The sequence below is a fragment of the Panthera pardus genome, unplaced genomic scaffold (genome assembly GCF_024362965.1).
Source record: "Panthera pardus isolate Hobbes unplaced genomic scaffold, ASM2436296v1 HiC_scaffold_22, whole genome shotgun sequence".
NCBI lineage: Eukaryota > Metazoa > Chordata > Mammalia > Carnivora > Felidae > Panthera > Panthera pardus.
Window position 1 is genome coordinate 54,485,637 of NW_026526788.1, and position 284,822 is coordinate 54,770,458.

At 39.2% G+C, this 284,822-nt stretch overlaps 3 protein-coding genes, 2 long non-coding RNA genes, 1 other non-coding gene and 1 pseudogene across 18 annotated transcripts; 5 read left to right on the forward strand and 2 right to left on the reverse strand.

Annotated features, from left to right (window-relative positions):
* The first annotated feature begins 1,140 nt into the window (after nucleotides 1–1,140).
* ENTPD1 (ectonucleoside triphosphate diphosphohydrolase 1) lies at nucleotides 1,141–93,875 on the forward strand. 4 transcript variants are annotated; one of them, XM_053909775.1, is made up of 10 exons: nucleotides 1,141–1,161; nucleotides 49,930–50,057; nucleotides 68,591–68,708; nucleotides 71,317–71,467; nucleotides 73,460–73,619; nucleotides 74,315–74,554; nucleotides 75,759–76,016; nucleotides 87,124–87,240; nucleotides 89,021–89,158; nucleotides 91,184–93,875. In XM_053909775.1, the coding sequence occupies exons 2-10, from the start codon at nucleotides 49,992–49,994 to the stop codon at nucleotides 91,388–91,390; spliced, it is 1,455 nt and encodes a 484-aa protein (XP_053765750.1). In that variant the 5' UTR covers nucleotides 1,141–1,161; nucleotides 49,930–49,991; the 3' UTR covers nucleotides 91,391–93,875. The 4 variants fall into 4 exon arrangements, with proteins under 4 accessions (XP_053765750.1, XP_019300762.1, XP_019300763.1 ...); XM_019445217.2 differs by lacking the exon at nucleotides 1,141–1,161 and adding an exon at nucleotides 1,537–1,666; XM_019445219.2 differs by lacking the exon at nucleotides 1,141–1,161 and adding an exon at nucleotides 61,649–61,820 and having other exon boundaries at nucleotides 49,945–50,057.
* On the forward strand, nucleotides 1,675–4,876 carry LOC109264697 (60S ribosomal protein L10a-like; annotated as a pseudogene).
* Nucleotides 20,253–42,355, reverse strand: LOC109264698 (uncharacterized). Its single transcript, XR_002078835.2, has 4 exons — nucleotides 42,188–42,355; nucleotides 26,653–26,818; nucleotides 26,194–26,268; nucleotides 20,253–24,871 (listed from the first exon to the last, which is right to left on the reverse strand). It is a non-coding gene; the product is annotated as an uncharacterized LOC109264698 (long non-coding RNA).
* An 11,836-nt stretch (nucleotides 93,876–105,711) lies between the features above and the next one.
* On the forward strand, nucleotides 105,712–199,414 carry CC2D2B (coiled-coil and C2 domain containing 2B). Of its 6 annotated transcripts, none has more exons than XM_019445211.2 (33): nucleotides 105,712–105,884; nucleotides 109,961–110,025; nucleotides 113,635–113,700; nucleotides 118,552–118,635; nucleotides 121,930–122,128; nucleotides 122,435–122,571; nucleotides 122,669–122,797; nucleotides 128,098–128,307; nucleotides 129,571–129,668; nucleotides 134,957–135,097; nucleotides 136,720–136,828; nucleotides 137,029–137,147; nucleotides 139,403–139,580; nucleotides 142,183–142,333; nucleotides 143,163–143,310; nucleotides 149,906–150,044; nucleotides 151,199–151,402; nucleotides 161,568–161,660; nucleotides 161,846–161,937; nucleotides 163,455–163,625; nucleotides 164,858–164,954; nucleotides 165,781–165,890; nucleotides 171,021–171,114; nucleotides 176,519–176,617; nucleotides 179,185–179,367; nucleotides 179,533–179,730; nucleotides 181,958–182,047; nucleotides 184,869–184,982; nucleotides 187,105–187,239; nucleotides 187,618–187,740; nucleotides 192,361–192,419; nucleotides 194,092–194,269; nucleotides 196,584–199,413. In XM_019445211.2, exons 2-33 carry the CDS (start codon nucleotides 109,984–109,986, stop codon nucleotides 196,770–196,772), a joined length of 4,179 nt encoding a protein of 1,392 aa, XP_019300756.2. In that variant the 5' UTR covers nucleotides 105,712–105,884; nucleotides 109,961–109,983; the 3' UTR covers nucleotides 196,773–199,413. The 6 variants fall into 6 exon arrangements, with proteins under 6 accessions (XP_019300756.2, XP_019300759.2, XP_019300758.2 ...); XM_019445212.2 differs by lacking the exon at nucleotides 105,712–105,884 and adding an exon at nucleotides 105,927–106,274; XM_019445214.2 differs by lacking the exon at nucleotides 163,455–163,625 and having other exon boundaries at nucleotides 196,584–199,414.
* Nucleotides 199,415–207,316: 7,902 nt separating this feature from the next.
* Nucleotides 207,317–225,340, forward strand: CCNJ (cyclin J). 5 transcript variants are annotated; one of them, XM_019445222.2, is made up of 6 exons: nucleotides 207,317–207,592; nucleotides 208,111–208,220; nucleotides 213,515–213,725; nucleotides 220,646–220,945; nucleotides 221,033–221,192; nucleotides 222,222–225,340. In XM_019445222.2, exons 2-6 carry the CDS (start codon nucleotides 208,152–208,154, stop codon nucleotides 222,631–222,633), a joined length of 1,152 nt encoding a protein of 383 aa, XP_019300767.1. In that variant the 5' UTR covers nucleotides 207,317–207,592; nucleotides 208,111–208,151; the 3' UTR covers nucleotides 222,634–225,340. The 5 variants fall into 5 exon arrangements, with proteins under 5 accessions (XP_019300767.1, XP_019300768.1, XP_019300769.1 ...); XM_019445223.2 differs by having other exon boundaries at nucleotides 207,323–207,455; nucleotides 221,066–221,192; XM_019445224.2 differs by having other exon boundaries at nucleotides 207,323–207,455; nucleotides 221,069–221,192.
* Nucleotides 225,341–247,329: 21,989 nt separating this feature from the next.
* On the forward strand, nucleotides 247,330–249,438 carry LOC109264701 (uncharacterized). The gene is made up of 2 exons (XR_002078837.2): nucleotides 247,330–247,574; nucleotides 247,720–249,438. It is a non-coding gene; the product is annotated as an uncharacterized LOC109264701 (long non-coding RNA).
* On the reverse strand, nucleotides 248,827–248,915 carry LOC128772607 (small nucleolar RNA SNORD88). The gene has a single exon (XR_008416780.1). It is a non-coding gene; the product is annotated as a small nucleolar RNA SNORD88 (small nucleolar RNA).
* Nucleotides 249,439–284,822: the final 35,384 nt, after the last annotated feature.

Sequence of the window (284,822 nt, forward strand, 5' to 3'; positions counted from 1 at the left end):
AGAAACTGTGGTTTATATACACAATGGAATACTACGTGGCAATGAGAAAAAATGAAATATGGCCTTTTGTAGCAACATGGATGGAACTGGAGAGTGTGATGCTAAGTGAAATAAGCCATACAGAGAAAGACAGATACCATATGGTTTCACTCTTATGTGGATCCTGAGAAACATAACAGAAACCCATGGGGGAGGGGAAGGAAAAAAAAAAAAAAAAAGAGGTTAGAGTGGGAGAGAGCCAAAGCATTAGAGACTGTTAAAAAACTGAGAACAAACTGAGGGTTGATGGGGGGTGGGAGGGAGGGCAGGGTGGGAGGGAGGACAGGGTGGGTGATGGGTATTGAGGAGGGCACCTTTTGGGATGAGCACTGGGTGTTGTATGGAAACCAATTTGACAGTAAATTTCATATATTAAAAAATAAAAAAAAACAAACAAACAAACAAACAAAAAAACAAATTCTCATGCTAGAGAGGCAACGTAGAAAAAGCATGAAGTAGGAATCAGAAAATCCTATCTGCTCTCTGCTTTGTCTTTTATTCGTTAATTCAACCATCTATCAAACATTTATCGACAGCCTACTCTGTAGAGCAACTTTATTACGTGCTGGGGAGCATGGTAGCAAAAAAGAGAGACCCCTCCCTGCTTTCTCTCTTTGTGTGAACATGAGCAGATGGCATAACTTTTCCTCCTCTCTAACCTTGGTTAGACTAGATGTCTGTGATCTGTTTTCAGACCTAAAATGCTAAGGTTTGTGACAGCCATGTGGAGGGAGAATTTGCCCAAGGAGCGAGCCTTGGGCCTTGAGTACTTACCTTCCTCTGGGAGAATTAGGTCTTGTCCTGATTTCAAAATAACATAAATACACAATTTGAAAATGTTTTGGTCAGCCTCTTATCTGCATTTGACTCATCTTGGCAAAGCCTGGGTGTGGCAGTTCATGCTGCGAAGACTTCGGAGGTGGGACGTTAAAGTTTGGAAAAGGTGGACGACTTGCATCAGTACAGCTGGATAGCGGTTCCCAGCCTCCTCTGCCTTCCCACCAATAATGTGGCTTCTCCTGCCACAGTGACTTTTCCTGCCACAGCATCCATCCGTGACAGGACTGTTGCTCTTGTGGTCTAATGAGCCTGGAAAAGGGATTGCTCTTCAGCCGACCAGAGGTAATCAGCTTTATGGGGCAGGAAGAACTGTTCTTGAGTTCTTCTAGTTTTTCTAGTGGGTATCAGGTAACAAGCTTCTAGTTATCTGGCTTCAAAACTGCAAAAAGTAAATAGCTTTTTTGCTTGCAGCCAAGATAACATTCCTCGAGAGAAAAAAATGGATTTCTGTAACAAAATGAGAGGGAGAGCGAGATACTTGAACATACATAGCTTTAAGAATACGAAAAATGACAACCCCAACCCAGTCAAATCTTCGTGTGCTTTAGGGAAATGAGCAGCGGGACTCAGCCAATCTATTCTTTCCAGTCAATGAAAGAGACATAGGGTTTGAGGTTCCTTCCGAAACGGGGCCGGCTAATTTAGCCCCTCCCACAAGCCCGAGGGTCTGTTATATCTCGGTTCCTTGAGTACCTCTCTCACTGAGACCGAGCACAGCAAGCAGAAGCTGAAAAAATAGAGCAAAGAGGAAGAAAACAAAAGCTGCCAATTATGGAAGATAGAAAGGGTAAGAGCAAATTGATTTGATCTGAATCCTTAAGAACAAACCAAAAAAAAAAAAAAAAAAGAAGGAAAAAAACCCCCAAAACCCAGACCAAAAGCAAGTACTTGAAAGAGCAAGAGGCATAAATCCCCAAATGAACTTTCCCACCCTCTCCTACAGAGAGGAGGCAGAGAAAGAACTTTGGGAAACTTTTTAGGAAGCAAAGCCCCGGGGTTTTAGTGAAGGGTGGCTCTTGAGTAAGCTGGAGGGGCTCATGAATATTCATGATCAATTTGCATTCAGCTCTAGTGTTTTAGCGGCAAATGACTCCTTCCATCCCTTTGCGGTTTTAAGAAGCAGCTGCCTCATTTATAGTCCAGAGTCATCTTGCTTCGGGTCTGTACCTCAGCGAGTTTGCTTGAAGATGCTGGGCTCTGTGTGTAGGAGATTTGTTTTGTTCTCAAATTTCCTGCGTGCTTTCCTGTTGTTAAATTAGCCAAGGGTTCTCTGCCAGGAGTTAGATAGAGAAGTTAATGTGGCAAGAGGCTGTCACAACAGGACCTCACAGTATGTCTTAAAAAAGACGAACCGCTTCTTGGGATGTGTGTATATGTATGGTGTGTGTCTGGGTGGGGGTGGAGTGAAGGGGTGGAGGGGTGAACAGTTTTATCTTAAAAAAGCAAGGCATATCTGGATGACTATATTTAGCTTTTGTCTAAAAACTGTAAGAGCAGCCTAGTTTGCGCAGATGGTGTGCACTCTCTGTCTTTTACCTCTTTTGGGCATTTTCTGCCACGATGGAGAGCCAGCTGCTTGCCAGCCCATGGGAGTCAGGGAGAGTCTCTACAGCAGTGTGTTGTGTAGGGTTGCAAACCTTCTTCTCCATCTCTAATTTCTGATAGCCCCACATGTTTTTATCACAAAGAATGCAGAGCAATGGGATGAGTAGTCAACAGGTTCTTAATGATAGTGATATAAGCTATTAACGTTTACTAAGTCTTTACTCTGCACCGGGAGCTATTCTAAACACATTACCTGTATTATTTATTCCTCACATCAACTTAAGAGGTGAGTGCTATCATTATCATTCCCATTTTCCACATGGTGGTGATATAATGAGAGTGTTGCTTGCCTTGGGATCACACTGTTAGTGAATGGTGAATTTAGATACAGGTCATTGGACTCAGGGTCTGTAGGCTTTTTTTCTATACTCTCACTGTTACAACTCCTGAAGGCTCTGGCTACTATGGCCAGATGTGGTTGATTCTGAGTCTGCAGAGCTTTGAGCTACTGGGAGAAATGATACTGATGAAATCTCAAGTCTGAGAAGGAATCTGTGCTTTGGTATCAATTCACATACATTTTCTCATTTGGTGCTCATGGCCATTCTCTATGATAGAGCCCAGGTATTGTTAGTTTTACCCTTTTACAAAAGGAAGAGAGTGGGACCAGGAGGGGTTATGTGACAGTAATCACACAGCTAGTTTTTCCAAGTCCAGACCAGAAATACCCTCCCTCTGGTTTCCCTTCTAACCTACAGAGAGAGCCCAGTCATCTCTGAACTTCGGTCCCCACCCCCAGCCACTTTCAGTTCCCCAAGTGACCTTGTTCCTTTCCGCCCTCTCAGACTGTTACATGGCACTTGCTTCTGCCTTGAAGGCCTATCTGGCCTTCTCCTTCCCCTTCAGTCTGGAGCCCCACTGCCTAGATTTGAATCCCAGCTCCACCATTTACTAACTGAGTGCCTTGGTTTCTTCATCTATAAAATGAAGAGAATAATAATATCTGCCTCATAGCGTTATTATAAAGACTGAGGAATTTATGCAAAATTCTCAGAATAGGATCTGACGTATAGAGTATGTGTTCAGTAAATGTGAGCTGTTGCAATCATTCTTTCAAGCTTTATCTTGGTTACCAACTGCCACGTCATGCCTTCTCCTTCCCTTGAGCCTTAGGTTAACCCCTGACTTGGATGTTTCTACAACACCTCCACTGCTTACGCCTAAGCTGGTGCTCATGATACTCATCCACATTGCTGTCCTCTGCATTTCCTCCCCCTTACCCTGATTTTAATTTCTTTATTCACCTTTGGATTGGCAGTGTCTAGTACAATGTTTAGCACATAATAGGAACTCAACAAATATTTAGTAAACTAAGTATTATTTTTTTAGCTGATGTTTATCCAAGAATCAGAAGGCTAGTTTAAAAGGGGACCCTATGACTCTTTTCTGATTATTGTGGTACGTGGCACCATGAGCAACAAAGTCTCCCGTGACACCCTGTATGAGGCGGTGCGGGAAGTCCTGCCCAGGAACCGGCCAGCCCAAGCACCAGGAGTTTTGGGAGATGGTGGAGCTGCAGGTCAGCTTGAAGAACTATAACCCTCTGAAGGACAAATTCTTCTTGGGCAACGTCAGGCTTACGTCCACTCCCTGCCCCACGTTCTCTGTATGTGTTTTAGGGGACCAGCAGCACTGTAATGAGGCCAAGGCTATGGTTATTCCCCACATGGACATTGAGGCATTGAAGAAACTCAGCAAGAATAAAAAATTAGTCAGGAAGCTGGCCAAGAAGTATAATGCCTTTTTTCCTTCAGAATCTCTGAGCAAGCAGATCCCACAAATCCTGGGTCCAGGCCTGACTAAGCCTGGCAAGTTCCCTTCCTTGCTGGCCTACAATGAGAACATAGTGGTCAAAGTAGATGAAGTGAACTTGGCCACATGAAGACGACAGATGATGAGCTTGTGAACAACATCCACTTAGCTGTCAATTTCCTGGTGTCATTGCTCGAGAAGAATTGGCAGAACCTCCTAGCTTTGATACTTCAAGAATACCATGGGCAAGCCCCAGTACCTGTACTAAGGCACAGTTTAATAAACCCTAGTGCTGCCAAAATAAGTAAGTAAATAAAAAAATAAATGAGAAATAAAAGGGAACCTATGAGTTTTCAGTAGAGTTCCCGCTGGTACATACCGCTCTTTTATTCACTCTATTAAGATACCCCCTAAGTGAATATGCCGAGAAACAAGATGCATCCCTTCTAGGAGGCTGATCATCAGAGCTGATGTGGCCCCATGCCAGGGTACCCAGGTTGGCCAGTCCAGCTCTGGCAGAACTTTAGCCCCCACTCCCCATTCAGCCAGGGGCCAAACTGGAGATTTCAGATGCCTCGTAGCACAACCTCACTATCTCTGAACAGAGCATCTGGTTCCAGAAATAGTGCCTCCCCAGCCCCATTTATTTATTTATTTTTTAATATATGAAATTTATTGTCAAATTGGTTTCCATACAACACCCAGTGCTCATCCCAAAAGGTGCCCTCCTCCATACCCATCACCCACCCCCCTCTCCCTCCCACCCCCCATCAACCCTCAGTTTGTTCTCAGTTTTTAACAGTCTCTTATGCTTTGGCTCTCTCCCACTCTAACCTCTTTTTTTTTTTTTTTTTCCTTCCCCTCCCCCATGGGTTTCTGTTAAGTTTCTCAGGATCCACATAAGAGTGAAACCATATGGTATCTGTCTTTCTCTGTATGGCTTATTTCACTTAGCATCACACTCTCCAGTTCCATCCACGTTGCTACCAAAGGCCATATTTCATTCTTTCTCATTGCCACATAGTATTCCATTGTGTATATAAACCACAATTTCTTTATCCATTCATCAGTTGATGGACATTTAGGCTCTTTCCATAATTTGGCTATTGTTGAGAGTGCTTCCCCAGCCCCATTTAATAGCAACCTTATAGTCCGAGACAATGTGTTCTGGTAATAGAAGAAAAACATACACTGCAGAGGTTGGCCCTGAGTAAAATCATAAAGTACGTTAAACTTGTTTCCAGCACCCTCCCTTTCCTCTTCCTGGCATACCTTCAAAGCAATTTGACAAATATTATTGTGTGTCTACCATTTGTAAGTCCCCATGCCAGATGGGTGAGATATAAACAGTTTGCTCACAGTCTAGTGAAGGAAGACAGACATATATACAACCAACTCTAACTGAAACCAGACTCTGTGAAGTGTTAATAATAAGGGCTAACATTGATTACTATGTACCAGGCACTGTAATTTTTATATGCATTGTGTCATAGAATCTTCACAACAAACCTGTGATATCGGTTTCTGCATCTCATAGCTGAGGAGGGAAGTCACTTGGCCAAGGGCCCAGAGATAGTATAGGAAGAGGGGACATTTATTTTATTCAAGTGTAATTAACATGTGGTGTTATATTAGTTTATATTAGTTTATATTAGTCATATTAGTTTTATTGATTCAACAATTCTATACATTACTTGGTGCTCATGATGATATATGTACTCTTAATCCCCTTTACCTAGTTCATCCCCCGCTCTGGCAACTACAAGTTTGTTCTCTGAATTTAAGAGTCTATTTTTGTTTTTCCCTCTTTGTTTGTTTTGTTTCTTAAAATCCACACGAATGAAATCCTATGGTATTTGTTTTTCTCTGACTGACTTATTTCGCTTAGCATTATACCCTCTAGATCCATCTATGTTGTTGCAAATGGCAAGATCTCAGTCTTTATTCTTTTTATGGCTGATTAATATTCCATTGAATATATATAATGCCTCTTCTTTCTTTATTTCATTTTTTTATAGAAAGATACGGGTTTAGAGTCATTGTGATGTCTGTATGTTTTATGCTTGTAGTGATGTCTCTGGTACTTTGTCTCACAGGATCCCCCTTAGGATCTCTTGTAGGGCTGGTTTAGTGGTGACAAATTCCTTCAGTTTTTGTTTGTTTGGGAAGACCTTTATCTCTCCTTCTATTCTAAATGACAGACTTGCTGGATAAAGGATTCTCGGCTGCATATTTTTTCTGTTTAGCACACTGAAGATATCGTGCCAAGCCTTTCTGGCCTGCCAAGTTTCAAAGGAGAGATCAGTCACGAGTCTTATAGGTCTCCCTTTATATGTGAGGGCACGTTTATCCCTTGCTGCTTTCAGAATTTTCTCTTTATCCTTGTATTTTGCCAGTTTCACTATGATATGTCGTGCAGAAGATCGATTCAAGTTACGTCTGAAGGGAGTTCTCTGTGCCTCTTGGATTTCAATGCCTTTTTCCTTCCCCAGTTCAGGGAAGTTCTCAGCTATAATTTCTTCAAGTACCCCTTCAGCACCTTTCCCTCTCTCTTCCTCCTCTGGGATACCAATTATGCGTATATTATTTCTTTTTAGTGTATCACTTAGTTCTCTAATTTTCCCCTCATACTCCTGGATTTTTTTATCTCTCTTTCTTTCAGCTTCCTCTTTCTCCATAACTTTATCTTCTAGTTCACCTATTCTCTCCTCTGCCTCTTCAATCCGAGCCGTCGTGGTTTCCATTTTGTTTTGCATTTCGTTTAAAGCGTTTTTCAGCTCCTCGTGACTGTTTCTTAGTCCCTTGATCTCTGTGGCAAGAGATTCTCTGCTGTCCTGTATACTGTTTTCAAGCCCAGCGATTAATTTTATGACTATTATTCTAAATTCACTTTCTGTTATATTATTTAAATCCTTTTTCATCAGTTCATTAGCTGTTGTTATTTCCTGGAGATTCTTCTGAGGGGAATTCTTCCGTTTGGTCATTTTGGATAGTCCCTGGAGTGGTGAGGACCTGCAGGGCACTTCCCCTGTGCTGTGGTGTATAACTGGAGTTGGTGGGCGGGGCCTCAGTCCGACCTGATGTCTGCCCCCAGCCCACCGCTGGGGCCACAGTCAGACTGGTGTGTGCCTTCTCTTCCCCTCTCCTAGGGGCGGGATTCACTGTGGGGTGGTGTGGCCCGTCTGGGCTACTTGCACACTGCCAGGCTTGTGGTGCTGGGGATCTGGCGTATTAGCTGGGGTGGATCCGCAAGGTGCACGGGGGCAGGAGGGGTAGGCTTAGCTCGCTTCTCCTTAGGTGATCCACTTCAGGAGGGGCCCTGTGGCAGCGGGAGGGAGTCAGCTCCGCTGCCAGAGGTTTGGCTCCGCAGAAGCACAGAGTTGGGTGTTTGTGCGGAGTGAGCAAGTTCCCTGGCAGGAACTGGTTCTCTTTGGGATTTTGGCTGGGGGATGGGCGGGGGAGATGGCGCTGGCGAGCGCCTTTGTTCCCCGCCAAGCTGAGCTCTGCCATCCGGGGGCTCAGCAGCTCTCCCTCCCTTTGTCCTCCAGCCTTCCCGCTTTCCGAGCAGAGCTGTTAACTTCTGACCTCCCAGACGCTAAGTCGCGCTTGCTGTCGGAACACAGTCCGTCCGGCCCCTCCGCTTTTGCCAGCCAGACTCGGGGGCTCCGCTTGGCCGGCGAGCCGCCCCTCCGCCCCGGCTCCCTCCCGCCAGTCCGTGGAGCGCGCACCGCCTCGCCGCCCTTCCTACCCTCTTCCGTGGGCCTCTCGTCTGCACTTGGCTCTGGAGACTCCGTTCTGCTAATCCTCTGGCGGTTTTCTGGGTTCTTTAGGCAGGTGTAGATGGAATCTAAGTGATCAGCAGGACGCGCGGTGAGCCCAGCGTCCTCCTACACCGCCATCTTCCGGAACTCCCCCTATTTCATTTTTTTAAGTAAGCTCCATGCCCAACATGGGTCTTGAACTCACAACCCTGAGATCAAGAGTTGTGTGTTCCACTGACTGAGCCAGCCAGGTGCCCCTACCATCTCTTCTTTATTCATTCATCTATTGATGGATGCTTGGGTTGCTTCCATATCTTGGCTCTTGTAAATAATGCTGCAATAAACATAAGGGTGCATATATATATTTTAAAGTTTATTTATTTTTGAGAGAGAGAGGGAGAAGGAGAGGGAGATAGGGAAGGGCAGAGAGAGGGAGAGGGAGAATCCCTAGTGGGCTCTGCACTGTCAGCACAGAGCACAATGCCGGGCTCAAACTCACGAACCTTGAGATTATGACCTGAGCCAAAATCAAGAGTTGGACACTCAACTGAGTGAGCCACCCAGGTGTCCCTGGTGCACATACTTTTAAAATTAGTGTTTTCATTTTCCTTGGGTAAATACCCAGTAGTGGAATTACTAGATGATATGGTAGTTCTATTTTTATTTTTTGAGGAAGCTCCATACTGTTTTCCACAGTGGCTGCACCAGCTTGCATTCCCACCAACAGTGCATGAGGATTCATTTTTCTCCACATCCTTACCAACACTTATTATTTCATATGTTTTTGATTTTAGCTAATCTGACAGGTGTGAGGTGATATCTCATTGTGGTGTGATTTGCATTTCTCTGATGATGAGTGATGTTGAGCATCTTTTCATGTATCTGTTGGCAATCTGTATGTCTTTCTTGAAAAAATGTCTATTCATGTCTTCTGTCCATTTTTCAATTGGATTATTTGGTTTGTTTGTTTGTTTGTTTTGGTGTTGAGTTGTATAAATTCTTGATATATTTTGGATATTAACCCCTTGTCAGATGTGTCATTTTCAAACATCTTCTCCCATTCAGTAGGTTGCCTTTTTGTTTTCTTGATGGTTTCCTTTGTTGTACAAAAGCTTTTTATTTTGGTGTGATATCACTAGTTTGATTTTGTTTTTGTTTCCTTTGCCAGAGGAGACTTTGAGTCACAGATTACCTATGTCATTGCAGGATCATGGGAAATGTCATTCATTCATTCGTTCATTCGTTCATTCAGCCAGGGGCCATTTATTTCTTCAATAAATGAAGGGTTTATTCATTTATTCAATACATGGCCTAGAACAGGAAGCTAACCTCTAATTTGCCACACAAGAAAGAAGTCAGAATTTATTGCACACAAACTATTATTACTAAAAAGTAATACTCCCAGTGTCGGAGTTTCTAAATATCTCCCACTTTTTCTCCATGGCTCCAAGTCTCCCTGCTTTTATTCCCTGCCTCCAACCTGAGAAGTACTGGAGAAGTATTGTCTCTAGAACCCTTTCCTGGATGTTTGGAGTACCATGGAGTAGGGGTAGCAGGGACTCAGGGCTCTGAGACTGGGAATAGTGTGCCTGGGGCATTGTACCCACTCTGCAGAAGTGAGGTGGGAATGATTCTAGGTGCAAAGGGGGGAAGTGGGTGCAGAGAGGACCAGTGGAATTTCTTTAGTTTGGAAAATTGAGGGAATTATGAGGAAAAAAGAAGCTGTTGGAGAAAAGAGGCAGAGAAGAGTTTGTGTAACATGCTTCCATCCTGTTGTGTTTGTGCTAGAATATCAACATGACTTTAGAGACCCAGGAACAATGGCAGTACATGTCCTTCATAAAGACGTGTTTCCTTTTGATTCATAGAAGGGATGTGGACAATTCTTTATGACCGTGAGAGTGTAAGTAATATGGCACATGCCCGTTAAAGAAAACATGAAAATATAGATTGGGGGAGAAAAGAAAAACAATCATTCCCGACAATATCTTGGTGTATTTCCTTGCAGTTCCTTTTACTATGCCTGTGTTGTTTCTCTTTTTGCATTTTCTTGGCTAGGATCTTGAAAAATTATGAGATGGAATTATGATTGTTAGGCTATACATACAGTTTTAAAGCCTGGATTTTAGCATAGCGTGAAGCACGAACATTTCTATCTTAGCCTTGCTCTGTTATCATAATTTTTATGGTCCTATAATTTAATAATTCTCCTGTTATTGAACATTTAGGTTGTTACCATTTCCAATAAACGTCTTTATGCATAAAGTTTTTCCATACGTAGGGTTGCATGCTAGGATAGATAGAGTCCCAGAAGTAGAAATACCAGATTAAAACTTGTAAATAGTTTTTAAAGTTCTTGATTACTGTTGCCAAGTTGCTGTCCGTAAGGGTGGACATTTCATGCTTCCACAAGCAGCTCCTGTTTTGTTGCATCCCTGACAGCTTTGGTGTTTTTTTAAAAAATAATCTTATCTACTTTTATGTTGTTTTAATTTGTGTTTTTTAAATTTTGTTATTAATTTTGAGAGACAGAGAGAGCATGAGCAGGGGAGGGGCAGAGAGAGAGAGTCCCAAGCAAGCTCTGCACTGGCAATGCAGAGCCCAACATCGGGCTCAAACTCATGAAACTGTCAGATTGTGACCTGAGCCAAAATCAAGAGTAGGACGCTCAACCTACTGAGCCACCCAGGCACCCCGAATTAGTATTTCTTTAATTACCAGTAAATTCAGTGTTTTTTAACAGAATATCCTTCTTTTGTATACTGTTTATATCCTTTGCCCTTTTATTACTTATTTGGATTTTATGTTTTCAATTTAATTTATGTGAGCTCTTCATCAAATAAAGATATTCAAGTTTTTCTGCCATATTCACAAGTTTTTCTGAGTCTTCCCTTAGTGTTTTTTTTTGTACAAAGACTTATAGCTGTAAATAGATCCAATACACTTTTATCAGTGGTGCTGTGGTTTTCAAAATAGTTTGATACTGCATTTTTATGGTCTCTTTAACCCAGAATAATATATATTTTTTAAGTTCCAAGTGATTGTTATTTTTGTTTAAACTATTAATTTTAATTAAAATTTCATTTTATTTCACAATGGATACAGAATATGGCTTTATAATTTCTGAGATTTCTTTGTACTTAAACATGTAGTGAATTTTTTGTGAATGCTTATAAAGGAGATATATTCTGTTTTTAAGACATAAGAGTGGGTATTTAAAAATCTACCCAGTCATTTCAATCATATGGTAACCCCTCCCCAACCATAATTTTCTCCTATGTGAAATGATAGTCAATATCCATTATTTTCAGTTCTGGTGGGGAAATGCGACCTGAGTCATTTTTATTGTGGCTTGTTAGAAAAGTAGGGGCATGATGGAAAGTTGGGAGTACGGAGGGAAGGTCAAGAAGATGCAGAGAAGGAGTAATTCAGTGTTGGGAAAGAGACAAGAAGGTGAGAGGAAGTTCTCAGGTGACATCTGAAGCAGCTGAGCCTCGTATGGCTAGGAAGTATGCAGTGGCTGTGAGTGAGAATTACCCGGCCTCTCTGTTTCATGTAACCATGGCAGGTTCCAGGAGGCCAGAGCCAGGATGTGGGACTGTTTGGCAGGATTTAAGAGGTGGGGTCAGAATCACTGAACCATAAAACTGAAACAGTATTGCTTAAGTGGATAAAGACTCAGACACATGCACAAAAAGACATCTGAAGTGATGCGTCATCAGTAAAATAATTTTTTTAGGCTTTGTGCTCAAAAGACAGGATAGATAGGACCCGAACAACCCTTGTTTCCAGTGAACAGGGTTAGTTAACAGAAATTAATAGTGCAGTACTCATATTTTCTAATTTCAGCTATGTAAAAACGTTCCTGGTACTATCTTTTGCTTAATGTCTTCTTTTAATATTTTTTTAAATTAATTTATTTGGAGAGACAGAGAGAGTGCACAGGAGGGGCAGAGAGAGGGAGAGAGAGAGAGAGAGAGAGGGAGAGAGAGAATCCTGCTGTCATTGTGGAGCCTGTCACAATTGTGGAGCCTGCTGTCATTGTGGGGCTCGATCCCACGAACCATGAGATCATGACCTGAGCCGAAATCGAGTCAGATGCTTCACTGACTGAGTCACCCAGGAGCCCCTATGTTTTCTTTTTATTGCTTTCTTTTGGTGACTTGAGAAATAGATTTTTTTTTAAATTTTTTTTTTCAACGTTTATTTATTTTTGGGACAGAGAGAGACAGAGCATGAACGGGGGAGGGACAGAGAAAGAGGGAGACACAGAATCGGAAACAGGCTCCAGGCTCTGAGCCATCAGCCCAGAGCCCGACGCGGGGCTCGAACTCAGGGACCGTGAGATCGTGACCTGGCTGAAGTCGGACGCTCAACCGACTGCGCCACCCAGGCGCCCCAAGAAATAGATTTTTTCATAGAAATAGAGCTTTTCCCCATAGATTTACTTTCTTTTTCTTCTTTTTTGGTCAATATAGTAACCGAGGTAGGCTGCAAAGATTATAGCTCCTAATCTTTAGAATTCATGCATGTCCTATTGAAAAAGAGTCTTCACAGATGTGATTAAATTCAGGATCTTTAACTGGGGAGAGTATCCTGGATTAGCCAGGCGGGCCCTAAATGCAACCAATATCCTTATAAGAGGGAGGGAGTGGGGGATTTGACACAGAAGGCAATGTAACCACTGAAGCAAGATGCTGTGCCTCTGGCTTTGAATGTGGGGGAGAGGGCCACTAGCCAAGGAACGCATGGAATGGAGTTTAGAAGATGGAAAAGGAAGAACGGCTCTGCCAACACCCTGATTTCAGCCCAATGAAGCTGATTTCAGACTTTGGACCTGTGAAACTGTGAGAGAGTAAATGTGTATTTTGCTTTAAGCCACCAAGTTGGTGGTAATTTGTTATGGCAGCCGTAGGAAACGAATACAGCAAGTTTTTAATGCATGGAAGTGGTAGTGACTTTAGTTAGTTAACCTACAGGTTCGGTGTGTATTGGACCACCTGCTGTTCTAGTCACCTTACAGCTGTTAACTCAGTTCTCAAACAAGTTTTGGAGATCAGTACTGTTTACTGTCCCTGTCTTACAAACGAGAGACTGAAGAAGTGAGTTAGCAAAAGTCTCTCCATTGGTCCGTGTTGAAGTTGAGATTTGAACTCATAGTTGTTGATCTTACTATTATTTTGAGATATAATTCACATACCACATAATTCACCCACTTAACATCCACTTTTTGGTGTTTTTTACTACGTTCACAGAATTGTGTAGTCATCGCTACAATCAATTTTGGAACATTTTATCACCCCAGAGAGAAACTCTGTACCCATTAGTCGCTTCCATTTCATCTCCACATACCGTTTCTTCCCCCCACAGCCTTTGGCAAACACCAGCCTCCTTTCTGCTAAAGTTTTGCCTCTTCTGAACATTACCTATCATATATTCCATATTTTATCCATTTTATCCATAAAACCACATTTTATCCATTCATCACTTAGTGGGTATTTGAGGTGTGTCTACCTTTTATCATTATGAATAATGCTGCTCTGAGCATTCATGGACTAGTTTTTATGTGGATCTATGTTCTTAATTTCTCTTGGATATATACCAAGAAGTGGGTCATATATCTATGCTTAACCATTTGAGGAACTGCCAGACTGTTTTCCAAAGTAGCTGCATCATTTTACATTCCCACCAGCAGTGTGTGATGGTTGCAGTCTCTCTCCATCCTTACTTAGCCCTTTTTATTTTTTTATTGATCTTTGATTATAGCCATCATATTGAGCGTGAAGTGGTGTCTCGTGGCTTTGATTTGCATTTCCTTGATGGCTAATGATTTTGAGCATCTGTTTGTGTGTTTAATGGGTATTTGTAGATCTTCTTTGGAGTAGGAACCTTTGTCTAATCCATAGTCATGAACATTTGCACTTATGTTTTGTTTGAACGATTTTCTGGTTTTAGCTCTTACATTTAGGTCTTTGATCCATTTTGAATAGTTTTTGGATGTGGTATGAGGTGGAGTCCCAACTTCATGTGAATATCCAGTCGTCCCAGCACCATTTATTGGAAAGATTCTTCTCTTCCCCAGTGAATTTTCTTGGCAGCCTTGTTGAAAAGCAATTGACTGTAAATGTGAGGACTCTCAGCTCTATTCTGTTGATCTGTATGTCTATCTCTGTGTCAGTTCCACCCTGTCTTGATTACTATAACTTTGTAGTAAGTTTTGAAATCAGAGTCAGTTCTTTTTTTCAAGATTGTTTTTACTCTTTGGGGTCCCTTGAATTTCCATATGAATTTTAGGATCAGCTTGTCAATTTCTGCAAAGAAGCCAGCTGGAATTTTCATTTTATTCTCCATGTATCCTTTATGAACCATTGGCTATTTAAAAAAAAATTTTTTTTTACATGTATTTATTTTTAAGAGGCAGAGAGAGAGAGAGAGCACAAGTGGGGGAGGGACAGAGAGAGAATGAGGCACAGGATCCAAAGCAGGCTCCAAGCTGTGCACAGAGCCTGACGCAGGGCTCGAACTCACAAACTGTGAGATCATGATCTGAGCCAAAGTTGGACGTTTAGCTGACTGAGCAACCCAGGTGCCCCATGAACCATTGGCGTTTTAAATCCAAGTTGAGTCTCTGGAGAGTCTCTGGAGTTTTCATGGAGGAATTTATACTAGTTCACATTTATTTTACATAACATTCTTGTTTTATTCTCCCTGGTGTTGAATGTTTTCTCATATTATGCTTTTTGCTATATGGACTCTGCGCTTTTGCTTATTTATTTTTATCTATATTTCTAGAAAGCTGTGGATAACAGATATCTTAGTTTTATTTTTCTCTGTGGATATATTAAATGAAAATAAAAACATTCCTGAGCTTAAGTTTATCTTAATATCAAAGTAAAAACAAGAGTAATTGTGGCTGTGTTATGAAAGGTAAGAATTTAAGAGCTTTTGCTTCCCTTGGTCTTCCTTTCTTATTTTAATTATTTAATTTCATAATATTATAAATTCCAATATCTAAAACTATATTAGGCATTTATTTAATAGATTTTTCCTTTTTATTTGGATATTAATAATTATACTCATCCCTCCATGGATTTAATTGGTTTCAATATAGTTCTTTTCTCATTATGCGTTCAATCCCATCCTTGAGTTCTTAATTTTGTTTCTCTTCATAATGCTCTAGTCAGCACACCAAAGTAATTTTTTAGAAAGGGCATCAGTGTGGTAAGAGGGTGACAATTTGTCTAAATATAGACATCTTATCCCCTCCTGTAATTGGAAATATTCTTCTACTGTCTTGAGGTGTCTGGTGCTGAGAAGTTTGAGGACAGCTGTTTTCCAGCCCTAACGTTCTTCTGTTCTCTAGTCCTGACATTTATACTTCTTACAGCAAGACAACTGAGTACAGACTTCCTTTCACAGATTTTGCCTAGAATATGGTAAAATTGCCAAATTCAGGACTTCTTTAGGAGCAAGAAAGATTTCTCTTGACATAACTCCTATCAGTGTTCCTGCTTTGTTCGTTTTTTCCCTCCAGGACCTATTATTTGGATCTCTAATCTCTGAACACCATCTACCTTTCTCTCTCTCTTTCTTTCTCTTTCCTTTCCTTCATTGGTTTTTTTTTTTTTTTTTTTTTTTGTATTCTGAGAGTGTTTTCCTACGATATGCTCTACATCAACTGATGCAATTATCCTTAATTATTCCAATATAAACTTTCATTCAGCTGCAGTGTTTTTGGTTACCATGAAATCTTTTATCTTAGTCTGTTCTCTTCTCATAGCAACATCCTCTTGTATCTAACTAAAAAATAAACAAGGAAAGATTTCTCTCTCGTTCTTGCATCATATCTATTTTAGAGGCAAGCTTTTCCTTCATCGTTCTTTCTACTTTACTGTAAAATTTATTTAGTCTAAGGCCTTACCCTTAAAAAAAAAAAAGATTCCTTTCGTATGTGTGTGCAAATGAATGTGTGTATTTTTCACCTTGTTCTAAAAAGAATTGAAGGAAGTGTTGGGGGAGATTCATCCTAGCCCAGTGTTAAAGATGATTGGAATGCATAGTCTCCCCTTGGCCCCCTCAAATTCCCTTTGGATCCCGGAAGAATGTAGTCACTAAGTGCTAGATCTCCTTCTACATGTGGGAAGACATTTCAATCCTCTAGCCAAAAAAACCTAACTCAGATCCAGGAAGGAAGACAAATGTCCTGTCACTATTTAGTCATGTTTGAGAGGACAGTCTACAGTTGTCAGAATTCTCTCAATGTTATTGTCCAGAGGCATAAAGACATCCAGGAAGGACCCTTCTTAGGACCTGTTTTCTTCTCTTGTCCCTTCCCTACTGACAGCAAATTTATGTTGAACTGAAGAGTGAGCAGCTGTTCCACTGCTTAGTGCCTTGCCTGAGTAATGCGTTTTTTTTTTTTTGGAGATCAGTTCTAAGATCTCTTTATACTCATGGTAGACACATGGCTGCCAAGTCACAGAGGCAAAAACAAACTCAAACAAACAAAACAAAGCGAGACAAAACAGCCAACCCGGGGCTTCTCAAAGAGTTACCCTTGCCTCTCCCATCACACTCTGATGCTCTTCTCCCGTAATGTGGGTTTGTTCTTTCTACGTTAAATGGGTAGGAGGGCCAACTAAGGCCTCTTCTTACTTGTGCCTGGTTATGCTGCCATGTCCCTGAAGAGATGATGCTGGCCATTAGTGTCATGCCTTAATTCGAATACAGCGGCTTTTCATTTGGGAAAAAAATCCCATTTCTTTTAAGGCATAGTTGTAGATTTTCACAAAAATGTGGGAGAGTGTGGCAAAGTATTTTCACTTATGCTACCATCATGCTTGGTGGTCATAAGACTTGGCTTTGTGAAATCATTCTGGCAGCAGTCTAGGGAATGAACCAAGATTGGTGAGCGATGGAGGGAGACTCGTATTGGGTTTCTGCAGTAGCCCAGTAGGCGAGAAGTGATGGGGACCTGCACTGAGGCATTGATGGTGCAGGGTGTGGGGGCAGGGGAATGGATGGGAGGGGCTGGATTTAGACAATTTTCTGAATTATAGAGTCTGAAGTAGAGAGCTAAGTGGTTTGTTGGGAGAGAAGGAGAAAGAAATGTCAAGACTTATTCTCAAGTTTATATTTGAATGATTGGGTCAGTAAGTGCTTATAAAATAAGGCTAGGAAGTGGGGAAGGAGAGTAGATTTGACAGAGGAGGAGAGAGATAACAAGTTCATCCTGGCACATGCTGAACAAGAGATGGTTATAAGACATCAAGCAGAGATACTATGTTGATTGCTGGAAATTTGGGTCTAGAGCTTAGAGAGGTCTGTCCAAAATCCAGAGATAATGAGAGTTGGAGTTGGAAAGGATGGGCATGAATAAATCTCCCTGGAAAGGGTAGAGAATGAAAACAGAAGAGGATGAAGAATGATACCTAACAAGTACCAATGTTAATAAAGGGATGGGAAGAGAAAGGATTTAAGAAAAGAGATTCAGAATCTCTTCTGGTATTTGTGCTTTCTGTTGCTTATTTTGGTAGCTGAGTGCCTTTTTTTTTTTTAATTTTTTTAATGTTTATTTTTGAGAGAGAGACAGAGTATGAGTTGGGGAGGACCAGAGAGAGAGGGAGACACAGAATCTGAAGCAGATTCCAGGCTCTGAGCTGTCAGCACAGAGCCCAATGTGGGGCTTGAACCCACAAACTGTGAGATCATGACCTGAGCCAAAGTCAGCCACCCAGGTGCCCCATGAGTGGTTTGCTTTCTTAAATTCCTGCAGGGTTGCCCTCTCCACACCATCATGATGTCACAAGCTTTGGTTAAATCCATATGCAATGTTTCCTTTAGCATGACTAATTATTAAGTATTGTTTGTGCCTCAGATGTTCTTTCCTATAGGACTTTTTATTTTTACTGACATTAATAAGGCCTCTCACTTCTTTATATGCTTAGTTCTTAGTGTCTCTCTATTAGTAATCCTTTTTTACAAACCCTTTGATACACTTTCCTACATAGTCAGTAATGTTTCTTTTTTGTCCTTCTTTTCTTGTCTGTTCTTTTTTAAAACCTCCTCTCTGAACCTGTTGTCCTATCCCCATCTAAGTTCATTGCTCTTCTAGACTGCTGCATGGTTGTCTTCCTGGACTTCTTCCCCTGACCTTTCTACTGTTGATTTTGGTTCTCCGTTCGTACTACATCTTTTCCTTTTCCTAGGTTCACTATCTCACTTGGGTGGAGCACATCCTTTGGTACTTCCTGAGAAAAGGTGCATTGGATTAAAAATGTTGAGGGCTTTGTGTCTTTTGGATTTTTGAAGTCTGATGCTATTCTTATTCCCAATTATTTTTATGCCACTTGTTCCTCCCACCCCACCCTCTGTTTTCTAAGAAGCATTTAGGATTTTTTCTTTATCCCTTATGTACTAAACATGTATAGTGATGTACTTTGGGGTGTGTTTATTTTCATCTATTGTGTTGGGCATTCAGCCCCTCCCATCTGGCAACTCAGGTCCTTTAGTTCTGGGAAATTTTCTCATATGGTTTCTTTGATAATTTTCTTCCCGTGGTTTTCTCTGATCTTTCTTTTTGGAAGGTGTATTAGTCAGGCGCTGTCTCTCTTGTATTAATAATTTTAATTTCTTGTGTTTTCTCCCCGTCTCTTTGGCAGTCAGCTCTACCTTCTAGGATATTTTCTCAGCTTTATCCTTAAAATTTCAAAGACATTTGTCAAGTTCATTTTTCAGTTATTGTAGTTTAAAATTTTAAAAACTTGTTTTTATTTTCTAATTGTTTATTTAAACAAAATTGTACACTCTTTTGGTCTCACAGATGCAATTTTTTTTCTCATCTCTGTGAGGATAATAATTGAAATTTTCCCCTCTGTTTCCTCTGACCTTGTTTATTTGTTTCCATTTTAGTCTTTCCCATTGAAGTCTTTTCCCACATATTATTATTATCTTTACACAATTCTGTCAGGTCAATGTTATTATTATCCTCATTTTATGGTTAATATGTCTTAGAAAGTATATCACTGCTTTATTGTTCTTACCAGGGATGTCTGAAAAAGTTATCAGAAACCAGCCAAATCCACAGTCCAGTGTCTTGATCAAGCTGAATTCTCTGTTGAGTCCTAGAGTCTCTGCTTGCCCTCCTATACTTTACTTTTCCTAAATGCCAGAGAGAGTTCTCTTATTATATGAGATAGATCTGTTACAAAGATTTGCTCTTTTTAAAATTTAACTGAATGTTTCTCCTTTCCTGCATCTTCCTTCTGCCATTTGCACTAGTTCTTCCCTCTGAGCCATAGAGGTGGACCAGATCTAAATCCCTTTCCGTGGGATAGTCCCTCAGATATTTGAAAGGATATGGCCATGACTCCTCCGTGTCTGCCATTCCCCAGCTGAAGAGGCCTCAGCTTTCCTACTGTATTTCACTGTTTTGTCAAGTTCCAGTTGGCTAACACTTTTGTTTTTTGGGAAGCTTCAGATCAGTTCTAGGCTGTTAAGGTCTCACTTTAAGTGTGTTGTCTGAAACTTAATACAGAGTCCAGATGTGCTTTGAAAGCCTGAGCCTTGACTGGGGTCCTGTCACTTTATTCATGTGTCCTGCAGTTGGTTTAGTTTTAACTTAACAGAGTGTCATATGCTCTAACATCTTTTCCTAGTAGGTGATAGTTTTGATAAGCGTCTCACAAATTTTAATTTCTGAGACTCTGAGATGCTTACTTCTACTTACTTCCTTTTGATTAGGGCTATGAGTACGTTGTCCTTCTTGGTTATTGCTTTTACTACTTAGGATTTCCTTTATAAGGCCAATTGCTCTTGACCTTAGATATTAACCCCAAATGGAGGTTCTAAGGTGATATTAAAAAATGGAAAGATCTTGTTAATGTAAACTACATAAATAAAAACTACCATATGCAAATTTGAAAAGGAAGATACAATGTAAACAGGAGTTTTCCAGGTACCATGTTAGGCACGTTGAACCCATTACCTCATTTGACCTTTACAAAAATCTTATGACATGAGAAATACTGTTATTCCTGTTTTAAAACTGAGGAAGTGAGGCCAATACCATATAGCTAGGAAGGCCAAAGGTGTGATACAGTCCTAGAAACGCCACGCTCAAGGCTGATAATGCTGTTACCTAGAGAATTGAAGCTCACACATTACATTTTGTGCTAATTATAGCTAATATTATTGAATGGAATTATCTTATATAACCTACTGAGGTGTATTACATCTGTTTCTTTTAACAGAGCATACCAAGGATAAAAACGTTTATTTGACAGATCAAGGCGATGACATTGACATTCTGAACATTAATTCTTACAGTTCTTTAAGAGCAGGGATTATTCATACTTTATATATCTTATTAATACTTATATATATCTTATACATACTTATGTATATCTTATATATCTTATAAAGTTTTATTCATACTGTATATATCCAGTACCAAGCACATTCCAGACAATCAAATGTTATTCAAATCAGTGCAAGCGTGAATATATAAATGAGTACATAATGAATGAATGAATGAAATTATAAGATATCAGTGACTAGTAAAGTTTTTAGGTCTATTAAAGTTTTGAGGCCTATTTGCCCCATACATCTTCAATAAATTTGTCCCTGTATAAATCTTCAATAGGTTGCTTTTCTTTATGAGCTCATATGTTTGCTCTTTGTAATGTTTTCATCTCATTGTCAGTGTTCTAAATGGAACATCCATAGATATGACATGTACCTGAAGCTCTTTGTAGATGGGGAGAGTAAAAGGAAGTTGCTGTAGGTAGCTCAGGTCATTGTGTCCAAGGGAGACAAATAAAGTCATGTTTGATCCAGACCATGGCTGTATTCAAGGGCTTTGATCCAAGGTGGGGGTCCAGCTGCAGGGGCATCTGGGAAGTACATCCTTGGTCTGTTGCCAAGTCATTGGGCAGAAACGTCTGTCTGAGGTCACTGGAAACTGAATTCAGATCCTACATGAAAGTAGTGGACTGAAACCAGCATACAAGGTCAGTCCCCTACCAATTTGGTCAACATCTGTGGTCTGACTCTAATCCTAAGGTGGAAATGAAGCAAGGACCAGGAACTGGGTGGCCAGACTCTAATGTACTCTATGATGAATTTACCTAAGGAGGTTTGCCCAGATTCTCCCAAAGGGGTGGTTAAATTCTTTGCAGGACACTTGACCCAAGGCATGGAAGCAACATGGGTTTTCAGATGCTCTCCCATTATGGTGAAGAAATTCCCAATATACTGTAGGAATTAGGTGGAGTTGATCCTCAGGAGATAAACCTATTGTGTCTTCACCAGAGTAGGGCAAAGCTGGACAGGCACAAACAGAGAGGGACAAATTGCTAGTGGAACTTTTGTGAGTAGGAGCTTCTGTCTCTCCTTTGAAACTTCTGCCCTCCAATTTATTGTCTGTCTCAAAATACACTGCTCTGGGGGTGCCTGGGTGACTCAGCTGGTTAAGTGTCTGACTTTTGATTTCAGCTCAGGTCATCATTTCGTGGTTCGTGAGTTTGAGCTCTGCATCGGACTCTGCACCGACAATGTGGACCTGCTTGGGATTCTCTCTCCCTCTCTCTCTCTGCTCTTCCCCTGCTCATGCTGTTTCTGTCTCTCTCAAAATAAATAAATAAACTTAAAAAAATACATTGCTCTGAACTGAAGATAATACTTCAGAGAGAGTGCAATGAAGGCATTGATTTGCAGGGAGTGGTTCATAAAAGGACTTACATTGTGCCAAGACCTATGCTAAGTGCTTGACTTTCACTATCTCATTTATCCCTACAACAACACTTTTTGACCCATCAAGCTACATATAGAGTATTTCCACCACTCAGAAAGTTCCCTCATGATTCAGTGCAAATTTGTTTACTTTTAATTGATTCATTGAGTAAAGAACTGGAAATCACTATGGGTGGTACATTCCCTTTCTGCATCACATTGGAAGTGAGATGTTGACAAACTGGGTGGGTGGGTATATACAGAATGGGAAAGGATTCAGAGACCATGTTGTATAAAGAACATGTGTCAAAAGAAATAGTGACATGAATATGACTGGTACTAATATGGTAGTTCTAAGAAAAATTGGAAACCTGCGTTTGGTCAATCAAGGTTAGCCAAATATTTTAAGACACTTTCCAATATTGGAGGAAAGGGTTATTATAGGGCCATTTGGGGGAAGTCCGAGGTCTTAGGACAGTCATGAGCAGAGAGGATATGAAGGAGGGAGACAGAATTTTCCCTGTTGTGTTAGTGACTGCATCTTGCATTAGTTCATCTCAGCTTTGTTTTTTCTTCCCGCCCCACCCCCCACAGTCTTTCCATTATTTTATCTATGAATTGCTTCTCTAAGAACTCTTAAGTCTGTCTGTTTAACTCCTGGTCCTCTGTATCACAAATTCTACTGGTTTCAGGATTCTTGGATGATAGTAGGTATGGTGAGGTGGAAGCATAAAGAATATTCAGGATAATAAGACATGGGACTGGAAGTAGAAGACTTGGTTGAGTTGTACACCCAGTAGCATATAGGTGGGGCAAGTGTCCTTGCTCTTCAGCCTCAGCTTTTGCATACTTGTAAAATGGAACTGTGTGTGTGTGTGCGTGTGTGTGTGTGTGTGTGTGTGTGTGTGTGTCCTAGGGAGTTTCTCTGAGGATCAAAAAGAGAGGGAACATAAATGCGTTTGCAAACTGTTGTTGACATAATTGAAATGTAAAGTTTTCTATCACTATTGCCATTGTGACATTACCATTTGTAAGACCTCCTTTAATTTGGAAGCCCCTTAAGCCACAATGATCTGTGTAGTGGGGTCATTACTGTGTTGGAGCCTTAAATGGAGACTTTATCCATGATTTCTGAAAGGTCACCCACCCCAGAGACACATGTGAACAGAAAACAAATTTGTTTGTTAATTGGTTTCAGTTCTGTTGGCTTCAAATAGAGATCTCTGGGAGTCCTTGGCTGGCACATCAAAGGGACATTTCGAAGGAAATCTGTATGAGACCTCAGAGCAAATAGGCACTCAGCTATTTCCTTTCTAAAAAGGAAAAACATTCTGCTTGTTTGGGTGCATGAACATATGTATAACAACTTGCTCTAATCCTTTCCCCCATGCCTTGTTCCATTTTAAAGATAGAACAATCTAACACCCCAGCTTTTATATTATCTTCCACTTTAGGACTTTCACAGTATTTCTGGAAATTTTGCCTAAGCAGCATTACACCTTCTTTATTTCACAGGTATGCATAAAAAAGCAATATCCATTAACATTCTTCATGGCATTTTGATGGTAGGAAAAATATCTGAGTTTATTTTTAGGGAAAATCACAGGGCAGAAAGAATAACAAATATTTGTGGTTGCCTTGGGAACTCAACTTCTAGATATTATGATTATGGAAAGGAGGAACAGATTTGGAGCTGGGGCAATTGGTTACCAAGTAATAGAACAGCAAGAGAACCTGCAAGAGAGTTAGAAAGAAGTAGATCTATGTAAAAAAAACAGGTGCCTTGTCAATTATTTTTTCTTTTTGTCTGTTTCTGATTACTATATCCTGCCTTCCTGAGAGAGGAATGTGATGGGATGCTTAATATAACCAAGTGATTTTCTTGTTCTCTCTCTCTCTCTCTCTCTCTCTCTCTCTCTCTCTCTGTGCGTATGCGTGTATGTGTGTGTGTGTGTGTGTGAGCGCGTAAAGGTCAAGGTACCAATTTGACCTTTCGCCAAATTGTCCTCAGAGGAGAAGGTTTCCAAGGGGAGGCACTGGAGCCAGGAAATCAAGCTTTTTGTATTCCTGGATCTTTCTTGGAACAGCTCATTATGTGTGACATTTACAGATGTAGCCCCAGCTGCTCAGGAGTGTAAGTTCCTCAGAATACACATGCTTTATAGGAGCATTAAAAGTGTCCTATGTGTTGGGAGGAGCACTGGGTGATGTATGGAAACCAATTTGATAATAAATTTCATATTAAAAAAATAAAAAAATAAAACTCAAAAAAAAAAAAAAGTGTCCTATGCTGCTTGTTGCCAGCATTTCTAGCACTGATACTCACTAGCAGCTTGTTCCTCTGGCCAACCTCAGAGACAAGGGGACTTCTGTGAGCTCTGATGTCTCGTGCAGACAGTGGGACTAACTGTGGGGTTTGAAGGCCTGGAAGAAGATTCTAGTTTCATTCCCCAGTCACTCCAAGACCTTGGTGGACCCAGGATATGGAGGTTCTGTACTTGTATGGCCTTCTGAGTTGCATACGGCATTTGACTTGCTGTTCCCCCAGAAAACATTTGATGTACACCCCAAACACTCAGGGTCTGTTGGAAAGCACCCCTAGGCCTAATACTCTTTCTCTTGGAGCTGGCAGACAATGGAAGGAAAGAGTTACTTGGGGAAAGAAGTAAAGCTGGATGTCAGAGTGGGGTTAGGATTCAAGCATCAGGGTCTACAGGGCTCCAAGACTCTCGCCACTCCATTCCCACAGGACAAGATAGTGATGGGGTGTGTTATTGGGAGTTTAAGCCTAAGGGAGGGATATGTGTGAGGCATAGGTGACAAGGACTGGGTTAGGTTATCTGGGGTGCTAGGGGCTGACAGGCCCATTTGGAGAAGTCAGAAAACACAGGTAACAGACTCTATTGTTACATATAAGCTGGCAGGAACTGCTTTGATGAGGGCATAGTGCCAGCCCACATGACTGGGCAGCCACTGTGGAACTCATCCTCCCTGATTTCTCTTCCATTGCCAAAACTCAGCTCTTCTTTGATTCTGTCTCTGTGTCTCCTGCTGCACAGGCTGCACTGGCTGGAAAACTCCCTTCCATTGTCACAAATTGTATTCGAGAGGGTTTCTTGTTCCAGGCCAACTCCATTGATCTCCTAAGAAAAAGAGGTAGAGCCAAATGTTCAAGCATTTGGATGAACCAAACCTCCAATCCTAGTTCTGCCTCTTACTAACTATATCATCACCGCAGGCAGGTAACTTAACTTTTCTGAGTCAGTGTTCTCAACCAGTACAATATGATTAATTTTGTATTGGTTTGTTCAGAGGGCTAAATGAGGTAATGCAAGCCCAACCATGGCTCAAGCAGTGGTTGTTGGCGTAGTCTATTGTGGCCAAGATCATAAGGTCACAGGACATGAAAAGCAGCCACAAAACCCAACCTAGACATTTATGAGGCAGAAACCACCTGTGGTGACCTTCTTAGAAGATGGCTATGTTAACTGGCCATACTTGACTGAAGGAAGTGGGTAGGTGGTAGGTGGGGGGAGGGGTAGGAGGAGATAGAAAAGGGAAGAGTTAAATGAGTGTCAGTTCCTCCTAATAACGAAGAGCATAGTGTTCCCACCATCACACAGGCTTGTGCTTACATTCCAGCTCTGCACTTACTGTGTGACAGTGAGCACATTACTAAACATCTGACCCCCAGTTTCCTCAAGTGCAAATTGGCCTAATGATATCTATAGTGTTGTGAAGATTTCATGGATGGTGCACGTAGTGTTTAGCATAGTGCCTGGTACCCAGCAAGCACATAACAAACGGTAACTGTGAGGATGAAACTGAGAGTTTTCCAGTGCTGCTCTTTCCATCCAAGGAGGCAGGAAGGAGACAGGGTGGGTACTTGGTAAAACTGGGTGCTGGTGAAGTGGATGTGGCATCTGAGAGCTTCATTTCTGGACCTCTCTTCTATATCCTGAGCCTTATGTCCTCCCACCCTGCTGCCCAGTGCCTGGGTGCTACCAAAGTCCCTTTCCTCCAACCCATCCCAAGGGATAGTTTGTCCCTTGCCCTCCTCCTATACTGCCTCCAAACCCATGTTCTTTCTATTCAGCTTTTCCACAGCCAGGTTTGGGGAACACAGTCCATCTCAACATTTCACGTTAAGGTGTGAAGAACCACACAACTCCCTTCCACTTTAAGGCCCCAGAGTATTTCTTTACTCCCCTGAATTGGAAATGAGAATGAGAAGCAGTGGAGTAGAGAGTGTACTTTGAGCCCAAGGACTTCCATATTGCTCTGAAAGGAGCCTGCAAGACAAGCCTGGAGGAAGGGCAGAATCAGCAGGGGAGGGAGAAGGTGTGGGTTTCCCTAACCTCCCTACAGCATCCCCTTTCTTTGCCTGAGAAGGCGAACCCTAATTCTAGAACTTGAAGCTGATGTTGCTTTCCGAAGAATAGGGTGACCCAGGACTGATACTCACCAAGCCAGGCTCAGTCCTAGATTCTGGCTTCCAGTGTACTGTCAGCAGCAAAACCTGGTTCCCAAACCACCAAGTCTAGTGAGAAAAAGTATCAGCAAATGGTGAAGTGACAGGAATCTTTGCACCTACCCTAGACTTTTCTATCATGAGAAAAAGAAGAATCCTGGAAATTTGGGAAATTAAAACACTTTTCAACACCATTTACAGATGTAAAAAGCCTCTGGTTACTTGGGTATTGCACATTTGCATATTTGATTTTATACATTGATTCAAAATGAAGTTATGGCCTTGCAAGCTATAATCATCATTATCATAATAATCATAATCATTGATTTACAGTTCATATGGGAGTTTCTGAAAGATTATTCAGTTTAATTCTTTTAGCAACTCCATCAAATAGGTAGTACTGTTAATCCTCCTTTTACAGTTGAAGAAACAAAGACTGAGAATGTGACTTACTCAAGATCCCAGCTCCTGTAACCTCTGGGTGTTGTTTTGCTGTTGCTTTTTCATTTAGGTAGTCTGCTGCCAACTTTAGAATAATTCATGGAAAGGTGTGAGGCTATGGCTCTTTGCCTCTTCCAATGTGAAGCATAATAAGCTGCATTAATTTCCAGGAAAAGGGCTGAGAGAGAAAAAAGGAGAATACATCTATGATTCATTGATACAACTTTTAAGGAAATTTGATAAGTCTAGAATTTCAAGCTTTCTTTTGACCATCTTCATTTTTTTTTTTCAAATCAAAGTTTAACCTATTGAAATAAATATACTTTTACTCTACCTAAACATGAAGCTCCACATGTCACAGGGCTTAGAAGGGTGGGTCTCCTAACTGATTGGAGGCAGTGAGTTCTATTTCTTATTTAAAGTCATAAATGTTTTAGAATAGGGAGGGAATGTTAAGATATTGTTTGTATGAAAATACAAAAGCATGAGATTGGAAGCTTGTTGCAGGGCTTTGGATGAGAACAAAGGAGGGAGAGTGAAAACCGACATTGTTGTATGAGTATAAGATAAAACCACCCTAGTCAGGTGGAAGCTTTGGATGAAGTATTTCTATTAAAAAGCAAAGACAGAAGCAAAATAAACTGTGAATGGAGTTTTCCAACTAAAGGAGGTCTTTGCAAACCAGATATTCTAATAATTAGTATTTCAAAGATACTATGCCAGCTTGGTCTTGGGGAAGTTGCTTAATCTGTCTCATTTGCATTTTCCTTATCTGTAAAACAGGAACTAAAACAGTAGTTAACTTATAGTTCCTTTAAGAGTATTAAATGAGAAAAACAATTTTTATGTGGTGTGCCTAGTACAGTGCTTGGCATGAAGATCACAGTAGATGTTGGCAACACTTTCCTTTGTTACCCCCACCCAACCCCTTTCAATTATGAAAGTTTGAAACACTGTAACTTTACCTAGATATTGATTGGAAATCTAATTTTCCAAAAATATATGAAAAATTCTTAATATTCCTCATAGATACTTTTTGCGAGTTAGAGGAGGATTTTAGTGCCCTTCTTCCATCTTCTTTGATTTAATTCTGATTCAAAAGAAAGATATGGCTAAGAAGTAGGAGAAATGAATAGTTGATTTAGGCATTAATAATCTTGAAGGAGGAAAACAAGGCAACCAGCACTTGGCCTCAATTTTTAGGAAGAAGGATTAAAAAAAATCAGAAAAATGATAGGTGAGATCTCATGGTCAGATTTGCTAAAGAATATGGCTCAAAAGGATAGGAGTCTAAAAGTGATATAACCAACTAAATGAGCAATCAGATTATGTGATCGGAAGTAATCTTAATGGATAAGAGAAGTGAAAGGCATTTAAAATACTTATTTGACCAGAGGGACCTTGATAAGGAGTTTAGAAATTAGGGGTGAGTTTAATTTTATTTTATATATTTCTCCATTTTCTCAAAATTTCTAGGATCACCATGGCTTTTATAAAATAAAGTCCTCCCCCCCCACCCAAGGATTTGTACGATAGAGACAAAAGATGGCAAGTAGTCAACAAGAACGTTTAGAAGCTAGGAGAATTCTTTTAAAAGTAGCATCCCTTGGGCTAAGTATCACTTGGAGATGAGGCATGCAGGAAAAAATGCTAAAGATAACAAAAAAAGTTATTTTGATTACGGTTCAGTGCAAGACATGAACAGGAAGAGGGATTCACAATGGTAATGGATTATGCAAAAGAATTGGAACCTCTGAACTTCTATTTTGCTTGAGTCTAGAAAGTTCAATCAATTCAAAGTGAAACATACCTCATTAAGAAGTCATTGAAACAGATGAGAAGTTATTAAGAGAGTCCATGATTTTTCTAAATGAATTTAAAGAACTTTATAGACACGATGGTCTTTAAGTTCTCAGAGTTAGTAACCTAAATCATAAAATATGGGGGAGGATAGGTTCAGGAAACTCCACATGAGGTTGATTCTTGGCAAAGTCTTAAAATAAATATGGAAGATTTGTTAGCAACTAAAAAAGAAAGCCCCAATCACTTGAAACTGGCATGGATTTATTAAATCAAGTTATATCAGATTGCCCCAATTAGGAAGATGCATAGGAGGATGTTAGAGTTAATGAATTTGGAAGTCTCTCAAATTCATAGAAATAGTGTATTTTATTTCAGCAAGAGGTTCATAAAATTTTTTATAGAACATTTAAAACAAAACCAAAAAGAATAATATACCTCTATATACCCATTACCCATCTTCAACAGCTATCAATATTCTGAGATTTTTGTTTTCCCTGTTGCTCTCCCCTCCACCAGGTCTTTTTATTGTTGGTATTGGAATACTTTAAAGCAAATCCCAGATATAATATCATTTTACTTGTAAGTACTTCAGTATGAGAAAAACGTATAATATACAACAGTATGAGAAAGACGTATGACAAAGTCTTTCATGATATGCTTAAAGATGAGTTGGAGAAACATGGATTGGATAAGAATGAACTCAGAGGATTGGTATTTAGTGTGAATCATGGCTAAATCATGTTGACAAACGGTTTGAAATCCACCTTGAGGAAAGGTTATAGGGGAACATACCACAAGGTTCTGCACTTGTCCCAGTATTATTTGGCACATTTTATCAGTGATTTGGATGAAACCATAGGAAGCACATTTAGCAAATTTGCCAGTAATACACAGCTTTTAGTGAGAGTGCAATATATTACATAAAAGAATCAAGTATCATCAAACCAGAAAGATGGGCTGGAGCCATAAGGCTGACATTTAAATGATAGACACACCCCAAGAGAGAATCCTGACTTGGAGATAGTTTGTGTGAAAAAGATCTGTAGGTTTTACTGGACCGCAGTTTTCAATATGAGCATCTAAAGCAACTAGTCATACTAGGTGGCAGCAATTAAAGTTAAGTTTCCAAATCAAGGATATAATAACTTCACTCTCTCTGTAGTACTACCCTCAGTTCAGAGCAGTGTTTTGTCTTAATTATTTTTAATGTTTATTTATTTTTGAGAGAGAGAAAGACAGCACAAGCAGGGGAGGGGCAGAGAGAAAGGGAGAGACAGAGTCCAAAGCAAGCTCCAGGCTCTGAGCTGTCAGCACAGAGCCCAACACGGAGCTCGAACCCATGAACCATGAGATCATGACCTGGGCCAAAGTTGAACCGACTGAGCCACCCAGGTGCCCCCAGAGCAGTGTGTTTTGAGAGAGACATTAACAAACCAGAGGGCATCTAGTAGTGGGTAATTAGGGTGACATGAGATCTGGCAAGGTGAGACATGAGATCTGTAAATGTGGTTAATGGAACTGGGGTTATTTGTCCTCAAGAATGGGAAACTGGGTATCTTTGTGGATTAAAACTGTTAATGAAGAGAAGTAAACATACTGCATTGCATCATAGTTTAAAGCTGAAATCAGTGGGTGGGAGTTAGAATGAAACAAAACTTGCATCGTGATAAAGAGCTTCCTAGAGATTAGCCATGTCTGCCAAAAGCATGCACTACATGGACATGTATTTCTGTCAGTGGAGAAGGATACGGCAGAGGTTAAATACCCAGCTTTCAAGAATTCCGTAGAAGTAGATTTTCTGCTTAGAAGCAATTTGAAACCTTGGCTGCACATTAGAATTACCTGAGGGGTTTTAAAAATGACTAGTGCCTGAGCCCTAACCCCAGAGACTCTGATGCAGTTTCTCTGGATGGGACTGGAAAAAGTTCTAGGAGATTCTCCTGTGCATTTGGGGCTGGGAACCTTGGAATGCATGAACTCTAAGCTTCTTTCCACTTTGAGATTTTTTTTGATCTGAAAAATATGTACCACATTCATGGAGTATTAAAAAGTCAAAATGGTGGAAAGCCTAAAGATGACAGTGAAGTCAGACACAAAACTGAGCTCAGGGAAGAAAAGAGAATTGGTTAAGCGAGACTGAAAGTGCCAGAGGCTACGAGGAGAGAGTGCATCTTAGAAGAGGGGGTGCCCCTGTCTTTGGTAAGAAGGTAAGAATGAGGCTGAGTGAGAATGGTAGAGGGGATGAGAGCGTGACTAAAGAACATGGGGGTCTGAAGAAGAAGCTAAATTCAGGATGGTCCCAGGAAAACTGGGATCATCCTAAAATTGCCCTCTGGCCCCTAAATGAGGACAGCACAAGAGACCTTTTCTTATCTTAGTCCCTCCCCCTCGCAGAGTGAAGCTGTGTTGTGTATACATCTGAGTGGGTCATACTGGCATAGTGAGCATCAGCAGAGGTTACAGTTCATGCTCCCTCTAGCTGTTGGTTCCCGTCACGGGGTCTTGCTTGCCGGGCATCTTGCTGGGGTGCTAGTGTTGGGCTCACTTCCTTTGGGCTGCCTGCGAATCCCTTACCCTACCTGTCTCCCAAATCCCTGCTGAAACCTCTTAGAGTGATTTTGAACCTTGTTTCTCTGAAGAGCTTCCTAGAAGTTCCCTCACTGTTATTTCAGTCCCCCTCTCACCATGATGTTAAACAATCTCGAAGGTGACTTCCCAAATCTGGCTGGCTTCAGGGATAGTGTACAAGGGCTGCCTTTAAAAAGTAGGCTAGATGGGGCGCCTGGGTGGCTCAGTCGGTTAAGCATCCGACTTCAGCTCAGGTCACGATCTCACGGTCCATGAGTTCGAGCCCCGCGTCGGGCTCTGGGCTGATGGCTCAGAGCCTGGAGCCTGCTTCCGATTCTGTGTCTCCCTCTCTCTCTGCCTCTCCCCTGTTCATGCTCTATCTCTCTCTGTCTCAAAAATAAATAAACGTTAAAAAAAAAATGAAAAAAAAAAAAGTAGGCTAGAGGGGCACCTGGGTGGCTCAGTCGGTTAAGCGGCCGACTTCGGCTCAGGTCATGCTCTCGTGGTCTGTGAGTTTGAGCCCCGTGTCGGGCTCTGTGCTAACAGCTCAGAGCCTGGAGCCTGTTTCAGATTCTGTGTCTTCCTCTCTCTGACCTTCCCCCATTCATGCTCTGTCTCTCTCTGTCTCAAAAATAAATAAACATTAAAAAAAAATTTTTTTTAAATAAAAAGTAGGCTAGAGGTAGCTGAGGGATTCCCTATTAGGAACAGGCTAGAGGCATGCTGCTTTCACGATCTCTTTCTCATCAAAAGAGAAATATGGGTGGGAGATGTTGAGTCATTTACAAAAATAGCCCAGAGGAAATCCCTCTGAAATCATAGGAGAAATGCCCAGAGTTGTGCTTTAAATATAAAGAATAAATTGGATGGTCTTCACTGACTGTACCCCTAGTAGGCCTCACAACTGCTCTGCAACTATTTTTTTAAATATCCACCATTGACTAGGGGGTAGTTAGAGTGCATTATGAATTAAAGCAGTAGTTTTCAAAGTATGATTCCTGGACTAGCCACAGCAGCGTTACCTGGCAACTTATTAGAAATGCAAATTCTCTGGCTTCACACATAGTAAGACATAGTAAATCAGTAACTCTGAGCATAGGGTCCAGCAGTTTTGTTTTAACAATACACGTAGGTGATTTTGAGTGGGTTTATGGTTGAGAACTGGATTACAGAAACTGTGTCCTTAGAATGTTCTCTAAAGGACTTGCCCAGAGCCTGCCCTTTGACGTAGGCAAACTGCAAGCCAAAGGAACTTCAGTTCTAACCAACGAGCCAGGGTGGGGGTGGGGTTAGTATTTTGCTTAGTAAAATAGGTCATGTGACAGGAGAGAAAAACTACAAACAAGGAAGAGTAAAATCAAATAGAATCAGAGTGGTAAAGCAGTGGACAATCCAATTAATTCATGTCATTACAAAATTCGAAAGTCATTATTCAAATGACTATAATTATGAATACATACCTACATAAAAAGGAATTGTATGATATGAATTGGATTTTTAAATATGCTGTATTTTGTTTCACCTTGGAGATGTGATTTATTGTGAGAACATTATATAGTAGGTTCTGGTCAGTCCTCAACTGAAGGTCTATGTTGACAGGAAAATGGAAGAAACATGCTGAATTTTAATAATTCAGCTGATTTAATAATATCAGCTAAAAGATAATTTAGCTGCTACAGTTTTATTTTCTTGGAGTTACGTGGTAAAAAATCACAGATACCAAAAATGTGAAAAAGTTATGATCTTAATCATAACCATATCAGCCACAACAATAACAATCATAACTACAATTGCCATTTATAGTGCCTATGCTGTGTGCACACACTGCTGTGTGCTTGGCACTAGGGATGAAGTTGTGGACAAGCAGACATGGTCCTTGCCCTCTGAACCAGTGGTTCCCAACCTCGGCTACACATTAGATGTACCAGGGAGTCATTAAAAGATTGCAGTGTGTAGTCCCCACCTGCAGTAATTCTGATTTAATTTGTCTGGGGTGGAACGCAGGAGTTGGTATTTTTCCCAGTGAATTTAATATGCAGCCAGCATTGAGGCTGGTGTGGTGGAATACTTACGTATGTAGATAATTAATTACGATAGCTTCAAGTGATAGAAAAGTTTCGAGTGTCGTGCAGAGTGCCTGCTAGTGTGAGTTCATAAAAGGGTTCCCTGAGGCGTCCTTGAGGGAGTCACTTTCAGTTGGGATCTGAAGGCTGAGTAGAAAATAGCTAAACAAAGGAAGTGGGAGGAGAATGTTCCAGGCAGAGTAAAAAAATTGTGCGAGGACCCTGTAGCAGGGGGAGAGTGGTGAAGTGAGGCTGAGGGGAGGCAGAGTGAGGGGAAGAGTGGTGATAAGAGAGTCTAGAAACCCAGAAAGGGTAGAGCACACAGAACCTATGGCTTGCATGAAGGTTTCTGGTTTTTATTCTAAAGTAATGGGAAGCTCTGAAGTGTTTTAAGTAACTAGTGGGTGATGTGATCATATAGGCACCTTGAAAAGATCACTCTGGCTTCAGTATAGAAAGTAAATTGTCGAGAGGCAAGAGTGGATGCAGGGAGATGAGTTAGGAGCCTGCTGTGGGAGGTGGTGGTGGTTGGACTAAGGAGGTGGCAGTGTGATGGAGGGGGATGGGGAGGCATCAGAATCTTTGGGAGGCAGGACCCAGGACTAGACACAAAGTCTCAGAAAAATTTCCTGAATAAATGGGTTGTTTGGGTGTGAAGGGTGAGGGTGAAGAAGAAATGGAGGATGATGCTGTTCTTGGTATCACAACTGGGTGAGATCTCAGTAGAGATGTTCACTGAACTATAAATGTTGAACTATGGGAAGTCGGAGGAAGAACAGGTTTGGGGGGAGGGGAGAAACATGCATTCTGTTTGAGTAGAATGGGTTTGAGGTGTCTGTGAGTCATCCAAGCTGAAAGGGCAAAGAGGGAGCCAAAAAGTCAAGAATACGTATGTCTGGACTAAACATAAGTTAAACTATTTCCCACACATTGACAGTAGTAACTGAGGCCATGGGGTCCGTTGGGATCACTCTAATCACTCTTTTCATACAGAGCTCACTACATCTTCACATCAACTTCCCAAAGTAAGTGATGGATGTTTTAAAAATTTTAGTCTAGAAAATGAAGATTTAGGAAGTTAGAAAGTTTAGAAAGCCCAAGTCACACAACTAGTAAGATGCAGAGTTGAGAGTTTATCCTATGAGATTATTACATAGTCATAAAAAAGGAGATGCATTACTACTTAATCATACTCTCTTTAATCAGAATGACTCATTGCCAGAGACAATGTAGAGTTAACCATACTTGCTTAGAAAGAACCAGCCAAATGTGGAGTTCCTTCTATTATAAACCTATCATTTAGGGCTATTATTCTTTGTAATTTAGTGAGAAAATATTCCATGGAGTTTATGACTAAGCGCTGGGATCCAGATTTGGGATTTACTACCCAAACATTTGTCCTCTTACTTCCTACAGTACATGCAGACTGAAGTTGAGGTTTCCTGGCAGCTCACTAAAAATAGTCAGAACCATGGAGTTGAGAAGTAAAACATTTGAAATATTCGAATCCCCCACCCTTTTTCTTGATGGAAAATGTTGTATACTAAAAATTCAAATCAATCTTATCCATTCATTTATTCAACTGAACTGACATATGGAGTATTGACATAGGCCAGACCCTTTGCTGGTTTCTAAAGATCTAAAAGATACTCTGTGTTCTCAGGGCACTTATTCTCATGGAGGAAACTGACACAAGTTAAAGGCCATTGTAGCACTGGGCACGGGTGCCATGAGACAGATGCAGAGGAAGGGCAAGAGGCTTTCAGGAAGACTTTCTGGAAGCAGTGACACATAAACTACTTATTCTCTCTCAGCCTCCATTTCCCCAGAAGATAGTTAGATAAAGAAGTGAGAGGAAAGAATAGTGTTTTAGACAGAAGAAAGAAGCAGAAACATTGTGTAAGGCATAAGGATATGAAAAAGGGCCAGTGTAGAAACTAACACCTTGAAGTATACCTGGGGACATGGCCTCCAAACTGTTGTTAAAGAGTTTTGCTTTTATTTTGAGACATTGCTCAGAGAATCAGAAGTTCATACTGGTGGGATTGTAGAATCAGGTTTGCATTTTTAGGATGTTCGTGCTGGCTCTAAAGTAGAAAATGGACTGGAAGGGGAAGAGCCTGGATATGAGAGGGCCTCTATAGAAGCTGTTGTAGAAGTCCAGGCAAGAAGAGATAAATGAAAGGATTTGAGAGATATTTAGTGGGTAGAATCAATAAAACTTGGAGCTTGATCAGAGGGAGAAGAAGGAGTTTAGGGACACTGGTGGTATGGTGGTGACCTTCACTGAGCAGATTATAGAGAAAAATTAGTGTGGGGAAGACAGTTAAGTTTTAAACGTGGTGATTTTGGCTGTAGAACATTACAGCAAATATGTCCAGTAGGTGACTAGAATTACAGATTTGGAGCTCAAGAGCAAGTTCTGGACTGGAGATAATAGATGAGAGAGTCATCTCCATACAGATGAGGGAGTCATCTCCATACAGATTAGGGAGTCATCACCCTTGAGTTGAGTGTATGTATATAAAATGAAATGAGCCAAGGTTCTCAGAACACTATGGAACATCCCTATTCAAAGGGTATGTTGAGAAAGAAGAGCCAGTAAACCAGGGGTCAGAGAAATAGGAGGACTATTACAAGAGAGCCTGGTGTCATGGAAGCCAAGAAAGGAGAGACTTTATGTAGTAAGAAATTAACAGTGTCAAAGTCTATAGGAAATGTAAATACTGAAAAGCATCCATTGGCTGTTTCTATGAGTGGCTTTAGTGGGATGGTGGGACAGAAGCCAGGTGTGGTGGATCAAGGTGGGAGTAGGTTGTGAGGAGGTGGAATTTAGGAATGCCCAGAGTATACAGAGAAAAAAAAAAAAAACAAGTTAGAGGAAGTCACATCTTAAGAACTGCTGGGGCATGACGGGTCAGGTCACTGGAGATGCTGGAGGGAAAGAGCTGGAGGCAAGAGAAGTGGAATGAACATACCAGTAACCATATAAAAATCTAAGAAGAGAGGAAGTGGCCTTTCCCCACCCAGTCCTGAGAGAATAGGTAGAGGGTGGGCCCAATAGTTTCTTTGTTATCTAACTTAACTATCCCATCCCTAAAGATGGGTCTACCAATGTGTCATTCCCAGAGGTCAGTTCTAGGCAACAAAGACTTTCCCAAAAGGTGGAGTAAAATTTTCCTCTTCAACTCAAGTGTTCCCCAGAGTACTTGGGTTTTCAGGAATTTCTATAAAGAGTTTGAACTATTTTAGCCATCATTTCCAAGGACCATAATGTATGCTTCGTTTTTTGTGGTATGCTGAGGTGGAGACACTTTCCCTTCCATTCAGAACAATATTATAACTCCAAAGAAGAGAAAGCATATGGAATCACTCTTGTCTGCTTTGGCCCCCCAAGTCTGTTTCCTTGTCTGGCTGCACTCCTCCTACCTCTGTAAGTCTGAGCAAGTAAGATAGCAGACTGTATGGGTGTCAGCAAGAAGTCAATAGAATGTGCTGTACACATGCCTTTGGTTGTCTCTGCGTTGCGTCCATATTCTACAGACAGCCTGTGTCTTACGGAATAAAAAGAATGACAATCCCATGAAATTCAACATGCAAATGATGAGTGTATAAGGCATAATACCCACTTATTGTTTAACAATGATCAGCTCATTTTTTACCCTGTTAGTTGTGGCAAGACAGCTTGGTGGACATGAAATCATAGTCAGGGAGGGGTATCTAAGATAATGAGTTAGTCTCATTATCTTAGAGGGGTCCTCCTTCATCACTATGGAGAAAGAACTTTCAGGGAAGTGGCATACTTGATTCCATGGCGAAGGCAGCTTTCCCCCAGACCATGCTGGAGACATACCATGCTGTCTGATTCTTTTAGTTGCCATTTCACTCCTCACAGATGACCCCACCTCACCATATTTACAAATTCTTTCTTCATTCAGGGTACAAAATTGAGTAGGACACCACTTTCTTAGTTGTATTCTGGGTTTGAGGAAACTTAAGTCACAGGACTGAACATACACTTAAGATAAAAGAAAGTGTGGGCAATTTTGGTAGGACCTGCTCTCATCTGGTTATGTGTTGGTCTTACTAGTTTTACCCTAGAAGGACACCCCTTTCTCCAAGATCCAGGGACCTTTCTGTAACCCCTCCTGCCTTCCGCCTCCCTAAGCGAATACAGAAAATAAACTAAAAAAATCTGGGGACTCTTAGGTTGTCCTTCCCAAATATCAGCTGTATCTGTTACACCCTTGACAGGAACTAGATACTTATTCAACCTAAGATTGAGTTCTCATATAAGTATCTAAAGTACAGATATTCTGTGTTGCTGGTTAAAGAGAGAGCCAGCTGCTTAATACTGATGATCTGTGATGGTTACCAGAGAATTTAGAAACTTGACTATATCTTATCCAGAGAGGTGTTCCCTCTTGTATTTACATAACAGCAGAGGTACCTAAGAGGAGATGCCAAATTTCCCTCAAAATAAAGCTCTGAATCCACCCAAAGCTCTGCCTCAAAGATACAAAAGAGATTAAATGACCTGAGAAGAATGAATGAGTGGGGATCCAGAGATGGCTACTTGGCCTCATCAAGGTTGGTCAGTGGGTAGCAGGGTGGCAGTGAGCAGAGAATCCGTAAAGTCAGCATCAAACCACCAATGCAAAACTTCCCATTTACTCATTCCCTAACTTCTGGGCTCCTAGCATCTTTGCCACTTTACTCTAAACTGGAAACCCTCTGTAAATATTTCTTCTTCAACTCAAAGCCTCTGGGTTTTGAGGAATTTCTATTAAGAATTTTAAATTACTCAGGGAAACGAGGAGGGAAGGGGAAGAGGAAGGAGGAGAAGGAGGGAGGAAAAGGAGAGAGGGAAGGAGTAAGGAAGGTCATGTGGTAAAATATTTTAAGAATTGCTTGGTGCAGAAGGGAATCAACATGCAGACCTGGGACTGCTGTCCTTGAGAGGACCTGCTTGCTGGGTTGAATCCCTTTGATCGTGTCTGGGGGCTTGGGTTTCAGAAGAGTTGTCACCATTCTGAGGATTGGTGGGGATGGCTTGCTGTGCTTGTACTGTGCAGGTAGCGTGGTTTGTGCTGAGCCCCTGCTTTCCTTCTGGGAAAGGAATTCCATCTGGAATATTGGTGTATGCTGAATGGAAGGTGCCTATGTATCAGCTCCCAGTGAAAGCCCTGGGCACTGGGTCTCTGGTGAGCCTCCCTGGTAGGCAATATTTCACATATGTTGTTCTAACTCATTGCTGGGGGAATTAAGTATGTCCTGTGGTCTCCACTGGGAGAAGACTCTTGAAAGCTTGTACCTGTTTTCCCTAGACATAGTTCCATGCTTGTTTTTTTTTTTTTTTTTTTTTGTCTTTGCTGATGCTTCATATCCTTTCACTGTAATAAATCTTAAGCCATGAGTATGACTATATGCTGAGTCCTGAGTCCTAGCGAATCCATATTCTTCCAGAGATGTCTATGCCTTTATCCAATGGGAACATACTGTACATATTGCTCCACATTTTGCTTTGCATATATAAAATATTTTGAAGACAGTTTGTATCAACATTCATAGATCAAAATCTTTTTTTTTCATGCCTGAATAATATTATCTGCTGTGTTTTAGAATTTTAATATCCAGACCCCAATTAATGGACCTTTGTCATTTTTAGTCTTGCTATTACAAATCATGCTGCACCAAACATCCTTATACATTCATCTTTTCATATATTCATAAGTATCATTAGCAGGTTAAATTTTTAGAAGTAGAATTCTTAGGTTACAGGATATGTACACTTCACTCTTTCATACATATTACAAAATTGCCACCCACCAAAGTTATATGAATTTTTACTCTCACCAACATGTAAGAAATGCCTGTTTCCCCGCTTCCTTGTTATTTCCTTGTTGATAAATAGAATTTCTCTATTGAATTTCCTTACTGAAAACTCACCCTTGTTAGGTATACAGTTCTATGAATTTTAAACAAATGTATATAGTCATCTAACTACCCCCACAATCAAGATACGGAGTATTTCCATGATCTCAGAAAATTCCCTCATGACCTTTTGCATTTTGTAGTCAGTCCTCTGTTCCTGAACCTCTACCCATTGATCTGATTTCTGTCCTTAGTTTTGCCTTTTCTGGAATACTATATAAATGAAATCCTACAGTATGTAGCCTTTTTGAGTCTGGTTTCTTTCACCTAGCATAATGCTTTTGAGATTCATTCATGTTGTTGCATTTATCAGTAGTTTATTCCTTTTTTGTTGCTGAGTAGAATTACACTGTATGATTGTGTCATAATTTGGGTACATTCACTAGTTGATGGGCATTTGGGTTATTTTGAGTTTTGGGTGATGTTACAAATACTTAGGTACAGGTTTTTGTGTAGGCTTATGTATTAACTCTCCTTGGATAAATACTTAAGAGTGGGGTTGCCTGGTCATATGGCAATTATATGTTTAACTTCATAAAGGACTGCCAAACTCTTTCCAAAGTGGCTGTGCCATGTTGCATCCCCGGTAGCAACATGAGAGTTCTAGTTGCTCCACATCCTTGCCAACATTTGGTATTGTCAGTATTTGGGGGGGGGGGGGGGCATTCTAATAAGCATTTAGTAATGTTATCAAATAAAAAAAACTTTTCTATTCTGATAAGTGATAAAAGTTATCCCATTTTTTCATTTGCATTTCTTTAATTAAGGACACTGAGAATACATTTAATATATTAAGAATATATTTCTTTGAAGTGCCTATTCATGGTTTTTGCTTATTTTTCTATCAGATAGGTTGATCATATTCTTAATGATTTTTAATGACTCTATATATTAAGGAAACTAACTGGTTCATAGCTGTTACAAACATTTTTCATACTTTGTAACTTTTTACCTTGTTTATGGCATATTTTGCTGCAGAAATATTTTTATGTTGCTTCTGACTTTTATATCTCATGGGTGCAAAGATGTGGAGATAGAAATGAGAGAATTTATGAATGTAAGGTATAGAACACAGGGGACTGTAAGTCTAGGTAACCTGAGTGAGTCAGTTTACTCCACCTTGGCTCTGACCCCCTACTCTGGTGATATATGGCCAGTACAGATTTTCATAGTCTTTGTCACTGGCTGAAACTAACCAAAGCTTATTGACAAATGCAGCTGCTCTGAGAAAGGGCAGAGTCCCCAGGGTGCATTTCTTCAATTCAGTTGTGGAAGAGGATTCATTTAGTGAAAGCAATGTGCTTAGTGCAAAGACCATCAATACATGAGATTGTTACACTTGTTGGCTGGGACACAGGGAATTCCTGTCTGCAGTCTCAGTGATGTCACTTTGCTGGAAACAACCTTCTTCCTTGCCAGCCCTATACTTGAATACGGGATTCCATGATGACCACAAAGACTTATTGTGCTCCATGCAGTCTATGGGCAAAATAATTCAGGAGAGGCCAGAAGGGGTGTGGGTGAGGTGGTAGATGGTATGGTGGGAGGAAGTAAGGAGAAGAGCGAGGAAGGAGACTCCTTTGCTTCCTTATTTCTCATACATAGAGCCCCTATTGGCGTTTGATTTTTGCAGTCATTAACAATTTTTCCAGTCAGGCACACCAAATGCAAAGTCAGTTACTTGCTGCTAATCTGAAAAGAGCACAGCTCACAGCAAGAGCCTTGGAGAGGGGAACATGGGGGTGGCAGAATCCAATTTGCAGGAAGAGCTCAGCACCCCTACTCGCATTTCTACTGCCTGAGTGTCCCTAGCTGGGCTCCTCCTGCCCAAAGCTGAGCCTCAGATGGGGCTCACTCAGGACCAGCCAAGCCACTTTGTTAAGATAAATGTGCTCCTTTTCTAAAGAGTTGTGGGCTGAAATTAGTCAGCTAATTAACATTTCAAAGATTAGGAATAAATGATCATAAATAGAAGCAAATAGCTTCCTCTGAAGTCTGTGGTTCAAGGGATCAGTAGGACAGGGCATGGGTAATTTACTCAATTAATTATCTCTCCCTCTCTTTCCATTCCCATCCTCCACCTCTCCCTTCCCCTCTTATTCTCTGGATCTGTCTTTTTGCCCATGTCTCCCAAGCCTGGGTCAATCGTGTTTTCCCTCCCTCTCCTTTGCCTTTTGCCCTTTAACTGACTAGTCATCATTGAGGCCTTTCAGTTTATTTTTAGCATTTGTGTATTTGTTGACATTGTACTGACTTCCTTGACTTAAAAACACAGGAAAAAACCCCACCAAATTAAACAGCTTTGTCCTCAAATTTGACTCCGGATTTATTAATTGGGAAAATATGGGGGGTGTGAGATGAAATATGATCTTTTCATTTGAACAGAACTTGGGGTGTGTTCTTTTGCATTGAGTCAAGGAACGAAGCTGAGTAATTAATTTCTACATGTCCCTAATGCAGAGCAATGGCTGAGGCAGTGGAGTGGACATGAGAGACTTGGATCGAAACCCTCTCTGCCATTTGCCACACGTCTGTATGTATGACTTTGAGGGGCACCAGGGTGGCTCAGTCAGCTAAGCGTCTGACTTTGGCTTAGGTCATGATCTCATGGTTTGTGGGTTAGAGCTCCATGTCAGGCTCTGTGCTCACAGCTCAGAGCCTGGAGCCTGCTTCAGGTTCCTCTCTCTCTCTCTGCCCCTCCCCGCCCCCCCCCCCCCAACAAACCAACAAACCAACAAACAAAATGTATGACTTTGACCAAGTCCCTTAACTTCTTGGGGAATTACAATCTCAGCCTCTGCTACTTAGCTCCAAGCTTCTGACTCCTAGGGACCGAAGACTCTATTTTAAAGGTAAAACATTGTCTGTTGTCACTTGTGACAACAGTCCAGACCACTCTTATAGCCAAATCCTCAAAGTCAGTCACTTTTCACTTCTGGATGATGGGACTGGCTCCCACATACAGCACCGGTACTATGTGCCAAGCACTGTACTAAGCCTCAGTCATGTGCTGCAGGGTAGGGCAGTGGTTAAAAGCCTGGCCTCTGGGTCCAGAATACCTGTGCTTACTTCCTGGTCCCAACATTTACATCGGTGTAACTTTGGGCAACTTACTTAGCTTCTCTGTGACTCACTTTCCTCATCTGTAGAGTGACATTAATGATGATAATAGTACCTACCTGTAAATTGTGAGCTTATTTAGAAAAAGGGTCTTTGCTAATGTAATTAAGGATCTTGAGATGAGTTCATTCTGTATTTAGGGTGGGCCCTAAATCCAATCACTGGTGTCCTATAAGAGAAAAGAGAGGGAAATGTAGCACACACAGACACAGGGAAAAAGGCCATGTGCAGGCAGTGATTGGAGCGATGTAGCCACAAGCCAAAGAATACCAGGAGCCACCAGAAACTGGAAGATGCAAGAAAGAAATCTCCTCCAGAGCCTTTGGCCCTGTTGACACCTTGATTCTGGACTTCTGCCTTCCAGAATTGTGAGAGAATAAGTTTCTATTGCTTTAAGTCACCAAGTTTGTGGTAGTTTGTTGTTGATAGCCTTAGGAAATTGATGCAGATGATAATAGTACATCTACGTCACAGGATTGTTGTGAGGGTTAAATGGGTGGCTATATTCAAAGTGCTAAGAGCAGAATCTGGAGTACAGTGAAGGCTCTTGAAGTATAGGCTGCTATGTATTGTTTGCTCATTGAATCTTACCTAGCAACCCTATGAAGTAAGTACTATTATGGACCCCATTTTGCACATGAGGAAGTGGACACTCAGAGAGGCTGAACAAAGGTGAGCTTGTCTGGGCTCTGCTATATCTTGAGCCACCCTTCAGATGTTTGTGGAATTTAGCATTCTGCTCATGGATCATGGTGACTATTGGCTCAGTGAACCCTCATGATGATGTTCTCTCAGCAAAGATTCTCTGGTCCTGATCCACCAAGGCCAGAAGGTATAGAGAAGACCTCCCACGTGGTAGTATTTATTCTTCCTGGATCCATCTCACCTGGTCTTGGCACAGTCTTTTCTTCAACAGAGCCATGTCTGCCTATATTTGGTTGTGTGATTGTGCTGTGACCTGACCTCATTGGGGTAGCCTCAGCACCTCATCACAAGAGGCAGGTGTGTGCTGCCTAAAAGGCCACATCCTCCCTTTCCAGGGACTTTAAAGGCCCTTGATGATTTCTTCTTTATCTTATGGTGCTGAGTGTAGATAATACAAATGACTAGAAATAAGTCAGATCTCTTAGAATAAGGCAAAACCTTGCTGGAACCTGCAAGGTCCTATAAGCAAGCAACCCAGTTACCCACCTGACAATCTTTTATTATTCTCCCCTGCATCACTCTTCCAGTCACACTGACCTCATGACCAGGCACTGTCTCACCTCAGGGCCTTTGCACATGCAATTCTGGTTGCTTTAAATGCTCTTGCTCAACAGGTATGCATGCTTTCTTTTCACATCTTTGACCGGCATCAATATCACCATCTCAGAGAGACCTTTCATAATAAACTTATCCTTTCTCATCACCTTTCCTGCTTTTTTCTCCTCCTTCCTTAGCACTTATGGTTATGTAATATACCCTAAATTTTACTTATCTTGTTTGTTGTCTTTTCTTCCAGACTAGGATATAAGCACCATGTGGATGAGGATGCTTATCTGTTTTGTTCATTGCTGTAGCTTAGAGCCTAGGGCAGGTCTAGTGCACAGTATAATACATTCCATAAATAATTATTGAATGACTAATTGAAAAAACAAATGAAGCATAGCCCCTCCCCAAATAGCTATAGACCTCCCAAACTGAAATGGCTCAATCCATTAAGTATCCAGAAGCAGCACATGGAGAGAGAACTACTGGAACAATTGAGCTTTGAAGCATATGGATGAGAACATAGCTTCCTATTGAGCTTGATTTTATTTTATTTATTTATTTATTTATTTTATTTTTTAACGTTTGTTTATTTTTGAGACAGAGAGAGACAGAGCATGAACGGGGGAGGGTCAGAGAGAGGGAGACACAGAATCTGAAACAGGCTCCAGGCTCTGAGCTGTCAGCACAGAGCCCAACGCGGGGCTCGAACTCCGGGACCATGAGATCATGACCTGAGCTGAAGTCGGCCACTTAACCGACTGAGCCACCCAGGCGCCCCTTATTTTTTTAATTTTTATTTATTTACTTTGTTATTTTATTTTTTTAATTTACATCCAAGTTAGTTAGCATATAGTGCAACAATGATTTCAGGAGTAGATTCCTTAGTGCCCCTTACCCATTTAGCCCATCCCCCCTCCCACAACCCCTCCAGTAACCCTCTGTTTATTCTCCATATTTAAGAGTCTCTTATGTTTTGTCCCCCTCCCTGTTTTATGTTATATTTGCTTCCTTTCCCTTGTGTTCTGCGTCTTAAAGTCCTCATATGAGTGAAGTCATATGATATTTGTCTTTCTCTGACTCATTTTGCTTAGCATAATACCCTCCAGTTCCATCCACATAGCTGCAAATGGCAAGATTTCATTCTTTTTGATTGCCGAATAATACTCCATTGTGTATATATATACCACTTCTTCTTTATCCATTCATCCATCGATGGACATTTGGGCTCTTTCCATACTTTGGCTATTGTTGATAGTGCTGCTCTAAACATTGGGGTGCATGTGCCCCTTCAAAACAGCATACCTGCCTCCCTTGGATAAATACCTAGTAGTGCAATTGCTGGGTCGTAGGGTAATTCTATTTTTAATTTTTTGAGGAACCTCCATACTGTTTTCCAGAGTGGCTGCACCAGTTTGCATTCCCACCAGCAGTGCAAAAGAGATCCTCTTTCTCCACATCCTTACCAACATCTGTTGTTGCCTGAGTTGTTAATGTTAGCCATTCTGACTGGTGTGAGGTGGTATCTCATTGTGGTTTTGATTTGTAGTTCCCTGATGGTGAGTGATGTTGAGGATTTTTTCATGTGTTTGTTGGCTATCTTCTTTGGAAAAGTATCTATTCATGTCTTTTGCCCATTTCTTCACTGGATTATTTGTTTTTTGGGTGTTGAGTTTGGTGAGTTCTTAGAGATTTTGGATACTAACCCTTTATCTGATACGTCATTTGCAAATATCTTCTCCCATTCTGTCGGTTGCCTTTTAGTTTTGCTGATTGTTTCCTTCGCTGTGCAGAGGCTTTTTATTTTGATGAGGTCCCAATAGTTCATTTTTGCTTTTGTTTCCCTTGCCTCCAGAGACTTGTTGAATAAGAAGTTGCTGTGGCCAAGATCAAAGAGGTTGTTGCCTGCTTTCTCCTTGAGGATTCTGATGGCCTCCTGTCTTACATTGAGGTCTTTCATCCATTTTGAGTTTATTTTTGTGTATGATGTAGGAAAGTGGTTGAGGTTCATTTTTCTGCACGTCGCTGTTCAGTTTTCCCAGCACTACTTGCTGAAGAGACTGTCTGTATTCCATTGGATATTCTTTCCTGCTTTGTCAACAATTAGTTGGCCATACGTTTGTGGGTCCACTTCTGGGTTCTCTATTCTGTTCCATTGATCTGAGTGTCTGTTTTTGTGCCAGTACCATCCTGTCTTGATGATTACAGCTTTGTGATACAGCTTGAAGTCTGGCTATTGAGCTTGATTTTAAAAGAGACAAGGAAAAAGAAGTGGAGAAAGAGGGGAATAGAATTCTAAGTGATAGAAATTTCAGATTCTCAGGAGAAGAATCTGAAGATTTATTTATTCATTATACTGGGAATATGGCAATGAGCAAGCCAGAAGAAAAGTCCCTGCACTCAGGATATTTACATTCTAGTGAACATAATGTCAGGCAGTATGATCTTGAAGAAAAACATCTGCTTCTTGGAATGGTGAGATAGAAAGGGCTTACATTTCCAGAGGGTTGAGAGGTATAGGTAGATCAGTATGGCTTTCATCTGGCAGCCCACAGGAAGCTACCTTAGACTCTTGATCAGGAAGAACCATGGGAATGTCAGTTATGGGAGATTTCTGCAGCCATACATGGATGGATTCTGATAGGGAAGGGCACTGGAAGGGGTGGAAGGTATAAGAAAGGTCTGCCGTAGCAGAGGTGGAAGTGACTGGACCAGAGTGGATATCACCACAGAAGAGGGTGGGTCTAAGGCACCTGGAATGAACTGAGAATTGAGAAAGATCTTAAAACCCTGAAGTGTGAGAACAATCTAAATGTGTGTCACCAAGAACAACTACTTGATGGAAAAGAAGGAAGATAGGAGAAATGGAGCAGGGACTTTGACGCTGGGATTTGGGGGAATGGTGGGGCCAGATTAGGACCAGGCCCTTGAACTTCAGTGACTATCCTGTCACTGGGCTTTGTCAATGCCCACATCAAGGGCCACAGCACTCTACTGGTGTTTACTCACCAGTGTTTGTCTGTGTTTGCTCTTCTTCTATGTGATGAGCCAAGCTTAGTCCGGATGTGACCCATCAAATTGGAAACGGTCTGAATCTAGTGAGTCACACAGGATCTGCAGAGTAAAACTTGAGTTGTTTTTGCCTGAAAGCCACCACATCTGCCAACACTCCAAATCTTTTTATTCATATAGTAAAATTTTAAGATATTACGTCTTTGATATCATGAAGTAGAGATGCCAGGATTTCTCTGTTCAGCAGAATTTTCACTAAGGACAAAACTAAATAAGACTGATCTTCACTTTAATAGGATGCTAACTATAGATGTCAGGATGGCTGTTGCATAAGAATAAAAACATCATTTTTTGTTTTTGGTTTTTTTCCTCAGACATAGCTAATTGGCTTGAAATCAATCAGTTTTCTCAAAGCTTGCGTTTCCTTCAGTTTTGTGTCTCAAGTGAGAGCTGAACTTTCTACTTGGTTCTCTCATCTTAAATAGAAACATTTCCCTGCTCATCATATGAAAGGGGAAAATGGAAAGGAAGTAGTAATCTTGAATTTTCCAGTATAGTGAGACAATTCAAAGGAAAACAAACACAACACTTTGCCATTAGATATTCTGATAAAAAATGTTTCTTGAAATTGGTTTTTGAAATCGTATTTCACATGGTGTGATAGAAACCAAATTTCTGTTATCCACAAGGCAAATTAAGGGCTTTTCAAGGAGTCTGGGAGACACAGTCACTGTGAATTTTCCATAACAGGATTTGATAAAAGCAGTCATGACATCTGAAAGATTTCTGGGGGCCAGAGAAGAGGGGTAGTAACCTAAGTGGTTCCCTTTTTATGAGCACAACACAGCTAAGTCCCACCTGGACCCTTGTGTTTAGTGGTACATCTAGGACCACCTCCTAAGAAGAGTCTGGCTTCCTGCATGTGATCAGGGCTTTGGGAAACAACCTGCCATAATCCATAGAAAACATGGTAGTATTTTAATTACTCCTCCCTGGGAATCTAGCCAGTTACATAAAAAACAAACTGAGCCATTATTTTTTTGGTTTATTTTAAAAAACGTGTATGAAAAGTTCCTTAGCTTTCTCTTCAAGTTCTTTTTCTTGTCTTATCTTTAATAAGAATATGATAAAAGTCTTCAATACATTCTAATAATATGGATGTCATCGAAAACCTGGGTAAATGTGGGAAAGTATATTTCCAACTGTTCAGGAATAATGACGTTAGTAAATAATCTCATTAGGAAATGGAAGAAACAGTCACATTGAGCTGTTTCCTATTTCAGGGCTTTTGCAGTTGCTGTCCCCTTTTTCTGAAATGTTGTTACTCCTTCTCATAGCTCAACATCCAGGTCTCAGCTCAAATGTCACCTTCTTGGAGAGGCTTTCCTGCTTCAGTTTAATTCTCCCACCACAACTTTGCTGCATATCCCATTACTTAATTTCCATTAAACTGTAAACATTCCTTAGTTTAAATTTCTTCTTAGCATGTATCATGACCTGAAGTCACTTATTTGTCACTTCTGTTCTGGTTTATTTATCTCCCCAGCTAGATTGTGAACTCCAAAGAGTGGGGACCTTGTTGGTCTTTTTCACCACTAAGATTAATGCCCAATGGATGTGGAAGGAAAGTGAGAAAGCAAAATTGTCATACTTATGAGAACAAAACAACTTAATAGGTAGATTTTTGGGGAACAGCTTGAGGGAGTAGAGCATTCAAAATTCAATTAAAGTAGAAACATTGCTGCAGTGCGCTACCCTTGGTATTTGATTTGTAATTGTTCATCCAAAGTGCTGCTTGTTACGAGTTGTGATTGTCAATATCATAACTTTGGGAACTGAGGCAGGTAGTACCTAGGGGATGCTCTTTTCCAGACTTCAGAACCTTGGCATCAAACACACTTCTGTCATACCAGTTATATTAGGATGTTTTGGCTTCAAAGTATTAAAATATTGACTCTAACTGGGCCAAAGCATAAGTCTCATGGGAGGACTGGATCAGGATTTGTTGTTTCACCAGTACAAAATGCCATCAAAAACTTAAGTTCTCTCCATCTCTGTGTTCTGCCATCATTGGATGTCATCCTATCCAGGCAGGGCAATGTCTGAGGAAGACGAGAATGCTGCCTTTCTTTTCCTGAACTTGCCCCAGCAGCCTTCCTCTAGGATCTCATGGACCATTTTTGGGTACATATCCATTGTTGAACTAGTCATTGGTGAGGGAATGAGATTATGCACAACAATCAGGCTTGACCCTGAGCTGGAGGGTTGTATCCTTTTCCCATGAGGTATGTGGACCGCTTGGAGGAATGGCAAACATCTGAACAAAATTGAAGTTCTTTTGAGAAGGGAGAAGGGGTGGGGGAAGTGCTGTATATTTCATCTATTGTTGCTGTGTTTGGAAGCAGTAGCTAATGATTTTGTTAAAACTTTTTCTCCTAAGTTTTATACTGTTTGGTCTGATGGGTAAAGATTGGTCAAGATACTAGAGGTTGATGAGCAGACTGGAGACCCATGCAGTTACAATTCTTTGGATTAAATCCAAGCTTCTGCTCAAAAGCTTAAGGAGGAACTCCTGTTTCAGTATGCGGTAGCTGCTGCTAATCAAGAGGGAAACCCAGAGGGAAAGACTCAATTGGGCTCCTCTTTCAGCTGTTTTAATCCCGTGCCCTGTCTTTAGAGAAGTGCAGTCTCTTCTGTAGAACCCATCTCATTTCACGTGCTTCTTTATTGCTTTATCCTATCCTTCTTCTTCAAAGTCTAAGAAAAAAGTTTAGGGATAGTTTGGGAAGTTGAAAGAGGAAGAGAGTGAGTTGTTAGAATGGAGGGAGTGGGCAGCATTCCATTTCTTGTTCACTTCTGCTATATGCTGTCTTCATAATGATCAAAGTAATTTTTGCCTTTTATCTAATTCTTTGCTTGGAGCTTTTTTATGTCCCATGACAGGTTAAGAACAGAATAGATGAGATAATGGGAATGAAGATATGTTCAAAACTCCACAGCCTCTATGCTATTACCAATTACAACATATAATGTGGCTGAAATGCAAGGGGATATCAAGCCAGAAAATATCTTGAGGTAGTGGGAGTTTCATGTTTGATGATATATTCTGAATACTTTTTAACATCTTTTTTTTTAAAATACTTTTTAACATCTTAAACATTTTGTGGTATATTTGAGAAATGAGGACGATTCTTGCTTTTTTGTTATTTGTTACTTGTATCCTGATGGACCTATATGACCTATTAAACTGCCAATTTGGGATTCTTCTGTCTCCTCATTCCTTATCTGACCACTGACCCAATTCTGTCCATTCTCCTTACCAAAGCCACTAATTCAGTCTTGGTCCTCATCACAGAACAAACAAATCCTTTTGTTCTTGAATTATTTACCTATTACTTTGCAAGTGTTTTATGAATAAAGATGGACCTTTATCTATCTTTGATGTCTCCAGATAGCGAGCACAAGACAATACAGAAAGTAGAGGAAAAGTCAATGTTTGTTGACTTCTTATTGATAGTTCCTTTTCTGCTTTTGATTTTAGAGTCTGAACTGAAGAGTTTTTGTTCTAGAAATATACTGATCATCCTTGGCTTCTCCTCTATCATGGCTGTGATTGCTTTGATCGCTGTGGGGCTGACCCAGAACAAACCATTGCCAGAAAATGTTAAGGTAAATCAAATCTTGAGGGGGTCTGGTTGGGGTTGGGCGAGGGAAGGAAGTTATGGTAAATCAGAGCTTTCAGGAGGAGTGGAGGTTCTGGCAGCTCAGGAGCAAGTCAATATCCATTGAATTAAGGGGGTAAAATGGAAACAATGTTCATTCTGGAAGAGAGAATGCCTTGAATCAATTAGTGGTAGGAAGAGAATTGTGTTTATGTTTGTTCAGCAATAATTATTATTAGTACTTTAACAGAAACAGATACTTAATTCACTACATCCAGATATGCGCTAGTATTTTGTGGGAATATTTTGTGCTGATATTCTCTGATCTAGTACTATCTCTACTTCTTACTCCTTGTTTCATTGTGGATGTGTCACAGCACTGTACTCTTTGTTCTTCTTATTCAATTACTACTGTCACCAAAATAATAAAATTTATTAGCATTGTATAAAGCACTTTGAAGGTCAAAGAATGTGGAGAAGATCTGTTCCTCATCTCCCAAATACTAAAGAAAGAAGCAAAATCAGTTTTAAAAATGCAAAGAAAATATACATGTATCGAATATAGTAATTTGAAATGAATTCATGGGTGGACAGATTTCTTGGGAAATTTCCAACATTTGAAGAGCTAGTTAATATCATTGAAAATAAGAATGAAATTTTGCCATTTACAACAACATGGATGGCACTAGAGTGTATTATTTAAGCGAAATAAGTCAGTCAGAGAAAGACAAATATATAATTTCACTCATATGTGGAATTAAAAAAATTTTTTTTAATGTTTTTATTTATTTTTGAAGGAGAGAGAGACAGAGCATGAGCAGGGGAGGAGCAGAGAAAGAGGGTGACATAGAATTTGAAGCAGGCTCCAGGCTCTAAGCTGTCAGCACAGAGCCCGATGTGGGGCTCGAACTCACAAACTGTGAGATCATGACCTGAGCCGAAGTCGGACACTTAACCGACTGAGCCACCCAGGTGCCCCACTCATATGTGGAATTTAAGAAACAAAACAGATGAACATAGGGGAAGAGAAGGAAAAATAAGACAAAAACAGAGGAGGCAACCCATAAGAGACTCTTAAATACAGAAAATAAACTGAGGGTTGCTGGAGGGGAGGTAGGTTGGGGGGATGGGCTAAATGAGTGATGGGCATTATGGAGGGCACTTGCTGGGATGAGTACTGGGCGTCATATGTAAGTGACAGAATCAATGCGTTCTACTCCTGAAATCAATACTACACTGTATGTTAACTAACTTGAATTAAATAAATAAATTTTTAAAAATAATTAGGGTCATTAACTCTGTTGTGATTTATTTCTGCTTCCTTTCAAACTCATCAAAGTAAAATTTCTAAAACATGAATCTCTCATGAGTACCTTATAATGTGGTCATTATTTAATCTGTTAAGTAATAAGCATATGGTAAATGTAAATTTATGTTGTAAACACACCTTTTTAAACTTTCATTGAAATTAATCTACAAGTAAATAAAACTAAAATGGCCCAGAATATATCAATATGCTAATATTGTACATATTGGCACGTATGTACATGAACTATACATATGTTCAGAAGTTAACTTGACCATGGAGGCTCTGGAATACATCTTCAAAAGTATATTTTCTTGTATTTGAAGTTACTAAACTGTGAGACCGGAAAGATGGATGCATATGCCGGGCTTCTAAAACTTTTGCCACCCACCCAAATCAGTTGCTGTATAGCAGAGGCCTGGATATTTCATTGGCATTCCTTTGCAACACGAACTCAACTCAGTGGAACTGTGCACAGCAGCCCCTTTGTCAGCACAGAAGGCTGATATTATCTCATTGTCGATGGTCTCTTGCCTTTTAATGTTGAGTGATGTCGGCTCTCTTGGCAAAACTTCACTCACAGTTGAAGTCTCGTGACATCTTGGTTCTGCTATTTGTTTACCAGCTCCAAAAGTACATGCCTTCTTGATTTGACCTTTTTACATGTTCATTATTGCATCATTGGAGAGGGGGACTGTCTAGGAGGCAAAATCCATGACAGACCTGAGCTCCGTGTTCCCAAAGAATACTTCTGCAATCACAGTGGTCACCATTGACTCTGTTGTGATTCTGTGTTGTATTGGACCTACGAAATGGAACAAAGTCTTTAAATAAAAAGTATGAGTATTTGAAGAGTAGACACTGGCATATGAAATGAATCTTTATAGCAATATCACTGGTTTATTTAACACAAAGATCAATTTATATATGCAAGTTAGCTATTTATTAAGGTCATACATTAATTTTAATAAGATTGCTGGCATATATTGAGGGCAAAAGTATTTTAGGCACTTGTCTTTGGTGATGGCTGTAAGCTATGTATGCTACCCAATTTGATAGTCATTAGCCCTATACAGCTATTTCAACTTAAGTTAATTAAAATAAAAGATCTTGTCTTTAATTGTGCCAGCCACATTCCAAGTATTCAATAGCCTCCTGTGGCTGGTGGCTACTAAATTGGACAGTGCAGACATAGAACATTTCCATTGCTGCAGAAAATTTAATTGGACATTGCTGCTTTGGAGCATACTCTTTGATAATATCTCTTAAATCATTCAAAACTAAGTTTGATGAATAAGGTGTATCATTAAATATTATATAATCTAAAATAAGGAGCAATAAACGAGACTCTTTTCTTGGGTGGTTTGTAAAATAATACCAGGATCATCCCAAATATCATGAGCTACTTGAGTGCTTTGAGTAGTTTGTTGGAATCAGTTTATTTCCTTTCAAAAATGATTTAAAGAATAACACTTATTTTGATATTTGTACCTGGTACATTTGTTTGAAAAATGTATAACATCAAACTTCTGGGGAAGATGGAGTAGGAGGACCCTAAGCTCATCTTGTTCCATGGAACAAGATAACACCTACATCAGTGTAAGTAACCCAGAAAGTGATCTGAAGACTGGCAGAACAGACTTTCCACAGTTAAATGTAGAGAAGGGGACCACATTGCAGAGGGTAGGAAGGGCAGAGATGTGTTTAGAAGCTAAATGGAACTGTGCGACTGTCTGTGGGAGGGAAGAACAATACAGGCATGGAAAGGGGAGAGGACAAGACTCTCACACCAAGCACCTCAGGCACGGGGATCCTGCATGTGAAGCAGGGGCCTATACCTGGAACTTTGAAAATTAGTGAGCTCAGTTCTGGAAGAGCTGGGATGGTGAGAGGAAACTAAGTCCCCAGCCTTAAAAAGATAGCACAACAAACAGCCCCTGGAGATACAACCTAGAAGCAGCAGTTTAAAAATCACCTGGGGTGTGCAAGAGGGAGATTTGTTTACTAATCTCAGAGCATGTGCTTGGAAGGGTAGGGATCATTGAGAGACTTCTCCAGGAACAAAGGAGCTGGTAGATGCCATCTCCTCCCCCACCTCCCAACATAAACACATGGACACCTGTGAACCAGCACTGTTCCAACACTACCTAACTTGCTAACAGCCTGCCCCCACCCTTGTGTTCTCCTGAGGACATGCAGGTGTCTCACTCCAGGTCTATCACAACAGACCTTGCTAACACAACCCACCCTGCTCCCAAGTGCTTCTTGGGATCCACTCCCTCTAATCCAGCCATCCTTGGTTCTGGTGGCCACAGGTCCCCTTCCACAGCAGACCTACACAAACCTTGCTAACACTGTGTGCCCCAGTCCCCCAGCCCCACATTCTTCTGTGTACCTGCCCCGTCCAATATGCCCTTGACCAGAGCCCATCCAAAGTGGTGCAACAAGCCTAGCAATGTGTAAGCAGCCCTGATGACCCAGCACCACTCCAAAGTGACTCCTGCCCCAGGGAGAAAAGATAACCACACACACCAGTCTGCCTGCAGCCCTAGCAGTGGTCTGGGGCAGATATCTGGTCTGACTGTGGGCCCCTTCAACCAATGAAAGTCTCTCAGAAGACAACACAAGAAACACCCTGCAGTTTGTGCTAATACATCTCTGGCCAACCCCTGGTCTGACTCAACTGAAGCCAAAGGTGGCCCCAGACTGGTCCACTAACAGCACAGGGACCAAACCCTGCCCACAATAGGCAAAGAGAGCCATCACAGACAATTGGACTGAAGTAAAAAGTGGCTCAGCCACAACAACAGGGCACATGCGTCACACATAGGAGACACCCCTGAAGTGCCAGGTTCTGGTGAACAGGGAACACTGCACGCCAGGGCACTACAGGACCTCTTCTTTATAAGGCCATTACTTTCAAGTACAGGGGATGTAGCTATCTTTCTTAACACAGAGAAGAAAAAAATGCAGAGAATTAGACAAAATGAGGAGACAGAGGAATTTGTCCCAAAGAAAAGAACAGAACAAAATCACAGCAAGAGATAACAAACAGAGATAAGTAATATGCCTGACAGAGAATTTAAATTAATGGTCATAAAGATACCCACTGGACTTGAGAAAAGAGTGACACCCTTAACAAAGAAATAGAAAACAAAAAAAGAACCAATCAGAGATGAAGTACTCAAACTGAAATAAAAAATACACTAGATGGAATAAATAGTAGACTAGAGGAAGCAGAAGAATGGATCAGTGACCTGGAGGGCAGAGTAATGGGAAGCCATCAAGCTGAATGGGAGAAAAAAATAAAAACAGAGTTAGGGAACTCAGCAACACCATCAAGCATAAAAACATTTGCATTATAGGGCTCCCAGAAGGAGAAGAGAGTGTAAAGGGGGGCAGAAAATTTATTTGAAAAAATAGCTGAAAACCTCCTGGATCTAGGGAAGGAAACAGAAATCCAGATCCAGGAGGATCTCTTTGAGTGGTAAGGAAAGATCATAGGCAGGAGTAAGAAAAGTAGGAAGCAGGAACCCATGAACAGCGAGATCATGACCTGAGCCAAAGTCAGACACTCAGTTGACTGAGCCACCCAGGTGCCCACAGAATACACATTCTTTTCAAGTGCACACAGAATGTTCTCCAGAATAGATCACATATTAGGCTACAAAGCAATTCTCAATAAATTAAAAAATACTGAAGTCATACCATGGATCTTTTTGGACTACAACACTCTGAAACTAGAAATCAACCACAAGCAAGAATCTGGAAAGAGCACAGATATATGGAAGTTAAAGAGCATGCTACTAAACAATGAGTGGGTCAACCAAGAAATCAAAGAGGAAATAAATACATGGAGACAAATGCAAATGAAAACATAATTGTTCAAAATTTGGGGGATGCAGCAAAGTTGTTCTAAGAGGGAAGTTCATACCAATACAGGCCTAACTCAAAAAACAAGAAAAATCTTAAATAAACAACCCAATCTTACACCTAAAGGAGCTAGAAGGATAAGAAACAAAACCCCAAACAAGTAGGAGGAAGGAAATATTAAAGATTAGAGCAGAAATAAACTCAGTGGCAACTAAAAATGACAATAGAACATATCAATGAAACCAGAGCTGGTTCTTTAAAAAGATCAACCAACTTGATAAACCTTTATCCAGGCTCATCAAAGAGAGGGAGAGAGAGAGAGAGAGAGAGAGAGAGAGAGAGAGAGAGATGACTCAAATAAACAGAATCAAAAAAGGAAAGAGTATAAATACCAATACCACAGAAATATAAAGGATTATAAGAGAATATTATGAAAAATTATATGACAACAAACTGGGCAACCTAGAAGAAATGGACAAATTCCTAGAAACATCGCCTCCCAAATTTGAATCAAGAATAAATAGAAAATTTGAGTAGACCTATTACCAACAAAGAAATTGAATCAGTAATCAAAAAACTCCCAACAAACACAAATCCAGGACCAGACGGCTTAAGAGGTGAATTCTACTAAACATCTATGTATGTAGGTATGTGTGTGTATTTTAAAGATTTTATTAAATAATCTCTACACCCAACGTGGGGTTCGAATTTACAATCCCAAAATCAAGAGTCACATGCTCTACCAACTGAGCCAGCCAGATGCCCCTCTACCAAACATTTAAAGAGCTAATACCTATTTTTCTCAAACTATTCCCAAAAACAGAAGAGGAAGGAAAGCTTCCAAATTCATTCTATGAGGCCATCATTACCCTGATACCAAAACCAGATAAAGACACTACAAAAAAAGACAACTACAGGCTAATATCTCTGATGAACATAGATGCAAAAATCCTCAATAAAATATTAGCAAACCAAATCCAACAATACATTAAGTCATTCACTACAATCAAGTGGGATTTATTCCTGGGCTTCAAGGTAGTTTAATATTCACAAATCAATCAGCATGATATATCACATCTGCAAGAGAAAGGATAAAAACCATATTATCATCTCAATAGATGGAGAAAAAGAATGCAACAAAGTATAATATCCATTCAGGACAAAAACCCTCAACAAAGTACGTTTAGAGGGAACATGCATAAACATAGTAAAGACCATATATAAAAAACCCACAGCTGGGATGCCTGGCTGACTCAGTCAGTAGAGCATGTTACTCTTGATCTTGGGGTTGTGAGTTCAAGCTCCACTATGGGTGTAGAGATTACCTAAAAATAATATCTTTGAAAAAAAACCCACAGCTAACAGCTCAATAGTGAAAAGCTTTCCCCCTAATGTCAGGAATAAGACAAGGATGTCCACTCACCATTTTATTCAACATGGTACTAGAAGTCCTAGCCACAGCAATCAGACAAGAAAAAGAAACAAAATGGTATCCAGATTGGTAAGGAAGAAGGAAAACTTTCACTATTTGCAGATGACATGATACTATATATAGAAAACCCTAAAGACTCCACCAAAAAACTACTAAAACTGATAAATGAATTCAGTAAGGTCAGAGGATACAAAATCAATATACAGAAATCCATTGCATATCTATACACTAATAAGAAGTAACAGAAAGAGAATGTAAGAAAAAAATCCCTTTACAATTGCACCAAAAAAATAAAATGCCTAGGAATAAACTTAACCAAGGAAGTGAAAGTCTCGTAGTCTGAGAACTATAAAACACTGATGAAAGAAACTGAAGATAACACAAGCAAATGAAAGATATTCCATGCTCATGGATTGAGAGAACCAATATTGTTGAAATGTCCATACTACCCAAAGCAATCTACAGATTTAATGCAATCCCTATCAAAATACTAATAGTATTTTCACGGAACAAGAACAAACAATCCAAAAATGTGTATGGAACCACAAAGACCCTGAATAACCAAAGCAATCTTGAAAAAGAAGAACAAAACCAGAGATATCAGAATCCCAGATTTCAAAATATACTACAAAGCTGTACTCTTCAAAATAGTGTGGTACTGGCACAAAAATAGACACACAGATCAATAGAACAGAATCAAGAGCCCAGAAACAAACCCATAATTATATGGTAAATTAATCTTTGACAAAGGTGGCAAGAATGTGCAATGGGAAGAAGTTTCTTCAACAAATGGTGTCGGGAATACTGGACACATACATGCAAAAGAATGAAACTGGACTACCTTCTTACACCATACAAAAAAGAAACTCAAAGTTGATTAAGGACCTAAATGTGAGACCTGAAACCATAAAAATACTAGAAGAGAACACAGGCAGTAATTTCTTTCACATCAGCCATAGCAACATTTTTCTTGATATGTCTTCTGAAGCAAGGGAAACAAAAGCAAAAATAATCTATTGGGATTTCTTCAAAATAAAAACTTCTGCACAGCAAAGGAAACAATCAACAAAACTAAAAAAAGACAGCCTACTGGGTGGGAGATGATATTTTCAAATGACATATCTAGTAAAGTGTTACTATTCAAAATATATTAAAAACTTATACAGCTCAACACCAAAAAACCAGATAATCCGATTAAAAATGGACAGAAGACGTGTACAGACATTTCTCTAAAGAAGACATTCAGATGGCCAACAGACACATGCAAAGATGCTCAACATCACTTATCATCGGGGATGTGTCAATCAAAACCACAATGAGATATCACCTCACACCTGTTAGAATGCCTAGACTCAAAAACACAAAGAACAACAAGTGTTGGTGAGGATGTGGGAAAAGGGAACCATTGTGCACTATTGGTGGGAATGCAAACTGGCACATCCACTGTGGAAAGCACTGTGGAAAACACACACATATATATGATATATATATATCATATATATATATATATGATATATATATCATATATATATATATATGATATATATATATCATACATATGGAATATTATTCATCCATAAAAAGAATTAAATCTTGCCATTTGCAACAACATGGATAGTGCTAAAGATAGAGAGTATAATGCTAAATGAAATGAGTCAGGGAAAGACAAATGCCATATGTTTTCACTTATCTGTGGAATTTAAGAAACAAACAAAAAAGAGACAACCCAAAAAACAGACTCAACTACAGACAACAAACTGATCGTTACCAGAGGGCAGGTTGGGTGGGGAGATGAGTGAAATAGGTGAAGGAGATTAAGAGTACACTTATCATGATGAGCACTGAGTAATGTGTAGAATTGTTGAATCACTATATTCTACACCTGAAACTAATATAACATTGTATGTAACTATACTGGAATTAAAATAAAATAAAAATATATAACATCATCTCTTTATGACCATACCTTATTTAGCAGATCTTTGTTCACAGATTCATGTATCAACAATTATGTATTAAGTATCTGTGTTAGGCACTGGGCTACACAATTGGGAAGCCAGTATAGATATGATTGAGCTTACTATCTGGGGAAGGAAACACATTTAATAGATGGCACAAATTATTAATTATAGTTGTGATGAATGCCACCAAGTGAAAGCCAGGCAGTGTTCCTTGAAAGAAATCACGTTTACAATGTTTGAAGGATGATTAGAAGTTAGCTGAGTTAGGGGTGCCTGTATGGCTCAGTCGGTTAAGCGTCCAACTTAGGTCATGGTCTCAAGGTTCATGAGTTTGAGCTCCGTGTTGGGCTCTGCTGACAGCTCAGAGCCTGGAGCCTGCTTCAGATTCTGTGTCTCCCTCTCTCTTTGCCCCTCCCCCACTCATGCTCTCTGTCTCTCTGTCTCTCTGTCTCTGTCTCAAAAATGAATAAACATTGGGGCACCTGGGTGGCTCAGTCGGTTAAGCGTCCGACTTTGGCTCAGGTCACGATCTCGCGGTCCGCGGGTTCGAGCCCCGCGTCGGGCTCTGGGCTGATGGCTCAGAGCCTGGAGCCTGCTTCCGATTCTGTGTTTCCCTCTCTCTCTGCCCCTCCCCCGTTCATGCTGTGTCTCTCTCTGTCTGAAAAATAAATAAACGTTAAAAAAAAAAAAGAAAAAAAATATTTTAAAAAAATGAATAAACATTAAAAAAAAACACCTTTTTTTTTTTTTTTAAAGGAATGAACATACCTTACTTTTCGAAGTTAGCTGAGTTAGGGGCACCTGAGAAGCTCAGCCAGTTAAACATTCAACTCCTGATCTTGGCTCAGGTCTTGATCTCAGTGTTGTGAGTTCATCCCCCAAATTGGGCTCTGCACTGGGCTTGAGTCTACTTAAATAAATAAATAAATAAATAAATAAATAAATAAATAAATAAATAAGAGGAAGTTAGCTGAGGTAGAGATGGATAGAGAGTATTCCAGGCAAAAGGAAAGCAAGTCCAAGAATCTTACAGATAAAGATGGTGAGAGAGGTGGTGCAGTCTGTTTCTTGCAAATCAGGTTGAGGATTTTAGTTTTAATCCTAAGAGCAATGGGAAGGACAGTAACATCAGATTTGTGTTTTGCAGAGATCACTCTGGCTGCAATGAAGTAGAGGGTGGGAGGATAAGAGCAGATGTAGGAGACTAGGCTATTACAGTAATTTGGAAGGGGGAGAAGGTTTTGAGTTAAGTTTCTGAAGAAAAATGTTTTTGTTTTTGAGGTCTTGGACATCCAAGGAGAAATGTCAAAGCAGTTGGATAATCAGATCTAGACCTCATAGAAGAGGTGTAGACCCACACTGCTTATGAGAAGTATAATGCAAGCCACATTTTAATTTTTCTAGGAGCAGCACTTTTAAAAAGTAGAAAGAGGTGAAATTAATTTTAATAACAATGTAATTAATTAAATGCATTAATTAAATTTTAATGTAGTGCAATTCATTATATCCAAAATATTATTTCAACATTCCATCAAAATAATTATTAATGAAACATTTCCCATTCCTTTTTTCATGCTATTTTCAAAATCCAATGCAATCTTTAACTTAAGTCACATGTTAATACAGACTATGGTTGGCCCTTGAACAACATGGGTGGTTAGGAGTACCATTCCCTGCCACACAGTCAAAAATCCGTGTATAACTTTTGATTCCCCAAAAACTTAATTGCCTAGTCTTGACCAGAAGCCTTACCAATAACATAAACATAAAATATGATTCACACATATTTTGTATGTTGTATGTATTATATACTGTATTCATACAATAAAGTGAGCTTGAGAAAAGAAAACGTTACGAAAATAAGAAGAGGGCACCTCGATGGTGGTTCAGTTGTTAAGCATCTGACTTCAGCTCAAGTCATGATCTCACAGTTTGTGGATTCAAGTCCCCACTTGGGTGAGCACAATCCCTGCTTCTCTGTCTCCTCTCTCTCTCTCTGCCCCTCCCTCACTTGTGCTCTCTATCTCTCTCTCAAAAAGAAAGAAAGAAAGAAAGAAAGAAAGAAAGAAAGAAAGAAAGAAAGAAAGAAAGAAAGAAGAAAGAGAGAGAGAAAGAAAGAAAGAAAAAGAAAAAAGCAAATCATAAGAAAAGAAAAATAAGATAAAAACAGGGAAGCAAACCACAAGAGACTCTTAAATACATAGAGCAAACTGAGGGTTGCTGGAGGGGTAATTAGGTCAGGGGATGGGCTAAATGGGTGATGGGCATTAAGGAGGGCACTTGTTGGGATGAGCACTGGGTATTATATATAAGTGATGAATCACTGGGTTCTATTCCTGAAACCAAGACTGCACTGTATGTTAACTAACTTGAATTAAAATAAATAAATTTTAAAAAGAAAATCATAATAAGGGAAAATACATTTACAGCATTGTACTGTATTTACTGAAAAGAATCCGTGTATAAATGGACCTGCATAGTTCAAATCTGTGTTGTTCAAGGGTCACCTGCAGTCAACATTTCAAGGGCTCAATAGCCACAAGGGCTATTTCAAGGGCTGCCTTATTGAACAGTATGGGTCTAGACTAAAGATATGGTTCTTATGTCATTGATGTATTGAAGTCCTAGAAGTATATGAGATTATAGGAAAGGGGTAAAAAGCAAGAAGAGGGCAAGGACCAAGTCCTGAGGAATTCTGTCATTCTAATATAGTGCTTGCAGTTTATAAATCATTTCCATTTTTTCTTCCAGGACTGCTCTAAGGAATGAAAGATTATCCTCATAGATAAACAAAATGAGGGCCTTTGAGGTTCTCTTGCACAAGGCTCAGTATCTCATGGGTTACCGCAAGAATTAATTGGGATAAATAAATGCAAATGTGAAGTGCTGAGCAGTAGTCCTGGCCCACTGTGGACACTCAGCAATTGATAGATCATATATTATCATCTTTGCAGCCTGTCTGCCTGGTGACAAATTGCCATTTTATCCCTGCTTCTTCCCATCTAACCCACCCTTGTCTAACCCAGCCCAGGTCAACCCTCCCATTCTGCTGATGCAGTCCTGTCATCTTCCTACCTAACCCAGTTTGGATTCTGCCTTAATGGAGAAGTAGTGGCCTCATGCCCACGCCACATCTAGAAAAACACAAGAACTCCTTCTTGTACTGATGTGTTGTTTACTTGCCCAGCTACTGAGGTGGTAAGCATGTTGAGGACAGGGCCTGGATTTCATATGTCGTTGCATGCATTTTATTATTTATTCACTCAACTTATTCACTTAACAAATAGACATTGACCATCTACTCTTTTTTTAAAAATTTTATTTATTTTTAATTTAATTTATTTTTAAATTTACATCCAAGTTAGTTAGCATATAGTGCAATAATGATTTCAGGAGTAGATTCCTTAATGCCCCTTACCCATTTAGCCCATCCCCCCTCCCACAACCCCTCCAGCAACCCTCTGTTTGTTTTGCATATTTAAGAGTTTTTTATGTTTTATCCATATATGAGGATTTTAAGATACAAAACAGACCATCTACTCTTATTTTAGGTCCTGGGTATATGCCAATGAGCAAGACTGGCAAAGTCCTTACTTTCATGGAGCTTATAGTCTAGTGGAAGAGATAATCATTAATCAAATAATCACAAAATCCATGTTAAATTATAACCAGCACAGCATCTGACTTGGTTGCCTCATAGAAGTTTGCTGGCTCAATGAATAGAGTTACACAGGTAAAACTGCCTCCTACTTGGATGTGAAGAGCATGTGAAGGACCAGATTGATGGCAAGATTTGTCAACGTGGGAGGCAGGCCTCTGTCTCCAAATCCCCTGGAGACCAGGGTTCCCTATTCCACCCCCGTCCTCCCAGCCCCAGCTCAGTTTGAACCTTCAGGTTGCAGGGTTTGAAAAACCTACCTGTTGAATATACATTCTGGGACATTCTCATGCCCTTAAAGTCTGGGAACCAACTGTCCCATAGATATGCAATGATGACTTTCAAAAAATAGGCCTTAGTGAACTACGTGCCCCCTGGGAAAGTGCCTTTATCCTAGTGGACCTGGATGGGGAGGTAGCTTTTCAGATCTGCTCAGTTCATCACTTCCTTAATTTCCTGCTCATTAGTGAACACTGGCATTTAGCGAGTTACCAGATATTCCTTATAGCACAAACATTCTACATTCTGGCACACACAGATCCCCACAGGGTTCTCTCAAAGGCACCAGACTGACCCAGTACCAAACCACATGCCTTCATTAACAGTTGCCACTTCTGTGGAAAGCCTGCTGGCTCAGGGACCAGATGGTTTTGATTTCAGTCTCAGATCTGCTACTTTCTGCTATGAGACTTGAGCAAGTAGGATTCTCTCTTTATGCCTCAGTTTCCTCATATTAAAATGGAAGTGGTTGTGAGGATTATAAGGAATAATACCAGTGGCTCACTTATCAGAGTATCTAGCACATCAGAAGCCCTCGTGGAGACCAGCTGTCCATACTACTTTGAGGGAGATGAGTTCTAGGGAAGGCCGTTAGCTGCTAATCTGTTAAGGTTGCTGAGCCTGTCCCAGTATATCTGCTTTTTCACAGGGAATTAAAGTGGTCTTTTTCGTTAAGCATTTGTGATTGTGCGATTGTATCTTTTTATGGAGAATTTGGAAGGATTTGCTCCAATTTTCAATCTCAAATTCTCCCGGAAAATGTCTATATTATTTGTACTCCACTGGATTTTAATGTTGTCTTGTTTAAAAAACAATCCCTGGTGATGGATGGTGGTGGTGTTTGCACCAAAGTGTGAATGTACTTAATGCCACTGAACTGTACACTGAACGTACACTTAAAATGGTTAAGTTTATGTTCGGTGTATTTTACCACAATTAAACAGACAAAAGCAATAAAACTGTGGTTTGTATTGAAGGTCTAGTAATTCCAATTAAAGGGGAAAAAAAGGCAGAAAATGGTCTCCAATTGTTTATAGGCCCTGCCGGCATTGCTGTAGCTAATGGAGACCTGATTTGTTTATAGAGTACTAGAGTCAAGTTCAAAAGGATTAGTTTTGTTTATTCAAAAGGACTCACTGAAACAGACTGAGGAGGCTGCTAAAAGTACAACTAAAGCTACAGAGACTTTTAAGAAAGATTCTAAAGAACCAGTATGTTTGAAATGACCAAGAGAAGTTAATTATCCCATGGCTGCCCATGTTACCTGGCTTACGGGTTGGTTTTGGGTGGTGGTGGTAGTGGTGGTGGAAGTCAACCCCAATGGCACTACTTTATATTGGGCTGTGAATATTAACTTCTTTTGAGACTGGAAGGAGTGCAGGAACCATATAACTCTAACCCCCCTCATTCATTCATTCGATACAACAATTGTCTGTTGAATTCCTTCTTTGTGCCTAACACGAGGTAGTGTATACTGTGGTGGATGCTGGCTATACCATGGTAAGCAAAATAGAGCTGCCTGAACAATGTACCACATCCTTATGGGGAAGACAGACATGAAGCAAATAGGCACACAGACATGTAGTACACGTCATGGTAAGTGCTGTCTTTAGAGCAAAAGTACAGGTACTCTGAGCCATGGATTAGAAGGGTAGAGTCAAATCTGAGAAGGTCAGAGAAGGCTGGCATCTCAGGTGAAGGGCATTCTGGGCCAAGGCTGTGGAACAGAAGCTACCTGTCCTCCAGGGAATCGAGGGCTGGTCAGTGTCATGGCAGGTGCTTCTGAATGAGAAGACTGAGGTTGAATATCTCACTTCTGCAGAGTCAGGAATACAAGTAGATCATCTGATGCTCCAGTTTTCTGTTTACCCCCACATCTAGGGACATTTACTCAGACTCCTGGACTTGTGACATTTGTGCAGGTAGAATTACTTCCATCTTAAGGAGAGTTTTGGCCCACCTCCACATGACCCCTCTCGGTGGGCTCAGGGTCTGTTGTCACCTGCACCTCCAGGTCTTCACCAAATGCCCTACATTGGCCTCTCCATGAACCAAGCAAGGTCATTTTTATTATTCCTTTTTCTAGAGCACTGCTTCTGTTCACTCAACATAGCTTAGGAAGATTGGTTATGATTTTAAAATCGTGGACATGATCAAAAACTAGCCTAAGATAAAATTGTATACAACAGTAAGATTTCAGCTATATAAAAATTTATGCATTTAGGAAAGACTGGAAGGAGATAAATCAAAATGACGGTGATGTCTAGTTGGTAGGATCTTAAGTATCTTTTTACGCCTCTCCCCTTCATTTCCTAGATGCTATTTAATAAATATTTAAAATAGAAAGTAATATTGAAATAATACTAGGGGAATGTCGTATCTCTTCATCATCACACAAATCTTTGTTGTTTCTTTAATGTGAAGAACAGACTCACAGGGGCTTTTAGAAGTGTTTTAAACATGAGCTACAGAAGCACTGGGTAAGAGTGATAGGATGGCACAAGACAAAGCATTTGTCAAAGCATTTCTGTTGGGTGGAGATTTTTATTTTAAACAGAATTCTTTTGTCATGGAGTCTAGGGAATGCTGGCTCAAACAAAGTTAGTTAAGTTTCTCCACCACCAGACTTCTGTGAAGCATTCACTACCTAGTGGGTTTTATGAACCCAGGAGAGAGGAAGAGAGAGAGCACATTCAGCTTTCCCCAGATTTCTGGGAAGGTTTATTTGCCTGGATCCTTGCAGGCTTTGTGCTCGCTGGAACATGCACTGGAAATGCTGCTGTGAAAAAGAAACAAAAGGCAGTGGCCACCTGGGCCCCACATGGGTCTCCTAAGGCCTTGACTATCTGGACTTGTTAGGCAAGTTGTCAGATTGTACCGGACATAGTTTCTCATCTATCAAATACAAAGATTAGATGGAATGAACTTCTAGCTCTAAGATAGGAATGTGTAAAAATGCTGACAGTTTTGTAACAATGAAAGGCAGACTTCCAAAATGTTCAAACAGAATGTTCATACAATCAAGCTTTATCTGTCCCTCAAGCAGCAAGTGATGCCAGTTCTTTACTCTGCAAACCACTTCCGAAGACAAAAAATATTTGGCACCGTTCAACAGATTAGCATTCCAGTCTGCTGTATACACAAGGTGAAATGTCCTCAATGCCTGTGTTACAGTATACACTCCACCTTCTCAAACACTTGACAAGCGAAATGTAGTGAAAACAATCGTTTCTTAGCCACCTCCCTGCGTAAGGCCTTCGAGAAGCAGGCTGATAGAAGTAAGGCTGATTCCTTTGCTTTACTGGAAGAGTGACCTTCATGTCAACAAAGAATAGAATGTCCTGATTCCAGATAGAGGCTGCTTGCTGCTGCTGCCTTGATAGATTTTATCATCTGCTGCTGTGGTTGGAACATTTTCTGGCAGGAAGGATTCACGGACCCTGCTAGGGAACAACAGAATTTTCTGCTGTGCAACCTCTGAGACTCTTTCTCCACTCTAGGAGGCTTCCCATGGTTCCAAAGGCCCCAGACCCCAGGCGTTCCCCTCTCTGCCGGCAGTGGTCAATACCTAAGTCAATTCGTGGTTTCCTCTCACTGCAAGCCTGCTTGCAGAGGAGTCTGTCCAGCTTGCTTTCTTGCCAAGTATACAGGCATTTTTCTTTTTAAGGGCATAATGCTCATTGCCACAGGGAGTCCTGCTGTGTGTAACTAAGCTGAGAACACTGTGGAGGTTATGGAGGGTCAAGGATCCTCCCACTGCTGCACACTGATACTCCCTAATCTGGAAAAACAGAATAAAGCTTGACACCTCAGCAGAGTCCACTTGTAGCTCTTCCCAGTGGTCCAGGGAGGTCTCTTGAATCCGCATTCTTGTCTTCTTTTCTCCCTGGAAGTTCTTAGGTTCTTACCAAGTAATAAGACAGTGTGAGAGGATATATATAAAACAGCTGCTGAGCTGAGCATTATCAAGAGGCAGACCACACTTTGAGGTCCACAGTAGCAAAGTGTGATGAGAGTGATTGGCCCACATTTTAGAAATGCTTCCTCTTTTTCTCTTCCTTCTGCTTCCCCGTTTGCTTTCCTTCATGTTTCTCTCTAGTTTAGGGCTGATAAATAAAAGTACATGTGCTGTCATGCTCTCCTCACAAAATCATGGCGGACATTGTTATTCAATCATGGCATTTTTCCTGATTGAACTTAGGGATGTAACCAAAGATGAAGATGAGATGATCAAAAAGGGCAGCCGGGGGCTGCCTGGGTGGCTCAGTCAGTTAAGCGTCCGACTTCGGCTCAGGTCACGATCTGCCCTCGAGTTCGTGCGCTCGAGCCCCGCATCGGGCTCTGTGCTGACAGCTCAGAGCCTGGAGCCTGCTTCGGATTCTGTGTCTCCCCCTCTCTCTGCCCCTCCCCTGCTCATGCTCTGTGTCTCTGTCTCAATAATAAAGAAATGTTAAAAAAATAAATTAAAAAAGGCATTCGGCAGTCTACTCCTAGGTAGATATCCAAATGAAATGAGAGCTTATATCCACAAAATGACATGTGCAAGAATGTTCCTGGCGGTTATATGCCCAGTAGTCCCAAACTGGAAACAACTCAAATGTCCACCAATAATAGAATGGATAAAAATATAGTGCATGCAGTAAAAAAATGAAATATTCCACAGCAACAAAAAAGGATGAACTATTGCTGCACACAGTCTGGAAGCATCTGAGAGACAGTATAGAGGAAAAGAAGCTACCCATAAAGGAGACACACAGTGTGAGTCTCTTTACCGCAGCTCAGAAATAAGCAAAACTCACCTGTGGTGATAGAAATCAAGACAAAGGTTACCCTCAGGAGAAACTGACTGAAAGGGGCACTAGGAAGCCTTCTCAGGAGTAGAAAATGTTCTGAATCTCGATATTGGTGGTGGTGTATATGGATGTGCACATATGCAAAAATTCATTGGGATGCACACCTAAAATCTGTGCACTTGGCTGTAGTTACCCCTTGTTAAAAGCCTTTAATAGGGGATCAGTTTGAGAGCTGCTGTTCTGCCCTTGCTCCTGTGTTTGTCTGTATGTACAGCATGAGGTCTTGGGTGTGACTGTGATCCAAATCCAGGCTCTGTCACCTATTGGCTCTGTATCTTGAGTAAATTACTTAACCTCTTTGTACTTTAGTTTCTTACCTCTATAGCACGGATAAAAAGAGTACCTACACTACAGCACAGTTTTGACGGTCAAGTCAAATAACTCTTACGAAAAGCTTCAGACAACATCTCCCTGGTACATTTAACGTACTCATGAAATGTAATGTGAGGACTTTGTTCTTTCCCCCTTTCTCCTCTGACCATCTAGTTCTTTCTCATACTGACTTCTCCCCCTGTCTTCCCATCATCTTTCTTCCTTTATTCTTGCTTTCATACCCCCTAGATGCAAAAGCCCAAAACATGAAAATACATATTTTAAAAGTTTTATTGAATACAATATATAGTTATATTCATAATTAAAAAGCAGGCACGCTTAGTATTTTCCATGTGTCTCTTCCAAAGCCCAGGCCACATACCAGACCAATTAAACCACATATCTGGGGATGGAACACGGGCATCAGTAGCCTCTGAGGCTCTCTAGGTGATTCTGACATGATTCCAGTGTGTACATAAGTTTGGGCACTGCCGGTTTCATGGCTGTCTGTTCCATCCATATTGTCTTAGCTGCTTCAGCATATGGTTCTGATTCCTGGCTGGCCATTAGAATCACCTGAGAAGCTTCTAATTCATACTGAGTCTCAGGCCCCATCCTGGGTAAGGCCTGGATATTTCTAATGTGCAACCAGCATTAAGAGCCACTGTTCTAGAGGGATTGGTATCCTGGTAGGTCTTGTGATCAGGGCGACACCAGGCATACCCCCTCCACCCCCATGTCTGTCTTGAATTAAAATCCTTCTCTTCGTTTTTGAAAACTCCTATCTTTGTCTCCTTTCTGTTGCAAGCTGAGTATGGAGAAGAATATTGTAATGCTGATAAATTCTCGATATGTTTTACTCTCAGTATGGGATTGTGCTGGATGCAGGCTCTTCTCACACGAGTTTGTACATCTATAAGTGGCCAGCGGAAAAGGAGAATGACACAGGGGTGGTGCACCAGATAGAAGAGTGCAAGCTGAAAGGTAAGATGAAGGAGAAGGGGGGAGGGGAGACAGTGGGGCATGAGAACACGAGGAGAACATACATGAGAACATGTGTGGCAAGTGGAACTCATGAGAAAAAGGAAGTTGGGCAAAAGAACATAGTGGAGCTGCTGTTGTTGCTATTTTATTGTCATTATAAAAATAATATTGAAATCAGTCCTTAATGATGGAGCCCTTGAGGAAGAAACAAACTTAAAAACCCTTGAGTAATATGGTAGCTCCCATCACCTGGACACTTCTGTGTGCCATGCACCAAGTGCTGTAGATGCATTATTTCATCTTCACGGTCTCCCTTTGACATATGGAATATTAGTCCCATGGTTTAAAAATGAGGATCAGATGCCTGGGTGGCTCAGTTGGTTAAGTGCCCAACTCTTAGTTTTGGCTCAGGTTATGATCTCATGGTTCATGAGTTCAAGCCTTGTGTAGGGCTCTGCGCTGATAGCACGGAGCCTGCTTGGAATTCTCTGTCTCCCTCTCTGCCCCTCCCTCACTCATGCTATCTCTTTCTCAAAATAAACAAACTTTAAAAAACAAAATAAAAATGAGGGCATTGAGCTTAAGAGAGGTTATGCCACTTGTTAAGGTTGCTTTGAGCTAGTAATTGATGGAACTGGGGTTCAAATGGAGATCTGCTCAACTTTGAACCCATGACTTCTCCAGTGGTTCTCCAATTTGAATCTTTAGCAGAGCCCCCTGGAGGGTTTGTTAAAACACTGATGCTGGGTTCCACCCCCAGAGTTTCTGAGGTAGGAGGTCTGGGACAGGCCCCAGAATTTGCATTTCTAACAGGTTCCCAGGTGATGTTGATGCTGTTGGTCCAAAGAATTATTACTCTTAATCTTGGTCCCCTAAGCTACAGCTTGGAAGAAATTTTCAAAAGCCTTTAGTTTTCACATAGGCACGGAAGGCCAAAATCATAGACTCCTAGGCCTGGAAAAGGACCTCGTGGATCATTTCAATCTTCTCATTTCAGTCTTCTCAGATTGAATGTTCAATGTTCTCAGAGAAGGAAGCAAAAACCTGGAAGACTAGTGACTTATTGGTAGCAACAGAACCAGGACAAGAATCTAGGTCTCTTAACTGCACTCCAGGCTCGATGCTACTCTGAATCACCGCATTACATACTGACTTTTGTTCCTAGTTAGTTTTCTCCTAAGGTCACAGAACAGGTTAGAGTTGTCCGTTCAGCTCCTTCCACTCCATCCACCCAATGCCCCAACATGCACTGAATGTTACCACACTGCACCATCCTCTTTTACCTTTATCTCTCTTGGCCTTCTGAGTCAGGGGCCCATTGTATATTTTTAGTCAGACAGGTAATCTAGCTCCAAGAAGATTGACTTTTACTTTGATGACCTGCGGGGTCCCCCAATTTTCAAAGTTTTCCAAGAAAGTGGTAGAGAGGAGATGTTTTCAAGAGAGCAAGTCATTTTACCCAGTAGCTTAATGTCCTCAAATGTTGGCCTCGTCCATTTTGAGACAGTACTTTAAGCATTTCTTAAAGGCCAAATCCCTCATTTTATTGACTTCTCGTTAATTCACTGTCTTCCTTTTTTTTTTTTTTTAAAGCGTTGCTTGTATTTTTTTAATTTAGTAGCTACCTTTCTTCTGAGACTCATCCCATGTGTGTCTGGCCTAACACACGCAGGGCTTTTCCCTTCTCAGAGAGAATTCTCTAATCAAATATTTAGATGAAAGTTGAGTGGAAAGCCTCCAGTTCTTGAAGGCTAGCCTTTTTGAATCAAAACGGTTAGCTGATAACTTAGAGCTGATTTTTCATTACTGTTAAGTAAATAGGCTCTTTTAAAAACCTGTGAAAGATATGGATAACATATCTGACCATTATCTTTAATTCACATTTTCACTAAAAAGCACTGACGGTGTAGATGTTTATTTTAAAGTGAGCTGAAATTGTTAAGCATAACTTCAAAAAGCTTAAGGAATCTTGGCTCTAATCCTCTTCTTAGCAACAGTTAGTTTTGCTCTAACACTGGAAAAATAGTTTCACTAGGAGGACTGGGTTTCAGAGTGGAAAAATCTCTGAGGAGACACGTATTCTAGCAAAGGAAGAAACTCCACTTCAGAAATTTTAGGTACTGGCCATGATCACATAGCTAGTTAGTAGCGGTTCCTGTCTTTTCAGTAAAAGCCAGTGCACCTTGTGCTTATTTTAATTTTTCTAGGCATTAGTGTTAGTTACAACTTTACAGGAGAATCATCAAAAAGCAGCTCTCTAGGGTAGCTGTCGATGAGATCCCCATTAAACTTTGAGAGAACCTGTAAGGAAGATTACGCAATTGAATGTGAAAATTGCGCCATCCAGCGGCAAAATTATTGAACAGTGGACAGACCCAGTCTGAGGCCTGAAAATAATTCTTATCAAGGCCAGGTTCAGAGAGTCACCCTCTAAGTACACCAACTTAATATATCGTAATATATCACATCATATATAACTTAATATATCACACCAAAAAGCTGTCTTCTTTGATGGTCTCTAAAGACACCAGTGTTTTGCTCTAATATTATCAAAGTGTGTCCTGTACTTTTAAAAAAGATTGTCATCTGCTTCTACATCTTTCCTTAGGTCCCGGAATCTCAAGATATGCTCAAAGATTAAACGAAATAGATGCTTATCTGACTGAATGCATGGAAAGAGCCAGTCAAGTGATTCCAAAGTCCCAGCACCAAGGGACGCCTGTTTACCTGGGAGCTACGGCAGGCATGCGGTTGCTCAGGTATAGAAACAGGTGGGGACAAAGAGTGGCTGGGGGTTAGGCTTGGCATTGTGAGAGCCTCTGAAGTTATGGGATAGTGCCACACCCCCCTAACACCCCAAATTTAAATATCCTGAATGGCAACACTTTAGAAAGAAGATCTCAGGAAGTGGGTACAACTCCCAAATTCTTAGTATGTGTAATGGTGGGAGTTTAAAGTATGATTTTAAAAAGTCCTCTTGCCCGTCTGCCCCCAGAGAATTCAAGGGGGCAGGGGCACAAAGAGAGAAATGTTGAGCCTCTGTACTCTGGGATTTGAGACTACCAATTTAGCTGTCCAATATCTGGGAGGAGGAAGACCAGAGGAGACCCACAGAGGTCCCAAGACACAAATAGTCACAATTAGCACATCTTCATTGGTCACCACTGAGTACCCATGTGCGTTATCTTTTGTTCGTTCATTCATTCATTCAGCATGTTTTGCCTGCCTACTCTGTCCTGGGACATGAAAGTAGGTGACTCAGCTCTCAAGGAGATCAGAGTTTCGATACAGGCAATCAGTTCTTCAACAGAGGAGTGTTCAGAGCTGCTGTGGGAGCACATTTGGCCCTGCCCAGAATGGGAGGAGGAAACACAGGAACTGATTCATGAAGGACAAGCTGGAGGGTGGGGGAAGGGCACATTAAAGGCAGAGAAGATGTCACGCATTCTATTACGTATGTTTCTCCAACATCTGTTATGTGGCAGACACTGTTCTAAGTGCTGGGGACACAGCAGTGAAGGGGACAGAGTCCCTGCCTTCCTGAAGCTTGCGTTCTAACAGAAGTGCAAATGTAGGGATGAGTGAGAGACCAGGGCATATTCAGAGGACCATGAATAGTTCTGCATTGATAGAACATAGACTGCATATAGTAAAATAATAATAAAAACAATAGTAATAATAGCTATGAAGCAGCTTGTATTTGTTGAGCCATTACTATGTTAGCGCTGTGCTTTGATTTAATCATTATAACTCTTTGAGGAGGTATTATTGGCTATTCTTAGCCAGATAAGGGAGCTGTGGCATACACGTGTAGAGTAACTCACGCAAATTCACACGCGTGGTAAGTGGGAGGATCAGGATTCTAAGTGGAATTCTGAAGAGGCAGGGTCCAGCGCATGAAGTGCCTTGTGGGCCACACTGGGAGTTTGGTGTTCATCTGGGAGATAATGGGTAGCCATTACAGGATGGTACACAAATGACGACACTGGAAGAGAGGTGGATTGGGAGGGAGGAGAACTGGGGATGAGGCAGCCACAGGAAGGGTGTGAAGCTATTCAGATGAGGGATGAGAGGATTCAGCTGTGGTTGGAAGACAGCATTCTCTGACCTAGAGGCTCTCAACATTGTGTAGTCTAGATCTCAGAAGCAGATGTATCCCATCTTCGTTATGACAGCCCTGGAAGATCCCTTCTTTAGGTCTCAATGTCTCAAACAGACCCAAGAACTGAGATTCAATGTAAATAAGATTTTTTTTTTTTTCCCAGTCTGGCTCCAATGGAGGTTTGGTATCTGTCCCAGGACATTTGCCACCTGGTGTCTACTACAGCCCTAATTAAAAACCTCAAGCAGAGCCTGACTCTGAAACTAGCTAGAAGCCACCAGCAATGGCTAATGTAGCATTCGTCATCTATAGGTGTGGTGATAACCAATATCCAGCCATCACCACCCCCCAAATTAAAATTACTTTGATAATATCTTGGAGCCAGGGAGCAACAACAAAAAATGGTATTTTAGGAAGAGCAGTCTATGTAGGGACTGGAAGGATTTGGATTTGGAGAGGGGGGACCAAAAGACTAGTTCTGCCTCACCCAAAAGGAGGGCTCCTCAGACAGCTGTGTGTGTGGATCTCTATCTCTGTTTCTTCCAGCGAGTTATGGTTTGCTTCCTAGGAGTGTTGCTGGAAGCTCTGACTGAAATGAGTACCTGTAGTTATTCAACAAAACCGGTAAACTCAGCTCTTCTTTGTGCAGGATGGAAAATGAACAGTTGGCAGACAAAGTCCTGAGTGTGGTGACCAAGAGCCTCAACAACTACCACTTTGACTTCCATGGTGCTAGAATCATCACTGGCCAAGAGGAAGGTGCCTATGGCTGGATTACTATCAACTATCTGCTGGGAAAATTCACTCAGGTGATTATCTCACAGCACCCAAGGGAGGTAGCTCCCAGGAGGTCAGTGCCATTGCTATCTCAGGCAGGATTTGGATCGGTAGCCAGAATGAATGATGGATGAATGGATGAAGTAATTTATCCCCACAGTTGCAAGGGTCACCAGCGGTATTCTGATGAATTTTAGTATAAGAACGTTTCCTCTTGGAGGATGAGGAAATCATACCTTCACCTTAAGGAGACAGAGAGGAAGTAAAAAATCTATCATTAAAAATAAAAATAGCAAATATTTGCCTAGTGCTGTGTGTCTTGTGCTGTGCTAAGCACTTTCCATGTACTGTCTGATTCCATCTTCAGAACAATATGAGGAATTCCCTCATTTTAGAGTCTCAAATTGAGGCCTAGAGAAGGTAATTATTCTGTTCCAGGTCACATAGCTAATGAGCAAATGAGTGGAGACTTGAACTTGAGTCTTTTCAGCCCACATTCCTTGTTCATAAACACTGGCTATGCCACTTCTATGTTGCTGCAGTCTGAGCTCTATCTTCAAAGTCCCTTAACCTGCTGTTGATCTTATCCAGATTCAGGAGCCCTCAGTGACCTTTGTGTCACCTTATGCCCCCTTTTCTTCACCTTAGAAAGTCCCTGAGTCCAAGATATAGTGTGAAACAAAGGTGTCCAGAAACTGCTACCACTGATGACTGTACTCTCTTTCAGAAACTGAGTTGGCTCAACCTGAAGCCAAATGGAGGCAATTCTCAGGGAACCTATGGAGCTTTAGACCTTGGGGGAGCCTCTACACAAATCACTTTTGTGCCCCAAAACGAGAGGATTGAGTCTCCAAGCAACGCTCTGCACTTTCGCCTCTATGGCAAGGACTACAGCGTGTACACGCACAGCTTCTTATGCTATGGGAAGGATCAAGCGCTCAGGCAGAAACTGGCCAAGGACATTCAGGCAAGTTTAACTGAATCCAGACCCACCCTCCCCACATCTGGGCCACCAGCCCCCACATCCTGTTGTTGTCTCTTTCTACTTCAGTAATTGGTCTGAACTTGGTTACTGTACTTTCCAAACCTTTTCAAACAGGATATCTAACTACATCTGGTCGACCCCTGTGAATCGTCCCATCCAGACATCACCTCCTGTGTTTGTTTACTGCACTGTCTCCAAGGACACAACTCAAATCCTTTCTTGGCAAATAATTTCTCACCCCTGTGGGCTTGACAGTGAAAACTACGTGCTAGAGTATTGTTGGGGGATTGTGCAATTTATAAGCTCTTTAGCACTTTTTAGTCTCCATTTCCAACAAACTGCAGAAAACAGGGCTGTTAGAAACAACCTGGAGAGAAGGAGAAAAACACTCAGGGAAAACAGAATTTATCCATCAACACTTCAAGTCTTTTCCCCAGACGCTTTTTGTTTCTTGAAGACAAGAAAAGTTAAACATACTCAAAATCATGTGAGTACCAGGCACACCCTGACACACACAGCAAGGATGTCACATCCAGCTGAGTCTTGTCTCCCCTGAAAGGACAACCAGTTCCCTGCTCTCCTCCAAAGCTCTCACTCTGGTTCTCAGAAGCACTGTCAATAAGGCACCTCCCATTGGAATAGGAGCTACTGAGAGATACCTACTGAGCCCCAAGGCTCTATTAAGCCTTTTTTCATACCAGCCCCCTTTCTTCTCTTGAACATACTGAGGTGTGGGTTAAAAGTCACTTTGGTACTCCTGGCTTAAATGCTCTAAGGCATTTTCAGCTGTTGGAGCTTCTGATTTTTTGCTTGAAAGTGGGGATGGGGTGTGGGCAGACTCCTCCTGGAGAACTACCCCAGCTTGGACTTGTGAGAGCCTTGAGAGTTTTCCTTGTGAATCTTTCATTTGTACTAAGCACTAGGGGACATTCCAAAATAATGGCATTTCTTCCAGCTTGAACTCTATTAGCTTTCTATGAATAGTGAAAGTTCATTTACATCTGATACCACTTCTGGTGCCTATTATACAAATCTGACTATTGCTAAGGGTGAAAAAGGCATGGCAAGGGTATATTGATGCCAACGCTAACATATTGTAAAATTCCTACACATTAATGAAGGCAGAGTGGTGCTTTTGTACCCAACATATTTGCACATGATGTCTTCATGTGATTTTTCCATTCAGGGTACAAATGGAATCCTCAGGGACCCATGCTTTCACCCTGGATATGAAATAGTAATGAATGTAAGTGAACTTTACAGTGGCCCCTGCACCAAGAAATTTGAGATGACTCTTCCATTCGATCAGTTTCAAATCCAAGGCACTGGAAACTATCAACAATGCCATGAAAGCATCCTTGAACTCTTCAACACTAGTTACTGCCCTTACTCCCACTGTTCCTTCAATGGGATTTTCTTGCCACCACTTCACGGGGATTTTGGGGTAAGTTGTAAAATAATAAGGTATATTGATTAGGATGATTTGGGTTGCAAGTTATAGAGTATATGTCTACATGGTGTTTAAGTAATAGGATTTATTTTTCTCTCATATGATAATAAGCCTTGAAGTAGATAATTCTGGGTTAAGTCTTTGTTTTAACAATGTTAGGACTTGGATCAGCTTTCTTATTATCTTCTTGCCCTTTTTTGTGGTGCTAAGATGGCAGCTTCTGTTTCATATGCAAAACTAAAGCAGGGGAGGAGGAAGTTTCTCTTGCATACATTTCTGTCCAATTTTGCAGAAGTGCCAACAACTGTCTTTTCAGATGCCATTGGCCAGAATTTGATGAAATACACACTTCTAACCCATCTGTGAACAAGGGGGAATGGATTACCATGTTTGGTTTAGACTAATCCTTGTTCATCCTTGGAAGTAGAGAGTCTTTCTTACACATATTGTGTTCCTCTACATGGGTGAAATCAGGAATCTGTAAGCCAGAAGAACGAGCTGGCTGATGGATAGGCGCACCCATTGGGATCTGCCATAGGTGGCTTCATGAATGTCAGAAGAAGGAGAGGTAGCAGTTAGATGTCTTGGCTAAAGGTTTTCCTCTATAAACTCAAGTAGAAACTTAGGAAATCCCAAGGAAATACTGAAGATAGCATCATTTATACTACATTTTGATCAGCTGGGGGACTAGTTGAATCCAAGCTCCAAATTCCTTTTTAATTACTCTAGAATAAGACAAAATATTTGAGCAGAGGTAGAAGAGGTGCTGCTTGAACTACTCATGGTTCAGATTTCATATTTTGGTCCTGGAGACCAAGCATTATAATCATAGTTTAGTAATAGATTGCAAAATTAGCTACCATCAATTAAGACCAATTATTCACTAATTACTTAATTACTTAAGATATCACTCATAGAAAAAAAAGGACTTTTATCTGCCTTCACACTCTTTCTCCCTTTCCCAGAAAACAGATCAGCATATGAGGAGAGAGGTTCAACTCTCCTATGGGACCCCCGCAGGAGAGCTTCACCCAAGGTCTCCTGGCTCAGCCCAATGTCACAGAAAGAGCTCCCTGGATAGAGCACAGGCCCTGTAGTAAGAGTACCTGCTTTAAATCCTGGATTTGCCACTTGTCAACTATATGAGCTCTTCATTCCCACGGTCTCTGGGAAAACAATAATGGGTGGTACCATGGATCCAGGCTTACCTTACCCATGGCCCAGACCATAGTTCCTCCTCCCCTCAAGGTTCCTGAGGGAAATAACATGCAAGAACAATGCCTGGCAGAGTAAGGCTTGGTGATTAGTTAGCTCCGAACCTAAATTCGTTACCAACTAGAACCTCACCTGGATGCCCTATAGCTGAACTGGCACTGGCAGCCCATATTGGACTTTTCTGAGCCAACGCAGTTGCCTTGGATCTAACTGCTGGAAGATAAAAGAGGGGGACACAAAAAGGAGGAAGGTAGCGAGGGGTGCTGGGGACAGCCAAGGGCCCTTTCCATTCCAGTCACTGATAGGAAGTACATCTGGAGGAAAAGAAATGTACTATTGTGTACTGACTTTTTAACTTTTCTGAAAGTTTCACCTCCAGGGAAATAGAGCCCAATTCTTGTCTTCAAGCATGAGCAAACCCTTTCTACTTGAGGGTGGTGGTGGTGGAATTTCTTGCCTTTGAATGTGATTCTTCCAACCAGGTAGGGAGAAGCAGAGTTGAAGGGGTAGAGGAGACTTGAGTTCCCCTTGAATGCCTTTTTGTTTGGTCTCTTTGTCCCTCGCTGAAATTGTTCTCCTTACAGCCTTCTGAACCTCTACTTGGCAGTCTCCTTAGATTAGCTTATTGTTTTCTTCTGAATAAGATCTTTTTTCTCTGAATATAGCCCTTAAGGTCAGCACTGTACCTGTACCTATTCCTGCTTTGGCAGTTTCTGTTACAGAACTTTTTTTTTTCCCCTCTGTAATTTCTCCCTAAAGCCTAAACAAAACTTTTTTGGTCTGCTTCCTCATTTATAAAATGGGGACAGAATTACCTGTCTCCTTGCTAGTTGTGTGTGATAAGCCAGACAAGTGGTGGTGGACTAGTAAATGTCTAACAACCAGCTCTCTGGGGATGGAGGGGCTAAATTGTGGCATTTGCCAGTTTACATGGTAGTACTCCTACCATGGCCCATTTTAATCACCATAATATCAACTGGCCCAAAAACTCTTGAAATTTTAACAATTAGCTCTTGTGAGTGGATAAGAGCCACCTCCAGCATATCACCACCAGTAGCAGAAAGCTAACATACCCTAGTACCATGTGGGCCCTTAGTAAGGTTAGCCCTTTGTCCTAATGGTCCTCACCCTCGGCTGTTATACCTGCAGAAGTTCCCACTGCCAAGTTCTTCATCTGGAAGCATAAATATTTGCAACACAAAAATCCAGTTGCATTCCAATTATTTCCAGGACCAATTAGCCTGGGTATTCTCAAGCCACAGAGAATTTGCAGGGAGGGAATGTTTGCCACAATTACATTCAGCGCTGGTGATTTAATTCTTACTCTTTAAATAGGGTATTAAAAAACTGCCGATGTTGTTTTTCTCAGTTTGACTACATTGGTTGCTAGACAGAATCCAATTTGTAGGCAAATCAGAAACACCAAAAAGGAAAAGGAAACATCTGTAGAGAATTATTTATGAGGTAATTTAGAAAAATTTTTTAAAGATCACATTGTATCATTTATATAAACAAGAAAGAATGTAAAACAAATTCAAGAGGGAACTGGAATTAAAGAACATTAAACACTTGTTTGTTTCCATATGTATACATATACTTGTGGGGGGGGGGGGGTGCGTGTGTGTGTGTGTGTGTGTGTGTGTGCATTTAGCTCTGAGCTTCTGAGTAGCCAAGGGGAAAAATAAGACATAGCAAGATACATAGTTTTCATTATACCCAGCATACTGGGTCCCAGGACAAAGCAGAGCTATTCCACAATTGATTCCCAAGGATATTTTATAAAGGAGATTTCATTAGACAATGTCTTGGACCATATTTTTTTAAATTGCAATTTCTTATAGCAACTATAAGCTAGAGGCAGAATATTAAAAAGCCAACTCAGTCATAGCAATTCTGTAATGGACTGAGGCAGTAGGTCTTTGATAGATACTCAGCTTGATAGAAGGGAAGAATTCAGAGTAGCTGGAAAAGGGGGAGACATGTATCTTTCAAGTCCTCTTCCATAAATATCTAAGCTGGAAACTGGAAGATGGGGAGCTGACCTTTTGAGACTATATGTTCTCTAAAGATAGCCTAGAATGTTACTATTCTCAGTTGCTGTTTAAATATGGGCCCACAGGTTATAGACACCAATCAATTAAAGGTTTATAAAGTAAGGCTAATTCCTAACATGGAGATTAAGAAACTGATCACAGATTTTGACCTCAGTAGTACAGGCCATCCCCCTTAGTACCTAAAGGCAAAGTCAGGAATTCCTAGAACTAAGTCAGCATTTCCCTTAATAATTGCCTTTAGGTCCATTCTGGCAACAGAATGTCTATCTGATGTATGGAGTCTCCTAAATCATACCCCAAGAACAGAATCAGAATGATTTTTTTTCTTCCAGACTTTTAAAGAGTCATCTACCACAGCCATAGGAAGAAACTTGGTGATGTATCCTTGAACCATCTGATTTTGAGCAGTGTATCCTCATGAGGTATTAAAAGAAGAAGGTGGTTTTGTCATTCAGTATAATTCTTGGGATTATGAATAGAAGCATTCTTTTTTTAAAAAACTTTTAAAATGTTTATTCATTTTTGAGAGACAGAGACATAGTGTGAGTTGGGGAGGGGCAGAGAGAGAGAGAGAGGGAGACACAGAATCTGAAGCAGGCTCCAGGCTCCAAGCTGTCAGCACAGAGCCCAATGCATGCAGGGCTTGAACTCACAAACCAGGAGATCATGACCTGAGCTGAAGTCGGACACTCAACCGATTGAGCCACCCAGGCACCTCCCCAAATAGAAGCATTCTGAATAGGGTTAAGATTACTTTTTAATTACATAATATAAATAAATAAAGGAAAAAATACTCACCCTAAACGTTATCATCCCATCCCATCTCATCAGCACTTAATTTTTGTGAGTTCAATTCCAATGCATGTTTGTATAAACAATATTCCACCCTAGAAGAGACTTTTCCAAGGGATGTAAGAGGCCAGCTTAGATATTAAAACTCACCTGAGTGGGTTTCTGAAGAGCATATACAGCCAGGAAAACTATCAGTTAGGCCTTGACACATGAAGACTTTCAGAAAAGATTGACAGATATATAAAATGAAAAAACAAGTATGAATTTGAGTATGAATGGTTCCTGAGCAGAAGAGAAATAGATGACCTTATTCTGGAGCACAACTGCCCAAGAAAGAAAGATGAATAAACATATTCCCAGCTCAAACAGCAAGCAGGATTTGCCCCTGATTCTAAGACTTGATCTCTATTGTGGCTACAGAGAAATAGTAATTTCTATAGTCTATTTCTATACGGAATATAAAAATAACATTATGATCTGAAAAAAAATTTAAAAATATGTAAAGGAGATGACCTCATCAGGATGCAGGAGACCGAAGGGGAAGGACCCAGAAAGAGAAGCTGGTCAAACATCTAGAGCCAAGATGAAAAGCTAAGACAGGTGTTTCTCATAATGATCCATAAACAGATTCTGACAGTCACATTCAGGTGCGTGTTAACAAGGCTTTTCTTCCTTAAGGAATATCAAAACCAGACTGCGGATCGGGTCCAGCCAGGACACCTAAACTATGAGCAGTTTGCTGAAGGCGTCCTGCAGGGATAAAACATTAAGAAAGCTAACTCTTTATCTTCCCAGTTCCTGTGGACATAGATGTGGCTGAGGAGATTAGGGCTGAGAGAGTTTACAACATTACTTCAAATTTGATTCAGGTATTTGTAATAGAAGGGCATATTTGTATTTATTTTCTTTTCTACTCCTTATATAATGGCATTATTTCACAGTTGCATATTGCTTACTTGATTCTATTTTGAGAAAGGACTCTGAATCATAACCTGCACAGTCAGGTCAACAGCTGGCAGCAAAATATAAGGGTTGTCTAGACCAGCCATGTGTGTGTGTGTGTGTGTGTGTGTGTGTGTGTGTGTGTGTGTGTTAGTTAAAATGTATATAATAGAAAATTACCATTTTAACTACTTTCAAGAGTACAATTCTGTGGAATTAAGTACATTTACGTTGTACATCCATCACCATCATCTACCTCTAAAACTTTTTTGTCTTCCCAAAAACAAACTCCACTCATTGAACAAAACACTAATTCCCCACTCTTCTTTCCCCTCTGCTCCTGACAATCACCATTCTGCTTTTAACTGCTCTGAATTTGACTATTCCAGGTACCTCGTATAAGTGGAATCCTGTATTTGTCTTTATGTGACTGGTTTATTTCACTTAGCATAATGTCTTCAATAGACACATCATTCTTAACTCTTCAGGGGATCACAAGACTCTTTGGAGAATGTGTTGAAAGCTAAGGATTTTCTAAGCAGAAAAATGGATGCTCAAATTTTGCATACAGTCTAAAAGATATCATGGTTCCTTGAGATGGACCTTTGAGCCCCACATTAAGAACTCTTAATCTAGAACAAAAGGTACCTAGAAGCCAGAGATTAAAGTAGAACCACAAGCCCAAGCAGGGCAGTGGCTTGGAATGAATGTCACACAAGTGTTAGAGGTGAGTCTGTTTAGATGGATGGGAAGCAAATGTAGACACATGTGCCAGAGACAGATGATCCTGAAACTGATGCTATGCCTGCCTCTAAAATGCTTCCTGCCAGGGCAGAGCAAACCTAATATCTAGTAATACAAGCAGGTCAGCCACACTAGAGAAGCGAGTTTACATGTGTAGTCAGGTGAGAACAAGGAGGGTAGGAGAACATGTCAAGTGGTCAGTTTGGGGCGGAATCTTGAGACTAAACTGTAATACTTGTTCCTTCTGTGACTACAAATACTTCATTTAATCTTTATTCCAAAGTACTATCAATAGGTTTTTCATTGGATCTTTGGAAAATGATTTGACAAGCCCCCTTCCTTCCTTTATAGACAATTTTGGCTTTGGGTTAATTTTCTGGATTTATTTCCCTGGAAACGTGATAAAGATGGGAGTGCCAGTTATATTACTAGGCAACAGTTCTTATGAAAAAAAAATGACCCCTGAAACAAATTGCATCTGGACTGGAAGAAATTAGAAAATGAACAATACCTACTCTATGGACTTCTCTAATCTGAATAAAGGCTCTGTGTATGTGAAGTATGTAACAAAAGGCTTTATTTTTATAGCACTTATTTATTGTCCATCATACCATCTGCTACTTGTTTGGGTTGTGCTGTCTTCCACTAGAGGGCAGGGATTTTCATCTATTTCCATCACTGCTTGGAACATAGTTGTTATTCAGTAAATAGTTGTTGAATGAATGAATGAATGAATGATATGCAGCCAAAAGTCAAGGAAGAGGTGGAATGAAAAAAAAAAGGCTATTGAATTTTCCAATTAGGAGAGATTTTAAGGAGCATAGTTTCAGAAGCCATGTCAAAGTAAACAGAAAGCTCCCTGCAAGATGTTCCAAAGTTGGGGGAGCAGGGAGGAGGGTTGGTAATTGATATCACAAAAAACAAGAAGAAACTTGAGAGAAGATAGACGCTGCACTGAAACCAGCTAAGTTAAATTGAACAGGAATACATGTATTGCATTTTTGTATAGATTAAAAGTTGCACAAAATTTGGCTGGCTGGCATGGGCATGGTCTTTATAGGTTGACATGTCAGTCTCCCCCACTGTGGGGAAGAAGGGAAGGATGGTATACTTTTTATCTTTTTATTTCTAGGCCTGCCAGAATGCCTGGAATTGTATATTTCAGTAAGAGCACTTTAGTATTTGGAATATTCTAGGGAGATGACCAGCATGCACAGAATGGAGGTGGAAAAGCATGTAGCATGTTCAGAGACCTATAAGTACTTCCATTTGTTTCCATGTGGGCAGGCAGGAGACTTGCCTCTAATATTCCAAAAGTTTTCCCCCAAGCTTAAAGATAGCGTTTTGATCATTAGATGCCTTTGTCTGAGGTTTATGATCTGTAAACTCAGTTGTGTATAGTACAGGAAACTGATGGTAATTTTAGGAAGATTAAAGATGAAGATATGGTTCAGGGGTTTGGAAAGAAATAATTCCAGGCTTTGGAGGAAATGAATAACCCTGTTTGAGGGGCTTATAAAGTACCATTTTTGGGACTCAAAGAAAATAGAGCATATTTTAAGCTTTAGGGAAAAATTATCTCCTACAGTTATAAAGTGTTAAGAGTCTTTTTGAAAGAAGATCTCATAAGATCTGTATAGATATTTTAAAATTTTTAGGTCTGACATACTTGCAGTAAAGTGTGTACATTTTAAGGCCATAGCCTGATAGTTTTTAAGGACTACACCTGTGAGTCCATCATCTAGATGAAGATATAGAACATTCCCAGCATCCTATAAGGTTCTGTTATCCACTCTCCCAGTTGACACACTCCCTCTAAAGATACTTACTAGCCTGACTTCTATCCGGATAGATTAGTGTTGCTAATTCTTGGAATTGTAGTATGTATTCTTTTTTGTCACACTTCTTTCACTCAGTATTGTCTGAGATTTATCTATGTTGTTGCATGTAACAGTAGTTCATTCTTTCATTGCAATGTTGTATTCCTTTGCATGAATACACTAAAACTGGGGTGCCTGGGTGGTTCAGTCAGTTAGGCACCTGACTTCAGCTCAGGTCATGATCTCAGGGTTCATGAGTTCAAGCCCCGAACTGGGCTCTCTGCTGTCAGTTCAGAGCCTGCTTTGGATCCTCTGTCTCCCCTTTTCTCTGCCCCTCCCCGCCCCTCTCAAAAAATGAATAAACATTTTTCAAAAATACACTAACATTTATCTATTCATTCTATAGTTAATGGACATTTAAGTTGTTTCCAGTTTGGGGATATTATGTACCACTTTATGAACACTCTTTTAGTGCATATTTCTACTCACAAAATATATTTACCTTATGACCAAACATTTTGCCCTCAGGAAATTCTCTCAAGGCAAAGGTTCAAAGATGTAAGTATATTGTGGCATTATTGATAATAGTGAAATATTAGAAAGCCTAAATACTCATGAATAGGAGAGTAAGTAAATTATGATATAGCTATACATAGTAACCTTTTATAGTCATTTACATGGGTAAGGTAAAATCTACAGGGAAATTTGCCCATGATGTATTATTATCAAGTGGAATGAAGTAGGATTATAAAACAATGTGTCTAGTATGATAACATTTAGGTAAAAATATATACATATATTTTAATATTTTACATATATATTTGCTGCAGGGATTAAGCAGAAAAATTGTTAAAAGTGTTTCTCTCTAGGGAATGGTTAGATGAAGGGGAAACTTTTATTTACTTTTTATTTTTCTAATGTTTATTTTTTAGAGAGAGAGAGAGACACAGTGTGAGCGGAGGAGGGGCAGAGAGAGAGAGACACACAGAATTGGAAGCAAGCTCCAGGCTCTGAGCTGTCAGCACAGAGCCCAATGCAGAGCTCAAACTCATGAGTGGTGAGATCATGACCTGAGCCGAAGTAGGATGCTTAACCCACTGAGCCACCCAGGCACCCCAGGGAAACTTTTATTTTTAACTTGTAATAATTAAATTCTATACAACAAACGTGTTACTTTCTAATAAGCCAGAATTCTTAAGACATATGTATTTTGAAGGGAAAGAAATGAAGAGGGTAACTTTTATATATTGAAAAATAAGTAAAAGCAGGATTGAGATGCTAAGGGAGGTTTCTGTAGTTCAGGCAACAATCTTCAAGAGTCTATGGCATGCAGAGCTTTGGGGGTAGGTGGTGGCATAGACCAGGAGTTCCTGCCGACAAACTATGTATCCCACTGAAGATTCAATATTTTGCATTATCTGCCTACACAAATTTTCTATTTGTTAATGTTTTTCACAATAATTTTTACTTATCTAAAAAGCAAATGTCATGCCTTAGCAAAAGCAAGAGGATTTTTAGGTGCTTAACTCATTAAGCCTTTTTTGCTGGTAGAATGAGCTCTAGGGGTAATTTTGGAAAGTCTTCTGAAATGTTACAACTTAAGGAAATATTAATTATAAAAATTAAGACATGGTTATTATTAAAAAATCAAACTATACAAAAAGCTTAAAGATCCAACTATATGTTCCACAAGAAACTCACTTTAGACTTAGGAAACTCGCATAGGCCAAAAGTGAAGTGATGGAAAAAGATATTCCATGCAAGTGCCAACCAAAAGAAAGCAAGGGTGGCCATACTTAATCAGACAAAACATATTTTAAGTCAAAAATTTTCACAAGAGTCCAAGAAGGATATTATATAATGATAAAGGGCCAGTTCACCAGGAAGATACATTAATTATAACTATGTATATACCCCAAATCAGAGCACCTGAGTCTTTTTTTTTTTAATTTTTTTTTTTTACATTTATTTATTTTTGAGAAACAGAGTGAGACAAAGCGTGAACGGGGAAGGGACAGAGAGAGTAGGAGACACAGAATCTGAAGCAGGCTCCAGGATCTGAGCAAGCGGTCAGCACAGAGCCTGATGCGGGGCTCGAACCCACAAACTGTGAGATCATGACCTGAGCCGAAGTCGGACACTCAACCGACTGAGCCACCCAGACGCCCCCACCTGAGTCTTTAAAGCAAACATTGATAGAACTGATGGGAGGAAGAGACAGCAATATTATAATTGTAGGAGAGTGCATGAGCGGGGGAGAGGGGCAGAGGGAGAGAGAGAGTCTCAAGCAGGCTCCATGCTCAGCATGGAGTCCTATGTGGGGCTTGGTCCCACGACCCTGGGATCATGACCTGAGCCAAAATCAAGAGTTAGACGCTCAACTGACTGGGCCACCCAGGCGCCCCAGTGCCTCACTTTCAATAACAGATAGAACAATAGCAACTTGAACCACTCCATAGACCAATAGACCTAACAGGCCAATACAAAACATTCCACGCAAGGGCAGCAGAATATATATTCTTCTCAAGTGCACATGGAACATTCTCTAAGATAGATCACATCTTAAGTCACAAAATAAATCTCAATGAATTTAAGAAGACTGATATTATACCAGGTATCTTTTCTTTCTTTCTTTTTTCTTTTTATAAAGTTTATTTATTTTTGAGAGACAGAGAGCACAAGCAGGGAAGGGGCAGAGAGAGACACACAGAATCTGAAACAGGCTCCAGGCTCTGCGCTCTGAGCACAGAGCCTGATGCAGGGCTCAAACCCACGAACTGCGAGATCATGACCTGAGCCAAAGTCAGATGCTTAACCAACTGAGCCGCCCAGGTGCCCCACCAGGTATAAAATTCCCCACAATGGAATAAAACTATAAATCGATGGCATAAGGACACTGGAAAATTCACAAGTACGTGGAAATTAAATAACACACTTTTGAACAACCAACATCCTCAACAAAATACTAGTAGACTGAATTCAACAGTACATGAAAGGCTCATATACCATGACTAAGTGGGATTTATCCCTGGGATGCAATGATGGTTCCACATACGAAAATCAACTGGTGTGATATACCATATTAACAGAATGAAGGATGAAAACCCACATGATCAGCTCAATAGATACAGAAACAGTGCAGAGCCTGCTAGAACTCACAAATGGTGAGAGCTGAGCTGAAACCAACTGACTAAGTGCCCCAATACACAGTTTTTTAAAGATGGGATTTTTAAAACCTGTTCCTTTCTCTTCTCTTCTCCTCCCTCAACTTTCTTTCTCCCTGACTCTTCCATTAAAATTATAGAGAAAATTAGTTACCCGGTAGCTCAGAAATGCACATCAGCAACAAAGCAGCAGCAACAAAATGATACCTCTTTCAGCAAGGAAGCAGCTTTGGGGGCAGGAATATCACCTGGTTCGTTAGTTTACTCGACAGAGATTTCCAGGCACCTTCACTACGGGTTCAGCCTTCTGGAGAGTGAGTCAGTGTCCCCCTGTGTTGGACACAGTGCAAAACTGCATTTTCTGTTGCAGGCATTTTCAGCTTATTACTATGTGATGGAGTTTTTAAACTTTACATCAGAGGAAACCCCTACTCAGGAAAAGGTGATCGACAGTATGGAAAAGTTCTGCTCTCAGCCTTGGAAAGAGGTAAGTGACTAGAAATAGCAGCTTTCAGTATTGCCCCATGCCCTTGACGTCACAGAGGATGTAAGTCTGTTCTTTAAGTCCTGCTAACCTGACCAAGATCCAGCAAACATGTTAGAAAGGCCCAGAGGGTGCTCTTAGGTAGGAGTGAGTGCATCAGCCATTTCTTGATAACTGGACACACAATGGCTTAAACAAACATGGTCTTACTTTTCTCACCTAATACCAAGTCTGGCAGTTGGCAGCTGCCGGTATGGGGTCAGCAGTTGACTCTATCTAAGCCATTACTTCTTCAATTCTGGTTTTGGTTTGGTTTGGTTTGGTTTGGTTTGGTTTTAGTTTATTTATTTATTTTGAGAGAGAGAGCATGAGCAGGAGAGAGGCAGAGAGAAGGAGAGAGAGAGAACCCCAAGCAGGCTCCACACTGCCAGGACAGAGCCCGAAGTGGGGCTCAAACCCACGAACCATGAGATCATGACCTGAGACAAGATCAAGAGTAGGATGCTGAACCGATGAGCCACCCAGGCGCCCCTTCAATTCTCTTGTTATGCCTATCTTCTCATGGACACAAGTTGTGGCTTCAGAGATCACAGTTACGTTCAAGGTCAGAAGGGTAGAGCCAGATACATCTGTTCCATTTTTCAAGAAACTATAAGCTATCCTAGAAGCTTCTGAGCAGTCTTTCTCTTACTTGTTAGCCAGGACTGGCTGGGAAAGCAGGGTGCAGGATATTAGGACGGGCTTAGAGCTTTAGATCCAGTGTGAGGTACTCCCTGGACTGGGCATGTTGTCGCACATTCCCCTTCCCAGCCCCCAATCAGAGTTGTATGAGCAAGGAAGACAGGCAATTCACAGAATCTGCTATAAATGCCGTTGTGTTAAGACCCTTTCTCTACTGCCCAGGTCCAAGGTATCTCCTACTTATTCATAAATTTGAAGCACAAGTTTTTTCTTGTCTGAAGCACTGAGTCATTCAAAATCTAGTACTTCTTTTTTTTTTTTAATGTTTATTTATTTTTGAGACAAAGAGAGAGCATGAACCAGGGAGGGTCAGAGAGAGAGAGGGAGACACAGAATCTGAAGCAGGCTCCAGGCTCTGAGCTGTCAGCACAGAGACCGATGCGGGGCTTGAACTCACGGACCGTGAGATCATGACCTGAGCCGAAGTCAGACGCTTAACTGACTGAGCCACCCAGGCGCCCCCAAAATCTAGTACTTCTTGATGAAAGTTTCCAGGGAGGAGAGAGCTATGGGGTCTACTCTAATCAAAAAAGATCATCTAGGGGTAGGTCAAAATAACAGCTGTTTTAAGTTGACAGGGTTGCAAATGTGAATGGTGCTTTCATTCTGAAGAGGTGTAATTAATTAAAAATGGGTGCTCTTCTCCTTGGCACTGACCAGAAAAGGAAGGAAGATTGTGCAAGAGGCTCGGACTTCTCCCTCATATTCTGTCTGAGTTAGAACAGGAAGGAAGGGTATTCAGAGCTTTCTGAAAGAGCCCCTCAAAATACCTCAGCACTTTACAGCTAACAAAACACTCAGGGGAGCACGTATTACTATCTCATAGAACCCAGTGGAGGAAAAGCTTCCATAACAGACCCTAAACTGTGAGCCCCTGCATCCGCTAAAGGAGTGCAGCCCCCTCCTAAGGCCCTCTGGAGAGGCCAGCGCTCAGGCCTGGCTGGGCTGGGCCTTTCTCAATTGCTCAGCTCTGATGGTGAAAAGAGGGCCATGGAGAGGTGTCTGTTGTACATGTGTGATATTTCCTTCACTTCACTTCCAGCTGAAGACATATTTTGGTGATGTGAAGGAGAAGTACCTGAGTGAATATTGCTTTTCTGGAGCCTATATCCTCTCTCTCCTTCTGAATGGCTATCATTTCACAGCTGATTCCTGGAAGAATATTCATTTCATGGGCAAGGTAATTTGGGTACTTGCTGGGTTGTGGGCTGATTGGGTGACTGAGGCAGCTTTGGGCTTGAAAGAGGTAGGAGTCAGCCTGTTAAGTTTGGCCTGGTGTCCTGTTCTACCATTCACCTGTAACCCAAGCTGACGTTTTGTGTCAGGCCCTCCTATGTTGACCGGCCAGTTGAGGATAACCTATCTAAGGAGCACTACCTGTATTCTGGGCCTCTCCTTTCTGCTCATACAACAGTGACTAATTCCTTATAAAACAAACAGTGAGATATTAAAGTAATGTAACAGAATTTCAGTAGCCTCATTGATTCTGTTTGCTGACCTCAACATCCATCCCAAAGGCCATCATCCCAAATGATTATCCCAAATCATCCCAAATGATTATCATGGCTTCTCATCAGGGCTCATCAAGATTGACTAAATTGAAAGCTTAGTGTAAAGAAGGAGATGAGTGACTGTGAATGGGGGTCTTTGCTTAGAAGTCAGGTTAGCGTCAGCCTTACAGAAGCAGCCTCACGGCTGTGCTTTACCAGAGCGCCACCTGCAGGTATCCAGGCATAGAGAAACATTTACACTGATGGGCAACTCTCTACCTTTTCGACCCATACCCACTAATGGCAAAACACAAGACTCCCTTTATTAAATATGGTGACTTCAAGCAAAGCAAAGCATTGAAGCACAGGGCTGTAGCAGCCTTAAGAATACTGTTTTCACTATTCTTTTGTCAATGTTGACCTTGCTAATTCAAATGCAAATCTTTTCCTTGTTTTAATATCCTGGTCTTTCATTTTGTCACAATTTATTTTGTCTCTCTGAAGGATGTGTTTATGTCAAATTTATGAGTGATTTCTATTCTTTGAACTTCGGTGAATGGGCTAATATGTCTAAACCCCAGGTGGTAACTTCTCTAACTCTGAGCCTTCCTTGACCCTGCTCCCACCCCTCCGCCCCCATAAAGGGAAGTCAGATAAGGTTCCTGTCCCCCACCAAGAGAAGTGGACCTTTTACAAATTATTCTCAGCTCTGGTAAAGGTTTGGGGAGAGGAGCATTTCCACATGGAAATTGGTTGGAATGTGAATTGGCACAACCTTTCGGGAGACTGTTTTGGCAATATGTGCTAAGAGCCTTAAAATACACACATCATTTTATCCAATTACTCCATTTCTAGGATTTATAAATAATTGGATAAAGTGAGTAAAAGTAAACATATAAGGCGGTTCATGCCAGTGATGATGCCTTGAGACATGAGCTATACAGTTTAATTACATGTTCTGTATGAAAAAAACATGCACAGAGAAGACTTGGGAGGCCGCAGCACAAAAAGGTAATAGCAGCAACTTCTGAGTGATCAAATATAGGAAGTTTTAATTTTCCTTTTTAGGATTTTCTGTACAACCTCATTTTCCCACCATGACCATGCACAACTCATGTAATAAAAACATTTTCAAAATTATTTATTATTCATAGACTATCTGTATTCCAGTATGTTTTGAGGTGACTGGAAAATATCCAAGATGGCAGGCCCAGGGCGTGATTTTTTATCTTTAATAAGAATCCTTTCTCATGCATATGTACAGTCTTCCAACTTCCACAAAGTAACACAGACTTGCTGGGATTATTCCCCAGTCTTTCCTCTTTGAATCATAAAGATGTCCTGGTTACATATGGATGAAGTTCCTGGGCCTGACATAGATGGTAAAGACCAGAAACAGTCTTTATTCTCTTATCATTTGACCAGAGAACTTTGTAAGTTCTTCTTGGCAGAAGCAGGAGAATTGAGCAGTTATTCACCAAATTCCCTTCTGAATTTCAGGAATATAACAGTGAGGCTCCCCAACTCACCTTAATCACATGCTCTGGCTCCATTTTCCCCACAACCATATTCCCAACTTAGAATGTAAACACGATCCATTAAGAGAACTGGACACGGCCCTCTCCACCTGCTGTTGCTCAGTGTTATGGATGGGATTGTGTGAAAGCTCATCTAACCCTCTGGCCAAAAACAACAGCCTTTCCCCCACTTTGCAGATCCACAGCAGCAGTGTCGGTTGGACTCTGGGCTACATGCTGAACCTGACCAACATGATCCCCGCTGAGGAGCCGCTGTCCACACCTCTCTCCCACTCCACATATGTCTTCCTCATGGTCCTCTTCTCCCTGATCCTGGTTGCAGTGGCCATCATAGGCTTGTTTATCTTTCACAAGCCTTCGTATTTCTGGAAAGACATGGTATAGCAGGAGCAGCTGAAATCTGCTGGCTGGAGAAAAAAACTTGCCCAGGGAGCATTTTCCTCCACAGTGGTGTACAAAGTCATCCCTCCTTGCTCACCAAGGCCAGTCTTGACCAGCACGGAGCTTCCCTGGCTTTTGCTGCAGCCTTTCCATGGGAGGTATTCACCACCACCTGCCTCAAGGACTACCCTGCAGACGTCGTCTCTTTTGTGAGTCCTTCCCATCTCCCCTTTTCTCTTTTGTACTCTGTGCTTGTGTAGGTCTGGAAGACCTGCTGCCTTTCATGATCTTAGCTCTATAAAAGAACAATCCTGACTTTGTCCTGAAGAACTGAGGGTCCTGCATCCTGCTCTGGGAAGCTGCGCTGGCTAAAAGAAGAATCTCAGGAACCAGTTCAGCTGTACTCACAAAGACCCTTTCTTTCTCCTGTTGCCCATTTATTAAGAACGCCATACAATGCCTCTGGAGAGGGCAAACACACATCTCATTCCCAGCCTGCTGTTTGCACAGGAGAATTTTCTAGACGAGACAAATATGTGCTAGAGCCAAAGAGTCTCGCAAGGGAATTTATGTGCTTGTGTAATTAATACAATACTTGAGCCAATCCAAAACAGGGATGTGGATGAGTTACATGTTCCTCGGTGATGCCAAAATGCTACAGAACAGGACCCCCAGACCAGAGATTTTTTTTTAAAAGCTGATGTGACATATAAGCATTCAGATATAAGGGCATACTACATGGTAGGTAAACATGTCAGGAAGAAAAATACAATTACAATGAAGAATTTGGAAAATGCAGCCTTCAGTGTATCTATTGGGCTTTTATTTTTATTGTAATAAAAATACATATAACATGGAGTTCACCATTTTAATGTGTACAATTCAATTGCATTTAGCATATTCACAGTGTTGTGCAACCATCACCACTATCTAATTCCAGAATATTTTGCCCACCCAGAAATTAGCTGGAGACAAGACCACCCCTGGGTGGGTTCAAACCATCAACCTTCTAGTTAATAGCCAAATATGCTAATCAATTGCACCACAAGATGCCCACTGAGTTTTAAAGCCACTCCAGGCCTTACTGTCACAGGGTTTAATTTAGTGAGAGCTACAGCATGCCTTTTCACTGCCATGGCATTTACTCATCAAAGTGTGCCAGGAACCAGGTCTGAAAGTGTTGTTGCCACTCCTGTCACACAAGAATGGGATCTCTTTACTTATTCCATGGACTATTTTGTGGGAGAAGCAGCAGCTATGGACCTTGTCACATAAACGTGAAGAGACCCTGTACCTTCTTCCTTTAATGACTGCTATAAGAGTTACCTGTTGAGTAGCGTGGAGTGGTGATGTGTTACTCTGACGTTGTCCCAAGCTCCCATCTCTGGATCTGGGGACGACTGTTGAGCTGATGCAGGGAGGAGGTGGGGTGGGGGAGGAAAAGCTTTCCCACAAACTGGAAGCCAAATGCCCTTATATGTCTTGGATAACTAAGTCATTTTTTTTTTACAACATCCAGGTGAATACAAGCTTAATAAAACTGAGAACAGGAACTTTCTCTTTTCTGCTACTCACAGTTGAACTTGTTGTACTTTGATTAGGAATAAGAAGCCAAGTTTGGGCACGTTTAAACTCTTTTTATTAGAAGTGGCTCTGTTGTCACAGCTAGTATTTATGGAGCATTTGTTGTGTCCCCATGTTCTGTGCTTCCATGCATTACGTCCATTCTCTCATTCAATCCCTACAACAATCTGAAGAGAGCCACTACCACTCCCATTTCACAGAAGCAGACTGAGGCTCAGAGAGGGTAAGTCACTTGCCCAAGTGGCTGACCTAAGGCCTGCAATGCACTTAGCCATTATTTTCTCTCCCAAATATACTAGACTGTCTCTTTATAACTTCTAAGCACACACTTAACTCTGTATGAATACAGGGATCACAGGCATGGTAGAAAGGGAAGTAGACATATGATCTCTTCCCTGATGGACCTGTGATTTAATATTGCTTTAAGTCCACAAAGTCTGTCATGGCAACACCGATACTTTGTTCATGTACTTTGCATGGTGATATATGTGGCATACGATGCTAATCAAGGATTCCCCATATTCCTGGCTTCTTAATTATAGTGCTTGCTCACTGCATAGCAGTTCTGCATCAAATAAATAATAGTTGATGATACTGATGAAAATAAAAAGTCATATAACTAGAGCCAACAGCAGCTCCTTTCTTCCTTATGTCTACATACACAAAGCCCTGTGACGCACATTCTCTATTCTGATTCTTAAAAAACCCCATGAGGGCATAAGTACTATTTCTATTTTATAAATGAGGGTCACACAGACGAGTAGATGGTAGAGTGGATATTCAAATTCATGTATTCTGTCCCAAGTTTATTGCTCTGTCTTTTCTATAAACACCGTCCCTTGGCAAATTGGAATTATAATCCACAATTTTCCTTCAATAAACATGGAAATCTTTTCTTATTCCATTTCTGTCTTGCGGCCTGGGTCCAAAACAAGTGCATTAAGGTATTCGGGAGCCAAATTCCACTTGTTTTAAGTCTCAAGTCATGGAGATGATCAGCAGGCACAACCTAATCTCATTTCTGTTGGAGGGAAAGATGGTTTTGTGGCAGATTCAGGAATCTGCTTTGGGCCATTCTGTATGAGAAAGGCTAAATAAAATGGGTCACTGTCAACTGACTTTAATACTGAATTGGCCACTGGTTATAAATGATTACCATTCCTTCCTGGCCCTTCACCTAAACTTAGTTCTGCCATTCCTTTAGAAGGTGGGAAACTTTTTTCTGTGGACCACATCAGAAATGGTTACTTGTGTAGACAAAAGAATGAAGTGTGTGTGTGTGTGTGTGTGTGTGTGAGAGAGAGAGAGAGAGAGAGAAAGTTTTCTCCTTATCCAATTCTTTAATAAGAAATATAAAATGCAATATAAATAAAAGTGTTTAAAAGTATACTTCATTTTAATGTTGTATCAGTCAAAATCTCTGCAAGTAAGAGATGGTGCAAAGTAGGGAACTAAGAAGAGTTTAAGAAATTGACTGTATCCAAGGTATTATCATTTCAACGTGTAGTTAATATAAAAATCACTAACATTTGTTTTTTCATATTAAGTTTTGAAGCCCGCTGTTGTGCACTGCAGTTACAGCACATCTGAATGAGGACCAGCTATGTTTCAAGTGATCAACAGCCACGTATGACTAGTCACTACTCCACTGGACAGCACATGTCTAAAAATACGTTCAAGGCTTAAAAAGACACAGGCAAGAATCCTTTGTCTTTCTACTGAGGGGGGATTAAAAGAAACAGCTATAGACACTGTAGCATCTTGCTATTATTTATTATATATGAAGTTAAAACATTATTCTTAAACATCATTCTTCTTTAAGATCTCAGCTCAGAATTTCACTTTATTCCTCAGGTCTTGCTGCCTTTTTTTGTGAAGGCAGAGATGCCTGTTGTTCAGGCCAAGATGCCTGATGAAAGACCTTCGGGAAGTTTAATCTGGATTCAAAGATGACACAAGATAGTTTTGATGATTATATCCTATAATCAAATTGTAAATCTGAATATTAAAGGTTAGTTTCTTAATAGCTCACAAAGGTTACCACATTATTATATTAAAATTACTATTAAAATATATTCTTATTTATCATCAGCTTTAAAGATGAGCTGAATTTCACCCAGATTGGTCTGGTCTCTCTCTGATTCAGGTTCTAATAATCATTATCTTGTTAAAACAGGACAGTTGCTTATAGTTAGTTGTGCTCGCTAACCATGATTCTTTTCAGTTTGTGTGAGTTTTATCTTTTAAACTTATAACAACCTTAAAGTTTGCATGGCTTACGACAGTAAGCCCATGTCCATGATTCTGCATGTCCATGGGTTGATTTTCTTGTCCTTGGGTCTGCATATCAGCTGGGCAGCTTTCCTCCAGGCAGCTGGTCTGGTTCAGGCCTGCTCCAATGTATCTTGCATTCTCCTACGAGAAATGAATGGCAGGGACACAAGAGAGTAAGAGGAAACATGGGAGGCCTCTTATATAGCCTTGGCCAGGACAGGCCCCTGTCCCTTCCATTCACATTCTATTGACCACAGTAGGTCATGTGACCAAGCCCAACATGACAAGTTGAAGAAACACTGGGAGGAATGGCTAGGTCATAAGGCAAAGGACACAGATGATGGATCCCAATACACAGAGGAGTGAAGCAGGGGGCACAATGATTGAACCCACCACAGTGTCTCCTTAAACTAAAACATGAAGTGTGTTTTCTATAAATTATAGTCTACTTATCTTGTCAAGGAATATCCTTCTTTAAAAATGTCATTACTTTCAAGTAATTGACAATCAATCTGCCACTTCTTTCCACAGCCTCAATCAGGATGCTCTAGCAGCTTGCAAATTAGCCATATATTCCCAAATGGTAGATTTCCTAAAAGAACATGTGTCTATTTTCTTCATTTTATGTGTTTAGGACAATGTGTAGTTAACTACCCGAGTTTTTATTTGTACATGAACCTAATACAACTGAATATAATTGGTTTTTATCACAGGTATGATGGATTTTTTAGTAACGGGGACAGGAGTACCTCCATGAACCTTCTCTTTAGAAAACTGGCATTTAAGACTATACATGTGACAGAAGCACTGCTATATCTTTTGCGTTTCTCTATTTAATTTTTTTAAGTTTATTTATTTATTTATTTTGAGATAAAGAGAGAGAGAGCATGGAAGGGGCAGAGAGAGGGAATCCCAAGCAGACTTCACACCATCAGCACGGACCCCAATGAGGGGCTTGAGCCCATGAGCCGTGAGATCATGAACTGAGCAACTGAGCCACCCAGGCGCCCCTTGCATTTCTCTATTTAAATTTTTTTTTAATGTTTATTTATTTTTGAAGGAGAGACAGAGGATGAGCAGGGGAAGAGGAGAGAGAGAGAGGGAGACACAGAATCCAAAGCAGGCTCCAGGCTCTGAGCTGTCAGCACAGAGCCCGACATGGAGCTTGAACTCACGAACTCACAAACCACGAGATCACGACCTGAGCCAAAGTCAGACGCTTAACTGACTGAGCCACCCAGGTGCCCCTACATTTCTCGATTTTAAATTTAAGTTGATACAGTAGTGGCATCACCCTCATCAGCACCTGAGTTGACTTTTTATTTTAATATCCCTATTGAATGTGTGTTGAAGAGCAAAGCTCACCAGAGAATATGGATCAGTCGATGACAAATGAGACACCGTCACCTAAGAAACAACATCATTCCTTATAATGAAGTTCTAAGAAGAAAGGGGAGGCAAGCCTTGAGAGCTAGGTAGGGAATGCTGTGACCTAAACCACACTGGTTCTCCTCCTAAACCTGCCCTGCCTGAATTGTATCATAATTTAAAGCCATGACTGCCTCAAGTAACCAGGATAAGAATCAACTTCATCAACAGCACCTGCACACTTTGCCATGGCAACATTTTTCATTCTGATTCCCCTTTCCAATCTTATTATCACCCCAGTAAAGACCTGATACCAGGAATGGTGGTCATGTCTCCAGCCTATTAAAGCCAGAATAAGTTTTATAAAAAGCAGGTTTTGGATGCCTGGATGGCTCAGTTGGTGAAGTGTCTGACTCTTGATATCAATTCAGGTCATGATCTCGTGGTTCGTGGGATGGAACCCCATGCTAGGCTCAATGCTGACAACATGGAGCCTGCTTGGGATTTTCTCTCTCTCCCTCGGCCACTCCCCCCTTCAAAATAAATATATACATATATATTTAAAAAGGAGGTTTTATCACATTGCTTCCTAACAAAATTGCTGGTGGCTTTCCATTGCCTACAAAATAAGGTCAAACTCTCCAACAGACATTCAAGCTTTTTGATCCATGCCTATAAGCTCTTTCCAGGCTTACATCCCACTCCACCCCTCTGACATTACCTACACTCCAAATACGGTAGACTGCCTCTTCACCCAACACTGTTCAGGTTTTTGCTCAATTTGGAACAGCTTTGCCCCACTCTACCTTCAAAGCGCAGTTCAGATGCCTTCAGTGAAGTCTTTTTCACATCTCCAAGTCAGAATAAACTTCTTCCCTGTGCTAGGGCAGCCCTTTCCCTAGGCCTGCATTAGAATACATAGACCAGGGGCGCCTGGGTGGCTCAGTCGGTTGAGCATCTGACCTCGGCTCAGGTCATGATCTCGTGGTCTGTGAGTTCAAGCCCCGAGTTGGGCTCTGTGCTGACAGCTCAGAGCCTGGAGCCTGTCTCGGATTCTGTGTCTCCCTCGCTCGCCGCCCCTCCCCCACTCGTGCTCTGTCTCTCTGTCAAAAATAAACAAACATTAAAAAAAAAATAAAAAAATAAAAGAACACTTAGACCATTCTATTTGTTCTATTTGGTGTCTGAGTTAAGCTCCTCAGGGGAAGATACGTGACTTCTTTCTTTCTGAAAAGTTGGCCTCAGAGGTATTTTAGCAGGAACTAAGGTAACAGTCCTAGTTAATCTCTATGTCCACTGCCAGGAAGTCTGGTCCATACCACTATTTCTGCTTCGGTATCCATATTTTTTAATCTTTGACATGATCTACGTCTTCCTCCAGCTTTTAAGGACCAGCTCAACTCCTGATTCTATGGTGGCGCCTCCTTGGATTACCTACATTGAATTTTTCCTTCTTGGACCATGCATTTAGTTTCTGTATAGCTCACCACACAGCACCTGATTGCACATATTACTTAAGTAGAATTTTAAGGATTAGAATGCACCCTAAAAGTCATGCTTATTAAAATGTAATGTGTATGTAACTCACCTAAGAATTACTACTAATTTTTTTAAAGTTTTTATTTATTTTGAGGGAGACAGAGAGAGAGACAGAACGTGGGCATGAGCAGGAGAGGGGCAAAGAGAGAATCCCAAGCAGACTCTGGGCTGTTATCACAGAGCCTGACAACGGAGCTCCAACTTACGAACCACAAGATCACGACCTGAGCTGAAATCAAGAGTTGGCCGCTTAACAGCCTCAAGCCACCCAGATACCCCAAAATAGATATTAATTTTAATTAATCAAAAAATGATTGCATAGGTCTGCGGTGAGGCTGAGGTTCTCCATTTCCAACAAGCTGCCTGGTAATGCCACTACTTTAGCATTCCATGGAGTTCCTTCTGCTGACTCTCAGATAAGCGGTCATCTTCAGCCCGAATGCCATTTGGCAGCCTGTCCCAGTGGGCCAGCTCAAGTGCAATTTACAAAGCTTACTCTTTCTCTTACAAAACATTCCCCAAGGGTTTCTTTTTGGGTCAGTTTTCCATGCCTCTGGAGATTTCTGTCTGCCTTGCTATCTGCCTTTGGGGAACAAATGCCTTGCACTCACTGAAGGCCTGGTGTGCCTCGGAGAGATTTCTCCCAGCTCTTCTGCCCTGTATCAACATTCATAGATCAAAATCCTTTTTGTCATGTCTGCATAATATTATCTATAGTGTTTTAGAATTTTAATATCCAGACCCCAATTAATGTACCTTTAGTCATTTTTAGTCTTGCTATTACAGAATCAAGAATGTTCGTGAGATAGTGAAGAGATGGTTTATTGTAGGAAACAGAGAAGAGTATGATGAGAATGGGGCCAGATTAAATTGGACCTTGAAGAATATGGAAAGGAGTTTAGATGAAACACATTAAAAACAATGCAGAGGGCAGAGAGAACTGAAGATTTTTTTAGGAAGGACCTGGAATGGGTATGAAAATTACATTTAGGCACAACCGGTCAAAAAAGAATAAAAGAGACGAGCTGCTGAATAATCAGGTAAAAGACCTGGAGAATATGAGACACGTTATAGAAGAAAAAAATCTATAGGTTTTAGCCCTTGACCTGATATAGGATACCAGAAAGACAGAGACGACTCAAGGGATTTGAAGTTGACTGACAGGCTTAACAGTGGTGCTTTCAGGAGAAACAGGAAAGTTAAAGAGTTCGCTAATTTGTATTTTTGGGAAGGAGTGGTGTCGAAGTAAAGAAATGATGGTATGTTTGGTTACATGTATGTTGAAGTATGACATGGCAGCAAGATATCCAAGACAAAATGTCACCTAATCAGGGAAAAAAATGACAGATGACATCTTTGATGGCACCAATCCAATTGAACAAGGTTCAAGAGTTATTTTCCTCTACAACAAGGTTTTAGGGGAGCCTGGGTCACTCTGTTGATTAAATGACTGTAGGAGGGGCCAACAGGAGGGGAAATGGGTACAAGGTTTCTTTTTGAGGGAAAGAAAATGATCTGGAATTGGTGGCAATGATTACACAACTCTATGAATATATTAAAAACCACTTCCCCATATACTTTAAAAGGGTGAATTTTATGGTATGTGAATTATATCTCAATATGTTAAAAAAGTAACTTAAAGACCAATGAAAGAAAAGGCTGAGTTAAATTGGGGGTCAGCATAAAAGACTCTGAACTATGTGCTCATATGTTCCCAATGTCAGAGCAAGTAGGAGAAAGCAAAGCTGCCACGCATCTGAGGTCATATAAAAACATGGCATGGGTTTCAAGTATTTTGAATTTTTTTTTTTTTTTTTAGGAAGTACTACACAAAGGATATGACAAATTAGTAAAGGAGTGCTGATTTCGGGGGGAAGTACTAAAAAGTTATCCATCTTTATTTCTGGATTATTTTGGATTTGATTAAAAACAATTTTTTTTTATTAGTTTTCTTTATTTTTGAGAGGCAAAGAGAGACAGAATGTGAGTGGGGGAGGGGCAGAGAGAGAGGGAGACACAGAATCCGAAGCAGGCTCTAGGATCCCAGCTGTCAGCACAGAGCCCGATGCAGGGCCCGAACTCACAAACCGTGAGATCATGACCTGAGCTGAAGTCGGACGCTCAAACGACTGAGCCACCCAGGCGCCCCTGGATTTGTTTTTTAAATAGGTCAAAACCTAAAAACCAAAAATAACATTAGGATTAAAGATATTTTTGCTCAAAAAATTTAATCTTGTCAAATTTTTTTTCAATAAAATAAATTGAACCATTGAAAAATTAACTTGGCAAGAAAAATAAATGAAGTGTGCCATACACTACAACATAGGTCAATCTTAAAAACATTATGCTAAAGAAGCCAATCACCAAGGGCAGATACACCATTCCATCTACATGAAATGTCCCGAGCAGTCACATCTATGGAGACAGAAAGGGGATTAGTGGTTGCCTGGGAGGTGGGGGTGGAAGCTAGGGGGAAAGAGGAGTGACTGCTACTGTGCTTGGGTTTGGGGGGAGGGAGGGGTGATGAAAATGTTCCAAAATTGTGGTAGCAGCTGCACAACATCACGAAGATACTAAAAACCACAGTTTACATTAACCAGGTGAATATGAATAGGTGAATTACACACCAATAAAGCTGTTATTTAAAAATTAATTCAAAATACTCCCTTCCACTAGAATGAGCAATTAATAATTACATGTGTGAAAACGTCTACTGTTACTTCCATAATGTCGAACATTTGCTGGAAACTTACAATTCACATTTTTTTATGAAGAAAAGCATAACATTAAGTAAACATGGATTACATCATTCCCAATTCTTCTCCTTACATGATAAATAAGAAAATAATTTACATATTCCCTTTAAAGGTACTTTAAACACAATAAATTGTGTCCCAGGTAGAGGATGTCCAATTGGCATCACAGTGCTCCACCTGCAATGAAAATAACAATTATAATAAAAATAGTTTAATAACTCAAGATGATAAAGAAATTATTCTTTAATAAATAGGGCCTAATTTGTTGGTTAGTTGCTTTCTGAGTGCTATCATGTATGAAATTTTAATTTACTGCTTCATCCCTCAAAAAGAAAACACAAAAATAATGGAAGGTTTTACATATGTACAGCACTTCTACAGTGAATAAGGTAGTATTCATTCCTGATGTAAACTTTCAATACCCAAAACAATATTTTGTCTTTGTTTTTCTTGGATAATAGGTAAAAGAAGGAAAATAGTTTATGAATTTTACATCATCATCACTGATTTATACTAAGTGGTAATATGTATTAAATGTAGGAATAATCGAAGTAAAACATGAAAACCTACAGTGTTTTAGTAAGCAGGAAACAAAGTCATTTCTTCAACATTATTTTGGAGATGACTTGTTTTAATTTCTGATTAATCTTGAATTAAGAAGTACAGTTCATTGGGGCACCTGGGTGGCTCAGTCGGTTGAGTGTCTGACTTTGGCTCAGGTCATGATCTCGCGGTCTGTAGATTCAAGCCCCACATCGGGCTCTGGGCTGACAGCTCAGAGCCTGAAGCCTGCTTCAGATTCTGTGTCTCCCTCTCTCTCTGCCCCTCCCCCGCTCATGCTCGCTCGCTCTCTCTCTCTCTCTCTCTCTGTCAAAAATAAATAAACATTAAAACAATTTTTTAAAAAGAAGTACAGTTCATTAACTTTAAACATCTTTATAACTTTTTATGAAAAACAAAGTAAAGAAATTGGTATTAAAAATAATTGTCATCTAATTATTTCCTGTTATTTTTTATGAATTCTAATTTTAACACATGAGTATTTCTTAAAATGAGCATTTTAATGCCCTGCTTACTTCTCCAGCTTCATTGCTGTTCCATTTTTCCTTCCCCAGTCTGGCTTCACCTGGTTTCCTTTCCTCAGTCCTCCCAATGTTCCATGCTATTCCTTCTGCCCCTTCTCCCATGTTACCCCTTTAGTCATGCTCAGCTTGCAGCTCCTATATCAGTTCTCAGGAAAGTGTCTGTCATCCATCCACCTATTCTCTTTAGACATATCTTTTACCTTCCTTCCTGGCACTTAACAGAGTTTGTAACTACACACATGATTATGTGAATTTTTTTTCTGACAAATCGTGGTTTCTCTCTTGACCATTAACTCTGTGAGAGTGACCATGTCTGTCTTTCTTCATAGTACAGTGCCTGCCATACCACAGATACTCCATAAACATTAAATTAATATTGAATAAGTTTGGCTTCATAAAATCACTACCTAATGTACTGATTAGATGTGATTAACAGCTGACTTATCATTAGGAATAATGACTGTCAGAGGTAGTAAGATGACATTCAAATGCTGAAAGAAAAATTCTAGCCAACCAAGAAGTCTATATCTAGCAAAACTATCCTTCAAAAAGGAATGATTACTATGTTCCAGTAGTCCTTTGCTTTGCAAAAACAGAAATTTGATTTTGATAATTTATCTAGAATTGAAAAATACAGTTTCTCAAGTTTTTAAATACAATCCAAATGGCACCAAAATCCAACAAACCAATGATGTTGGATTAGGCTTCTTTCTCTTTAAAAATTAGAAAATAATTTCTATCAAAAGTAAATAAAAGGCCTCATCTCTAAATAAAAGGCCTCATTTTTAAGTAACTCATTAACTCTTAGATTTTTGCTTGTGACATTTCTAGAAGATCATTTCTTTGATGGAATTCTTCATTGTGGAATAAGATACCCATGAATAGTTATGACATTTATTCTTTCCTCGATAGCATAACTCCACCATTATGAATGATATTCAATTATGACCATGATAATTCTATATAAACATGTTCATCTTTGGTTTTGACATCCAGTTGGAAGCTGTTCTTTTAGCATTAACTATACAAGGAAACCATATGAAAGGAATTTTAGATCATCTGCTAATATTGCAAACAGTACTATAACATGCACTTTTTTCAATTCATTTATTTCCACAACTAATGTTTCCACAATAACATAAATGATGGAATCGAAATAAACTGGTGCTTCATTTGAATTATCTAGTCAGCTACTTTTTTAAAAAAAGTGAGTCTATATACATTCCCAATTTTTGCTTCTGGAATGCAATACTTTTGGGTTTCTGGTTTTCAGACAGATAAAATTTTATTGAGCTCCTAAAGAAGGCAGAAATCTTTAGCGTACACTATACAAAAAAAAAAAAAACAAAAACAAAAAAAAAAAACAACTTGCTTACAGAATTCTTGGACACATTGTAAGATAAAAGGCAATTACCATTGCAAAATTAAACAATTTAAAAAAAGGTAGAGACTATATGGAGAAAAACTGTAGTGTTCTTAGCACTACTAACAGATCAAGAAGTTGTTAAGCTGTCAATCATTCAAGCTATGTGAATGGATGAAAATACTAATTTAAGATTATAGAGGCAGGGACAGAAGGATGTTATAGACAATGTCTACTAGAAAAATCTTTCCACCTATTCAAATACTATTCTGTTGTCAATTTCATTTTTTTTTCAGGGACTTCTCCCCCCCCCCCCCCACTAACCCCCCCCCCCCAGGCATACACAGCTATAGCTGTCCTTCTCATGGCAGACCCTCTGGTTTTGTGACAGCTCTGAAAAATGGGCAAATGAGTGGAGGAAGACATAGTATAGGACTGAGAATCACAGTTATTTTGAATATGAATGTAGTGGCTTGAGATGGAAAAATCCTCCGTGTGATTACTTTGTCACAACATGTATAAAACCCATCAGGGCTCTTACAGCGATGCACAGAATTTTACTTGGAAAAAAGACTGGATGCAAAGTATAATCACCAGGAGTTGCTGTTATAACAGAGGACAGTTTCTCAAAGAAAAAAATAAGGCAGAGAGTTTAATTAAATTGTATTCTAATTGGATCAAATAAACAGCACATTTCTGAAAAACTCATGTTAAAATATTCTATAATTTAAAAGGGCAATTGTACATTTTTAAATTGTTTTCTAAATCTATCCCAATTAGAGTATCTCTCATCTGTAGCCCTATATATTTCTTCTCTCTCTTAAAAAACAAAATAAAACAAAACAAAAAACTTTGGGAAGAGGGGTCACTGGAAGGTAAAAGTAAGTCTATACCTCCAGACAAGAAAACTGCTGTCTTAGAGTTACTGCTACTAGTTTGTTTAGAGGCTTTAGTTTACAAAGCACTTTCACTGTCACATTTCACCATAATCCCAGGTGGGAGGTAGGACACTGAAAACTATGATCACCCAGGCTGTTCAGATGCTAAAACTACAACTCACCAAGTGAAGGGCCTCTAAGCATATTTAAGTGGAGTCATCTTATGAGGTTCATAATAGGGCAGGTAACCACCCTTTTTGACAAAACAGTCCTTCACAGCACCGCCTCGCTGCACTCAATATGACGTTTTATTCTGGAAACAAGTAATATAATAAACTTCAGTTCTTTCCTCCCATTTACCCTTTACAGCTGGAGTTACAAATTCAAATGCCAGGCAGGCTGACATACCTAAGTAAGACATGTCCCAAATAAAGATATGATTTAAAAAAAAAAAAAATCAACGAAACTAAGTCTCGGTGCTGCAGAGGCTACAGGGGGATGGGACACTTGGACTGAAGAACCGGAGAGGCTTACTCCTCACAGGGAAGACCCTGCAAATCACGGACTATTGCCATGTACAGATCTGGTTTCCTACATCTGATTTTTCAATAAATCTTGATTTTCATGTGAAGTTCCTGATAATGACAGCAACTTAACAAAATTAAAATAAAATAAAAATAACTTAAGTACTTTGGAAGTGAGATTGGGACTACTAAACTGAGATATCTGCTAGACCAATACTATTTCCCTTTAAACCTGAAAATATTTAAGTCTGATATATATATGTATATATGTGTGTGTATATATATACATACATATACGTGTGTGTGTATATATAGACACAGATACAGATACAGATATATAGATATAGATATAGATATAGATATTTTTTTAATCCCCCTAAACTACAAACTGTCCAGTATTAGATCTCAAATCCTACACTGCCTCCTTTTAGCCTGTTGTATATTCAGGCCAATATACTTCATAACACTTAGGTGTAGTTATAATACATCTCAGTAAATACACGCTATCAGCGCCCCCATCCGCGCCATCCGCCGCGCACACCGGCGGGAGGCCACTCGACGCACGTTGACTTTGGACAAGCGGTCTCGCGCGCACGTCCCCCAGGACTCCGGTTGTCGCTGCGGACCCGTGCGCGCCGGGAAGCTCGCGGCAGGTACTCACCCGTTGGGGATACGGTTCTTCACCATGACGAGATACGTTCGGGGCTCCCACGCGCCAGGACAACCAGCTCTCAGGCTTCTTCCAGAACAGACCCTCAGGCAGCTGCGGCCACCGGGGCGCGCACTCAGCCCGCAGGTGATCAAAGCCGGCGTTCCTGCAGGAACTATAAGCCAGGGCAGGAGTGACAGACTCCGACGCCTCAATTCGAGTCACAAGCCCAGGCTGCGCGTGAACAGACGTAGCGCACCGAAAACTCCCGAAGGCTCCCGAAGGCGCACGCTCTACCCCTCACGAGCCGCATCGCGCATGCTCCTGGACCGCCTTGACGTCAGTGCCCGAGGAGCGAGCGCTGGGCAGGCGGCGGGCGCGGTGGTCGGGATCCGTGCTGGGCGGTTGGTGACCTTCCCAGAGTCCGCAATAAATGGTGCGTCCTCGTAACATAACAAGAGTGCACTCTCCATCCAGGTGAATGTCATACTGCCTGTTAAAGCCCCCTGGACCCCACTATCTTGTCTGTTGGAGTCCTGCTCTGTGGGCAAAACCAGCGGCGGCCCCCAGTAACCAGAGACCCACACAGGCCGCTAGAAACTTGTAGTCCCCAGAACCTGGCCGACCTGTCAATCATGCCCTTTGGGAGTTGAGAGGGTTGAGAAACACTCCCATTTTCCAGCATTCGGGAGTGGAGCTTGATTTGCAGCAAATCCAAGACCATGTTATTTATTGTCTACTGTGTGCTGAACATCTTGTTAGGATTGGCGGCGGACGGATGAGTTCGTACCCCAGCTCTCATCCTCACGTTATAGTAGGCAGAAAGCTGAACTTGCAAAGTAGGATGTAAGAAGAAAAAGTGCAATCGTAAGTGCTCTTCAAGGTCACAGAAGGGTCAGAGTAACAATTTCCTGGAAGATGCGGGGTTTGAATTAGGCTTTGAGACGTGAAATGCTCTAGATTAGAGGAAAACTGCAAAAATCAAAGGATGGATGTGGCAGGGAGTGGCAAGAAGAGTGGTCAGGCTATAGTGGAAGGTATATGTTGGAGAGTGGGAAGCAGGGCTTAGCCGGGGAGGCAGACCAAGTGGTCTTTTAGCCTCACTTTCAGAAAGGGCCCCTCGTTTTGACTTTCTCTCGGACTGAAACTCAAAGCACAGGCACTGCGATATGTTGTCAGTTTTAAATAAAAGACAACATCACAGGACTTACCTGTGTCCAGTTTCTGGACCTACTATTGCTCTATGAATTAGTACATTTTTTATAAATCCTGTAATTAACTTGGGAGTAGCAAAATTACATTACATTGTGTGTGTGTGTGTGTGTGTGTGTGTGTGTGTGTGTTATAAACTTTCAAAATATGCCATAGTTTTTGTAACCTGTTTTGGCATTATTCAGTTTTTATGTGCCTGAAGTCTCAAGGGAAGTGAACCCAAATCTTTCTTGACTTACAGCAGCAGCTTATGATGATTTGGGGGCTTAGTGCTGTGCAGTGGATGATTCCATTTTGATGCCTTTCCAAGACTTCTATATGAATTCACAGAAAATCTTTGTTAGGCCACTTGTTCCTAGTTTTTTCTTTTAGAAAATAAGATTATAGTTAACTAAAAGGTATTTGTTTTCAAATTTGTCAGGTAATGAAACACCTGGAAGCCAGGATGCTTTTTGTAACATCTCGTGAAATAATGCTGTTGTATTTAACCAATTGTAGAATTTTTTGTTAAATTCCACCTTTTCCACATCTTAGTAATAATATTTGCCATATATTTAATAAATTTTGATGTTGGCAAAGTTGGCTATCCATTACCTTAATTGTATCATAACTTTGAGTGAGGTTTTATGTTTTTTGCATACCATCATAATGCAAATCAAAGAAGTCTGGGAAGGCATTATTTGAGAAACACTGCTATACGGGAGTTCAAAAAGGGCTGATCAGACTCTGTGACAATCGATGAACTAAGATAGAGATAAAATTGGATTTGAGACTGAATTTGGTTCCGCTAAGGAAGGAAGATGGATTAATACATTTGGAAAGATTTCCAAGAGCTGGGGGAAAACTAAAGGAAAAACAAATTTCTAGTTAGTTCATCATTAACCAAAGAAATAATACTAGATAACAGAATATGCATTTTGTGACTATTCCATATGCTAGAGTTTTTTTGTAATTTTATTCTGCTAACACTCCTGAAATCAAATGGCATGTGACAGAAGTAATCAAGGTGATTGAGTGTTACATTTACACACAACATAAAATTTCACTTCAGCAATCACCTTGGTGATAAAGGTGTAACTGGATAAATTGGCAGAACACAGAGATTTCTAAATGCTAAGCAAGTGGCATTTCTACACATAAATTGCCTTCCGTTTGCTCTGGATTAGAAAAGAATGAATGAACTATTTGATTTTAATTCTCAGGTTTTGACTATGGACCTCCAGGTCATCTTATCCAAAAAAAAAAAGCTAATCCTCAATTTCCTTACCCTTTAGAAAGAGCTTTAACTGCAAGAATTGTAAATTAGCAATAATCTTGAAGAGAAGATTGGGTTTAACTGTTGGAGCCAATTTTTTTTTAATATGAAATTTATTGTCAAATTGGTTTCCATACAACACCCAATGCTCATCCCAACAGGTGCCCTCCTCAATGCCCATCACCCACCCTCCCCTCCCTCCCACCCCCCATCAACCCTCAGATTGTTCTCAGTTTTTAAGTCTCTTATTGGAGCCAATTTTTTAATAAAGAGGAGTGAATTGCCGTAAGAAGGTATGAGTCACAATTTTCCCTAAGGCAAATTTTCAAAAAGCAAATGCAGTTTTTTCCAGATCTTCAATTTTATCTAATATTTTGCCTATAATCATTTATTTATCTTATGGAATAATAAATGAACCAGGTTAGAAACATCAACAAGTCTGCAAAACAATATCTGGTTAAAAATTTCTCGTATGATAAGTTTTTTATTTGATTTATTGTAATTTAACTATCTGTAGGATGTGTTGTCGCTAATGTTTCCCCAAGCTTAGCAGATAAAATTTACAGGTGTAGGCATTGGTAAGCCAGATATTGATTTTAAGTTCATTTTAGATGTTCTTGCAGAATGCAAAGTAAGTTAAAAATTGTTTTCCTGACATCATATTCCTGTTGTGCCTAATTTAGGTACGTTGTTAGGAAGAATTTTAAAGATGCTTTAAAGAGTCTTAAATCTATTTCCTAAATGTCTATTTACTGATTAAACAAAGAATTTTGCTAATTTAGACTTCTCTTTTGTTCTGTTCTCTTCTATACAGTATTTTTATTTATTTTTCATTTTTTAAAATTTTTTTTTAATGTTTATTTTTGAGACAGAGAGACAGAGCATGAACGGGGGAGGGTCAGAGAGAGAGGGAGACACAGAATCTCAAGCAGGCTCCAGGCTCTGAGCTGTCAGCACAGAGACCGACACGGAGCTCTAACTCACGGACCGTGAGATCATGACCTGAGCTGAAGTCGGACGCTTAACTGACTGAGCCACCCAGGCGCCCCAGTATTTTAATTTTTTTATTTTTATACAGTATTTTTAATCATCTTCTGGATGTCTCACCTGAATGTCCTATAAACATCCATTAGTAACACCCAAAAATTGAACATATTGATTCCCTACTCCACCTTCATTCCTGCATTGACAATACTTGAAATGATACTTCTTCTCGATGACTAAAACCAAACACCTAGAGTCCTTGATTCTTCCCTCACTTTGTCCTATGTTTAATTGCTCATGAGATCTTGTGACTTATACCTTTTAAATGAATCTTTCTCCACCCTCCATTCCCACTTCCATTTTTTTTTAGAGAGAGAGAGACTAAAAGAGAGAGAGAGAGAGGGAGAGAGAGAATCCCAAGCAGGCTCCATGCTCAGCAAGGGGCCCAACGTGGGGCTCTATCCCAAGATGGTGAGATCCAGACCTGAGCCAAAATCAAGAGTCAGACTCTTAACTGACTGAGCCACCCAGGAGCCCCACCCACGTCTATTTTTGATCCAGATCTCCAGTATCTCTCACCTCCACTATTATAATGGCCTCTTAACCAATCTCCCTGCCTCTGGTGAATATCTCCATGTTTAATCAGATATTTTTTCTCACTAAAGTTTTATAGTTTGGGAGGGTTCCCACATATTTTAATTGAAGTTATTCCTAGGTATTATGAAAATGTTTTTCTATTGCTATTATGAAAGTTTTTTTCTGTCATATTAATATACAGGGAAGCTATTAACTTTTATATACATGATCTTATATTCTGCCACTTAACTTTCTAATTGTGTCTAAACTTTTTGATTGAGTGTCCTGGATTTTCTACATATAAAAACCTATCCTCTACAAACAATGATAACTTTTTCTTCTCTTTTCTAATAGTTATACCTCTTCTTTTACATGTCTTATTACATTAACCGGCATTTTTACTGCATATTAAAAGTGATGGCATATTTCTTTTAGTTTCTAGTTAAATTTAAGTAGCATACTTTTAAATATCACATCATACTTTCAGTAATATGTCATCCTTAAGACTATTTTCTTATTTATTTAGAAAGTAGAAATGAAAGAACCATCATGAAAAAGATCTCAAAGAGGAGAGAAGATATGGAAAAAAAGGTAAGGGATTGATGGAGTTTATAAGGATCTTGATTATACTAATAGCCCAATTATAAATGTAGGATAATCCTGAACAATGTGATATATTTGGTTCTATATTCAAGTCATATAGTTCATGTGGAGACCACTTTCAGGCAAATAGGCTTGAGCAGTGAAACACAGACAGGCCCATCAGGCCACAGGCCTCAAAATATCCAGAGGCCTTAACTGAAGGGCTACTTACAACCAGGCACAGTTACCAAAAAAGGGGGAATTCCATTCATTGCCACACCTCTTCACCTTCCCTCTTTAAAAACAGCCCTCTCCCACTGCCTCAAGGCAAACAGCCTCTCCTCTACTGTCTTGTGCCCTGCCTCCTTGTGGGGAGTCAGTAAACTTCTAGCTCCTTTGTTCTGCCCCAGGTGAATTCTTTCACCTTCTGCATCACTGTTTTATCCCTGTTTTATCCCTGCCTTCTAGTGGGAAGTTACAGAGAAATGTGCAGAACCCTGAAATGCTGGATGAGTTTATTAGGAATTAAAGGGAGACCTCTGTCAGTCACTTGCCAAAGTTGATATTCCATCCCACCTTGAAGGATTGCTGTTCCTTGGTCAAGAGTAGAATTAGGTATTTTTAATTGTGTTGAGGAAGATACTACAGGTTTAATAAAAACAGAACATCTTAGTTTATGTTGGCCTCATTCAGTAGTTCTTTAAAAAAATTTTTTTTAATGTTTATTTTTGAGAGAGAGAGAGAGACAGAGTGCAAGCAGGGGAGGGGCAGAGAGAGAGGGAGACCCAGAATCCCAAACAGGCTCCAGGCTCTGAGCCTTCATTCAGCCAGAGCCTGAAGCGGGGCTCGAATTCACAAACTGTGAGATCATGACCTGAGCCAAAGTCGGACGCTTAGCTGAAGTCAGACGCTTAACCGACTGAGCCACGCAAGCACCCCTCAATAGTTCTTAAGTGTGGTCCAGGAAGCACTGGTAGATTTTGAAGTTCTTTCAGAAACTCTGTAGACGAGGCTCTTACTGTGATAACGTCTTTTGTTTTAGTTGTAATTTAAGGAGTCTTTTGCCATTGTATTTCTTAAACTTGAAATGAAAAACAAACTCATAATCTATCTTGTCCTAAAAAAAGACTTAACATCGCTAGTATGGTGTAACTGCAGAATATTAAGGCCTAAAAAACTGTAAAAGAAATAAAAGCTCATTTGAACTTATTGAGTTTTTGATAATGGTAAGATATTCAATCAGAAAAACCAATAGGCAGCTAGAAATATGGTATTCAGGGTAGCAGTCAAGATAGGACAGAGATTTGGGAAGCCCTGGGAATGCGTGCACACACTCTCCGAGGCCTTGGAATATGCCCACATTTAAGCTATGAAGAGAAGTGTGACCATTGAAGAATACACGGGATAAGGCGCCAGAGAGGTAGAAGAGTGGAGAACAGTGACATACAAAGTTTTCAGAAAATAAAGGTGCCCAACATCATCAGATGCTATAGAGTAATCAAAGAATAGCTAACACTGATAGTGTTGGGTTTCAAAGTATTTTCATATGTCTGATCTTATTTGACCCTCCTAAAAGATATGTGAAGTTGGCAATACGTGAACACTAAGAACTTACCCATTGGATTTTATCATTCAAACGTCCTTTTGGATATTACAGAGAGCAGTTTCTTAATTTAAAATCCACCATATTTAAAGAGCTCATATCAGTTGATAAAAAGGTGAAATTTAAGAAAACAGGCAAAGAATAAGACTTGGCATACTAAAGGTGATGACTTTCAAAGGGCTGATGACCACATGAAAAGATAAAACAAAAAGATGCAAGGTAACCCCCCACCTCAACTTCTTTGCAGATGTCAGAAGATAACAGTGCAGAAGAAAATATAGACAAGCATCTCCAAAATGCTTCTCAATAAGTATACCACCACTCTGATACTGTTGGTTTCTGTTTTTTAAAGATGTACATCTACATCTAATTCTCGGGTTTCAGCTGGGAACCCAAGTTTCTTAAGAGATGGGTTCAAACAGAAACGAAACTACCTGGATAATGCGAGATGGGCATAAGAAAATACATAGTAAATATGTGTAATAAAGCCAAGTTTTGTTTTCTAACCCTTTTCACAAATGTGGAGAAGCCACTAGTGCTTGAGACTGTGTTAGACCGTAAAGATACATAGATACAGAACCTGCTTCAGGAAGGTGTAGAGCTCAGGGAGAAACACAGATAAATATGGTTGAACCCTGGTCATCCATCCATCAAACATTTATTGAGCACCTACTTGGTGGCATCTGCCGTTCTAAGTTCTGGGAGTAGAGTATAAAACCAACCAGCAATTTTTAAATTTACCAAGGAATACTGCAGTAAGATTCTCATGACATACAGTGATTTAGCTTTATACTTAGGCTTTATTTCCACCAGCCTCTATGCAACCTTTGAGTACTCAAAGGAGAAGAAAAAGACAAATGCTAGGTCAAATAACCAATAGGCCCTCCATTTTCTAAGGTACATAGGACAGCACAACCCCTGTCCTTCTCAGGCCATCTGGTGGATTGTCGAGTGGATAAGCAGAAAATTACACATGGTTTGGAGTGCACACAACACTGGAATCTTCTTTATACCCTATGTTTCATATCCCTAAGAGCTAGCAGAAGTGGGGGGTTGGTAGTATTATATTGACTTTACAGAACCGACATTAGTAGTTAAAATGGGTACCTAGAAACTTATCTCTCTTCCTTTCAGATTCCTTTTTCTCCAGTTTAATCAGATTGAAATAACCTTGCTTTGTTATTTGTATATTCTGCGGGATAGTTTGTATAGAATATGACTATTCTCATGCTTATCTGAGCTTGCTTTTTTTTTTCTTTTTTTGCCTGACTACAAAGAAAAACTCTAGCCGATAGCTGAGGATACAGGAGCTAGGGGAAAAGTCACAAAAAGAACAAAATTCCATCCTGTTTTTAGTCCAGATTGAAAAAGAGGGAAGGGACAACAGCCATGGTCTTAGGTTCTGAGCTCACATGGGGCAATGACCGAGTCTTCATAATTGTCATAATCTTTAGAAATACATGCAATTTAGCTATTTAGTAAGTACTTTTGCCACTATTGCTATTTAATTATGTTATTAGAAAGTGTTATGAACTCTATGTTATTATGTTGACTTCTTGGTAGATTTAGATGCAGAAGAAAATCAAAACGTAATAGAAATGTCAAGAGGCAAAGTAAGAGAAAAACTAAAAAATGTTCAGGTAATGCTTCTTTTTTCTTTCCTATTTTCAGATTTACTGTTTACTGCAATATGCATCATAATAAACTTTTCTTTGTCAAAAAAGAGTGAAAATTCAGCCTTAATATATAGCTCCTTAAATCCCAACATCTTCAAGTTCTTTTCCATGCTTTTTTTCTTCAAACCTAAAGCCAAGAAAAGTTGAGTTGGTCATGCTAGATGACATCTCAAGAGAAAACATGTATATGCTTGTTAAAAGAAAAAAAAATGAAAAAAATAAGAAAAACATTGAGAAAATTTGTTTTTTATCCCTTTGGACAAAAGACTTATGAGCACAATTGTGGCCGTACTTGTGAAGATTAACTTTTCCATACCACTTATTTATGTTGTGTTTCAGATTAACCAAGGCGAAAAATCTTTAACTCACCTACTCATTGATGATAAGATATATCAATGGCCTAAGGTAAATAAATTTTCTTACACTTTTTTTTAATTTGAGAGAGAAAGAGAGAGTGCAAGCAGGGAAGAGGGGCAGAGGGAGGGAGGGGAGAGAGAGAGAGAGAGAGAGAGAGAGAGAGAGAGAGAGAGAGAGAGAGAATCTTGAGCAGGCTCCATGCTCAGAGTGGAGCCAGATGCTGGGTTCAATCCCACAATCCTGGGATCATGACCTGAGCTGAAATCAAGAGACAGACACGCAACCAACTGAGCCACCCAGGTGCCCTGTTTTTACTTTTTTTTTTAATTTAAATTCCAATTAGTTAACATGCAGTGTAGCATTGATTTCAGGAGTAGAACCCAGTGATTCATCGCTTCCATGTAACACCCAGTGCTCATCCCAACAAGTGACCTCCTTAATGCCCATCATCCATTTATCCCATCCCCACCACCTCCCTTCCAGCAACCTTCAGTTTGTTCTTTGTATTTAAGAGTCTCTTATGGTTTGCCTCCCTCTGTTTTTAATCTTATTTTTCCTTCCCTTCCCCTATGTTCATCTGTTTTGTTTCTTAAATTCCACATATGAGTAAAATCATGATACTTGTCTTTCTCTGACTGACTTATTTCACTTAGCATAATACATTCTACTTCTATCCACATTGTTGCAAATAGCAAGATTTCATTCTTTTTGATCGACAAGTAATACTCAATTGTATATATATACCACATCTTCTTTAAAAAAAATTTTCTTAATGTTTATTTATTTTTGAGAGAGAGAGAGAGAGACACAGAGTGTGAGCTGGGGAGGGGCAGAGAGAGAGGGAGACACAGAATCTGAAGCAGGCTCCAGACTCTGAGCTGTCAGCACAGAGCCCAACGCGGGGCTCGAACCCACGAACTGTGAGATCATGACCTGAGCCAAAGTCAGACGCTTAACCGACTGAGCCACCCAGGCGCCCCATACCACATCTTTTTTATCCATTCATCATTTGATGGACATTTGTGCTCTTTCCATAATTTGGCTATTGTTGATAGCACTGCTGTAAACGTTGGGGTGCATGTGCTAATAGTGCAATTGCTGGGTTGTAAGGTAGTTCTATGTTTAATTTTTTGAGGAACCTTCATACTGTTTTGCAGACTGGCTGCACCAGTTTGCATTTCCACCAACAGCGTAAGAGTGTTCCCCTTTCTCCGCATCCTTGCGGACATCTGTTGCTGCTTGAGTTGTTAATTTTAGCCATTCTGACACCTGTGAGATGGTACCTCATTGTGATTTTGAGTTGTATTTCCCTGATAATGAATGATGGTGAGCATTTTTTCATGTGTCTGTTAGCCATCTGGATGTCTTCTTTGGAAAAGTGTGTATTCATGTCTTTTGCCCATTTCTTCACTGGATTATTTGTTCTTTGGGTGTTGAGTTTGATAAATTCTTTATAGTTTTTCATACTAACCCTTTAACCAATATGTCATTTGCAAATACTTTCTCCCATTCCATCAGTTGCCTTTTCGTTTTGCTGATTGTTTCCTTTGCTGTGCAAACTTTTTATCTTGATGAGGTCTCAATAGTTCATTTTTGCTTTGCTTCCCTTGCCTCTGGATATATGTCTAATAAGAATTTGCTGGGGCTGAGATCAAAGAGGTTGTTGCCTGTTTTCTCCTCTAGGATTTTGATGGCTTCCTGTCCCACAGCTAGGTCTTTCATCCATTTTGAGTTTATTTTTGTCTGTGGTGTAAGAAAGTGTTCTGGGTTCATTCTTCTGCATGTCACTGTCCACTTTTCCCAGCACCATTTGCTGAAGAGACTGTCTTTTTTTTTTTTCCATTGGATATTCTTTCCTGCTGTGTCAAAGATTAGTTGGCCATATGTTTGTGGGTCCATTTCTTGGTTCCCTATTCTGTTCCATTGATGTATGAGTTTTTGTGCCAGTACCATCCTGTCTTGATGATTACAGCTTTGTAATACAGCTTGAAGTCTAGAATTGTGATACCTCCAGCTTTGCTTTTCTTTTTCAACATTATTTTGGCTATTTGGAGTCTTTTCAGGTTCTGTACAAATTTCAGAATTGCTTTTTCTAGCTCTGTGAAGAATGCTGGTGTTGGGGCACCTGAGTGGCTCAGTGAGTTAAGTGTCCACCTTTGGCTCAAGTCATGATCTCATGGTTCATTATTTGAGCCCCATGTTGGGCTCTTAGTTGATAGCGCAGCACCTGCTTCAGATCTTCTCTCTCCCTCTCTTTGCCCCTCCCCTGCTTGCTCTCACTCTCTCTCTCTCAAAAATAAATAAATGTTAAAAAAAATGCTGATGTTATTTTGATAGGAATTGCATTGAACACGTAGATTGCTTTGGGTAGTATAGACATTTTAACAATATTTGTTTTTCCAATCCATGGAGTGATTCTCTATTACTTCTTCAATTTCTTTCATAAGTTTGTATAGTTTTCGGCATACAGATCTTTTACCTCTTTGGCTAGGTTTATTCCTAGGTATCTTAGGATACCTTCTATCCCGACTTTCTTGAGGGCTTTTATCAAGAAAGGATGCTGTATTTTGTCAAATGCTCAAAACCCAAAGTCTTAAAGGACCTGACACCATGTGGATCCATTCCCCTCCTCCAGAGTAGAGCTTCTTCACACGGTGTCTGACACCCTCTGTCCCTGAAAAACAGCCCCCCACCTGCACAGTGCACAGAATCTATGGAGTAGCACTGCTAAAAGTAGCAGAGGTTATGTCCCCCTGGATGCACCTCAGTGCCCTGTTGATGAAAGGTCTTTGGCTGGCACCCTTAGGGTCTTTTGTCCTTGGGGAGGCAATAAACCCTCTTCCAAAAGTACTCCAGGAAAGGGAATATTCTCTCACAATGCGCCCCAGAGATCTCTGTACCACACTATGCACTCAGGGGATAGCTCCCTCCTCCCCAGGAGCACGTGTCACAGCTCTGCTCCAGAGAAAGTTGCGCACTTCCAAAACCTCAGAGTTTGAGCTCCAATTGAAGTTTGTGGAAAAAAAAAAAACCCTGTGGAAAACAAACAAACACACTGACAGACAGACAAACAACCCTGTGGAACTCAGCACTTTTTGCTCCCCAGTCTGTGGTCCAGAGAGGTTTTCCTTTTGTGAGAAATTGATGCCACACTTTCTCAATCTCTCTCTCTTTCTCTCCCTTTGGTCTCTCCATGGAAAGGGTTCCCTCCCCTCCGTGGCGCCACTGTTTTTCTCTCCCCCAATTCACTTCCATGCACTTCGCACCTACCACGCTGTGTCCCTCCAACTGTGGAGATCCTTCTGCCAGTCGGCAGGTCGATTTCCTAGGTGTTCCAAGTGATCTGACCGCAATACAGCTGTGTTTGAGGCACAAGGAAAGTCCAGGGTCCCCCATCTTAACCCCTCCCTCTTTACACTTTTTAAAACAGCTTTATAGAGATAACTTTATGTTGCAAAAATTCACTCATTTTAAGTGTATGATTTAACGATTTTTAGTTAACTTACAGAATTATGCATTCAAAGGAGGAGAAATTGGCTTCTCAGACTCTCCATACCAACCACTAGATAGAAATACCTGCTCAGGAAGTTGAGTATTTTAGCAAGTGGTTTTGTAATGAGCAGAGATGAAGGGAAGTAAAGTGTATACTGACAATTTAGATATGCAGCATTGTTGCAGGGTGAATTTTTTATTTTTTATTTTAAAGTTTATTTATTTATTTTGATGGGGGAGAGAGAGATAGAGAGAGAGAATCCCAAGCAGGCTTTGTGCTGTCAGCACAGAACCTGAATGTGGGGCTCAGTCTCATGAACTGTGAGATCATGACCTGAGCTGAAATCAAGAGTCTGATGCTGAACTGACTGAGCCACCCAGGAGCCCCAGGGTGAATAACTTTTAAAGTTAATGTGACAGTTGCATTGTAGATACGAACAAGGTATAAAGTAAACTTTGTATTTTACATATTTTAAAATTATTTGGCTTCTAGTAACTATGAGTTTTACTTTTTTTTTTTTAATGTTTATTTAGTTTTGACAGAGAGAGAGAGAGAGAGAGAGAGATCACGGGCACCAGCGGGGGAGGGGAAAAGAGAGAGGGACAGAGGATCTGTAGCAGACTCTGTGCTGACAGCAGGGAGCCCAATGCAGGGCTCCACCTCATGACTACTGTGAGATCATGACCTGAGCCGAAGTGAAGTCAGATCCTTTAACTGACTGAGCCACCCAGGCGCCCCTGAGTTTTATTTTTTATTATGGAATTAATTCCTCTCCCAAATCTCCCTACAAACAGTTCATTTTAATATGTGTGTGAGAAAGAAACGGTGATTTACATTTAAAAGATTCAGACTTGACAGTATTGAAAAATGAGAGCTTATTTATCAGCAAACTTATAACTAAGAATATGCCCCTTTCAATACTTTGAACTACCTATAGCCGCAAAGACTGTAGATGCCCTGCGGTGGTTCTTGTGTGTTAGCACATCAGAGCACCCAAAAACTTGGAGAAAAAAGAGTTTGTCCTGTGCGTTCATTTTGGTCAAACTGTAAGGTAATCCTCTTAGTATTAGTACTATCTTAGTATTAGTACTCGTAGTACTCGTACTAGTACTCGTAGTACCAGTACTCCTAGTACTCATAGTAGTATTCCTACTCTTAGTAGTGAAGAGATAGTTTGGGAAGCAGAAGAATTGGGCTCTACATCATTCCGTTTCTTATTGCAGTTACCAGAACCTTCAAAACAAAAACCAAAAAACATAATGAACCAAACAGACTCTTGGTGCTCCTTGCTCACGACTAAGATAATAATTAGTGTTTACCACATTACACAAAAGTTTTTCTTCCACTTGGAAGCAGAAAAAAGTATTTCCACCTTGAATACCGGTTTACCATTGTTTAATCCACAGACTGAAGTCTCATTCGATGAAGGCCTTTGGTTTTTCATGCCGCGTGGTGACGAAGGCTCCAATTCAGGCCGGTGTTCAGAGCAGGTTGGATTTGTTCCCCTTCCTCTTGTGCCTCAGGACAATGAACTCTTTATTAAAGGCATAGAATGAAATACTTGGATGGGAGATGAAATTTTTATTACTGAGTCACCCTCTTCTCTTTTAATTAAGAATATGTTCAAAATAATAATTCTAAACATTGATCGAGTGCTTACTGGATGCCCAATGCTATACTGAATTTTTAATATGGACCATATCATCCAATCCTCATCCTAATCGTGTGAGACAGGTGTTACTATAATCTCTACTTTATAGGCAAGGAAGCTCAGGCACAGAGGGTTAAACATCAATAGAGCTGGAAGCACCGGCTTTCCCTCCAAAACCCGTGTTTTCTTTTTCTTTTGTTGTTCCTGTCCTTCTCTCCAAGTGTCCCACGCTGTTCTCCATGATCTCCATTACTCTCCGTGGATAACTGATTCTCCCTCCCTCCCGGTCTGATCCAGGACTCTTCTAATTTGTAGCAGTTCTTCCGCTTCTCTCCAAACTCCTCAGCCTCCTGTTACTCCCTAGTGGTCCTCTCCTCCGGTACGAGTTAGTCTCACGAGTCTTTCCCCGTCTCCTGAGTGTCCATCCCCCCACCGCTGTCCCTGCTTGCTTCTGTTCTACCCTTTCTCCAACTCCTCTCTGCCTTCAGTCTCTGCACAGTTTCCTTGGTCCTCTCCCCCAGCACTACGGGACCTAGTGTCTCTTGGCACCCCTCAGCTGTTTCCTAATCCCTCAGGCTTCAGGAGTCCCTCTTGGACACCCATTTGCATTCTGATTTACTTCCCTTTCCCTTCCACCCCCGTTTCTCTGCATCCTGCCCCGGTCCTTTCGGTCCTTCTTTGTTATTGTTGTTTTTTCTATAATAAAAAGAGCTTTATCTTTTAAAAGTTTAAAGAAAGTATGTACATTATTTTTAAAAATTCAGAAAACATGTGGAAGAAACTGAAAATCACAGGAAATCCCACTGCTCTGAGATAAACCACTATCATTTTCCACATCTTTCTCTATGCTTATGCCCATACTTGTACGGACACGGACTTTTATATGAATAGAATCATATTTGTAAATGGCCATTCCATTTTCCAGTTGCTCAGCTGAACCTTGGTGTCATCCTTGGATCCTCTTTTATGGATACGGGTATTCTTTTGTTTTCCCAGAAAAATTCATTCTTTAACCCATACTATGAGACTCTGGGAGGTCAGATGACTTGGCGGAGCATGTACATGTTTGAAACCCATTTATTCAACACTCATTGGAACATTCATTGAGTGCCTAATGTGTTACAGGAAGAAGATAAACAAATGACAATATACCTCACATCCAATTCATCACAAATCTCATTGGTTCTGCCTTCAAAGTATCCTAGAATCTGACCCACTTTTCACCACCCCCACTGGTACAACCCTAGTCTAAGCCACCATAACCTCTCATCTGGATCATTATCAGTGTCACCCTCTGTTTTCACTATTACCTCAACAGGCTATTTTCTGTATCATACAGTGGTCAGAGTGATCCTGTTAAGATCTAAGACCATGCTTTCGCTTACACCTTCTAATGGTTTCCTGTGTCACTCAAAACAAAACCTCAAGTCCTCCAAGGCCTATGTGACCTGGCTCCCTTGGTACCTCTCTGACCTCATTGCTCACTACTTTGCCCTTCTCCCACCCAACTCCAGCCAGATTGGCCTCCTCCTTATTCCTCACAGCATGCTCCTGCCTCAAGGACTTCTACCTTTTATTTGTGTAGGAAGATTTTCCCTTATCCTCACGCTCTCTCTCTCTCTCACTACCTTTGGGTCTCTGTTCAAGTGATACATAATCGAAGATACTGTGTCTGACAACTCTGTCTACAGTAGTAGCCCCACCCACCTGGCCTGGTATTCTCTAACCCCTTATCTTGCTTTTCTGTTTCTCAACATACTTGTCACCACCCAACATATATCCCTTATCTATTTGTTTATTTTCTTCCTGAAACGTATTAGGCACTCAGTGAATGGTCCAACGGATGCTGAATAAGTTTCAAACATGTGCATGCTCTGCCAAGTCATTTGACGTCCTGGAGTCTCACAATATGGGTTAAAGAATGAGCTTTTCTGGGAAAACAAGAGAAAGGCCAGCCACCAGAGTATACCAGGGTCAGGTGCTCTGGTTATGGCTGCTTTCCTTCTTGGAGGACAGGCAGGAGAGCAATTAGGTCAGTGAGGCAGACCAGCTACTTGGACTTCAGTGAGTCCGGGTTTAGGATTATTTAAATTTTTTTCAATGTTTATTTATTTATCTTTTTTTGAGAGTAAGAGGCAGAGCACGAGTGGGGGAGGGGCAGAGAGAAACAGGGAGACACAGAATCCAAAGCAGGCTCCAGGCACTGAGATTTCAACACAGAGACTGACCCGGCACTCAAACTCATGAACCGTGAGATCATGACCTGAGCCAAAGTCAGATGCTTAACCAACTGAGCCACCCAGGTGCTCCTAGGTCTGGATTGTTGAGAGGAGCTGTCTGGAGAAGCCATTGCCCTGATGACTTCCTCATCACAGAGAGAAGAAAGTCACTGTTTTGTCGGGTGTTTAGTTTCTTCCTGCTGGGAGAAAGGGGAGTCCTGGTCCCAAATATATTGTCTGGACAGCCCAAAGTGAGGTCCAAGGTTATTTTCAGACAGTTCTGCCTATCACACCACAATCAGCAAGACATGTTCCTGTGACATGGGGGGGGGCGGGGAAGTCAGTGATATCTCTTTTCTACCACACCATACTCAAGTGTATCCATCTACACTTATGCATGGAAAGTTAGGTGGATGCTTCTGACCTCATACTCCCTGTCACATAACACCTAACAGCACAGACCCTGCTCTGCTGTGAGCTGCACAGTAAAGACCAGGAAGGTGATCTGGTCACCTTCCTGAATGGTGAAAAAAAAATGCAGTTTAAGACTGCATGGCCTGATGTCTCTGGACTTTGCCCTACAACTGAGTTCTCAGTGGTTGAAATATCATAATCCAGTATCTCAGGACATTCTCCATGAGAGAGGAAGGGCTTGAATTATAGTTCTATTCCAGTAATCTTTCATTGTGAACTGCAAAGAAGGGATAGAGAAAAATCATACTGCATATTGTTAAGCCTTAAATGAGTTCCTCTATGTTCAATGAAATTTTATTGTAACAGTTTCAGCTCGAACTTGAACTAGGTGGCATGGATCAGAAAGACAATTCACAGCAAGGTCCCAATACATCTCATTTATCTATGTATTAATCTTGGGGACAACACATTTACTTATTTTTCTTCTTGGTGTTCAACAGAGATCAGTAAATGACAGCTATCCCAAACATTTTTCACTTGATGATAATTTACAAAATTTTGCTGAAGACCAAGGTGAAGATTTTATGCAGGAAGTCATTTTTCCAGATTTACTTGAAGTAAAAGCTGCTGAATATGAAGTTGATCAAGAACAAATCAGAAAACAACAGGCAAACATTTTTGTGCCAAGTAATTCTCCAGGTAAAATTCCTTACAATGAAATATTTAAGTCATGAATGAATCATATGGTAGAATAATAGCTTTTTGTATGCTGGATAGATACAAACTACCGAGCTAAAACTAGAGCAAGTTTTCTGTGTTTGTTCCTCATGTCTTCTCTGACTTTAAGGAAACTGGTTAAAAGAGCTCATTCATTGTATGTATACATTTAGACTTCCTGCTAGACTTTAGTGGTAGGGGATATGATAATTACCTTTTGCTTCTTGTTTAGTCAATACCAGTTTAGGATTTTGGACTTTAGAGTAATATCAAGGTTTTGTTATGAAGTGGCCAACGAGCGTAAACTGCCAAAAGATATGATGCCACGCATTTTAGAAGATGAAGGATTCTATATTCAGAGAAAACCAGAAATCTATAAAAAGACCTGCAACAAAATGGAAAATCGCCTACTTACCGTAGAAGAGGCAAGTACACCAGCTACCAAGTTACATCACTCATTCAGAGTATGTGACGTTTTTAGCGAAATATCTTATTACTCTGTTTCTTGAATATTTTTGATAGGGGAAGAGTTGGTTTGAAGAAAGTGGAGAAATTATGTCATTACCTTCACCCATCAGACAATCGTGGAATTTCAGGCTAAACACAAGCAAGGGATCTTTAAATCCAGCACTAAAGACCATATACAGAAAGGTAACCGGCAAGTTTATTTGTAATGATGGTGAAAAGAATTCTTGTAATATCAATGGTAACTTATGTCTTTGTGGTGTTAATTCACCCCTTATTGATATTAGTAAATCTAGTAATAAATGGCAAAACTGTGATGAAATGTAAAATAGTCATGAAAATTATGTTTTTGAGGAATATTCAGTGATGTGGGGGAAATGCTCAAAATAAAATGCCAAGTGAGAAAAAAGCAGAATGCAAAGTTATATGTGATCCTAATTTTATAAGAATAAAGAATAAATGAATCAATGAATGACTAAGTGTACACATACATGTGTAGATATATTAAAAGTGGAAAAATATATCAAAGTTAATAATTAATTATCTCTTGTAGGGCATAGGATTATTTTTGCTTTATTTCTCTGTTCTAAATTTTAAAAATGAATATAACAGTCAAAGAAACAAATTTTATATGTATTCCAAGACAGTGTGAAAATTAACAGTCCATTAACCTAAGAGAAGAAATACTTAGACAGAAATAGTTACATTTAAAAATTGGTTTGGGGCGCCTGGGTAGCTCAGTTGGTTAAGCTTCCAACTTCGGTTCAGGTCATGGTCTCACAGTTAGTGAGTTCAAGCCCCACATCAGGCTCTGTGCTGTCAGCGCAAAGCCTGCTTGGGATATTCTATCTCCCTCTCTCACTGATCCTTCCCCACAGGCATGCGCACACATTCTCTCTCTCAAAAATAAATAAACATAAAAAAATTGGCCCGAAAAATTTAAATCAGAACTGTTTACAAGACTCAGTTGCCCATTCACTTGCCTTAACTATTCCATATATAAGAGATTTGGCTATAAGTAGATACAAAGTGGAAATAATACTAAAAATACTTACAGGATGTTATTCTTTACTCCCTCTGTTGCTTTGCTCTTTTTTTTTTTTTTTAATGTTTATTTATTTATTTGAGGGGAGAGGGGCAGAGAGAGAGAGGGAGAGAGAGAATCCCATGCAGTATCTGTGCAGGGTTTGAACTCACAGATGGGGAGATCATGACGTGAGCTGAAGTTGGACCCCTAACTGACTGAGCCATCCAGGCGCCCCTAAATTATTTTTTATTGTTAATTCTTTCTGTCACTTTCCGTCTGTCACCTGATTTCTCTATTTTTCTAATTCTGATTTATGTTCTTTAATGTCATACAATTTTTCTCAATACTTTTCGTTCATTTGGAAGTACATTTCTATTTTTATCTGTTTCTGGATGTCTTTCTGTTGTACTTTGTCAGTGGGGATAGTATTTTACTGTTTATTCATTATTCTTATTTCTATAGATTTAATCTTGAGCCTTTTTTCTACTACTCATTTTATATTAAATTAGTTTTCCTGAACTTTTAGAGAAAAGGCTTGGCTTTCCTAGAAAGCTTTTTCTAATAATGTCACAGAACTCTATTGTTCTTGTATAGGGTTAAAAAAATATAGTGGCTGGATTTCTGAAATTTCTTGGCTGTGTTTCTCTTCCTAGATATTTTTCTGTACCTTCTCTTTCTGTAATCTCTGTGATCCCCGGCCTTTTCAATTTGTATTCCACTCCTAGCAGTTTCTCTTTAGTATGAAGACTTGTCCTAAAACTTCTTAGGAAGTAGGTGCCTCTAAGGCCCTGTAGTCCTTAGCAAAACCCCTTGCACTCACCCACAGTTGGAGTAGATAAAACCTCTTCCAATTTTACCTGCTGTTTCCGAGTTGGGATGCTGTACTTTCTGGTGAATATCTGTTGGCCCTTTGGGGTTCTCCTGCCGTCAGGGCCTTCAGTGGCTTCATTGTGCCTCTCTTCCACACAATCACCAATACCATGCAGGTCTTTTTACTGTCAGTGGTTTGTCTCCATCCACTTATATTTTGAGTTTCACAGAGGATTCTTGAGATCTAGTTTTGTTATGGATCTTGTCCATGGATTTTGAGCTTTGCTATCTAGTTTCTCTGCCTGTTTTATTTATTTTTATTATTTTTTAAAAATTTTTTAGTGTTTATTTAAACATTAAACATGAGAGAGAGAGAGAGACAGAGCACAAGCAGGGGAGGGGCAGAGAGAAAGGCAGACACAGAATCTGAAGCAGGCTCCAGGCTCTGAGCTGTCAGCACAGCACCTGACGCATGGCTTGAACCCACGAACTGTGAGATCATGACCTGGGCTGAAGTTAGATGCTTAACTGACTGAGCCACCCAGGCATCCGTCTCTGCCTGTTTTAAAGGTAGAGATTTGGGAATATGTAAAACTATATTGCCATGGTATTCCCAGAATTACCTGTCTAATGAATTCTTAATTTCAGATATTTTCAGTATAATTTTAGCTTTAAAATGTTCTTTTGACATTTGATTCTTATGTATATATTCCAGTTTTCTTCTAGAATACTCCCATCTTTTCATGTATTTTCCCTTTAACTCTGTTTTTTAAACTTTTACCCTATTTTTTAAAAGGCTTTTTATTGTATCAAAACATGTATGAAAAGTTATAAAAGCTCTAGATGATATCTTTTTTTCAGAAAGGTTCTGTCCTTTCCTTTGTTAGGCATATTGAGTGGGGATGATAAATCTTAACCCAGTTCGAGACTTTATTGATTTCAGACTGGGTTGCAGTTTTGTTAAGGTTCAATCTGTATCTGTATCCTCTGTTTACCTAATCTCTTTCCTGCTTGACTGAAGAGAGTGGTATTTTCTTTCCTTTTTTTTTTTTAAATCAATTGCTAACACATATCCAAATGCCTAGCATATAATAGACACTCAATGAGTGCTTGTATTATTTGTAATGCAACCTCAGTAGATGTCAACTTTTATAGTCCTAGTATACATCAGAAGAGAAAGACATCAGCTGACTGCCATAATCTTGGAAAATATTATTTTTTGCATGGTGCCTGTCACACCATGAGAGACTGGTAATGTCTCTGCCCTATCCTAATTTATAATATTACACATTTACTGTCATTTTTTAAATGAGCTTTCCATCCCCAACACACATACACACCCAACATTGCATTGTCTTTCTGTTTTTTCCAGTTTGGTTACTATAAAAATCCATATCCATTAAAAATAAAAACGAAAGAATGAAAGAGGGAAGAGGGAAAACCCCTAGATTTTATCTCATCTTGTTCTTTGCTCTTATGTGGCATAGCATTTACACCTTATAGCGACAATATGTTTTATCTAAATATTGCTGAGGATAAAGCACAGATATTTTGACATAATTATCTGAGATGATTCTTCTTAGAGAGATCCTTGAAACAACTCATAGTTTGCTGAATGAATGAACGAACAATTGTATGAAAACAAATAAATGCAAAATGTATAATTTTTGGAGAAATATTAACCACCATCCAGATTAACCTTTGTAACCACCATAATCCCAAGTTGGAAACCACTGGGCTGAACAAGTACCTTTTTCCTCAAAGGCCTGTGTTCTCGCTTTATCCAAGCACAATTTCAGTATCTCATGGACTCTTAGACTTGGAAGTAAATGGAAATGTCACTTCACCAAGCATCTAAACTGAGTCTTCAAATTCATTCTGTAGCATCCTTAACAGATAATGTTCTGGAATTTGTGTCAGCCAAATGCTTCTGCCTGGTTTCCCCTTTTATCTTCTCCACATTTGTTACTCAGCCCAGCTAGCCTTGGAGGCAAGACTCACTTGGGGTTTCTCACCAGAATAAAAGAAATATGAGGGCGACTGAAGCACAGGTAATAGCTGCCCAAATACCAAAGTCCTCTCTTTGTTCTTGCCTCTGCCAGATTCCTCTACCCCAGGCCTTATTTGCCTGTTTGCTGAGTAGTTTTGCCTGACCATCTGACTATGCCCTTTACTCCCTCTTCCAACATTCCTCTTATGCGTTTGCGTAGATTTTATACGTGTCGCCAGCTTGGATGTTTTTTTGCATTTATCCAGCCTTTGATTTATTGTTGCCTAGATCTTTGTGCTTTTGGTCTAACACACTTACCTACTTCTAGAAGTTCTCTTAATCCTCTGACTTAACTGACCAGTGATGAATCTGCTCAATAAAACAGGCATCTCTAGCTTAGGAACTCTAATTTTCAAAAGTTTATTTATAATTTGGTTGCTTAATACCAAAGCCGTTTATTTCATTGGTGTTTTTGCCTGGTAGATGACCATTTTACTACCAATTAACTAAATCTTATAAGTGGAATCAAGAACAGGTTTTCTTCTCTCAGTTGGTCCTTACATAGAACATAGAGACTTACAAGATAAGGATAAAACAAAACAAAACAAACTTTATGGCTCTTCTCTTGCCTCCCCTCAGGCCAGTGAGGAAATAGGGGAATATTCCTGGCTCGGGAGAGAGTAGATAGGGAGAAATGTAGGCATCATACTGGTAACCTACAGTCCTTGAGAAGCACTGGGTCTGCCACACCAAGTCAAAGGTACAACAGCAATTTTTCAGTATAACAGCGATTGTAATAACAATGGCACAGACTGGGAAGCACATCCTATTACACCAGACTGATCCAGAAAGAGGGCTCGAGCTCTCCTTTTTAGGTGGATGCAGTCATGGATCTTATTGAGAGTGGCTAGGCATTCATGAACTAGGCTATCTATGCTGAGTAACCCCTTAACTCTCTCAAATTACATCACTAAAAACTAGTCACGTGCATATTCAAACACATGTACTTAAATTCAGAATAGTGTACTAAAACATAATTGAATCATTTGGTATATTGGTTAAGGTTTACAGACTTCAGCTAATTTAGGGGCAGTTTGGTATACACGTGGAGACAATCTCATGTATAACAAAAGATGGTCTTCTTGTTAGGTAGCATTTATTTTGAGGGTCCAGGCCCCTCCAGGGGATTTTCCAGGGCATTACCAATATATTCACATAAGAACAATGTTTTAATAAGGGTTTACCACTTAACTCTGGCCCATGGATGACTATTAGAGATCATCAGGTAGTCGAACTATTGACCCAACAGACCTAAACTATTAACCCAACAGACCTAAACAGACCATTTGTCATAGTGTTTCTGTAGGAAATCATTGTGGGGCTTATAACTTGAAAGTCTAACTTCTACCAGCACACAACAATAAGGTATGTGACACTAATTTATAGAAAGATGATTAAAATGATGCAATATAAATATATTTTATGAAATCAAGGGCCATAATCAATTTCAAGGAAGAAAAAGCAAATTATTTATTGCTTTCCTGTATCCCTTCATTTTCTTACAGTTAATGTGTTACTTTTATAAGGAAAAATCACTTATAATTTCAAAAGACATACAAAGAATAAAGTTAACATTATGTACATATTTTTCTTTAAAAGGCAGTGAAACCTGATCTGGAAAGTTCTATGAGGAACAAAATGGAAGGTCAAAGGGAAATGTATCAATTAGATCTTAACATTGTGGGTTTGCAGTTCAGCCATCATCCTCTCTTCAATCAAGAACAAGTGTTATGTGCTAGGCTGCTTCAACTTTATGAGTGTTTTCAGGACAGGCAGCAACAGAATTTACCTCAGCTGCTTTATGAGAAGGTGAGAATGGTTTTTATTCTATTTATAGAGTTGACCATTTAATATTGAAAGAGAAAACAAGTCATGCAGAGCAAGCTATCACAGACCCAAAGTCAAGAGTCAGATGCTCAACAAACTGAGCCACCCAGGTGCCCCTAGTCCTTCCCTGTCTTAATTACTATATTTAATTGTTAAATTATAATGCAGTAGGACAAGTGACTCCTCATTTTTTCTAGGATGTTTTTGTATGCTCTTAAAGATTTGATCTTCCATGTGTTAGAATTAGCCTGTCAACTTCTATTTTTAAAATTCTATTACCGTATTTACTGTGACTGCATTATATTATATTAGTTTCAAAAGAAATTTTATCTTTATAAAAATTGTATTTCCTTATCCAAGACTATCATATGTCTTCCTATTTGTTGAGATATTCTCTGATTTCTTCCAGTAAACGTTTATATTAATTGATTCTAGTCTTAGAGTTCCTACAAACTGTCCCTGTGACAGATTTCTCCTATGCATGTTTAAGGGTACAGTTTCCTCCAGTTTTATTTCTCTAAAGATATTCTCTATGGATATTTCTGCTTTATACTTTCCTCAGTATATCTTTTTCTTTTCATTTTATTTTTTCTTGTTTTCCTGTGTTATACATTTATTTTTTATAGAGAGTATAGATATAAATGCAGTCATAAATATACATATATAGATATGGATGTGATGTTGGCAGTAGATGTGGACAAAGATAAACATATCTTTTCTGTAACCATGGAAGAACCCCAATGTAACTGTGGAAGATAAGGTAGATTCCTGTGCTCAATATGCCATCTTAATTGGTTGGCATTTTTTTTACATTAATTAATGAACTGATTAGAAGGTTCTAGGTATAATGTTTCTTTCTTTTTTAAATTCATTTTGAGAGAGGGAGAGGGAGGGAGGGAGGAAAACAGAGAGAGGGAGGGAGAGAATCCCGAGCAGGCTGTGTGCTGTCAGCACAGAGCCTGATACAGGGCTCAGTCCCATGAACTGTGAGATCATGACCTGAGCTGAAATCGAGTCAGATGCTCAACCTACTGAGCCACCCAGGTGACCATAGGTATAATGTATTGAGGTTATTTTCAGTTCTGCCCCAAGGTACTTATATGAAATATATTTTGGAAGATAAGACAGTAATACACAAAAGGTTATACAGTTGTGCTTCTGCTGCACACGCCTAGACCTTCAGAGAAATTGGAGTATTGGTGACAGTAGATGAAATGTACTAAAAAGCTCTTTTCTTTGTTGTAGCTGATAGCACTGAGAGACGCTACCAAATTAGCAAGTGAAAATTTGGAAATAAGTCAGCTAACCAAAAAATCTTTACAAGATTATTATTGGCAGATAAGGTAGGTTTTTGACTATTCGTGTATTTCTCAAGCATTTATTAAGAAACTCCTTAGATTATTGCACTTGCTATGGAAGATATAAAATAAGAAAAATACAAGGTCCCCACTCTTTAGACAAGTACAGAAATGGTTCCAACCCTTCCTTAAGACCCAGTTTTGAAAAAAAAAATTTGTGTAAAAATATTTCATAGAAGTGTCACATGAAAGTAGTTGTAATTTTAATATCCATTGATTTAAAAAAACACATGCTAATTAAAAACCACCATGAGTTCACTAATATTTTTTGGAACATATTAGTCTCAAGTGTTTGTATATATTTGAGAATTAATCCATGTATACGTATGTACAAGATATATCAATTAATTCAGGTAAAGACATTACTCAAAGAGCATATAGATTTAAGGATCCCTGTAAAAAAAAAAAACATGGTGTACAAGTTGGGAGCCATCAGCTTATAGAGTAGTTGGGAAGATAAGTTAGGAGTATGAAATAACTAAATAAAGTACATCTCAAGGACACTCCAAAAGCAAGAAATCTCACTGGGAGGTACTTATTGTATAGAAAGTTCACTTATGCACAAAGATAAAATAAATGTCTATATAAGAGAGTGACTTGATAGTTAAAGAATTTCCCTCACTCCCTGCCCATTGACCTGACATGGTTCTACAAACTCTAGAAGCAACAGTCAATTTAAATAATTGGTTTCCTAGAATAATCTAAACACAAACAATGTTACCTGAGAAAGTTGATATATACCTTGCACAAGTCCTGGCACAATAATGAGTTCTTGATAAACATTACTTGAATGAATGAATGAATGAATGAATGAATGAATGAATGAATAGAAGCCACCAGTATTTACAAAACCATAAACTGGTGTTATTTATAAGATTAACTAAAATTAAAGGCAAAGAAGAGACATTGGCACAGAGCAAGTAAGCTTTAATGAAGAAAAGAGAAAAGTAGGCTTTAGATGGGATCTGATGATGGTAGATAAGGGCCTACCACTATGCACGTGTGCATGTGTGCATGTGTGTGTGTGTGTGTGTGTGTGTGTGTGTGTGTGTGTCGGAGGGTCATTGAAGATATCATTGCTTTATCAAAGCAGAAAAAAAGCAATGTAATAGATTTACATTCAGGAAAATTCTTAGAGTGGTGTTGAAATGCTGCAAAGAGTAGTTTGTGGACATTTGAAAAACAGTGTTTCCATTGGAAAAGATATGTTTAACCTTTTATGACTATCTAACCTTTTATGTGCCTGATACCCACAATGAGCTGGTACCCAGGATAGAAAGCTGTAAGTCATTCATGAACCCCCTTCTTGCCTCTCCTCTCATCCCTCACCTCCAAACAGTAAACATTCCCACTGATTCTGCCTTATTTCAGGTGCTTATCTCATAGCCTGACTACTCAGTCTCCTAGAATACCTCTCTTTAAGTCATGCTCCGTATTGAAACCAAAGTGATTTTTCTAAATAAATAAGCCACATTAGTGGTTTCCTATTACCTTCACAATAAAATTCAATAGCTTTAGCATGATCTGTAAGGCCCTATGTAACCGGACTCCTGCTTCCCTCTCAAGCTTCATATTAGGGGCTTTCTGCTTTGGAATTTCATAGTTGAGTGCCCTAAATGGACTATGTTGTCTAATATCTAAGTATCCTTGTTTTAATGCCTCTTGCTTCTAGAAGGTTCTTTCATTGTTTTCTACCTGACACTTAGGCAACATACGCATTTTATTCAATTTCAAGTTTCTCAGGGAGGCTCTTACTTGCCCATTAGATTAGATTAAATTCTTTCTCTCTCTCTTTATTTTGTATATTCACATGGTATTTACATATTCCCCCTTTCATAATATTCATTATATTTGTAATTACTTGTTCTGCATTTTTCCCTGTTGGGATATTAGTTATCAGCACCCAAAATATTCCCTACCACATAATAGATATTTATTGTGTGTTTGTTGATTTGAATTGAGTGTCACATACTCTTAAGTTTTCCCCTGCTGTTGCCTTTTAGCTCTTATTTATGCCCACACTCTAGCTGTGTGGACTTCTGTTATAACACCTATAACATTTTATTGCATTGGTTAGTTTACATGTCTGTAAGCTTCTTGAACCCAGAGAGTATATCTGTTTATCTTTGTATCCCTCTTAACTAGCACAGTGCCTGGCATGTAGTAAGCATTCAGTGAATATTTGCTGAATGAATAAATGGCAATGGGCTTCTATTTCTGGTAGACTAGATTTCATGAATGGCCCTTTTAATGAAAACAACTAAAAATGTCTGATAAAATATGAATGTTATCTTTATAAACATATTCCCAAAATGGCAAAAAGTAAGGAATCTGCAAAAGCCAAAAACAAACTGAAAGGAAAACTCATAAAAATTAGAGAGGGGTAAAGCCAGCTTTTATGCTGTGGATATTTGTTAAATATTAGTAACCTTGAGCTATCATTCAGATGGCTTCAGGGAGTACCAAAAGTAGAAGATAAAGAAAGCGAAGGTCAACTTAATTGGAAAGTCTAGTAAGAGATCATTCTATAATGGGTGTTAAACCTCATGAAGGGGGAATATAAAGAGGATGACAAAAAAATTTGTCTTGGACTTTGTCACTAGGCAGAAGGGGGAAAATGCTCCTTTGAAAATTCGTAACCACAATCCAGCATTCATACAGATTTGTAATCTGACTTCATAGTACTTATGTGATCTAAAATATCAGATTTAGAACTGAATTTAAAATAGTCCCAGATTAGTAGTGACAGCAGACAATTGGCAAAGCCAATAAATATTCTTTCTGGAAGAGCACAAATTTAACCTTAGCTCAGAGATTTTCACAGATTTGGAATTCTAAGGAACATGAGCTTACAGTAAAAAATGAATCAGGAAGTATTGAGGAGCAATAAAGGTGGTAAATATTCAGGCAACTCTCAGTGAACAAGTGATGTAATGGTGTCTCATGGGTATAAAAATATAGAGAGAGTTCAAATGTATCACTTGTAGAATGGAGTAAAGAATGGAGGAGGATAAGAGTAATTAAAGATATTTGCATTGTTCAGAAGGAGAGTAAGAGTAAAGCTTAATATTAGACTTTGATAAATCAAGGGCTCAGATTTTAACTTACAACATCTAAAAGAAAATACAGCTTTCAAGTCAATAGGAGAGGAAAATGAGACAATTAAGAAATATTCAGGGGCGCCTGGGTGGCGCAGTCGGTTAAGCGTCCAACTTCAGCCAGGTCACGATCTCGCGGTCTGTGAGTTCGAGCCCCGCGTCAGGCTCTGGGCTGATGGCTCGGAGCCTGGAGCCTGTTTCTGATTCTGTGTCTCCCTCTCTCTCTGCCCCTCCCCCGTTCATGCTCTGTCTCTCTCTGTCCCAAAAATAAATTAAAAAAAACGTTGAAAAAAAGAAATATTCAAACAATCCAAAAGAAGACAAGAAAAGAGAGAAAAAGGAACATAGAAACATATGAGACAAGTAGAAAACATAAAAGAAAATGGAGTTAAACCTAAATATATCTAAATGAGCTAAGTGCTCCATTTTTGTCTAGGTTGGTAGACTGGATTAGAATTTAGAAAACAAAATCCATATGGAACAACCTAAGTGTCCATCAATAGATGAATAAAGATATGGTGTACACACACACACACACACACGCGGCGCGCGCGCACATAGACACATACACATATATACCACAGAATATTACTGAGCCATAAAAAAGAATGAGATCTTACCATTTGTGACAACATGGACCTAAAGGGTATTATGCTAAGTGAAGTAAGTAAGACAGAGAAAGACAAATACCATGATTTCATTTATATGTGGAATCTGAAAACAAAACAAATAAATGAACAAAAAGCAGAAACAGACCCATAAGTACAGACAACAAACTGGTGGTTGCCAGAGAGGAAGGAGGTAGGGGATGGACAAGATGGGTGAAGGGGAGTGGGAGGTACAAGCTTCCAGTTATGGAATGAATAAATCACAGGGATGAAAGGTACAGCATGGAAAATACAGTACATGGTATTGTACTAGTGTTGTAAGGTGACATATGTTAGACAAATTTATGGTGAGTATAGTATAACTTGTAGAATTGTTGAATCATTATGTTGTACACTTGAAACTAATGTAACATTGCGTGTCAACTAAATTTCAATAAATTTTTTTAAAAGGAGGAAAAATACCAAAACTAAAATCTAATTGTATGTTATTTATAAGTGACTTATCTAGATCATAAAGATATAAAAAGTTAGGGAATAGAAATAATGGGAAAAAATACCATACAAACACTAACAACATAAAGCCAGCATAGCTATATTAATATAAGGTAAAATAGATCTTTAAGGCAAAAAGTTTTACTAGGTATAAAGAAGGGTACATCAAAATAATGCAGTTTAATTAAGATGTATTTATATATATGCATACACACGTATACACATATATGCGTATAATAATATGGCTTCAAAATATATAAAGCAAAATTGATTAGAGGAGCACCTGGGTGACTCAGTTGGTTAAACATCCAACTTCACCTCAGGTCATGACCTCGCGGTTTGTGAGTTCGAGCCCTGCGTTTGGCTCTGTGCTAACAGCTCAGAGCCTACAGCCTGCTTTGGATTCTGTGTCTCCTCCTCTCTCTGCCCCTCCCATGTTCATGCTCTGTCTCTCTCTGTCTCTCAATAATAAACGTTAAAAAAAATTAAAAACAAAAACAAAACTTAATACAAAAACTCTTGCAACCCAATTTAACGCATGAACATAGTTACAAACATGCTAAACAGAATTCTGTCCATTAATACAGTGAAGTTGTTGGGACCATTCCAGGAATGCAAGGGTGGGTGACTTAACATTAGAAAGTCAGTGTAATTTTTCATACTAATAGTGTGTTTGCAAAGTCATAAAACAGAAGAGGCATCTTTAAAAACTGTAGATTACCAATATCCAGATCATATGATCACTACCCCATCCAGCAAAGTACCTCTAAATTTGAAGCAATAGTTTCAATTGTTGATCTGGAAAAAAAGTATAATAAATACACTGCAGAATGACCAGAACATCTGGGAAAGTCTGGATTTTAGCAGGGCACTTTTGAATAGTGAAAAATCTTCCAGTCATAAAGGAATTAATCTCTAAGTGGAATTTCGATAGCTATATCAAGACGTGGGTAAAATGCAAAAAAAATCGTAAGGTGGGGGTATCCAGAACAATTCGTCAGTACATTCTTCCAGGCCATTTTTAATGATTTCTATTAATGACCAACGTATTTTTGATCTCCCATTATTGTTGTAGTAATACAAAACAGCTTTATGATTTAGAAAGAGGAAAAGACTTCTCCCTATTACACAGTATATCACGGACTTGGAAACAAATAAAATCCCTCCGACAACAGCAAGGGTTTACAAGCACCCCAGTAAAGTTACAGTTTCAAAGGTGAGTGGCTACTCTGTTTGTTCTTATAAGTCTCCTGAGGAACCGCCCATGAATAACTGGACATTTACAGTAACTGGGAGAAAATCCAGAAGCTAGACATCTACTTGATGTCGTCAACAAAGGACTTGTATTTTGAATACTTGAATAATCCTTAAAACTTAATGAGACAACTTGATTTCTTAAATGGGCAAAAGATTGGGGTGCCTGGGTGGCTCAGTTGATTAAGTCAGACTTCGGCTCAGGTCATGATCTCACGGTTTGTGGGTTCGAGCCCCGCGTTGGGCTCTGTGCTGACAGCTCAGAGCCTGGAGCCTGCTTCAGATTCTGTGTCTCCCTCTCTCTCTGCCCCTCCCCGCTACTCACACTCTGTCTCTGTCTCTGTCTCTGTCTCTCTCTCTCTCAAAAATAAACATTATTAAAAAAATTAAAATGGGTGAACGATTTGAACAGACACTTCACTAAAGAAGGCAAATGGATGGTAAATGGACACATGAAAAGATGCTCAGCGTGGCATGGCATGTCAGTAAAGAAATGTAAATTAAAACCACAGCGGGATAACTATACACCATTTAGAATGGCTAAAATCCAAAACAAGACAAAATTAAAAAGGCAGTAACAAATATTGATGAAGATATTGAGCAGCAGGAAGTCTCATTCATTAATTGTTGATGAGAATGTAATTAGTGCAGCCATTTGAAAACAGTTTGGCAAAAAAAAAAAAAAAAGAAAGAAAACAGTTCGGCACTTTTCTTACAAAGCCTCACATAGACCCAGCAATCATACTCCTAGGTGAAATGTATAAGTCATAAAAACATGGTTAGTGGAGGAGATGGTTACAGTTCAAATCTGTATTTGCTAATCACTTAAGCTGTGTGTGAATACTAGTTCCCTCCCCACAACCCATGTCTTTTTCAAAACTAAGAAATTAGTGTAACTTCAGCCTATTAAGAAAGACATTTACTTTGTTGATTTTTTTTTTCCTGCTACGGTGGTTTTTAACGAAAGTGCTTCTTGTGGTTTTTCTTTTTTTTTAATTTTTTTATAATGTTTGTTTATTTTTAAGAGAGAGACAGAGTGTGACAGGGGGAGGGGCAGAGAGGGAGACACAGAATCTGAAGCAGGCTCGAAGCTGTCAGCACAGAGCCCGACTCAGAGCTCAAACTCACGAACCACGAACCACGAGATCATGACCTAAACCATGAGATCATGACCTCACCTGAGCCTAAGTCAGAAGCTTAACCGACTGAGCCACCCAGGCATCCCAGCTTCTGACAGTTTCTGAACCTAACCCAGCATGAAACTTTTTCATAGAGTTCTGAATTCACGTAAACTTGCTGACTTGCCTCCATTCCTTTAAACCAGTCTGATATGCCCATGCATTATGAGCCCCTGGGCAGAAAAGGAGAGACAGAGGTGCCATAAGTTTGTTCAAAACAGCAGTTCTAGACCAATACCGCCTGCTCACCACTCACTTTTACTCTCACTACTAATGTTCTTGGGGTGTACAATTATTTGTTGTAAGAGATTGGTCGTGTGTGTGTATATGTGTTAAGAACACCTCTAACAGATCTCACGTAGTCCCATTATTTCTGCTTCAAATAATTATGTTTATTATCAATTAGGGTAAAAATGAATAAATGTGATGAGCAAAACCAAGAAGAACTGTTAGAAATGTCTGAGACTCAGAAGAAAACTGAAGGAAAAGCATTTAAGAATGGGGATAAATGGGAGGTATTTATATTTCAAAATAACATTCAACTCCTCTTTGCTGGTTATAACATTTAATTGTTTGGTAGAATAGGAAATCTTGGTATTTGTAACAGTTACCCAACAAAATGACAAACCTAAGAAATAAAAGTGTAATTTCAAGAATTCTTGTCTTAAGCAGTGAACTTATATTGTAAATTATATATTTATGTTTTGGTTTCTAGAGCCTCTCATACTTAGCTTCAGAACTTGAAGAAACAGATATTGAAAGAATAAGACCAATTACCTTGATGCCACAACTTTCTTTCACTACAGAATTAACAAACTTATCCAAGTGTTCACTGTAAGCATTTTAAAGGATTATTTCTTCATTATATATTGTCTGTTGTATTGTTTTAATAATAGTATTAGACTAACAGTATTAGAGTGAATACCAGATGCCAGGCACTTTACTAAGGTTTTAAATACATTTGCACATTTAACTGCAACCATATCTCTGTGGTATTATCCCCATCGTAGATTTGGGGGAATTTATGCTTATGAAGGGTAAGTTGCCCAGGGTCACCTAATTCATGACTCAGGTAGGACATAAACCAGTTTGGTTTGGTGATTGTTTTTTGTTTTGCTATGGTACTAATTTTTGTTCAGGTATAGATAGCCACTGTAGAAAATAAGAGTATGTGGTTGCCCACCTCTTGCTTCCATAAGTATTCTGTATCTGGAGGAAAATTTTCTGCTTTATACAAACTTCTTTCCTTTCCAGTTGTGGTTTTTTTCCTTGAGCTGTGTTTTCTCCCTATTCCTAGGACATTCATGCAAAAACAGATCTCATACAGATTCCCATTTCTCCCATCTCTGAGCCCATGGACCTCATCTCCTTTAAAGGAGATGGATATGGCATCTTGGGACATTGAACTAGGTCCAACTTTTCAACATCTCTGCCCCATGGGACACTTTGTACCAATTCATCTTTGAGTATTGTATGAATGTGCGTTATTTAATACAGCGTTGGAGGGTAGTAAATGCCCGATAAATATTTATACTTATGAAATGAATGGATGATTACATTTGAAATGAACATAAAGAGTAGCAGACACAAAGACACAATTACCACTACCCTCTTTCTGACTAGCAAAGTGCAGCAGTGAAGCAATGCTTTATTTGTTCTGCACCTACTTCCAAAGAGGGCCTGAGATAATTATTATGTAAGACAGGCATACAAAAGGACCATCTAAATGAGGATGAGAGAACAAGAGCCACAAAATAGAAGTTAGAAGTAAAGAGTGGGAAGAGAAGGAAGAAGATATATGTGCTGGAAAACCTAGGCTAAAACTTAGTGGAAATCAAGGCAAAAGGAAATGGGACATGTTCTGTCTTTTCAAAGCCAATGCTATTATGGGGCACTGCTGTCATTATTCCCTTAAAATGTCCAGTTGAATAAGGATTGATTCTCTAGAAAAGAAGAATATACTGGTGTCAGGGATAGAGATGAAAGGAATACAAGGATTAAAGAAGAATTATAAAGAGTTTATAGGTGACAAAAAAGGCAAGATTTCCCAAAGATAAATATAATCCTGAATTAATGGATTTTCATAGTCAGTTCATGAGCTCATTGTTAAAACTACTTTCAGAGGGCAACATTAAAAAGTAATTTGTAAAAAGTAAAAAGTAATTGGTAAGATGCTTAGAAGAGGCCAACAGGGAGATAAGAAAAATAAGTAATCTTTTGTCTCCTGAACCTCTGAAAAGGTTACAGAGAACATGGGCAGATATGGAGGCTGGGAGATGCTGGGCCCCTAGGACAATTACGGTGGAGAACAGAAGGGCATGTTATGTTTCATCCCAGAGCTTATCTTCCAACCAGTCTTCTCCCTTCTGAAAAAGAGAAGCCCTAAACATCATTAGGTCAGTTGCCTTGCAGCTGAGAAGATAATTCAATAAATGTTGGTTGAATGAACAAATGAATGAGTGGCCGGAAGACTCTCTTTAGGAGTTTCATATCACTTAAGGGGTCAGTTTGACTTCCCAGCAAGTGTTTCATAGAAGCCCCAGGGAACCTGGCTTGCCTCTCTGGTCTTTGGGGTTAGAGAAAGAATGTCCTAGAGAAAAAAGAGTGTGCAGCCTAAAGCCTAAAGGGGTTTATAAAGACCTTTAAGAGGACACAGCAACTCTGTTGACTTAGAGCCACCTCACTGAGGTTATTGAAAACATGGTGTATTTCTTTTAAAAGTGTGTCTTTCTTCTAGAAGTTAGAAAATATTTTTGAGTTTTTAATTCAAGCTCCCCCCCCATTCCTAAGTCCCTCAGTTTTCTCCTCTTAGGAGACTAAGTTACAGTTTAGTAAAATAAATAGCAGAGTGATATATAGTACCTTGACTTTACTTCTTTCTTTATTTTTAAGTAAATATCTTTAAAAAAAATATTTGAGTAGGAGAGGCTATTATCCACACATAGGCAAGCATTATTTGGCTCAAAGATAGCATTAAATGGTTTCCAAAAAGGTCATACTTTAACATGCTTAGGTACATTTTGAAAAGAACAATATTTTGTACCTGTCTTGCTTTTCAAGGATCCTTTAAATATTTATTTAATTTTTAGGCATGAACAAAAGAGGAGAGCCAAAATTCAGAAGCTTAAATATTTTATTAAAATATTATCCAACGATAAACAGGTTTCTTGCACTTCCGTATCTCCCCTACAGTTTGATTTTAAAGTCATGTTTCAGCAAATTTTCAATATTCAGATAATATGTTGGCCAGAAACAATTTGCTTGGAGGTATGCCATTGTCATTTACTTCTGTATCTTATTTTATGTCATATATACTTTTATATTTCTTGGTAGCTACTGTTATATGTGACAAGTAATTTCTGTTTAGAGATGATCGATCTGTATGGGTAGGCAAGTCATTTATAAATAATGTATTTGTAATTCAGCAATAGTCTTTTATACTACAAGTATAAATTATTTGATTTGTGGTTGTTCTAAATATTTCCATTCTCTCCTGCTGAAATTCCTACCAACACTGGATGTGCAACATTACTATTCACTTGCTAGCAAGGTGTAAGGCAATTATTTAAACTAAAATGAGTAACATAGCTTTTGTAAGTGCTGTTTGATTTCTCCAAATAGTCCCAACCCTGACTTGGTGATTTCAGTCTTTTGCTGAATTTGTAAGTATGTATGTATGTATGTATGTATGTATGTATGTTATTTATTTGTCTGTTTGTTTATGTTTTGGATCCCTTTAAGAAGCTGATGAAAGAACATACATATAACAGACTCCTAATTGCTGTCCATAGGCCCCATCATCAGAACCCCTGCACTAAAGGAAGAAGAAAATAGGACAATGGAGAAAAATTAAAGACAGTAAAGGAGTCTAGATAGGAAGTCTTGGCTATTATGGGGGTTAAACTTGCAACTAGACTTGAAAGGAAAGTTAGGAGGGAATAAAGATTTGTGTATATGAGCATGGGCTGAGGTTTGAGGAGTGAGGAAAGAATTATAATTATAAATCTAAATCAGAGGTATGTTTACAATACCTAAAATAATTTTTTCTATCTCTGCTCAGAGGCTACCTTCATTTTGTTTATCTAAACTTTACAAGTTTCCATCATCTTAAAATGTACCTCTGTTGAAATTCCTATTTTAAAAATATGCTAAGATATATACTGACTATACTTTCCTGTTGTACTTAAAATAAATTGTGATACAATAATCTAACCACTTGAAGTTTAAAACTTGCCCCCACCCAAGTAGACAAATGTGTATTTTGAGTCCTTCATCATCGTACTACCACTTAGAACATGATCTTAACAAACTCAGAGGCAGGGAAGGAAGGGAATCTAGCTAGGAATAAATTGCACCATGAGCTACTGCAAAAATTGCAAAATAAATCTATTTATTTAGATAGCCTAACAGATGCTAACCTACATTTTGAATTTAGGAACTCCTTGCCGTTCCTCTTTATTCCTTTCTCACCTTAGTCAAACTGAACTGCTTGGTTTTTTCCCCATACATCCTTGCCATTTCCTACCTCTGAGCTTCTGAACATTCTAGTTCTTCTACTCACAAGGCCCATTTTCATTCTTGACACTCCATCCCAACCACGCAGTGGTCTTGAGAGCTGCCATCAGGGGACAAGGCTTTACCAGGAGACTTCACAGAGGTGGAACTCTCTACCTTCACAGTTACTACCCAGGATCTGGTCTCCAGCCCTGCAGTCTCAGAACCTGAATTTGACAGTGCCGTGAGAATACGTCTATATCCCCTAAACAAAACACAAGACTGATGTGTAAAATCAAAATGCCAATTTTACATTTGAATATAGTTATCAGTGCATCACCTCTCTTCAGGTAGCCAATTTACTGAGTTGCAATAAGAAATTTCTCTCATAGACCTGAATCCTATAAGTCCATTAACTACACCCCTATAAACTTTTCTACATTAGGGATGCCTTTGTCAAGGAACTAGTGTGCTGACTTATATTCACTCTTACAAGGACAGTGCTAAGATGACCGGAAAAAACATTTGCCTCTTTGACTCTCCTTTTTCTCTACTTTTCTGGTTAACCACCCATCCTTTTGATTGACACGTTCTTATCTTTCAGGAAGCATTTTCTCCCTCCTTGATTTCCTTCTTCTTTGAGCACCTATCACTGTTTCCCCAAACACTGACAACACAGTATAAGTCAAAATAAGATTTTTCTAAAAAACCCATTAGGTTTGTAGTTATGGCAGTGATGGGATTGTAGTATAGAACAGCACGCAGAATCAGAAGTCCCGGGTTTAGTATGGAACTGTCTACTCAGCACCTCCCTACTCCTTCTTCTGGGACTCTTTCTCCCTCCCGTACCTCTTATAGCTTATTTAACTTGTCCTTGGACTCCATGAACCAATGGATCTCCCCTTTTGTTGAGCAATTCAACCTGGGTTTCTATCATTTATAATAAAAACTAATGTAGTTTCATATAGAGACTCAGTTTCTTCATTTATAAAATTGGAAGAATAATACCTATTTCCTATAATTTTTATCAGGTTTAAATGAGATAAAGAACTTTAAAAGTGCTATCCAAAAGCAAGTTATTCAGGTATTGTGTTATATGTACCCATATGCTCAGAACTATATTTATAATCCTTTTATTCAATTCATTTTCTTTGAAACCACTAAAAGGCATTGTATTTTTAAGGACATATGATTATTTCCTTTTCTTATAATCATGTGGATGAAATGCTATACCTATTTTATATTCTAGTATTTTTAAAAAAGAATAAAAATGTGTTAGTGAAGATTCTTATGTTAGCTTTTAGCTTTTTTTTTATTTATTTACTTATTTATTTGGTACTTGCAGTGAGCTATCAACTGTTTCTTTTATATTTAGGTTTATGAAGTAAGTCAAAGGACAAGCTTACTGGCAAAACTGTATTTACCTTTACCTAACAGCACAGAGGTGAAAAGCAAAACTGTTTTGGAATATGTAGAGTTTAGCTCTGATGAGCTGGTCACACCTGCATATGGAGAAGTAGGAAGCAGTAAGTGTATTTAAAACGTCCCCTCCCCCACCTCTATTCTCTTTTTGAACTCCATATCCCACGAGACCCTGCATCATTTATGTGAGTAAAGAATGCTATGTTTATGGTATCAGGTTTGAAGTGTATTAAACTCTCCTCTCAGATGTTAAACCAAGATTTTTTGCACTTTGTTTTGAATCATCAGATCTTTGGGAAATCTAAAATTTGGAATCAGCACCTGTGCTTTTCCTAAATTATCTGAAATAGGAGCACGGTGCTCTGTGGAACAGGAGTCTGATCCTGAGTGGAGAGACTGCTCTGCTTCTACCTCTCCTTCAGTGAAGCCTAAAGAAGCTCCAGGACGTGTTGATTTGTCTTTGAACTGAATAGGGAAGGGAGAGAGAAGGAAGGAGAGAAAGAGAGAAAAGGAGAGAAGAGATGTATTGTTAAGCCCCCTGGAGACTGAGAAAGAAAATGGGTAGAGGGAGAAGACTCGGGAATGTAGGGAAAAAGGACAGAGTAGTAGCTGGTTTGGCGCTTGACCTGCTGCCAGTGTCCTTTCCTTCTAGAAGCCACTTCCAGAAAGAATGGTTAAGAAAAGTTCTGGTTGTAAGGAGAAGGCAGTAGAGACGTTCATCCCTAGGTTTTCCTCTCTCTTTTGTAGTCTGTTTGAAGTCATCTGCCTTGAGGTACCTTAGATGGGAAATGAGGGAGAGCTCTAAAATTAGAGCCTGGGGTCACCACAGAACAGCCTTGGGTTCCACAGGTAAAAGTCAGGGGAAAACATCTACAATGTGTTAAACTCTGTGCTTTATTTAAATTGCATGTTTTTAATGCTTTTTATATACAGATGTGCCTTTTGTTCTTGAGGGAAATGCAACTGAAGAACTTTGTCTTTTGACATCAGGAAAACTTAGCTACTGTCTATCATGGGCTTTAGACGAAAATGGTATTCCTCTGACACCCAAGTCGCAGTCCTTAAGATCTGCTTACTGCAGGTAATAAACTTATTTTATTTTATTTTATTTATTTATTTTTTAATTATTATTTTTTAATATGTAATTTATTGTCAAATTGGTTTCCATACAACACCCAGTGCTCCTCCCAACAGGTGCCCTCCTCAATGCCCATCACCCGCTTTCCCCTCTCCCCCACCCCCCATCAACCCTCAGTTTGCTCTCAGTATTTAAGAGTCTCTTATGGTTTGCCTCCTTCCCTCTCTGTAACTTTTTTTCTCCCCCTCCCCTCCCCCCTGGTTTTCTGTTAAGTTTCTCAGGATCCACATAGGAGTGAAAACATATGGTATCTGTCTTTCTCTGCCTGACTTACTTCACTTAGCATAACACTCTCCAGTTCCATCCACGTTGCTACAAATGGCCAGATTTCATTCTTTCTCATTGCCGAGTAGTATTCCATTGTATAAATAAACCACATCTTCTTTATCCATTTGTCAGTTGATGGACATTGAGGCTCTTTCCATAATTTGGCCGTTGTTGAAAGTGCTGCTATAAACATTGGGGTACAAGTGCCCCTATGCATTAGCACTCCTGTATCCCTTGGGCAAATTCCTAGCAGTACTATTGCTGGGTCATAGGGTAGATCTGTTTTTAATTTTTTGAGGAACCTCCACACTGTTTTCCAGAGCGGCTGCACCAGTTTGCATTCCCACCAACAGTGCAAGAGGGTTCCTGTTTCTCCACATCCTCTCCAGCATCTATAGTCTCCTGATTGGTTCATTTTAGCCACTCTGACCAGTGTGAGGTGGTATCTCAGTGTGGTTTTGATTTGTATTTCCCTGATGAGGAGTGATATTGAGCATCTTTTCATGTGCCTGTTGGCCATCTGGATGTCTTCTTTAGAAAAGTGTCTATTCACGTCTTCTGCCCATTTATTCACTGGATTATTTGTTTTTTGGGTGTGGAGTTTGGTGAGTTCTTTATAGATTTTGGATACTAGCCCTTTATCCGATATGTCATTTGCAAATATCTTTTCCTATTCCATCGGTTGACTTTTAGTTTTGTTAATTGTTTCCTTTGCAGTGAAGAAGCTTTTTATCTTGATGAGGTCCCAATAGTTCATTTTTGCTTTTAATCCCCTTGCCTTTGAAGATGTGTCAAGTAAGAAATTGCTGCAACTGAGGTCAAAGAGGTTTTCTCCCGCTTTCTCCTCTAGGGTTTTGATGGTTTCCTGTCTCACATTCAGGTCCTTCATCCATTTTGAGTTTATTTTTGTGAATGGTGTAATAAAGTGGTCTAGTTTCATTCTTCTGCATGCAGGTAATAAACTTTTATGAAATAATACCAATCTTCAGCAAAGCATCACGCAGAATCTATATCTGTAAAAGGGAAAAAAACTCTAGCAGTGGTAAGAGCAGGTCAGTTTATTTGGACTATTTATTTTTATTTGGATTTACATGTAAGTGACTGTATCTCTTTAATGCTTAGGTTAATAGCTACATGGATGATGACAGAAACGGTTCCATAGCTCTTGCAGGCAGGGGCCAAGTACTCCCAAGGATTTTATTTGTGAAGCCTTTATATCTCCCAAACATTTTGGATTATGAAAGAATCATTTATGCATTATCAGTTTGCTAGAAGAAAAATCCTAGAAATCTTATTCATGTCCCAGGACTTCTTTATTTATTTTTTTTTAAGTTTATTTATTTTGAGAGAGAGTGAGAGAGACAGAAAGAGTGAGCACGAGAGTGCAGGGTAGGGGCAGAGAGAGAGGGAGAGAGAGAATCCCAAGCAGGCCCCATGCTGTCAACACAGAGCCTAACATGGGGCTTGATCCCTCGAACTATAAGATCATGACCTGAGCCGAAATCAAGAGCTGGACGCTTAACCAACTGAGCCAGCCAGACGCCCCTATGTCCTAGGACTTCTTAGAGAAATTGGGATTAATTTCTAGATTATACCACAAAAAGGATTGCTAGAATTAAGTACAGTAAAATTCTGTAAAAATGATAATACTGGTTTATATGTTTGCTACATTTAAATAAAATAGTAAATGTAAGGGGCAAGTGGTTTCCATCATTTAAAAATTAATGAATGATGATAACAAAAAGATGGTCTTTCCCCTCCCCATCAAAACACATATTTGTTATTATTTTTTAATAGTATGGAATTTTTATGTTTTTTTAGGTTTATGTATTTATTTTGAGAGAGAGAGAGCACACACAAGCAGGAGAGAGGCAGAGAGACAGGGAGAAAGAGAGAATCCCAAGCAGGCTCTGTGCTGTCAGTGCAGAGCCTGACGCAGGGCTCAGATTCACGAACTATAGATCATGACCTGAGCTGAAATCAGGAGTTGGTCGCTCAACCAGCTGAACCACCCAGGCACCTCTAAACACATATTTCTAAAGGACGTAGTTATATATCCAACTATATGACATTATGGAAAAGTCAGAACTGTGGAGACAAAAAAATATCAGTGGTTGCCAGGCATTAGGAGGAGGCGGGGATGAATAGGCAGGACACACAGGATTTTTAGGGCAGTGAAACTACTATCTATATGATATTATCATTGTAGATACCTGCCATTACATGTTTGTCAAAACCTATGGAATGGAATGTATAACACCAAAAATAAACCGTAATGTAAACTGTGGACTTGGAGTGATAATGATGTGTCAACCATTGATTGTAACAAATGCAAGTCTTTTATTGTGATGAATGTACTAAATTACACATCTGTTAAAGGATATTGATAGTAGAGGAGGTAGCATTTTTTGGGGGGGTGGGAGTGGGGGTAGGAGATACATGGAAACTGTGCACTTTCTGATCAGTCTTGCTCTGAACCTAAAACTCTAAAGAGTCTATTTTTAAAATAAAATAATTTTTAAAATTTAAAACATTGCTATAAATAACTTGGGTTAAACAGGAAATCAAGACTGAAATTAGAGACTATTTTAAAAATAACAATGAGATCACTGTGTATAAAACCAGTGACATATGGCCAGAGTGACAGTAAGAGTTCAAAAATGCTTTCCTTGGCAATAGTTTTAGAGAAAAAAAACAAAGTGTCAGTAGCACTCAGCAATTGATATTGAGGAAACTGAGGTCAAGAAGTTTTAAGAAGAGGCTGAAAATAAGAGAGACAATAGAATCAAAGTATAGGTTTCTTGAAAGTTGGGGCAATCTTTATCTTCCTAGAACAAGTGATGAAATCCATAGAGAAAGAGCCAGAATGTACTAGAAAGAGTATGCGATCCTTCACAGAAAGAAGATGTTGAACCAGAATGCAAGTGAATAGCTATGGCTTCAGAGGAGAGGAAATATCTCTTCAAATCAGAGGAGACAGAAATAACTATGTAGACAGAAACTAAATTTTAATGATGTCCTTGTTTTGCTGAGTACATAAGGTCATCTCCTTAGAGACCTGAGTAAGGGCATTTTAGAGAAAAATGAAAAATTAATAAAGGTAATTCATTTGGAGCTAGTGAGTAACCTTTTAATACTCTGAACCATTATTTGTTTTTATTTCTTAGTTTTTCCCTAGCATAGTCCCCACTGCAGCTGTTTCCAATCTTTGCCTCATCATACTATTCCTTGCTTTTTTTCTTGGAGTCAAATGTTTGTTCTCCTTACTCTGAAGCTTTTATACAGGTAATTTGGAACTTTGTCTCCTTTAGGATCCTGATGATGTATTTATATCCCTTTTTCTTACATTGTCTTTATTCCATTTCCCTAAGCTGTTAGTCTTTGGTATCCAAGAAGCCTTCTTTGTTTTAAAACAAAGAAAAACCCAGGCATTTGATTAAACTCTGAAGACCTGTCTTGACCATTTTTCCTGTCCAAGTCCTCATTTGTGTGGTCTACTCATCTTTGTACTTTGCCTCCACTTTTTATTCACACATTCCCTCTCTAACTTAACCAATTTATTCCTGAATGCTACCAGTGACCTTCTGGCCATATTCACTGGCCTGTCCATATCATTTCGCTTCTTGAAGCTTTTTCTCTGATGGCATCTGCGATGCTGCAGGTAGCAGTTCCTTTACTTGGGAACTCAAGTTTACAAAAGATTGAAAGCAGTTCTGTGAAAGATCAGGACAGATGACAGATTTCAACAGGAAGCGAATTGCAAGAGAAGGTTTCAAAGTCCAGAGTGCTCTCTAAAGTAGTTAACTTGAAGTAAAACTTTATAGCTGGGGCCTCTGTGATCACCGTGATTGGTTCCAGAACTCTCCTCTACAGTTGTGGGTGCTCAAGGGCTGATGCTGAGAAGGCGTTCCAGAAACCTAGGATGGGTGCTCCAAAAAGCAAGGCTGACTTGTGAGAGTCAGAGCATGGAACCAAAGGAGATCCAAAATAAAGGCTTCATTTATTCTCTGATTTACTCATTCATTCATTCATCAATGAGCTGGAGATGAAGCAGTGAATGAAAAGAAAATCTTGGCATGTTTTAATACCACACTGAGCACATCTCTCTAATCTCAGTGATTGTTGTCTAGAGTTTTGGTTTAACACATTTTTAAAATATGAAACAGTTTTTCTTATGCTCATTAGTTAATTTACTTTTCTGACATGATTGACTTTTGTATTTGCACCTGTTTATCTTTCACACTTTCATTCTACATTTACTTTTCTTACTGAACATTTGCTCCTTTAATGATTCTTCCACTCACTTTCTATGGCTAGCAAATTTGTTTAGTTATTGTATATATTTATTTAGTCCTCCTACTTCTTTGAGAGAGAGAGAGAGAGCAGGGGAGAGGGCAGAGGGAGAATCTTAAGCAGGCTCCCTGCTCAGTGCAAAGCCCAGTGCAGGGCTGAGTCTCACGACCGTGAGATCATGACCCAAGCCAAAATCAAGAGTCTAACACTTAACCAACTGAGCCACCCAGGTGCCCCCTTTGTCCCCATTCTTGAATAATACTTTGGGTGTAAAATATGATGTTGATTTTTATTTTATTTTCCATTGACATTTTGAAGCTAGAATTGCATAATTTTCTGGGATTTATTATTCCTGTTTAAAAGTCTGCCGTGTTGGTGTTTTGTAGACAGTCTGTCTTTTCTCCCTTAATAACTTTACCTTTTTTTTAATTTTTTTTTTTTTTGGCTTAATTCATAGAGACAAAAGCCAGCAGTTGAAGGGAGGGAGGAATGGGGAGTTGTTGAGTTGCTGTTTAACAGAGTTTCTGTTTGGAATGATACAAATTCTGGAACGAGATAGTGACGGTGGTTGTACAACACTGTGAATATACTTAATGCCACTGAATTGTGTTACTTGCTTGGCATTTGGTTGTGGAGAAGGAAATACAGGTGACAGGGATTTTGCCGTAGCCCACAGCTGAACACCTATGAGGTAACGGGAAGAATCACTGTAGCAAAGGTAGGAGATGTTCTCAGGTCTTTATTACTGTCCACGAGGCAGAAATCATGGGTAAGTTTCTCTCCTTAATCTATAACATGTAAGCTTGGCCTCGGGCTTTGTGACCTAGGCTAGGGCTCTTCCTAGGAGAAGGAAAATTTCCTGTGAGAAGGAAAGTTTCTTACATGATAACGTCAGGGGTATTAGGCCCTAGAGATCTCTTGTGACAAAGATATCAAAACAGTTCAAATACAAGGACAGAAATAGGAATTAAAGAAAGGAAGAATACTCATACTTCACCTATTTGTAATTGTGTTTACATCCTATCAAACCAGGCATTGGCTTAGTTAGCAATAGCTTCTAAAGATTCATCAGAGAAATATGAATAGAAGCTGATGGAAAGTAGACAATATAAGATAGTGTCCATGTTTGGATTAAGACATTATTTAATCTGAGTTAGAACTGTATTTCTGGACTCCCAGTTTATGGACTGGAGCATTTCTTGAGTTACTTTATGGAAAGGATCTTAGAGATTTTCTGGTACAAATCCCTCTAATTACACATGATGAGGCAAATTATCTATGAAGAGAGAGATGAAATAACGGATAATTGATGGCTCCAAAGAAATCCTTACTGTTTGGGGTTGAATTTCTTTTGCACTTAGCCTATAGCTGAGGCCACCAAGAATGAATTACGAGTCTAGATTCCTATAGCTCTCCAACTTCTCCAGATGGCCTCATATGAGCAAAGATAGTCTTCTGGCAGAATATGTCCCAGTATTACTCGATATTATGTTTCAATTGTAAAGATAGAGCCTAAAGATTCTTTTTATATTGTGGACTTTATTAATTTTGCTAAAGCTAACATCTTGATTAAATTTCAATATTGTGCGTCCTATAGAAAGAAAATATTTAACAAGTTACTTTCCTCAGGGTTTACAAAGTACATTCAGTAAGCACTATTCACTTGGGCATCTACTATGTTTTAGCTACTACACAGGGTGGAGATGGCAAAGATGGATATTTATAGCCATTACTGTTAAGAAGCTTATTGTCTCTTAAGGAAGGTGGTAGACACATTTATCAACAAGCTACGATACAAGTTAGAATGTGCGAAGAACCAGGAGAGATATCACACCCAAATCTTCTGTTTTATCTTCAAATGCAGGGGAAGGATAGCTTTCATCTTTAACTACCTGGAATGGGTAGGTTTTACCCAGCATAACAGACACACAACCTGCATATAGTTTGCAAGGTCACCAAATACTTTTCTCTATGTTAGTGTGTTAAGGAATGTAGACGCAAGAGGCGTTCCTGGAATTCCATGGCTCATTAATGCACAGAAGCTTTTTGAATGGGCAAACGAAGTAAAAATTGATCCAAATAATCCAGAATATTCTGATTTAATGGAATTTGTCATGGTAAGTTATAGCAAATATCAATACTACAAATATATTCTATTTTGTAAGCTCTCCTCCCTCATACTTCAAAGTTTGCTGTATATTTTTCTAGGCACCACGAGGCGTGTAAAGATAATTCTGGGGACATAGAACTTTCAACCAGTTTACAGTACTGTAAAGGCAATTAGAAATTTAGCAACTGAAATAATTGCTAGTGGAGACCTGATGGTTGGTACTCTGCCCTTCCTTAGCAGCCTGCAGTACACCCTACAGGCTAACCTTCAAGCTAACATCTCTTATGTAACTACTGAGGACCAGTGGTATTATAGATGCCAGAGGTATAAAGATGATTTATAGACACATTCTTTCCCTCAAAGGCTCCATTATCTGTTCACTTCTCTTTCTTATAGCCATCTGAACTGCTCTGTGTGCCTCAAACATGCATTCTTCATACCTTTATGCATGTCATTCCCTCTGCCCAGAAGGGCACCCATGGTGACTGTCTCACCTACCATGCAAGTCTGGTGAAGGTTTCCTTGATAACCTCAGTTAGATACGGGCCCTTCTTTCTTTTCGCTCCTGTTAACTTTTTTTCTTTTTATAACTTCTATGGCTCTGATATCATTCTGCCTTTTACTGTAGTTATTCATTCTGTGTTTTATTTTTCCTTGTAGAACTACAGCGAATAAATCTTTAGCAGCTAGCTCTCTTCTTTACATGAACCATGTACTCACATGTGCATTTATAGGCTAAAACAAGCACAGATCATTGCAGTTAAGCTTCCCTAGATCGGAGCTCCCCAACTAACGTGCCCAGTTGGTTACAGGTGTACAGAAATTTTGATCCTTTCTCAACAGTTATGGCAACCAGATATAAATAGTCCCCTCTTTTAACCCAGTGCGCAATACAAATATTTTCATTTTTCACTTAAGTCCTGACCAGGAAAAGGTTGGGAAGCCATATATGCTGGATTCTGTTTTTCCTTTTCTTTCTTTCTTTTTTTTCCCCCAGATTCTATCTCTTGTATAGATTCACTGCTCCATTTCCTACATATATGGCAACTCTCACATCTCACAGTTGGGCGGGGGGAGGGAGAAACAGTGTTTTGAAATAATTCTTGAATTCAAAAAAATTAATATTTTCAGTAAAGACTTTACATTATTTATGTTTTATAGTACATGAAACATAAAGGACAGGACATTCCAAAGTATTTTCGTCTTGAACAGATGCAAGATGAATTTAACTTTGTCTCTGAGGAGGAAATGGAAAAGAGTAAACGTTTCCAGCTATTGCAACTTAGAAATGCAGGTCAATTAGATGTTTTCCTTCTGCAGCAAATGCCTCTCTATGATAAAGAGATTCCAGATTTAGTCTTCCAGGTACATGGTTTCTATTTGAATATGACTTATTGTGTGATAGATTAATATTTTTGCTGCTTTAAATCTATCTTTTTTTTTTTAACTAGTAAAATACATTTACTTTAAAAGTAGGTTAAAATAGGTTTTTTAATTTCACTTTGGTTATTATCAATCAATGAAAAAAAAATGAATAAATTTTTTGATATTTGTTTTTGTCCTGGGCTGAAAGGAAATTGCAGTACACCACTTAATATTAAATATAGTAAAACTTGTTTTAAAAAATAATGTAGGGGTGCCTGGGTGGCTCAGTTGATTAAGCATACGACTTTGGCTCAGGTCAAGATCTCACAGTTCGTGAGTTCAAGCCCTGCGACTGGGTCTGTGCTGACAGCTCAGAGCCTGAAGCCTGCTTCAGATTCTGTGTTACTTGCACTCTGTGTCTCTCTCTCTCTCTCTCAAAAATAATTACACATTAAAAAAAAATAATGTAAAGAATTCTGTATGTTTGTTTTTGTTGCTGCCACTTAGCCATCCTTTAGCTTTTATACCCTAATTTAGAGTATATGCAAACAAACATATACAAGACTCATTACATTTAAAACTCAAGTTATAGGGAGAGGTTGGGAGATGAGAAGGCACCACCTACACACCCACTGGATGATTAGATTGAGTTTCAGATGTAATCAGCCAGGGATGCAGAAACGTACAGAAGCAGAGCAGAACATAGGACAGGACACCTGCAACAAATTTTGATGCTGGTTTTTCCTGGGCTTTGGAACCCTAATGGGGATTAAGCTTCTTGTGACATGTCCACACAGAGTAAGGTTTTGCCAGAGTTAACAAAACGAAATGAAACAAACAAACAAAAAAATCAATCAAACAAAAATCCCCTGTACACAATAAGCAAAATTTACATAACTACTCCAGGAGAATTAATACTTATATGGTAAATGCACTTCCATTTAAGGGAATGTTTACAAACTTTGGACTCTTCTGGCTCTTGAACCCAAGTCAAGGCCATATTATCCTTCAAGAAAAGAAATAGAGCCAGTACCTAAGTGTCCCTGAACAAATTCTCTGTCTCCAGCTTTCTAGCATTCTGGAAAAAACCTGTTCCTTATAATCGGTCCCGTGAGTATGATTCAGTGACCCTACTATCTGTGTGGTTCTGAAACTGAGTTGGTGTAAGGATCATGACCAGAAATCCGTTTCCTCATAGGCTCCTAGACAAATATTATACTCAGTGGATAGACATCAATTTTCCCATTAATCTGAACAACATAAGGATGGCCACTATTATCTCTACCAGTAAGAGCCAATACATTAAGACAAAAAGAAGAAAGGAAAGAAGGAAATTAGAATTAGAAAAGACAAACTGCCTTTGTTTGCAGAAAATACATTTGTCTACATGGAAAACATAAGAGAATCTACAACAAACTATCAAAAATAATAAATTTGTTGAATATAATATCCATATTTTAAAATGAATAGCAATTTTGTTAGAGCAAAAAGAACATTGTGCCTCTACAATGAAGAAATCTAGTTGTCACCATCTCGACTCAGTGATCCAACTTAATCTTATTAATTGTGGTAGACAGAATAATGACTCCCTAAGGATGTCCACTCCCTAATCCCCAGAACCTGTGAATATGTTCTGTTACGTTGTTTAAAACAGGGAGATTATCCTGGATTACCTGGGTGGACCTAATCTAATTATATGAGCCTTTAAAAGCAGAGAAATTTTTCCAGCTGGGAGGAAAAACAGCAGCAAGAGAAATCAGAGATTTGTCAAGAGAAGGATTCAACATGTGGTTGCTGGCTCTGAGATTTAGAGACCCACCTACCTGTAAAGACTGGAGACGGGTCCCTGGAAGCTAAGAGGGGGCCCCAGCTGACAGCAGCAAGGGAATCAGACCTCAGTCCCATAGCTGCAGGGTCCTGGATTCTGCCAACAGTGTCAGTGAGCTCGGAAACAGATCCTTCTGGAGATTCCCAATAAGAACCTGGCTGGCCTACACCTTGTGAGACCTGGGGCAGAGAACTAGAACCTCGCACCTACAAAACTGTGAGAGGATAAGTTTGTGTTGTTGGAAGCCACTTAATCTGTGATAATTTGTTACAGCAGCAATAGAAAACTGATATACTAATAAAGGACAGCCAGATATTACTGGCCCTTACATGATACAATATAAAATACACAACATTACAATGAAATATCCTTGCCAAATGTGTGTAATCTGATTCCAATTAGGACTTTAGATGAATTTGTTTACAAGAAATAGGAGGACTAGAGAAACAAGCTAAGTGGCACCACTGAAACAATCAAATTTGCAATGTGGGACAACTGGCTGGCAGGTACAACTGTTTTAATCTCTTTAAAAAGGCAGAGTATTCTAGATTAAAAGAGACTAAAGGGACAACCACAGGCAACATGATCCGTAATTAGATCTAGATTTTGAGGGGGAAAAATGGCAATTGGTGAAATTTGACTATGGGATGAGTATTAAATAATACCGGGAAATTGTTAATTTTGTTGTCTGAGATTATGGCATCGTGGTTGTTAGTCCTTAGTTTTTTGAAGATTCATGCTGAAGTATTTATTTAGGAATGAGGTATCATGGTATCTATAATTTACTTTGAGATATTTTAGCCAAAATAATAAAAATAATAAAAGAGATTAAGCAGATGTGGCAAAGTACACAGTTGATCCTGTAACAACTTGGGGGTTAGGAGCGTCGAACCCTGAGCAGTTGAAAGTTTGTGTATAACTTTTGACTCCCCTCAGACTGAACTAATAGCCTGTTGTGGACTAGATGTGTTACCAATAACATAAAGCATTGATTAACGCATATTTTGTATGTTACATTATTATATGCTGTATTCTTACCATAAAGTAAGCTAGAGAGAAAAGAAAATGTTACTAAGAAAATCGTAATGAAAAAAATATATATTTTCAGTACCATACTGCAAAAAAAATCTGTGTCTAAGTGTGCCTGCACAGTCCAAACCCATGTTGTTCAAGGATCAACTGTAATTACTTAATCAAGAAAATAGGTATATGGATTTTAACATTCTTGGTAATTTTCTGTAGGTTTGAAAAATCTGAGGAGAAAATAAAGACAAAAATAAATAGCATTCTATACATCAGTAAAAACCTACTAAAAATGGAACTTAATGAAGATACCCCTTCAATGACAATAAAAACTTTAAGATACTCAAGAGTATATTTAACAAAAAAGATGTTCAAAAACTTAATGGAGACAATTATAAAACATTTTGAATGATGTAAAAAAAAAATCTGAGTAAGTGTTCACTGATAGGAAGTTGTAAGATGCCCACATTGTAGGATGCTGGTCCTCCCCAAATTAACGTGAAAATGTAGTAATACAATCCCAAACCAGTGAAATAGAGCAGAGGGCCTCCAAACAGACTTATCATGCATGTGTGGAAACTTCTATGTTTGGCAGAGGTATCGTCACAAATCAGTTGGAAAAAAATGGACTATCTGTTAAGTGGTTCTGGTCATCTCTGTAGAAAGAAGTAAAGTCAAATTCAAATCTCACAAAAGGAATACATACCATGTGTAATGAAGATTACACGTGAATTATGTTACCTATACTGGAATTAAAATAACAAACTTCATAAAAAGGAAAATGTGAAAAGCAAAACTTAACTGAAAATCTTGGGGTAAGAAAGTATTTCTTAAAACACAAAAAGTATAAATTAAAAAGGAAAAGCTTAATAAATTTGATATTAAGATTAAAACCCTACAGATTAAGAACATATATAACACATATAACAAAAATTAATATCTAGATATTATAATATTTAAGTAACTCCTATAAGTTAATACTTTAAAGAATGAAGTGATACGAAATATTTATATATTTTTAAGTAAAAGTTACCGACCAACAGAATTAAATTCAAGATTTCTTGCAGAAAATTGGAAGAACAAATAAGTTACTTTCAGATAAAAGAATGTTCATTGTAATATAGCTGAAAGTTATAAAGTATCTACTTCATTATTTTTGGGTAGTGTTTGGTGATATCCATAATATAAAACAATTTCCATGTGCATTAAGGATGTATCCCACAAATGCAGATATAACAGATGCAGATTTATTCTAAATTATATAGATGACACAGCCTGACAATCTTATACCAACTGTTGGATGTAAAATTAAAGTTACCATTAACTTTTTTTTTCAATATATGAAATTTATTGTCAAATTGGTTTCCATACAACACCCAGTGCCCATCCCAAAAAGTGCCCTCCTCAATACCTATCACCCACCCTCCCCTCCCTCCCACCCCCCATCAACCCTCAGCTTGTTCTCAGTTTTTAAGAGTCTCTTATGCTTTGGCTCTCTCTCCCACTCTGACCTCTTTTTTTTTTTTTTCCTTCCCCTCCCCCATGGGTTTCTGTTAAGTTTCTCAGGATCCACATAAGAGTGAAAACATATGGTATCTGTCTTTCTCTGTATGGCTTATTTCACTTAGCATCACACTGTCCAGTTCTATCCACATTGCTACAAAGGGCCATATTTCATTCTTTCTCATTGCCACGTAGTACTCCATTGTGTATATAAACCACAATTTCTTTATCCATTCATCAGTTGATGGACATTTAGGTTCTTTCCATAATTTGGCTATTGTTGAGAGTGCTGCTATAAACATTGGGGTACAAGTGCCCCTATGCATCAGTACTCCTGTATCCCTTGGGTAAATTCCTAGCAGTGCTATTGCTGGGTCATAGGGTAGGTCTATTTTTAATTTTCTGAGGAACCTCCACACTGTTTTCCAGAGTGGCTGCACCAGTTTGCATTCCCACCAACAGTGCAAGAGGGCTCCCATTTCTCCGCATCCTCTCCAGCATCTGTAGTCTCCTGATTTGTTCATTTTGGCCACTCTGACTGGCGTGAGGTGATACATGAGTGTGGTTTTGATTTGTGTTTCCCTGATGAGGAGTGATATTGAGCATCTTTTCATGTGCCTGTTGGCCATCTGGATGTCTTCTTTAGGGAAGTGTCTATTCATGTTTTCTACCCATTTCTTCACTGGGTTATTTGTTTTTTGGGTGTGGAGTTTGGTGAGCTCTTTATAGATTTTAGATACTAGCCCTTTGTCTGATACGTCAATGGCACATACCTTTTCCCATTCCGTTGATTGCCTTTTAGTTTTGTTGGTTGTTTCCTTTGCTGTGCAGAAGCTTTTTATCTTCATAAAGTCCCAGTAGTTCATTTTTGCTTTTAATTCCCTTGCCTTTGGGGATGTGTCAAGTAAGAAATTGCTATGACTGAGGTCAGAGAGGTCTTTTCCTGCTTTCTCCTCTAGGGTTTTGATGGTTTCCTGTCTCACATTCAGGTCCTTTATCCATTTTGAGTTTATTTTTGTGAATGGTGTGAGAAAGTGGTCTAGTTTCAATCTTCTGCATGTGGCTGTCCAGTTCTCCCAGCACCATTTGTTAAAGAGACTGTCTTTTTTCCATTGGATGTTCTTTCCTGCTTTGTCAAAGATGAGTTGGCCATACGTTTGTGGGTCTAGTTCTGGGGTTTCTATTCTATTCCATTGGTCTATGTGTCTGTTTTTGTGCCAATACCATGCTGTGTTGATGATTACAGCTTTGTAGTAGAGGCTAAAGTCTGGGATTGTGATGCCTCCTGCTTTGGTCTTCTTCTTCAAAATTACTTTGGCTATTCGGGGCCTTTTGTGGTTCCATATGAATTTTAGGATTGCTTGTCCTAGTTTTGAGAAGAATGCTGGTGCAATTTTGATTGGGATTGCATTGAATGTGTAGATAGCTTTGGGTAGTATTGACATTCTGACAATATTTATTCTTCCAATCCATGAGCACGGAATGTTTTTCCATTTCTTTATATCTTCTTCAATTTCCTTCATAAGCTTTCTATAGTTTTCAGCATACAGATCTTTTACATCTTTGGTTAGATTTATCCCTAGGTATTTTATGCTTCTTGGTGCAATTGTGAATGGGATCAGTTTCTTTATTTGTCTTTCTGTTGCTTCATTATTAGTGTATAAGAATGCAACTGATTTCTGTACATTGATTTTGTATCCTGCAACTTTGCTAAATTCATGTATCAGTTCTAGCAGACTTTTGGTGGAGTCTATCAGATTTTCCATGTATAATATCATGTCATCTGCAAAAAGTGAAAGCTTGACTTCATCTTTGCCAATTTTGATGCCTTTGATTTCCTTTTGTTGTCTGATTGCTGATGCTAGAACTTCCAACACTATGTTAAACAACAGCAGTGAGAGTGGACATCCCTGTCGTGTTCCTGATCTCAGGGGGAAAGCTCTCAGTTTTTCCCCATTGAGGGTGATGTTAGGTGTGGGCTTTTCATAAATGGCTTTTATGATGTTTAAGTATGTTCCTTCTATCCCGACTTTCTCAAGGGTTTTTATTAAGAAAGGTTGCTGAATTTTGTCAAATGCCTTTTCTTCATCGATTGACAGGATTATATGGTTCTTCTCTTTTCTTTTATTAATGTGATGTATCACATTGATTGATTTGCGAATGTTGAACCAGCCCTGCATCCCAGGAATGAATCCCACTTGATCATGGTGAATAATTCTTTTTATATGCTGTATCTATTTATATGCTATATTGATTTGCTAGTATCTTATTGAGAATTTTTGCATCCATATTCATCAGGGATATTGGTCTGTAGTTCTCTTTTTTTAATGGGTCTCTGTCTGATTTAGGAATCAAAGTAATACTGGCTTCATAGAATGAGTCTGGAAGTTTTCCTTCCCTTTCTTTTTTTTGGAATAGCTTGAGAAGGATAGGTATTATCTCTGCTTTAAACATCTGGTAGAACCTAGGAAGCCATCTGGTCCTGGACTCTTACTTGTTGGGAGATTTTTGATGACTGATTCCATTTCTTCGCTGGTTATGGGTCTGTTCAAGCTTTCTATTTCCTCCTGATTGAGTTTTGGAAGCGTGTGGGTGTTTAGGAATTTGTTCATTTCTTCCAGGTTGTCCAGTTTGTTGGCATATAATTTTTCATAGTATTCCCTGATAATTGCTTGTATCTCTGAGGGATTGGTTGTAATAATTCCATTTTCATTCATGATTTTATCTATTTGGGTCATCTTCCTTTTCTTTTTGAGAAGCCTGCCTAGAGGTTTATCAATTTTGTTTATTTTTTCAAAAAACCAACTGTTGGTTTCGTTGATCTGCTCTACAGTTTTTTAAGATTCTATATTGTTTATTTCTGCTCTGATCTTTATTATTTCTCTTCTTCTGCTGGGTTTAGGCTGTCTTCGCTGTTCTGCTTCTATTTCCTTTAGGTGTGCTGTTAGATTTTGTATTTAGGATTTTTCTTGTTTCTTGAGATAGGCCTGGATTGCAATGTATTTTCCTCTCAGGACTGTCTTCGCTGCATCCCAAAGCGTTTGGATTGTTGTATTTTCATTTTCGTTTGTTTCCATATATTTTTTAATTTCTTCTCTAATTGCCTGATTGACCCACTCATTCTTTAGTAGGGTGTTCTTTAACCTCCATGCTTTTGGAGGTTTTCCAGACTTTTCCTGTGGTTGATTTCAAGCTTCATAGCATTGTGGTCTGAAAGTATGCATGGTATGATTTCAATTCTTGTATACTTATGAAGGGCTGTTTTGTAACCCAGTATTTGATCTATCTTGGAGAATGTTCCATGTGCACTCGAGAAGAAAGTATATTCTGTTGCTTTGGGATGCAGAGTTCTAAATATATCTGTCAAGTCCATCTGATCCAATGTATCATTCAGGGCCCTTGTTTCTTTATTGACCGTGTGTCTAGATGATCTATCCATTTCTGTAAGTGGAGTGTTAAAGTCACCTGCGATTACCACATTCTTATCAATAAGGTTGCTTATGTTTGTGAGTAATTGTTTTATCTATTTGGGAGCTCCTGTATTCGGCACATAGACATTTATAATTGTTAGCTCTTCCTGATGGATAGACCCTGTAATTATTATATAATGCCCTTCTTCATCTCTTGTTACAGCCTTTAATTTAAAGTCTAGTTTGTCTGATATAAGTATGGCTACTCCAGCTTTCTTTTGACTTCCAGTGGCATGATAAATAGTTCTCCATCCCCTCACTCTCAATCTGAAGGTGTCCTCAGGTCTAAAATGAGTCTCTTGTAGACAGCAAATAGATGGGTCTTGTTTTTTTATCCATTCTGATACCCTATGTCTTTTGGTTGGCACATTTAGTCCATTTACATTCAGTGTTATTATAGAAAGATACGGGTTTAGAGTCATTGTGATGTCCATAGGTTTCATGCTTGTAGCAATGTCTCTGGTATTTTGTCTCACAGGATCCCCCTTAGGATCTCTTGTAGGGCTGGTTTAGTGGTGATGAATTCCTTCTGTTTTTGTTTGTTTGGGAAGACCTTTATCTCTCCTTCTATTCTAAATGACAGACTTGCTGGATAAAGGATTCTCGGCTGCATATTTTTTTCTGTTCATCACATTGAAGATCTCCTGCCATTCCTTTCTGGCCTGCCAAGTTTCAGTGGAGAGATCGGTCACGAGTCTTATAGGTCTCCCTTTATATGTTAGAGCACGTTTATCCCTAGCTGCTTTCAGAATTTTCTCTTTATCCTTGTATTTTGCCAGTTTCACTGTGATATGTCGTGCAGAAGATCGATTCAAGTTACATCTGAAGGGAGTTCTCTGTGCCTCTTGGATTTCAATGCCTTTTTCCTTCCCCAGATCAGGGAAGTTCTCAGCTATTATTGCTTCAAGTACACCTTCAGCACCTTTCCCTCTCTCTTCCTCCTCTGGAATACTAATTATGCGTAGATTATTTCTCTTTAGTGCATCACTTAGTTCTCTAATTTTCCCCTCATACTCCTGGATTTTTTTACCTCTCTTTTTCTCAGCTTCTTCTTTTTCCATAATTTTATCTTCTAGTTCACCTATTCTCTCCTCTGCCTGTTCAATCCGAGCCATGGTTGTCTCCATTTTATTTTGCAGATCATTAACAGCATTTTTTAGCTCCTCCTGGCTGTTCCTTAGTCCCTTGATCTCTGTAGCAATAGATTCTCTGCTGTCCTTTATACTGTTTTCAAGCCCAGCGATTAATTTTATGACTATTACTCTAAATTCACTTTCTGTTATATTGTTTAAATCGTTTTTGATCAGTTCATTAGCTGTCGTTTTTTCCGGGATGTTTTTTTGAGGGGAATTCTTCCGTTTCGTCATTTTGGATAGTCCCTGGAGTGGTGCGGGACTGCGGGGCCACTTCCCCTGTGCTGTCTTGAATAACTTGCGTTGGTGGGCACAGTCAGACCTGATGTCTGCCCCCAGCCCACCGCTGGGGCCACAGTCAGACTGGTGTGTGCCTTCTCTTCCCCTCTCCTAGGGGTGGGATTCACTGTGGGGTGGCGTGGCCCGTCTGGGCTACTTGCACACTGCCAGGCTTGTGGTGCTGGGGATCTGGCGTATTAGCTGGGGTGGATCCGCAAGGTGCACGGGAGCGGGAGGGGCAGGCTCAGCTGGCTTTTCCTTCGGAGATCCACTTCGGGAGGGGCCCCTCTTCTGTGGGCCTCTTGTCTACGCTTGCCTCTGGAGAATCCGGTCTGCTAGTCTTCTGGTGATTTTCTGGGTTATTTAGGCAGGTGTGGGTGGAATCTAAGTGATCCGCAGGACGCGTTGACCTCAGCGTCCTCCTACGCCGCCATCTTCCTATCATTAACTTTTTAAAGCTAGAAGTTAAGGGGCACCTGGCTGGCTTAGTCAGTGGAACATGCAACTCTTGATCTTGGGGTTGTGAGTTCAAGCCCCACATTGGGTGTAGGGTTTACTTTAAATTTTTTTTTTAAAATAAGGTTATAAATTAAAAATTAAAGTTATTGATACTATACTATTTCCTATATGTTTTATTTTCAGTGATTGCCAGGTAAATATATGCATAAAGAACATTTCTCAATAATCTTCACATTTTTTCATAATTTCTCAATCGTAATTTTTTCCTCAACATTACTCTATTTTAAAAGATGAATGGACTTTATCCTAGAAGCAAACAAAAGAATCAAAAGCTCTTCTTAGCTAATGCTCAGTGATTTCCAGCGTCTCCTATCCATGAACCAAAGTGAACATTTAATATTTTATTGCAGTGTATCATAGCTGAGCTCCGTGACATTGAAGAGGTGAAACTAACTTAATTCTCTGTTTAGGAATATGAAACTCAGATAGAGAAGGATATCCCCATTTCAGATGTCAATTCTATTACTGCACAACGGATTAATTCTGCCAATTTTCTGAAAAAGGTAACAATGGCAAAATAGTATCATTAATATGTTTGCATTCACTTTTGTGAAATCCTCCTAATCTCCTTTTCCATTCATTGCTTGCAAAAATTAGGAGTGAAAAATAGTGGCACCATTACCATTGTAAATACTTAATCTTCAAATAGAAACTGTTATTCCTTTAAATTAAATTTATTTTTTTGTAGATGAAAAAGTTGATAATGAAAAGAATTGTCAAAGTTAGCAAAGTTAACTTATCGGATATTGTGGCTGATTATGAAGAAATTGTATCTGCAAGGTACATAGTAAAAATTATTATTTAAATATGAAATATAAAGCTCTAAGATAATGCCTTCAAATTTCTCTATGTTCTCTGTTCTAATATTAAGTTACATGCAAAGGATGCATTTACAAAGCTTAAAGTGAAATATAGTGAATTAAAATATATTATTAATTTTTTTAATGTTTATTTATTTTTGAGAGAGAGAGAGACAGAGTGTGAGCCGGGGGAGGAGCAGAGAGAGGGGGACACAGAATCCAAAACAGGCTCCAGGCTCTGAGCTATCAGCACAGAGCCTGATGTGGAGCTCTAACCCACGAATCATGAGATCATGACCTAAGCCAAAGTTGGATGCTTAACCAGCTGAGCCACCCAGGCGCCCCATTTTGTTATTTTTTTTATTAGGTTTTTTTTTTTTGGTTATTTAAAATTGCACTTTGGACATATCTATATGATATGTATTTTCAATTGCATAGCATTTTAATTTTTTTAATGTTTATTTTTTGAGAGAAAGCACAAGCCGGGGAGGGGCAGAGAGACACACACACACACAGAATCTGAAGGGGGCTCTAGGCTCTGAGGTGTCAGCACAGAGCCTGTTGTGGGGCTTGAACCCAACAGCCATGAGACCATGACCTGAGCCGTAATTGGACGCTTTAGCTGACTGAGCCACCCAGGTGCCCCGGTAGTATTTGTTTTTAACCCTCTCCTTATTGATCGTTTTTAGGTGAGAAAAGAAATACCTTTGTCCCAAATCAGTTTTGTCCTAAGATTTTCCTGTCCTGGAACCGCTACTGGAAAAGTCACTGCTGGCAGCACCACACATTAAGCCTACAATCTCCCCCTTTCAAAACTGAATCCTCAACCATACATGGGTGCTGTGATCCACAGACAGCAGTTTGGGGACCCTTTGGCTGAACTCAATTCTTATATCATTCTGTCTCTGAAACTTAGTGGTGGGACCGGGACTATGCATGCCATGTTTCTGGGAACCCTCCCTGGGGCCACATGCAGATTCCTAATGCTACTAATAAGGTTTTAAATTGGTTTGGATGCAGAAATCTATTGTATTTTATTTTCATTTTTGGGGGGAGGGGGGGAATGCGTGTGGCCATAAAGCTATAATTCCATGGATTTGTGTTGGCAGCCTGTGTAACTAACTCCTGTCTCAAAGCCATGCGGAAAAGTTTAGTGTCTAACCACTTTCAAGAAGGCAATTCCTGAAAAATGAATAATATTCTGAAAGAACATCATGTTTCGTGGAATTACCTCTCCTTGTCTTTTCTTGGACCATGTACCCAAAGGGCATGGAGCAATCACATTTTCTCATAACATGACAGTGAGCATAGCATCTCTTCTATGCTCCAAAAAAGCTTCTTTCCTTCGGTTTAAGACAACTCTGTATCCGCTCCACAATGGAGATCATATAGGTTCAGAATAATGGCCTTATTTACAATAGTTAACTTTAAAAATTGATGTCTTTTAAAACAAAGTAATCTTGTGTATATGCGGATGATCACTTTTTTACTCTTTAGCCAGTTGACATACGCAGTTTGTAAGCTTGTTGAACAACAAAGAAAGTTAAAGCCTCAGAGGAAAGAAAGGAGAAAGGTGGCCGCACAGACTATCTGTGATGGAGATATTAAGATTCTTGTTAGAATACTGCGGGCTTACAATATTCCTACCAGAAACACAACAGTTAATAGGTAAGACAGTGTGCACCAGTTTTTACAGTTGCAAAAGCTCTGTCTTAAATATAATTTCCAAACTGTCCTACGTGTAAAACTCTGCACTTTTTTAATGCTCCATATACAGAAATGGAATGAAAGCTGAAGTCTTCATTTGGATAGTCATACTGTCATTGCCATGTCTTAAGAGTTTTCAGAAGTTTGAGATGCACAAAGTAACTTCAGCATGTGTATTTTGGGGTGACATATCAAATAAATACCTTTGTCCCTATTTCCTGTTGTGGAAACTTGTGATGCTGCTCTTGCCAAGTGCACTGTTCTCTGCCACTGGCCCCTCTTAGTATTGAAAGTGGGCTCTGTCTGGGACTTGTCATTTTGGTTGACCTCTGCAAAAATCAGATCTTACCCAACTCTTCTGCAGGCACTCTCTGTGTTTTATTTATGTTTCTTGAGCCAAGGATATGTGGGGCCAGAATAGACATTGCCATTTAGTGGCCAAATTAAGGCATCATGAATATTAAATGCTCATGTATATTTAGTGTATCCTGAATATTGAGTGTCTTATATATTTAGTCTCATGTACGAATCGTATATTACGGATATTTAGAACCCAGGTATCTCAGGAATATTAAGTATCCCTTCCTATGTTTAACACCTATGTGCTCTTTTTGTCTTATGTTAACCACATCCCATGATTTCTACATGTGAAAAAATGTTTTGCTTACTAGGTACTAATCTATAGATTATCTATAAAACCTAATTTATAAAACCTCTCAAAAGTTTTTCCTATGTTTTATAAACTACATCCTTATTTATCTAATAGAACTGATGTTCTCAAAACAAATGCACATTTCAAAGGCTACCTTTTATGAAATAAGGACATCATAAAATCACCACCATTTTCTGTAATCATCAATTTGTAAAAGACAGAATATTATAATACCTAAAACAGGAAGGATATAATCTCCATGTATTGCTTACCTTATTTTTCTCCTTTGCAAAGTCCAGTGAAAACTTATCACAAACTGGATCCAATACATAGTTCCGCACTTAGGAGCCAGTCTTCCAGAATAGTGATTATCAAATGTTTAGCTCTAACCACCTATGATAAGAAGATACAAAGCAAATTTTCAGATCCAGGGTAACTGAATTCTTTATCTCCATGAACATAGCCAAAACGCTACTGATTCCCACCAACACTAATGTTAAAATTACTTAAAGTGTTTACCTCTAACTCGTTTTTCCTGAAGAGCCTTGGATCTGCCCACTTATTTGATATCATCCGTATCTCACCTCAGACATAAGGAAACAGTCAAATCAGTATCTTCAGATGAGATCTTAAATGAGGTAAGTATTTAATAACGCTTCTATAAAGTCCAATTTTGATTATGTTTGCCCTGAATTGTGACTGGCTGCTATCTGGCCTCTCCATCTCTAGCGTCTTGAGCTTCCAGTTGACTTTCTATATAACGCAATGAAGGTGCTCTTTATAAAATGTAATCCTAACCAATTCATTCCATGCTCCCCTGCTCTCAGGGCCTACAGAATAAGGTACAAGCTCCTTTAGAATACCTACAAAAATCTGTGATGATCTGGCCCTTACCTAAAATCAGCCACATCACTCTCCACCCCATGACAGTATCATATCATATCATATCATATCATATCATATCATATATCATATCTCTACTTCTAAAAGGTCCCTTGCCCTTTCCTTTACCTGGAATGGCCTCCACACAGCTCCATGTTATTGGCCACATGAAACTTCCTACTTAACATTTCAGAGCTCAAACATGTTTTCTCTGTGAAGCTCTCCTTTTCCTTACCCCAGAAAATTAATCATTGGCCTTCCTAACTATTCTACCTTGAATATATTTCTTTTATTTCTCACATTTCATTGCAATTTTATTTGTTTACCTGTTTAACTTCCCCTGACAGGCTATACAATCCTTGAAGGTAAGTTCCATTTATCTTTTGATCCTAGAAAAGTACCTGATATTGAATAGGACCAATAAATATTTATTAAATGAATGAACCACTACTGGCTGTTTGAAAACCTGGAAAAAGTAAGCCATCCAGTTGTCAGTCAGTAACCAAGTGTCCTAGCCTTCTCCCTTTTACCAGCTTTATAAAATATTTCAAAAATCTAGTCAGTGTTTATTATGTGTTTCAGGGTACTATATACCCTTTTGTGGAAGTTTCCTTTCAACACACTGTATACCGAACCAGTACTGCAAGTGGATCTCATCCATGCTGGAACGAAGAAATTAAAGTAGATTTTATGTAGGTTGGAATCTATTTCTTTCAGCTTCTAAAAACGAGCAATAACAAAATTGTTTTCTTACGCCTTTTATCAAAAATAATGATTGAGATATGATTTCTTTTTTAAGCTTTTAAATTATGAAATATTTCTTAGATAGGCATGAATATATATGCAAATGTAAGTTCTGAGGAAAAATGATAGTAGGAATACCCATGTATTGGCCATCCAGCTTAAATAGAATATGACCATTACCTTTGAAGGCCAGGACCTCATCGTATTCCCTCTCCTTCCCCCTGGAGGTAACAACCACTAATCTGTGTTAACATTCCCTCTCTTTATGATTTTATATCATTAATATTTATCCCTAACTATGTATTATTTACTTGTGGATATTTATATAAATTGAATCGTCTTTTGCAATCTTGTTTATTCGGTCTCAGTTATTTTGAGAGATTCATCTGTGTTCATACTCATAGCTTTCCTCTCCCCTCCTTCCTCCCTTCTATTTTCTTTCTTTCTTTGCTACCTCTTCTCCCCTCTTCCTCTTTTCTTTCCTTCCTTCTTTTATTTTCATTTCTAGATAGTATCCTACTGGACTAAAATGCCATAATTTTTTCTACTTTTTCCTGGTGATACACATTTTTCTTGTTTTAGGCTTTTTCTATCGCAAGTAATGTTGCTCTGAACATTCTTGTACTTGTCTTCTGGAGCACACGTGCAAGAGTTTCTTTTTAAGACAGTAGTGCTCAAACGTTTTTGTGCCTTAGAATCACCTGTATGGCTTCTTAAACCATTGCTAGGCCCCACCTTCATAGTTTCTAATTCAGTAGGTCTGGGTAGGTCTTGATGATTCCATTTCCAACAAGTTCCCAGGTGTTACTGATGCTACTTAGTGAGGAGATACTTTGAGAACCTCTGCTCTAGGATATATGTCCAGGAGTAGAATTGCTAGGTTATAGTTGAATTCAGCTTCAGCTTTACTAGATAATACCAAACTGTTTTCTAGTGACTGTACCAATATACACTCCCAATAGCGATATACAAAAGTTCTATTGTGTGTCGTATCTTCAATAATATTTTGTACTTTTAAAATTATGTTTTCCAATATGATAGATCTAAAATGATATTATCATCATGGTTTAAATTACATTCCCTGTTCTCTAATGAGATTGAGTTTTTTCCCCATTTAAAAAAAATCAATAGACTACTTTTTAGAGCAGTTTTAGGCTCACAGTAAACTTGAGTAGAAAGTGCAGAGAGTTCTCATATACACCCTTCCCACAATACACACACATACAGCTTCCCTCAGCATCAGTGTGGTATGTTTGTTACACTCCATGAACCAATGTTGACACATCATTATCAACCATTACTTGAGAGTTCACTCTCATGTTGTGCATTTTATGGGTTTTGGCAAATGTATAAGGACATGAACCCACCACTATAATATCATACAGCATTGTGTTACTGCCCTAAAAATATTCTCTGTTTCATCTATTCATCCCTTCATCCTTCCCCTGGGACCTCTAGCAACCACTGACATTTTTACTGCCTCCATAGCTTTTTCCCTTTTCCAGAATGTCATTGCATTAACCTATGGGTAGGCCTTATCCAATCAGTTGAAGGCTTAACAGGAAAAAGACTTACCTCCCCCTAGGGAGACTCAAACTGCAACTCTTCCCTGGGCCTCCAGCCTGCTGGTCTACCCTGCAGATTTTGGACTTGCATACCCCACAATCACGTGAGTCAGCACTACAGAAGGTAATTTGCTTTACTCAAGGTCTACCAATTTTTTTTTTTAATGTAGAAATAACACTTCACATGAATCCTACCCCGTTAACCTTTAAAGTGTGCAGTATATTACTGTTGACTGTAGGTACAATGTTGCACAGCAGATCTTTAGAACTTACTCGTCTTGCTTAACTGAAACTTGATGCCTATTGATTAGTAACTCCCCATTTGCCTCTCCCAGGCCCTGGCAACTAACATTCCACTCTTTGATTTTTTGAAGTTGACTGTTTTAGATGTCTCATATAAGTGGAATTATTCAGTACTTGTCTTTTGGTGACTGGTTTATTGGTTTATTTTAGTTAGCATAAGGTCCTCAAGGTTCATCCATGTTGTCGCATATTGCAGAATTTCCTTATTTTTTAAGGGTGAATAGTATTTATTTCATTGTGTGTGTAGCACATTAGCTTTATCCATCCATCTGTCAACAGACATTTAGGATATTTTCGTATCTTGACTATTGTCTGCGCTACAATAAACATAAGAGTGCTAACATCTCTTTGAGATCCTGATTCAGTTCTTTTGGATAGATGCCCAGAAATGGGATTGCTAGATCAGATGGCAAATCTGTTTTTAATTTTTTTGAAGAACCTCCATACTGTTTTCCGTAGCAGCTGCATTGTTTTGCGTTCCTACTGGCAGCGTGCAAGGATTCCAGCTTTCCACATCTTTACTAACACTTGTCATCTTTCCTTTTTTGTTAAAAACAAAGCCAAAAAATTTGTCCAGGTGTGAGGTGGTATCTCATTGCTGTTTTGATTTGCATTTCCCTGATTATTAGTGAGCATTTTATTATTGGTTAACAATTATTGAGCTTTTTTTTTAAAGATTTTATTTTATTTTATTTTTTAAGTAACCTCTACACCCAGCTTGGGGCTTGAATTTATAACCCCGAGGCAAAGAGTGCATGCTCTAGTGACCGAGCCAGCCAGGCGCCCTGAGCACTTTTTCATATATTTGTTGGTCATTGTAGATCTTCTTTGGAAAATGTCTACTCAAGTTTCAGCATATTTTAAAATTGGATTATTAATTTATTATTGAGTTGTATGAGTCCCTCATATGTTTTGGAGATTAACCCTTTATAATACATAAGGTTTATAAATATTTTCTCTCATGCCATACATTGCCTTTTCACTTCGATGATTGTTTCCTTTGCTGTGATGAAGATTTACATTTTGATATATTTCCCCTTGATTATTTTTGTTTTTATTGCCCGTGCTTTGGCATCATATCTATGAAATGAAATCATTGCCACAACGTATGCCATGAAGCTTTTCTCTTGTGTTTTCTTCTAGGAGCTTTACAGTTTTAAGTCTTTAATTTTAAGTCTTTAATCCATTTTGAATTGATTTTTGTGTGTGGTGTAAAACAAGGGTCCAATTTGACTATTTTTGCATGTTGATAGTTTTATTGATACCATTTGTTGAAGAGACTATTCTTTCCACGTTGTGTATTCTTGACATCCTTGTCAAAGATCGGTTGACCCAATATAGATGCGGGGATTTATATCTGGGCTCTCCATTCTGTACCATTGGTCTGTATGTCTGTCTCAATGCCAGTACCATAATATTTTGATTACTGTAGTTTGTAATGTATTTTGAAATCAGGATGTTGGATGCCTTCAGGTTTGTTCGTCTTTCTCAAGATTTATGTTTGATGCTAAATCTATGTAAATAGGTTTTGTTATTGGAAATAAGGTACATTGATCAAGACAAATTTGAAACATAGAATTTAAAATTGTTCTCTAAACTCAATAAGCAATTTTCAGTTGTCACTTCCTATGTATCTTTAGCTCTCACTGGGGTGAAAGTAATATAGAGAACTGGCAACTACATCCATTATCAAACTCCTTTCTCTTGTCCTGGTGCCCTTTCCCCCTTCTCCTGCCAATCTTGTTCATCTCCCTCAAGTTCTACAGATCATGTGGTTCCTGACTATTGGCATGGTTCTTTGATGGTGTCACTGTATTAAATAAAAGGATTTAGGAGAACACAAAATTGTAAGATAAACTTACAAGTGAACTGAAGAGAAGAAGGCTGTAGAGTATTTGCAGTTACAGCAGCGAGATAAGCCAGGAACACATTTAGAGAACAACCAAGTAGATCAGAGGGTTCAGCTAAGGCACAACCATTCAGTTACCCACTTTTCGTTCCATGACATACCAGAGCTCTGTTCCCTTCTCCACAGGACATTTTAGTGAATAAAGACCACATGCAAATGGGATAGATAGTAATAATAAATAAATAGTAGATAGTTATTAGCCTTGTGAGCTCTACTGTGGAGGAGAAATTGTGAAATTTGAGTAAGTTTTGAGTAGAATACAAAATGCAGGACAATGCCGGACTTGAGTGATTGAAGGAACATGCTAAGTTGACACACTCAAAAATGTTTGAGGATGACAGTTATCATTTCTCCAACTAGTGTAGTTCTGTAAGTATTCATGGCCTCCTCTGTCCTGTCATAAGCCTTTGCAACATGAAAAGGAACTCTGGAGGAGTAGGGTAGGGAAGTCAGCTTATCACTTAAAAATATAAGGAAACTTCAAACTGTTCTGTAATTTCAACTTACATTTTTCAATTGTCACTGACTGTAGGTCTCAGAAAGGTACAGAAACTGTCAGAGATCCTTTGAAATAGTTGCTTCCTTAGCAACAAGCTTCAATAATATTATCAGTGGCAGTTGGTATAGTGAAATGAGTTCAGGTAGGAGCTCTGTCATTTGCTAGTGGTATTTTCTCAAGCAAGTTATTTAACTTCTCTGAGCTGTTAGAAGTTTGATCATGGTCAAGATTGCATGCACAAGCTGGAGCTAAGAGTGAAGAAAGTTCATTGCTTGTGGTATACCACACTCTCCTTTCACTACCTCCAGAAATGTATCTAGTCAAGTAAACCATCAACAGACAGCTTGCAAATGCATTCCTCTGTCCCAGTTTCTAGTTGGAGAAAATAAATGCAGGAAAGAAAAAAAGCTTTATGGTTAAGCAGTCGTATTTTTTAGCTGACAGCAAAAGAGCAGTTTAACTGTATGTGGGAACTAGCAGAAGACAGCAGAATTTAAGATATTTGGACAATCTTAATGCACCATACTTTGGATAATTTGTTTGCAATGGATTGCTGTAGTAAAAGTTTTCCTGCTTGACATTGAAACACTTTTAATGCAAATTACCTCAAGAGAGGTACCGGATAAATTACAAAGCACATACTGGCTTAAAGGAAGATAACAGTCATCTGCAAAACACATAGCTTTTTCTTAGCCTACACTTTGTAAAAGAAAAGAACACAGGTAATTACATGGTTCTTTATGAATAATGCTCTTATAAAACAAGTTAAGCAATTTATATATGTTTTTTTTTTTATTTACAGCTCACCAGGACATGATTATAGCTTCTCAAGCTTATCTAAAATAAAAGATAATATATATATCAACATTTTTGATGAAATGATTATTGAAAAACAGGTAATTTAGAATAATTATAACAATCAATGGTGAACTAATTTTAAGGTCAGACTGAATAAACCCTAGTAACATCTTTGTAAATTTGCTTTTAGATGCAATGTCTTTTTCCAACATTTTCTAAAAAGAACTTGGGGCAACTTGAAATAAAATCAGACATGTGACAAGTCAGTTAAAAAATATCAGAGATCATAAACCACATAGAGGAGGTGGAGGGGGTAAATATACCAAGATTTCGGGAGAAGTAGGTTTCTGCAATTTAACATTACATTTAAATGTGAGCTTTCTGGGAGCCAAGAAAATTGAAACGAAATGAAAATGCATTCTGTATTTCTCACTGCCTGATCAAAGAAAACATACCACTTCGGCAAAAGACACCAAATTATTCACAGGACTAAAACCCAGTTCTAGTCAATCAGATTTTTTAAATTACTGAATGTCTTCATCGTAGATATGCAAAAGCTCCTAACAATGCTTAGTGTAATCTCTCAAATAAATATTAGCTTCCTTCCTACTAAACTTGGCACCAGAAGTATAAAGATGCATATCCATTATACCTCCTCTCTTGGGACTCTGATTAAACGCTTTATTATAAATGCTCATCAAATTCTATGGCCGTGCTGTTGAAGGAGCAATTAATTCTATCTAGGGACTGGGGCTCAGAGGGAGAGAAGTTGAACTAGACCTTCAAGTATGGTTTAGGAATGAGTCTTCTATAAGAACTAAGAAACATAATGTCATTGTGTTCCAATTCAGTTTTCCAGGAGATGGGACACACATTCTTATTAAAATAGTTTCTATCAATTCTTCATAAATGCTTCATAAAAGGTAAAATATTGAACAGTAATTTGGTGATGGCTGTTCTCCAAGGAGTTAAACTGAGTGGTTTTCTGATTAAACTGATAATGAAAGAAAAAATAGGAGAGCTTGGGTGGCTCAGTCAGTTTAGTGTCTGACTCTTGATTTCAGCTCAGGTCTTGATCTCATGGTTGGGAGATCAAGCCCCGAGTAGGGTTCCATGTTGGGTGTGAAGCCTGCTTAAGATTCTCTCTTTCCCTCGCCTTCTGCCCCTCCCCCACACATGTGCACACATGCTCATTCTCTCTCTCTCCCTCAAAAAAATAAAAATAAAAATAAAAAAATAAACTGATAATGGGTGGAACTTGGGAAACCCAAAAAATGCCTAACAGACTTTCTCTCTCAGAAGTGAATTATCTGGTTTGACCGGAATTGAATAATATTTGATTCATAGTTAAATTCTTGTAAGTGCTTTGTGTTGTTATTGAATGAAATCCATATGCTTTAAGTATCAGGACATATGTGACAACATGAGCCTGCTATTTAGGAAAGGAAAGGGCCTGGCCTATGTTCTTGCCTTCCTCTCATGCACTGGGTTACAAGGTAACTACAGGCCAAAACATTCCTTTTTCTCATAAAAGACCCCACCTAGGCTGAGCCCCAGGATGACTACCCCGCTGAAAGAAGGTGTTGGTGTATCATCAATCACTGTTCTTTAGAAAACAGTTTCTTCCCATGCTTCAGTTTTCCTCTTGTCCTTGTGTATTTTTTCTTCCTGCTATCAACTATTTCTTACTTCCTGTGGGTTCCCCCTTCATTAGTTAACTTGTTAGCAGGAAGCTGAGGACTTGGAAGTCTCATAGAAATGTGGCCTATTTTTAGCACTGGGGATGAAAGAACTGGGCTCTTTCTGAGACGAATTTGGAACCAATCTCTCTCTCATAGGAATGGAAATATTTTAAGACCATGAATTTATCTCTAGAATATCTTAGACCACGTCTTTCATATTAGGTTATTTTTATTTTTTGTTATTTTCTATGTAGTATTATTTTCTCTTGAACTACTAGTTATTTAATAGTATGTTTTTATATATTTTCAAATGACTAGTGTAACTTTTGATTTCAAATTCTAATTTTATTGTAGTCAAAGTGCTTTTGTAATTTTTAATAATCAGAACTATGATTTTTGAAAAACATAACTCTTTAGAACTTTTTATTTTTGAGGTTTAATTTTAATTACATGCTTTTCCTAGAGTTTACAAACCACTTCAGGTAAGTTTGAATTATTCAGAGGCAAGAGACTCAACCTAGGATTTCTTAATTAAATTTGTATTGACAAGCTTATTCTGGCAAACATTTTGCTTTCTATCCAACGGGAAATAAATAGTGGAGACAAAAGGCTAAGAAAGTAAAAAATGTCAGCGCTTCAGATCATGAAACCAAATATTGCTAGTATCGTCCTAGAAGCCTCTTTTGTGCTCTATCCAAATTCCTTCCTCCCCATGAGTAACTATCTTAGCTTCTAACAGTATAGATTAGGTATCGCTTATTTTCGAATCTTGTATGATTGAAATCATCCATTATGCATCCATCTGTGAGTAATTTATTTCTCTCTACACTGTGTTTGTGGAAGTCATCTGTAATGATGCTCATTGATTCTCATTGCTGTATGGTATATTGTTGTAGGAATGTACCTTAACTATTTTATGCATTCTACTATTGATAGATAATTTGTTTCTTTCTAGTTGTTGGCTCTTATATTTAACACTGATATAAATATAATTGTACATGTCTTGGGGACATCTGCATTTCTGTTGGATATATAGTTAAGAGTAAAGTTGCTATCTCTCGGACTGTGCATATGCCCAGCTCTAGTTGTTTAAGGCCAAGCCATTTTCAGAATGGTTGTGTCAATTCACACTTCCCACCACCAGTTTATGAGAGTTCTGGTTGATCGTATCCTTGTCATTACCTAGCATTGTCTGATTTTTTCATTTCAGACACACTGATGAAAGCAGCCATATCACCTTACAGTTTTAAGTCTCATTTTCATGATAACTCATGAAATTGAGCACTTTTTTCTATGTTTATTTGCCATTTTGATATCCTCTTTTGTGAAAGGTGTGTTCAAGTATTTTGCCCATTTTTTTTTCATTGATTTTTAACAGTTCTGTGTACAATCTGGATATGAGTGCTTTGCCAGATATACATTTTACAAGTATTTTTCCCACACTGGCTTTTTTACTTTTTTACTTTTTTAATGTGTCTTTTGATGAACAGAAAATCTTGATTTAATGTACTGCAATGCAGTGGTACTTTTTTGGTCCTCTTTAAGAAATATTGCCCACTTTAGATCATGAAGATATTATCATGTTTTTGCTTCTAAAAGTTTAATCGTTTTACCTTTCACATTTAGATTTAAAATCCAACCAGAATTGATTTTTATGTGTCTGTGAGGTAGAGGTTCAGGATTATTTTTTTCCCCATGAGTATATTCAGTTGACCCAGCACCATTTATGGAAAAGATCATCCCTTCCCCCACTGCATTACAAAGTCACCCTTTGTTATGAATCTGGTGACTGTATAAATGTGGGTTTATTTCTGGACTCTGTTCTGTTCTATTAGTCTAATATGTATCCTTGCATTGATACCACACTGTCTTAATTACTAAAGCTTTGTCATAAATTTCGATATCCAGAAATCTAAGTTTTTCAGCTTTGTTTTTCTTCCTCAAGGTTGCTTTGGCTATTCTTAGCCCTTTGTATTTCCATATAAATATTAGAATCAGTTTATTGCTTTCCAAAAACAAGACAAAACCTGTTAGTATTTTTATTAGGATGGATTGAATACATAGATCAATTTAATTAGAATTGACACCTTTATAATACTGATCTTTCCAATCCCACATATATGGTATATGTCCCCTCTCCCCCTTTAATTTTCTTTGTATTAGTCAGTATTCTCCAGAGAAACAGAATCAATAGGATAGATAGATAGAGATATACATGATATATAGATATAGATATATCATATATATGAGATAGATATAGATATAGGAGATTTATTTTTGGCTCATGGGATTATGGAAGCTGAGATATGCCACAGTATGCCATCTGCAAGCTGGAGAGCCAGAAAAGCAAGTGCTATAATTCAGTTTGAGTGCAAAGGCCTGAGGACTGAGAGACTGCTGGTGTAAGTTCCAGAGTCTGAAACCCTTGAGAACCCGGAACTCCAATGTCTGAGAGCAGGAGAAGATGGATGTCCCAATTCAAAAAGAAAGAGAGAATTTGCCCTTCCTCCACCTTTTTGTTCTATTCAGGTCCTCAGAGGTTTGGATGATTTCTGCCCACATTGGTGAGGGCTGATTTTTACTGAGTCTGTTGATTCAAGTGCAAATCTCTTCAGTAACACCCTCACAGACACACCCAGAGAAAGTGTTTTACATATGTGGGCATCCCTTAGTTCAGTCAAGGTCGCATGTAAAATTAACTATCACAATTTCCTTTTCCCAATTTGCACCATGATGGGGCTTAAGCATGCCTAGAATCAATCATAATATTCTAAACAGACCAAAATGATTAATTTCTCTTTGCACACAGATGGATGGTCTCTTTTTTACTTTAACAGGATGGCCTGTTTAACTTCTTTAATGATAAGTTCCTAGAAGTGTAAGGTGGGCTCTATCCAAGGCCAAAGTGAGGATAGAAAAAAAGGGAAATCAAACCAATCTTACCAGTCTTGCAAATCTAAAATTCCCATGATAAAGCTGATCAGGACCTTGGGAAAAATAAACAATCTCTCAATTAGCGTAAGAAATATAACATTCCAAGCAGTCAGAGTTGGTCTATCAGTGCAATCACTTCTCAATATAGAAACCTTTCTTAGAAACTGAATGGGGCTAATAAACAAAAGAAAGAAAAAAGGAAAGGGAGGAAGGAAGGAAAGAAGGAAGAGAGAGAGGGAGGGAGGGAGGAAGAAAAAAAACTGAACTGGGCTCAGAAGACTACTAAGTAAATCAGAGAAAACTGAATTGCATGGTCTTAAGGGCTTAAGTTGAGGTAGCCTTGGGGGGTCACCTTTTCCTAATTGGCACCATGCACTTAAATTAACTTAGTCATGTCAGCAAAACCTGCTTGTTTTTGATCATGTTCTATCAACCATCAAACTTCTACTCTAAGTCTGCTTTTCTCCCTGATCTACAATCTATGCTATTCTCCTCTGAATGTGTCCTCATTATTTCAACATATTTTCACTACAATTTAACATCTTAAAATGTTGTTAGTGGTTGTGATGTCTTGGGGGTTGAGTTAAAGTAATTTTTATTCTTTTCTCTATATTCTTTAGTGTATTTTCAAAGTTTGCTGCACTGAGCATATCTACTACAATAATGTAAATAGCTGTACATAGGCCATAAACTCCACAGTGGGTCATTATTTTGCTTTAAATAGCCAAGTGTCTTTTAAAGAAATTAAAAAGAAAGAAAAATATTCTTTCTGTTTACTCTGGTTTCTTTTTAAGAAGAAAAAATGATTTTTTATACTTATGTGAAAGTTTGTGAAATTATTCACCATGTGATTAAAGTAAGTAACAAAAATTATCTCTATTAACAGGATCCCTATTGCAAGAGCTGCAGTAGTTATTCGCATATAAGAAAGAATTGGCTCGGGTCCATTGTCTTCCCTTTCTCTGCTCTTCTGCAACAATCTGAGGTAATAGAAAATGAGTATTTGCTAACTATTCTAAGTTTTTACCTTGGCTAGTAGAAACTTACTGTTATCTTTGAATTAGATTCTGTGATTACCAGGTTGGTAGGTCAAAGCAACCCTGTTTTTGAGTGCCCCTAGGGTGTTGGAGTATTTAAATATTCTAGCTGTCTCTAGAAAAGGAGACACCCACAAATTTATTTCTTATATGTTTAGAGTGTTTGATGATAAAGAATAATACATCTAGGGGTGCCTGGGTGGCTCAGTCAGTTAAGCGTCTGACTCTTGATTTCCACTCAGGTCATGATTCATGGATCATGGGATCAAGTCCCACGTCGGGCTCTGGGCTGACAGCATGGAGCCTGCTTGGGATTCCCTCCCTCTCTCTCTGCCCCTCCCCTGCTCATATGCACACACGTGCTTTCTCTCTCAAAATAAATAAATAAACAAACAAAAAAATAACACAGCTAGCCTTAGGTCTTGAAACAACATTAACACTTGCATATAATAGTTTTTTAGGATCAGATTCACAAATGTTCTTTGATTAATGATAAATGATTCATGGTGTTGCTTTGTGACTATGGGTTCTAGGAGTTTCAGCTCCTCAGCATTGCTTATTGATAATGGTGAGACTGATGATTAGCACCTGTCTCTGTGATATCCCCGCAGGGCTCTCCTGTTGAGTTGTGTAGCACAAATATGCCTACGTGACCAGAAAAATAGAAAAAACCCAGCCTAGACTCTTTGGGGCTTTGTTAGTTAGTTATAGAGCTATGCCATCCATAGAAGTTTCAGAAATGAATTTTGTACCTCAAGGAGCTCGCCGTCTATAGAAGAAAACTAATGCTATAGTGCTTTGATAGGGGCACAAGACAGATACTATGAGAACATACAGTAGGGAGTACCTTACTCTTACTGGTTTGGAGAAGTGGGGGTATTCACAGGGGCCAGGGGTGAACAAGAAGGGTATGAGAAGGAGAAGGAAAGGTCAGAAAAGTATTTACCAAAGAGATAACTTTTGAATCAAGTCCTTAAAGATGGTTGTCAAACAAAAGAGGGTATTTGACTCAGAAGGAACTATGTGTGTATTATTAGAATTGCATTCAGCCATTTGCCACAGAAAACCTAACAATGAGTGATATAAGGGGTCTATTTATCTCACCTAAAAAGAAATCTAGATGACAGTGCAGCAGCTCAAGAATATCACGTTACATATCATGTGGCTGTCGTCCTCATAATTGCAAATTATTCAGTGCTCCTCCAGCCTCGTATTCATGTTGCAGATGAGAGCTGGGTGAAGCAAGAAGGAGCAGTGCGCTTTCTCAGAAAACCCTGGCAGCCTTCTTACATTTATGTGACTTGGCCACTATGTGCCTGTCATATTGCCAGTTGAAACTGTTGGTGAGGGGCACCTGGGTGGCTCAGTCGGTTAAGCGGCCGACTTCGGCTCAGGTCATGATATCGCGGTCCGTGAGTTCCAGCCCCGCGTCGGGCTCTGTGCTGACAGCTCAGAGCCTGGAGCCTGTTTCAGATTCTGTGTCTCCCTCTCTCTGACCCTCCCCTGTTCATGCTCTGTCTCTCTCTGTCTCAAAAATAAATAAATGTTAAAAAAAAATTATTAAAAAAAAAAAAAGAAAGAAACTGTTGGTGAGAAAGGAGAAGAGAATAGACATTAGGGAAGAGAGTAGAAATGCCTGCATAATATGTTATCACGAGGGAGCATGTCGCAAGTATCAGGACTGCAAAGAAAGAGCAATAGAGATTTAAGTTGTTGGGGTACAGGGCTTCCTACATCTGTAAATCTCCGAGTATCTCTCAGTCTCAGGCTGGACGCCAGGATAGAGAGGTAGTTAAGAATGTGGGCTTCAAAAGTGGGCAGACCTCATTAGCTGTGTGAGTTTGCACGAATTACTCAAATTCTGTAAGCCTCAGTCTCCTTATCTGCAAAGTGGGAGATTAGAGGAGTATTTACTTCATTGACTGATATGATCTACATCAAGCACTTAGCATAGTGCCTTGCATATAGTAAGTGTTCAGTAACTATTAGCTATTACTATTAGTTATTATTATTGTAAATCAGCTCCTACCTCTGCACATGCGCACACACCCACACACACACACACACACACACACACACACCCAAGATTCCTCCTCCTGTGGACCTGTGGGTTGTCTTTCCTGCTGCTGCATGTTTTCTTCTCTTTCTAGACTCAATATAAAATGTACCCAGTGTAACATGGTCTTTTAGCATCTTCTCTGAGCCTGAATTAGATCTTCTAAGAACTTCTATCACTCTGTTAGGGCAACTTGCATCCTTGCTTCATCCCTTTTCTACATCTGCCCTGTCCACATAGTGCATGTTAGACAGGGACCCAGGGTGTGGAGGGTGTGTGTGAATAGATCACCATGGAGAACCTGATCATCCTTGTGCAGGTACATACTGGTAGAACCCGCATGTGCGTACCCATGCAAGTCTGTTTCCTCCTCGGGAGAAGACTGGGACAAGCTGTACTGTATTTGACTGATGTGTATGTTTGTCATGAAGAATCTATTATATTGATATATTCTTTCAGATTAGCGGAACATTTCAGGTAAATACTCCGCCAGTTTTGCTTGGGTATACTTGGAGTAAGACTCATGCGTCTCCTAGAGAAGATTATAATGGGCAGAATTTTAAAGAATCTACCTTCTTAAATATTTTTGCTACCATTGAACCTCAAATATCATATGTCACCTGTAATCCAGAACTAGACAAGGTAGGTTTTGCACTGAATTGTTTTTATAGGTACTATTAAAGAAGTATAAACTTGTTTTAAAAGCTAGTAATAATTTCAAAGTGGATAGAAATGAACATTGGTTCTTGGTATTTTCCTGTGGGAACAATATGGAATAATATTGAAATATTTTGAACTTGATTCTAGTTTTCAGATCAAACAGATGTTTTCAAGAGAGCACAGATTTTTAAAAAAAGTTGTCAGGCGATGTTTCCCAACCGAAGAGTCACAGCTACTGTCTTTAATGGTGAAGGGATACAGATCTTAGTAACAAGATATATCAAGGCATTAAACCCACCTCAGCAACTCCTGGATATATTTCTTCATGATTCTAATGCAACACTTGTAAGATATGTATTTTAGTAGCTTTATTGGTATATAATTCACATTACATATCATTCACCCATCTAAGGTATACAGTTCAGTGGTTTTTAGTGTATTCACAAAGTTGTGCAACCATCACCATAGTAAATTTTAGAACATTTTGTTACTCTATATTTATTTTAATTTGTTTATTTTTTATATTAACTTTGAGCATAACTTTCTTACTAAAATTGTTTTGTTTTCAAAAACAGTTTCCTGAGAGAGAAACCATCTGTGTTACAGTATGTCCTCTTGAGCCCCAGATGGGAGAAAATATTTCTTCCTGATCTCCTTCATTTCTACCCCCTTGGACTAGAGAGTCACTGTTGCTACACCAGTTCATGTGACCACACTAGCTTTGTAGTGTTTCTACCAAACTTTGGAAAATGACACAGAAAAATTCCTTTGACTTCAGGCAAAATTAAGTTATGTGTCTGGGGGCGCCTGGGTGGCTCAGTCGGTTGAGCACCCAACTCTTGGTTTCAGCCCAGATCAGAGGAGCTCACAGTTTTGTGAGTTCAAGGTCCGCCTCAGGGCTTGGGATTCTCTCTCTTTCTGCTCCTTCCCCGCTCATGCTCGCTCGCTCTCTCTCTCTCTCTCTCTCAAAATAAATCAATAAACATTTTTTTTAAAGTTATGTTTCTAAAGGAGTTGTGTCCTACAAATGGCTTCTCAAAGGGTTGCTTCTCATTGTTATGTGGGAATGAAGAAACTATGTTATATTTTTCTCTGTAAACTGCCATCATAACACCTCCTACCCCATCCTATGTGACTTTTCCTTTATGCATATCTATTTACCAGCTGACAAGAGAAACATACTCAAAATTGAAGTTCATATAAAATGAAGATTTATTCACTATGGACTCAAAAACTCCTACCACTTTGAGAAAGGAAAATATGAAATCAGAGCTATAAGTCTCCTCTTTGAGGCAAAAAAAAAATAAGCCTTGCTTAAAAGGCATCCACAAAAAAATCACTTACACCTTTTGTTTATTCAGGTTTGATTGAGTCAGTTGGCTCACCTCAGAATATTTGTATTATTTTTCCACTATAAAGCTCCCTTAGCTGCACTTTAGGGTGAAATAAAATATCCTAACTTAGGTTGCTTTTTGCTATGCTCTGCCTTTCCATCATGAGTTTCTTTCTGCCTATGTTTTCTGACACCCAAAGTCCAAAGAGATAATAATGCTCTAGATTTATATCAAAAACCATCTTCGCAGGTCTTTTGTTTGTTTGTTTTTTATTTTAGAGAGAGTGAGAGAGAAAGAGAGCAGGGGAAAGGGTCAGGGAGTGAGAGAAAGAGAGAGAGAGAAAGAGAATCTTAAGCAGGCTCCGTGCTTAGTGTGGAGCCCAACGTGGAGCTTGATCCCATGACCCTGGGATCATGACCTGAGCTGAAGTCAAGAGTCAGATGCTCAACCAACTGAGCCTCCCAGGTGCCCCAATCCTTTTTTGTTTTGTTTTGTTTTGTTTTGTTTTGTTTTGTTTTGTTTTTAAATATAACTCCTAGCAACTTTGCTTATGAAGGACTATGAATCATGAAGTCAAAAACATGACCAATGTAGGAGGTCATTGGTGCATAAATGATGGCTATTATAAATCAATGAAAATGTCAGTAAACTTTCTGTGTTACTCATTATTTATCTGTATCCCTTTCTACTTTCCTATTTTAGTCCGAGTCCTTGTCTCTAGCCCTGTAGGGGGAACAATCCACAGTATAACTTCTGTTGTTTGAGAAAGCAAGCTGTACCAACATTTTCCTGCTCCAATAACTTGTAACAAGCTTGTATTAATAAAAATAATTCTAATAGATTTGGAACCTAAAAACAAATCAGCTTTTGCTATTCTTTAATATATTTTTAAAAAAATTTTAACAGTTGTAATTTAAAGTATATAGGTAACATATATAATGTTTAAATTTTCTAGAACTTATTACAGTGAAGTGTAATGGTTAATGGGCATCCTCTGGAGTCAGGCTAACTTGGGCTTGTTCCCAGAGATTCCATGCACTGTGTTAGCCGTGTGACCCTGGGCAAGTTATCCTAGCATGCTATGATTTTTTTCCTCTTCTGTAAAACAAAAATAATAATAGTATGTACTTCATGGGCTTATGGGATACACTAAATGTGATGGTCATGCATGTAAAATACTATGCCCGGTGATGAGCACATAGTATGCACTTAATAAATGTTAGTTAATATTATTCTAGGACCTCATTGCTCGCTTTGTATCTTTGATTCCTGTTGTGCCTGATGTTCTGGATGAAAATGATGGTTTTGATATATGGATGACATCAGAGGTAACAGATTATGTTTTATAATTCAAATATATAGTATTTCTTACTTTTCTCTTAAATAGATTTTTAAAAATAGTATGCACATATGTAATACTTTGTTTTGTGAAATTTGACATCATTTGATAATTTAATACGTCATGGGCAGCTCTATCATAATCCATAGAAATAATTCTCAAGATGGGGCGCCTGGGTGGCTCAGCCGGTTGAGCGTCCGACTTCAGCTTAGGTCACGATCTCGCAGTCCGTGAGTTCAAGCCCCGAGTCAGGCTCTGGGCTGATGACTCAGAGCCTGGAGCCTGCTTCCGATTCTGTGTCTCTCTCTCTCCCTGCCCCTCCCCCGTTCATGCTCTATCTCTCTCTGTCTCAAAAATAAATAAATGTTAAAAAAAAATTAAACAAAAAAGAAATAATTCTCAAGAGGAAGAATCTATTCAACGTTATAAGTGGTAGCTCATGAATATTTTCATCCAATGGAAATTCCAGGAATACAATATTATGACATCCTCCAGACAGAACTTGGCTTGTCACTATGGAGCTGGACAGACACTGAGTCTAGGGCAAAGACCGCCCCTTCTCAGAAGCTTTCCCCAATCTCCCCACATCTCAATGAAGAGCATGCATAGCAATGCTCTTTCCTCAGCACTTGGATTAAAATTCTCTTTAAACTGGTCGCCAAACAGAATAGAGGCCCCATACAATATTTGAGACATATTTATACTAAAAATTTGTTTATACTAAGTGCAGATTTAATTGGTCATCCTGTTTTCCACAAATCTGGCAACCCTAAGTAGAGCACTTTTTTCAGTGCTCTTATATTTAGTTGCTTATATATTGACGCTACACCCACACTCTGCACATATACATCCCAAGTTTAATCTCTTTGAATGAATAGGTAGACTTGATTATTATTTATTTTTATGTAAAGTCAGCAAGCATTCAACAAATATTTTTGATTGAAAATTACTAGTATGATAGGAGCCTTAGAGAGGGACATTTTCCATCTGGAGCCAATGGTCCTGGTACTTATCTAGAATGTTTTAGAAGTTAGAGTTGAGCTGAAATGGATTTAGGGGGCACAGGGCTAACTTAGTAGGTCACTGTCTTTTGGTAAGTGAGAACAAGGGAGACACAAGCATGTGGTTCCAGTGATTCAGTAATTCAAATCTAGTAGAACTCAAAGAGGTCATTAACTGTAGACTCTTCTGAGACTCTCTCATCTAATCAAAATGTGTTCATGGGTATTATAATCCTGCAGAACATTGAAAGAGCCTCTAAAATAGCTAAAAAATAACCATAAAAATAACCATTCAGGCAAATACTAGTACTCTCGAGTCCCTCCCCACCCCCAACCACCAATCCAAACAATACCCATAACCGAGAGGTTATTACAAGTATGGGATTCCTCTTGGCTAATGTCTTCCCACTGACATGAACTCTTTGGCCATGGGATGCCCATGATATATGACTATTAGACTGTCACAGGACAAGTGTTATTTTCTCCTTCCTAACACACAGTCTGTGGAGAAAAACAAACCTTGGTTCAAATCCCACTTCAACCACTTAAGAGCTTTGGGACCTAAGATAGATCATTTAGCTTCCTTGGACCTCGACTTCCTCATCTGTGTTATACAGGGGTTTTGAAAGGATAACATATATGCAGGCATCTGGAACTCCATATGTTAGTTACCTGTTCTCATCTGTTCTCTCCTCCTCTTATGAAATCCAGGCCGGGCAACCTCCTTGGCCTGACAATGAAGACCACTCCTATTCTGCCCTTCACTCTTCTGTTCACACTTTTCTTTCAGAGGAGTCATGTTACCATCCTCCCTAAACTCCATCCCTTACCACCATGATCTGCCAGTGTGAACAGATGTGACCATATCAGTTATTAAAACACTGAAATGCTTTCATACAGAATGGTAAATAGTCACTTCCTGAGGTCCCACATCCCCCACCTCCCTGGCCACTACAGCCCTTTACAGAGGACTGTACTGAACTGGAAGGCACACGTCCTGTCTAAATGTTGCCGCTGCTATTCAACAACAACAGACTTGCTGTATGAACATTTGGGCCCGTTTATGTTGTTAGATCTTCTGATTTTTTCAAGGGAAGCCAGAAATGCAGGGTTTTATATGAGCTCTCCCAATTTTAAAAAACATTCCAGGGCCAAACAAAAAACACACCTTTAGAGTAGAACTAGGTCATAGACCACCAGTCTGCCACCTCTGTCGTACTTTTACTCTCTTGCAACAACTGTTTTACTAGGCACCCTATATTTGGCTACACCCAGCCCCAACTGTCCAGCTTTTTCAGTTGAAGATGTTTCAGTCATCTCCCTGACTGGGCTTCAACTCCAATCTCTTCCTCTCTGTGACTTGAGAGCACTCTATTGGTACATGACAGTGTATAGCTCCATTGACCAAAAGATCCTTTCCCCTAAAAACTCTATGGGATTTCCTATCACATGAGGTTTTCTTAGAATATCAGTCCATATGTCCCTGTTTGCCCAGGGCAGTTTAATATTTGTCCTTAACAGAAACGTTCTAGATTGGATGATAAACTGTTTGGTCACTTGCACAGTATCCACATTAATTGCCCCACAGTAGAGTGACCCCTATATTCCAAGCTAGTGTTCTCGCCAGTGTTTTCAAAGGCAGAAGGTACCAGACCTTGCAGCTTTGCGGTCAGTCATCCCAGCGACCTGGCAAAAATATGTGTGTTTGAAGCTGGAGGGAGGAGAGGGGCCCCAAGTCTGTTGGATGCTTGCATTGCTTATCTTTCTCTTCCATTTTCTTCTGGCCTTGTTGCTTTTCTTTTACCTTAGCGCTGCATCAGTTTGGCTATTGGGAATAAGGAAGAGCATGCCATACTGCTCTGTAATTTCTTTCTGTATTTTGGAAAGAAAGCTTTAGTCGTCCTGGGGACTTCAATGTTGGAAGTAAGTGCTGGTGTTAATATTTACATAGTGTAAACAAAACTAATCACCTTTCAGCTGTAAGTTTAAAAGACCTCAATCCCAATTTTCCTTCTTTTCACAAGCTAATTGGGGAATTTCATGGGCAACCAATGATTTAGTTAAGAGGATAATGTCGGTTCATCCAAATGACCACAGTGTAAAGAAAGGCTTTCCTTTCTTTTCTTTGTAAAACTGTACTGCTGATAGTGCTACTTCATGGGGTTACTAAAATGTTAAATTACATAGTGACTGTGGGGCACTGAGAATAGCACCGTGGTCCATGGTGAAAACTCAATAGTCACCACTTGGTGGTGGTGGTGGTGGTGGTCTAACAGTTATAGTGATGGTTGTAGGAGTTATTAACCATCACCACCACTATCATCTGTATAATTTTCTAACACTATATTTAAAGATCCTTAAGAAATACTTCTCCTTATTCATCACTTCTCGCTTTTTAGTCATACAAGAAGTGGGCCTGCAATTTGAATTTACCTACTGACATTTTTACACCTTAATTATATACTCCTGCATTCATACCTCCAGAACACTATCTTCCTTTGGACTGTTTCTATTTCTACCACGAATATCTTGATGAGGGTCAAGATTTCCAGTCTCGTTTTAGGCTTTGTGTTGTGATCACTTATTTCTCTATGTTTCCTTGGCATGGCTTATTATTTCTTTTAGCAGGCTAAAAGCTCGTGGTTAATTTCCCCCACGATCCCCCTGTGTAGGTTTAAGTGCCACTAGATGGCAGTAAAGAGTCAACAGTATTTCAACAAATATTTGCATTTATGCCTGCGAGTCAACACCATGGGTGGTAGGTACTTCGGCTGTGTGTTTCACCTCAGCTCGGTGGTTGAGGCGAAGCCTCCCCCTTCCTGAAAAGAAGCCGAGCACAGTGATAAAGAACAAGAGCTTTGGAGAGACCAGACACAGTGTTAAGAATATGTGTTTGGGGGTCAAAGAGCGGTTGAAAACCCAGCAATGCCACTTACTAACTGTATAGTCTCAGCCTTGTTTACTTACTTTTCTGAACCTCAGTTATCTTCCCCATAAATAGGACTAATGAATGCCATGTATGGTGACACTACACAAGCCCTTCAACCTCTGACTCTATCTGAAAGATGAGCATAATGATCACCCCTGCCTCAAAGAATTTGGAGTGAATGCAAGTGAAAAATTTAGTGTGAATGCTGAGCATGGTGCCTGGTACACATATTCCCATTAAGTGTTCAATAGTCTTTATTATTACCTGAAATTGTTATTCTTTGCTAATAAAACTTTGCACTTAAAAAGGTATGTTAAGAACAGAATAATAACATAATGACTACTTTTATTCTTCAGATGGTCCCCTGTATACTTTCTCTCTAGCCTCCAATGCCAGATCTTATGCTCAAAATTAACTTAATGACCTTTTAACTTCACTTGGCTTTTTCAGAGCCTTCGGCAAGTGTCCATTTCCTAACTTCAGTCCCCGAGTATATTCCACTCAAAGCAGGGCTGGTCTATATAGTGCTTTTGTGTGCATTAGACCAAAGTGTCCCTACCTTAAAACACTTCAGGGGCGCCTTGGGTGGCTCAGTTGGGTAAGCATCCTTCAGCTCTGGTCATGATCTCGTGGTTCGTGGGTTCAAGCCCCGCATCGGGCTCTGTGCTGACAGCTCAGAGCCCGCTTCAGATTCTGTCTCCCTCTCTCTCTCTGCCCCTCCCCCGCTCGCACTCTGTCTCTGTCTCTCAAAAAATGAATAAACATGTTAAGAAAAATTAAGAAAAAAACACTTCAGTGCTAGCTGTTGGGAAATTGTCAAAACATACTGATTTTTCTAGAGCAACATGTTTCATTGCTGTGAGGGTAAACCTTACAGGGCTGCACATGGCAGCACCAGCTCAAAAGTTCTCTCCTTTGAATCCTCATGCTAGCCTGGGCCTGAGGAGTTCTAGAGCTTTAGCTTTTTTCCTTTTCAAAAAGTCTTTGAAGACTCCCCCCAAAAAGACTTGTAGAACTGAAAGATATCATATACTTACATTACAATTTCCACATACAAAAATGAGTTGAATCAACCACCTGCCAAAAATGACGTTAACCATCTTTTTCCTCACACAGGGGCAAGTAGCTTATGTATTAACTCAAGAAACTGATGAATATTTGCTTTGGAATCCATTAACTGCGCAATGTCATAAGCAGTTTGACCCATTTTGTCCCTTACAAAGTGTGGACTGTTTGTTTGATGACGGAAATGTAAGTATCTGGGGAAAGAAGTCTTATTTGGAGTTAATATCCTCAAGAGTCAGGCAGTTCTCCTCTACTCCGGCTCTACATTAGAACCATGTGGACTCTGAAGAAAATACAGATGTTCAAGTAGAATCCCTGGGTCATGGAGCCAGGGATTCTTCAATCCCTAAAGTTCCCCAGGTGCTTCTGTAGTGCCTCCAAGGTTGAGAACCAGTGATCAATCTAATGTTCATATGCCCTTGGAATCTCTACCTCCTACCTCAGAACCTCCCTGGGCTTCTACCTTCGCTGGGTAGTAGGGCTGTAAATTTTTTCTCCATCCTAACCAGTAGGGGCTTTGTGCTCCCATGTGCCTATACCGATTTTATGTTAATGTTTTAATAGGTCTGGTTTAATATTCAACAAAATAATACACCAATGGCTGTACATTTTGACTATTCAAAAGAAAGTTTCTGGAAACAGTTGCTTCCAAAAGATTTCCAAGGGACAAACGCACAAAGCATACAGGTAAACTAAATTCTTCTCAGGTGTGTCTGTATGAAAGTTACCATCGGTTCTAATCTTTACCAGTTGTGCCAGCTCTCGTTATGTTTATATAGCTGATTGCAGACTGAATGATTTGGCAATGCTAATAAAATCTAGTTTTCTCTGCCATCCAGCCTGAGTTTGGGCTACTCCTATCATACTCCTCTACTTGCAGAAAAGAAGAATTGAAAAGAAGGCATCATCTTCAAAGTGAATGTAGATTTTAAAGTGAAAAAATGTAAATGTTTATTCTAAAACTGAAAATATAATGTCAAGATGCTGTCGTAAGTTTACCTTGACCTAGCCCTCTGCTCCACATCCATGGTAATGATAAAATATAAAGATTAAAAAAGAAAAGGTTTACCTGAGCTCCAAACCATGACAATGATCTCATGGAGCAGAAACAGGACAGAAATACTAGCAATGAGTAGGGCTGAATGAAGGACGGCAACAAGGTCTGAAAATGGTTCATGAAATCCAGGGAACCGGGCCAGCCTCACTTTTCGAAGCTAGGGATTGGGATGGGTCCCCCTGCGTCACTACTCTCAAAAGAAGATGGAGAAGAAAAGCTGCAGACCCAGTGCCAGGAGAACCGAGGCAGGGGTGGAAGCACAGACCTGAGGTCAAGAACGACAGAATTACCAGGTGGCTCAGCCAATGGATCTGTGGTGCACGTGACGTCCCTTTGTGAAGGACCCCAAATTCCACTTCAGTGGCTGTTTCTGGATCAAGGCCCCCGGCATGGCAAGGTGCAGGCAATTACAAAATCCATAAACTAAGAGCTATGAGCCGAGAGGAAGTGAAAGTTAAAAGAAGATAGTGGAAAATATAGTAGAAAAATAGGCAGAAAACAATTCATAGAAGCAGAAACTTGAATGCTCAATCTCACTCACAATCAGGAAAATACAATTTAAAACAACGAAGCACCTCTTTACATGGTTAAGATTGGCAAAAAAAAAAAAAAATTTAAGTGTGATCATACCAAGTGCTGGCAAAGAGGAGAAGTGGTGGGAAGGTAAATTGCTGTAAGTGCTCTGGAAAGCAGTGTGACGAGATCTGATAAAGCTGAAGATGCTCAACCTTTGACCCACCAGTTCATCTTCTCAGCATATATCCTAGAGGAGCATGCACAGGAAGACAGCTGAGTACAACAGTGTTCTTTATAGAATTGCTTGAAATAGGAAAAAAAAATGAGAAAAGAATTCATCAACCAGAAAAAGAATACATGAGTTATGAAGTACTCATAGTATGATTTCTTCTACATAACAGAAGAGAAAAAAGTATGAACCAACTTACACTAGTTCTCAACTTGACTGTACATCCATTACATCAGAGTCGCTGAGGGTGGGACATACACACCCATGTTATTGAAAGCTCCCCGGGTGATTCCAATGTGCAACTGAGGTTGAGAGTCATTGATCTAGAGCTATGCGTGTCAACAGGAATGAATATAAAACAAAGTAATGTCAAGCAAAATGAAAAATATATGAAATGACACGCATAGTACAAAATCACTTATATGAAGTTTGAAAATGGTGTGCTGTTTATGTATATATAGACACGTATTGATGGTGTAAAAGCATTCCTAGAAATGATACATACCAAATTTAGGTTAAAGGTGACCTTTGGAGAGAGGAAAAAAAGGAATGAGGTCAGGGGAGCAACATACAAAGTACTTCAAGTCTGTAATGTTTTACTTCTTTTTAAAAAATCTAAAACAAATATGCAAGAATGCAAAAGTGAGATGTAGCTAAGTGGTAGGTATGATGGGTGGATTTTCATTACCTTGTTCTCTATGCTCATCTATATATTTGAGCCATTTCACAAAATCAGAAGGAATGCATGGAAGTTACAGAGAGGGGATCATACAGTACCAAACTGTACAAAGAATGTCTCTCCCTTTCAACATCTCTTTCCCACTCTCTAAGAAATAAACACTGTTAGTAGTTGCTTGTGCATCCTTCTAAACATTCTCCGTGTGATGCAAGCATGCGTATATATGTATACGTATTTCCTGTTGTAAAGTCATTTTAAAGAAGGGGAAGTGTAGTTATCTCTCTAGAGCAAACAACATTTTCAGCATCCATAGGCCATGCCTTGCTTTTCCCATCCCAAAGTTGCAACTGATGTATTGCCACCTCCTGCAGCGAGGTGACATATTTAGAGATGAGGGTTTTTTGTTTACTGTTAATCATTCTATTAGGGCTTCAGTGAAATGTTGCTTGTGTGCCTGCGCTTTGTGAGGCATCAGTACCACAAGGAAAACATGTGTCTCAGTATTGCCAGGACTTGTGTTCTCAAGGAGGAAAGAGAAGGGAGCAGGCAATTGCAGGACAGAGTGGTAAATGCGATCACAGAAGAAATGAGTGTGCTTTTGGGAGCGTGCAGCAGAGGGCCTGAGGGGAAGGACAGCTCCTGGGCCTTCCTGGGTAAAAAGCAGTGACCAGCAGAGTGAGGAAGGTGAGCAGGAGCTGGCCTGGAGGAAGGTCGGAGTAGAGAATAGTCCTGGCAGAGGAGAGGACACAGCAGGCATGACGACCAGCAGGTGCAGGCAGGTGTCTGTCGAGGACCTAAAAGGCCAGCTTGGCTGCGGCCTAAAAGGCCAGCTTGGCTGCGGCCAGGGAGTGAGCAAGACAGGCTCAGGGGTGAGCAAAGTCCTGGTAAGGACATGGGCGCCTGTCCTCAGGACAGTCAGAAGCTAACATCACTAAGGCAAGGGCTGCCGTGATCAAAATTGTAGTTTTTAAAAGCCACTCTGCCCAAGTATGGAAACAAAACATTTTGTCATGTCGAATCTATAAATATAAAACCCAGTATTGCATTTGACTTGTATCTCTATTCTTTCTTGTGGATTAATGGCCCTCAATCTTCTGTCTTGCAACACACATCCCAAAATAAACCACTATCTGTGGTGAACACTTGTTTTTTGTCACAATTGTGAACACAAATTTGAGTGTGTAAGATGAGCATGTGGGTACTCAGAGATGAAGTTAACAGGGAGATCCTCTTGAAGTTTTAAAAGATATGAATTCCCTGAAAGAAAGGGCCTTTGCCAAAGAAAGCAAGTGGACTAACACCTCATAAACTTATCGAGTTAACGTTAACCCAGGCAGGCCTCTTTTTCAGGCCTGAAGGTGGCATAACTAATCCACTAGTTACCTGACGGAGGGAGGGGCCGGGGAGGAGAGTGAGGGCCTTGGAGGGTTACACAGTGGTTGGTGGCAGCAATAAAGGCATTCAGCTTACCTGTGCTGTCTGGGACAGCTGGTGGCCCTGCAGCATGACGTTGGAGTTCATAGTTTCCTTTCTCCAGTGTCTCCCCTCTCCTGGAGGAATCTGTTGTGGGGAAACTCCCTGTGCCTGGGACTGTTGTCTAATCTATCCATGGTGGCATCAGAACCCTGGCAGATTGCTGGGCCTTGCCCTGTGAGTTTCTAATTCAGCGGGTACCACATGGGGGCTGAGAATTTGTATCTCTAACAAGTTCCCAGGTGTGAGGTTGCTGGTCCAGGGGCCACACTTCTGGAACCACTGGCTTAGATCATCACCTGACAGACTGAATCTTCTCAATCACTCTTGAAATATTCTAGCCCCTAGAGGTCTGAAAACTGTTGCCCTCTTATTGCACAAGCCTCCTTCCGCCCATGTCCCTATCTCTACAGCTACCTCTATTTCTCAGTTCAGGAATGCTCAAAATAAAAATGCCCAAGCCCAGCCCCTCTGTCTTGTCCATGTGAGCCCTGCAGGGAGGGACATGCACACAAAGACCTGGCTCCTGCCAGCTGGAAGAAAAGGATATTCAACCAAAGAAGGAAGATAACAAACCATGTTAAAAGAGTAGTAGGGAGCCTGATTTGGTTCAGTCGGTTGCGCGTCTGACTCTTGGTTTGGCTCAGGTCATGATCCCAGGGTCATGGGATTGAGTCCTGTGTGGAGCTCTGCACTGAGTGTGGAGCCTGCTTGGGATTCATTCTCTCTCTCTCTCTCTCTCTCTCTCTCTCTCTCTCTCTGCCTCTGCCCCTCTCTCCTGCTCATGCCCTCTCTCTCTCTCTCTTCCTTTCAAAAATTTTTTCAAAAAATGAAAGAGTAGTAGTAATAATACCTGATTTTATTGAACGATATGTGCCAGGCTTTGCATATATTACTTTATATCAAAATCTTCACAAGACCCTAGGGAAGTAAGTACTATTATTGTCCCTCTCTTAAAGATGTGGTATCGGAGACTCGGAGAAGTTAAGTGACTTCACCAAGGCCACAGTTAATAAGTGGATGAGACTAGTGCAGGTGCCAAAGATTTTCTGGTATAACCAATAAGCATGTCAAATGTTTGTTTGAATAAATGAATGTGGCCAGCAGACCTGTCTTACCCAGGAAAAATACCTTGTAAATCCACTCCTCATCCCGCGCTCTGGTGAAGTAATACTAAAATCAAAGGAAACACTGTGATCTGTGTTTTACCTTTGTGCTTCTGTGGTGGAGTGCTTTTGCCACATGAAAGTGGTTTGGGTTCCCCTCGTTATAATTAGCACTCCAGGGGTGACTGTGATGTCAAAGTGGTCTCCCTAGAATCTTTTATAACTTTCAGTTGTCTGTATGTTTCAGCCTGAGGAAATAATTTATTGTGACACTAATAAAAGCATGATAGAAGATCTAAAGAACAGGTATGACCTTTATTTATATATTACGATTACTACGTTTTCTCCCTAATCTCTTGCTCCTTTCAGTTCTCCAACCCAGGCTCTCAAAATACCTATTAGATTCAGCATTAGAAGCAAGAGATGGAGGTTATGGTAGTGTCTTCCACTGAGTCATTGACTTTTGGTCTGTGCATCAAAAAGCAGTCCCTCTGCCATTCCAGGACACTCCTTACAAAAGACCATCTAACTTAAAAAGTGGTTGCCTCTGGAAAATATTGTAGGTCTACTTCTGGGAAGTTCTCAACACAGACACCTGTTGAAGTTATGGTAACAATAATGCAGTAACTAATACTTCTTGAAAGGAAATGAAGGTAAATGGCCCACCACTTGGAGTATGGAAAAAACATCCAAGTTGGGTGGTAGAAACATCAATATTGTCCCTCATCGGCACTCCCCCCTTCCCCCAAACACACACACACACACACACACACACACACACACACACACACGTCCCAAGGAGTTGTTCAGTCAAGCTGAACAAGTTTGTCAAAGTCACAAACTTTACAGCAGGGCTTGCTCCTACTCCAAATGTGTCAGAAGCTTCTAGATCTTACTGTCTCCAGTGACTCATGCTGACATAGCAGGCTGCCATATAAGCCCCTACCAACTAATCAAAACAAAACATAACAAATAATATTGCCACTCCCTTCTCTCACTAGTACACAACTCCCACCTCTTATTTCCTTCCTTCTTCCCCAGTTCTTAACAAAAAAAGGAAGCAATGCAGTAGAGAAATGATTCCAACTTCTGGTTTTCATCAGAATCACTTCTAGAACTATTTTAAAAAATAGATGCCAGGATCCCAGACCAGACCTGTTGAATCAATACCTGAAGGTGAAATATGTTGATAAAGCCCTACAAGTAGTTCTGATGCTTAGCCGCTTCTGGGACTCTGCAAACTCCAAAACTACTCAGTCACACTACAGACTCAGCCAGGAGGAAATTCCCAGTGGCTTTTTGTTTTTAAGCACACAGTGATTCTGTGTAAAGATGAGGCTTCTCAAGGGGGCCCCGTCAACCAATGTACACTGTCCCTGGAATAATCTACCAGCAGGCACTGTTGTAGGGGCTGAATACAAAGGCACAAATCTCTGCCTTTATGGAGTGTACATTCTAGCGGGGGAAACTGATCATCATACTTATCAGTCTGTGCCTCATTTCCTTCCAACCATGCTTGCTGTATTAACTAATCTAATAAATCCATCCCTGCTGACATCACCCAGACCAGATATCTGAACTTTCATAAATGCAGTTTCTTGGAAACACAATATTTTATGACAGAGGAGGGCCCTGGAGAATGGGGATGTCAGTCCAGTGATCAGACAGTAGACGTTGTCACATCACACCCAGTAGGCAGCTGTCTACACACAGGTAACCAGAAAAGAGATGTGCCTTTGAGATCCAACTGTTGGCTCTCCTGGGAAGCTTCTTGCTTTCCCAAGCCAAGCAAGTGCCTGCTTCTCCCCAACTTGATTAATGTGAATGATGGTAGATATCCTTAGCCATGAAGGTCTGGTTCATCCTAAATAAAATAAAAAAAGATATTCTTGCACTTGAGTAAAGTGACAACACTCTTATCACGTTTATTACATGAATTGTAATTTGTCGTAAAATAACCTTTGCATTTTTACTTTAGGATTGAGAGGACTCTGAAATGTAAAATGATGGAATGGCGACCTAAACAGCCAACACGCTGGAATCGACAATGTACTTATATTTTGCAAAAAATCCTTCCTAAGCTAGAACTTGGCACTGGAAGCTTTGTTTTATCTGAAGAAGAGGGTGAATTTGAAAGACTACTCCAATTTTATTGGGTACGTGTATGATTTAGTGCATTAGTGACATTTGTTGTATCTATGTTGTTAATTGCTAGGGAATAGTAATCTTCAATATCCCTGAAATGCTTTTTTATCTTGATCCTAGACAACAGATGATAAGGCATTAAAATGCATTTATTTGTAGACTAAGCAATTTCAAATAGACTGAACAACTATTACCATGACCACACTGCATGACATTTTCTTGATATGTTTTATGTTATATAGCCACAAAGTTTGGAAAAAGAGATGAACAAAAGAAAGTCACCTGTAAATAAGAAATTGAAAAATGATCTCTGGATGGTAGTAATAGACTAGATTCTCTGTCCTTGGTTCTGGGCAAGAGGACTCCAGGCAAGCTTTGATACCTTTCACATGCAAAATACTCCCAAATTTCTGTATCCAGCCTGGTCTTCTTTCCTGGCCTCCTTTCTTATATATTTGCCAACACATTTGTCATCGTCTTGGTTGGTTAAAAGGTATCTCAAACTCAACAAGTTTGTAAACAGACATGGTGGGCATTTGGTATATTGTTTTTCCCCTACCTACCACCAGCTCTTGACATCCTGTCACTGACTCTTCCCTGTGAATTGATCCAATGGGTTTTTGAAAGCCCCAGCCTCCCAAGAGTGAGATTCTTTCCCCTTACCATCTCGTAGACTAGACATTTTCTAGGGAAACCCTCTGAGAGAAGAAAAGAAGGAATCTGTCTGGAGTTAAGTACTTAAGCTGTCAAAGAGGGATCTGTGGGTGCTATTTGTTAATGAATAGAGAGGAAGTTGCTTTTATTTGCATTAAAAAAACAGAATTAGTGGTAAACAGATAAGCAAAGCAATATAAGCCAAGGTTAATATAAGCCAAGGTTTAAAACGTGTACTTTCTTTGTAAAATTATCTACTTAGTAACACATAATCATAAACTTGAGCTTAATCTTGTGGTTTGGATTCAAACCCCGGTTCAACCATTTATCACTAGTTTTGACCAAGTTACCTAACTCCTTTATACTTTCCACCCCACTGGGCAAGATAAACAGGGGTAAAAATAGTTGATCTGGTTTGTGGTTCTGGTGAGGATTAAATGAGCTGCTACTTACCACAGCACCCAGCACTTAGCAAGTGTTCAGCAGATGTTTATTATTATTTGTATTACATGTGAGAGGCCTTGTGTTAGGCACTGGGGTTATGACAGTAAACAAGACAGATACAATCTTGTGCATTCACAGAAACTACAGGCTAATGAGACAGACCAGAAAACATGTAATTGCAGTCTAGTTTACTAAGTAAGTTAGGGAAGGACAGCATCCTATTGCAACCACATAGGAAGAACACATGAACAGATTTAAGGATCAAGAAAAGCCTCCTGAAGTAAGCAATCTAAGGCTTGAAAGAGGTTTCTGATTGTTATCTGCGTCTTATTAAATAGATAATTTTACATAGGACCATGTACCATAATCCTTTAATCCTGTCACACAGTTGTCACTTAATAAATATAAATTGAATCAGTGTTAAATAAATTCTTCCATAATGCTCACTTAAATAACTCATTTGTAGGACCAAGTAATATTCCCATTGGCAGTTTGCTATTCTAGAAAGGGTGCACGTATTTGGAGTGTTAAGTGTGAGGGCTGTGGTATCTGGCTTTGTTCCTCTCTCTCTGGAAAGTGGGAATTATAGTAGAACCTACCTCATAAGGTTATTTGAGGATTAAATATGTATGTGAAGCATTTAGTACTGTTCCTGGAACACGGTTGATGAAGTATTGGGGGTGATAGTGGGGTCTGTGGGGTCCAGAGGCAACGGCCAAGAAAGAATTCTTGAAGATGCCTTTGGTGCAAAAAGGTTATTTTTTAAAGCATGAGGACAGGACCGGTGGGCAGAAAGAGCTGCCCCGGGAGCAGGAGGAGAGACTGGTTATATACTCTGGAGTGGGGGAGGTAGAGTCCAGGGGAAGTTTCCAGTGAGATTTTCATATGCTAAAGAAGACTCACGAGATACTGGAGGCCTAGCTATTGTCAAGCTAAGGTTGTTTTTCCCTCTAGCAAAGCATTAACAGTAAGATAGCAGGGAGTTCCTGGAGAAACATTTTACTCCTCCAGCCTCAAGTGTTTGTCAATGGGCTGCAGGTTATAAGGAAATTTAATTCTATCTACCATTTTCTTCTGCCTTTGTTTCCCACATCAATTGTAAGCACCTAGAAAATTACTTTGTGACTACCATTTTTTGAGGCTTCTGTAATATTTTTGCATACAGTAATTCCTGATTGCCTACATGCCTGTAGCATGGGTTTACATGTTATTCTGTCTTTTGTCTAGGTCACAGGATTTCCTATCCAGATGCCATACACTGATGTGCAGTCAATTATTGATGCTGTGTATCAAACTGGAATTCACTCTTCTGAATTTCCCCAGACAGAATTTGCTCTAGCTGTATACATTCACCCATACCCAAACAACGTATTATCTGTGTGGGTCTACTTGGCTTCCTTAGCTCGACATGAGTGAAAAGGAAGAAGGAAAAAGGAAAAAAATATATATAGGCTATGGGCCCCTCGCCCAAAGCAATCAAGACTTTTCTGGTACTTTAGATTTTGCTACTTATCCTCAAATCCAGCCAAATGTGAGCCCGATTTTTGGTTCTCTTATAGAGTTAGGCACCAGGGAGACCCACTCCCTGAACCTTTGAGAATGAGTCTAGATGACCTCCCGACCTCTTCAAGGAAAACATTTCAGTCAGTCGGGTGGCCTCTGGTCACTGTCTACAGTGGGCCTTATCATGGGAAAGAAGCAATTCTGGCCCCTACCTTTTAAGCCAGTATTACTCAAATCGTAGGCCTCACACCAGCTCAACGGAATCACCTGGAGAGCATTGTTGAAAATGCAAATTCCCACATCCCCCTAAGACCTACTGAATGGGAACCTTTGGGAGTGGAGCTCCAGAACCCACATTATTTTAAACAAGCTCCCTAGATCATTCTGATGACCTGTTAAGAGTGAAAACCCCGCCTTATAGAATGTTGTCATTACCAAAGTGAGGCTGGTACTTTTGATGCGGGTTCTGATGCAATTCCAGGTAGAAGATATTCAAGTACAAACTCCAGGTCATTGCCTCTCCAAAGATTATTTCACTGGTTAAGAGTAAAAGAAAAATCTGCCAGGTGGGGCTGAGGGCTGAGGTCAGCTTCTGGGGCCTCCTAAAAGTTTTCACTTGGCATGCTACTGACTTGAAGTTCTTTCAGCTCCTAGTATTTGGAAGCGCTTCCCAAGAAGCTCTGTCTAACATGCTTTCCCGATTCTGTGAGAAAGGGAGAAAATGGTCTTACCAAATCTCAGGGCTCCTTTTCTCCTTAGTGAGGAGTCCGCCATTTTGCCTCTGGCACTTTTCTGCTGCTTTCCTTTCCCAGCAGTGACTCCAAGGAGGCCTGTCTAGATCCGAGGAGCCTTGAGAGAGAGTGGACAGGGATCTAAGTCAGAAGCGCTGTATTTTCTTCTATTTGGTTGTTCTGTGCTTCACTGAGAAAAGTATTTATACAGTTTACTTAAATGTTGCATAATTACTTACTCTAAAAAAAAAAAAAACCAAAGGTACAGATTTCCAAAGGTTGATGAAAGCTTTTTTTGTATGAGGTTAAAACAGAAGAAAGAAAATTCACCTTTCCCACAAGCTGGAGTTTCTTGGGTCACTCTCACAAGCAGAGATCCCCCAAATACATCCCCAGGGACTCCTCAGTCTGATTTCTGTCCTGCAATGCACCTGCATGGGCAGGTGCCAGGGAAGACCTCATTTATGTGCAGTGATGTTAGTCTTGGACGAAACTTGTGACTACCTAAGTAAAATAGTAGAGATGTGGCTGAAGAGAACGCTTTTTCTCCAAGGTTAAAACCTAAATGTGTGTATCCCCTAGCTGATCAGAATTTTTGTTCTTATTTGAATGTTCTATGAAGTTTTGTTATTAGCAAGTCAACCATATTGATTGGGGTAGCAGTAAATGATGTCTATGGAAAGACAATGTTGACAAAAAAATACTGAACTCACGCAGTTCATTTCTGTGGCACCTTCAATATTTACATAACTATTTTGTTAGTCATTTATGGTTTTCAAATTGATAGGCCACTTAAGTTAGGTAGAAAGTGTTCATAGGCAAGCATAGAGAACCCTTCTGTATCATATGGTTTTTTTTTGCAGGTGTATGGATTTCTCAACTAAAATTTTTTCCCTAAAATTTTGAAACTGTGTAATGAACCATTTTTTCATTTGTCTATTTTAAAAATAACATGATTTATTTTTAAATTTTTATTTTAATTCCAGTTAGTTAACATACAGTACTTTATTATTAGTTTCAGGTGTACAATATAGTGATTCAACCCTTCCATATATCACCTGTTGCTCATCATGTCAAGTGCAGTCCTTAATCCCTATCACCTATTTAACCCATTCCTGCACCCACCTCCCTCCTGCTAACCATCAGTTTGTTCACTATAGTTAAGAACCTGTTTCTTGGTTCGTCTCTCTCTCTCTCTCCGAATTGCTCATTTGTTTTGTTTCTTCAATTCCACATATGAGTGAAATCATATGATACTTGTCTTTGTCTGACGGGCCTATTCCACTTGGCAATATACTGTCTAGCTCCATCCGTGTAGTTGCAAAGGGCAAGATTTCATTCTTTTTTTATGGCTGAATAATAAATATTCCATTGCATATATATATATCATATCTTCTTTATCCATTCATCAATCAATGGAAACTTGAGCTGCTCTCATATCATGCCCATTATAAGTAATGCTGCTATAAACATCAGGGTGCATGTATCCCTTTGAATTTGTATTTTTGTATTCTTTGGGTAAATACCCAATAGTGTGGTTGCTGGATTGTAGGGTAGTTTTTTGTTTTTAAATATTTATTTATTTTTGAGAGGGTGGGAGCAGAGAGGGAGACACAGAATCTGAAGCAGGCTCCAGGCTCTGAGCTGTCAGCCCAGAGCCCAACGAGGGACTCAAAACCACAAACTGCAAAATCATGACCTGACCCAAAGTTGGAGGTTTAACCAACTGAGCCACCCAGGCTCCCTGGGTAGTTCTATTTTTAACTTAAAAATACATCATTTTATTTTTTTATATTAAAAAATTTTTTTTAATGTTTATTTTTGAGAGAGAGAAAGAGACAGTGTGAGTGGAGGAGGGGCAGGGAGAGAGGAAGACACAGAATCTGAAGCAGGCTCCAGGCTCTGAGCTGTCAGCACAGAGCCCAAAGAGGGGCTCGAACTCGCAAACTGCAAGATCATGACTTGAGCGGAAGTCGGACACTTAACCAACTGAGCCACCCAGGTGCCCCTCATCTTTTTATTTTTAATGTACCTGTATAATTATATTTGGAGTGAGTTTTTTATAGATAGCATACAGTGGTTTATTTTTTAAATACCTTCTGACAGTCTCTTTTTTTAATTGGCATAGACCATTACATTTAATGTCATTGTTTATGTTTGGATTTAGGTCTACCATTTTTCCTTTCTGTTTTTGTTCCACTGTTTTTCTTTTCTACTTTAGTAGGTTATTTGAACATTTCTCAGTATTTTATTTTAACGTATATGTTAATTTTTTTGCTGTATATTTTTTAAAGAGTTCTCTGGGGATTGTACTATACATACTTAACTTTGCACAGTCTACTTAAAAATCTGCTTCTACATTTTACTACTTTAAGTGCATTGTAGAACTATCACCACCATATAGATTTCTTTACACTTCCTCCTTTATATATATGCCTATATACACACACATATATATAAAATGAGATTTATATATTATGTGTATAGTTTTCATATATTTGTGTATTTATTTATATATTTTACATTTTATTTTTGAGAGAGCGCGCGCGCACAAGTGGGGGAGGGGCAGAGAGAGGGAGACACAGAATCCGAAGCACACTCCAGGCCGAGCTGTCAGCACAGAGCCTGGCACGAGGCTCCAACTCACAAACCTTGAGATCATGACCTGAGCCGAAGTCGGACGCTTAACCGACTGAGCCACCCAGGTGCCCCTATATTTGTGTATTTAAATAGAAAGAAAGGAAGGAAGGAAGGGAGGGAGGGAGGGAGAAAGGAAGAAAGATTTATTATAAAGAATTGACTTATGCGATTATGGAGACTGAGAAGTCCCAAGATCTACAGTCAGCAAGATATCATGGAGCACAGGAGAAAAAAATGGTGTAAGTTCTAGTCTGAAAGCCAGCAGGTTCGAGACCCACAAAACTCCAGTGTTTCAGTTTGTCTGAAGGCCAAAAAAAGGCCTATGTGCCAGCTCAAAGCATTAAGGCAGAAGGAATTCTCTCTCTCACTCATAGGAGGGTCAGCCTTTGTGTTTTATTCAGAACTTTAGTTGATTAAATGGGGGCCACCCACATTAGGAATGTATGCTATTGTGATATAATAGACATGCATTTGGTCTTTGTCCCAAGTTCCTGATGAAAGACCTTCTAAAACCCTTGGAATTTCTTGAATGATAGGGATAAGAAGAGTATCTTCTAATATTTATAAGAAGCTCTTTCAAGCATACCTGAGTTTATACTAATGATGTGACTCTTGGTGGACCCTTAGATAGCTTCTGGATGTAGGTTGGAACCAACCATGTGATTAGGGGGTTGGAACTATCAGCCCTATTCCCTGACCTCCACGGAAGGAAGAGGGGCTAGAGATTGGGGTAATCGCCAATGGTCAATGGTTTGATCAGTCATGCCTACATAATGCAACCTTCATAAAAGCCCTAAACAACGGGGTTCAGAGAGTTTCTGGGATGATGAACACACTGAGATGCTGGGAGGGCAGCATGCACAGAGCAGGTATAGAAGCTCCAACCCCTTGCCCATACGTTACCCTACTCTATCTCCTCCTCCATAGTGTATCATTTATAATAAACCTGTAATAGTAAAGTCATTTCCTGAGTCCTGTGAGCTGTCCTAAAAAATTACCAAACCTGAGGAGGGAGTCACAGAACTCTTCATTTATACCCAATCAGTCAGAAGTCTGAAAGCCCCAAAACTTGTGATTCATGTCTAAAGTGGGGACAGTCTTCTGGTACTGAGCATTTGTAGGATATGGCACTACTCCAGGTAGACAGTGTCAGAACTGAATTGAATTGTAGGACACCCAATTTGTGTCTAGAGGGTTGGCAAGTGGGTTAGTGTAAGGTTGTGAATAAAAACATTTTTATTCAAACAGGAGGGCAATATGCTTTACCCAGTCTACTGATTCAGATGTGCATCTCATCCAAAAATACCCTCACAGACACATTCAGAATAATGTTTGTTCAAATGTCTGGGCAAGTTGACACATAAAATTTAACTGTCACAACCATCTTACCTGGAAATGGAACATTGCCATATAGCATTTTCAAATTTGGAATACCTCCTTGTTGATTAGAGATTATAAATGTCTACATATTCTGTGCCCTATTTTTAAAAATAGCCTTGACAACTCTCTTTAACATTCTGCATTATGCTAAAACACTTTGGAAACGTAGTCAAGGAACTCTTCCATGCCATGTTTATAACAGGTGTGATTTACCTTTTTATGACCACTCCAACTGCTAGGGGGTGAATACTTTAGAGGATAGAACTAGTGGTAATACAACTCATTAAGAAATTATCGTACAAGTCCAAGTAAGAAATGATGGTACCTTGGGCTAGGATGTCGAGAATGGACACAAATAAGCTGTACTGACTTGAACAGCTCCTCCCTTCAAAAAAAATTTTTGTCTCTCCAGAAACTTAGAATGTAATCTTATTTGGAAATAGAGTCTTTACAGATATAGTTAGTTAAGACGAGGTCATACTGGATTAGGGTGGGCCCTAAATCCAATGATTACTATCCTTTCAAGAAGAGAAGAGGACACAGACACAGAGGAGGGGGTGCTGTGAAGAGGAAGGCAGAGATTGGAATGACATAAGCCAGGGAACACCAAGGTTTGCCAGGAGCCACCATAAGCTAGGAAGAGGCAAGGAAGGATTCTTCCCTAGAGCCTTCAGAGGAGCATACTGACAACTTTATTTGAGACTTCTGGCTTCCAGAACAATGAGAGAATGAACTTTTGTTGTTTTGAGCCACTCGGTTTGTGATAATTTGTTATGGCAGCCCAAGGAAACTAATATAGTAGTAGACCAACCCAAGACATATTTTGGGGGTAACCAACAGAACTGCAGTTATGAAACATACTTCTGAAGTATCAAAACAAGCAAAGAACAAAGTGTAAGACTTCTACTGGAAATAATTCATTCAACTTCAAGTTAAATGTAGTAGACTGAACACAATTTACTCTACTCCCGCTCAAGTGGACCACACAAGTGAATAAAAGCTAAGAAACTAGAAAGGAGATAGACGCATAATAACCAATTTACCAGACCACAGGAAGCTGAAAATGAAATGCCTATAGATTCAGGGATGTTGGGACTTTTCAAAGTCAACAAAGAACCTCAGAAAACTCAGGACCTGCGACACTTTAAAGATGGAGGTAAGGGTAGAGATACGAGGTGAGTTAAAAATAGCGGGCTCAGTTAAAAGTCTTTAAAAGGAATGGCTATACCAAAATATCCCCTTCCTCATCCTTTGTAGCCAGGCAACTCTACTTACCACCACTAGAAGTCTGAAAGCTTATCTTCTAAAGAGGTTGAACTGTGGGGAAGGAGAGGGGGTTCTACTGAGAATAGAGAGATCGTGTGAAAGTGTGTTCACTATGGTGAAGACAGCCTTCCAGGCTGCTCCTCCATGTAGCCTCCAATCCCCTTGGCAGAAATGAGAGGGCCAGAAGGCATTAACTAGAGCATGAATTCAAAATTGTGAGGGGAAGTGATTTCCGGGTTAGAATTTCATATCTAGTCAAACAACCAAGGATGAGGGGAGAGTAAGGATACTTTCAGATATACCAGGTCTCAAAGATTTGCCTCCCAGACACCCTTTCTCAGAAAGCTGTTGGGATATGTGAGTCAAAGAAAAGAAAGACACGTGATCCTGGGAATAGGAATCTAACCCAGGATAGGCAGCCATCAGCTCTAGAGAGAATCCATCAATATTGGAGCTAGAGTGTCAGCATTAGATGGATCCAGGGGAATCAATCAAGAGTGGAAAGATAAAACCAATAGATTATCTGATAGGCTTGACTGTTTCGAAAGCTGAATGGAGACATTTTACAGAGCTATTGGAGGATGTAGAAAACTTAAGACACAGACTTGAAGAAAGCAAAGAAAAAGCATCTAGGAAAACAAAAAGGAAAGTATAATTATAGGACACCATGTGGCTGCACAGTGAACAAAGTGTAGTCATGACAATTGAAAACAACTGAAAATGGATGTAACCAAAAATGTGTTAAAATTATATATTGGGGAGATGAAGGAAGGGGGAAATGTGTGTGTGAAAGGTAATACAGACCATCTAATTTTTCATTAGCCAGGACAGTATATAAATGTATTTTAAAATGACAAATTGAAATCATAATATAAACATGCCATTTTGAAAGATGATAGCAAACACCGTGAGAAATAGCTAAAAGAGATCAAAGTGGTTACCTTTTGGAGTAGGACTTGGGAGTGGGGAGGGAGTGCTACAGGGAATGGTTGCTCTCCATTATATGCCTTTTAGAAATATTGGACTTCTTAATTGGTGTACATACACGAATTGCCAGGATACATTTTCAATTTAAAACCTTTCAAACTGGGACACCTGGGCGGCTCAGCTGGTTAAGTGTCCGACTTTGACTCCGGTCATGATCTCACGGTTCATGAGTTCGAGCCCTGTGTCGGGCTCTGTGCTGACAGCCCAGAGCCTGGAGCCTGCTTCAGATTCTGTCTTCCTCTCTTTCGTGCCCCTTCCCCACTCGTGCGCGCTCTCTCTCTCTCTCTCTCTCTCTCAAAAATAAACATTAAAAAAAAATAAAACCTTTAACACTGGACAATGATCAGAGCTCTATAAAGAGTGTTGGGCCTCTTTCCCTACAGAAGACTGTCACACGTGTGTAGCAAGAACAAAGAACCTAAAATGTTAAAGTCAGAAGCAATCTCAGTCATCGTCTAGTTCACTATATTTATTTTTGAGAGAGGAAGAGAGAGAGAGAAAGAGAGAGAGAGGGGGACAGAGGATCCGAGTGGGCTCCACACTGATAGCAGAGAGCCTCATGTAGGGCTAGAACTCAGGAACTGTGAGATCACCACCTGAGCCGAAGTCAGACATTCAACATACTGAGCCACCCAGGAACCTGTTTTAAACATTTTTTAAAGTTTATCTATTTTTGAGAGAGAGAGAAGTTCACTTTATAGATAGGAACATGAGTCTCAGAGGAGACAAATTACCAGCACTCCACTAGGGAGCAATAAATCAAGAACCAGGAAACAGCCCAAGTCTTCGGGCGTCCAGTCCTTTGTGTCAGTGGAATCCAATGTAGCCACTGAAAGGAATCCTGGATGTTCTATTATTGAATGTTCACCAGAATATATTGTGTGACAAAGCTAGGTAGGTACACAACAGAGGGCATAAAGTGTGATGATGTGTGCACAAAATGGAGCATGCATTATGTATATGCATGGTTAGAAGTACTTGGCTATTTCTGGAAGGGTACACAAAAAAATAGAGTTAATGTTGCCTCTAGGAAGAACTGAGATTAGGGGAGAGAGGGAGATTTGCTAGTCCCTCCATACAGTCTTCTGTTTGAATGTTTTACCTTTTGCATGCATTCTTTAAAAAAAAAAAAATTAAACAATTTAACATCAGTGGCCTTTTACTGCCTAAAGTTCCTGAGTTATAAAAGCATTGCAGAGAATCTGGTCCTATCCTCATCTTTGCATAATCCACTTTGTGCCTTAGGCAGCAGGCAGGCTGGACCCTTTGCAAATTTCCTCACTCTGCTCACTCTGTAGAAGTTCTGCCTCTTTTTTTTTTTTTTTTTTTTACTTCCATCCTTTCATACCATTCCTGGCTGCTGCTTCCAAGACTTCCAAGTCTTTCCTATTTCTTCACTCCAAGCATACAAGGACCTCCATGTTCATTCCAAACGTGCCTTCTCCTTAGGGCCTTTGAATTTGCTGTTCCCTTTGCCTGCAACCCTCAGCCACCAGATACCCGCACGTTCCCTTGCTTCCCTCAGGCCTTTGCACACCTCACCTTATCAAAAAACGATGTCCAGTCACTGTCACTTTCTAGTCTCTATTTCTATTTCTTTTTCTTCACAGAACTTGTCACCACGTGGTGTTTTGTTGTTGCTCACTTACTGTGTTTCTCTTTCCCCTTTAGAAAATAAACTGTATGTATGAAAACCAGACTTTATTTCGGAATTAAGTACATACCTAATTGTGTCCAGCTTGCCCCAAAGGAATTAATGAAGAAATCGTAATAAGCCTGAATTTACAACTTTAGGGAGTTATAATCTAAGTTATATATGTATATATAGACAAACACACTCATGCACACAAATCTATAAAATGCATGAACGTTAAGGTCCTTTCATCATAGGAGGCAAATCCAGAAAATATGAAAACTGTTTGTGAACAAATACCTCCCAGTGAATAACATCCTTAAAGTAGAAACCACGAGAGACAACCTACTTATTACACTGATGATTTACAGTCTGTGACCTATTTTTCTGAAAAGGTTCTTAAATAGACCCTGCACATTTAAGTTACTGGGATGCCAAATTATTGTCATAAAGTTGCTTAGTGCACATGAATTAGAACCTGAGGAGGTAGGAACTATTTAAACAGCATTATAAATGGGATGGAGCTCTTAGCCTGATGTGTTCCTCTCCTCTTTAGGGAAACCCTGCAACTGAGATAGGCTGGGGCAGCCTCTCCCTGGACAATGCTGCGCTGGGCTGGGTTCTGCCCATCTCTGCTTCTGGGTTTTCCTTGTCTTGCCATTACTTCCTGTAGCTCTCTTCTGGGCATGAGCATGGTCTCACATGGTTCATATACATATCTGCGGCTGTTCTTCAAATTTATCAAGACGTCAGTGTGATAAGTAAAACTGATTTATATAACATATATTCATCACTTTATAGTATCTCTTTATCATGCATCTTTGGGGACAAAGAATTCAAAGTAAAAGGGGGAAGCTTCCATGATTTATTTTTTAATATTAAAAGAGGTTGCTCTGCATTCTCAGAAAAGTGCGCATCACTGTCCTGGGTTGACCATGCACTTCTGTTGTGATAGTCTACCAAAAAGGTTAAAACACAATTGATTAGATTTCTGCGAATCATATTTCAGGTCCCACATCACTTTACTTGGTTTTGGAGTGTTTCCACAGTTTTGTAGTTTCCGGATTTAAGACCATAGATGATTATTTACGTCCATTTTCAATCTGACAAACTAGGTTACTAAAGGTAAGCTCAACTTTATTCAAAGCTGTTGGGAATCTCTAAAGCAAAGGAAATGAGGGGGGAAGGTCAATTAGGTTTCTGGAAGGAGTGGGTCTTGAGGTGGAACTTAAAGAGACAGCAGAATCTCACAGAGAAAACGCTTTAGGTGCTTCGGCAACGGCCAAAAACATTTACAGGGGGGATTGGTAATGCCACTGAGCAGATCCTAGGATGTATAACGGGGCTGTTATGTTGTGAGATAAAACAGATTTGAATCCACATTGCAATGAGTTTTAAAACACCAAGCTGAAGCTTCGGAACTTTCCTCCGCGGGCATCGGGAGCCATCGAAGGTTCTTAGCAGGTGAGTGGCATGACCAGATTGACTACCGGAACGAGGATGAACTTTGTAATTTCTTCGGCGCCTTCCTCCGACTTCTGCCCGCCGCTCGGGCGGGCCTCACGGTAGGTGGTGGTGGTGGAGCTGCCGGGCAGCTCCAAGCACCGGGTCGCACCGGGTCGCGCCGGGCCGGCGGGGGTAGACGCCGCCGGGTCCCGGTTGGGGCCTCCGAGCCGCAGCCAGACGCTGCACCTGGACCCGGCCCGGCCGCCGATTGGACGGCTCGGCGTGACCCGGCTGTATCGCGAGACGAGATTGGCAGCGGCGGGGCCGCATGTGCCCCCGCGCTGGCTTTGTACGCCGAGCCGCCTGCCGGTCCTTTAACAATGGGCGGCGCGAGCGCCCCGGCGCTGGGCCCGAGCTGAGGCCGGCGCTTTGCGGCCGACTGTCCGCATCATGAGCGGGGCCGGCGTCCCCCGCACGCCGGCGGGGCTGGGGCTGTGAGGGCCGCGGTTCCGGGTAAGGGAGGCCGCCGTGGGGACCGGCAGGCCCGTGCTGGGCGCGGGGCACCGGACCCGCCCGGCCCGGCCTTTTGTTCGCCTTTCTGGGGCCGCGCGATCCCGTGCGCTGCTCTGGACGAGGTGGAGGCGGCCTGGGTGCGTGCCGGGCCCGGCGGGGGCCGCGGGGAGGCCCCCCGGGGGGGAACGAGTGCCCGAGCGGCTGCCGCTGGGACCCGGGGCCGGGCGGGTATTCGTCTGCTGGTTTATCCGCGGGAGGTTTTCGCCTCAAGGGATCTTCGATTGGTGTCAGTCTCTCTGCTACCCGGGGCCGGCGCTAGAATTCGAACCCGGGACGCGGGGAGCCCCCAGCCAGGCCTCCGCCTCCAGCTTCCCTTGCGCGCACCCCGGGCCGCACCTTGGGAACTCCAAGTTGGTCCCCTTTGCCCGGCACCCAGGCCGGCAGTTCTCAGCGCGAGCCCGCTCCTCCTGACTGGGTAGCTCGGGCCTTACGCGCGGCGTCGGGGAATTGGTTTGGACCGGTGCTGGCTTTAGGTCGAGTCCGGTGAAGAGGAGCAGCCACCCAGGGTGGCTTGAGGTCACACCCCTCGGGGAGGGGGCGCTGAGGGTCGTGTGGAAGGAGCCGGCCTTGACCGCGTCTGGGGTGTGTCTTACAGACTGAAGTTGCCGCGTCTGGCCAGGCGCGTCGCCGGGTCCCATGGAGCTGGAAGGGCAGTGGTGGCGGGGACAGCTGGCCGCCGACATTCATCAAGCGCTTCGATACAAGGTAATTTCGGTGCCCGATTTTTCCATTCAGTGTTTTGTGCCAGTTAGTATAAATCGCGGCTCCCTGGGAAGTCCGGTCACTAGTTTCCAGACCAGAAAAGGCGAGTTTGCTTATTTGCTCGAGGTTAATTAACTCCTGGGTTTCTTCCCTGGGATGTATCAGAAGAACCTGTAACTTAAGTGAGGGTGGAGCGTGGTATTTGGGAGAGGGAAAGTGGAACATGAATTTGATACTGTTTTTAAACAGATGTGTGTGCTGGCTTTTATTGGGCAGAGGAGCCCTCGTTCTGTAGTTGCTGTTGCGTTCCGCTGTTAGGTCACATCTGTACATAAATTCCCCAGCCTGTCCACTAACCTGCCTGCTATAAGACTTCGGACAAGTTACTTAATTTTCTCTTTCCCAATTTCCTCATCTGTAAAATGAATAATAATAGAATGAGGCTTGTGGGGAGATTGTGAAGATTAAATGAGTTGTTATTGTGTATGTGCTTTACAACAGTGCTTCGGGCATAGTAAGCCCTAAGAAAGAGGTGACTGTTGTTATTTTTCCCTGAGACACCTCCCCCCCCCCCGCCCCAGATTTGGGGGCTGTTCAAAATGCCTTAAGGTAGGAGTTAGCTGCTCCTTCCAGCTAACTGAAAGCAGAAAGTAGACTTTAATACATATTGCTGGGGAGGGGGGGTTCGGTGCAATTTTTTGGCACAATGCAAAGTCTGTGTATTGTTCTTAAGTTAACAGTTTTGCTCTTATGTCACATCTCAGTTTAACGGGTCATCTCTGCCTCTTTGATAACCAGAAGAGAGACCACATCCAAAACTGTCCCTAACTTAACTCAGTTTCACCCTGGATGGAGAGGGCCGTTTGTTATGTACAGAAAATGAGAAAGAAGCAAAACAACCGCCTCTTTAATAAAAGGGATACTGATGGAGCACCTGGGTGGCTCAGTCGGTTAAGCCTCGGACTTTGGCCTCAGGTCATGATCTCACAGTTCATGGGTTCAAGCCCCGCCTCAGATTCTGTGCTGACAGCTCAGAGCCTGGAGCCGGTTTCACATTCTGTGTATCTCACTCTATCTGGCCCTCCCCCACTTGTGCATTCTTTCTCTCTCTCAAAAATAAATAAGCATTTAAAAAAATAAAAGGGTTACTGACTGTTGGAGTTAAAGTTCCTGGGATGATAATGAACTTGTATCGTCAGTTTTTTTTTTTTTTTAAACCAGGTTAACTACATTAGAAAACCTAATTCCGACTTAAATTGTTACAACTGTACCTGTTTCTAAGGTTAGAGATTTTTTTTTTTTTTTTTACATTTATTCATTTCTGAGAGACAGACTGAGTACAAGTGGGGGAGGGGCAGAGAGGGAAGGAGACACAGAATCCGAAGCAGGCTCCAGGCTCTGAGCTGTCAGCACAGAGCCTGACGTGGGGCTTGAACTCACGAACCGTGAGATCATGACCTGAGCCAAAACCAAGAGACGCCTAACCAACTGAGCCACCTAGGCGCCCTTGGTCTTTTAGTTTTAAATGTTCTCCTTTTCTAAATGTCAGCCCTTTATCCCTCTGGTATGTGGTGAAATTAATTCTTTGATGTTAATGATACTTTTATTTTTTTAGTGACCTAAAACTCAAAAGATTTTCCTTAAAAGATTTCCATGGTATGGAAATTATGTGTAATTTTAATCCGAGTGATGACATTGAGTTAATTTTGTCAGTTGAGGTTGGAAGTGGATTTTTTCCAGCACGTTTGTAAAATACTTTGTGTATTAGGCTCTAAGGAGGATCAAAGGAATAAGACACAAGCCTGTATTAAAATTGCTTATGAACTATCGAACTATTGGAGCGTGGGGCCTGAGGGAATGCCACTGAAAGTTACCTTGGGTCACCTGTGGCGTGCTACCCTGGGTTGTCTTATTTTATCTTTAAGCCCTGTGTAAGCCACAATTGACACAATAGTCACACTTTGTGAAAAATTTATTAATCGGTAAATATGTTTATCGGTAAAACTTGAACCTTGTGGAACTGGAGAGACCCCTGTTTGCAGTATACTGAAGTCAAGAAAAGTTAAAATCAACTTTTCTTATAAAAAAATTAATTCTAGATTATTAATTTAGTGATTTAGTTGGATAGTCATGCTTATTTATTCAACATATATGAATACCTGCAATATACAAGGTACTATGCCAGGTGTTAGAATGGTAATAGTGGATGAGACAGACTTGTCTCTGCCTGTGTTAGGTCTAATCTCACATAACTCAGCATCTCAATTTAGCTCTTCCTTTGCACAATTGCCATTTAGACACAATGGAAGGAATTACCTGTTTAGATCCAAGGTGTGTGGAGTAATCGTTGCTTTGACCAGCAGCATTGCATCTACTAGGGAAGGGTAAAAATTACAGCAAATGGAAATTCCCTTCAACCCCAAATGCAGCTGTTCTGATTTTTTGTAAAATATAACTATTTTCTCCTCCACTTCCCCCCAAAAACCCTATAAAGCAGCTGTCTTCTTACACTTCTCATATTGTTATCTTCTCATATTGTTATGCAATGTATACTAAAATCCTAGGATGGCTGGGAAGTATTTTCAGGAGTGTCTATGACAGATGGGAACAATGCTAGCTTGTGAAAAACACTCCAAAAATATCCCACAGAGTTGTATTTACAGTTGTGAGTACTGCTTCTATGCCTTTATTTCCATCTTGGCTGGACAGTAGCCCGTTCTGAGAAAGGGATGGCATTTAGGATGGTGAATGGACTAGTACTTGAGACTGGAGATGGAGACGACTTGCTCAGGTCTCCGTGCTTTGGTCCCGTGACATCCTGAGAAGCAGACGGGAACAAGAGTGTAAAATTCTAGAGTATCAGGAATACACATTATTAAAAAAACTTGTAAAGCTGAGAGAAGCATAGGTCATTTTTTCATGCTTACATAACTGTAGTATCTGGATGAAGAAAACTGAATCTGACAGCCATCTGGTAAGCACTTGTAGTTTACCATTTAAAATGATATAAAGAGAATGTATTAGACACACTCTTAAAAATCTGTTGGTCCTTGGTGTTCTTGCCTTTGTTTTATCCACATTTAATAAGTTAACATAGTGAAAAATAAACTCCACCAAATAAAGTGTTTTCCAGCTATGTTTCCCAGTGAGTCTTTAAGACCTGTTCAAGCCTCTTTTAAAGAAAGCCTCCCCTGGCTTTGTTTTTTCCCAGCACTCCATCTCCTGAGCTGGGTTAGATCTTCTGTCTCTCTGTTCTGTAATAACTTGTGATTACTGTATTATATTCTAATAATCTTTGGTTTATTAGACTATAATATATATATATATATACATATATATATATATATGTATATATATATATAAATAGAGTTCCTGATATCAAGCCATCTTTGCATTCCTGGGATGTACTACAATTGATGATGATGTATTCTTTGGATATACTACTAAATTACATTGGCTAACATTTTGTCTAAAATTTTAGCTCTTATTGGTTAGGCAGATATGTAAGTTCCATTTTTGGTGTTTATTTATTGTAAAGTTTTTACAACATAAAATTTTAACTATTTTTAAGTGGATAGTTCAGTGACATTAGGTACATTTACATTGTGTTACTTTTACCTCTACATCTGTAGAACTTTTTCATCTTAAACTAAAATGCATTTTATCAATTCATATACTGAAGGGTTGTTTGTTTCTACCTTTTGGCTTTTGTGAATAATGCTGCTAACAATAGAGAGGTACAAATATGTGAGTCCCTACTTTCAGTTCTTTTTGGTGTATACCTAAAAGTGGAACTTCTGGATCATATAATAATTCTATGTTTAATTTTTTTGAGGAATTGTAATATCGTTATTCAGTGGCTGTACAATTTTATATTCCCACCATTCCAAAAGGGTTCCAATTTCTCCCATTCTTGTCACCACTTGTGTTCTGTTTTGGATTTTTTTGATAATAGCAATCCCAGTGGGTCTGAAGTGGTATCTCGTAATGGTTTTGATTTGCATTTCCCTAATGATTAATAATGTTGAGCATCTTTATATGTGTTTATTGGTCATTTATATATCTTTGGAGAAATGTTTTTTTTGTTTTTTTTTTTTAAACATTTATTTATTTTTGAGACAGAGAGAGAGAGAGAGAGCATGAACAGGGGAGGGTCAGAGAAAGAGGGAGACACAGAATCTGAAACAGGCTCCAGGCTCTGAGCTGTCAGCACAGAGCCCGATGCGGGGCTTGAACCCACGGACCGCGAGATCATGACCTGAGCCGAAGTCAGACGCTTAACCGACTGAGCCACCCAGGCGCCCCTGGAGAAATGTTTATTAAACCTTTTGCCCATCTTTAAGCAAGTTCTTTGTTGTTGGATTGCATATATAAAAGTTCTTTATATAATCTGCATATTAACCTTTTACCAGATATATGATTTGCAAATATTTTCTTCCATTCTGTGGATTGCCTGTTCACTCTGTTGAAAAGAGTGAACTTCGCACAAAATTTTTAAATTTTGATGTTTAATTGATCTTTTTTTTTTTTTTGCCTGTGGTTTTGAGGTCATATCTATGTAATTTCCTGCTATTGTGATACCTATTAGGTTTAATATTAGTATTATGCTGATCTCATGAAATGAATTTAGAACCTTTTTATCTTTCTGCTTTCTGTATGTTCTGGAAATACTTTAATAGTATAGAAAATTTCTAATTTTCGAAAAATGGTTCATGTAATTCTGAGATTGAACAGCGATGATGGGAAAAATTTTAGGTGTATGAAAAGGTAATGGCAAACGAGAGATCATAAAACTGCTCAAATGGAAACATGCTTAGAAGATACTAGTGGATGAATACTAGTCTCTACCTTCCACGTCTCTGCAAGTGTAATAGTATTTGACCTACTAGGAGCATATTCACTACCTGTTACCTTCTACCCCAAAGCTTTGAGCCTCCTAAAGGGGGTGTATATGTGTGGTGTGGTTGGGTTTTTGGTAGCAGAGTTTTTCTAAAAACACGTGGTAGGGAAAAAAGGATACAAAAATCTTGCTGGAATATATCCCTTCTATAATTAATGCATGAAACACCTATAACTTCTCACCTCACAGATGTTTAAAAATAAGGAGAAAAGTTTGGTTTTAGATTTTAAATGCCATTCATTATCTTTCCATTCAACTTTTTCAAATTTGTGTTTCCTTCAAGAAGTGTTTTAGGCACTTATAACACTAACATATTGGGGGCAAAAGTTGTCTTTGCATTGTAGGGATATTACTCCTACAGGCCATGTTAGACTAAATGTTGTTCCTCTTGATTTAGGAGCTGAAGTTGCCTTCCTACAAAGGCCAGTCCCCTCAACTAAGTCTCAGAAGGTATTTTGCTGACCTGATTGCCATTGTGAGCAATCGCTTCACTCTCTGCCCTTCTGCCCGACATCTGGCTGTCTATTTGCTGGACTTATTTATGGATCGGTATGACATCTCCATCCAGCAGCTGCATTTAGTTGCACTTTCCTGTCTGCTTCTAGCAAGTAAGTATGAACCTCATCTGCATGACTAGAAGTTTCCATTGTTTGGAATAAAATAAATTCATATAGAGGTCAGTGAAACATCACCAAATTGCATTCATTCCAGTTTACTAATATCAGAAAGTTTATGTTGAAAGTGCTTCTTGGCATAATCATTCTTAACTAGACATTAAAAGACTAGCTCTGAAGTCTTTTAAAAAGTTATGTGCTTAAGCCCTACATCCTGAAGATTCTGATACAAATGTCTAGGCCACTCCAGATTTATTGACTTAGAATCTGTATCATGGGGCTTGAGTTCCAAAGCTGATTCTGATGTACCTTTCCATTTGAGAACCATTGCCTTAGGCTTCTCAACCAGGAAAAACTGACCCACAGTAAATAGTTGGCATTGGGTAGAGACAGTTTTGGTTGTCGTCACAACCTGGGAGGGTGCTACTAGCCTCTAGTAAGTAGAGGGCTCTAGTAAGTAGAGGGTGCTACTAAGTATCTACGACGCACAAGGCAGCCCCCCCCCCCCCCCCGGCCCCGTAAAGAATTTCTGGCCCCAAATGTCAGTGGAACTGAGGTTGAGAAACTCTGTCCAAAAGGTACTATAGTCTTGTGTTGTTAGAATACCTTCTACTGACTACATAATGAGTTGACTTAATGAACTGAAGGTTCACAGGCAGCTTCTACAAATGGGGAAGACTGTTTTTGCAATAGGCCTGGCTCAGTGGTGGCCTGCAGGGTAGACTCTGATAAATCCTGTTTGTTACCTGATGAAGAATGTACTGGTGGGTCTTTTGGTGGCTCTTTCTCTTAGTTTCTTCCTGTAATTCATTTCATTGTTAGTATCTTGACTGAAGAGAAAGAGGGTGAGTAAAGGAATTAAAATTGGGTTTTTCTTTTAGTAATGTCATTTACAGTAGAAATGTAATCCCCACTTCAGAGTACTTTGTAGTAATACCTACTGCCTTCATTTCTAACCCCCTCTTGAGGGTTTGGGATCTTATGTGGGTGCTGTCTAAGGAACATTCCCCCTACATGCTACCACCAGAGTTCTTTGTAGAACAGTTTTGTGCTTTGACTGAAAGTAAACCTAAAACCAAATGCAGGCCTTGTGATACCACTTCTGGCACTAATTTCTTCTCAGATTTTCATTTTCTTTTTCTTTTTCTATTCTTACTACTATTCCTTTGATCTGATAACCTCCTGCGTATTTCAGATTCTTTGTGGACCACATTTCATATAAATAAACACAGCCCCGGGGGTGACGTAGCACTCTTTGTGGGTTAAGGTAGAAACTCTTTAATGTAACACTTAGAACCTTGCATCTGGTCCCAGCCACCTTTCCAGTCTTATCTTCCCTCCCTGTTCCCATACACCTTGAGCCAAATTCTTACCGGAATACTATTTTCTGAAAATCTATATTTCTCCTTTAATCTGTTGTCCTCTATGATCCAGACACATCACCTGCTCCTCTCCCCTCTATCCAGAATGCTGGAGAGGTAATACTTGTACATTTATAATTAACCTTTAATTTAACCTTTAATTAAAGTTTCATTCTCATAAGCAATCTCGTGTACAATTCTGTATGTGTTTCATCACTGGCTGTGAAGCCCTTTGTGCTTTCATAGTTGGCATAGGATTAGAAAAACCCACACTTGATACATTGGATGTGTGAGGATTCACAAATGGAATGGCTTCTTATCCTACAAAATGTTAGTTTATAATAGGATCAGTTTATAATAGACACTGGAAATCACATATGCAAGTTAGGTTATTTTTAAAACTTAGTATCGTTCGTGAAAAATGATATTGCCTGTTGTGGCCATCACTGCTTTTACCACTACCAAACCTCATCTTGCTTTATGCCTGAGATTCTTAAGATGTGGTGGAAACCAAGTAGGAGATTATTCCTGGTGAACTGACTTACATTTGTGACTTACTTGACTTTACTTAGTGGTAACTTATCAAATGAATTAGGAGTTACTCAACTAGATATTCTTAAACTACATGTTATTGCTAAAGTTTCCTGGGGATTCTAGTTGCCTAATCTAAGATTTCTGGCCACCATGCAGTGGTTAGCATTGGTGCCAAGTTCTTGAAATTTCCACAATTTGGGGAAAAGATACTTTATTTGTGCACCATCTTAGGTTGATTGAAATGGAGCTTTTAATTGTTCTCGTTTTTTTAATTATCTCTTACTGTTTAAGATTATGATCAACTTATTGAAGATGATTTTTGCACATTTTCAAGGAACTAGGCTTTAGGATTTGTATTCCTGTGGCTTAAATATGAATTGTTGATCAGCTATTGCTGAGCGTCAGATACCTCCTCCCTTTGTTCTGCTGGCATCCCCTAACCTCTCTTTGCCGAAAGAGAGGAATTGTTTTTACATTATTCCTTTTCCTCTGGATAGTGAAGAGAGTGAGATAGGTATCCCCCAGGGTCTCAGCCCCTCCAAGTAGGCAGTGGTCAAGAGTTTAAGCTGCTGGCTGTATCCTTGGGTCAGGAATCAAAGAGACCCTTAGTAGTCTGTCTCTACTCTGTAGGTTTGCTGCTACAAAAGTACTTAGGATGCGTATAAACTGGTAGCCTATTTTTAGTATCTGGTGTCTGTTTTTAATTTGTGGAGTACATTCTAGTGTTTCTTAACATTCTTACACTTTTCTTATCTTTGGCAGCTCTCCAGTTAGGTTTCATAAACTTTATTTAAGTCCTGCTTCTCTCCTCCCAGAGTGATTGAACTCTGTATGCTCGCCTTCCCCATCTGCTCCCTGCTTTAGGGTGAGCAGCCTGTTGCGTACAAGTGGAGAACAGCTTGCAGCTGACAGGACTGGGGGACGGTGGATTCTGCTTATTAAATAGGATGGGAGGCTGTCAGTAGTTTGGCCAAAGATGGAGCACAGCTTGTGAGTTCCAGGTAATATCTGTACCCAGCTGCCTGTATGTCTGCACTGTTGGAGCTGGGAAGAAAGGTCCGACAGGCTGTCTCTGATGAAAGAGCGAGCCGTATGGTGTTTTAGAGTAGGGATTACGGTGGTGAATTTCCTAGGTTTGAATCTGTTGTCAGCAATATGCATTTCAACAACCCTTAAGTCTAAAGTTACTTGTCTGTAGAATGAAAATAAAGACACTTAACTGACAGAGTTGTTGTGAGGATCAAGTAGGGTAAGATGTTTAAAAACACATAGGAAATTGAAACATAAATGTTAGCATCATAGTGATTAATTCTTCTATAAAGTCTTCTATAATCTTTAGTCTGACTCCCTAGCTCTAAAGATTCTGGCTCTTTCCAGAAAAGTCTGTGCTTCATCCTGGAAAATTCTTAAATTCTAACTCTTTGTCTTGTATACCCTGGCTTCCCTTGGCTTCTGTGATCAGCATTGAACTTGTAGAGAGCACGGAAGCAGTCTTGGATATGAGGCTTTTGATAATTTGGTCAAGGTCTTGTGTAACTAAGAAATGATCTCAAAATCAGGATGAAGCCAAAAGTAAGATAGGCTATTAGTAGTGAAAATCTGTGACAAATGCTTATTTCTCCTTGCTTACCAGTAATGGGTTGACAAAACTTTTTAATTGGTTATCTGAAAAGTGAAAATTTTACTTCCTAGTTGACTTGATTTACATCTTTTTAATGCAAATAGTTAAATATGAATAGAACCTTTTTTTAAATAGGAATAGAACTTTTTTTTCCCCCCTATGAATTGCCTCTTCCTGTTCCTTACTTGGTTTTTCTCTTAGATTGGTAGTCTAACAAATTTGTGAAAATTCTTAGTATGTATCAAAGATGACTTTTTTCATGCTCAATAATAAAAGAATCGAAATGTCCATTGGCAGAGTATACAGTGACATAGGATCCTGGCTCCTTCTGCCATGTACCTACCTTTCACTGCTGGCTTTGAAAATGTGCTGGTTTCCATAGCTGATCTGAGCATTTCCTATAAAGGAAAGAAAGTCCGATGTTTTGTTTCTGTGGCGTCTAATTCTTTATTTTCTGGGAAGCAGATGTGAATTTCCTGTGCCCTTATTTCCTGTTTGGGGCCTTTATCAATATAATCACATGGCTTCTGGTATTTCCTTTCAATTGAAGAAACTGATCTTTGTGATCTGTATGTGGTATTGCAGATAAGTAGATTTAAAATATCCATGCACATAGCTTTGAGCACAACAAAAATGATGGTTATGAATGCAGGTACTCACTGACGCTGTCACACATTTTTAAGTCTTTTAGTATCTATGTATCGGAGTATATCACTATATATAATGAAAAAGTTCCAAAAAACTTAAGCCTGAATAAAATCCCAAGTATAGTCATTATGCAGTACACAGGTTGTTTTTAACTTTGCAAGTCAAGGTACAAAGGCTTTCTTTTTACACTTGTAACCGCCAAGTACTTTATAAATACAGAAACCCCATAGATTTTTAATAATACAGAATTCTGTCTATTTTGATAGTTGTTGTCCCCATATAACCTAGTGCAATACTTTGATCTAGAAGTACAGATTTGGGAATTCAAACATAAGTCTTCCTTTTGGCTTCCATTTTTGGTTTGGTTCAGCTTACTTGACCTTGAATGAATCAGCCAACCTCATTGCCTTCGTTTTTTGAGCTTTGAAATTGGTCTTATACAATTTTGTTTTCAGTGTTGAAAGTTTCAAAGAAATAATATGAAACATTCTTGATCCTTGAATTAAACAGTGAGTTATAGTGTATTAATGTCTTCAAAGGAACTTCAAGCATGATGTAAATAAACACATTAATTTTTATGATATTCCTTTGAAGTACACTGAGGGTGTTGCTGTTGCTACACAAATGGCAGGGTACTTTGAAAACCTTAATGATTCATCCAGAGGGATTGAACTAAATTCCTGGGACACTCTCCACTCTGACAGTGGAGAACAGTGGGTTCCTTTCCCGTATCTTTATGCAGTGATGATGCTGGATGACCAGCTTGTAAAGATCACTTTTGTGCTCTCAGCCCTACTGAGTATATCATTGGAAACACTTGTGAAATTCATCTGTATGTGATTTGAATTGGGAGGGGCTATCTAGATTCTTTCAAAGTCTGAATTGTACATGGTTTTTTGATCACCTCCTACCTGTAGCAATATATAGTAAAGAGTAATATAGATCTTAAGATGCTCAAAATTTCTGAGGCAGGAGAAAAATTCTCTTTGGATTTCACCTCTTCATTAAGTCATGAGCTTTGACTCACCTGGCATAGGAGACAAAACCTACCCCAGGTCCCCTCCCCCTTAAGCCAGACCCAAGGGAGCCAGCAGTACTTTTTCCCCAGCCCTGGGCGGACAGACTTGAATAGCACCACTGAGACCGGTCTGCTGAACATCTGGGCTGGTGACCATTACCATTTGTTGTAGCACCTCCAACACGTGATATAAACCCATCCTTTCTTGGAAAAGAAACTTCACAGAGAAGCTCGTGTGGTTTCTATTGCTTTGACAATCTTTCTGGCTCTTCTCCAAAACATGTTTTTAAATGGATAAAATAAAATTACAAGATTTCCAAAGAAATCAAATATGTTGAAATAGTTCTCAAAATAGTAAAACAAAAAATTCTGTATAGTAATATGTAACATAGTCTAACAACTATAATTTTGAACAAGTATAAAAGCTTTTGTGAGAAATCTATATGATAGATTGTATTGCATACAATACAATTAGAAATAATTGCAATATTATATGACTGTTTTAATGTAAAATAGAACATAATAGTAGAAGGTAGAAGGCTTTAGTTAATAATTTCCTGTCTTCTGTGGACCACCATGGAACAAACCCAGAGAGATTTGAAGACAATTCTTTGGTTCTAATGCTGCATCTTGAAAACCATACTGGTACTGGATAGTTTGAATTTTTTCCAGCCATAAGTTCTAGAGATACCTAAAATGAATGATTTATATACAGTAAATTAAAGTGTAAGATGGTACATTAATAATCTGTAGAAACATTATTCTGGGGCTGGAGAGGGAATTCTGTTCCTCAGCTGTACATTTAGATGAGTATTTCCTGAAAAGAAGTTTATGCCTTAGAATAATAAAGTACAGCCATCAGAATGTCTACTCCTACTTTGTAAGGGGATACAAAAGTAAATATAAAGTATTCTCCTGTTCCTTTTTTGGTAAGAGACTTACCTAGGTTTTGTTTGAATTCAGAAGAGGAGGCTTTTCAGTGTAATGAGAATGCTTCTTAGATATTCACCCAGTTTTTTCTCTCACTGTCTCTCTGGAATTGAGATTGTTCTGAAAATAAGCCAGAATGAAACACTTGAAGTTTTTATGTATTTATTTTTGGCAGAGAGATGTAGAGAGCAGGGGAGGGACAGAGAGAGGCTCCCAAGTAGGCTCCACCTGTCGGCACAGGGCCCAATGCGGGGCTTGATTTCACAAACTGTGATATCATGACCTGAGCCGAAACCAAGAGCTGGACACTTAACCGACTCAGCCACCCAGGTGCCCCCTGAAGCTTAGCTATTTTGATTTCAGATAACTCCGTGGCATGAAATTCTTTAAACTTTCTTCTTCTAAAATAAAAGCCTGTTCTCCCACTGACCACTGCTGTTCCCCCCTTGCCAAAAGAAGTTTCCTGGAAAAGATTGTGCTGGTGATTTAAGAGTTATTTTTTCATTGGCACATATGACTATTTTCATTATACAGTATGACATAGATCAGAATGTTTACATGTTCCATTTTTTGTTTAGAGGCGGGTAAGGAGTAAGGGATGGAGGCACCAGGAGAGAATACTGCAAAATATGAGAACCAGAGTTCTGGCACACTTGTTTCTGCCCAAGAGAGGAGAAAGAATGTCTTTGGATCTAAGTCTTTGCAGTAAGACAGCAAATCCCACTGAAGTGACCAGACCTATAATGATCACTTGTATAACATTTTGTCTCTCTGTCTTACCCCTCCCCCCTTTTCTTATAAGGTAAATTCGAAGAAAAAGAAGATAGTGTGCCTAAGCTGGAACAGCTCAACAGCCTGGGTTGTATGACTAACATGAATCTAGTATTAACAAAGCAAAATTTGCTACATATGGAACTGTTATTATTAGAAACCTTTCAGTGGAACCTCTGCCTTCCAACAGCTGCCCATTTCATTGAGTATTATCTCTCAGAAGCAGTACACGAAACAGATCTTCATGATGGCTGGCCAATGATTTGCTTGGAAAAAACTAAACTCTACATGGCCAAGTATGCAGATTACTTCCTGGAAGTATCTTTGCAAGGTGAGTCATTGTGGACGCCAGTAAGTGACTTGTGAGCTTGTAACTTGTGTATTCTGTTGCTTAAGTTCATTTTTGATGTCTCCACAGATTATGCCTTTCTAAATTATGCACCTTCTTTAGTAGCTGCTGCGTGTGTGGCTTCTTCAAGGATTATACTTCGTCTTTCTCCAACGTGGCCTACAAGATTGCATCGTCTTACTGCTTACTCCTGGGATTTTTTAGTGCAGTGCATTGAACGGCTATTGATGTAAGCCTCCTTACCTCGTGTTTGTGATTTCTCAATACTTTTCTTCATGTACAAGGCCATAAAAAGAACTTCCTTTTTTTTAAATGTTTATTTTTGACAGAGAGACAGAGTGTGAGCGGGGGAGGGGCAGAGAGAGAGGGAGACACAGAATCCCAAGCTGGCTCCATGCTCTGAGCTGTCAGCACAGAGCCCAACGCGGGGCTCAAACCCACAAACCACAAGATCATGACCTGAGCCAAAATCAGACGTTTAACTGACTGAGCCCCCCAGGTGTCCCTCTGAAAAGAACTTCTTAAAAGCACAGAGCTTTTAGGATTTTGGCTCTGACAGTTACTAGCTGCCATGAGCAAGCCATTTTATGATTAGTACTTGGCAGAAAGCTGTACTTTAGCTGTTTTCCAGTGAGAGGCTGTCATTGCTGTCATGATTTGGGGTACATGATAAGGAAAGGAGCTGCTCTTACGTGAGCTCACAACTCATCAGTCCAGGCAAATCTTGCCCTTTTGCCCACTTCCACATCTTGAAATTGTAGGGCCACCAGATGTCACCAAAGTGGCAGCCACGTTTAAGTGCTTATTGTGGAAATATTTCCCAAGCTGGAAATAGGCCTCAGAGCTACCAGCAGCCAATTCCCAAGGTTTGTGTCAAAGGAAGGAGCTTTTAGAAGGATAAGAGTAAAATCTCACTGTTGTTAAAATTATGGTTACAGTGACTGCTACCTGGGCAGTGGGGCAGTCCATGGAGTCAACTGTTGAAGAGTTGAAGTAACATTATAATTTTTTTTTTCAGTGTTTGTTTGTTTTTGAGAGAGAGACAGAGCATGAGCCAGGGAAGGGGCAGAGAGAGGGAGACACGGAATCCAAAGCAAGCTTCAGGCCCCGAGCTGCCAGTGCAGAGCCCAATGGGGGGCTTAAACTCAACGACTGCAAAATCACGACCTGAGCCAAAGTCGGATGCTTAACCGACTGAGCCACTCAGGTGCCCCGAATTGAAGTAGTAGTATTGACATTTTTCTTTCTCTCTACGCAGCGCTCATGATAATGATGTGAAAGAGGCAAACAAACAGAGAGGACAGGCAGGATCCCAGCCAGCACAGCTGAGTGTGTTCCCGTCAGCTTCTCAGCCCTCGCGGCCAGTTCACTTTCAGCAGCCTCAGTATCTCCATCAGACGCATCAGACCTCACTGCAGTATCGCCATCCTGTAGCGGAACAACCAAGCTGTCAGCAGATTGTATCCACCACACACACCTCATCTTACACACTACAGACGTGTCCTGCTGGCTTCCAAACTAGTGTTCAGGGCCTTGGGCATGTGCAGACTGGTGTTGGGATGTCACTGGCAATACCAGTAGAAGTTAAGCCCTGTCTGAATGTTTCTTATAACCGGAGTTATCAGATAAATGAACATTACCCTTGCATTACTCCATGCTTTGAAAGGTGATTTTATGTGAAGGTAATACCTGACCCAGACTGTTTGTGACTTGAAGCTCTGGGGCAAGCTTTTTGTAAACTTCTCTTCAAAAGGAAAGGGATCCAGATTGCATCAGAACTCTTCAGATACCAGCATCTGCTAGGAAGACTGAAAATCCCTTTCAGTGCGCCACGAACACCTGGGAGGACCGAACAAACACCGCAAACACTTTAACAGTATGTATATCAAATCCTGTTAAAACACATCCCTATAATGACAAAAATTTTCAAGCCCTGGCTGATGGTCCAAATATTTCAAAAATATTCACTACAACAAAATTTGGACAGACTCCAAATCGCCATTTTGAGATTGGCCTGCGGTGGGCTCTGGGCCCAGTGTTGGCTTATATGTCAGAGACTAATGTTTATCTGTGGACTTGCCAAATGGTCTTTTTATGAAGGAAAGTTACAGTATTAATTTTTGAAGAAGTCCTTTTTTTTTTTTTTTTATTCTGCAGTTTTGAGTTCCATTTTTGATCCACAAATGAATTTTTTACTATGTTTAAACTCATGAATTGCTATTCTATACCAATCTGCAGTAAAAGAAAAAAAATTTTTTTTAGATGATTCTATATAACTTCCTATCACAATATAAGTATCTGGATTCATGTACTAAGTAAGATTAAGGATGGATTAGATCTCTTAAAATCATGGTCATAAGTTTTTCTTATTTTTTCCCCCTAAGTGATCAACCTCATATCTTTAGAATTAAAACACATTTAACTCAGGGAATTTGTACTACTTGGAAACACTTAACTGTAATGCAACATGTTTTGGGAATGTTATAGTATGAACTACCTTTATAACATAGGTTAAAATACTCTTGCTAGGATGTGTTTTCAAATGAGAACATAATTGTAGCGTAGAACGAATGAAGTGGTTCCTGTCATTCATGATACATACAGCGGTTTTGCATTTCTCGGTGCAATCAATGATTTATACTCAGAATTGATGTTACTCTAGAGGTTTTTTCAAAGGAAGGCTTGGCTGTAAACTGTCAGTACTAGAATGAAGTCCTGTAGGTTTATTTTGAAATGGAATGTGGCCAGGGTAGTTCTCAGGTTGTGCTAGAGCAGCACTTTGTTACGTGGAAGACAAGTTTTATAAGCAGCCTTTCAATCCAGCCAGTCAGTGTAAGCAGGCAAAGGAACTGATGACTAAATTTCAGTAGCCACTTTCATTACATCAGCCCCAGAACTGCCCTGGGACATTTCACTGTATTGGTCATGAGTGAAAACAGCAATAATAAGTCATTACAGCAAGGGCAATTTGGGGGAAAGAATTCAGAGGGAATAAAACGTAAAAAGAAAGAAAGCATTGTAATAACTGAAACTGTATACATTGTGCTCTTATCTGTGGGAGAACAGAGATTTGGTGGAGGGAAGCTTTCTGATTTAAAAATTAGTAAGGTGTGTCTTTTTGTTTTGTGTGTGTGTGTGTGTGTGTGTGTGTGCGTGTGTGTGTTTTTTTAAAGATAGCACTTGAATAGAAGGGAAATTGCATGGCAGGTATGTGACTGCCACAATATGCATTGAAGACAATATTATAAATGTGTTGTGGGTATGCAGCAGGAGTCTCAGTAATCAAGCCAATGGCTTTTGTTAGGAAAGGAAGGGACTCAACGCAGTAGTGGACTGATCCAGATGGCTCCAGTGGATAAATGTGGGTGGGTGGCTTCTGCCAGCATGAATTCTTAGAGAATGTCCTTTCCTTAAAAGAATGGTAACTTGTATAATAGAGTACATAGGGCATGATGTGAATTTATTAGTCTGGTAGATTAAAAACCACTCAGGTAAGAACACTCACTCATGGCAGTTTTGAAGCATGAAAATTGTTTTCTGAAAGTATCATCACTTTTCCTCTAGAAGGCTGCTAATTGGATTTTGGTAGTTCTTACCTCAAGTGAGCTTGAATTATTTGGGGGAAAGTGGGTTCAAAAGAGAAGATATCTTTCACATTCAGAACCCAGCACCTGGAGTCCGATTTTCAGTATTTTAACTACCTCAATAATGCTATGAATGTAAGATACTGGGATAGAGATCCCAACTTGAAACAACAGCCGGTGCCTATGGTAATTTAATGTCTTGTCAAATGCTTTTATTGATTGGTTTAAATGTCATTCTTGTTATAGAAGAATATGCCTTTTTAAAAAACTTATAACACTTTCCCAGTTTATATTTAAAAAAACTAAACACTGGATTAATTTGGGGGGGGGGGTAGAATAAAATAATTAATTGGTTACTATTGCTGCATACCCAGGATGGGGTGGGTGGGGTGATTGGAGAATCAGAACTATTTTTAAAACATTAGGTTTCAATATAAATACAACTCACAACTGCTAGCCTTGGGGGACGGGGGTGGGGGGAGTTGTATGGGTTTTGTTTTGTTTAATTTATTGGTTAGTCTTTAAAGTAGGTCTTTTTTCTTTCTTTTTTTTTTTTTTTTTTGAGATTACTGGACCATCATTAAATGTGTACTGTGAAGAGATTAATGATATGTATAAAGGGCTTTACCAAAGTCCACTAAATAAACACTACTCAAGTACAGACTGCAAACCAAAATGTATCTGTGTTGTGACATTAATTGCAAATAGCGAGTATGGTGCTAAATTCTACACCAATGGAATTAGATGAGTGCTATGCACTTAATTTTAAAATAAATCTAGTTTTCAGTAAAAATGGCTTTAGTGTTTTGTTTTAAATATAAATTTGGTATATATTTGTAGTTTCAGTGAACCATGTCATCGTATTAGTCAGACTTGGAATCCTAATTATATTTACTAAAAGCCATCCAGATGTAGAGTATAACCAAAGTGGTAGGAAACATTTGTGTAGTAATTATGTATTCCATACTGAGCATCAAAGCCCACAAAAGTATATCGCACGCAGCTTTTGGACTTTTGAGCTTAAAATCAGTTAGTGTATTAACAATCGCAGCTTCTAATTTATTAAACAACACATACTTCAGAAAATTTGAAATCTGATCTCAGAAAAGTAGGGACACAAAACAGTCAAGGATGTGAGAGGGAGCAGGGTCAACAGTGAGTGATAGTGGTCTGTTCACCTAAATATATCTTTTGCCACTTAATTGAACTTAAAACTCAGGTAGAAATTGTTTTGAAGAGTAAAATTTTAACAGGTTTGTATGTGTGGATTAAGAATTTCCGGGGCGCCTGGGTGGCGCAGTCGGTTAAGCGTCCGACTTCAGCCAGGTCACGATCTCGCGGCCCGTGAGTTCGAGCCCCGCGTCAGGCTCTGGGCTGATGGCTCGGAGCCTGGAGCCTGTTTCCGATTCTGTGTCTCCCTCTCTCTCTGCCCCTCCCCCGTTCATGCTCTGTCTCTCTCTGTCCCAAAAATAAATAAAAAACGTTGGAAAAAAAAAAAAAAAAAAAAAAGAATTTCCACTCCTAGGGGCTCCTGGGTGGCTCACTCAGTTGAGCATCTGACTTCAAGTTGGGTAATGATCTCACGGTCTGTGAGTTCAAACCCCACGTTGGGCTCTGTTCTGACAGCTTGGAGCCTGGAGCCTGCTTCGGATTCTGTGTCTCCCTCTCTCTCTGCCCCTCCTCTGGTTGCACCCTGTCTCTCTCAAAAATAAACATTAAAAAAATGAGAGGAGTATATATTATTTATTTCCCCACTGCTGTTAAGAACAAAAGATTGTAAAAACCTAAATGTCCATCAATAGGGGACTTTGTTTTACTATTACAGTGACATGTAAAAAGAACAAAGTATTACTATAAGCTGATATGGGCAATCTCCAGGATATATCAAAGCAAAGGTAATGCTACCATTATGCTAATACTTACAGAGTAAGTAAGAAATAAGTAAGGCTTATTTGTCTATTGATGTTCATGGTCATTTGTGGTTTTCTCATCGGTCAATATGGAAAACTTGGAAAATAAAAAATATAAAGCAAAATGGCATAATTTCTCTTGGCACTTTTCCTATATGTATACATATATATACATATATATTTACATAATTGGCATGTTGAATATGTAACTTTGTACTCCACAATATATCAACAACATTTTTCATGAAATTAAAATACATCCAAATTAAAGTATATATGTTAGAAGGGTTGTTAGTATTCAATTATATGAATACAATATATTTTAACCATTTTCCAATGTTTTGAAATGATTAATAAACTAATGAACATGTATTTTACCACTTTCCCAACAATGACCAGGGTGTGTGGGTTATAAGGCTTAAGAGTGTATCTCAGAGACCAAAGATCTAGATTGCTCTCCCAGGAATATTCTTTCTCTTGTATGAAAGCAACTAAGAATATAACAGAAAGAACGAAATATTTGCATAAACAGTCACATGATTTCTGCAGTACCTTTTCCTCTAAAGCCCATCCACTAGGGATCAAGGAGTGTACTTATGACCAGAAAGCAACAGGTGTTATGAGTAGAGGTACCCCAATATCCAAACTGTTTCAAGTATAATTAGTGTAAAAGGACATAATTATATTAATTGTATTACATTAATGTATTACACTTAATGTCTATATCAGTGTATGCATTTATTATATTTTTAATGTTTACTTATTTTTGAGAGAGACAGAGCGTGAGCAGGGAAGGGGCAGAGAGAGAGAGAGACACAGAACTCAAAGCGAGCTCAAGGCTGGACGCTGGCAGCACAGAACCTGACGCGAGGCTTGAATTCACAAACTGAGATCATGACCTGAGCTAAAGTCAGATGCCTAACTGACTGAGCCACCCAGGAGCCCCTCAATGTATGCATTTAGAGTTCACAGAGCTTCCTTAGTTTTAATTTCACTTGAAAATTTTTAAGAAATGTAAAGGGAACTACTAGCTTCATGCTATAGATGATGAAAACAAAAGCCCAAAGATTTTGATTGTTCAAAGTCACAACAGATTAAAGCCCAGGTATGTCATCTCTTGTGCTTCTAGGAATTTTGACAATCTTCATATTGGCTACAATCTGAAAGGAAGGGGGAAAAAAGGATGAGATTTTTTATTTTCTGTATGTTGTTCAATCCCTCCTAGTTGTAGAATGTTTAATGTTGAAACATGGAAAGTCACTGAATCCAATTTTTTTTTCTTTTTTAAATTTTATTTTTTTAATTTACATCCAAATTAGTTAGCATATAGTACAACAATGATTTCAGGAGTAGATTTCTTAGTGCCCCTTACCCATTTAGCCCATCCCCCCTCCCACAACCCCTCCTGAACCCTCTGTTCTCCATATTTATGAGTCTCTTCTGTTTTGTCCCCCTCCCTGTTTTTATATTTTCGTTTCCCTTCCCTTATGTTCATCTGTTTTGTCTCTTAAATCCTCCTATGAGTGAAGTCATATTTGTCTTTCTCTAATTTCATTTAGCATAATACCCTCTAGTTCCATCCACATAGATGCAAATGGCAAGATTTCATTCATTTTGATTGCCGAGTAATACTCCATTGTATATATATACCACTTCTTCTTTATCCATTCATCCATCAGTGGACATTTGGGCTCTTTCCATACTTTGGCTATTGTTGATAGTGCTGCTATAAACATGGGGGTGCATGTGTCCATTTGAAACAGCACACCTGTATCCCTTGGATAAATACCTAGTAGTGCAATTGCTGGGTCGTAGGGTAGTTCTATTTTTAATTTTTTGAGGAACCTCCATACTGTTTGCCAGAGTGGCTGCACCAGCTTGCATTCCCACCAACGATGCAAAAGAGATCCTCTTTCTCTGCATCCTCGCCAACATCTGTTGTTGTCTGAGTTGTTAATGTTAGCCATTCTGACTGGTGTGAGTTGGTATCTCATTGTGGTTTTGATTTGTAGTTCCCTGATGATGAGTGATGTTGAGCATTTTTTCATGTGTTGGTTGGCTATCTGGATGTCTTCTTTGGAAAAGTATCTATTCATGTCTTTTGCCCATTTCTTCACTGGATTATTTGTTTTTTGGGTGTTGAGTTTGATAAGTTCTTTATAGATTTTGGATACTAACCCTTTATCTGATACGTTATTTGCAAATATCTTCTCCCATTCTGTCAGTTGCCTTTTAGTTTTGTTGATTGTTTCCTTCGCTGTGCAGAGGCTTTTTATTTTGATGAGGTCCCAATAGTTCATTTTTGCTTTTGTTTCTCTTGCCTCCAGAGATGTGTTGAGTAAGAAGTTGCTGCGGCCAAGATCAAAGAGGTTTTGCCTGCTTTCTCCTCGAGGATTCTGATGGCTTCCTGTCTTACATTGAGGTCTTTCATCCATTTTGAGTTTATTTTTGTGTATGGTGTAAGAACATGGTCCAGGTTCATTCTTCTGCATGTCGCTGTCCAGTTTTCCCAGCACCACTTGCTGAAGAGACTGTCTTTATTCCATTGGATATTCTTTCCTGCTTTGTCAAAGATTAGTTGGTCATACGTTTGTGGGTCCATTTCTGGGTTCTCTATTCTGTTCCATTGATCTGAGTGTCTGTTCTTGTGCCAGTCCGATTTTCTAATTCAGCATTAGTGGGTCATGAAATCAACTTAATGGATCACAGTCAACAAACTGAATAGAAAAGAATGGAATAGAATATATGAATGTACTGCCCTAGTAAAAATAAGGATTGTTTTATTAAACATTTCTAACTCCAAGTGACAGGGGGAAAAAAAAAAAAAAAGCTTGGAAACACTGCTTAATCCCATGTTCTCAAACAACAGGTTAACAGGTTGCCTAAGAATCGTCTAGACCTCAAGTCCAAAAGATTCTGATTCGGTAAATCTGGAATGGGAATCAAGAGCCTGCATTTTTAGAAGGCACTATAGGAGATTCTGATGCAGACAGTCTTGAGATTGTGCTTTGAAAAACTATGCCCCATATAATGCAGAAGCAAGCTCTTCTGTACATGCATGTCTTCTCCAGAAGGTTCCCAAGACACCAGAAGACATTCTTTTGCCGCAGAAAACCACCTCAGTACAAAAGTGCAGGGCTTGGTGGCATGTGCCCACTAATTACAGCCATGTTCTTGTATTGGTCTGCGGATTGTTCCCGTACCTGCCTCCATTCTTAGATATTAATTACTAGGCCAGCGACCCTATGAGAAGGGTGATAACCATGACTAAGATCTGGATCTCTTACATCGTTAAGTGGCATATGAAGGGAGCTGGTGTCAATAATGTGTCCTTAAGTGTTCTTTGACCTTGATTATTCCTAATTGCTAATACTTTAAATCCTACTACACTACTAGGCCCCAGGATTTGGGCTTGGCATTGGAGGGAACACAAAGATGACTGCCCTGGACGTCTTCACCCCATCCCAACACACAGAAAGCAAGAAAGTGGCTCAGCAAATATTTTGTCTTTGCTTTTTGCAGAGGTGCCTCGTGGGTTTCAGATACCAGGGAAGTGGCTTCTTATAATCTGAGATGATGGGACTACACCCTCCAGTTTCACAGTTTTCTTCCTTCTTTCACACACCAAACGGAAACATTGCTCGTGTCTTTCAGGAAATATATCCTCTACTGGTCCTATTATCAAGGCATCACAAAATAATATGTCATCCTAGAAACCATGGTCTCCAAAAGGTTTTGAGAAACACATAACGAAAGGATTGGGCATGTGCTGGAGTATTGGCAATTAGTACATTTAGGAAGACTCATGTTTTACCGATATTCCTCCCAGTGAGGTGCTAAGTAAAAACAGTCTTTGGATTATAGAGAGGCTTAAAGCCCTCCCTTATTCACAAATCACTTGAAGGTAGGGGCGCCTGGATGGCTCAGTCCGTTAAGTGTCCGGCTTCAGCTCAAGTCATGGTCTCCCGGTTCGTGGGTTCAAGCCCCACGTCAGGCTCTGTGCTGAGTTCAGAGCCTGGAGCCTGCTTTGGATTCTGTGTCTCCCTCTCTCTCTGCCTCTCCCCTACTCAGGCTATGTGTGTGTATGTGTCTCTCTTTCTCTCTCTCTCTCTCTAAAATAATAAAAACATTTTAAAAAATACTTTTAAAAAATCACTTTTAAGTCTAGTTGGTTCAAAGACAACTAACTTAATTTGATCATCTTAAAGGATGTTCGTCAAAGGGTTTAACATAGTAATTGCTGGCTAGTGGGACTGTTGATTTGAATTTTCTCCTTTATAACTTTGTGTTCTTTTTCTATAGTACATATGGATTACTTTTTACAATTGGGAAAAATATATTTTGTATATCTTTTTAGAAATCATAAAAAGCATCTCAGATAAGGTAGACTGACTTCTTTATGTGTTTCAAAGAAGTTCTAGATGAAAGACTTGGTAAGTACTCATGCAGGTTTCTTTTTAATAGGATCCCATTCTCAATGCTCAAAGATGTATTACTTAACAGCAAGTAAAGAACCAGAAGGCTTTCCAGAATGGCCATTTATTGATTCAAAAATTGTAATACATCTACTTCACAATAAATCAATTCATTCTCTAAGTATAGACACTCTAGGTGACCCCAAACTTATACAACCCAGAGATCTCTGGCTAACATAACAATAACACCCTCAAATAAAGCCTTTGTGAAGATGGTGATGTTTTTCCATTTTGGCGAGAACACATTTTCAGCATAAAACAGCTTTGGAGGATGGGAGTCCAACAGGCAAACATGTGCTCCTACTGTTCCCACAAAAGCAAAGCAGTTTTGCCAACTGTTAGAAACATGATAAAATCATGGCATATAAATTATGTAAACAAAACATGTTCTATTTGTTCCATAACAGTATAAAATCATGTTAATTTTCATCCAGATAGAAAGGCTTTAACCCTCTAAATCCAAATAATCTAAGGCCCTCATTGCCACCCGAATATTTAAAAAAAATTTTTTTTAATGTTTATTTTTTAGAGACAGAGAGAGAGAGAACATGAGTGAAGGAGGGGCAGGGAGAGAGGGAGACAGAATCTGAAGCAGGCTCCAGGCTCTGAGTTGTCAACACAGAGCCCAATATGAGGCTCGAACTCACAAACCACGAGATCATGACCTAAGCTGAAGTTGGATGCTCAACCGACTGAGCCACCCAGGCGCCCCCCACCCAAATATTTTTGATGTGGTATGCCTAACTTTTGGGATGCCCTCTTCTGACCTTGTAAGAGTTTCCCATGTATGTAGATAAGTATTGTCTAAATAATAGACAGTGAGTCAAAGATCTGGAATAAGATTAGGTCTATCATGAAATCCTTTGGAGATGGTCAACCAAGGCTCCACTCAAATGTTACCACTATCAATTTTTTTAAAGCTCAGGTGTAGAGACAAGCATTTAGGGGAGGGAAAAAAAAATTATTTAAAATAATTAAACCTATTTATTTTGAATTTTTACCGAATAGCAGGGTAGAAAAAGCCCACGCTGATGTTTTTGTTCACCAAAGCATTGTTATCACCAGAAATAGAAGAAACCTCATAATCTGATCTAGAACTTTGGAAGAGAATGGAAAATAGAACATCACAAGAGATCTGAAATGGTAATATTCTAAAGATTTGGGGGGTGACATTTTTGTCAACACTAACAGGAGTTTTCACTGATTGTATTTAGAATCACTGGACTTTAAAGTCTGTTTGTTTGTTTGTTTGTTTGTTTTTCTCTTTGTAACTTAAAAAATATTGCTCCACAAAACAACTCCTAAGGAGGTAGCTGGGACTGAGGCTAGTGTCTAATTTAATTCAAGAGCTTATTCTAGGGCTCAGAGAATATCTGGATAGGACTGTGGACAAGGAGTGTGTGGCACAGCCTGCATTACTTGCCTCAAAACCCGTTCAGCCTCAGTAACAGAACCCAAAAGTTTAGCTGGGCGCATGGTCATGAAGCGAAAAGGACTTTCCCAGCCTCCCTTTCATTGAGGCATGGCCACGTGACTAAGTTTCAGCCATGAAATGTAAGTGGAAGCATTGTTTGGGACTTCCGGAAAGTCTCCTTTGTTTTTATTATTATTTTTTTAATGCTTATTTATTTTAGAGAGAGGGAGAGAGAGCACTTGCGGAGGAGGGGCAGAGAGAGAGGGAGACACAGGATCCGAAGCAGGCTCCAGGCTCTGGGCAGGACGGAGGGCTCAAATTCACACCCTGTGAGATCATGACCTGAGTGGAAGCCAGATGCTTAACCAGCTGCGCCCCTGGAAAGTCTCCTTCAAAAGCGAGGAGGAGAGATATGCCCAAGGACACACAACCAGTAGGTTGTGGAACTGGACTCTAAACTTCTCTGTGTGATTCTACTGCATCCTAAGGACATAGTGAAATCTTGTGAACCATCTACAGCAGAGTTTGGCAAGCTTAGGTCTGCAAGCTAAGAATCATTTTTACCTTTGTAAATGGTTGAAAAATAATCTAAAGAATATTTTGTGGCAATTTCAGGGTCTATAAGTAAAGTTTCATTGGAACACAGCCACATGCATTCACTTACATGTTGCCTCTGGCACCTTTTACAATGACAGGGCTGAATAGTTGTGACAAAGTTGCCATGACCTACAAAGACTAAAATGTTTATTATCTGGCTCTTCACAAAAAAAAAAGAAAAAAGAAAAAAAAAAAAACGTACTGATCTGTGACCCACAGAAAGGGAGGAGGTATGGAGTCAAGAGGGTGTGTGGCTAGGTAGGAACAGTGCGACTCTGGTAGCCATTCTAGAAGTTCAAGTGGGCCAGAGATGAAGTGTCACTGCCTAGTAAAATCAGGTGCTCATAAGCATTTGTTCACGTGACAAAACATGTAAGTATGGCCAACAAGCACATAAAAAAAGATCCACAGAGGGTATTATGCTAAGTGAAATTAGAGAAAGACAAATATCATATGACTTCACTCACATGAGGACTTTAAGAGACAAAACAGATGAACATAAGGGAAGGGAAACAAAAATAATATAACAACAGGGAGGGGGACAAAACAGAAGAGACTCAAATATGGAGAACAAACAGAGGGTTACTGGAGGGGGTGTGGGAGGTGGGATGGGCTAAATGGTTCAGGGGCACTAAGAAATCTCCTGAAATCACTGTTGCACTATATGCTAACTAATTTGGATGTAAATTAAAAAAAAAAAAAAAAAAAAAAAAGATCTACAGCACCAGTAGTCATCGAAGAAATGCAAATGAAAACCACAACGAGACACTACCACACACCCACTAGAATGGCTATAATTAAAATGACTACATATTGGTGAGAATGTGGAGTAACAGGAACTCTCAGATATTGCTGGTGGAAATATAAAATGGTACAAACACTCTGGGAAAACAGTTTGGCAGCTTATTATAAATTTAAGGATCCACTTACCATATGACCCAGCCGTTCCACTCCTAGATATTTCCCCACAAGAAATGAAAACATATATCCGAACAAAAGCTAGCCCCAAACTGGAAACATTCCAAATGCCCACTAACAGGTGAAGGGATAGACCAATGGTGGCATATCCATACAGTGGAATAATACTCAGCAATAAAAAGAGACAAACTACAAATACATCAACAACATGGATGGACATCAGATACGTAATGCCGAAGAAAAGAAGCCAGACTCCAAAGAGAACCCTTTATATATGGCTTCCCCACTTTTTGAAGGTTTGTGTTACACTACTTTGCTTTTACGAAAGACTTACATCGGTATGTGTTTTCACTAACCAAAAGAAATCCAAAGAGGATATTCACTTTGATGGAAAAGGCAAAAAGCAAGTAGCATCCAGTGCTTGTTTTGCAGTAGGTTATAGAGGCAGTACATACCCCAAGTAGTGAAAGTGGCCCACCAAGCTCCCTCCCCAGGAACTACACGAACACCTCAGCATCAAGCTGCCACAGCTTTGAATTGGATCCGTGAGCACCTGTGCTTTATCTCAATTTATATTGTGCATCCATTAGCAAGATGTATCCTTCTTGGGTCTGGGAACACTCAGACAATCTTCCATATTTATTCATGGTAAATGCTTCTTTGCTTTACAACATTTGGCTTACGAAAGCTTTCATAGAATGCTCTATTTTCAGATAGTGGGGGAAATCTGCACTTGTATTTGTTTAGAACTCTAGGAAAGACAGGTTTATTCCACACTGATAGATCCTTGTCTCATGGGTGTTACTCTCAATGGTTGCTTGGGTGGGACTTGGGTTGGGGAGGTTTAGTGGGAAAGGGCACCCAGAGACCTTTTAGGGTAATGCTAATGTTCTAGATCTGGATTATAGTGGTGGTTACACAGGTGTATGTATTTGTGTGTGTGTGTGTGTGTGTGTGTGTGTGTGTGTGTGTGTATTTATATATATATGTATATTTATATATATGTATATTTATATATATATAAATTTTTTAAAAGGGGCCCACATCTTCAGGACCCAATAACAGGGAGGAGCACTGATGCTGAGCATCACCATGAATCCATGCAGTCATAAGAAATCCACATGGAAGAGAAGAACAAAGATAAAAGGTTACTTTCCAGACAGAGGTTTTCTGATCCTACAAGGAAGTGGCCTCAAACAAAGTCTTCTTTGTAGGCTCCTTGCCGTAGGGCATTTTTGAGCCAGGAAAAGCCCAGCTTTTATCCTATATCAAGGGTTGCAAAGATCCTAGAAATGAGGCCTTTAGTACTCGGACCTTTGGATTTCTCTAAACTGAATAAAAATTATGAATACCCTCTTGTTCAGTTTCTCTGAAGTTTCCAATCAGCAAGTTACCCACTTGGATTCTTCAACTGGGAAACGAAACACATTTACCTGCACTAAAAATGTAGTCAGTTGGTTTGATCTAAGTCCCTGCGGGAAACTTGATCCATCAAGGTAACTGGACCTAGTCAGTTGGAAGTTCAGGATGTAGTTGCTGGCAATTGAGTCTGCTTTAGTTTCAGCTAAATTAAAGTGGTTGTCCTTCCTCATAAGAAACATACTAGCTGCTCAGAGTTCAAAGAGTAACATTCTAGCCAATCTGAGGTGTAGGGACAAAGTTCAATAAAATCGGCATCTGATTTCTCCTTTTGGGTAAAATTTGGATGATGGGGAAGGTTGTGACCTGGCCACTGAAATTAGAGAGAGATGGAAGAAGAATGGTTTTATCTGGGAATGGCCAGATGGAGCAGACGGTTCTTGAGGAATAACAGAAAATCTCTGAGTCTCCTTCCACAGGAAGCCTGAAGCAATACCCAGGAGTCGAGGATTGTTAAGGGAGCCAAGGAGGGATTCAAGTAACAAAGTGATCTGTATTTGCAAGTCCTTCCAGAAGAGGGGGAAGGCCACTTCATTTTGCCTCTCAATTGAGTTAGAATTAAAAAGAAAAAAAGTTTTTTTAAAATACCAGTTTCAAATAACAACCAAGATAAATCCCTGAGAGAAATCACAACGGAATATAATGATTCTAGTCCTAAGACAATGAGACAGGTAAGGAAAACACCTTCAAAGGAAGGTGCTTGGGAAGATGGGAATGATAGAGAAATTTACGTTTGATCTAGATTCTCTGAACCAATTTTGCAAATCCAGGATAAAGGGTGGGACCCTTATCAGTGATCTGTGGTGGGTGGTAGGAAAGAGGAAAAAGGGCTTAATGTAAGTCTTCTCAGGAGTCTTACACAACTGCAGAAGAGAATGGAATTTATAAAGCTATAAATTGAATCTATTCAGTCTAGAATTCAACTGAGTGAGGGTTTCAGGTTTTGGGGCAAGTCCTCAAAAGTAGCCAACAAAGTATAAAGAATTAGTTCATAATCAAAAGAGGCTATGAAGACCCTGGCAATATGCAATGGGCAATGCCAGAGTGGGAAGCTCAAAAGCGATTTCAGAGATCATTTCAAAGGAGAGAGCGCAAACTTGTAAGAAGCCAGATAAGTTTGCAGAATGCTGCAAATTATGGAAGAAGCAGTGGTGTAGCTCTGGATGTGATGCCTGGAGCTGCTGCAGCCATCTTGCTCAGCTTGATGTTAACATCATAATGACACTTTCTCCTACAACACAACACAAAAGATGGCAGAAAGAGTTGGAAAGAGTCTGTGTCCTTGATGACATCACTGTGCCAATGAACAGAGGCAACCACCCCTGAAGCCTGCCCTGCACTTGGAGTTCCTGTTGTAAGAGCTAATTCTGCTGTTTAATCTTTGAGTTTGGGTTTGTTACTTGCAGCCAAAAGCATAAGAGATAGATTCCTCTGTACTACTTCCTGTACTCGCCTTCATGCGGCCAGATATTTATACATTTTCTTGTGTTCTCTTCGCTATGCCATCTTTTAGACTTCTGAACAATCTCAGGTAAAAGATTTTTTTATGCACTTGTGTACACACACACACACACACACACACATACTCATTTTTCTGAAGGTTAAGATGTTTCTATTTCCCATACATTTTGGGAGAGGCGTGTTATAGTCATGGCTCCTACTCCTACAGTTGCTGGTGCTGTGAAGGTTATGAATGCTACTGAACCATATTTTGGAAACAAAAATGAAATTTTAGCTAATTATACCTACCAATGTGGTGCTGTAATCTATGAATGTCTTAAGCCACTTAAGATGAAGCAACTGTACATCTTACAAGCTCAGATGTGTAGGCATAGTAAGTGTCCCTGTTAATTCAAAGCTTGCTGATTGCCCTCAAGTGACCAATGCAACAAACCTTCACTATCACAGGAAATGTGCTGGGGAATTTTCCTGCAATTTTACCACAGGTATTTATCTTTTAGGAATCATGTCTAAATTTGCATTTAAATTAAATGCATTAAATTAGAGATGAGTAGAGTTACAGAAGGGATGGGGTAAAAAAATCACTTAGAATATTGGCAAAAGAATGCTCCATTAGGCCATCCAAACTAGCTAAATAATCTCAAACTTGGTTATAAAAATTAGTTTTACCCTTAAAATTATAGAGGTACTTTTCAATTTGGAGGTTGTCTCAAAGGTCCACGACTCAATTTTCTCAAACTTGAGGCTTTAGTTGTTCATATTCTGTGTATATAATAAGCTTCAAGGAGGGCCTAATCTTCTATGTCCCAGTGTGGTCCTCCATAACTTTTTAAAAGCATGTATGTGTGTGTGTGTGTGTGTGTGTGTGTGTATAGTATATATAGTATATATAGTATATATAGATACTTTTTTTTTAACCAGTAATTCTTATTTCACTGCCAAAAGGAAAAATCAAAATTTAGTTTCTGCTAAACTATCAGTAAAATTTATATCCAATCTAACCCAGTATTCATATCTAAGACGAATACCATGTACAATCAACTTCTTCCCTTATGTTTCCATCACCACCACTCTGGCCTGAGTTACCATTATCTCACACCTGAATGACTGGACTTCTCACCTCCGCTCCACTCAACGCTTGTCCTTTCTTCAAGCTCAAACAAGGGGATCCTCTGAAAACTCAAGTCCGACCTCAAGCCTCATCTCCTCATTCTCTCCCCTGTACAGCCACCCAAACTTTCTTCTCATACCTCTTTCCTGACTGTTCTTTCCTATCATAGATTCTTGCACATTCTAGCCCTTTTATCTGGGGAATACTTTCCTTCCTTGTACACGTACACAACATTCAGTCAGTCTTCAGCCTGAGCACTATTTTAAGACTTCCTTAGCACAGTCAAATTCTCTTGTTCTAGACTCTCATATAACCTCATACTTCTTCCTACTACCTGTTAAATTTGCATTTTTATATTTCTCTGTGGTTGTCTGGTAACTGGTGGTGTTACACTAAACTGTAAGCTTTATGAGCAGAGGTTTTATCTGCTTTTACTCACCATTACATGCCCAAGGTTGAGCATAGCAGTGGAGGCTCAACATATTTGTTGGATGAAAAAATAATTTTGGCAAACATTTTCTCTCATACACAATAGTCTCAGAAGAAACATGAGTCTTATCATTTGTTTGTTTGTTTGTTTTCCCTGGTCGTTTTCAGTGATCAAAGGAACTCAATATGGATTCTTTGGCTAAAAGATATTTCCTTTAAAAACATGTAATGAGAAGAAAGACCTGGACCTTCTTAGCACCCATCCCTTTTGGAGGCTGGTGGTAGACCATGGATGGCATGAAAAGATACTGCCAGAATGCAAATGTCCTATTACTTGTGACCACAAGATATCAACACCAGGACCATTTCCTTCTCTTGTCCCTAGAAATAGTTTCATCAAGTGAGGAATTACTCAGCCTCCTGCTTGTCCCCTTTTCTGAAGCTGACATCCTATTCAGCATTTGAACGCTAGTAGAAGCTAGAATCCTATTCAATCTAATTTCAAAATAATGATACCAGCTCTATCACTTCATTTTCTCCTTTTAAAGGCCGTGTTAAGTTGCTTTCCTGAATTTTATTCTTGTGACACCAATCAAGGCATAAAGGAGTGGGGGTTGGTGGGTGGGGAAATAGTGCCTTGTTCACAAATGTTAGGTTGAAGAACTGGTTTAATCTTAACATCTCAGAGGAAGTATACAATGGTTACAAAATCTCTCTTCTGGGAAAAGCTGCCTTCATTTTCACTTTCTGTGCCCCCCCTTCCCCACTCCCCCCCCTTTTTTTAATGTTCTTGTAAAAGATTCTACTAAGATAGATTGGAAGTTCCAAGGCAAGGTCTCTTAATCTGGAGTGATAAACAAGATTTAGCAATTGTGAAACCCTTGAAAACATATGCTAAATTTTGAGTGTATGTTTTGGGAGTACATTCTTCCAGAGAAAGACTCTGGGTTTTATGTCAGATTCTGTCTCTAGCATCTAGTACAGTGCCTGGCATGCAACAGATACTTAATAAATATATGAGTAAGGAATGAGAAAATGAATGAATGAGATGCCCTTAAAGACACTGAGAAGGAATGGCTACAGAAGTAAGTTATCTGATTCAAGGAAAAGAGTAGTGGCAGAGAAGCCAAGGAAAAAAAGATTTCATGAAAAGGCAGTGGTTAAACTGCCATCTGTTGAAGAATAGTCAAGTCAGATGAGGTCTGAAAAGTGCTCAGTGGATTTAGAAACAGAGTGGCAGCTGGAGACCTTTAAAACTGATAGCTTCCTGGGGCGCCTGGGTGGCTCAGTCCGTTGAGCAGCTGACTTCGGCTCAGGTCATGATCTCACGGTCCTTGAGTTTGAGCCCCGCGTCGGGCTCTGTGCTGACAGCTCAGAGCCTGGAGCCTGTTTCGGATTCTGTGTCTCCCTCTCTCTGACCCTCCCCCATTCATGCTCTGTCTCTCTCTGTCTCAAAAATAAATGTTAAGAAAAAAAAAACAAACCTGATAGCTTCCTTTGGGGTAAAATATTGCAGTTGGTTGGAGAATAGGAATACAAAGTAAGGAACTGTGGATAGAGACAACTCTTTCATAAACCACGGAGAATGATGAGTTGCTATAGGAAGGTTTTAGTTTTTTAAGATAGAAAAGGCTTGAAAATACCTAAATGCCAATGGGAAAGAGCCAAAGATAAGTAAAGGAACGAAGGTCCGAAGAAACAGGACTGGGAAGGGATCCAGAGCTTTGTATCAGAAGAGGGTCATCTTTTCCATTGTGAAAGGAGGAAAAAAAAAAAGAATGGGTACCAATTAAGCAAGTTAGAAGGTTTGGTGGTACTAATGTGAGAAAGATCGCATCTTATGGGTTCTATTTTCTCTGAGATAATGAGAGGTAAAATAATCTGCTGAGAATGAAGGGGTACAGGGGTGGGTGGATATGAGGGGAAGGTCTTAGGTGAGCAGAAATTTAAAATAGCTCCTGTGGAGAAAGGGAAACAGGGAAGAATTGCCAGGCAAAATCATGAACCTGTATTTGTTGTTCTGCTAGTGTTCTCTGATGGGTGCTTTTTCTCTAGGAAGTCTTTTAAGCAGAAAGCGGTTTCTAAGAAGAATCCCTACTCACTAGAAGCTAGTGAGCCTTCTCTAGAGGCTTCTCTCTTGAGACTGAGTAACTCAAATTCAGGTTCAGAACTGTGAAGATATCATTTCTGTATTACATACAGCAAGTATGGTGGCTTTGATATTAAAGGTAAGAAGTCATTGATATTATTTTAAATACATAGAATATAAAAGTTTGCCTTTTAAGTACCTAAGAATGGCAACAGGAAAGGTTTTTTTGTACTGGGAGCTAAAAATCACTGTCAAAACCAAAGCCCGAAAATAACTACAAGAGGGCCACATTGGTAGGCCCATTAACTGGAGCAATCAGCTCTCAAGAGCTTTATCCTGTCACTTGATAATGTCAGGGTCAACAAATCCATGACAAAAAGAGGGACATCTTGAGAAAGAAATCCCAGAGGAAAAACTGGTGAGAGTGATTGTCCCCAAAACAGACGGAGGACTCTCTCCTGTCTACTCCATTGCAGACAAAGCCAAGTTCAGTCTCTCAAGTTCAGTAGTTACCTGGTCATCAAGCAGAGGGGATATGTCATGTCCAACCCCCAGACTGATGCACATTCTCTCTGTAGTGTTCCTCTCCCTTTGGCTACAGACATCCAGAAGTAGCCGGTGGCATTAGATACCTCATCATTGTTACTTCCCTCTATGCTTCCTGCCTTGGCTTGAAACTTACCATGAGGGTAGGTACTGAACCAAGGGCTAAGACGAGTACTTTCTACACTCTCCATCTAGCCAAACCCACTCTGTCCCTAAAACAGTTCAGCAGTCCAAACACAGAAGCAGAGGAGACGGTTTGGAAGGAAGTCTAAAGTGATCGTGAAGAGCATGGTTCCTAGGAGCAAACTGCTTGGGTTCATATTCTAAAGACACTACTTAGAGGATAGAAACTGCTTTAGTTTCCTCATCAGCAAAATGGAAATGATAACAATGCCTGTCTCGTAGGGCTGCTATGCAGATTACAGGAGACAATCCTGGTAAACTTGGAGAATTGTCTGGAATACAAGAAGCACACAGCATATGTTAGCTATTATCATCTCTGACCTACGGCTGGGTTTTGCTGAGTAGGTTTAACAGAAAGACAAGATTGCAAGAGTGCCATGGTTGAAATGATGAGAAGTGAAAAGCAGAAGAAACTGATAGAGTAGCACAGTCAAGGGCCTGGAGTTCTTGAAGTTGAAATCATTCCGTTAGAGGAAATTAGCAGAAAGTAGAAGAGTTTAAGTTTTTTTTTTTTTTTTTTTAATGTTTATTTTGAGAGAGAGAGAGAGAGAGAGAGAAAGCACAATCAGGGAAGGGCCAGAGAAAGAGGGAGATAGAATCCCAAGCAGGTTCTGTGCTATTGGTGCAGAGCTTGACATGGGGTTTGATTCCAGGAACTGTGAGATCATGACCTGAGCCAAAATCAAGAGTCAAATGCTCAGCCGACGGAGCCACCCAGGTTCCCCTATTTTAAACTTTTAAGGGTGAAGTTGACATAAGTGATGACAAGGTCCAGGGAGTGGGTAGCTTTATAGAAAAGGTAAGGACATTGAATTTGAGGAGGTCAAGCAATCAAGAGGCCAGGATATTGGCTGGGTTATCCACATGGAATTTTATGTAACCTGGCATAAAGGTGGGACTTGGGGAAGGGAGAGAAACTGCAAGTCAGGTACCAAAGTCTTCGGAGAATGAAAGGAAATGAATAAGGATGAAACACATGGACAGAAAAGGGCCCGAAAGTGGTGCAGTCGGACTGTGTTGAACATGCATGAAGATCAGAGCCCAGGAGTGAGGAAGCCAACTGCTCCTTGTGATGCCGACTGAGGCTAGTTGGTGGGAAAGGATGATAGAGCCAAGAATGCTAATAACATTGCTTAGGAGAGTCTAGTCCAGTGATAAACTGTCCTATCCTAACACTGTCTCTGTTGAGGAACACAGCCCCCCAAATGTTTAGCGTGCTTCCTCAAAGGAACCTGGCTATCCAAGGTATCACAGTTCTATGAAGCCACTCTCCTCCCTCTTAGCACGCTCTAGACCTCAGGAAGGATCACCCGTGTCTCTCTCTACCCTGTACATACTCTCCTCACAGTACAGATCATCCTTCATTGCACTTACATGTTTAAATGTCACTCTCATATAGATACTTCCAGGGTTGTTGCAAGATACAGTGATCTTTTCATGTCTGTCTCTCAGCCCTGGGCAGGCATTCATAAATGTCATTTGTGAAACAAGAGACTTCTCACGGTCACCAAATTGGGAGGCAGAGCATAAAAAGAATTTTCTATTAAAATGCGTCATCAAGCCTTAAGCTTTTGATTATAAAGAATGATTTTCTGGTGCACCTGGCTGGCTCAGTTGGTGGAGCACTTGAGTCTTGGTCTCAGGGTGGTGAGTTCAAGCTTTGCAACAGGTGTAGAGATTAAAAAAAGAAAAAGATTTTCTAATAAATATTAGAAAGGAGATGTAATATTTCTTCACCAACTTGCACGATAACATTTCTGAGCACCCTATATTAGAAGAAGTCATGGTTGAGACCTCAAAGGGAAAAAATCAGGATCTAAAAAATAAGGTTGTGAACTTGTAAAACTCTTTACCTTCAATATACCAAACTAAAACCGATAATGAATTAGCAACATTTTATTTGTATTCCTTTTCTAAAAACTTTTAAGGAATTTACTTGCTGTACAGGTTAAATGTGACGCTTATAAATCCACTTTTGCTATAGGTAAATAACCTGAGAATATTTTATTTATTTATTTTTTAGTTTATTTATTTTGAGAAAGAGAGAGGGGGAGAGTGCATGTGCAAACAGGGGAGGGGCAGATCCCAAGCAGGCTCTACACTAACAGTGCAGGGCTAGATCCCATGAACCATGAGATCATGACCTGAGCTGAAGTCAAGGTGGGATGCTCAACCAACTGAGCCACCCAGGCGCGCAACCTGAGAAGGTTTTAAAATTTTGTTTCTGGGTTACTTTCAAGTGTCCCGTGCCTGATTTTATTATTTTGATTCACTAAGATTTTATACAAATGTCAAACTTTCTAAATCATATATATTTGACATAAATTCCTAAACATGTGGAGAAAATATACAAAACAAAATAAATGTATCCTAGGATTTTATTCTAGATGAAGTCACATGAAGTCATAATTGGCAGGTCAACCTAGTTGGCAGCCCAGGAAAGGGATAAGCGGCTTACTAGGATTTATTTAGAGGGAAGCAAAAAGATTTTGTCTTAAAGATGGGAAAACAATAGAAATTTTAAAGAAAAACATTATTTTGAGGTGGTACAAAGCATTACCATTAGGTACTTTAAAACATCCTTTAGAGTTTGAATTCAAAGAACATATTTGCTCCAAATTCAGTGATAAATATCAGTCGTCCTTCAGTTCTTCAAAATGTACAGGAATATTTAATCGATATACATAAATTTCCATAAAAACCTCATAAAATTAATTATTTTATTTGAACTCATAATGTCCTGTGAGCCCTTGGCCTTATTCTCCTTTGAGTTTGGGGATTCAGGAAAATATACATTTATACAGCCTTTGCCATGAATTAAGTGAACACTATTCCCTCCTCATTACTGCACAGGCGGTAACTCATAAATGAGTAAAAACTGCATTTTCTATGAAAAGGTGCCCTGAGAAAAGCAGACCGATAGTGGAAATTCAGAGAAGGTAGTGGTTAATGTTCATTCAGTAATAATATAATGTGATACAGGGTTTCATTTTAGTGGCAGAGATTTTAGTAGCTATGTAAATTCGACTACCAAGTATTTAGTCTTTAAAAGTTGGGTATGCAAGCATGTTGACTTTCCAGAATTATGTGAGGAAAACCGTAGCTATAGTCATTATAGCTATAGAATTAGAGATTTGGAACATTCTAGATCTATCCATCATGAATATAAAATAACTGTCTGTGTCTCATTTTAGAGAGACTGTTGTGTTTTTTCAGGGTATGATATTTTTGGTTGATTTTCCCAAATCCTTTTCCGATGATATTTCACATGTTGTTGGTTTTTCTGGCCACAGCAGAACACTTAGCTGATTATCTCCTGAGAACTGTCTACAACTCTATAATAATTCCTGTGTCTCCTTCGTGGTTCTAACGGAAAGTACAGCCGTCATCAGACATACTATAAATATAGTTGGGATAATCTCTTCAGTTACATTATCTTACACTTAGCCACCTCAAAACTTGAACACTTTTCTGCCTGTTCACACAGTTTCAAAATGTCTTTCAATTATAGTTTATTTTTAGCATTCATAACTCAGACACATTAAATACTATTTGTGTATTTAGAAGGATGGTATGGTTAATCACCTCCAGAATACTCATCAAAATTTAATGAAGGTATCAAATAACATTTTCCCAACTTTTGTTAAAATAAAAATCTCTATATATTAACCAATGTTCCTATACTTTTGCTAACTAAAAAACAAAAACAAAAACCAGTTTGATTCCTTGTTTAAAAGTCTATATGCCAGCATTTCAATTTTTACTATACCTCTTCAAGGAACAAAATGTACCACACACTTGATGACAATCAATAACAACGCACAGAAAAGATGTTTGCAAACAATGACCACTGTTATTTATAAGAGTATTTTCCTGAATGCAAAAAATGTTAGCAAAGTATTTTTTCACTGTTAATACCACTCTATATTATGTCAAATTCAGGTCAAACCCAATTTTTTAAAAAGCTGTATTTATAATGTGAAGGTTTGCTTAATTTGTTCAGCAAATATTTACTGAGCATTTACTACCTGCCAGGCATTGTTCTGGGAAGTGAAGATTTAGAAATGAAAAAGACAGGAATGGTTCCCACTTTTCCATTACCAAGAAGCTTGTTTTACCTTGGAGCATTCACATTAAAAAATACATAAACCAGCAGTAAAGTATTAGATTGTCAGAGATGTCACAGAATTGGGGTTGAAAGGAGCTCAGAGATCATCTACTATGTATATATTACCAATTCCAAGAAGCACCTTATTTTACATTTTGATGCTGTGAAAACAGCCACATCTTACAACGTGGTCAGACCAGGCCGTGCTCAAGGGAGAGCTGTCACTGCCTGCACATGCGTGTCAAAACTCAAGGAACAGGTGTCAGAAGCTTGGAAGACAACATGGGAGACAATGGTGAAGGCATTCTTAAGGATTCTTGATGATGCAAGATTCAATTAAATACAATAGTTGAAAGTGTTCGTTTCTTATAGGAGAGGAAAATGAAATTCAGACAGGTTAAATGACTTGCACTAATTTACAAAGCAGGGTAGGTAGTATGAGTCCAGGTTCTGAGTTCTATTCTTATTCTTCTACCAAAGTCTTCAGATATATGCAGAGAAAGGCTCTAGAATATGGTTCTAGTTTTAGGACCATGGGCAAGGAACTTTATCCTCTGACTCAGTTTCTCCATCTGTAAAAAACAGTTTAACAGACCTAATTCATGACATTGTACTAAGTAAGATAATGTACGTATAGGACTTAACAGAGTTTGGCATACGGTAAGTGCCAAAAACTATCTGAGATCAAACTTCACATTTGGTAGGAAATTTAAAGTGACCAATTATCCTACAAATATTGCTCACTATACCAAGCCCACATCTAGTTATTTAACTAAAATACTGAAAATAAATAGACTGGTCAAATATTTGAGCTGATTAATAAAAATTTCCACCTTAACAATGCTTTGTCCAGGTCCATATGGTACTATGCCAAGAACCCAGTAGACTTACCTGCAAAAAACCATACAAAAAATAAGAATTGACACCAACTATGATTATCAAGTTACTAAGGACTCTGATGTATATGAATGCATTTATAAACACAACCTGAAACAACATATATATAAACAAGGAAAGAATATTCAAAATGCATAAACAGTTCATTTATTTTTGCTTTCTATAAAATATTATTACAACCATATATATTAATACTTGTACAAGAACCACAAGTTTTGGAGGTTAAAATGTACCTACCCTAGGAAGACATGATTTGGTCAGAAGAGTGAGAGTACTGTTCATGATCAACATATTCCTTTATATGTTGTAAAGCACTTTCCCATTCATTATCAACTCAGTGCCTTGCATATAGTATATAATTGTAAAAATAAATCCCAGGTGCTTTCTAATGCCATTTGTATTCTGTTCAAACAATGGCATGTTTAGAGAATGGTTAAATATCTACATTTCTTTTTTAAGTCTTTCTGGTCAGCTCTTCTAATTTGGGGAGTTTAAGTGAAAATCTAAATGATAACACACCGTGTTATATAGAGTCAACCCGCCTTACATATTAGTTTCTATATTTTTGTTATAAAAATAACATGCTATATGCATATTTCACATCATGAGTTTATTACATTCTATATGTACATTTCACATCGTGAGTTCATTACATAGTTTCAACTGAGATTCTGAATGCAACAGATATACAGTTAAGCAGTTAAAAAGTAACTTTAATTACTAGGAAATGTTAACCAATCAACTCACATTTGTTCTGGTTTCACCCGGAGACAAAACTGGAGAGAACTAACCTAAACGAATATATCTATATTTAGAATTATTGTATTTGCAGAAGCCTCTCGCAATTAGAGTCTTATCACGAGGTACAATTCCGGTGTCTTTGTGTTTCATCATGACAACTACGCAGTAGCGAAGTGCAACAATTTTCTGAATATTTTAAATATTATTTTATTTTCTTGTACCCGTTAGTGTAAGAATGCTTTTGTTAAGAAATCTCACAAGCTCTAATATGTTATCCAACTTTAAACCTTAAAAGAAAAATAACCCAATATTCAACATGTTAAGTTTCCCTATTAATTCTGAAATTTAAAACTAACATTATTAGTTTGCTTAGGTTTGGGATTTTTAAAGACCAATCACATCCCGGATATTATTCGAGGGTCAAAGTCTAAAGCTGAGTATGGTTGGGTCGGCAGGGAACAGCCCGATGGCCAAATTTAAGAGCCCCACGGCAAGGTGCATGTCGGGCCAAAAGACCAGGAACAAGACTCCAACGGGCACGGCAGCTCGAGGGCACTTAGTGGGGCGCCCCAAACCTCGGCCACCCCCAATTTCCTAGCGTGCCCCGCCTCTCTCCGTCCTCGCCTCCGGCCCGCCCCTTCCTCCCGGGCTAGCCCCCGCGGTGCCCGCCCAACTCCAGGACTCCGCGGAGAGACAGAAACCAAAACCCGACACACACGGTAAGCCTGGGTAAGAAACGAGGCCCCACCCTGCCAAGAGGGGCGGCTCATTTAGAAACACTTGGCGGCAAGTTAACAGGAAGCGCGGAGGCACATTTTTTAGGTCTTTTGGAGTACCCTGCCGCTTAGTAATCTCATCTTTTGTCCTTTGACAGGCCTCCTTGAAGGCCCAACTCTGAGCGCTTTCTGGGCAGCTCTTGACTCGAACTCCACTGCGGCCCTTCACTGATGGCAGCCATGTTAGTTGCATCCGGGTATGTCGAGGAGCCCCGACCAAAGTCTCCCGGAAGTGACGCGAGCGCGGAGGGATTCTCGTTCGGCTGAGGTGAAGGGGCTCCGGAAGCGGGTGCGGTAGAGACGGTGACAGGAAAGGTTGGGTCTTATTCACTAACGAGTTCTTGTATCAAGTTTTAAGTGTCTTGTGTTGTGCTCGACATCAGCATTGCCGTGCCATTTAAATCCTTTCTTCCCACCAGGCCCAGGAGGAAGAAATTTTATGCTTTCCATTATGGAGACATTAAGGGTCGCAGAGGGCAAGTGAATTGTCTAAGGTCATTCAGCTTGTATTGGAGCTGGTCTGACCCCCTCAGTTTGGCTGCGGAGCCTTTTAAATCTCCGTAATGCCTACGTTTAGCAAAATCCCAATCTCTGGTGCTTGCATCCTGGCAGGTCGCTTCGGCAAGGGCGTTCACCTTCAGCTCGGCAACATTTGCCCACTGAATGGTGCCAAGCCATCGTGGTCTTTGCGGTGGACACAGACCGAACTGTGTGCCGGGTCACCTAAACTAACCCAGTGCCCTGGGATCTCACTTGGTCTCCTACCCCTTGAGTCTGCACATTGGAGGGTTCTTGCTGACCTCGACCGCAGGTTAACTGTGGGGATTGGGCACTGACTGTTGGAGCTGGGAAACATTTTAACTCCTGTCGGGCACTTGTAAAGTCAAGACTGTTCAGACCATTCGAGGCCTGTCATCATCGTCCAGTCGGTCTTGATAAAGGACTGACAGCTATTATTTTGGGTTTTCCACCAAATCAGTTGTTTCTCTTGGTTTCCATTTCTTTAGAATATGACTGAGAACCAGTACTTTGATCTTATGTCAACATTAACTATAACCAGCTTTCAAATACTGAAGTGTGAATAGCCAGTGAGGTCTTTTTTTCTTTTTGCTGTGTTTTGTTTTGTTTTGTTTTTCTTTTTCTTTTACAGAGAGGCCACCAGGTGGGGAAATAGCCACACACACCCCAACACCTCCTTAGAATGGGAACTCTGAGACCCCTGGGTGTCAAAGGTCCCAGGGGCACCGTGTCCTCATGGAAGGACAGAGCCCAGTGCTGGATATCATGGGAGCGAGGCAATATTTTTGTAAAAATAAATTATGTATAGAAAAAAGCACTAAACAAATACATCAGAATTAAGAATGATAATATTTGAAGAGTGGCCATTTAATTCTTTTCTTCTCTTTTTATTTTTTATATCTGCTACAATATCTTTTTAATATAGGGAAATAAACAAATTGACCGCAGCAAATCGTTTTTAATTGCTTGCAATAATGAAGACAAAGGCATATTGCCAGATTTTGACCAATGACAGTCCTTGACACAAATTACAGGAATTCTGTTAGGAAAAGCATTGGTTTTTGTCAGGATGTTATCAAAATACAGTTTTGGTATTGATGTTTTTCACACACCTTTGTATAAAAATATCCTACAATCAAAGTTTTTCTTCTAAGAGAAAGAGAAGGATTTGGGGCACTTGAAATTCTGGAGAACAAGTATAAAAAGCTATTTTTATTCTGCTTTCTTTGGGGTACAGCTTTAAGCTATTTATCAGGTTTAGACTGTGCAAAATAAAGGTTTCATTCTCTATTTCTGTATTCTGCTTCCCACTGTTGCTTTTTAGTGACCTCTCAAGGAGTGGCACAGAAATACAGTGAAAACATAGAAGAGAAGAATGAGAAGGGATTGGGGAGGAAGAAAATATAAAATGTAGGGGAATAAAGGAAAATGCTGATATTGGGGGATATTGGGGTTGAGGTTGCTTTGTAGTTCCAAGTTAGCATGTAACAACCTTTTATCTAAGTCTTGGCACAAGACCTGTTGCCCACTCAAATAGATTTGCATATACAATGTTCCCACTCACACATTGAGCACACACTATGATAATTCTTACCAAAATTTCAGCATTATACTCCTACAAATTAGACATATATTTTGACAAAACCTAGAGTGTTCTGAACAACAAAAAAAGTAAAATGCCATAGATTCCCCTGGGGTTCCCTCTTACCATATCATTCGTTCATCCTGTAATTAGTAGCATAACTGGATACTGGAGTGGGAGTGTTGCCTGCAGCACTGTAATACAACAACTACGAAACATCAGGTGAGGTCCTGACAAGATGCATGTTTTCAGAGGAAGTATCTTTTTAAAAAAAATTTTAATGTTTATTTTTGAGAGAGAGGGAAAGAGACAGAGTGTGAGTAGGGGAGGGCAGAGAGAGAGAGGGAGACACGGAATCCAAGGCAGGCTCCAGGCTCTGAGCTGTCAGCACAGAGCTCAATGTAGGGCTCAAACCCACGAACCACGAGATCATGACCTGAGCCGAAGTCAGATGCTTAACTGAATGAGCCACGCAGGCGCCTCTCAAAGGAAATATCTTTATGTTAGTCTGGGCCCTCGGAGAAACAGTTAAGATGAGATTAAGTGCACAAGAATTTGTTAGAGGAAACAGTTGTGAAAGAGAAAGGAGAGAAGGCTGAGAGAGCCATCAGACTGGTGCAAGTCTGAAACTCTGTGAAGGAGGTCGGACGAGGTTGGTGGAAGTGTCTCAGGCTGCTGAACAGTCTAAGGAAGATTTGGCAAGGCTGTTGGGAATGCTCAAGCTAAAACTGCCATCAGAGGAGTCCTCCTAGGAAGGAGTCTTTCTTATTATCTATGCTGCATTCAGTCCCTGGCTGGAGCAGCCCATGGAAGGCTTGCTTTTTGGTGCAAATGTGGCAGAAGATTTCAGAGGGTAGCCTCTGGGGCCCTTGGTCAGTTTTGCTCCCTGTATTTGGTAACCACAGTCCAAAAACTGGCTTTTCAATTATTGGAGATTGTCACCAATTTCAAGGCTTAGAATATTATAAAAGAGGTGATTTCATGAGGAGTTTTGGAGAGGGCCATTGTTATGCTTCCTCACTCCCCGTCAAGTCTACCGAGTGGGGCTCCAAAGGCACTACTTAGGGAACTTGATATGTCTCCCTTGGGTTTTGAGAAGTACAGTAGTGCCTGACTCACATCTGAGAATCCTAAGGTAGGAGAAATGGGTCAGTGAGAAGTTTGGGCAGAGGAATAAAGAAGAGTTGCTATGTTGGGATCAGCTGTCACTCCCATAGTTTGTCAGGGCAAATGATGTTCGAGTGTTTCTCGTGCACCAAATGTGTACCACATGTGGGAATGAGAGAGCTGGCCTGGGGCTCTTTTGACTCTTGCCCAAGAGGACTTCCTAGAAGAGAAATGGGACTCCAACTGAGGGAGTTTATGTGGTGGGGATTATCAGAAAGTCTGGGGCTATAGAAGGAGCAGAATGGGGGAAATAGAATGCATTGCTCATCTAGGATGGCCAACTTGTCTAAGTTTGCCTGGAACTCTCCATGCTTTAGTACCAAAAGTCCTGAGTCTCAGGAATCCCTCGGTCCCAGGCAACTCAGGATGGTTGGTCATTCTGCATGTCACAGGAGTTGCAGTCAGAAGGCATCCCAGCACGGAACCTCCAGAACCCTCCAAATCACCCATAAGAGTAAGAGGTAAGTTGAAATTTCAGGCAGGTCCCGAATATGAGAAGCCAGCTTATGATTGTCAGTATTGAAGTGGATATTGTCAGAGGGTAACTGGAAAATGATGCTGAAGCAGAACCTTCTTTTCCACACCTTCCCTTTGGAGTGTGTATAGGCTGCTCAGGCTGCCATAACAAAATACCACAGACTGGGGCGGCTTATACTACAAAACTATTTCCTCACAGTTCTAGTGGCTGGAAGTCCAAGGTCAAGGTTCTGGGCAATTCAGTTTTTGGTGAGAACTCCCTTCCTAGCTTGCCGATGGCCACCTTCTTGCTATGTCCTCACATGACCTTTCCTCAGTGCCTGTGTGAGAAGGGAGGGAATGGGAGGTATTTTTGGTGTTTCTTTTTATAAAGACACTAATTTATAGGATCAGGGCCCCACGCTTATCTTATTTAACTTTAAGTCTTCAGAGGCCTCATCTCCAAATACAGCAACATTTGGGGTTAGGGCATCAACATATGAATTTTAAGAGAACAAACATTCAGTATATACCAGTGTGACTCTATAACACAGAGATACTTTGGGGGAGGGTCATGAAAACATTAGGCCTGCTTCATGCCTCATACCTTTATGGAGAAGATATGCTATTGTGACTGTAGCCCTGTGTCTTCGCAAGAACAAAAGTAAGCATATTATATTTAGAGCTCGTTTGTAACACTTTTTTAGAGCTCTTCAGACATTATTCTAATCATGTCAAGGTAAAGCTGAACCCCTCCAGGGCCTTTTTTTTTTTTTTTTTTTTTCCTGTCCTGTAGAGCAGAGGAATCCTTTTTAGGAAGGATTCCTAAAATCCTTTTAGGAAGCAGAGCTAGTTTTTAACTCTTCAAGGCTTTAGTAGTTGGACCTAGGTTCAGCCATGAGCACAGAGTAATAGAAAGCACCAAAATAAAAGTCATTATTTTTTTTTTCTCAACGTTTTTTTATTTATTTTTGGGACAGAGAGAGACAGAGCATGAACGGGGGAGGGGCAGAGAGAGAGGGAAACACAGAATCGGAAACAGGCTCCAGGCTCCGAGCCATCAGCCCAGAGCCCGACGCGGGGCTCGAACTCACAGACCGCGAGATCGTGACCTGGCCGAAGTCGGACGCTTAACCGACTGCGCCACCCAGGCGCCCCTTTTATGTTTTTAATATGACAAGTTTATTTTTTTCTTTCAAGAAATCTGGTGAAATTATCTTGGGATTAGTATGGTGATTCATGGGGTGAGGATTTCAGGCTCCTCCGACCTTATTGCCCCACTGTGTGTGACTTCCTGGTCCAAGATGGCTGCAAGAGCTCCAGTCATTCTAGTGAACAGGAAGGATAGAGACCTACAAAGAACGGCACACCTCTTCCATTTAAGGACAGTTCCCAAAAATTGAACACAAGCTTCTACAAGAGAAGCTGGAAATAGTAATACTTTTTTTCCTAGTGGGTCAATACCCAGCCAAAAGTTATGAGATTTTATTACTCCAGAACAGAGATCAACAAACTATGGCCCATGGGCCAGTCATGTGTTTTTATAAATAAAATTTTATTGAAATACAACCCTGCCAATTTTACCTATTGTCTATGGATACATGTTTTTTGTTTGTTTGTTTGTTTTTTTGTTTAAGCACTCTTTATATTTTTAAATTTCAATTCCAGGGTAGGTAACATACAGTGTTATATTAGTTTCAGGTGTATAATATAGTGATTCAAAAATTCAATATATTACTCAGTGCTCATCAAAATAAGTGTACTCTTAATACCTTTCACCTTTCACCCACCCCTTCACCAACCTCCCTTCTGGTAACCAGCAGTTTGTTCTGTAGTTAAGAGTCTGTTTCTTGGTTTGCCGCTCTCTTCTGCCACCATCCCTCTCAAGCATGATCATTTTTGTTTTGTTTCCTAAATTCCACATGTGAGTAAAATCATATGGTATTTGTCTTTCTCTGACTGACTTATTTTACTTAGCATTATACTCTGTCTCTATTCGTGTCATTGCAGATGTCAAGATTTCATTCTTTTTTATGGCTGAGTAGTATTTCACTCTGTGTGTGTGTGTGTGTGTGTGTGTGTGTGTGTGTGTGTATCTATCTTCCTTCTCCATTCATCAGTTGGTGGACACTTGGGCTGCTTCCATATCTTGGCTATTATAAAGAGTGCTGCTATAAAAATAGGGATGTATGTATCCTTTTGAATTAGTGTTCTTACATTCTTCGGGTAAATACCCAGTAGTGCAGTAAGGTGATTGTTGGATCATAAGGTACTTCTATTTTTAACTTTTTGGGGAGCCTCCATACTGTTTTCCAAAGTGGCTGCACCAGTTTGCATTCCCATTCCAACAGCACATGAGTGTTCCTTTTTCTCCACACTCTTGCCAACACCTGTTGGTTCTTGTGTTGTTGATTTCAGCCATTCTGACAGGTATGAGCTGATATCCCATTGTATTTTTGATTTGCATTTCCCTAATGATAAGTGATGATGAACCTCTTTTCATATGTCTGTTGACCATCTGGATATCTTCTTTGGAGAAATGTCAGTTCATGTCTTCTGCCCATTTTTTAATTGGATGGTTTGTTTTTTGGGTGTTGAGTTTTATAAATTCTTTATATATTTTGTATGGATACATTTTTAAAAAACAGCCTTATTGATATATAATTCACATGCTATAAAATTCAGTCATTTAATCTGTACAATTAATTGGCTTTTAGTATCTTCACAGAATCCTGCATCTAGCACCCAAATCAATTTAGAACATTTTTATTGCCATGAAAAGAAACCCCACACCATTTAGCTATTGTCTTTGAATTTCCCATTTCTTCCCCCCCACCCAAGACCTAGGCAACTAGTAATAACTTTGTTTCTCTACAGATTTACCTCTTCTAGACTTTTCATATCAATGGAATCCTACAATATGTGGTCCTTTGTGCCTGGCTTCTTTGACTTTGTATAATGTTTTCAAGGTTATTCTATTTGTAGCATATATTAGTACTTCATCAGTACTTCATTTCTTTTCATGGCCAAATAATATTCCATTGTATGGCTATACCCGTTATTGTTTATCCGTTCATCAGTTGATGGACATTTGAGTCGCTTTGAAGAGGCAATAATCCTTTATTCTGTTAAGACTGAAATAAAACAAACCAGCAGGTAGTCTACTCCAATATATTAACAATTTTAAAACATTACCTTATGGATTTTTATGGGACTGACTGGGCAAAAATATTCTGTAAAAATATTGAGGATCCAAATAACTGTGATTAAGATTCAACCAAGGTTTATGAGAAATGGTGCAGTACTACAACTATTGCCAGTCCCTATTCAGAGTTACATACAGCTCCCAAATTGTTTGTGGAAGACTTCTCAACAATGCTTAAAGATAAGCTGTTGCCTGTAGATTATGTGAACATAAAGACATGAGTGTTCTAGAAGACAGAGTCAGTTACCCTAATGACAATGTAAAAGTTTTCACCATGTATGTCCAACGCTGGAATCTTACATCATTTACATTATTATAAATGTATTCTGTTGAGGCGAGAGAATTCAGAGCCCCGGTCTAAAAGTCATGTATGTGCTTTTTTACAAACTGTCCCCATTACTACTTCCTCCTTCATCTAGGACAAACTACAGGAAAGTGCTCTACAGATGGTTCTAAGAAGTCTTCGATGAAGCTAAAGAGAGCAGATTTCTCTAGTGTGTCGCCACCATCCCCCTCTGGAGACTTGGGAAGCAGAAGGATAGCAGTGAGACAGAGTGAAGCTGATATGCATGGAGAAGCTGGGGTAAGAGACCGATGGAAAGAGATCTGAAAATTTTTATATCTTTGTTTCTGGGAGTTTCTGAGACCCAGTATCCTTTCTGCCCTTTCAGTAGTTGTGTGTTCAAGTTTTCCTTTCATTACAAAGGATATCAGACCTTAATATTTTTCTAATAAATCTATCTTTTTCAGACCAGTTTGTTTGTTTGTTTGTTTGAAACCAAAAGACTCAATGCATACATGATTATTGCCATATATATATATGGCAAGAAGTAGGCGGCTTCTCTTTCTTTTTAAAAAAGTTTTTTTTTCACATTTTATTTATTTTTGAGAGAGAGAGAGAGAGAGAGAGACAGAGCACAAGTGGGGGAGGGGCAGAGAGAGAGAGAGACACACACACACACAGAATCCGAAGCAGGCTCCAGGCTCCAAGCTGTCAGCACAGAGCCTGATGCAGAGCTCAAACCCACGAACCGTGAGATCATGACCTGAGCCGAAGTCAGTTGCTCAACCGACTGAGCCACCCAGGCACCCCGGAGGCTTCTCTTTCTTAACAATTTGTTTAGTATCTTCCCATATTATTTCTAGGCATCTTACACATATGAAATATCACTTTATATTTACTTTCATTTACATGTGACTGTTTTACTTGGCAGTGTTGTGGAATTCTTTCTATGTTAAGATATATAAAATGTACCCCGTCTTTAAAAAAATTTTTTTTAATGTTTACTCACTCCTGAGAGAGAGCATGAGCAGGAGAGGGGCAGAAAGAGGGAGAAAGAGAATCTGAAGCAGCTTTCATGCTGTCAGCACAAAGCTCGATATGGGCTCAAACCCACAAACTGTGAGATCATGATGTGAACCAAAGTCGGACACTCAACTGACTGAGCAACCCAGGCACCCCATAACCCATCTTTTTAATAGGTGCATAATATTCCATTGCATGGTGTGCCCCAATTTATTTAACCAAATAATTGATGAATATTCAAAGGATATTCCCAATTTCATAAGTATTACAAGACAAAGATATAAAATTCATTCATCATTTATTAATTCAGCAAATATTACTGTGCCCACACTATGTGCCTCTTTGCCAGGTGAGGTAATTTCTGCAGTTTCTTTTGGTGTGGAGGAGAAGATAAGCAAGTAAACAAATAAATGTGAACTAAATAATTTCACCTACTAGTAAGTTCTGTGAAGAAAAGAAAACGTGGATATTTGATGAAGAGTGAAAAGTGTGGATGTAGCACTTCTTTCTGTGGAGGATCTCAGCTGTTTCTAAAGGATGACATTTGACCTAAATCCTGAGTGATACAAAGGAACCCGACGGGTGAGATCAGGGCAGAGGGAGCACCAGAGCAAATGTCCTAAGGCAGTAAGGATTTGGCACTTTAGAGGAAAACAAATGAGGTCAGTTTATCAGTCACAGTTGTTAGTTACAATCAGTAGAAACCAATGTAACAGTTTAAGGAGAAAAAGAATTCACTGAAAAATACTAGGCAACTCACAGAATCTCTGGGATGCTCAGAGAACCTACCTTGGAGACTGTCTGACAAGACAAAGTCTCAAAATCCCATCACAGAACTGGTGTAGTGGGGACGTTGGTAGTGTGACTACTGGTTGTAGACGCTATGGCTTGCACCAACGACAATATTACCACTGCTGGCTCTGAAATTCAAACCTACTTGCCACCATCCCCCTACCCTTATTTGCAGTACGTGTCAAATTTAAAGTCTGAACAAGTGACTCACTAATGTAGACCTTATATGTGTATTTTTGAACGTTTATATTGATACTTCTATAGACTCAATTCATAGAAGTATTGGAATTAAACAGAAACACATCAATTCTTTTTCTACTGAATTGTATTCCCTAAAATATGATAGTAATTTACACTCCCACCAACAGTATATGAGTATGCCAGTTTCTTCAAAGCCTCATCAATTCCAGATTTGTGTTTTAGAGTAGTTTTGTAAAGCTGGACACACCTAGACTTGATTCTGGCTCCATGACTTAGTAATTGTGTGTCAGTGGGCAAATTTGTCCATTCTCTGGGTTTCATTTACCTCGTAATGATAGTATGGAAGTGATAACCATGTTGCTAAGACTGTTAGTTGTCCCCTAATACTCATTCTCCCCTTCTATATTCATAAGACCCCAATTTTTAGTTAGATCCAGAGATGTCCAGAATCAGTACTAAGTTACTAGCTTTTCTTAGTCATAGCCAGCATCAAAATCTGCAGAATGGATGTCAGCTGTTTGTAAGAAAATACTGGAAATAATAGGCACTTTTTAAATTTATTTATTTTCAGAGAGAGAGCACAAGAGGGGAGAGGCAGAGAGAGAGGGAGAGAGAGAATCCCAGGCAGGCTCCACATTGACAGAGCAGAGCCCCGTGCAGGGTTAGATCTTACAAACCGTGAGATTATGACCTGAGCTGAAATCCAGAGTTGGACACTTAACTTACTGAGCCACCCAGGTGCCCCAATAATGAGGCACTTTTTACAAAAATTATATGTTACAAGCATTCTTTATGATACAGAGGATAACACTGTGTAGAAAACTCAGATATTTATGCTTCTGAGTTAAGCGATTTGAGAATAGTCAGACTCTGAACATGAAGAAAAAATTTAAATATCTTAAATTATTTCTTTTGCTTACATATCTCTTTTATATATTTTTTTATGTATGGACAAAAGTGGCATATAATTCAATTCATGTCTAAATGAATCAAAAAGTTCTACTTCAATAAATACACAATAAAAATTCTAAGTGATAAAGTATTGTCACAATTTAATTGGAAATGTTTTTTGTATTCTTAGATTCCATTAAAATATAAACAGTAATGGTTTCAAATGTTAATTCTTACTTTCTTCTATAGTAACAGAACTCTCAAATTTAATAGGACATAAGACTGCCAAAAATAAAGATTCAGGCTCCATTGCAATTAGGTCACGTGACTTAGTCTGGCCAATGAGACATGAGTATAAGAGATGTCTGCAGATCTCAAGTCAAGACAGTATGGTACTGGCACAAAAACAGACACATAGATCAATGGAACAGAATACAAAACCCAGAAATGGACCCACAATTATATGGTCAACTAATCTTGGGCAAAGCAGGAAAGAATATCCAATGGAAAAAAGACAGTCTCTTCAACAAATGGTGTTGGGAAAACCGGACAGCAACATACAGAAGAATGAAACTGGACCATTTTTTTACACCACACACAGAAATAAATTGAAAATGGATGAAAGACCTAAATGGGAGACAGGAAACCATCAAAATTCTAGAGGAGGACACAGGCAGCAATGTCTTTGACCATGGCTATAGCAACTTCTTACTAGACACATTCCAGAGGCAAAGGAAACAAAAGCAAAAATGAGCTATTGGGACTTCATCAAGATAAAAAGCTTCTGCACAGTGAAGGAAATAATCAATAAAACTAAAAAGCAGCCTACAGAATGAGAGAAGATATTTGCAAATGACATAGCTAATAAGGGGTTAGTATCCAAAATCTATAAAGAACTTACCAAATTTAACACCCCAAAAAATAAATAATCCAGTTAAGAAATGGGCAAAAGACATAAACAGACATTTTTCCAAAGAAGACATCTAGATGGCTAACAGACACATGAAAAGATGCTCAACATCACTCATCATCAGGGAAATACAAATCAAAACCACAATGAGATACCACTTCAAACCTGTCTGAATGGCTAAAATTAACAACACAGGAAAAACACATGTTGGCAAGATGAAGAGAAGGGGACGCTCTTACACTGTTGGTGGGAATGCAAACTGGTGCAGCCACTCTGGAAAACAGTATGGAGGTTTCTCAAAAAGTTAAAAACAGAACAACCCTCTGACCCAGCAATTGCACTACTAGGTATTTATACAAAGGATACAAAAATGCTGATTCAAAGAGGCACATGCGTATAGCAGTGCTATCAACAATAGCCAAACTATGGAATGAGCCCAAATGTCTATAGACTGATGAATAGATAAAGAAGAGTTGTATATATATACAATGCAATATTACTCAGCCATTACAAGGAATGAAATCTTGCCATTTGCAACGACATGGATGGAGCTAGAGTGTATTATGCTAAGCGAAATAAGTCAGAGAAAGACACATGATTTCACTCCTATGTGGAATTTAAGAAACAAAACAGATTAATATAGGGGAAGGAAAAAAAAAGAGAGAGGGAAGCAAACCATAAGAGACTTTTAATGACAGAGAACAAATTGAGAGTTGATGGAGGAAAATAGGTGGGGGGATGGGATAAATGGGTGATGGGTATTGAGGAGGGCACTTGTTGTGAGGAACACTGGGTGTTGTATGTAAGTAATGAATCATCATATTGCAACCTGAAACCAATTTTACCATATATGTTAACTAACTAGAATTTAAATAAAAACTTGAAAAGGGGGAAAAAAAGAGGAAAAGTTGTGCCCTTTCCTTCTCCCTCTCCCATCCTTACTGATAAGAATCAAGATATAGTGATGAACCACATTAGGGCATAAACCAAGGGTAGCAACCTACAAATGACTGAGCAATGAGACAGAAGGAGTTTAGTTCCCTGACACTGTAAGTCACCATACCAATCCTAGATTTCTTAAATCTAGGTTGTTATGTAAGAGAGAAATAAATTGCTGTCAAGTATATACTGTAGTATCTTAGATCTCTATAACAGGAGCTGAACTTACACCCTAATGAATATAGTTCACTTACTTGAATTGTGAATATTATTAAATTAGATAATGTATATAAAATACTTAGTAGAGGCATGTAATAAATGTGTGCTAAAGTAACTTGCCTTAAAGTCTCAAAACAAGCCATGGCAGGTTTTAAAATTTAATTAAATTTCTGTTTTTCCTTTATTTGTGCATTTAGTAAACACTTACTGAGAATTTACTATATTCCAACTACCATGTTTGACTCTTGGTACAGAATGGAGAACAGATATAATAATATATAGTAATAAAATACAATGAAAAGCCAGGTGCTACAGTATAGGTGTTTACTCTCCAGAAGCTCGTCTTGAGATGAAGCAATATGTCTGATGTTACTGGGTAGAAGTGAGAAGCAACCAAACATAAGAAACTCAGATACCCAAACTGGCAGCCCATCCTCACCCTGCTGCCCATTGTATACCACAGGCAATAACCCTAAGCAACTTGCTTTCATCTCTCCCACCAAGAAGGCTGCACTGAGGACTAGTAGGAAATCACAACTGCAAGGATGAGTTCACGGTCAATTGTCATGAGTTACTTAAGGATTGTAAACTCTGAAAGAAAAACCAAATAAGAAAACTCACACTCAGTAAAAGAACTAATAACGAATAAATAAAATTAATATTCTTAGATAATAAGGTATTTGATACATAAAGCAAGAACAAATGGGTTTTTCAAAAAATACTTACATTTTTAGAAATGAAAAATATAATTGCTGAGAATTAAAGCTCAGTACCTGGGCTGAACAACAGAGTAGACATAGCTGAAGACTGGGGTAGTAAGTTGGTCCATTGGGCAGGAGGAGGGAATGATAATAAGAAAGATAAGAAGAATAGCTTACTATATATATATATATATATATATATATATATATATATATATGGCTTACTATCTTCAAATCATTGTTCTAACCTATTTACTGATCTAAAATTCATATAATTCTCATAATAAGCCTGTCAGGAATGTGCTAGGATTATTCCCATTGTACTGATGAGAAACATATGGCACAAAAGGACTATAACTCATCCAAAGTAACACATCTGGTAAATAGGAGAGCCAAGATTTGAATCCAGGGTCTGGTTTTCAGAGTCCATCTTTTAAACTCTAGGCTATACTGGGATGATGGAATGTTTAAATTAAATATTGAGAAACAAAAGATCAATTGAAAAACATTAACATCCATGAAGAATTTCAGGAGGAGAGAATACAGGGAATAGAGGGAAAGAAATAACAAATAAAAGATACGAATCCTTAGATTGAAAGGAGCCTTCCTAGTAGAATAAATAAGACATATTGAACATAGTATGGTGAAGTTTGGACAATTTATAGTGAAATTTTAGAAAATCAAGGATTAAAAAACAATTCTAAGAGAGGAGATCTTAACTGTGCTCGCAAAAAAAAAAAAAAAAAAAAAGGAACTACTATTTGAGATTATAATAGAGATGTCAATTACCTTCTTTGTGGTCAACAACTCATAATGGATACATATATCAAAACATCATGGTGTACACCTTAACTCTATACAATTTGATTTGTGAATTACCCCTCAATAAAGCCTGGAGAAGAAGAGGCAATCCAAAAAGTTATCAGAGATAACCTACAAAAGGAATGAGAATCATTGAGGTCAGATTCTCATCAGCAATAGTGAAATCAAGAAGAAAAAAAACCATGAATCAATATCTTCAAAATGGTAAGAAAAAGAATTTCAAACCCAGAATTCTATACTTAGCCAAAGAATCTTCCAAATTCAGTGGTGAAAATTATATTTTAAGACATCTCAACAACTCAGGAATTTATCACCTACAGATCCTCTCTGAGCAAACTGTCAAAGGAGCACTTCTGCAAAGAAGAGTGAAATATAAGAAAAAAAGGTGGACATATAATTAGTAAAATTTATTATTAAGTAAGTATTGTTTGTAAAGAACTTCTTAATGTTAGTCTGATGTATATGCTCTAAATAATACTGTTATCAAGATTGAGTTTTCCAAAACTGGACATAGGAATATCCGTAGGAAAGTAATGCTTTCAGTTCCACATGCTTTTCAGAAACTTGTCATTCTTCATCATGATTTATTTCTCCTCCCTTTGAAGGTGGGCAGGTTTGTGATTGTTCTGACCAGTAGAGTGCACAGAAGTAACACTTATGCAGTTACACATAAGCTTCTGAGGGTAGGTCATAAGGATAGAGCTTCATCCTAGCTCTCTCTTATGGGAAGTTGACTTTGGCAAAACCAGCCACCATGCAGCACAGAAGTCCAAACTAGTTCACAAAAAGAGGTTGTATGGAGAGGCCTCTATGGAAAGGGAATGCACCTCCCAGCCAGCATCCACCACCAGACTTCTGAGTAAATTAATTATCACATGAGTCTAGTGCCCAGTCTTTGAGTCTTCCAACTGAGACACCAGACATTCTAGAGTAGAGACAAGCCATCCCCTCTGTGCCCTGTCTGAATTTGTGAACAACAAAATCCATATATATGGAAGTTGGTGTTTTTTTTTTAATTTTATTTAAAAAAAAATTTTTTTTTTCAACGTTTTTTATTTATTTTTGGGACAGAGAGAGACAGAGCATGAACGGGGGAGGGTCAGAGAGAGAGGGAGACACAGAATCGGAAACAGGCTCCAGGCTCCGAGCCATCAGCCCAGAGCCTGACGCGGGGCTCGAACTCACGGACCTCGAGATCATGACCTGGCTGAAGTCGGACGCTTAACCGACTGCGCCACCCAGGCGCCCCAAGGTGTTTTTTTTAACATTACATTCTGGGATAATTTTTCACAGTCATAGCAACTGAAACATGTCAGTATTGTAGATAGTATATATAGGAAAAGATACAAGGGAAGTAAAAGCATTTTGTCATTTTCATCAAATATTTTGTGAACTCTACACTTGATAGAAGAAAGAAGAAATTTAATGAAGTGTCTAATAATTAAGGATAGTTATTAAATGAAAGATGCAGATTTAATTTTTTAAGGCTTATTTATTTATTTTGAGACAGAGGGGGAAGAGAGAGAGAGAGAGAGAGAGTGCGAAAGGGGCAGAGAGAGAGAGAGAGAATCCCAAACACTCCGTGCTGATCGATGCGGGGCTCGATCTCATGAACTGTGAGATCATGACCTGAGCTGAAATCAAGAGTCCGGCGCTTAAATGACTGAGCCATCCAGGCACCCCCAGATTTAATTTTTTAAATCAGTTTTATTCTGTTTATAAGAGATATCTGGAAAAATGTCATAATGAAAGGCTAAAAGTGAAGAAATAGGAATAAATATACGAGAAGACCTAATCTAGCAAAGATAATATCATAGCAGAGTTTAATGTGAAATTATTAACAACAAAAGAGACAATTTCTTAATGATAAAAGTAATAATCCATCATCAAAATCATGACCTTTGCTTTGTCCAACTTTATAATTCAACATGAATGTAGAAAAAACAATATAATTAAGAGGAAGAATAAGCAATTTCAAACCACTGATAAAGATCTAACACACTCTGTTTCAGAAACTGGTTGCTCAACCAGAAAAAAGGTTTATAAAAATGCTTATGTAACTTTATATGTAAATTTAAATAAATATATATAATACTTTGCATCCAACATAGAAAATGTATTCTTTTCAAGCATGCACAAAGTATTTACAAAAATTATATATTGAGACACAACAGAATCTTCAACAAACACTTTAAAAACTGATAATACAGAGACAGTGTTCTCTGACCCACATGAAATAAAAATAAAAATCAATGCAAAAAAGATAGTTTAAAAATTAATTTGGAGGGGCTCCTGGGTGGCACAGTCAGATAAGGCTCCAACTCTTGATCTCAGCTCAGGTTGTGATCTCACTGTTTGTGAGATCGAGCCCCATGTCGTGCTCTTCACTGACAATGTGGAGCCTGTTTGAGATTCTCTCTCTCTCTCTCTCTCTCTCTGCCCTTCCCCTGCACTCTCTCTCTCTCTCTCTCTCAAAATAAATAAATAAACTTAAAAAATTAATTTGGGAAACAAAATCCTCACTTCTAAACATCTTAAGGTCCAAATAAGAAATCAAAATGGAAATTATGAAATCTTTAGAAATGAAAGCCAGTGAAATCACTACTTATAAATGAGTAGTGACATGAAGCTAGCTAAAGTGGAGCTTAGAGGGAAATTTATACTTTTTACATATGAGAACACAAGAAATATGAAAAATAAAGTGAGCACTTAACTCACAAAGCTAAAAATAATTTAGAGTTAGCCCAGAGAATATAGAAGAAAACAATAATATAAAAGTGTAATTTAATTATTTAATAAAACGATAAGAGAAACAAATAATATCACCAAAAGGTTTTTTCTTTTTAATATTAAATAGATCAGTATAAAAAGGTAGAGAAAGAAAGAGAAGGATTTAGCTCCTAGGAGAGTAATTTGAATGGCTATATTCAATAAATTTATAAAACTTACCCAAAATACATTATTTTCTAAGAAAATGTAAGTCAAAAAATCTTTTAAAAACCTGGTCAAATAATCATTCAAAAATCATAATCAGTATTAAAATTTCTACTCTCTACAATAAAGATGTCATCTCTACATAGGTGTATAAGTAGTTCTGACAAACTTTCTAAGAACTAATCACTGTCATATACAATCTGTTGAAACATAAAAAAAAAAGAAGAAACTACTCAATACTCATGAGGCCATATAAAATCAATGAAAAAAATTATAGGCAAATTTCACTTTTGAGCATGGATGTAAACACACTGTACCAACAAATTGAATCAAACTACATACTAAAAAATACATCCAGACCAAGTTCACATCAGAAATTCAACAGTGGTTCAACAACTAAAAATTCTATCATTGTAACTCACCATACTAACATATCAAATTGGAAATATGACCAGTCAATAAATAGGGGAAATTGTTGATGATATTCAAAATCTATTCATGATCTTAAAAAAAAAAAACAAAACTCTTTAGCAAACTAGGATAAAGAGGTAACTCCTTGGGGCGCCTGGGTGACCCTGGTTGATCCTGATTTTGGCTCAGGTTATGATCCCAGCGTTGTAGGAATGAACTCTGTGTCAGGCTCCACACTGAATGTGGAGCCTGCTTAAGATTCTCTTTCTCTCTCCCTCTGCTCCTCTTCCCTGCTCACTCTCTCTCTTAAATTAAAACAACAACAACAACAAAAAGGTAGCTCCCTAATGTTGTAACTGATGTCAATGCAACCCCTCCCAAAAACATATTAATCATTACATTTAGAAGTATTTTCATCAAAGTTAAGACACAGTTTGGATGTATGATTTTTTTTTTTTTTTTTTTTTTTACCACTACTACTCAAGATTCTACTGGAGACCTTAGCCCTCTTCAGATTGCCTTCACATGCATTTAAGATTCTTCCAGGTCTTTCTGGCCTGATAGCTCATTTCTTTTTATTGCTAAGTACAATTCTACTGCATGAATGTGCTACAGTGTGTTCATCAGCTTATTCACCTTTCGAAAGACATCTTGGTTGTTTCCAGTTTTGGGCAATTATAAATAAGGCTTCTATATAGACATTCATGTGTAGACTTTGTGTGAACCATAATTCTTTCAATTCATTTGGGTGAATACCTTAGGAGGACAATTCCCAGATTGTGTTGTAAGACTATGTTTAGCTTTGTAAATAACCGCCAAATGGTCTTGGACAGTGCTGTGCTATTTGTATTCCCATCAGCAATAAATAATTCTCCTCCACATCTTCCCCAGTATTTGGTGTCAGTTTTTGGATTTGAGGCATTCTGATAGTGTGTGGTGGTATCCTATTTTGTTTTAATTTGCATTTCCCTAATGATATATGATGTTGAAAATCTTTTCATGTGCTTATTTGTCATTGGTATATCTGCTCAGGTGAGGCATTTGTTCATAGTTTAGCTCATTTTTTACTTGTTTGTTTTCTTATTGTTGAGTTTTAAGACTTCTATGTATATTTGAATAAAAGTCTTTTATACAACTTCAATAAAATTTTTTTGGCAAATATTTTGCAAATATTTTCTCTCAGACTGTAGATTGTTTTTGCATTGTTTTAACAGGATATTTTGCAGAGTAGAAGTTTTAAATTTTAATGAAGTCCAACTTAATCAATTTTTTCTTTTATGGATCATGCTTTTGGTGTTGTATCTAAAAAGTCATTGCCAAACCCAGTGTCAACTAGATTTTCTCCTGTGTCATCTTCTAGAGTTTTTATACTTTTGCAATTTACATTTAGATCTATTATCCATGTTGAGTTGTAGTTGTGAAAGTTGTAAGCATCTTTGAGGCTAAAGAACTGAACAGAGATTCAGTAGCTGCAGGATGCTAGGGAGGCAGGATGGAGTTAGAGATTGGTAAAGGTGGAGAAAATGTCTAAATGCAACAGACCTTTAGAGGAAACCACAGAAAAGCCTAAGTATCTAAGCTTTAGCTTAAAGCCTAAAATATCTAAGAAGTAATGGAAAAAAAGTAAATCATCTTTAATAAAGCCTAAAAGCAAGCCTAGACAGGATTAAGATGATCTACTTGCACTATATCTATGTGCCAGAAGACAACTTAACTGGCTCAAGAAAGAGATAGTGTTATTCCAAACCTTTACATTTTTAATGCACAATGTCTGGCATCCAGTAAAAATTATTAGGAATGCTATAAAAAGTTCCACATAACCAAAAAACCATATTAAAAGCAGATGGTAGAAATATCCCCACAGATGATTCATATATTGGAGTTATCAGGGAACTTAAAATAACAATAATTAATATAGTTAAGAAAATGGTGAAAAATATGGAGAATTTCAACTGGTACTTAAAGCCTATTGAAAGGATCAATTGGTTATTTGGAACTGAAACAAATTATAACTAAAATCAAGAAACAAATGCATGACTTTAATAAGAGATTAAACACATCAAAACAGTTTAACTAGAAGTCATATAAGTAGAAAGTATCAAGATTAAAGTACAAAGAGAAAAGAATGAAGAATACAGAACAAGGATAAGAATATATAGAACATGGTGAAATGTTCTAACTGTGTGTAAATCTCAGAAGGGAAGAAGAGAACAGAATAGTAGCAATATTTCAGAAAATATTGGCTGAGATTTTTCCAAAACTGATATAAAGTATAAAATCACATATAAGAAGGTGCAAGGATCCTAGGTAGAATAATCACAAAGAATGTAATGCTTGGGATCATCATAGTTAAAGACTCTCCCGCAGCTCCCCCCCTCAAAAGAATCATAAAAGCAAACTGAGAAAAATAAGATGTTATTTTCAAAGGAGCAGCAACTGACTTTTCAATGGAGTCAGTGGAAGTCAGCAGGCAATAGATTGATACCTTTAAGCTGTTGAAACTATCTATAAATTATGCTAGAATTCTAGGAGCACCTGGGTGGCTCAGTCGGTTTGGTGACTAACTCTTGATTTTGACTCAGGTCATGATCTCATGGGTTCATGAGTTTGAGCCCAGAATCAGGCTCCACGCTGTAAGTGCAGAGCTTGCTTGGGATTTTCTGTCTCCCTCTCTCTCTGCCTCTTCCCCACTCACTCTCTGTCTCAATCAAAATAAATAAACATTAAAAAAATTATGCTAAAATTCTATAACCAGCATAAATATCCTTCAAAAGTAAAGCAAAGTAACAAAGTTACCAAAATAAGGACATTTTCAGCAGCTCCCCTCCCTCAGCAAAAAAGCTGAGAGAATGTATTGCAGGCAGACTTTCACTAAAAGAAAATACTTAAGGTGGTTGTTCAGAGAAGAGAAAAATGGCCCAGATGGAAGAACAGAAATGCAGAAAGGAATAATAGTATTGAGAAGGATAAATATGTGGCTATATAAAATTGAATGTTGCCTTAACAAAATGATAATAATAATTCTTCGGGCTTAAAATATATAGAGAATGAAAACTATGACAACAAAATGATTTAAAATGTGTAAAGTTCTTTCATTGTTTGTGATGAGTTAAAATTACTAATTGCAGAGAGACTCTAATCAGTCTAGAGTGGATAATGTAATCTCTGTGGTAAACACTCAATGAGCAAAAGCTGCATAATCAGGAAAGCAATAAGAAAAAATAAAGAATAAAATAGTTGAGTCATTTAAAAGAAGAAAAGAATTAGTAAATGCATTAGTAAACTGTGAGATAAGTCAGAGGAAAGCATCAAGAATGAGGTACAGAGAGACGCCTGACTGGCTCAGTTGGTAGAGCGTGTGACACTTGATCTTAGGATCGTTAAGTTCGAGCCCCACATTGGGTGTAGAGATTACTTAAATATAAAATATTTTTAAAAAAGAATAAGGTACAGAGAGGCAAAAGGGTGCAAATGTATAGAAGAATATAGGAGGCATAGTAAATAAAGTGAAAAGGTATTACATATTGTCTAATATACGCATAATTATGGTTGTAACTCCAGAAAGAGAGGCAAGTGAGAATGGGATAGAAACAGTGCTTGGAGAGATCACAGCTGAGATTTTCCCAAGGTGAAAAGTGCTCCCCAGCCTCAGAGCAATCTCTGCTGATGTCCACCTTCTGGTATTCTCCTCCCATGTGTAGCTTCCTCCCACAATGTAGAGGGCTTAGCTGTATAACAATAAGACGCTGGAAATGAGGGAGTGTGACTTCCAAGGCAAGGCCAGAAAAGACATGAACTTTCTCTTTTGCTCCCTCAGATCGTTTTCTCAGGGAAACTACCATGTCTTGAAGACACTCAAGCAGCCCTATGGAGAGACCCATGTGGCAAGGAACTGAGGTCCACAGCCAGCAACCAGTGTATGCACTTGGCAGACACGAATAAGCTACCTTGGAAGCAGGCCTTTTAAGCCTCATTAAACTTTCAGATAACAACATTCCTGGCTGACATCTTATATATAACCTCAGGAAAGACCCCCAAGTCAAACCCAGCCAGGTAAGCCACTTTGAAATTTCTCACCTACATGAGCTATATGAAATAATAAATGTTGATTGAATTATGCCACTAAGTTTGGAGTGATTTGCTATGCACAAACAAACAACAAATACAGATAGCTGAGCCTGGAAGTGGAGTCTTGCTATAACAAAAACATAAAATATGGAGTAACTTTGGAACTAGGCAGTCAGTGGTACCTGGGTTAGGGAAAGCATGAAGACCCTTTATGTGTTTGTTATAGACGCCTGATGGCCTTCAAGGAGACAGCAGGTGAGGACTTAAATGAAAGTGAGAAAAAAGTCTCCTGAATGTTGAAAAAAGTGGATTCTAGTTGTATGGAAACAAAGTTTAGCAAACAGTTGCCTATAGTAACATGGAAGTTAGAAAATATACCGGAAGAGCTATGTGATCCAGCTAAGGAGAATTTTCAGGCAAACTACTGAGAGTGCCTTCTTTCTTCTTAAAAAAATATTTATTTATTTATTTATAATTTATTTTCAAGTTAGCTAACATATAGAGTATATAGTGTGCTCTTTGCTTCGGGAGTAGATTCCCATGATTCATCACTTATATACAACACCCAGTGCTCATCCCAATAACTGCCCTCCTCAATGGTCATCACCCATTTTCCTCTCCTGCTGCCCTCCCCATCAACCCTCAGTTTGTTCTCTGTATTTAAGAGTCTCTTATGGTTTGGCTACCTCTCTGTTTGTAACTTTTTTTTCCCTTCCCTTTCCCCATCGTCTTCTGTTAAGTTTCTCAAATTCCACATATGAGTGAGAACATATGATACCCATCTTTCTCTGACTGAGTTATTTCACTTAGCATAATACCCTCTAGTTCCATCCAGGTTGTTTCAAATGGCAACATTTCATTCTTTTTCATTGCTGAGTAGTATTACATTGTGTATATATACCACATCTTCTTTATCCATTCATCAGTTGATGGACACTTGGGCTCTTTCCATAATTTGGCTGTTGTTGATAGTGCTGCTATAAACATTGGGGTACATGTGCCTCTATGAACAACACTTCTGTATCTTTTTTCTTATAGTAAAATATAAGAGGGGAGACATAAGCCAAAGGTAAAATATTTTTAAAATCTGGGGGAGAAGAGTCAGAAATCATTGAATTAAAAACTCCCAGCCTCTCCAAATGACACAAAATGCTAAAATTAAGAAATAGCTTCGTAGCAAGGTTCAAATTCAAGGCACTTTAAAAAAACATGACCTAACAATGGACTTAAAAGTATTACTCTAAAAACCTTTTGAAGGTCCCAGATGATGTCTTAGTGACATTCAGTCAGAAGATAGGGGTTATATGAAACTTAAGTGTGTTTTCCCTCAACAGTATCAGCAGAAGCCAAAGGTAAAGAAGGGCTTACCTCAGAGAGATTTGTGGTGTGTCTTCTGTCTAATGGAGTAAATTCCAATAGCATCCACAGCATAGCCACAAAGTTATAAAGATATTTGTATTGGCAGAAACACCATTAACTTGGACTTAAAGAATCAGAGACAGTAACAAGGAAAAGAGCCTTTGGATTCTGAAACTTTTATAAGCAGGAAGCAAACTGAGGAAATCGTGTGACCAAAAATAGTGGTATGTTTCATAAAAAAGAAAGATAACTCAAATTTAAGAGCCAAGAGCCCAAATGGAGGAGCCATGAAACAATGTGAATCATGTCTGTGCAAGAGTGGAAATGAGTTCTAATCAGAGAACTTCTAAACTTTGCCCAGTGAGATTTCAGAATTGCTGTGGACCATGTGTTGTGCTCATTTTCTGCTTTCTGAACAAGAGCTTGTATAGCAGTTATCCTCTGCTATACCAACCATTCTATGTTTGGCATGGAAGGGGCAGATAACTTGCCTCTGTAGTTCACATGACTTCAAATGAAAAGGAGCAGTACTCAAGGGGATTGTATTAAGAACCTACACTCATGATTCATGCACACCTGGACCTGATCTAGATATAGAATTTTGGACTTTGAACTCATGGTGTAATGAGATGAATCTTTTGAGAATGAGTATGTTTTGCATATGAGAGCAAAAGAGGGTGGAATGTGGTAGCCTGCCACCAAGATGGCCTCCAGTGATTCTTGTCTCTCACTATTAACACACTCATGTAGTCCCCTCCAACACTGAATGTAGTTGAATATATAACCAATAGGGTGTTATAGAAATGAGGGAGTATGACTTCTGAGACTATGTCATGAAACACACTGTGCCTTCCATCTTGTGGTCTCTTGGATCACTTGCTTTAGTGGAAGCCAGCTGCCATGCCGGTAAGGGCACTTAGCTAGCCCTATGGAGAGGTCCATGTGACATTGCATTGAGATTATCTGCTAATAACCAGCATTTTTTGCTTACTAAGCATTTGAGTGAGACACTCTGGGAATAGATCCTTAACCCTAGTCAAGCCTTCAAATGACTGAAGTACTGGTAAGTCTCCTGACTGCTATCTCATGTGAGACTTTATGCCAGAAACATCTAGCCAAACTTCTCCTAGATACCTCACCTACACAACCTATATGAGATAATAAATGTATTTTGGTTTTGTCTGCTAAGCTTCGGGTAATTTCTTGCATTTATAAATAGCTCATACATGAAACATTTCTAAAACTGAGGGTTTTTGTATTTAAAAAAATGAGCAGGATAAATATAAGAAAGAAAATCATACTAAACACCTAAGAACTGACTGCTAAAGTCCGAGACAAAGGAAAATTATCTCCTTACAAAGATTTTAAGACACATTAACTTCAATGAAACAAATATTGGATAGATAGCTGTGACTTTGCAATAGGAACAATGGCCGCCAGAGACAACAAAGATAATTTCGGGGGTGCCTGGGTGACTCAGTTGGTTAAGCATCTGACTTCAGCTCAGGTCATGATCTCATAGTTCGTGGTTCAAGCCCCACATCAGGCTCTGTGCTGACAGCTCAGAGCATGGAGCCTACATCAGATTCTGTGTCTCCTCTCTGCCCCTCCCTGCTCCTGCTCTGTCTCTCAAAAGTAAAAATAAACATTAAAATATTTTTAAAAAGATAATTTTGACATAGTGCAAGAAAGCAATGGCCAACCTAAAATTCCATACCAAACAAAAATAAGGTGAAATAAATATATCTTCAGAAAAAAACCTGAAAAAAATTAATCACCAGCAAATCCACTTAAAAGACATAATAAAGGGTATTTCTTGTAGGCAGAAGGAAAAAGATCCCAGCTGGAAGCTTGGAGTTGCAGGACATTAGAAAGCAAGAAATTTGAATCAATTATAAAACAGTAATGACAATGTACTTGGGGGTTTAAAATATAAGGAGAATTAAAATACATGAACAAAAATAGCACATAAGTCAAGAGAGATGGGATTGAATTGAGATAAAATGTTCTCTATTCACTGTCCAGAATAAGAATAAAGTACTAATATACAGTAGACACTAATAAGTCAAGAGTGAATAAAATAAGCTATAGATAAAGCACTTAAAGAATAAAGAATAAATTAATACCAATCTGTTAAAAGACAGAAAATAATAATAAAACAATCAATTCAAAAGGAGAAAAGAGAACACAGAAAAGGTAGGACACATAAAAAACAAATACACAGTAAATTTAAATTCACAAGAATTTGAAAGAATAATAAGGGAAAGTAGAAAGAATTTCTCATCATATACCAAGACATATATACAGTATTAAGAGAGTGTTTTATTGATATAAGTATAGAGAAATAGAACAATTGGCCAGAAGACAGCCCGTAAATAGAACACATTCATGTGGATACTTGATAAAGGAAAAAAAAAAAGTTCTGTAGAACAGTAGTGAAAGGTCTGTTTTTTCAATAAATAATGTTAGATATCTTGATGGGAAACACGGGGTGCCTGGCTGGCTCAGTGGGTAGAACATGCAACTCTTGATCTCAAGGTTGTGAGTTCAAGCCCTGCATTTGGGATGTGGAGCCTACTTAAAAAAAAAAAAAAAAAAAAAGAATCATGGGCCTCGATGGCGAACAAATGAAGCAACTACTTCTAAAAGTACAAATTAAGCAATAACACTTCTAGAAAGTAATATATGAAAAACTCTTCTTTTTTTGGAGTGGGAACACAATTTTTTTAATTGAGATATGGTTGATATATAGCATTATGTTAGTTTCAGGTGTACACCATAATTATTTGATATGTGTATATATTGCGAAACAATTGCCACAAAAAGTCTAACTAACATTTATTACCACACATAATTACAAATTTTTTTTTTTTTTTTTTTTTTTTTTTTTTTATTTGTGGGACAGAGAGAGACAGAGCATGAACGGGGGAGGGGCAGAGAGAGAGGGAGACACAGAATCGGAAACAGGCTCCAGGCTCTGAGCCATCAGCCCAGAGCCTGACGCGGGGCTCGAACTCACGGACCGTGAGATCGTGACCTGGCTGAAGTCGGACGCTTAACCGACTGCGCCACCCAGGCGCCCCCAAATTTTTTTCTTTTGATGAAAACTGTTAAGATCTACTCCCTTAGAAACTTTCAAATATACAACACAATATTATTAACTACAGTTGCCATGCTGTATATTACATCCCCAGGACTTATTTATATTTTAACTGGAAGTTGTACCCTTTGACTGCTTTCATCTGTTTCGCCCAGTCCCCGACCCCCATGTCCGACAACCACAACACATTGTATCTGTGAGTTTGGTGGATTTTTTTTTTTTTTTTAGTCCCGCATATAAGTGAGATCATGCAGTATTCGTCTTTCTCTGTCTGACTTACTTCACTTAGCATAATGCCCTCAAAGTCCATCCACGTTGTCACAAATGACAAGATTTCCTTCTTTTTAATGGCTGAATAATATTGTATTGTATATGTATACCACATTTTCTTTATCCATTCATCCATTAATAAACACTGAGGTTGTTTCCATGTCTTGATTATTGTAAATAATGCTGCAATGAACATGAGGGCGAAGATATCTTTTTGAGTCAATGTTTTCATTTCCTTCAGATAAATTCTCATAAGAGGAATTGCTGGATCATATGGTAGTTCTCTATTTCATTTTGGGGAGAACCTCCATACTGCTTTCTATAGTGTCTACACCAACTATATTCCCAAAAAAAGTGCATAAATGCTCCCCTTTCTCCATATCCTCACGTAATTCTTAAGCAACATAAAAAGACCCTAACTCTAAAATTGGACTACATTAAAATTTAAAAGTTCTGTTCATCAAAAGATACCACTAAAGGAAATCCTACCATTTGTAACAACATGAATGAACCTGAAAGTCATTATGCTAAGTAAAATAAATCAGTCAAAGAAGGATAGATACTGCATGGTTCCTCTTATGTGAGACATCTAAAACAGTCAAACATATAGAAGCAGAGAGTAGAATGGTGGTTACCATGGGTTGAGGGGAATTGTTCAAGGAGTATAAAGTTACAGTTCTTCAAGATGTGTAAATTCCAGAGATCTGCTGTACAACATAGTGCCTATAGTTAACAGGACGGTATTAAAAATTTGTTGGGAGTGGATTTCATATGAAATGTTCTTAGAACAAAACAAAACAAACCACAAAAGAAACACAGAGAGACCTTTTAAGGTTATGGATATGTTTATTACTTTGATTGTGGAGATAGTAACATGAGTGTATACATATGTCCAAACTCACCAAATGATATACATTAATTGAGTGTAGAGTTTTGTATCCCAGTTACACTTCAATAAAGCTGTGGGAAAAGGGAGACTGAAAACAATCCATGAAGGATGAGACTATCCTCATGACACATTCCATCTACAAAGAACTCATATCCAAAATACTGTGTCTAAAGAACTCCTTTAAACCAATAAGACATACAACTAAACAGGAAAAAATGGCCAAAGACTTAGACACCTCACAACGAGAGGTGTGAGACACCTCACAAATGAGAATCCAGTTAGCCTATATATATATATATATATAAAGGTGCTCAACTCATTATGAAAGGTATAATACAAATCCAACCACAATGACGAGTATTAGTGTACCTATGAAACCACTAGTACTCTCATACATTCCTGGTCAGAATACAAATTAGTATAATCACTTTGGTGATGATATGGCAAAATGTGCTAAAAATAAATATATATGGGGCACCTGGGTAGCTCAGTTGGTTAAGTGTCAGAATCTTGGCTTCAGCTCAGGTCATGATCTCATGGTTGTGAGAGCAACCCCCAGTTGGTCTCTGTGCTTAGTGTGGAGCCTGCTTGAGATTCTCTCTCTCCCTCTCCCCTTGGCCTTCCTCAGCTTGTGCTCCCTCTCTTAAAAAAATATATATACACAATTATATGATGTAGCGGGTCCGCTCCTACATATATATCTAACATAAATGTGTGCATATGTGCGGCAAAAGGCATGTATAAGAATGTTTATAGCAACGTTATTTGTGATTATCCCACACTGGAAGCTAACTGTCCATCAGCAAGAAGGATAGATATATCTTGATATATTCAGACACTGTAATAGTTCACAGTTATTTAAAAATTACTGTATGTTTCCTATGCAAGAAAATGGATGACATGTTGAATGAATAAATTCATACAAGTACACATCATACTGTGTGATATCATTTATATAAGGTTCAAAAATGAGGTGGCTAATTTACGGTGAATATAAGTCAGGAAAGTGATTAGTTCTTGGTAGGGGAGAGTGTGTAGAGACTGGGAGAGGCTATGAGGGGGTTTCTGGGGTACTGACTTTTTTTTTTACATCTGTGGTGATTATATAGGTGTTTTTGCTTTGAGAAGATTCATTGCACTATACGTCTGTGATTTTTCTACTTCTTCGTATTAGAGAAAGCATTTTGAATGAACTCACTCTTCCTAAGACAACGACTACAGAAAGACACCAGTTCTTGGCAGCCATGTTATGGCACGTGCCCTGACAGCAATTGCTGGCTCTGCTACTTGCTTATCCCTGGGGAATCATGTTTTCCCTGGTCTCCAGTTGAGTTTCTTACTTTTCCACCAGATCAGCAATATTTTTAAAATGGTTTTGAAATTGAGGTAGCATTTTTCAGGACTGGACAGGGAGATGCTTCTCTACACATATAATTTACGAAAACATTGTTTCAGAAGATGTTAAATCATTTGAATTCCGAAATCTATTTTCTCTGAAGGCAGATTCAATATGACTTTATGAAAACGTTGGTACTTGTTCTAGAAAAGCTGGCCATTGAAATATGATTCTATCAAAATACAACTATTACTACAAATGTGACTATGGAGCTTATGGTGAAAACACTAGCTCTGCAAAAATCCTCTCTTCCCAGACATAGGTGCTGCATTAAGATATTGAATTAAACAAATGTTTGTGTAATCTCCGTATTCCTCCAGAGGAGAAAGGAAAAGACAATCACTGTAGTTTTTATTTTAAGATTATTACTCCAGGTCAAAGAATTTTCTTAATGACTGGAATATGAACAGGGCAGCATTAAAATCGATATAGATAATTTTCTGTGGACTCTTATTTACTTGAGATAAATTAAAAAATATTAAAACTTACTGGAAGTGTTTTCTTGGAAACAAAATGGTAACAGTACTACTAATGAAAAATATAGTCTCAGAGTCATCAAATAGAGATGGAATTATTTGGCCATGTAGGAGGATAGAAGAAAAGATTTGACATGAATTGTAACTACCTTCTCACCATTTCCCCATCCTCATGTACAATCAGAGATATTTAAACAGCTGGAAAAATGTACACAAAATATACCTACAACCTAATGATGTCACCAATGACACATGGTTTTTAGGATTTCACTTTCCAAAAAGCACTAAATGTTACTTTATTTTCTGTTTTTCATTTTAAATCAAATTTTTATCCCTTTTGGAGTAGTGTTTCGGTATTTTTCAATAGCTTATTATTAGTTATTGCTCAAAAATGTATATTCAGATGATAGGCAGGTTTAATGTTAATAAATTTTTAAAATTGTGTTTTGCATGCTGTTTTATAACAGATGAAGTATGTTTAATATTTAGTTTTCCTGTTTTCAAAATTTCATTGATTTTGAAAGTTGTAAAGAAAATATTCATCCTACTATCCATATTTCAGTGTTATGTGCAGTGAAATGCAATACTGTTTATAGTGTCATTTTGTCCTCATTTTGGAATCATTAGGTTGTATGGTATTGATTCTAGGATATGTGTTAAGATGTTCTTCATGTCTTAAATTGTGTTCAAATTTTGTAAACACCCCATTTGTCTCTTCTTAGCTTTTAAATGCTGGAATGTAAAATTAGACCAAGCTTGCTGATTTCACTATTCAAATCTGTATCCTTACCAATTTTTTTTTTCTGCTTGACCCATCAGTTTCTAATAGAGATATATTAAAATCTTCCTCTATGATTGTGTATTCCTCAATGTTTTTCTTTTAATTGTTAGCTTTTGATTTATAAATTCCAATCCTCTTTTGTTATGTATAAGTTTAGGATTGTGTTACCTTCTTGGTGGATTGTTCCTTTTACTATCAATATGTAGTGATACTTTTACATTTTTTTTAAATTTTTTTAATGTTTATTTATTTTTGAGAGAGAGAGAGAGAGAGAGAGAGAGAGAGAGAATGAGGGGCAGAGGGGCAGAGAGAGAGAAGGAGACACAGAATCCAAAGCAGGCTCCGGACTCTGAGCTGTCAGCACAGAGCCCAACGTGGGGCTTGAACTCACAGAGTGCAAGATCAAGACCTAAGCTGAAGTCAGAGGCTTAACTGACTGAGCCACCCAGGCGCCCCTACTTTTACATTTCTATATAGCTTCTATCTTTAAATTCTATTTCAGACTCATTAATATTTTAAACCTATCTTCCTTTAGTATTTTCTTAGTGTATCTTTCTATCCTTTACTTTCAAACTTTCTGTATGGCTTTAAGTTTTCTCTTGCAAACACCATAGAGATGGTATTTATTTTTGTGATGTATTCAGAAAATCTACCTTCCGATATCTAAGCTTGATCATTGAAATGATTATTGATATACTTAGATTAATTTTTGTTTACCATAGTACTTGGCATTTTCTATTTATCAACCTTTACCATCATATCTTTTTTTTTTAATGTTGAATTGAACACCTTTACTGCCTTTTGATTCCTCTCTTGGTTTGGAAACTATAGAATATATGTCTATTCTTTTAATAGTAGCCCTTCATTTTTAAAGTACATGTATATGTATAAAATTTTCTGATAATATCTGTAATTACTCAGTATTTCTATTTTCTGAATATAACATGACTTTATTCATTGAATACCAAGCCTAACTCCAAATCCTGTAATTGTATAAATTTCCAGCCTCAACTTTTTTCAAAGATAATAAAATGTTTTTTTAAAGAGTTCATTAATTTATAGACATATTTTGTAAGTTTCAGAACTCACTGTTTTTGTTAAATCTCATACCTTTCCCCTAGGTTTATTTATCTTCTGGTTGAAGTTCATTCTTTTAATAGTACTTTTGTGGAGGATGTATGGGGAGTAAATTAACTCAATCTTCATATGATGGCAAATATCTTTATTTTGCCCTCATTATAATAGTTTACCTGGTTATGAAGTCTAAGTTGATAGTCAGTGTCTCTCTCTTTTTTTTTTTATAATTTTTTTTAATGTTTATTCATTTTTGAGAGACAGAGAGAGACAGAGCATGAGCGGGGAAGGGGTAGAGAGAGGGAGACACAGAATCCGAAGCAGGTTCCAGGCTCTGAGCTGCCAACACAGAGCCCGACGCGAGGCTCGAACTCACAAACTGTGAGATCATGACCTGAGCCAAAGTCAGACACTCAACTGACTGAGCCACCCAGGTACCCCAATAGTCAATGTCTCTTAATACTTCAAAAGGTTAAGCTATTGTCTTACGGCATCTACTATAGTATTGAAAAATTTGTCATTAGTCTGTCATTCATATTAATCTGTCTTTTGTAGTTGAAAATTTTAAACAATTTTCTCTGTACTTTTGACATTCTTAAATTTCACTATGGTGTGCCCAGGTATGTTTTTTTTATTTATCCTACTGAGTGCTTGTAGTACATTGTAAAATGAAGAACTCTTACATTTCTTCAATTCAAAAAAATGGGCAGCTTTTGTCAGTTCAAACACGGCTTTTCTACCATTAACACATTTGCATACTTCTGGTACTTTTCTAATAGATATGTGTTGGAGATAATCTATCTCTGTGTATATTAACTGCTCTTTCATATATTTTAATGTATTTAACTCCCCTTGCTGCATTTTGGGAAAATTGCTCAGTGCTATCTTCACATTTATTCTCTTTTCTATCATAGCCACTATAGACTTTCCCCAGGCTGTCACATATTATTTCAATGGCTATTCCAGGATAGTTTAATTGTATTTTTAATTGATGCTTTTTATTTATTTATTCATTTTTAATTTTTTAATGCTCATTTATTATTTTGAGAGAGAGAGAGATTGAGAGAGAGAATCTGAAGCAGGGTCCAGGCTCTGAGCTGTCAGTACAGAGCCTGACTCGGGGCTCGAACTCACGGACTGCAAGATCATGACCTGAGCCAAAGTCAGACGCTTCACCGACTGAGCCACCCAGCCATCCCTAATTCATTCTTTTTAAAGAACTCAATCTATTTGAATTTCATTTCTTCCTGCTTCATAATTCTTTGCTTATTTTTTTTTTTTAATGTTTTTATTTATTTTTGAGGGAGAGAGAGAGCAAGTGGGGGCCGGGGGCAGAGAGAGAGAGACAGAGGACCCAAGACAGGCTCTGTGCTGACAACAGACAGCCTGATGTGGGGCTAGAACTCACAAACCACGAGATCATGACCTGAGCCAAAGTTGGTCACTTAACTGACTGAGCCACCCAGGTGACCCTTGCCTTTTCTTTTTAATAACATTATTCCTTCGTTTACCTTTTTTGAGGCAGTTTATTTCCCCCCAGAGTGAATTTGCATTCTGAAGTTTGATTTCATAGATTACTGTCATAACATTAGATTACTTTATGCAATTTGGAATTTAATTTAATTCAGTGGGAAGTTTATCTTTTGTTTGTTATTCCCCTCCCGTCTCCTGTCTCTCTTCCCTGTCTGGTTATTTTGAAGCCGTTTTTCTCAGCCTATCCAGCCCATGGTGAACAAGATTTTATATTACAGATTGTAGGGCTTCTATACGATTGGGGCTGTCACAATTCCCTATAGAGCCAATGGAGAATTTTGTTTTGTTCCTGGGTCTTCCTGGGCTTTTCTTGTTCTTTCTCCTGACTTACATTTCCTATTTCCTACTTTCTGTATCTTCCTCTTTCTTGTGAGGAAGCAATATTTTAGAGAAGCATTACTTTTTTGGTAAAGAGTACAAGAGAGGTAAATTTGGGAGAATTTCCCTTTCTGAAAATGTTTTGAATCCACTCTCGTGTTTAATTGATAGTTTGACTGATTATAGAACCCTGTGTTGGAAAATCATTTTTTAAGTATTTAGACTTCGGAGGTGTTACTCCATTGTGGTCTAGCTATTTGTGTTCTCGTTGAGAAATCTGACTCTATTTTTATTCACAATCTTTTGCATGTGATTCGCTTTTCCTTTCTGAAAGATTTTAGGTTTTTTATATCCTGAATTTTACAATGATATATCTTGGTGTGGTCATTGTGGTGGGCATTCAGTGAGTAAATGCAGGATGTAAGTTTATGTCCTTCAGTTCTGGGACAAGTTTCTTGTATTATTTATTTAATAATTCTTTCTTGTTTCTCTTTTTTTTTTTCATTTTCTAGAGCTGCTATTAATTGAATGTTGAATTTTAATTTTTTATGTTTCCTATTTTTTAATTCTGACTTTTTTTTTCTATTTTGGAGAGACTTTTCACAATTTTATTTTCAAAACTATACTATTTTACAGTATACTTTAAATTTTCAAGAGCTCTTTCTTAGCCTCAGGATATCCCCTTTTCACAGTATTTCTATTCTTTCATAGATCCAATAGCTTTTCTTATTTATCTGAGGATATTATAGTTGCTTTTGTTTTATTTTGCTTTCTTCTCCTTGCTGCATCAATGCTCTTTCTTCAGAGTTACTTTCCTGTTTTTGTTTTTTTTACGAAAAACAATCTATATATTTTTAGAACCTTTTCTTGAATTTCTGCTTATCCTTGGCTCCTTAAAGTTTATACTTAAAAGTGAGGCAATTAGGGACACCTGGGTGGCTCAGTCAGCTAAGCATTTGACTCTTAATCTCAGCTCAGCTCTTGATCTCAGGGTCTTGAGTTCAAGCCCTGTGTAGGGCTCCACACCAGGTGTGGAGCCTACTTAAAAAATAAGTAAAAGTGAGGTGATTAATTAAACATTTACTGGATTGGTTATTAACCATTGGACTTTATTTTGGAGTCTTAGAGTTTTATTGGCAAAACCCTAAATGTTCATCTCTATGAGTGTTTTTCTTGAATTCTATCATTTCACCAGAGGGGAAAAAGGCAGTGGTATAATTTCATATTGGCCTCTTTTTCATTTAAATCTTTTGAATCTTTGCCTTTGTTCTGAGAGTCAATTTGCATATCCCTGGTTTCTTGAGTTTGAGAAACATTGTCCATCTTGGTGATAGGATTAGTTGAAGTGAAGACCTATTCTCCATGGACACATTTCTTACTTTCAGTTGACTTACTTGGTAAATGCCAAACTGTCAGGATAATGTCTTCCTTTTCTGTTGTGGTCCAGGTTTCCTCACCTGTTAGGAAATCTATGAAATAAAAAATAGCTTGTTATGGGGTCTCCTTCAGCTTCTCTCTTCACTTTATGCCAACTTTAAAAATACTTTACTCTGGAAAATGTAGAACTATAATGCTGTAAGCAATTATAAGTATATAAATAGAATTCTGCTATTATTTCTCAGGTGGCAATTCACTTAATCCCAGAGTATAAATCATGATTGGTTTAAATCAATCACAACAACCCTGTTTTGCTTTGCCATTCCCTTTGTTCTAAAGGGGAATATAGGACTCAGTCTTGGCCAGGGAAACATAAGAAGGTTTTTGGAAGAGATTTTTCTCCCTGATAAGAGAAGACAGAACTTTTTTGCTTCTGTCTTTTAATATTTCTACATTTTTCAATGATTCCTTGTTCTTGCTTTGTATACTATCTTCCCCAGTATCTTTAAATATAGTTAGCATGTTTATTTTATTTTATTTTAATTTATTTTTTTTTAATGGTAGGCTTCTTCCTTAGTTTTCTTTTCTCTTTTCTTTTCTTTTCTTTTCTTTTCTTTTCTTTTCTTTTCTTTTCTTCAATGTATGAAATTTATTGTCAAATTGGTTTCCATACAACACCCAGTGCTCATCCCAAAAGGTGCCCTCCTCAATACCCATCTCCCACCCTCCCCTCCCTCCCACCCCCCATCAACCCTCAGTTTGTTCTCAGTTTTTAAGAGTCTCTTATAGCATGTTTATTTTAAAGTCTAATCTGTTTTAATTCTTTTCAGATGGTATATGTTATTTGGTTTTATACCTTTCTTTTGGTTAATTTTTCTTATGAGTCTTGGGAGCTTGAGTTCCTCTTTCAGGTGATACGTGTTTGGGTCGGATGAAAAAACTGAGCCCTAGTTAACGTGTGCCCATTCGTGTGTGTCCCTTGGTATGTGAATTAATATGAGAGGAAAGAAAGAACCCCAGAGTTGAGAGACCACATGCCCAAAACCACTGCTGAACACTGTTGCCCACCCACTCAGCCCATTACATCATGAGCAACTTTTTCCTTTTTGTTGATGAGCCTTCAGTTCACCACAATAATTCTTGTTATTGCCTTTCTTTCCTACTATTAAAGAATTATTTAGTTTCTCTGAACAACAGCAAGGCAAGTCAAACATTTCTGAGATGATTTGCTCTTAACAGATAAGATTTCTATCAGGTTTCCTTTATCGCTACAGTGATGATTCAGTTATCACTAAATTGAGATATTTTTGACTGAAAATGTAAGAGCTAGGGAAAACAGGTATAAATGAGGGCTTTTTGGGGGGAAAACTGAATTATATGATCCCTCTATTCAACCTTATGCCTGAGGACAGAGGCAGGTATTTGTATCCTCTGGCACTAGGAAGACGTTCTGAAATATTTATTGAACTCTGGGCCACTTTTGTAATTTATATTGTGATAGTGTCATCTATCTCCTCCATCTGTCTGAGGCATTCTGAATCTATTCTTATATCAATCCTGGCTCTGTTTTTGTATATTCATCTCCATGCTGTCTTCTGTGTTTTCAGCTTCCAATTGATACCTTTCCATATATATCTATAACGTTTTCAAATAGAGCTTTTCCTTCTTCCTTGCATTTAATACTTTCCTCTTAAACAAGTTATGCTTTTCCTATTGCTGCATTATACTCTTTACTCCTACTCTATCCTGGCTCTCCAGGATTACCTCACTGCCTTGGAGAGTCCTGATATCAATAGAAACAAGGCACGCAAAGCTAATTTAAATGAGTTACTGTTTTTTTTTTTCCATCTTTAAAAAAAATTTTTTTTTAATGTTTTTATTTATTTTTGAGACAGAGAGAGACAGAGCATGAGCAGGGGAGGGACAGAGAGAGAGGGAGACACAGAATCTGAAGCAGGCTCCAGGCTCTGAGCTGTCAGCACAGAGCCCAACGTGGGGCTTGAACCCACAGACCGTGAGATCATGACCTGAACTGAAGTCGGATGCCCAGCTGACTGAGCCACCCAGGCGCCCCTTTTTTTTCCATCTTATAATTGTTTCTCATTTACTTCATCAGGCATTCTAGGATATACTGCAAAGATTTACATATCCCCTTAACTTCCACTCCCCCAACAAACAACATTAACAAAACATAAACATCAACGTTAATACAACTTCAGGATCACTGAGGCACTATATATAGTAGTATTAAGGAATATGTTTATTTAAAACAAGAAAATCTGGGTTTTGGTTTTTGTTTGAAGGGAGAAGTTAGAAAAATTTGCAGGTGGATGCAACTTGGAAATTTTAGAGTAATGAGTCAGATGATTTACTCTTACAAGTTCTTAAGTGTAATTTATTGATGTTAACATGGTCCGGTGTCACAGGTCTCACAGAAATTAGAGTTACCCTTAAAAAAACTTTCCAAAGCAATCAAATCAACTTACATAGTATTTAATCTCTACCAAACAGCATGCACACACACACACTCCAAAAAAAGCCTTATACTTCTTTACTCTTTTAAAACATCAAATAATGAAATGTACTATACTTATGAAAGTATATACAAAATAGCATATATAACATATATGTGTACCAGATTTGTTTTCTTAAAAGAAATATAATTAACAAGCATTACATTTCCTCTTTTTATTCCTCTAAGGACTTGAATTATCTGTGCCACCTGCTCTCTTGCCCGCAGGATACAGGGATTCTTAGAAAGAATTTGATGTGATTGGGGATAAGGAGAAATACCCTAAAATATTTCGGTAAGGCCAGTATAGTTTATATAGTTTAATGTTCTTCATTGATGAAGATAGTATCCACTGAAAGAACTAAGAAAGACTATATCTTTAGTAACAATTTAATAAAAATAGCAGCATATCTAAAGTCATAATCATCTAGGAAATATGAGTTGAGAGGAAACTGGCAGGGATACCTATCCTAAAAATATTATCACCTGTTATATTTGAAATCCCAGTTTTGGAATTGTTCTGTTGAATCATTAAATCTTTTAGATATTAAGAATCTCCTACTGAACGAGTTACTCCTTGAGAGATCACGTCTTATTTATTAGAAGCACAGTTTCTAGCGCATGGTAAGGGGTTCAAGAACATATCTGCAGAATGAATATTAAAGAACAACCATGCAGAGGACTTTGGCTCAACTCAACTAACACTTGTTTGATGGCTTGAAGATAGTAATCAACCTATGGTATTCTTGACCAGAGAGTGGGACCATTTTAAGCTAGATTACCAGGTTCTTGGCATCTTTATTTTTCCAATTTTGGTTGTACTTGATTATATTATTGGAAGTAGGGAGTCTGGACTTGAGAGATCAGCAAAAAGGAGAGAGCCTTTTTCAGACTCTTACTCTTTAAATATTATTTAATTCTTTAGTTACAATTGTAACAGCTATCCTTTATATAATATTATACAATACTTATGACATACCAAGCTATCTACAA

Bases quoted from the DNA above. Each gene is read 5' to 3' on its own strand.
- CCNJ (XM_019445222.2), top strand. From the start codon at position 208,152: ATGGAGCTGGAAGGGCAGTGGTGGCGGGGACAGCTGGCCGCCGACATT. The intron at 208,221-213,514 runs GTAATTTCGGTG...CTCTTGATTTAG, and splicing joins ATCAAGCGCTTCGATACAAG to GAGCTGAAGTTGCCTTCCTA. The intron at 221,193-222,221 runs GTAAGCCTCCTT...CTCTCTACGCAG, and splicing joins TGCATTGAACGGCTATTGAT to CGCTCATGATAATGATGTGA.
- ENTPD1 (XM_019445217.2), top strand. The intron at 50,058-68,590 runs GTAAATCAAATC...TTTTACTCTCAG, and splicing joins CATTGCCAGAAAATGTTAAG to TATGGGATTGTGCTGGATGC. The intron at 68,709-71,316 runs GTAAGATGAAGG...ATCTTTCCTTAG, and splicing joins AGAAGAGTGCAAGCTGAAAG to GTCCCGGAATCTCAAGATAT.
- CC2D2B (XM_019445211.2), top strand. From the start codon at position 109,984: ATGAAAAAGATCTCAAAGAGGAGAGAAGATATGGAAAAAAAG. The intron at 113,701-118,551 runs GTAAATAAATTT...TTTAATCCACAG, and splicing joins AGATATATCAATGGCCTAAG to ACTGAAGTCTCATTCGATGA. The intron at 187,240-187,617 runs GTAAGTATCTGG...ATGTTTTAATAG, and splicing joins GTTTGTTTGATGACGGAAAT to GTCTGGTTTAATATTCAACA.